At 42.7% G+C, this 288,358-nt stretch overlaps 7 protein-coding genes across 11 annotated transcripts in view; 4 read left to right on the top strand and 3 right to left on the bottom strand.

Annotated features, from left to right (window-relative positions):
• The window catches only part of lrrc56 (leucine rich repeat containing 56), a 12,471-nt gene extending 10,791 nt beyond the window's left edge, over positions 1-1,680 (bottom strand). The window contains exons 1-2 of the mRNA XM_034085606.1: positions 1,424-1,680; positions 540-714 (exon numbers count right to left, since the gene is read on the bottom strand). Coding sequence (XP_033941497.1) covers positions 540-701 — 162 coding nt within the window. The 5' untranslated portion in view covers positions 702-714; positions 1,424-1,680. The remainder of the gene's footprint in view (positions 1-539; positions 715-1,423) is intronic.
• Positions 1,681-4,026: 2,346 nt separating this feature from the next.
• Positions 4,027-21,598, top strand: LOC117448041 (GTPase HRas). The gene is made up of 6 exons (XM_034085122.2): positions 4,027-4,325; positions 12,880-13,023; positions 13,831-14,009; positions 15,791-15,950; positions 16,630-16,754; positions 17,079-21,598. The coding sequence occupies exons 2-5, from the start codon at positions 12,913-12,915 to the stop codon at positions 16,747-16,749; spliced, it is 570 nt and encodes a 189-aa protein (XP_033941013.1). The 5' UTR covers positions 4,027-4,325; positions 12,880-12,912; the 3' UTR covers positions 16,750-16,754; positions 17,079-21,598.
• Positions 21,599-23,167: 1,569 nt separating this feature from the next.
• LOC117448193 (uncharacterized) lies at positions 23,168-24,552 on the top strand. Its single transcript, XM_071203401.1, has 3 exons — positions 23,168-23,249; positions 23,413-23,576; positions 23,689-24,552. The coding sequence occupies exons 1-3, from the start codon at positions 23,168-23,170 to the stop codon at positions 24,145-24,147; spliced, it is 705 nt and encodes a 234-aa protein (XP_071059502.1). The 3' UTR covers positions 24,148-24,552.
• Positions 24,553-24,813: 261 nt separating this feature from the next.
• On the top strand, positions 24,814-32,274 carry tsg101a (tumor susceptibility 101a). The gene is made up of 10 exons (XM_034085367.2): positions 24,814-25,199; positions 26,407-26,494; positions 26,612-26,677; positions 27,084-27,247; positions 27,521-27,647; positions 28,719-28,776; positions 28,992-29,086; positions 30,137-30,339; positions 30,432-30,671; positions 30,943-32,274. Exons 1-10 carry the CDS (start codon positions 25,158-25,160, stop codon positions 31,030-31,032), a joined length of 1,173 nt encoding a protein of 390 aa, XP_033941258.1. The 5' UTR covers positions 24,814-25,157; the 3' UTR covers positions 31,033-32,274.
• A 324-nt stretch (positions 32,275-32,598) lies between these two features.
• Positions 32,599-42,040, bottom strand: ldha (lactate dehydrogenase A4). Of its 2 annotated transcripts, none has more exons than XM_034084946.2 (8): positions 41,930-42,040; positions 39,855-39,980; positions 36,067-36,181; positions 35,759-35,932; positions 35,435-35,608; positions 35,164-35,281; positions 33,676-33,799; positions 32,599-33,588 (listed from the first exon to the last, which is right to left on the bottom strand). In XM_034084946.2, exons 2-8 carry the CDS (start codon positions 39,978-39,980, stop codon positions 33,424-33,426), a joined length of 996 nt encoding a protein of 331 aa, XP_033940837.1. In that variant the 5' UTR covers positions 41,930-42,040; the 3' UTR covers positions 32,599-33,423. The 2 variants fall into 2 exon arrangements, with proteins under 2 accessions (XP_033940837.1, XP_033940838.1); XM_034084947.2 differs by lacking the exon at positions 41,930-42,040 and adding an exon at positions 41,870-41,892.
• A 35,646-nt stretch (positions 42,041-77,686) lies between these two features.
• On the top strand, positions 77,687-252,020 carry brsk2a (BR serine/threonine kinase 2a). 4 transcript variants are annotated; one of them, XM_034084351.2, is made up of 20 exons: positions 77,687-78,027; positions 172,730-172,824; positions 192,167-192,252; positions 195,644-195,784; positions 211,395-211,511; positions 216,879-216,912; positions 217,032-217,100; positions 218,450-218,596; positions 224,411-224,442; positions 226,472-226,636; positions 227,806-227,903; positions 232,634-232,796; positions 233,463-233,528; positions 240,061-240,121; positions 242,474-242,681; positions 243,110-243,158; positions 244,350-244,473; positions 245,504-245,684; positions 247,025-247,114; positions 251,629-252,020. In XM_034084351.2, the coding sequence occupies exons 1-20, from the start codon at positions 77,934-77,936 to the stop codon at positions 251,658-251,660; spliced, it is 2,052 nt and encodes a 683-aa protein (XP_033940242.1). In that variant the 5' UTR covers positions 77,687-77,933; the 3' UTR covers positions 251,661-252,020. The 4 variants fall into 4 exon arrangements, with proteins under 4 accessions (XP_033940242.1, XP_033940239.1, XP_033940241.1 ...); XM_034084348.2 differs by having other exon boundaries at positions 251,197-251,716; XM_034084350.2 differs by lacking the exon at positions 233,463-233,528 and having other exon boundaries at positions 232,634-232,784; positions 251,149-251,716.
• A 2,086-nt stretch (positions 252,021-254,106) lies between these two features.
• Positions 254,107-288,358, bottom strand: part of abtb2b (ankyrin repeat and BTB (POZ) domain containing 2b) — a 42,801-nt gene continuing 8,549 nt past the window's right edge. The window contains exons 2-17 of the mRNA XM_034085459.2: positions 270,596-270,745; positions 266,008-266,218; positions 260,809-260,961; positions 259,773-259,938; positions 259,550-259,639; positions 259,355-259,456; positions 259,050-259,146; positions 258,129-258,264; positions 257,370-257,647; positions 257,108-257,286; positions 256,893-256,998; positions 256,441-256,543; positions 256,267-256,354; positions 256,053-256,121; positions 255,530-255,643; positions 254,107-255,274 (exon numbers count right to left, since the gene is read on the bottom strand). Of these exons, the coding sequence (XP_033941350.1) occupies positions 255,041-255,274; positions 255,530-255,643; positions 256,053-256,121; positions 256,267-256,354; positions 256,441-256,543; positions 256,893-256,998; positions 257,108-257,286; positions 257,370-257,647; positions 258,129-258,264; positions 259,050-259,146; positions 259,355-259,456; positions 259,550-259,639; positions 259,773-259,938; positions 260,809-260,961; positions 266,008-266,218; positions 270,596-270,745 (2,276 nt within the window). The 3' untranslated portion in view covers positions 254,107-255,040. The remainder of the gene's footprint in view (positions 255,275-255,529; positions 255,644-256,052; positions 256,122-256,266; positions 256,355-256,440; positions 256,544-256,892; positions 256,999-257,107; positions 257,287-257,369; positions 257,648-258,128; positions 258,265-259,049; positions 259,147-259,354; positions 259,457-259,549; positions 259,640-259,772; positions 259,939-260,808; positions 260,962-266,007; positions 266,219-270,595; positions 270,746-288,358) is intronic.

The raw sequence follows: 288,358 nt of genomic DNA, 5'->3' as shown, positions 1-288,358 counted from the left end.
ATGCTTATATGCTTTAATGTTCAAAAAGTGCTTTATTTGTCTCACACTGCCTGTGCTGCAGCACCTCTTTTCACCCTCTGTCTGAAACCAGAGATGTCCCACCTAGCCTATCACGTACAATGTGTTGGAGCGTTAGCCAATAGATGCACGAGAGTTACAGTATGTAGTGATGTCACGAAAGTAAACAAAGGACTCCAATGGAGGCGTTTCAGATGTGGGGGAGTGTGTGAGAGAGAAACACCATCTTTGGGATTGTAGCCTTTGCAGACCATGTATATGCACAAAAACTTATTTAACACACTACAGGAAAGGGAAACCCGAAAAAGCATAATAGGGCCCCTTTAATGAACTGGATGTTGTGTTTACTCATCAAAGTTTGTTGCATCAACATTGACCTTAGACACCTATAACTTGATTAATAATAAACAAGCCTATTAGTAAGACTAACCACATGTAACAATGAGACAATGGAAAACTTTGTGTACAAATGTTGGTGGTATAAACACTGACTGTATCTTTAGGCCATTCTGCAAATTTACCAGCTTCTCTGGAGAAAGGGAAACATCCACTGCTTCTGCGTCCTCACATGGTTTGGTGGCAGGAGTTGGGTTGATGTGGCCTGATCCACTCAGCTCAGTGACGAGGACCCGAGCTGTGCCAGGCCGGACTCCCTTAGGCACAGAACCATGACAGCAACTCATCTCTCACAGGAACCTGACATGAACAAAATGGATGTAGAGGAAATACTCATCTATCCATAGATGTCTATCTAGACAGACGTTGATGTAAATATCTATTCACTCAGTTTTGGACTCAAAGGTCCACATCAGTCAAATATATCATAAAGAAAAAAATACGAAAAGGAAGGAACCAAATGTTTGCAAAAACAAGAGGAAAAGTCCAGCTATGAGTCGCTTTTTAAAGGCTCAGTTATGTATGATTATATTTGTTGTACCAATACAATCGATACAAATATTACATAAATTCCAAAAAAAGTAGGAAGATTATAATCACAGATGTATGACTAGTGCTTGTCCACGTTGTTAGCTGAGTAACAATAAGAATGGCTCATTAAACAGCAAGCACAAAAGATGACTGTGTAACCATCATTTAATTCCCGATAATTGTTCCTTAGTCACTTTGTTCAGCACATTTAGGGCTTTGTCTGCCATACAAAATAACATATATTTATTTTAACCTGTTTGGTCAAAGCAAACACGACATCACATTTAATGTCATATCGTATTTTTATCTAGCTTAGCGTTATCCAACTCGCGTTAAATTAGCTAACAAACTAGCATAACTGCTATGGTTAATTGTTGACAAATGCGGGAGGCAATATAATAATATTTTATTTTAAGCTAAACCCAACAAGTACTTTAAACGCAATATTATTATACATATTTAAATAGTTCATATGTACCTGTTGCAGGAAACTGCAGACTAAAAATATAAATACATTTCACTGACTGAGATCACTTTGCTTAGAAGCAAAAGTTTGCTTGACAACCACATACGACTTCCTGGAAACGGTACTAAGAGACCTGTGGCTCCCTGGGATATGTAGTTCACGTGTAACAATTAGCGCATCAGTGAAACTCTTGAGGTTAATGCTTAACTAAACGCCTGTTATATTACTATCATCAAAGATTCATTTCTTAGCATCTGTTTTCTACTACAGAAGCCTTAACCCACCTACGCTTGTGTGGTGCTGCCTTCACATGTTCTTTGTAAGCTCTGACTTTGGAGCTTTACATTTTTCAGAATGTACTTCTGACAATAATATTGTGAATGTGAGTGTTTTGGTTGACAACATGTCTTTTATTAAAATCAAATCAATTCCAAATTAATGTATATATTATCCACTGGATGTAGGCGTTCTTAAATAACAGTAAGGCTCTGGTAATATAACATTTGGGAGAAACAAAAAACTATTCAAAGTAAAATGTGCCAGTGCACACATTTTTGTTAAATGCTTGGATGGTTTACTGAGTTTGGAATTGGATGGTGGTTATTTTTCTCAGGTGGGTGAGGTTTTCATGGGGCAATTGTACTTTGACACCATGACACAATTCCATCAGATTAATGATAAAAACCTAGAGGACATTATACAACTTCTGAAGTCCTCCTCCTGCTGCCTTGATATTATTCCAACAGGATTTTTCAAAGATGTTTTTCGTTGCATGGCCTCAGATCTACTTCATATAGTAAACAAATCTCTTCACTCAGGTATTTTTCCACAGGCCCTGAAAACTGCAGTCATTAAACCGCTCTTAAAAAAGAATAATCTAGATGCTTCAGTAATGAACAATTACAGGCCCATATCAAACCTGCCATTTCTAGGTAAAATTATTGAAAAAGTTGTTTTTCAACAATTGAGTAATTTCTTGCATTTAAATAACTGTTTTGATGTGTTCCAGTCAGGCTTCCGTCCAAACCACAGCACTGAGACTGCTCTTGTAAAGGTCTTTAATGACATCCACTTAAACACAGACAGTGGCAGAACTTCAGTGTTAGTATTATTAGATCTCAGTGCTGCGCTTGACACTGTTGACCACAACATATTGCTAGACCAACTGGAAAACTGGGTGGGACTTTCGGAAACAGTTCTAAATTGGTTTGAATCCTACTTAAAGGACAGAAACAACTTTGTTTCTATAGGTAAATACACATCTGAGTTGACAAATATGACATGTGGGTGGGGTACCTTAAGGCTCCATCTTGGGGCCTCTTCTCTTTAACGTCTACATGCTACCACTGGCTCAGATAATGAAGAACAACAAAATAAGTTACCATAGCTATGCGGATGACTCACAAATGTACGTAACAATTTCACCAGGAGACTATGCTCCAATTCAAACACTGAGTAAGTGCATTGAACAAATCAATGACTGGATGTGTCAGAACTTTCTCCAATTAAACAAAGATAAAACTGAGGTAATGGTTTTTGGAGCCAAGGCAGAACGTATAAAAGTTAGCGCTGAGCTTCAGTGTGCAATGTTCAAAACAACAGATAAAGCCAGAAATCTAGGTGTAGTCATGGACTCTGACCTGAGTTTCAACAGTCACATTAAAACAGTTACTAAATCAGCCTACTATCACCTAAAGAATATATCTAGGATTAAAAGACTAATGTCACAGCAGGATTTGGAAAAACTTGTCCATGCTTTTATCTTCAGTAGACTGGACTACTGCAATGGGGTCTTCACAGGTCTCACTAAAAAATCTATTAGAAAGCTGCAGCTGATTCAGAACGCCGCTGCTCGAGTCCTCACTAACACTAAGACAGTGGATCACATCACTCCTGTTCTGAAGTCTTTACACTCGCTTCCTGTGTGTCAAAGAATAGATTTCAAAATACTGCTGCTGGTTTATAAAGCACTGAATGGTTTAGGCCCAAAATACATTTCTGACCTACTGCTAAATTATGAACCATCCAGATCTCTCAGGTCTTCAGGGACTGGTCGACTTTCTGTCCCCAGAGTCAGAACTAAACATGGTAAAGCAGTGTTCAGTTATTATGCTCCAAATATCTGGAACAAACTCCCAGAAACCTGCAGGTCCGCTGCAACTCTTACTACTTTTAAATCCAGGCTGAAGACTTTTCTTTTTGTCGCTGCTTTTAATTGAACTATTCATATCTTAGACTGCACTGTAACTTGTATCCATGTATTTTGTCTTTTAATGTTTCTTTTTTTAGCTTTTCTTTTTAATGACTGATTTTAAATGCCATTTTCTTAATTTCTTTCATTTTTTGTAAAGCACTTTGAATTGCCTTGTGTTGAAAAGTGCTATATAAATAAACTTGCCTTGCCTTGCTTTGTTTAAAGCCTGGCTTTTCTGCTTGTTCTACATTTAAATAATAAAACATGCATTTATAACTTAGACACACATTCAAGGGACATGTACACCTGCTTTAAGTGCATAGGTCAAACAGTAAATACTGGTCTTCATCACTGAGTGTCCATATTTCCGGCAGTACATGAACGTAGCAGTAACATGCATGGTAACCGGGGCGGTTCTATGTTTGATAGAGCTGGGCGTGGGCTCGACACTCCTCATCCCTCTGCTCTCTGTGGAAGCACATTGTTCAACGCGGGCTCATTTTACTCAGAACCAATGAATGCATTGGTGCATTTTAGCTACTGAAAATTAAACACGCTATCGGGTAGAATAAGGTGCAGATATCTGAAGACGACGGGAAACGGACCAGGACCATTTTATTTTCTTCTGATTTCATTGGAGAGGCCACAGAGTTGAACGTTTTTTTTTCTTCTCCGGTAGACGAAACGTCGCTCTTGTCGCTAATTAGACCTCTGCTTGTTGTAAGTATGCAGTGCACATTCCTGTGTCCGAAATATGTCGGCAGTGACTGTTTTTGTCTAGCCAAAACGTTCTGCTTTAAAAAGCTTTCAGTGTTTTGGGCACCACTGGAGGTTGCGGTCCACAGTTAAAACATGTTAGCTAGCTATCATAACATTTTTAATTCAAGCCCGGCGAGCTTTATCTGTCGAGCTCAACAACTCATGCTTGCTCTTTATATTGGCTACATATACGGGGAACAACATGGGTTATGGATTTTGCATACAGTATGTTGTTTTTAAAACAATTATCTATTTTGATAAACAGTCAGCCTTGAGTTCGTGTGTTGTAACTTGGTTATGTAGGCTTAACATTAGACCGCCCTAAATTCCTCTATCATTTCACTTTAGAAAATAAACCGAATGTATTCAAAATACCAATATTGGGGATGTTACTTTCTTTGGCCTATGTTTTTGTCCAGTGGAAAGACAGTGTTGAATATGAGGTTTCTGCTGCCGATAGTGGCCACACACACAAGTAACGTCAGGGTGACGCCCCGTCACACTGAGTAAAAACAGAATGTATCACTGCGGAAGTTAGAGTCCATTACGAGGCATTTAGAGAGCTGACTTCTGAATGATTCCTCTCTGCAAGCTGTCTTTTAAAACTGTTTAGTATGTTTAAAGCCTATATTATGGTTAAGACAGCACTAACGTTGAATTGGCCATGATTGAAATGATGACCATTGGAGCTGTTACACAAGAGCAGAAACGATGTACTCATTCATCCTGAACTGAGGTAAACATGAGGCAGAATGAATTGTATTCATCTTAAAAAGTAGTAGTAATAATACGTTGGTGCCCTATTTAAAAACAAAGCAGAAAGGTGTTTGACTTTGTCTATTGTTGGCTTTTGTGGCATATTATTGTACCTGACTGCTAAGCAAATCCTCATATATGAGACACATGTAACAGATAGTTTTTCCAGGTTGGAGTACATTGTTCTACATGGATTCCTTTAAGGCGGTCTAGTGGGAAGTTGACATCAGCAATATCAGAAACATTCAGAGTGAAGGCAAGATTCCAGGCAGCTGGAAAACAGCTGGAGATAGTCCGGCCAGTGATAGAGGTGCAATGGTAATCTCTTGTCCCCTCCTCTGAACAGCTGGAGCCTGGGTGGTGCCCAGCTGCTTGCCAAAACAAGTGGACACTTCTGGGTACCAACTATTTATAAAATGACAATGTTTGATACTGCTTTCATCTCAAGGTGTTGTTTACCTCTGTTGACATAGCCTATTGTAGGGCTATTGTTGTATGTCAAGTGCTGGCATATCCCTGCATTTATATTGTACTTACATCTGTTTATGTGAGGTTGGTTGTTGTTATTTTTAGAACTGACTAAGCATTTGGTGTCAGTTGGACAATATTCAACGGTTCCCCTGAATAAAAATAAAAAAAGGCCACTGATGACTTTGGGGGTGTTTGGTGTCTGATTATAAGCCCCGTGGCTCCTCTGACTGGCAGGCCTTTGTGAGGAGGTCAGATGGCCTTTTCATCTCTGCTGCTGCCTCCACCATCTCACCCTACTCGACAAGCTGAAAGGATGACCCAGTGGGGAAAAGGTCACTTGTTCTCCAGTGCCAGAGCGGCTTGTTAAAGCACACGCAGAAACTCCTTATATACATGAAAATCTGGAGGATGCATTGTTTATCAAAGGATTTTCTCTTAAGATTCTGTTAGAGCAAAACTATAGTTTCATTCATGTTTTGGTATTTTCACTGGCTTCCTACCCCATAGTGCTGTTTTTCTAAAGAGTCTAACAGCTACACACATCCCTGATAAGAATTGCTTAAAGTCTCCCTCACTTACTTGTGTTTCATTGGTCTCAGAGAGCAGGATAGTGATTCCTCAGCTGCCGGTCAACACTTGTGTTTGGATGCTGTTTAGGCCGATGATGTCATTGGAGAGCAGTGGGAGGGTGCGGTGGGCTATAAGGATCTAGGATGGGTCTTGGAGTCTCAGTCTTCGACCGTGATACCTCCCTGGAGAGGGTCTCCTTACCATCATCGCTCCATTAAAAATCTATTATCTCTGCACTGGGCTTGTGGCTCTGCCAGTATGGATTCTTTAACCAATTAAGAACTTTAATGGAGAGCAGAATGCATGTTGAGGAGGACTGCCATGCCCTCCGTCTTGGGGCATGTGTTTGGAATTGTTTTCCAGGTTATAGAGAAATTAAGAGATGAATATTTGCTGCTGTTATCAGAGCCATGCATGCAGCCGAATTACCAGCGAGAAAGTTTGAGAACATTTTCTTTATTGATTTCTTTCTGAATGTTTCAGTTTCCATTTCGACCCCTCCCTCCTGTGGTTTTCTGTGCCCTTGGCATATAGTAAGAGAAGCCCTCGCCCTCAGACTCTCTCCTCCCATCACCCCTCTCGCTGTTCTGAACTCGCACCCTCCGTAAACTGTCATGTAAGATTATCCTCTTGGTCCAGGCGGGGCTCTAGGGTTTCAAAACGAACTGTTAATTTCCCAGGCTGGAGGTGCCGAGCTATAAATAACCCTAAACACAGACACAGTGCTGCCTCTTGGTCAGAAAAGGAGAAAAGCTTTCCAAAGGTTTGGAGAGTTTATATTATGTCCACTTGTAGATGACACAGCTGCTCTGGCTGTCTCAATGTCAGGCATGTAAACAGTGGTAGCTCAAACGAACTTTGTTCTCCATTAATGAGCTGATGTGTTGCTACAAGTCGCATTGCTGTGGGATCTTTATTTTTGCAAGACGTACATTGAATTAAGAGTGTCACTGGGTTCTGCATTCACAAATGCGGCCAGCTTTTTATTTTATGAGGCAAATAAGGACAGGTTAACCATTCGGTGACTGGTAGTACTGTAAGAGGTGTTGAACATCGGTCTTCCACTTTAGTTACATTTGTAGTAATATCAAAGTGTAGAAAAACTTGGTTACTAGTACAATTCCTGCATACAAAATCTTACTTAAGGTATTGGTGTCATTTATGAAGTAAAATAAAATGGCAATACTAATTCTGCACAGGCCCATTTTAGAAAAGAAGAAATGATATTACATTATTTTATATTGTATTTATTGCTGCATCATCCCCAAAAATAATTTAATTTAATTAATCTTTGAATTAACTTTAAAAAATGATTTGTTGATGATGAATTGAACTACTAATCTGATTCTTCTCAAGTAACTAAAGCAGTCAAATAAATGTAGTGGAGTTAATCGTACAATATTCTCTGAATTGTACTGTTTTTTTCATTTAATTTCAAACCTTTATTTATACAGATAAATCCCATTGAGATCATTGATCTCTTTTTCAAGGGAGACCTGCTCAAGTAGTTCCACATGAAACATAAAAGCATAAACAGAACAACAAAAGGACATCATACAGCATCATTACATAATTATCCACATAAACAGGTACCAATAGCTTCCGATTGACTAGCATCCAACCGAGCTTTAAAAACATTTAGTGGCACCAGATTGTTCAGTTTCCATTTAATTTGCAGACTATTCCAAGACAGAGGAGCTGCGCATCTAAAAACTGTCTTCCCTAAGACAGTCCTAGCAGTTGGCACATTTAATAAAACCACAGCATTCGATCTCAGGCAGTAGCCACTTACAATTCTCCGTGAGATCAGGGAGCAGATATAAGATGGAAGTTTCCCTAGCTTGGCTTTGTATATAAAAATGTACCAGTGACTGAGCCTCCGTACGGTTAGCGAAAGCAAACCAGCCCTTGCATACAGGGTACAGTGATGGGTTAATGCTTTACAGTTTGTCACAAATCTCAGTGCACTGTGATACGCAGCATCTAACTTGACCAGGCAATGGGCAGGTGCATTCATATAGACCAGATCCCCATAGTCCAGCACAGGTAAGAAGGTCACAGTGACTAGCCTTTTCCTGGCCTCAAGCGAGAAACAGGACTTGTTTCTGAAAAAGAACCCTAGCCTAACCCTCAGTTTTTTTTAGCAGGTTATTGACATGAAGTTTAAAAGAGAGACAATCATCAAGCCAGATACCAAGGTATTTGTAACAGGCAACAACTTCAAGTTTTGTTCCTAGAGTAGTTACAATATCTAAAACAGGCTGGTGTCTTTTTTGCTTTTGAAAAGAGCTGTTTTGAAGTATAAAGTATCAGGAAATGGAATGTGAGTACTTGATTAAATGCACTTAGTTACTGTTGAATACTGACTGCAGTTGAGGACATGACACTGTTATAGAGGATATAGGATAACCATCTTCGTGCAGAACGACAACAAAAAACCGTTGACAAATTGTTCATGCTTTGTCCCCGTGTGCCAATGAAATATGTGAAAAGATTGATGCATGATGTTGACTGTGATCTCCAGAGTCTCCGTCCTCATCCCTCCTTGCTGCGTGCACAAAGGGCAGCTCTGTGTGAGTCCCTACTGACAACAAGTGGCCCTGAAAAAGCGACAGCATCGTGCTATCAATGATTAATTTTGCTATTCATCTCCATATGTATGTGTGGATTATTAATCAGCAGCTGACTTGGCCTAGTTTGAGAAGAGATGGCACTTGTGTCTGTTTTCTTTCCTCCAGTCTCCCAGTAGTGTGCGCAGTGTGTTAAATCTGCATGTTAGGCTCTGCAGTTCCGTGGTGTGGCAGGTGTACACTTGAGATCTGGTTATGTGGAAGATGTGGCAACCAACCGTGTCAGGTCTGGAGAGCTGGGGGTGTTGGGAGAGTGCAGGTGTCACTCTGTATTGTTTTTATCTGTGTGCGACCTACATTTAGCATCAGAACAGTTACATTCAGTGCACTTATTGGCATACGGGTTCATGAACTTGGAATAGAAAGAACTTCTAATTAGGATTGAAGTTTTGGTAAATTTGGATCAATATTGGTTACTAAAAGGCATGTCGTTGTGTGCATAAATATGTCACGATGGGTATTTGTCATAAACTTGACATGGTACCATCAGCTTTAATGAATGAGTAAAGCTTGTGAGTATCCTGAATGTATTGGGATGATTTGATTAAAAAGATAATATTACTTTTCGTACAGATTTATCATATTTATGGTATCAATGCTAGCGTTAAAAACCATCACTATAATCAATTAGAAACATGAATGAAACTTTATTTAGATATGTGATCGTGTTAAGTGCCATTTATCAAGGAAAACTACAGACTGACACTAAATGTTTGAAGCTGAGCCCATTTTGATATTATATATATTAAAATTTAGAAAAATCTGTTAACAGTATATCAGCTAATTTAGGTTCAATAGGAGAAACACATTACAAAAATAAAAATGATGTAAGCAGTCTACTGAATAGGACATTCAACAGTTTAAAAAGAAACCCTTAAGTGCCCTCTGGTCGAAGCTATGTAATGGCTACACCTTTTCCAAAGGACCTCAGTCTTTGGCATTTCTGTACTGAAATATGTGTCTGAGCTAATAATGAAGGTACCTGTTAGTTGATGGCACGCCCCTCATCCCTTTGAAAGTCGACATTCTCTTCTATCCCAGTGACCAATCTATTTAGCATCCATGCTGTTTCCATCACATTAAGCCAGCCCTGATGTGAATCCTCGCCCTGTCTGCAGCCTGCAGTGACCGAAGGTGTTCCAGCGTCCGCCCTGCCTGCACCAGTCTCTCTGCACAGCTGCTGTTTATTTGGTTAAAGGAGGCTGTGAGGAGCGAGGCTGGCTCTGCGGCTCTGCCACGCTCCCTGAGCTCCAGCTAAATGTTTGGCCCCAAGATTGACGGGTCAGGATAATTCCTTTCCTGTTGTGCTTGAGAATTATAGCAGTGAGGGTGTTTTTACGAGGAGGCCATTTTTGATATTGGGGACGGTGTTCATTGCTACCTGTTCCATTAAGGCGAGCAATGGCTTTCGGGATCATGGATGCAGGAACGTGTGTGTGTCTGTCTGTCTGTCTGTCTGTCTGTCTGTCTGTGTGTGTGTGTGTGTCATTGAATGAGAGCAGCTTAATGGCTGTGTCTTCAGTTAGCAAGTCTGCTATTCTGTCAATCATTAACATCAGTGAGCCAGTCTCAGTCCTGGCTAATCTTAGTCTGCCCTCACTTGAGCACAGTCACACACACCTCAGACACAAATAACACTACGTCGTACACACTGGTGCCTGCAGATTCTCCTAGAGACTAATAGCACAGGTGCATGTCTGTTACTCCCCATGACTGATTTTATACCCGTTATGCTTTTGGATGTTTTGCATGATGTCCTTTCATGAAACTGTCATGTCACCTCCCTTTCTACAAGCTAAAGATTCTGTGTGTGTGTGTGTGTGTGTGTGTGTGTGTGTGTGTGTGTGTGTGTGTGTGTGTGTGTGTGTGTGTGTGTGTGTGTGTGTGTGTGTGTGTGTGTGTGTGTGTGTGTGTGTGTGTGTGTGTGTGTGTGTGTGTGTGTGTGTGTGTGTGTGTGTGTGTGTGTGTGTGTGTGTGTGTGTGTGTGTGTGTGTGTGTGTGTGTGTGTGTGTGTGTGTGTGTGTGTGTGTGTGTGTGTGTTCACCGCTCTGTGGCGAAATACAGAGTGCATTTGATGTTGGGGGTGACAGTTGTTGCCCTGGTGAAGATCAAACAGCATATGTGACCCGTGCTCATGAAATCCTGACAGATTGATAACACACTCGAGCAGGTGAGGCAGGTTAGTGATTTTCGTCTTGATCTCACTTAAGGAGCATTCAGCAAAGTGAGACGCTGTCGATAAGCCGAGATGTTTAACCCTGTGTGACCTTATTGTATTTAGAATTAGGTCATGAGTCATACTACTTTTAAGAAATAGAAATGTAAGTTTGCTTTGGCTGTTGGGTGTGTATGCAGATCCAGATAACGGGGATAATATTGTTCCAATGTCATTACTTATATTTGTGTTGAAAGTGGCTTTTACAGTGTCCGTTTAAATTAAGTCGGGTTTTTTTTTTTTTCAAACAGAAAGTGAAACTAAAATGCCCCTCCTGGGTTTCTAGTGATTTTCCTCTGAGCGCTGATATGACACCTCTGTAATGACATCATCTTGACCAGTCATTGCTGATGTCAAACTTAGGCTATAACCACAAGAGGCTCCTGTGGTTGCTAAGGGCCTCCAGCAGTGCGTTAGCTATACTGTTGGTCACAGTCGCCATGACTTGTATGGTATTTTAGCTAGCAACATTTCCATTGAAGCTTTATGTCTTTCTGTGACTCATCATGTGCCATCATGTCTACACTGGCACCATGTCATTTCAGGGTCATAGATTTGGTAACCTTGTGGTAATATTGCACCGAGCTGAGTCACACTTTGCCACTGTATGTAGTGGAAACACCCATATGACTTCTGCTAGCCGTTGACTCAACATGCCTGGAATTTCAGTGTCCAGCAGTGTTGGAGGTGATGTCAGAGGATCAGTGTGTGCGTGTCTTTGTGTTGCCCTGGCTCTATGCATGGGCCATGCACGAAGTGTGGTTCCAGCTGACTCGATAGTTGACATTGTGATGCTATCTTTGGCATAATCTGCAAAGTCCTACATTTTTGAGCATGCCTGAACTTTCTGGGGAAATTGGATGAACTTTATGAGGTGGTAAAAACCAAAGACTTGTGAGCTGCATCATCATCATCATCATCATCATCATCATCATCATCATCATCATCACAACTACACTAAACTAACTTAACAAAAGCTCCTTTTATTAATAGGTTTCTTGGATGTTAAACACTGCGAAATGTTAAATGCTAATTAATTTTAAGTAGACACATTTTCCATAGTTTTTTGGACTAAGTTCAATCTGCTTTCTGTTACCCCCTGTGTCCATAAATTCATGTTTACCATATTTCTTGTAGACATTTTGACAGGTTTCTTTAATAACATGCCTTGATTTATAGTCAAGGCAGCCTGTTACATCAGCTAGACCTGTAAAGTGGGTTGAGTGGGTCCATAGGGGACAACTGCAGGCACACCTGGAGTTATACAATCCTCTTTTAGGCCTCTCGTTCTGTTGCTATGGATTGATCCCTATGGAAGAAGCAAGGCACACTAACAAACTGCTCATAGAAATAGCCTAGCTTTGTTTAGTAAAAAGTAAATAGCAACTGTTGAAAGGATTCTGCAGACTCCTTTGAAAAAGATTTCACTTTATAAATCTTTTTTTTATTTGATCATTTTTGCTCTGGCATCTGTCACCACGACTTCAAAGGAAGGCATCTGTAATGTGAAGCCTGAGTGATGAGGACCAGTCTGCAAGTGTCATGCCCCTTCTCCCTCGCCGCCTCTCACCCTCTCACACACACACCCTCTCTGCTGCTCACACTGAGCGCGAGAGTATTGGAACATTGAGTACCTTCAGCACATTTTTCACATTCCCCTTTGAGGGTCCCAACCTTAGCCCCCACTACACACGCACACTGTAAAACACACACACACTAACCTGACTGATGTTTCTCTTCAGTGCTAAGCAATGGTTGTCGACCACCTTATGGCAGTCCTGTAACATAGAATAACTTGTCTGTGAAGGTCTATTGTTCTGTTTCTTATCAGAGTGCTAACCTGCACCTTCCTCTCTGCCTTTTCTCTCTCCAGCTGCGGTGTGTGTGGTGAGCAGCAGCGGCAAAGATGACGGAGTATAAGCTGGTGGTGGTGGGAGCTGGAGGCGTGGGCAAGAGTGCACTTACCATCCAACTCATCCAGAACCACTTTGTGGATGAATATGATCCCACCATAGAGGTATGACGCTCTTTTGCCTTTTACATTATTATTATTATTATTACGGGGGGGCTATCGTATTGGTAAAAAGAAAGGATCCAGATCCCCAATATTTAATTATTGTGTGGTTAGCCTCGAGTCTTTTTACATATTAAAGTGAAGGCGTGACATGTTGTGTACAAATGTCCAATCCCACGGTCTTAGCTGACCGATATTGTCTGGAGTGGACAGCTCACTCTAAATCAAGTTAATTTAATTTAAATAATTGAATGTCTGTAGTAATTCTCCTAACAATCAAGCTGGGTAGACATCCCTCATTTTCTATTTGAAGAAATCTTTCATCTGCCTTTCAGTAATTCTTATATTTCCATGGAAATATTGACAGAAAAAGATTGCAGACATTGCAAAGAGAAGAGGGAAGTCAGCGAGAATGTGGTCTCCTCTCTTTTTCTCCACTCTCCCTCTCTTTCTCACCACGCCTGCCTCTGGCCAGACAATGTCCTTTTTGTGTATTTGCATTCCTGGCCCCTATGCTCTAACAAACAAAGGGACGGCACTCCATGTTTTTGTGGCTGTGTGTTGGAAGGCTAAACATTGGCTCCGATACCCTGCTCCTCTGATCTCTCGATGAGCATTCGACTGAATTAATATCACATTCCAGTTGATACACACGTTTACATACAGACACAACTTACCACTGAGTGGCCAAGAGCCTCAGTGACCTGCAGCTGCCTCAAACTCCACCTGAACCATGTTTTGTGTCTGACTTTTGTTACGGTTGGCTCACTTGCATGTTTTTACCACAACTTGAAATGTTTTTTTCTGCAGGACTCGTACAGGAAACAGGTTGTGATTGACGGAGAGACCTGCCTGCTGGACATCCTGGACACTGCAGGTCAGGAGGAGTACAGCGCCATGAGGGATCAGTACATGAGGACAGGGGAGGGCTTTCTCTGCGTCTTCGCCATCAACAACACCAAGTCTTTTGAGGACATTCACCAGTACAGGTGTGTACGAGTCAGTCATAGATAGGAGGGTGTAGGGGTGCAGTGGCACCAACAATCATGGCATACATAACGGCAAGATGATGGCAACATTATAATGACGATTATATTGATATCGGCATTATCTAACACTCTTACTCATTGACTTTTGGAAACCTTTCTAGCTGTGAATTTTCTTTAACTTTTAATCTAATTAAACTAAAAACATGTCTTAAAATAAATGAAACTAGATAAATAATACATTCTATATATTGTAATTTAAACCCAATAAATATTGTAAATACACTTGCTCTAACAACTGAAAACTCTACATTTGTAAATATGTACAAAAATAAATGTAACTAATATTATATAAAGATGAATTATAGCAAATATATTGTAATTCACGGCTACAACCTACTGGATACTCTTTGACACACACACATTTTGGTAATCTGTATTCTTTATCTTGTTTTAATAATCATTGAAGTCTAAAACCGTACCTAAAGATAACATTTCCCCATCACCTGTGTATTTACTGGAAAGATCACAGAGCAGCCTGGGTGGAGTTCAGGCTCACCAAATCATTCCTGTTAGTTCTCTTCTAAGGCTCTGTGTATTTGTAAATGCAGTGTGTGTTGCAGGGACTCCCATGGGGTCTGGAGAGAGAGGGGTGTGTATAGGTGTGTGTGCCAGCTCTCTGCAGTAGTTGGGTGATGTCATGCTGTAGCGTTTAACACGGCTAAAGAAAGCTTAGCCCCCAACTGGAGGATTACAGCACGATCCCAATGAAATCGATCCTGACTCAATTAGAGGAGCGGGGAGAGGTAGCACTTTCAAGGACAGGGAAGGAGAAGGGGGGGGGCGGTGCAGCTGGAGATGACAGTGTTCTATCTCTTTGCCACATTTAGTCTGTCTCGTCCCATTAGACACCCACGTCCCAGTGCATGGGGCAGGTAAAAGAGGCTGAATATAACTAGACACTGATTTGGTGTTGTTATTGCAGACACAAGCACTGGTTTGGCTTGCTGCCATTGGCTATTTTTGGCTTAACTGTAACACAACTGCTGATTTGACGGCAAAGTCATTGTGCAACTTGTGAAATCCTGCATGGATTGGATGCTTGAAAAGATGGTGGCACGGTTGAGCTATTTTTAAAGATCTGACTTACGAGTAAAAAATAGTCGGAGGCATTTTTGCAAAATGTCCACCTCACAGTACCTGTGTAACAATTGGGAAATGTATGATTTGTTTCCTATTTAATTTACCCAGTATTAAACCATATGCACCAAGGTAGTAGGATCAAATATTCCTTTAGTGTTTGCAGTCAATCTGTTAGACTTGAAATGCCTTCCTCATCAGCAAAAAAACAACTGATGTGGTCATAAACGCCATTAGCCATGTTGACTGCAGATGGGCAGGGCGTGCTGCATCCTGCTGTACTCGAGCTGATAGATTGATCTGACCCACTCCTCTCACTCAGTTCCCCCTGGCTGCCTGGCGTTTGGTGCTGGCTGCTGTAGTGATGAGGTAATGTTGTTGCCTGTTGTCCATCCCTCCCTCCCCTCCACCTCCCTCCTTCAGCAGTGCAGCACAGCCCAGCACCGGCGGGCCCCGGCTCCTCCTCAGGGTCCTAGAGCTCCCCGGGTGGTTGGCTCTCCAGCGGTGGGGCTGCTGCTGTTGTTTATGAAGCAGGGAGGATCCCCAGACTACACAGATGTCCCTGTGACTGAGTGCAGGGCTGGGGCGGGTTAAGGAAAACAGACAAAGTTCTTATGGCATTTTTCTCTTTCTGCAATTCACAGAGAACAGATCAAACGTGTGAAGGACTCGGACGATGTTCCCATGGTGCTTGTGGGAAACAAATGTGACCTCCCGACACGCACGGTAGACACGAGGCAAGCCCAGGAACTCGCCCGCTCTTACGGCATCCCATACATCGAGACCTCTGCTAAAACACGACAGGTGAACAAGAAGCACACTCCCACGATACCACACTTTATTTTCTTTCTCCCTATCTCTGATATTTCAAACTACCTGTGAACGTAACATATATTTCTCCCATCTTTACAAGCCATGAAACCCACATTCAATGCACATTAGCCCTCTTATAATACTGTATTAAACACGGTATGTTTTTTAGTATGGGCCCTATATTTTTTACATTTTGTACGTGTATTTTCATGTGAAAAGCAGCTAAATGTCCGCAGTATGATGTGATTTGTGTAGCTGGAAACATTTTATTATCCCACAGGCAATGACTCATAGCCAGGTTACCTTGGCTTAAGAACAGCTACAGTATTTGAAAGGCTTCACAAGGAAAGACAAGTTGCCGCACAGCTCCCACTCTGTCTGACTCACTGTCACACACAGTGAAGGTACAGACTCCTGCATTCATCAGGGTTCCTGCAGCAATGTGTCAGTCAAAAAGAAGAGTTTGCAAAGCACGACGTGAATGACTTCTTTTGACCTATTATGATTTCCGACGTCTGAAGTATCAGGGTCGCCATGGTGATGTTGCCAGGCCTCTCAGGGATGAGTACACCGAAGAGCCATGCTGTCAGTTGGAAGGGGTGCATGCAGTGCACTCATAATTGACCGTTGAAAGTGCCCACGTAACCTTTTGTGTGTTGTGTGTCTACAGGGAGTAGAGGACGCCTTCTACACGCTGGTTAGGGAGATCAGACAGCATAAGCTGAGGAAGCTGAACCCCCCCGATGAGAGCGGTCAGGACTGTATGAGCTGTCGCTGTGTGGTATCGTGATGCAGGTGAGACACAAATGTATTTTTCTTCTCTGACAGTTAAGTTAAAGGGGAAGTCGCTAAATTGGTATGCTTATACTGGAGCTCGTCTGTTTATGCAAATGAGTGCCCATTGAAAGTAAATTATTTTGTATTATCCTTATTTCTTTTTGTACCTACTTTGCAACTTATTTCCTAGATGGTTTATGTTCACACCACCAGATACCAAAGCAAATTCCTGGCAATAAACTTGATTCTGATCAATGTTACAACTCAGTTGAACTTTTCCCCAGGAGTATAAATGTAAAAAGGGCACTAACGTCTGTCCCCTTTTGTCATTTCATTCCACAGCTGACTGTTGCACGTTGAGGAGAAATGCTACAGCGCGTAGTGGCAGCATGGACACAAAGATAGAAAGATAAAAACAACTCAATGATGAAATATAAACTTTTTTCAAAAAGAGGATGATTGAAGCAAAAGCGCTCAAGGAAACCACCAGAGCTGACTGAACCGTAGACCTTCATGGATAAGGAGGATTTGGACTGTTGCCCATGTGGCTACCTGAACTAGCACGGTTCCGGCCCCCTTTTCTTGGTCCGCACGCGGACTTGTGAGCAACACCACTAATGACTCTTTGTCAACTCCAGTGTGGTCCTGCTGGGTAGCTCAACACATTTCCTGCTAACTTATAGTTTTCAGTCTCAACACTGGTCTTAATGGGGGTCTTTCTGACCTCCTCCCACCTTGAAAGCCTAATTCCCCCCCCCCCCCCCAATGCCTGCCCACTGGAAGGACTGACTGACTAACATGGAAAGGACTGGAATGGACGTTCTGTTGCCCAAACACCTCTCATATGAATAACCCCCCCCCGTCCCATTCTACCTGCCTTTTGATTTCCCCCTTCGAATGGCTGTGTAGTCTCTTCTACACTGGGTCCAGGGGGCGGGGGCTGACATGGGAATGACTATAATTGTGTTGTTGTTTTAACAGTTAGCCTAGCTTTTTGATATGGAACGTTTTATTTGTGATTTGCAGAATTTGAAAGTCACAGAGCAATGTGTGAGTGAGGGTGTTTATTCCAGATGGCACCTGGTTTGACTTTTGTTTTCATGGCCTGCCTGATGTAGTTGGAATGTAAAGATAGATGCATTTCCAGAATGCAACCACCTTCTCTCTCTGCAGATGTTTCCTTTGCTACAGTCTTTATGAAATAATAGTAACGGCTATTGGCTAGTGCACGTAGGTTCTGGTGCAATAGGATTCTTTCCTGTCCAATTCACACGAAGTATTGGGAATAAACCACCTCTCATTGCTTCTTGTTAGCCTTTGGTTTAGAAGGGCGGAGGGGTACTGTGCATGAAAATCTAGTTCTTGTCACCTCTCCAGTTGCTACAGCTGAAGAGGTTTCCTGTAGAAATAAGAGGAAACCCTGCACTTGTACAGTTATACAATTAGGTTATGGATGCTTTGCAGAGTGTAACGCACATGTCCTGCCTCAGTCAAACTTCAGATTTCCACACACCATACTATCCTCAAACTGCTCATCTTTCTCTGCAACCTCAGCTCTATAACGGAACAATAACAGGTCAGGTGCTAATCATGTCGGAACCATATTTACTGTATATGTGGGACTATTGTGTGTAACAGGTGATGGATATTTGGTTTTGGGAGTGCATCGCTTTGTTTCTTAATACTGACCCAGCTTGTGCTCTCCACAACTGCATTAATTTGTTGCCTAAATGAAAAAAAAGACTGCTCTGTGTTTACTTTGCCTTATCTGTTAGCTAGTTTGTACCTCATGTATGCAGCGAGCTCTAGAGGAATCGAGATGATTCTGTGATCTGTTGGCTGCATTGTTTTGTTTGTTTGGTGATGTGTGCAACTGAAGAAAATATAAGTGAGTTGAGTCAAGACATGCGCTGTATAGAATTTGAAAGGCAAGTCCCTGGAAACACTACACTGTTTTTTTTATTTGTTTTAAAAGTGGGCTTTCTGTAATGATGTGTATCTAAATGTGATTCTGTTTTAAAAGACTGAAAAACAACAGTTAAAGAGCCCAGTATAACCCAAGTTGTCTTCTGAAATTTCATTCCAAATACAATGGAACGTGTGAGGTTGATTACTAGAAATGGTTAGTTTAAAACCAGATTATTATTTTTTAATTCAGAGAATTGGTATGATAACATACAGAGATCCAGACACGACAGGGAGGTTTCTGCAAACCTCAAAAACATTTTAACATTTATCACGCACAAATCAAAGTGCTTATCTCCTACCTAGTTAATTTTGTACATTTTAAAGTGACTCTTTCCATCATATCATGGCTTAAAAAAATATGATCAGTCTAGTTTCTGTGTGGATGGTAGTGATCAAGTTGTTTTAATCAGTTAAGTGTTAATTTCTCTGCGTGGAGAAAAGACATGAACTGTGAATGTGTTTAGGTATTGTTTAAAAGGAGCCTCATGTTTAAAATGTACCATAACAAAAATAATGCAGGAGTTGTTCCTCTGTCCCACTTTTGGCTGTGTTGTTCTAACTTTTATTTGTCATCCATTGTACTCAAACCTTTTGATGGAAAAAACGAGTGTGGCGTTTGTACCCTGTAACAACAGTCCTGGGGCCTGTACTACGAAGCTGGTTCAACCTAACCTGGATATGTTAGCCGGTTGGCCTAATCCAAAACATACGCGCTCTCGCTAAACTGTACTACGACGCGGGTTATCAAGTGGATCGCTCAAGCCAGCCGTGCCCTATCTAGTTAGGTGCGCGTTCACATGGAAGGGGTGGTATTTGGAGCATTCGACCAATCACAAACATGGAGAAGCGTACTGACAGCGCAGCGTCATACTTCCTGAATGAAAAGTCAACTATAATATTAGACATATGAAGAAGTTAAACTTTAAACATCCATGACTTAAACACTTTATCCAGGATAAAAGCCACATAGCTGCACCTGCAAGGTGAATACAGCTGGTAACAGAAAAAGTGTTTGAATGCGTACATGAACAGGTTTATGATATCACTGCCCCGTCTAAAACACGATCTGACTTCAATTACATTTGTCTCGAGTGTTTCGTCAACTTAATGTGTTGCTTAAAATAATACTTCTGCATACAGTCTGTGACACTGAGTGTTGCACGGCCAGATACGGCTCAGCTGACTCAGATAAGGACATATATGATACATTATGAAGTGATATGCTGCGGACTGTAGGCTACTTATGTTACTCTGTTCTGGTTACTTGTGTTGTGGCAGATATTTCAGTAAGCCTATGTGACACTGAGTGTTGCACAGCCAGATTCTTTCACACACACATACAGGTTTTGGGCCCAGGGCGACACCGTACTTCCGGTATGCGCCATTTCACGCGAGGTGCAAGCAGAATATCATAGTCTATTGCCTTAATCAATATAGTCAACTCTAAAATACCACATATATGCAATGGCATGATAATATTATTGTGACAAGTGGGGTATTCACCTGGTGTTTCAAGAAGATAGACGTAGATGCTGCCAAAATCGACGAAGGCCACTTTCGAGAGTCGTTTTTCCATACATCTGCAGGCAGTCTGTAAGGGCAATCGGACAACCCACACAGCTCTAGTTTACGCTGGTAATGACCTAGAGCACACCCCTCAAGTCCAGAGATGTAATCCGAAGACATGCAGCGATTTCTTCGGTCGTTAATTCAGAAAAAAAACCTAGTGCGCTCTGCCTGGCTACTTTAGCTAGCTGTTTATATTAGCACCTCCAGGATATTAGCACCTCTATGAAAATGGCGTATTTATATATATATGGCGCGCGTTGCATTGTGGGTAGCTCGTGACGTCACTGTGTGTGAAAGAATACGGCTCAGCTGACTCAGATAAGGAAATATATGATACATTATGATGTGATATGAATGATAATGGGACATTTTGACGTCTGCACTCACAGTGCCGCGGACTGTATACAGGCAACGTAATGTTACTTTGATCCGGTTACTTATGTTGTGGCAGATATTTAATTAAGCTTTCTTAACATAATAGTATAATAGTTATAATAGTCAGACTGCTCTGAAGATGGGAGGTGATGTTCTATTCATTTTCACGTTCACACAGTCGGTTATTTTGGCCGGCCGTCTTTCCTGCAACGGCAGTTTAAACTGTATTTCCTCCGCACACTGAGCTCTGATTGGTCAGCAGGCGGGTGCTTTCGCTGAGTTGATCTCTTATCCTGGAACCTATCTGGCTTCGGAGCACAGGCTAGGTTCCAGGATAAGTCACCATGGAGATCTAGCCCGCTAAAAAGTGAACCAGCTTCGTTGTACCGGAAATCCCAGAAGTGATCTTGCTAAACGAAAATCCTGCTTCGTAGTATACCCCCCAGGTTAGCCGCACAGCATAAGTTACCATGGAGATCTAGCCTGCTAAAAAGAGAACCAGCTTTGTAGGACCGGAAACCCCGAGTTTTCCCTGAAGTTAGCCCGCTAAGCGAAAATCCTGCTTCGTAGTATACCCCCCTGGTAGTATGCTTGTCCTCTCCCTGTCAATCTTGAAACAGTGCATCCATGATAATACATATAATTCCACTAATCTATGTATTCAAATTCCTGTTTCATTAGAATATTGGCGTCATTTTGCCACAGGAAAACTACAGCCAGCAAACCACAAGTATACATGTCAGAAAACCTGGCGAGCATGACAAAGACTGTACGGACCATTGGGAGTTTTGCACAAGGATACAGTGGGATCAAGGGCTTGTTTCTCCCTTGCAAACTGTGGATGGAGGTGTGGAAATAATTTGTGAAACTGTTTAGCTATTTAAGATGTATTTACTCTTTGAATATGTGGCAAATGTATTGTAGGACAGGAATAAAGATGTCAAGATGAATCTGTGTCGCATACTTGCCAACATTTGGCAGAAATTGAGACCTCAGAAATCGGGAGTATTTCCGCGGGGGGGCGGTGCTAGTGGATCATCGCCGGAGCTGTATTAGATTAACATTAACATGCTTATTGTAGTGCTAAGTGCACTGCCTTGCGGCCTGTACAGTAGGACCATCCTTGATGGAGCATATGTGTGGGCTGGACCTGTATTTTACAGGAAAGGAGTGAGCAGAGGGTCGTGTTGTCGATTCTTGTTTAGTTTTCTGTGACAATCTTCCTCACCCTCTCAGACTTTGAGTTGCGCGCGCTGCTAAAGAGACGCGCTACCTTGGAAACCAAACAATGGTGGAGCTGTATTAAAGTCCTAGTGGAAACACTCCTGAGTAAATCTGATTTTGTCAGAAATCGGGAGAAATATAACCCCGGGAGGAAACCGGGAGAGAGCAGTGAAATCGGGAGTCCCCCGCGAAAATCGGGAGGGTTGGCAACTTTATATATATACAGTCTATGGTTGGCAAGTATGGTCTTTGGTCGCTCAAACATCTAACTCATGTCATATTACATGTGGGATTTGCTGCCGCCTGCAGGCTGCTTTGTGTATCGTACAGAGTATAAGACAAATAATGTAATAATAAAGGAGCTTATATCTAGCATAAACTCAGCAGAACTTTAATCATGTTCTAACCAAATAGTTCCTTGTTTGAAAGTGAGGGTGATAACTGGTTTACACAATGTTGGCAAGTACAGCAGTTCAAAGAACCATCATAAATGTTGCGTTTACACAAACGTTTTACTGTTGCAAAACACTATACTGTAACAACATGAGGAAGTGGTTTCTTAGGTAGAAGGGAGAAAAGAGGTGAGGAAAACCAAGGGAAAGCACATAAATGTATTAACTGTGATCCGACAATTTCATAATCCAAATAACAACCAAGCATGGTTCCTCTAAACAATGTGTAATACGTTTTTTATAAAGAACTACATTTGTATTTAGAAAGCATTGAAGCAATTGTTATGATTAATAATAATAATTTGTAAATGTGGTCACTGTTATATTGCTGTTCAAGCCATTACACCTAGTTGTTGCTTTTAAAGTCACATGCTTTGCATAATTACAGGGCTGTTTTCTTACTGGATTCTAAAGTCATAAAAGACAAAGGCTAATCCATAAACCAAAGACAAACAGGGTGGAGGGTTATAACAGTGTAGGCGATTAAAAGCATACAAGAAAAAGTGATATGTTCAAACTGGATTCTTCATAATCATGCCATACAACGAGCGTTCAATTAAGAAAATGCTTCCTAAGGTAAGATTAATGATCAACAGATTATTCTCTCTTAGTCAAATTTAATATTTTAATAGTATATAAATAATCCATGTAGATTTGTAATGGTGCTCCCGGACCCATTGTATCCACGGAAACATGTGGCCCGTGAAATCTACGATGCATTGACTAACTTTAAAAGCCTTGTACCCTTGATGGATAGATACGGTAAGAAGATCAATTAAACCTAACAATCTGTTGTTAAATGTATTTAACATGAAACTCCAACAAGTGCTGTAAATTATAGTCATGGTTTCATTATTTACAGTTTACAATGATGGCACCACAAAGAACTTGAGTCTAACTGGAACCATTCCTGTCATGTTTGAAGGTAACAATGACTTTGCATTTGTATAACTCTATGAAACAGCTACAGTATAAGCTGGAATTTAGTGGGGGAAGTGATCAATTTGAATCACAAATAATGATGATACAACTCATCATTTCTTAGAATCTACAAGATAAAAATATATTTTCCCCTTTTTTAATACAAGACCAAACCTACAACATCCCGGTATGCCTGTGGATTGAAGAAAGCTATCCACAAACTGCTCCCATCTGCTTTGTCAGACCCACACATGAGATGATGTTAATCGGTGGACAGTATATCTCCAACAGTGGTGAAGTCATGCTGCCTTACCTGGAGGAGTGGAAATGTGTGAGAATTTAAATGTTATCTTGTTTTCTTTGAAAATACTGAATGTAAAAAGGGATGGATAATGGAGTTATTACATCCTTACATTTGTTTGACTTTTCCTTTTTCCCATCAGGGTGAATGTGATCTACTGAGCCTACTCCAGGTTATGGTTGTCGTATTTGGAGACTTCCCTCCCGTGTTCATGCAGCCTCATCCAGAGCCTGAACAAGCCCCTTGTAAGTTATGCTTACACGGGCAGGAAGCTATCTCCATGTTGTTTCAAAACAACACTACCTATGCCCTAGATACGAGTTTATCACAGATCCAAAGATCCATATCCAGGCCACACCTGTTCAATGTCACTCTAGGTTCATTGCTCTTAAATGTAGAGCTGAAAACAATTTTCTTCTCTCAACATGTTTATGAATTTGTTGTGACTGATTCAGGCCTCTCTAAAATGAATAATATATGTATAGGTTGGCTGCAATTCCACAAACAAGCAGAGGTGCTTTCAAAGACTGATGGAAGTATGTATCTGGATTTAACCGGTGAAGATGATCTACCTTTCCAAGAACATGAAACCAATTGTTAGTCTTCGTGGAATTTTAACCATATTTGTATTGTGTGTGTTGCCTGTGATGAGGTGTTCAATGTGTAAAGTGTCAGATGGTATCCATTTGTTAGTTTACGGTTAATAAATGTATACAATTTATACAAATGGATTATAACATGATGTATGTATATTTTCCAATGATTTAGACTGTAAACTGGTTAAAACATACTGACTGGGTTTAGTTGTGAATGTATGCACCATATCATTTGTTTTTCAAATGAACATAATACATATTGAGGGCCTGTTTGAACACCAGATTTCTTAACAAGCAGCTCATAAAACGGTACCATAACTGCACCCAGTTTGTTTGCTTTTATTCACAAATGTTTCCGGCTTTTGACCAGTGAAGAGAAAATGTAACAATCCAAAGAACACACACATAGCCAGCCAGTGTATATTGAAATTATAACCCACACTGTCGTGAGAAGTAATTGATTGATGCTGGTACTGTAAATAAAGAGTCATATCAAACATGTCTGTGTGTATTATTGTGGGGTAACACATTTCATATTATTTTCCAACATGGTTTGTATAATGACTAAGTACGCTTTTGCACTAATATAGCCTATTTTGTGTGAAGGAAACTCACCTACGTAGGACCACGCCTTGAGAACAACTCCTCTACTGTTTACGTCATTTGCGTACCGGAAACAGTCAGGTGGAATACCGGAAATTCATTTTGTTTTCAATCGGATATTTGTTCTTCGGTCTCATTTTAGAACTCCTAATAAACTGTTTACTAAAGTTTCTCAAATTATTACATCTTGTCGCATTGACAACAGATACATTACTCGTGTTGGACTAGAAGGTTTTCTATAGACACCGAATTATTGTCTTAATTGTAGTCGGGCCCGAGGCTGGGCTAACTTTAGCCTAGCATTAGTCGTGCTAGCTTAGCGTGCTAGCTGTTAGTCTCTATCTTACTTAGAAGCCATCCGTTCTTTCAATTTACTTATTAACAATAGCGGTGAAAACAAAAAGTGAAAACCATGGCAGTTGTCAACGAAGGTGTTCTGAAGAAAATGCTAAAGGTACGTGTTGCATCATTTGCTGGTCAACAGAAACGTTAGCACGTTAGCAAATGTTACCAATACCAAACAGGACACTCGTTGAGCATGTTCACATTTCCTGGACATATGGAATAGGATCTGTATTGCTTAATAAACAGACGATTTACAGTACTTTAAATAATAAAGTGGATTCTTTGAGATTCCTCGTACATATTATTGTGATGACCTAGATCCTACATCCACCTAACGTTAGCTACACTTACGTATATGTTTAATATAAACGTTTCAATAAACAACCACTCCTATATTTCAGGATGACATTATGTGTCTCCTAAATTTCGCGTGGACAGCATTGATCCCATTTACTAGGAATACTTGTTTATCAACTGTTGCCAGAGCAATACTTAAACCACTGTTATACGGATTATAATTAAGTATGTATAATGTATGTCTATCATGTACAAATATTTAATGTCAGCCATCGTTGACAATTCTAAGTAACGTTTCAGGCTTGTTAATGTACATAATTAAAGTTCAATTTACATATTAAATTAAGCATTGCGTGTAGCTAACAATTGATGTGTTCGCTTTGAGGCTGCACATTTTCCTGGAATAATACAAATACATATGTATAATATGCCTTTAGCTTATACAATATATAGTTTTCGAAAACAAATATCTAAACAACTCTGAGCTATTATGACCCCATGGTCTAATGATCATCTCTGTAATATTTTTCAACAACTCAATAAATAAAAAGTTTCAGGTAGAGGGCCATCAACTGTTATTTGTCCTTGGAAGAGCACACTGCATTATTATCCTAGAATTAGGATATAGAAACTTCATATGTTATGACTGTTCCGAGTTAATACACCAGTAGATATTACAGTGTATTTTCTGACTTTATTGGCTATCATTTTATATCAGATATCCTTATAGTTCCTTCATATGTCACTTTATATATTTATATATATATATTTTTTTTTATGTCACTCTGTTCTCTAATCTATTTTTGTGTTTTACTCCGCACAAGACACATATTTTGGACACCAAAATAAATTACTACACACCACACAAAATTACTTTAGGATTCAAATACATAACGTATTAGTTGTGGCAACTACGTCTGAATGAGTTACCTAAGTGTCAGCAATTCTGTCTAAAATGTAATGATGTATACTAACATACATTACTTTTTATCTTTCATCTTTTTGTTGTTATTGTCCAGCAATACAAGTACAGGGACCTGACAGTTCGTGAGATAACCAATGTCATCAGCCAGTACAAGGACTTGAAGCCGTTGATGGACGCTTATGGTAAATCGAGTTATACAGAGCTCATGGTTTTGTGTGGTTATATATATATATATTGTATGCTCATATTATGGCAAATATATACATTGTTTTCGTTAATCGACATGTCATCTTATTTAGTGTTTAATGATGGCTCCACACGAGACCTATTGAGCTTGACAGGAACTGTTCCAGTGAGCTACAGAGGTAAGGAATGTTTACTGTGCTTTCTAAATACAAATGTAGTTCTGTATAAAAAACGTATTACACATTGTTTATTTGTGGGCGTAGATAGGTGTCAGTTCTGTTTAGTTTGTCTGATTCCCTCACCTACTTTTTCTCTGGTGTGCTCACTCTAACTTGCTATTTATCTTGAACTTTAGAAGAAAGAAAAACTTTCATCAAGTAGCAGATGCGTCTGTGTGTCAGCTTAGGAAAGCACCTGACTAGCATAACGTATACAATTTCATATTCAGATGTATTTACTCTAGACTAGACATCGTATAAGTGTGCCTCAAAATAACAACGTTTGTCAACTTCTGAGAATGTTGAGACTTAAAAAACATACAATGAAATCAAATTATAATATAGTGTGTGTTTTTCTCCCCTGTAGGAAACACCTACAACATCCCAGTGTGTCTGTGGTTGCTGGACACATATCCCTACAACCCTCCCATATGTTTTGTCAAACCTACCAGTGCCATGATGATCAAAACTGGCAAGCACATCGACGCCAACGGCAAGATCTACCTGCCTTATCTACATGAGTGGAAACATGTAAGTGTCTCAATATTTTTATTCATAGACTATTTATTTAGGCAAGGACTGGCTATGAAATGTTTCGAATTTGAAAATATAGATTGGTCATGTACTGATGCTATAGAGGTTTTTGAGGATTCACTGCATTATTTACATTTTTTAAATCTCTATAATGTGGCTCTAATTTACGAAAATCTGTACAGCAGTTGCTTTCCTGTCGATCATTTGAAATAGCATTCTGCATTTGTGGTCTTGCTCAATAAAAACATGGCCTCTCTGTTTGTCTCGCAGCCTCAGTCGGACCTGTATGGTCTGATTCAGGTGATGATCGTGGTTTTTGGAGAGGAGCCTCCTGTGTTTTCTCGGCCCACAACACAAGCACCATATCAGCCGTTCCAAGCAGCTGGACCCCCTAACCGTAAGTGACTTACATTGTTGTCGTAACCAGGGTAATATAAATGTTTTTTTAATATAGTGTCAGGAAGGAGTGACCCACAGACTTTTTAACACAAAGTGATATGGTGCTGATTTACACTGAACACCAATCAATCAGAACACTGTCTTTAATGAGTCATGGCCACCCATTTTTTGTCAATGACTGTCTCAATAAGAAAAAGCATCATCACAACATTTAAATTCATATGCATACATCCCTTTAACAACATAATAACCTGCACAGAGGTAGGGTTAATAGCTTGAACTACTTTAAATGTAGCTAGTTGTACCAAACAAACTGCCAACTGTGAATATGTTCCAATAAACTGCTTACATAAGACTGTTTTCTAAAAAATCCATTCTGATTCATCTTCAATCGTTTTTTTACTATGTTTTTTTCTATAAATGTGCTGTTGAACAGTTTTTACCAGTTTTTATTTTCATTTCAAATTTTGTATAAAGGTTAACAGAATTACAAAATATGTTAAGGCCAACCTAAAGTCCTCAAATAGATAAACACAATAAACACAATTTTTTTCACCTATTTTCTTAAGGTACTTAAGAGTGAATGTTAAAATGTTTTTTTAAACCATTTTTTGTGATTACATACCCATAGTAGTTGCCTAGAGAAATCAATGATGTGTGTGTATAATTCATACTGTGTCAGGAAGGTGTATATGATGGATATTGTACACCAGCATCATGGTTTTAAAGAGATGCATTTATTTTCTGAGGCACTAGATGGAGCTCAGGTACTACCTCTTCATTACAGCATTGGAAAGGGAATGTGCTGTGGTGCAGTGGACTAGTGCGCTGGACTAGTGCACTGGTGTTGGGTTCAGGGGGGCACAGGTTCAAACCCCACTGCAGTCAGCATGTCGTTGTGTCCCTGGGCAAGACAATTCACCCCAAATTGGGGATTGTCCACAGTATTTGGATAAAAGCGTCTAACAAGTGACATGTAATGTAATGCTTTTCTGAGAGTGACAGAGAGACAGTATATTTGTCATGTATTGGCCTTGGATCTAATGTTCACACTATTTCTCTACCTCAGCTTCCTATATGCCTGGCATGCCTGCGGTCTCACCCTACAGCCCAAATCCTAACCCTGGGTAAGATGTTTGCAAAGCAGTTCTAAAGCTCTCTACTCCAGCTCTCTAGCAAACAAACATGTCCTGGCATGTTTGTTTGGAGAATAAGGCTGGCACATGGAGAATATTTATAAACCACTGTTCAACTGATTCCATTACATATAGTCTGCTAGATGTGGGAAAAGGAAAAACGGATAGAATGAGCTGCGTTCTGATTAGTTATTTATTTTCTGCAGAGGCTACCCAGGATACCAATACCCAGGAGGCAACTCCTACCCAGCCACTGCTGGCCCTGCACACTACCCCAACCAGACCCCAGTTTCCACAGCGGGTACGTATCACATTTCCCGGGGTGCTTTATTTCTCTTTCCCAAGTGTACATTTTAAAGTTTAAAATTAGATTTTGCACAAACGGCACAAGCACAGCAAGATACAAAAGAAGATGTCATTTTTGTGTTATTGCTTTTGTATTGCAATACAATATGTGTATACTAACTCACCCCCACCCCCTCAAAAAAATACAACAATAGAGTGTCCTCGTTTTCATGTTAGTTAACTCGTTATTAAGACCTTTGACCTTTTGACTTAAACTCTCTTGCCCTCTGTGTGACTCCGGTGGCATCCCGATCTGCCAGTGAAAAGGTCGTTAGTGTAACGAGAGTGGGGGGTATTGAAGGCCAAAGGGTAGAACAGATCTGAAGGGAAGGGCAACGTCCAACCCCCAGCTATCACAGTATCAACCTCACACAGTTCTAAATTTAGGATGGGAACAGTAACTCCACACAAAGACAGACCTGTGATCGGCTTCCCAAACATCAGTTGGCAGCACTGCACTGCAAGGCAGCGGGCAGGCGGAGCTTTATCTCTCCTATATTTAGTAAAAGGGAAGATATGGGTTTAGCCCTTAGACCTGTCACATCTCCAGGCTGCATCAACTCTGACATGTGCAGTGCTGATTCCACACTGCACATTAGGTGGTCTTTACTTTGAAGACATCCAGCAGTGTTTTTCCACATATTGTAACTGGTAGTGTTCAGGGCGCTTTGATAACACTTTACATTTGCATCTATGAACTCGATGAATTCAACTCAAATTGCTGCTAAAAACTGACAAGAAATACATTAAATTAACAATTTAAATAAAATGGTTTTACAATTCCACATTAAACCATTTCCGTTAGCTCGTTTGAAATGGAAAATGAAATGGCTCAATTCAATTAGCCAATCAAATGGTTTCAGTTAAATCGCTTAATCAAATGGCTTGTTTCAGGACACCAATACAATGTCTCAATCGGCTCATCAGAAGGCTTGTTTTTGTATCTGTTGTTTTCTGTTTTGTCTGCTCACTGTCTGACCTCCCTTCTTAACGTCATCCTCCAAAGGCCCGAGCAGAGATGGCACCATTGGCGAGGACACCATTCGTGCATCTCTGATTTCAGCTGTGAGTGACAAGCTTCGCTGGAGAATGAAGGAGGAGATGGACAGAGCTCAGGCGGAGCTGGACGCCCTGAAGAGAACTGAGGAGGATCTGAAGAAAGGACATCAGAAACTGGAGGACATGGTCTCGAGGCTGGACCAGGAAGTGGTGAGAAATCCTACATTTGTTTCAAAGTTGTATCATTTTTTTTGTTCCTCTATGACAATATGAAATGGTTTAAATCACAATATTTCTGCTAGTCCGAGGTTGACAGGAATATTGAGCTGCTGAAGAGAAAGGACGAGGAGCTGAGTGAGGCCTTGGAGAAGATGGAGAACCAGTCGGAGAACAACGACATTGACGACGTCATCGTGCCCACCGCTCCGCTGTACAAACAGATCCTGAACCTGTATGCTGAGGAGAACGCGATTGAAGACACTATCTTCTACCTAGGAGAGGCCCTCCGCAGGGGCGTCATAGACCTGGAGGTTTTTCTTAAGGTGACCACGTCGACAACATAACTACCACTAATGTATAACATGATGTTTATAAAGTAAGGATGTGTTCAGACACAGAACTGACTAGGGTCAAACGCATTTGGCCAACACACAATCATAATCTGCACCTAAAAGTGACAACAGACTGTGGGTGTTTATAATGTATAAAATGGAAGCCTATCTGTGTATCAGACAGATTTCAAGAGACAGACATTCACACACTTGTGTCCCGAGTGATTTTAGCCTCAATGCCTCATGTTCTCTTTTGTTACAGCATGTACGACTTCTGTCCAGGAAGCAGTTTCAGCTTCGTGCGCTCATGCAGAAAGCCCGCAAGACTGCCGGCCTTAGTGACCTCTACTGACCCACTCTGACAGCCAGGAAACATTCATATCTTCATGCTCCCTTACTCTCTCCTTTTCCTCCTCTCTTTTTATTCCCATTATTCCCTTTTATGTCTTCTAGAAGCTGTCCTCTTTTTTTTTATCTCTATACCATCTGTTCTTATGAGACAGACTTCTGGACGGCAAACATTTAAAATGCAACATTTATGTAGAACTGGGCCGTCCCGTGTGGTCCAAACGTTCTCGTAGGAAATAATTTGTGTTTTTGATCTGACCAAATAATGATTTGAGATCTTAATGCATTACCCGTCATGACCAACAATAAGTAAAAGCACTGGGACAACATTGTGACCCAGGTGCTCCGGTTGACACAGAAACATGCCTAACTGAGAGTGACGTGAGAGCCTAGTTTCCTCTGTAGTGTATCTGTGTTGGTTACTGTGACAACCTGTACATGATGCACTGCAGGGAGCTGGTTCTGTTCGCACTCCCTTTGCCAGACAGTCATTTGGCTAGTAAGCACAAATTGTTAGGGGCGTGTAGAGAGGGGCTTTGTAAAAAGAACCTTTGTGTCCACTCTCCTCATAATGAAAAGGATAGGCCCGGGGTATAAATACCCGGGGCAACCTTTCAGGAAGGACATGGGGCTCAGCCTCAGGATTTAATGCTGTTCAAGTCATGTTCGGTAACCATGGAGTCAAGAGATCACTTTTCATACAGCACATACTGTCTTTTAATTGGTTCAATTTTGAGCTACTCTGCCACACTATTATTTGCATTTTCTGTTCAGCCGTCATCTGCTCAGGTCTACCCTCCAGTCTGACTGAATTAACCAGTCAATCTTGTACAGTAGTTGTTTCACTCTGGATGACAGACTTGACATGCTTTATTGTAATGTATCACAAAGGAAATTCTGTTTTTCTTTTCTTTACTTTTCTATCGTCTTTGTGCTTATTCTCAGTCCTGCTGAGAGGTTTAAGTTCAGTAAACATGGGGAAAAAACGTTGTGAATAAAGCTGGAGCATTCGAGGGTACAAACAAATCAAAACAATATATTGTACTAATCAAAATGTTACTTATGTAAAGTTTGCAAACAGGTATCATTTAAATTAGCCTTTTACTAAATGCACTTTGAATTGTATGATAGATTATCTGCTGTTATTGTTTTTCTTGTTTCCAATTCAACCATAGACCACCTGTTCTTTTATATCTGTAGATTTATGTAAATCAGTACAAATAAATGGAATCTGGTGTAGATCTCATTCTTTGATGGGTTATTAATAACAGAAATGTAAGTGTTTTCTCCGTTGCACTAATGCCAAACTACAGAAAGTAATTTAACATTTGTGAAGTAGCTGTAATTTAGAATCCAGTGGTTGGTTATCAATGATCAAAGACTAAGTACATCTTTTTGAATGACTGGTATCTGTTAGCAAATGTAGCAGAATCTACCACTATGTTCACATTGTGCTGATTTCATACAGGAGTTTCAGACTTTGATCTCTCATAAAAACCTCCGTCAACAATCCCAAGCTGCCTTTTGCTCGCTTGCATGACAAACAGTTAAAAAAAGGACAACGAACATGTTTCACTATCCAGGCAGATTTATTCAATGTTGCAGCAAAAAATAATCAATATCTAGCTGCCATGACAGGTACAATTCCTCACATTAATACATAAATAACACTTTACTTTTTCTCTTGATGACTTTCCCAGAGTGAAGTCAAATAAATATAAAACCCTTTATGGTATTTATGGTGCGCAAACAAACACCTTCCAAGATCATTAGTTTGTTATGATTTATAACCTGATTGTAGCTGACTCTTTCCCATTTGGTTCTCTGTTATCTCTTAAGAGTTACATTAAGTCACTTTGTTGGCAGCCATTCTAATTCTCCTTTCTAACCAGCATCTTTTAAAATCGACTTTTAAAATATCTTTCTGTCAGTGCACTTGTGGTTCGATTGGTTAACAAAGGCTTCAATGCCAACCAGTAAAAGTAGCATTGATTACTCAAGGTACTTTGGTATCACAGGGCTCTATCCCAGTGATATGTGCAGCAGCGTTATGACTAAGTAGGAAGCTCTCCTCATAGTGAATGGAATGTCTCCATTCGACTCCAAAATAAAGAGATGACCAAGTGGAAAAAACAACTGGCAACAATCACAGAACACACAGAATAAATACAAACTACAGACAAGGAGTGCAGAGAGAAGCATTAACAGGGCACAGAAACATTACAGTACATACAGTGGTTACGCTTACAATGTAGAGGCCACACTTTTCTTGTGTCGACAGGACGACAACAACAGATGTTTTAATATCTCAAGTTAGAATCTAGCCTCCACTGGTTTAGCTACACAAACTTGTTGCAGTAAGAGGTACAGGAGGAGGGAGTCAGAGGAAGGCTCTTCACAGGGTGAGCTCCTTCTGTACGCCCCACAGGGTCTCGGCGCTCTTCTGCAACTGCTTCTCCTCTTCGGCCTTCAGGGTCATGTGAATCACATCTGTCAGGCCGCTGTTGCCCAGGACACAAGGGACGCTCAGGAACACCTCATCCTTCACTCCATGCATGCCCTGTCAGAGGAAGGGGTTAAAAGAATGTTCAGTATGTGGATGCAATCCGATGAATTGTATGATATAGGATTTGACCAATCTTTTTACCTGGACCAGTGTTGACACAGGGTGGACTTTGTGCATGTTCTTAATGATGCTCTCCACCAGGTCAGCTACAGACATGCCAATGGCCCAGGAGGTGTAGCCCTTCAGCTTAATAACCTCATATGCCCTGCGGAGAAAACACAAACAAAAGTCAGAACAGCATGTTTCCTGGACAAAAGACAAACATCTGTGTGCTTTGGTACTTGGCACTGTTTGTACGTTGTCAATTGAAAATTAGCTCAAAAACATAAGGCCTAAATTCAAAGAGAACACTTTTCTTACGGAGTGTTATTGCAATATAAACAATTTACATGTCCAGGCTCATTTGGCTGGCCAGAATGAGATAGAGAAAGTAATTTGTACTTGTACAAACAGCAGTGCAACATAAACATCCCTTTTCTCCCTTCGTCTCTCTTTTATTTCCTGAAAATCAAGCCTTGTGTTATACTATTTTACCTCCTTAAGAACTCAGCTACTTGCATATAAATAAGGTGGACTGACAGTGACATAATGGTAAAGTATCAAAGTTTACAGGGTAAACTTTAACACAACACACAGAAGTATTATACATAGCAATGCTATTATGTTGGTATGGTTAGTTAAAAAGGTAGGGTATGTAAGAATGGAGAAACCAGCTCGAGTGAGCTAGAATTACACAACCGAAACAAAATCTGCCCCTTCCTTCAGACTTCCTTACAGAGCCCCTCCCCCACCACACACGAACGCGCACAGGACCAATGAGGGCACGAGATAAGTTTGTGCACAGATGGAAGGCTGACAGGCAGGTAGGCCATCCAGTTATTTTAGCCGGGCCGGCTCAGATGATTGGTCATGCTTTTTACAGCGCTACAGCTTCCACAGATGACATTTTTTGTATGTATTTATTGTCAAAGCATTTAATATATTCATTGCTATCGGGATGTTAAGAGCATTCTGTGGAATATAACAAAAAGTGTTTCTGAAGTGAATTACCTACCCCACCTTTAAAGTCTTCAATTAGGGCGAACCTGTCTTTTATCAGGATTCAATATTGTCTGGCGTTTCATTAATGCAAAGCCATGAGGACAACTGCGCAGTATTATGTTACGGGGACAAGCTTAGCTTTTGTGTTTGCACTGGCTGCCAGGCACCAGTAAGCCAACAGCACAGCAGTGTTCTGTATACCCACCTCTGCTTGCCTTTTGGCCCACATCACTGATTACATTCCTTTCCAGGGCTAGTGAGCTCCACTGGATCTTGATCAAATTGTGTATGTATGTTTTTGATATTTTTGTAAATAGGCAACTGTCACTGTAAGCCAATACATCCTATAAGTGTGTTTTAATAAAACATAATATGTATGGCTTCAACCTCAGATGAACGGATGACCTGTATGCACATGGCCGATTGATTTGCTGATAAGATTCATCAGTGTGGGAGAAAGAAAAATGTGGTTTGTGGGGAAGTTCTTTCAGGTCATTGGTGGATTACTGGAAACTATTGTTTACTCACCCATCAACCACCTCTTTGTGAATAGCCTTCCAGTTCTCACCGTCACCCTCAGTCCCCATCTGTGGGTTCAGACCCTGCAGAGACACTCCAGCAACATTCACACCGCTCCAGACAGGCACTGTGAGAAACAAACACACACGTGATAAATTAAATGGAGAATAAATGTAATTGTGGCAAAATGATGCAGCTGTATTGAACGATTTGCAGTACACCAACAAACAGGAACACTGGAAGGCTTGCAGACATTTTATTTTTAGTCGGAGCTTCATACCACTGGAGTCTCCATGTTCTCCGACGATCCAGGCGTGGCAGCTGGAAGGGTGGAGGTGGAGCTTCTCTCCAATGAGGTGGCGGAAACGGGCGGAGTCCAGGTTGGTGCCAGAGCCAATGACGCGGTGACGGGGGAAACCACTCAGCTTCCAGGCCACATAGGTCAGGATGTCCACTGAAAGGGTAAAGGGGACAACTCTTCCAAATTAGAAAGGTGATACCAGTACCCCCCTCCAGTACCCCCAAACACTATTTCAAGCCACAACTGCTCTTCTCACATGTCCTTCCCTCCCTCCCTCCCTCATTCAAACCCCGCCTGTCTAACCTGGGTTAGAAACCACCATCAGGATGCAGTTGGGGCTGTACTTGACGATGTTTGGGATGATGAACTTGAAGATGTTGACGTTGCGCTGCACAAGGTTCAGACGGCTCTCGCCCTCCTGCTGACGGGCTCCAGCTGTCACCACCACCACTTTGGAGTTGGCTGTCACACTGTAGTCTGAAAATCCACAAAACAAGAAGGGTTCTAATGGAGCTGCAGAGTTATAGTTTCAGTGAGAGTCAAGTTTACATACCAGATTTTAAATAAATTATTCAGGAGTTAAAAGGGAAGATATTTTTGTGCTTTCTCACCTTTGTCTCCCACAATCTTTGTCTTGAGGAAGAGGGATCCGTGCTGCAGGTCCATGACCTCACCCTTCAGCTTGTCCTCCATCACATCAACCATGGCCAGCTCATCACACAAGTCCTGTTTGTATAAATATATATAATGAGTCATTCTGGCAATGTCTGAAACTTACAAATACTTTTATTCTTCAGTTAATCAGTCCCAGAGTCATTCGGAATATAAAAAAAGACAGAAAATAGTGAAGAAATGTCCATCCCAGTTTCGCAAAGTCAAAGATAATGTCTTGTATTCTCAGTCAGAACCTAAATATATTCAGTTTAATATGATATAAAAGCAGAGGAAAGCATGAACTCCATATTTGAGGGTCTGAAAATATTACTTTAATGATCAAGTAAGTAATCATCAACTGTTTTGGTTGATTAAATCATCTGGTAATTCTGAAACCCATACACTATTTAAGAGTAGCTTTTATTTCATCAATAAAGCTAGCCCCCATGCCCCTCGCAGAATTGCAGGCAACATTTTTTAGAGCCCTAAATCCAAAATGGCTGCCATCAACATAGGTTGAAAATGAGCTTTTCAATGTTTTGGCCTACAATGTTGTTCAATACATGGTTTCTGGCACTTTTTGGGTCGAGGAATTCATATTTGATGTTGTGTTCTTCTTTCCTCTTTCAGTCTTTATTTCGAACAGATTAAAAAATAACAAATGTGAAAAACAGAATACCGTATTGTTATAATACAGTATTTATCCACATTCATGGTAATATTTGTAAATTCAAAAAAACAAAACAAAAAAAACTCTTCATATTAATAATAATAATAAATCATATGTGTCCGAAAGGGAGTAGGAGGAAGCAAATGCTTATTAATTCCCACCCCATACTTGATCAATGATTGTCCTTTAAATCATTATGCAAGTTATTCCTACATACATTTACACATACAATAATTTCTCATCTTCAATCACCTTTCTTCATTCTCACATTTTTCCAAAAAAGTGTTTCTGTACATTTTAAACTGAATTATGCTTGTGCTTCGTTTTAACTCCTGCTCCAAACCATTCCATAAAATCACCCCACAGATAGTTAAACTCATACTTCTCAGTTGTTCTGACCTTGACTTGTTTAAAATGTAGATTTCCTCTCAAATTATACCCACCCTCTCTGTCTACGAACAATGTTTTTAATTTCCTAGGAAGTAGATTATGTCTGGCTCTGTACATGATTTGTGCCATTTTAAATGTAACCAGATCAATGAACTTCAATATGTGTGACTTCAAAAATACTACATTAGTGTGTTCAAGATATCCAACATTATTGATAACTCTAACCCTTTTTTGTAATGTGCATAACGGCTGTAGGTTGGTTTTGTACGTGTTTCCCCAAATCTCCACACAGTAAATCAGATATGGCAATATTAGTGTGTTATATAGAGTATGCAATGAGTTGTGGTCCAGAATGTATCTGGCTTTTCCCAATATTGCGATAGTTTTAGCCAGTTTTGCTTTTACATGAGTGATATGAGGTTTCCAGCTGATTTTGTGGTCTCAAACCACACCAAGGAACTTAATTTCATATACTCTTTCTATGTGTATGTTATCTAGTATTAATTGTATCTGTGGATTTGTTTTATGTTTTCCAAATAACATAATCTTTGTTTTGCTTATATTTAATGATAATTTGTTTGTGTCAAACCAATGTTTTACTTTAATCATTTCTGCTGTTATCAACAGCCATTAGCTCTTTCAAATTGTCACCGGAACGAAAAATATTAGTGTCATCTGCAAATAAAATTTCAATATATTTGATACTCTGCAAATGTCGTTGATGTATATTATGAACAGCTTTGGACCCAACACGGACCCCTGAGGTACCCCACAAGTTATGTTCATGTATTCTAATTTATGTTCACCAATTTCAACAAATTGTTGTCTGTTGCTTAAATAATCTCTCACCCAGTTTAATCCCACCCCTCGGATACCATACCGTTCCAGTTTTATCAGTAAAATATTGTGATATATGGTGTCAAATGCTTTTTGTAAATCTATAAATATTCCCACTGCTTGTTTTTATTATTCTCGATGCAGTTTGCCATTTTCTCACTTCATTCCATAGATGTTGATCTATCTTTCCTGAATCCATATTGACTGTTGTCCAAAAGCTGATGTGTTTCCATGAAACTGTCAAGTCTTTTTGTAAAAAGCTTTTCAAGGATCTTGAAAAACTGAGAGAGCAATGAAACAGGTCTGTAATTTGTGTAATGGTGTTTATATAATGGTATAACTTTTGCTATTTTCATTTTATTTGGGAATTTACCAGATTGAAAAGACAAGTTAAAGAGATGAGTCAATGGTTCTGCAATTTCTTCAATAATGTTTTTTACTATAATCATATCAATATTATTCCAATCGGTTGAGGATTTGCTTTTACATTTTCGCACAGTATCGATGATTTATTTTTCTTCGACTGGTGTGAGGAAGAAAGAGCTATTGTTTTCATTCCAAAAGGTCTGTATCTCCCCCTTTAGTTGTTTCTACGGTTTTAATTTTTTCTGCCAGATCTGGCCCCACATTTACAAAGAATTCATTAAAACCATTAACCACATCTTCTGTATTATTAATAACATTATTTTTGTCCACAAAAAACTCAGGGTAACCAGAGCTTTTTGCTCCATTTCTAATGACACTATTTAATACTGTCCATAAACCTTTCATATTATTCTCTAATATTTTATTATAGTATTCTTTTTTACATATCCTCAGAATATGGGTTAATTTATTCTTATATCTTTTATATTTATTTTCTGCTTCTGAAGTTCTATATTTTATGAATTGTCTATATAGTGTATTTTTCTTTTTGCAGGCGTGAGTTTGTTTGTGTCTCTCTCTGCATTGTTTCACAGGACAGTTTGTCATAAAGTGCTTTAAAGATGTTTAGAAATTCATCATAAGCCTTGTCAATATCGTCTCTCTCATCTACTACCCTCCAATTCTGCTTTAGTAAATCATTCTTAAATGCAATTATGTTATCTTCAGTTCTCAATCTTTTGTATTTGAAATGGCTGGCGACTTTCGGTTTCTTAGAACTGCAGTGATAGACAATAAAAACAGGTAAATGATCACTTATGTCACTATATAATAGTCCGCCTACTGTATTGTTTTCCATAATGTTTGTGAATATGTTGTTTATTAATGTAGCAGAATGAGAAGTGATTCTACTAGGTCGGGTAATTTTAGATGATTTATATATTCACAGTAGCTGGTATAACATGGATATAAAGTCTCGAAACACACCATTCATCTCTGCCTTGACTGTTGAACAGCATTGTTAGTTGTAAGACCTGTGACCTAGTTTCCCTGAAACTCTTTTGTTTCTGATTTGGAAAGGATCCAGCTTCCTTGCATGAGTTGAACAGGAATAAACAAGGGAAATGCAATGTTTCCTGAGAATTTCTTTATAATTGGAAGCTTGCAGTTTTTTAAAATGTTAACCAAGCATTTCACACGCAGTCAGTTTCCAGTAGATAGCACACCTTTAAAAAGTTAGTTTGACTTTAGGTTTCTCAGTTTAATTCCTTTATTACTTCATCTAATCTGAAATCATAGAACTTTCTAATGCTTATCTAAGTTTGTTCTTTTCCAAGGGTTTACCCTAAGTCTTATGAGTTATTTAGCTTGATGTATTTTTCACTGTACTATCACTGTTTGAAAGCTGTCATCCCATCTTCTTTCCCTTGATGCTGATTTCACCAGCTCTTTTACTCAAACACACATCCCATCTTTGTGTCTCACCTTGAGCAGTATGCTGATGGCAGAGGCCATGCCCACCATGCCGACCCCCACCACCGTCACCTTGTTCCTGCTGCCAACAGGCTCCTCTTTCATCACATGGCTGATCAGCTTCTCCTTGGTGGACATCTGTGTGAAAGTAGAGAGGTGTTATGAAAACCAGATAAATAAAGGGGCAGGAGGGGGGGACGAGTGTGGAAACAGAGAGGCAGTAAAGGAGTGCTACATTACGTATGCGACAGTTTGAATGGGTTGTTCCCCGGCGTACGTGACTGCTCTCTCATCTAACCATTCGTCAAAAGAGGAATTCCCTCTTCATCTCAGAAAAATGATTGAAATTGTGCCCTCCCCCTGACAACCCCAATATCCGGTTCCCTTCTCCTTAAGTCAACAACTATTATCTCTTGTTTACTTCCTTAAATGGCAGTAATTCTTGCTTCACAGGGCCATGCTGGGTCTCTATGGCTACCACTGCCTGGAAAAGTACTACAACCGGTTTCCATCCAGCAAAGACCATCCCCCACTCACTACTATTTGTGTTTCCTGGTCAGCCAAGCATGGCTGAGTGCTCGCGCTTACAGGCTATTACATCAGCATGACTAGCCTGGATCTTCAGTGATGTGGAGACGAGCACGTAGTGTAGAGCCTGACAGGATTAATGCCCTGTAATACCTTCCTTCAAAGAGTGTTTAAGACCTCTGCATGGGGAATTTGCACACAATAGTAGGATAAGGTAAGTAGGAAAGACATACTCAATATCCCTTTATCCGATTATCTCTCGCTCAAGAGAGCGAGATTTGTGTTAATCTTCGGATTATATACATTTTTGAGGATTTAAAACAAGTAGCTGTTATACATAACTGGACCACAAAAACGTCTCTGCAAACTTGCATTATCATGTTTCCTTGTACATTATGACATTTACTTAATTTGATCAGAAACAGGTCAGTGGGGGTGTACTTAGCTCTGATGGGGTGTCAGGTATCACGGTTGAGGGCCAGTAGCTGTCCTTTACTTACACCATTGGCAGGAGACTGTGGGTATATTTGTCTCTGCACTTTTGAATTTTAGACTATATGATCAGACAAAACATCAGTATATCCAAAAATTGATTTGCTTAAAATGCAGGAGTAACTTTAATAGCTTGATTTAGTTTCCACTGTGAAGTCACAGAATTTAGTTAGAACATCTAGAAATAAGAAATACAAATTGAAGTGAGATGGGATATCATTTAGGATAAAAAAAGAGGGAGGCTTCAAACTGTAAACATGTTGAATAATACACCATAACAATTACATGAACGCAAATCTGGCAAATCACTGATAGTGATAGTATAACTGCAGCACCAACAGTGCTCCTACCAATCTGCTTTCCCATGGGCCAGCAGATGGATGCCACAAGTGATCTATGTCAGCTTCATTTATGGCCCACTGCTGTGTGGATGCTGGTCTCCATGGGCAGCAGAGGACATGATATGCTGTACAAATTGTGAAGACCACTGAGACAAATGTAACATTTGTGATATTGGGCTATATAAATAAACATTGATTGAGGACATGGTGTCTTCTTATGTAACACTGCGTATATTGAATCAACATACAACCTGATGTAACAACAGAAACAAAAAACTTTCACTTAAGGGTTCTTATATTAACGATACTATTGGGGTATTTCTAATAGAATATTTCATAACCGGTGTTCCTACAATTTAAAGCATCGTTCTTAAAACCCATTCATTTACTGGCATCAGAGTCACCGCAACAAGTAAATTACGCAGACGGGCTTACATCCTGTTGCTTCGGTCACTCTGTTTCACAAACATAAATACACACATTTTACACTTGCAGCCAAAAGGGTAACCTGTACAAAAACTGAAGATGAATGCCTGCCTCACTAACAACCAATCAACATGATCGATACTGATCAGCGACACGCCCATCTGCTATCTTTCCAAAATGCGCATCCAGTCCCCCTTTAAACCACTCTCAATGTGCCGGCGAATGGCTCGTATCACTCACTGAGATGGCTGTAGTGATGGCTGTGGTGTAGGCTGCCGTGGGATATGTAATGTATCTTACCTTGAGTTGTTCAGTTAGAGAGGTGGAAACACGAACTGGAATGTGTATGCTCCTCCTGAGTTCAGCTTTTCCGCAGAAGTGGTGGTGCAGAAGGGGAGTCTCCCGGTATTTAAAGACAGCCTCCTCCTTAGACGTCACGTAATGTCTGATTACGTGACATTCTACACGCGGGGCGCGTGCTGAATGGCACGTAGGCCCATTCCCAAACCGCCCCCTACACCCTACCCCTCCGTTTGCGCGTTCACGCGGAGGGTCCGCCATATTGAGGGCTGTTCCAAAGCAACGAGTGTGGAGGGGGAGTGGGCTAGCAAGCCCTCAAACAGCGAGGCTGCAGTCGGATAGTTTAAAAATCAGCTCCTAAGTTCTAACCCTATCGTCTATTCCTTGACCTCTGAGTGAAACGTCACGGGGTTAAGGGATAGTGGATAGGAGAATTCAAAAGGACTTAGGAGAAGAGACTGCGGTACTTTAGAGAATCGAATGCACTTTCACTATCCAACGTGTTTCTGATGCGCCAGCAGACGTCCTGAATGTGCGTCTGCTGCTGTGGGGAAACCACAGTTTTCTATACAGCGGACTACAACATGGATGTTTAATAAGAACCACGGACTACTGTAAACTCATCCAGAGACTCTGCACCGTGCTCTGATGCTGCTGCTTTGTTTTATGAACGTGGACAACAGAGAAACATATTCTTCATGACCAAAGCTGGAATTGAAATAAAAAAGGAAAGTGAAACTTATGCTCGTCCCCCTCTCCCTCCGGTCCACATTAATACAAATGATCCCAATACGTATGATTGTATGAACTAAAGATCTTAAAATCAATACAAATGTATTTATTATAAACGTTAGTCCTTAACATCTATCACTGTGTATATCACCATTCAAACATCTTTTAGAAGTTGAACAACCCCCACACAGCTCAGTAAACTCTGTGAAATGTTGACTTTATTTGATAATTTCAGTAAAAACTAACGTTCATATTTCTCTTTTTGATTATAATACTGATGAACGTTCAAAACAAAGCACTTTGGCAACTTACCACCTATGTTTTAAAAAGCTTAATAAGCACCGTAACTTTCATGATATCATTTCTCGCTCATAATCGGTTGTTTCCGTGAACGGCCGACTGTTGAGTGACGGCAAATGCTGCGGCTGCAATGCATTGTGGGGCAGCATTTTCTCCTCTCCTGTCGGTTAGCGAGGTCCAGTGGTTCCTAAGCTAAAGGAGGTTATAAAGGAAGTTTGAAACCTCCTTTCCTATCATTCTCATCATTCTAGAGAATTCGAACGGCACTTATCATGGCTGCCACTGAGGGCCTTCCGGGTCATTTCACTCCTTTAGGAAGGTTCCTAAGCTAAATGGACTATTCGACTTCAGCCCGGTACTTTAGAAAATCCGAATGCACTTTCACTATCCGACGTGTTTATGATGCGCCAGCGGACGTCATTGTGTGCGTCTGCTGCTGTGGGGAAACTATGGAAACCAGAGTTTTCTATAGCGGACTACAACATGGATGTTTAATAAGAACGAGGGACTACCGTAAACTCATCTAGAGACTCTGCTCCGTGCTCTGATGCTGCTGCTTTGCTTTATGAACGGGGACAACAGAGAAACATATTCTTCATGACCAAAGTTGGAATTGAAATAAAAAAGGAAAGTGAAACTTCTGCTCGTCACCCTCTCCCTCCGGTCCACATTAATACAAATGATCCCAATACGTATGATTGTATGAACTAAAGATCTTAAAATCAATACAGATGTATTTATTATAAACGTTAGTCCTTACCATCTATCACTGTGTATATCACCATTCAAGCATCTTTTAGAAGTTGAACAAACCCCACACAGCTCAGTAAAGACTGAAATGTTAACTTTATTTGATAATTTCAGTGAAAACTAACGTTCATATTTCTATTTTTGATTATAATACTGATGAACGTTCAAAACAAAGCACTTTGGCAACTTACCACCTATGTTTTAAAATGCTTAATACGCACCGTAACTTTCATGATATCATTTCTCGGTCATAATCGGTTGTTTCCGTGAACGGCCGACTGTTGAGTGACGGCAAATGCTGCGGCTGCAAGGCATTGTGGGGCAGCATTTTCGCTTCTCCTGTCAGTTAGGGAGGTCCAGTGGTTCCTAAGCTAAAGGAGGTTATAAAGGAAGTTTGAAACCTCCTTTCCTATCATTCTCATCATTCTAGAGAACGGCACTTATCATGGCTGCCACTGAGGGACTTCCGGGTCATTTCACTCCTTTAGGAAGGTTCCTAAGCTAAATAAGCTTAGGAATCTGTATTGATTTTAAGATCTTTAGTTCATACAATCATACGTATTGGGATCATTTGTATTAATGTGAACCGGAGGGAGAGGGTGACGAGCATAAGTTTCACTTTCCTTTTTTATTTCAATTCCAACTTTGGTCATGAAGAATATGTTTCTCTGTTGTCCACGTTCATAAAGCATAAAGCAGCAGCATCAGAGCACGGTGCAGAGTCTCTAGATGAGTTCACAGTAGTCCCTCGTTCTTATTAAACATCCATGTTGTAGTCCGCTGTATAGAAAACTGTGGTTTCCATAGTTTCCCCACAGCAGCAGACGCACACAATGACGTCCGCTGGCGCATCATAAACACGTCAGATAGTGAAAGTGCATTCGGATTCTCTAAAGTACCGCAGTCTCTTCTCCTAAGTCCTTTTGAATTCTCCTATCCACTATCCCTTAACCCCGTGACGTTTCACTCAGAGGTCAAGGAATAGGAGATAGGGTTAGAACTTAGGAGCTGATTTTTAAACTATCCGACTGCAGCCCAGGTCTGCAGTCGGATAGTTTAAAAAGATAGTGGATAGGAGAATTCAAAAGGACTTAGGAGAAGAGACTGCGGTACTTTAGAGAATCCGAATGCACTTTCACTATCTGACGTGTTTATGATGCGCCAGCGGACGTCATTGTGTGCGTCTGCTGCTGTGGGGAAACTATGGAAACCACAGTTTTCTATACAGCGGACTACAACATGGATGTTTAATAAGAACGAGGGACTCCTGTGAACTCATCTAGAGACTCTGCACCGTGCTCTGATGCTGCTGCTTTGCTTTATGAACGTGGACAACAGAGAAACATATTCTTCATGACCAAAGTTGGAATTGAAATAAAAAAGGAAAGTGAAACTTCTGCTCGTCACCCTCTCCCTCCGGTTCACATTAATACAAATGATCCCAATACGTATGATTGTATAAACTAAAGATCTTAAAATCAATACAGATGTATTTATTATAAACGTTAGTCCTTAACCTCTATCACTGTGTATATCACCATTCAAACATCTTTTAGAAGTTGAACAAACCCCACACAGCTCAGTAAAGACTGTGAGATGTTGACTTTATTTGATCATTTCAGTGAAAACTAACGTTCATATTTCTCTCTTTGATTATAATACTGATGAACGTTCAAAACAAAGCACTTTGGCAACTTACCACCTATTTTTTTAAAATGCTTAATAAGCACCGTAACTTTCATGATATCATTTCTCGGTCATAATCGGTTGTTTCCGTGAACGGCCGACTGTTGAGTGACGGCAAATGCTGCGGCTGCAAGGCATTGTGGGGCAGCATTTTCGCTTCTCCTGTCGGTTAGGGAGGTCCAGTGGTTCCTAAGCTAAAGGAGGCTATAAAGGAAGTTTGAAACCTCCTTTCCTATCATTCTCATCATTCTAGAGCAGGGGTGTCAAACTCAATTTCATTGCGGGCCACATTCGCATAAAGGTTGCACTCAAAAGGGCCGGTTGTAACTATATAAATATATAATATATATTTAAAATAGTGTATTACATTACATTATTGCCTCTGAATTGGATTATTATCGGATAGGATAATAACTTAGTAATTAACTACGTCTGAAAGCAGAAGTCTCTTCAGTGCGCATGTCACAAAACGAGATGCATTGTGGGACATGTAGTTTATGGGCAACCTGCTTCTGTAAAGTGGCATGTAACCGTATAATAAACGTAATATATTCTTTGCAAGCTCTTGCGGGGCCACATGAAATGAAGTCACGGGCCAGATTTGGCCCCCGGGCCTTGAGTTTGAGACCCCTGTTCTAGAGAATTCGAACGGCACTTATCATGGCTGCCACTGAGGGACTTCCGGGTCATTTCACTCCTTTAGGAAGGTTCCTAAGCTAAATGGACTATTCGACTTCAGCCCTGGTCTCTACCTGACCGGAGTCACGCTATGTGTGTCCGTCAGGAAACACGCTGTTTACAAGTAGTTCCAGCAAACATCCACTGATAAATTGCGATGTTAACAACCTCATGATAACCTCATATGTTTTTAATTTAGAAGCATACCAGTGTTTAGTCTAGAAAAAGGTAAATGTGTGCATTTTATTATAAAGTTGTGTATATTTACAGACCGTTGCAAAAACTAAGCTTATAAACATCAGGTTTAAAACTAAAAGAGCTTTGAAACACAATGAAAGATGTTTGGAGTTTTATTTGAGTTGTTAATTTAAACTTTGTGTCTAAGAGATGCTGATTTGAAACCGTTGTTACATACAGTTACGGCATTTCCTGTTTCTGCCGGAGAGAGGGGAGGCCGTCCCAAAGCTTGCTGCTGTATTTACTCCCTTCATCTGACAGGAGGGAGCCTCGTTGAGCTGCGAGTGTGGCTACAGACGGAGTTCACTCCATTACGGAGGGGTAGGGTCGAGGGAGTGGTTTGGGATTGGGCCGTAATCAGAATCCTTTATTAGTCCCACAGAGGGGGAAATGTACGTAGTTCCAGCAGAAAAAGAGCCACAGACAGCTTCATGTAACATGTTACATGATTTAAAAAGTACTAAGTTATGATATAATACAAAATAAAAAGTTACATAATTTTCAGAATACACATCCTGTAACAGTTCTTAGGATTTAGCAGATATAGCACAGCTCTACAGAAAAGGTGGAATCTGGGTGATACAAATCTGCTGAAATATATTCCTTCTAAACCTGTTAAATAGCAATAACTAACTCTTAACTTGATGAATCCACAACAAGTAGAGGTAGAGCTTAAAGTGTTTTTATTATTGTTACACATTAAACAAAGCTTATTTATATAGGAACGTCACTGGTGTAACGTGTTACCAGGGAGAAGAGTAACACCAGTGATGGTAACACCAGTAGGGTTGCAAAATTCCGGGAATTTTCAAAGATGGAAACTTTCCATGGGAATTAACAGGAATAAACGGGAATTTATGGGAATAAACTGGGAATTTTCAAAATTGAAGGTTGGCTCTTCATAGAGAACTTAAATATATTTGGGGAAAGTATATTTTAGCATAATCTTGACTAAAACAGATGCCATTCAAGTACACTTGAATATCCATGCCATAGCACACTGCTTACTGCATGGCTATTGAGACCACACAAAGGTTCGCAACAGCAGGCTCACAAATGTGAGAGTGGAAAAACTGGTTGGCATTCGGGCAAACCTAAGGCTCTTTGAGCCTGACAGAGCCATCCTCAACAAGGCTGGACAGTGACACTGAAGATGAAGACTCAGAGTTGGATGTTGATGAAGCCCAGGAAGAGCCCATTGACTGAAAGGGTTTAGAAAAAATGCAGAGGATTGCTTGAAGGAAGATGTGCATGTTTAATGGAACTTTTTGGAGGGAGAAGGGCTCTTTTTATTTAACATTTTGAATGGGACTTTGTGGGGATTTTTGGATGGGGGTGCATTTTTGTTCATTTTTTTTTTTAATGGGTTAATATTTAACTCAACATTCCTGTTTTCGTTGTTCAATGAAACAAATAATTGTTCAATAAAATAATTATTGATAATAATTAAATAATTTAAAAAATCTGTTGAAATGTCATGTTTTTTGTTTAATTTTACATCGAATATTTCCAAAATTCCCCAGTTTAACTTCCCATGGAAACTTTCTCCAAATTGTCACTGGTGTTTAGGGTTGCAAAGGGGGCAAATGTTCCCCCCCTTTGCAACCCTCAACACCAGTTGCCAAGGGGCGGAACATTTCCGGAAATGTTCCGCCCCTTGGCAACCCTAAACACCAGTGACAATTTGGAGAAAACACTACAATTTTAACAAAATGGCTGCCATGTGTCAGATGTAGTGGCAATTTCTTATGTTACCATATGCTAAAACCAAATGCTTCCAAAAGCATTGTCCAACACTACTGTACCATGTCTTGATATGTGCCGTTTTCTCTGCATACTCTAATGAGGGTTATTATTAACCCTAACCCTCAAGCGCTTCAAGGGCACAGAGCTGATTTGGCAGACTATGTTGAAACTACTCCTCTTCACACAAAGTTTGAACTTCCATATGCTGATAACCGTTATACTTTCTAGACTATCCTATACTCTGAGACCTGTGCCTTTGAAGCTTCAAATACATAACCAACAAGACAACGCTGTTTGCTTTCACCAGTTTATTATTGTACATCTTTACAGTATTGACGAGTTTAAAATATCCACAACACAGACCACGGCCGTTTCTCAACGTCGAGTACACAACAGTTGACTGTTACAGGTCTATACAGGTTCATGGTACAATGCATAAGCTTCAAATCGAGAGACTGAAACTGTATTTTCCTTCACCGTTCTGTTATAATTTCACAATAAAGTTAATAGTCATATTATGTTTGATATTATTATGTTTTATTAACTACACCACTGTTTTTTTTAAACCCGCACCGCTTAGTGGTTGAAGCACGTTATTGAATTTTGTTGTTGAATACGTTTTATTTGATGAAAACATTTAAATATTAAGTGTAGCCTACATCCAAAATTGGGGGAAAGTAGAAGAAGGCATGATAGAAATATAGAATATAAAATATCAAGAAGATACTGTAGTGATCTCTACAATAAAACAGTTTAGTGCAGGACGTCCAAAGATATTAACAGGAGGATGTGCAAAACAGACAAACTAATAAGGCTTTATTCAAACATTAAAGAATACTTTAAGTTAAGGTCTTCTTTTGAATAAGAAAAAAACGTTGTTATCCACAGATAAATATGAAGTCTTACTTAACGTCCAATATATTGCATAGTTTATTTTGGCACTTGACAATCACCTTCCCTGAATTTGACTCCGGTGTAACTAAAGTCCGATTTAAAGGTGGGGTAGGTAAGTTTGAGAAACCGGCTCGAGATCGCTAGAATTTGAAAATACACAACCGGAGAAAATCTGCCACTTCCTTATAGAGCCCCTCCTCCAACACACACGAACGCGCACATGACCAATGAGGGCACGAGATCAGTTTTTGCCCCGATGGAAGGCTGACGGGCAGGTAGGCCATCCGTAATACTGTAAAAAGTTGTACTTTTACTCATATTAATCCACCCATTTATTAATTATATGTTTTAAATTTGATAACACCACTGTGTTTCGTATCCCCTAAACCTCCAGGGTGTACACAGTTTAATACTGGCAACTTCTAATTGTGGGAAATACGAAAACGTCTTATAAAGAGACGTGCCATAGAACATGTTGCGAAACACACAATAGCCGGGGGCTGGACCCGTCCAATTCCAGTTTTGTAAAGTCTGCCGTGGTTCCATTCCATTTCATAGAGCTGTTTGACGCTCAGCGTAACCAGTCGCACTGCCACTCCAACATCCAATCACAAGGCTTGATGACTAATCACAGGGTTTGTAAAGCAAGGCGGATGTTGTAGGATAAACTGATGTTTTTTAGGTGATGAGTAATGCAGATATCACTGTGTAATCATTTGACAGTGAGGGGAATATATCCGGTTTTATTATGAAAACTTCGAGACCGGAAAAACTGTTTTCACCCACGCTAACTTTACATGGAAGCTGCATACACGTTCTCCTGGCGAGACCTCAAATCATCTTCGTAATATCTATCAAAATATAGATCCTACACATCGACTGGACGTGGATTCTAAGAGTACAAAATACACTTCTCGCTAGAAATCTAATCAAAAAGCGTTTTAATGGCCAATCTATCCTACAATTTAGGATTTTACAGAGAGGGTTATTTGTGAATAAACGACCATCTGTAACGTTAGCATTCAACGGGAGTACTGAGGGCGAAAACTTTAAAATGTAATTATAGGACGTATTAAGCACTTGAACAAACAACATATTTGGTCGTAATAAGGGCCTGAACAATCGGCCCATTTGGTCGTATGAGTTGGAGGACTTGTTGGATGGTCTCCTTAGTTATGGACTAGGGCCTACGTGAAAGGTGGCCGGCATGATAGGAAATGGTCCCTCTAAATTAAGAACAGTATCCTATTTTATTTGGCTGATAGCCATGCTCGTCACCATATCAGCTGCATCACACCGCCCCCTCCTGTTTAGTTTAAGTTCTTACAACACAGAGAACTATTACTCATCATTTCACAACGCAACAATTCATTCATAGTCTTTCTGAGCTGTCATAAGAGTTACATGTAAGTTGCATGATATAATTCCCATGTTTCATTGTTCTGGGCCTGCACTAGAGAAACGTGGGTAACTATTTTCACCTATATGTTTTTTGGTCATCATCTCTGTTCGTTTTTGTAATAAGAAATGTTTGATTCAAATCATGCTGTGCCAAACCCAAAAGGAACTAAGAAGCAAATCTCCCACATACAAATCTCTTCCTACTTCTGTTTTAGGTGTAGGGATTTTTGTTTTGTTGGTGATTTAAAAAAACATTATTGCATATAGTTTTTTTCTCGTTCTTTAGCAGGTCAGGTGGCAGAAGACCATCATTTTTTATATTTTTCTGCTCTTAGCACTTTCTTTTGAAGCCAGATCTTCAAAATGATCTATATGATTTGCATTCTCCATAAATCGGCCTTCTGAACTTTTAGTATCACTGTGTCAATTATGAGAAAATGTTTTTACGTGATCGATTCATATAATTCACTACATGTCCCATAATAACAGCATGATAATATATTTCCTCTGATGAGCTGATAAATATGTTGAAATCATCTCAATACAGTTATGTTGTAACCTTCAGTCGTGCTTCCTGCAGTCCGGATACACCGAAATGACAAAGATGTCTGTTTATGAACAGGTAAAGTTGTAATTCAAGAGCCATCTAATTGACATCTCTATCGTATTTTGAATTAATTTTGATATCCGTAATTTTAAGATAATCCATACTGTGTAGTGCTTTAGCAATCTGCTGACTAAACATTAGGCAAATACTTCCGTCAACTGTCCGGTGAAGTAAGCCTTTTGCAAGGCAGGTTCCTTCCTATACTTTTTTTAAATCGGCACAGAGAGACAGTAAATAAACAAAGATAGATAGAGAAATGTGTACATTTCAACATAAGAATAATTTGAAAATGATATGAAACAAACCCAAAAGAAAGAATAACATACTGCTATCACTAATCATACAAATATGCACACCACTTAATGTTAATAGGAATGGTTATGCAAGGCACATATGTGTGAGTGTGTGTATTTATAATTTATATTGTAAAGATAGGGGAGCGAGGGGGATGATAACAACACATCGCCGGCATCACAAGGACAGGTCAGCTGGGTTGGGACTGTTTTCACTCTGTTTGAGCTTATCTGCTTCAGACCTCACCTAGAACCTTTTTTGGCCCTGACACAGCAAGTCGAGGGTGCTGGTATAGGTAATAGGCTGATAGAAACCCACCCTCCACAGGATAGGTGGGTTTTATATAATATCCAAGTGATATATTTAAACTATACAGTGACATTGTATATGTCTATGCCATATGTATGGTGTATGGACTGTGTGAAGGTTTAACAACTTCCTTGCCGAACCAAACGGCAACATTTAAAAAAGTGTTTTACAATAAAAGGGCTAAGGTAGTTCAGACAGTTAACCTTAAAGAGCCTGTGACAGCATCCCAACAACTGTTGTGCAATGAAATATTGGGCTACTAGTAATCTCGAACCGTCAGTTTAAAAAAGAAAAAGTGATACCGTTCCGTTAAATATCAATAATTTCGAACATCGCGGGGAAATTCCATCGACTCATTTTGAAGTTTTGGGGGAAGCCGGAAGTGACGTCAATGCGGGAACGCTTCGAGAGCCAAACACAGACAAAGTGTGTTGTGTCATGCGTAGAAATGGTGAATTACTGAGTTTAGGCACGTTAATAACGTTTTAATGAAGTTGACTACAGTATATTCATATGTGTCAGTGCTTTCATGTCAATTCGGCGACATAAACATAAATGATCGTGGTGAAGATGATGATTACATTAGGATTAAAAATCGGGAGTGAGAGCTGCTGAATTTCCTCCCGTCGGATGTGATATAAAAACAAATCGATTATTTTTGTAGTTATAAACTCAAGTGGATGAAACTACATTTATTAGTGCTTTCTTGTCAATTCGGCGAACATATGATACATTAAATGATGACTGAGGATGATGATTAAAAATCGTTTGAGCCGGTCTGCATTTCCTGATGAGAAAACAAACCGATGCTTTTTGTAGTTGTAGTACACCAACAACATGGATTAAACGTGTGTTTTTTTTACCACAATGTTGGGGAAATTAATGGATAAAATGCACGGATTATTATTATTATTCCCACTCCGATCGGGACACTAGGTCCACCGTTTCCCCGCAGCGAGGCTCCCCCCGTTGACAGTTTACGTGGGCTGGGTGCAGTGGCGGACTGGCCATCGGGACGAATCCCGATGGGCCGGTACCGAAGTGGGCCGGTCGGATAAGTAACTAGCACATCCCCCATAGGCGGCGCGTGAGGCTCAGGTTTGAGAAGGCTAAATAACTTCTTTTACCTGACGCTGCCCGCCTCCGGCGTCTATAGAAAAGAGATCAACTCAGTGTGCGGAGTTTAAATCTCTCAAGTCATATTACAGGATAAAGGAAATACAGTTTAAACTGCCGTATGCAGAGAAGACGCCGACGTGTCGCACTTATCATTCATATTACATCATCGATCATATAATATCATAATATATCATATATTTCCTTATCTGAGTCAGCTTCTCCAGCCTCATCTGGCCGTGCAACACTCACAGTGTCACAGACTGGATGCAGAAGTATTATTTAACACATTATGTTGACGAAACACTCGAGACAAATGTAATTAAAGTCAGATCCACTCGTGTCTTAGTGAACGCGCTCTCAGCAGGAGAGAGAAACCCTGGCTTGATTTACCGAGTTGATAACCAGCGTCGTAGGACCGCTTAGCGAGATCTCGTTTGTTAGTTTGTTGTTAGTTTGTTTGTTACTCAAACATATCCAGGGTCTGTTGAACTGGCTTCGTAGTACAGGGCACAGGTGGCGAGCAGCGCTAATGTCAAAGACACAGACATTATACATTATATTTGTATTTTACCAGGATGCAGTGACACACATATTTACATATTTACATTTACTATCTACAACACCCGCCGCCCCTGACATCCCCACTCCCCCCGTTGACAATTTACTAGCGGTACCGAAGTGGGCCGGTCGAGAGTCCCGGGATGATTTGTAGTCCCATTCCACCACTGGCTACATGACCATATGATCGCCCATATTGACACACCTCATTCCTAAACTTCTAACAGATACAACATAAACCGATCCTTCAGCCTCATATGAGCTCTCAGACACGTTCAACATTAACCTGTCATCGCTGTCTGAGCTTGCTGCTGTGTGCGCCATCGTGCGTTTACATCTGACTGTATATATATATATATATAAAGGTTTACATGCAGATGCTGGGATCCTGAACGGTGCAGCTGGAGCGCTGTGCCCGCAATGACGTCACCCATCATTTGGCGGGACTTGAAGAATCCGCGAGAAGATCCAGAAAATGGTCAACATTGAAGGCAGATTAATGGTTATCAAAGTACAAATATCCAAAATCAGTTCAGTAACGGTTTTCAAGGGGACGATATGTACTCAAATTGATGGGTTTGGATGATGGGGGAAAACCGTGTCACAGGCTCTTTAAGTAGTTTAATTCAAAATTATTGATTAATGTGTCATTTTTAAACTCATACAAATTCATTTTGACCAAACCGACCCGCCTCACTTTGTCCATGGTCATGTGTAATGCTCTATAGATTGAACAGACAATTTCTTTTTGAACTTTTTGAGTGATTGCAGGATCAAAAATCTTTTTATCAAGTTTCGACAATGCATAACCAAGGTTTGTCATTTTGTAATGGAGGGCAAAACATATCAAAATTCAAATGAGACAATGGTTTGTACTGATTATATTTGTATATGTGCAAACAAACAATAACAACGTCTAAAGTAATCCCCTACATTCACTGCCAGTGAGCCTCATACACAGGAATATTCACCAGAAATGTTGTTAAATGTGTACATACATGCATGTAATACATATACATATACAGTACATGCAACATACTGTATACATACAGTACACACATACATATGCTGCAGATAAGCTATACCAATAACAGATCATTTTACCGTATATATATATATATTTAAAAAAAGGTATAAAAGTGAATATCTGATATTTTCAAGTTTCATGCAGGACATTGTGTCCGATTGCAGGATATGTACATATATATATATATATACATATTTGAGGTCTAGGCTTTATCAATTACTAAGGGGTAGACCAAGCTTGGGAGTGGCCAAATTAACTTATATCATACCATATAAAGCGCCCCTGTTCAAGCCTATTATACGTTTCATGTGAACTTCTTTTAATATGTCAAGATATTATCAACCACAGGCTCAATACAAGCAGCTCACCAGCAGGGGGTGCTATCATAAAGCCCACCTACAGGCTCTTTTCCCCTATGATTACATTGATAACCACGTGGATTTGAACTTCTAATATATGAGCACATATTTTACCTGAGTTACATCACGCATTACCCGAGAACTATAAACATTGAGGTGAAGCAGATTTCTCATCCCAGTACTCAAATAAGATGAATCTGCCTCACAAAAGCTCAGGCAGGATCCTTTTTTTTTTTTTTTTTTTTTTACAACATGACTTAAAGTAATTGATTTGGTTATTGCTTAATAATTATGTGATACATTCATATTGAAGGTTCTTTTTGGTAATTGAATATTTATCACATTTAAACTTGAATGCTGAATTATGGCATGTGCAGTAAACCTGAAAAGTAGACCGCCAGAACTTCATGTTATCTTAGTGGTTAAAAAACATTTTCCAACATATTGGAAAATAAGAAAAGAAAACTATACTCGTGTGTAGGGGCTTGTGACTATGGGTTGATATGACAGTATAAACACTGCTGACAGAGAGAGTTTCATTAGCTGTGTGTGAAATCATATTTCATCTCTGGTTGTTTAATGTCCTCAGTTTGCCCAAAGCGATGAATTAAAAACTTTCCCACACTCGACACACAACTTCTTGCCCTTGCTACTGAATCACTTTGTCTCCATCTTCCACCTCCTCTCTCCAATGGTCTCTGGAGCGTGGGCCAATTCAATCGCACTGAGGCCCCCAGTGGAATAAAGAAACACTAGTTTGTCACGTTAACCTCCCCTCACACCACAGGGTCAGTTGCCAACACGCTGTTATTGCACAGGGCATTGGGACCAAGGTGTGTCTGCAGAGGGTGATATCCTACCTGTCTCAGCGTGCCGTGTAATGGAGAAGAATCTAATCACCTCGCCACAGCCTCCTCATCCTCCAGTTTAGAAATAGAACTGAGGCCGAGGAACAAGGCCACATCAATCATAAAAGGAGTCTCCGGGGAGCAAGATCACTCTCCAAACTCTGTCAGAACAACATCCAGCTTGCTGAAGTTACCCTACTGTACCTCAGACAGACACATCCTGGATCACAAACATTTAAATCCACCATCCTGCTTACTAATGTGTCCTTCCTTGTCTTTCAACGTGATTCAAACACTCTTCTACCTCTTTCATCTCACTTTTCACCTTCCTTTACGTCATATCTTTCATCCCTTCCTTCCCAGCCCTCCCTCTCCTTCCTTTTCATGGAACCAGTTTCGCTCCATGAACACCTTCTGTCGACGATTGATAACTTCCTTGATGGAGCTCCTTTATTAGCCACCCACAGGCAGATTAACCAGAGCAATAATACACCAATCAACAGCAATTATGCCGAGATAAGCCCAGGGAGTGCTCTGCTGGAAAGAATGTGGCAGTTGTAGAGTGATTGGATGTGTTTTAGTCAATGGCGTAACTATCGACGGTGCAATAAAAAAAAATGTCTTTTATATATTTTTTTCATTTTTTGGGGTCCCAATGACATTGACCGGTTTACGCAGTCTTCAAAGTAATCAAGCAATCGAAATTAATTTGTCTGTCCAATGACCTTGCTCCCTTTCATGTCATGTGATACCTTGCGTGACGAGCAAACCGTTTAATCAACCTGTACTGTACTGTAGCTAGCAGTAGCAAGTTCGGCAGCAAATGTAATAGCTTGCATTTATAATGTACAGCAAACCAAAGCACAAGAGCGGCGCTCAAAAGAGAAAGGACAAGAGAGAACAAGGAGATGTAACAGCTAAACTGACGAAATAAGACAGTTTTTTTTGTCATACTTCGTCCTCGAAATCGAGCGCTAACGTTAGCAATATTGACGTGCAACGGGAGCCGGAGGCTAACGATAGCTCACCTGCCTCACCACTATCATCATCGCCATCTAGCTCCACAAGTGAAGCTGTATCCGTGGCCGTTGCTGTGCAACCTTCTTCTCCAGCCAGCCAGGAGGAGAGGCTGGATTTGGCTGTGTCCGGCGGTGGTCCAACAGTTGCCCCAAGGGCCCCAACTGATAGGGGACTCTATGGCGCTATTGAGACCCCCAACGCCAAGATCACAAGCTACATTATAGCAACCGGTCCATGTTGGCCTACCGGCCCATTCCCCAGAGACAAATATCAAGGAAACAGGTGTAATCCTCTTCTTAGTTCGCTGTGCCGTTGTCAGGCTGTGGTGGGTTGAGGCCAGGGCAGGCTGTTGTTGATAGCCTACATGTGGCGCTTCTTAGTGGTTGTGTATGTCTGTGCGTGTGTGAGCGCATCAGTGTGCACTTATGTTTGGGGCGATGGGGAGGGGGGTGGGGCACAAAACAATATTTGCACCGGGACCAATCACAACCTTGTTACGCCACTGGTTTTAGTATAGAATGGTTCCATGCAGACATTACTGTATTCATACAAGTGCATTTAATTGAGTCCACTACTTTTTGTTGCCTGCAGTCTGAATCCCTTCAAAGGGTGTGTCATTATAATCAGATGTGAAATCAGTCCTATTCCCCTGGTCCTTATCAGGTGTTAATTGAAGTCATGAATAGGCAGGTTGTATTCTCATCTGTGTAGTCTCAAAGTTATTATTGAAAAATAGAAACATGAGTGCAGCAAACTGGCAGAATAATGGGTTTTAAATCAAAATGGTGGTATCATTACTCTCTGAATGTACTATTATGATTGAAGGCATCATTACAGCATATTAAAGCATTTCAGTGGCAATGCTGGCACTTGTTCGTTTTTGGACTTCGCTGCCTAAACAGCAGCTTGGCATTGTTATAGAGCAGCTAAATGATGATGAAAACGAGTGGAAGGCTAGATATGAGTTTCCTGCCTGCAGGCATTCACGCACCAGCCAAGTCTGATTTCAAGAACAGCTGTGTAGATTTAACCTTCCCTCCCCCATGGTGTTTTGCACTTACAAACACACAATCACAGCAAGTACACAACAGCACATGCTTACTGTACATGCCAACACACTCTCACTCCCTAAGCGTCCAGGAGCGACGTTTGGTCAGTGTCCGTGGCGTCCAATTGTGACGCTCCTAGGCTCCTTCAGCGTCATAAAGGGACGCAAATAGCTTTCAACTGATTGCAATGTATTCCCATCTGCGTCGGGATTTGACGCTCATGGAAGCACGGCATTCGTTTGTGTCGGCTACCCTTAACCCTCTGGAGTCTAAGGGTATTTTCTCGAATTTTTGATGTTTTCTTAAATCCCCTTTTAAAATGTATTTCTTCTAACATGGCACCCATGTGTTAAATATCAAAATGTTCAGGACAATCTATGGTATTGCTATATATGCAAATTACTCACCTTAGAGCACTGTTTGATGAGATAAGTAGCTCAAAAGCTTAAAATGTTACATCCGATTTTCGGAAAATCTTCAAAACTCTTGTGAAAACACAAATTTACTCATGTGATCGAATTGTTTTGGTGTTTTAGATTTGGTTACCAAAGTCTTAGGATCACAAAAGCAGTGAAATATTTGAATTACACTGTATATAAATGTGTAATTCCGGTCTAAAATGAAAAAAAATTAATTCGAATTTTGAGTAAAACAGGTGTTTATCACTCTACTTTCACCACAGCAGGGACTGAGATACATTAGGACTGAATAATGACTTCATATTACATACCAAGGTTCATGTGATGTGTAAAAATACAAATTGAGCATTCAACTTTTTTTTTCAACCAACTATTTATATAAATATAAGAAACTGGAAAATCTCACTATTTACAAAATTGAACATCAGAACTTTCAACCAACTATTCATTATAAATGTCAAGACAGTGTCAAGGTCTTTGTCTGTCTTCCAAGACAGTGGGTCTGGCTGCTGTGTAGGTGGGGGTGATGGTGTATGGGCTGCTGTGTAGGTGGGGTGTACAAGTGCTATACGAGACCTCCACGAGACCTCCTTGCTGGCTGGGTTGAAGGTGATGGCTGTGGTGGAGCCTTTGTACTGAGGTGTATCTTGACCTGGTGGCAGCTGCAGATGGAGGTGGAGGCAGCTGTAGTGATGCTGGTCTGCTGGTCCTTGGTGGTGATGGCTTTGGTGAAGGCCCTTGAGCAACAGTAGATCTTGACTTGGGGGCCGGCACAGATGGATGTTGTGGCTGCTGGATAAACGCCACTTGTGGGCCACTAGGCCCAGACAGCTGTGAAACATCTCTGTAAAACAAATAAAAATGTAGGACAATAATTACAACTAATTTCATTGAAATAAAGTTCAAGTAAAATGTTGCTCAAGCACAAATAACAATGCACACATAAAAAGAAAGTTTGGACCCACCCACCCACAGGCACACATAAATAAATCTATGACAGTCTCATATGTACAGATTCAGAACAATATGATAAAATAATCGATGGCAAAAACATGTCACTGTAAATGTCTCCGTTGTGGAACGAATAAATGATTAATTTAATCATCTACACATGTAATCTCACTTTTACACACCAACATAACGTTAACACAGAGTAAAAATGTGTTAATGGAGTCTATTTTGTCCCAAGAAAAAGTTCATGACTATCGATAAAAAATATATCAACCTATTGTTCATTTTCGCGGTATTCCCCACACATTGCCAGTACACTATTACTGTAATATTTACACTTACCCATGTTCAAATAGATCCTTGTTGTTGTCTTTGTGTTCTTCTTCTTCAGAAGAGTCGAAGACTTCAGGTTCTGAGTCTCTATCTTCACTGCTGCTAGCGAAAACAATCTCTAGCGAAGTCGGCAACTGTAAAGTTAGCCATTTTCTCTGTCTTTCTCTCTCCACACAGACGTATACTGATGGGAGACACGGGTTTTATGTTTTTTTTACTTGGTGGGTAGGTCCTTAGTGATTTCTAGATGTCCAATGGTCCTTTCAGACTATGATGGCTGCCGGCCGAGATTTCCTTGACGGACACACGAATCCACCAATCCCACACAGTGTAAAGTCAAGCTGCTTTGAGCGGCCATATTGGCTGCTGTGCCCTGATTACAGTCTCACAGGAGATACCGCTGGAAAGCTACCCTTCCAGCGATTCCGCGGATATCTGAATCATGTTTCTACCCCTTATAATCGAAAATATATGATTAATTACGTAAAATTATGCGCCGGCGCGTCCACCGACTCCAGAGGGTTAAAGGCAATGTGAGCGTCCATTCCCATTGGATAACGGAGAATTGTACACCCGGATGTAAGTATTCCTCTTACTGTCGATTGATTTTACAGTGATATCTGCACTACTCATCGACTAAAAAACACCAGATTATCCTTGTTAATTACACAACATTGATTGGTTTAAATTGTGTGCAATGCTTTTGTATTTTTCCCCTTCGATTCGGAGAAACAAATATTTTTTCTGAGTAAAGGATGGCAGAAGACACTACACTACCCAGAATCCCCAGCTATCGTTTGGACTACACCATGTGCTCTGTTTGACAAACCCCATGATAGTCCTCAAGCTCTGTGATTGGAGAGTCTGCTCCGAGGGTTAAGCCGATTCTCGAACAGCACTTGAAATGGGATGGAACCACGGCAGACTGTCCAAAACTGGATTTGAACGGGTCCACCGCGTCCCCCGAACTACACATGCTGGTGTTTCGCAACATGTTCTCTATGGCACGTCTCTACTGGGAGTTGTAGTTTTAAAAGACGTTTTCGTATTTCCCATAATAAGAAGTTGCCAGTATTAAACTGTGTACATCCCTAGAGGTTTGGGGATAGGAAACACTCACATTTAAAACATATAATTAATAAATGGGTGAAAATTGCTTGTGCCCATAATGGGCAGTATTAATATACATACACACATGCCAGCTAAGGTCAGAAGAGCTTTATTTAACAGCTGGTCCTATGTTTGTGACCCCTGTTGTTAATTAATAACATTACATTAATTGATAAGCCTGAAACATGCACTTGTCAAGGTTCAGAGGCACATTTTGCAAATATGGCAGTAGCCATCGATCAGATATACTTTATTGATCCCAAGTTGTAACATTTGCGTTACATCAGCATGTGTAACAGTTAAATATGCAGTGGTTTATTTGTAAATCATTTAGTATAATCACACAAATTCTGTGTTTTACATTCAACCATTCTGTGTTCTTTATTTATTGATTGTTCAATACCTGACAAGGCTGGAGATGAAATATCTACATACATCTTATAAGAGTATAATACATTATGTATAATATCAGTTAAAATAAGTGCTTCAACATAGTTAACATTGCTGGAGGTATGCACACATATTGATGTCTTGTAATGCACTATTGAGAAACCTGCGACCCAAGTTTTTCATTCAGTGCAGAACTACACCATAGTTGTGTAGGCCTATATGATATGTCAATAAACCTTAGAAAATCTTGAAATCTTGAAAGGGATGTGCAAAATAGTCATTATATACAGTCTTTAATTAACTATTAGTAGAGAATAACGAGTAATGAATATACTTTATAGGGATCCTATTAATATCTAATAAAAATAATGAAATTCAATAACATGCTTTAACCACTAGGTGTCCCTTTATATCAGCTGTGCACCTTTATGGTGTAAATACAGCCTATCTACCAATTGGATCAAATATAAAAGTGAGCCGAATTAGTGTTGATACTTCAAGGAGACGTATTGTGTGAAAAGAAATGTAAGATGTTGTTTAATGGCTGATATATTTATGATCCACGTCACGTTTTCAGTTCCTCATGTTTGTCTAGAAGTCTTCTCATCAGGGCTCTATAAATACAGAACTACGGCAGATATGTAATATTTAATGCAGCCGAACCGTGTATTACAATGCCGTTATGTGATGACTTTCAAAGAGAAAAGCAAGCACACTCGGAATAAAGTATTATTTTTATTTTAAATGTTTTCGGTCTGTTTCCGGTATTTGTTAATGACGATATTGTTACGGTGGGTGAAGCAGGTAGGACCCAAATGCAGATTAACGTACAAATAATTCCTTTATTTCAAGGCTATGCTGACAAATACAGAACAGAACACTCACCGAGAACAAGCCAATACACAAGACAACCCGACAAAGAGAGACAGAAAACGCATCACTAAGCCACCAGGGTGGGAGGAGGGGGTCAGGAGGACGGGACTGAACTGACCGCCCAGGGGCAAGGCAGAGGACCAGGAAGGGGTCTCGGGCGGACGGCCCGGGGGTAAGGCGGAGTCCAAAAAGGGGGACTCGGGCGGACGGCCCGGGGGCAAGACAGAGTCCAAGGTGGGGACCATGGAGGGGCGAAGGCAGCGGCAGGAAGAGTCAGGGGGCCAGGCCCGAGGGCGAGGACCGCTGCACTCAGGGGGCCGGGCTCGAGGGCGAAGACCAGACAGCTCCGCAGGCCGGGCAGGAAGGCGCTGACGGGACAGTGCCGGAGGCCGGGCAGGACCCGGTGTCGGAGCTGGTGGGACAGGCCTCGGCAGGATCCCCCACGGAAGAGGACCAGGACACGGGATTGGCAGGACCCCCGGCAGGAGAGCAGTCGGCGGGGCTTCCAACAGCACAGGACAAAGGGTTGGCAGGACCCCCGGCAGGAGAGCAGACGGCGGGACCCCCAACGGGACAGGACAAAGGGTTGGCAGGACCCCCGGCAGGAGAGTAGTCGGCGGGGCCTCCAACGGCACAGGACTAAGAGTTGGCAGGACCCCCGGCAGGAGAGGAGTCGGTGGGGCCTCCAACGGCACAGGACAAAGGGTTGGCAGGACCCCCGACAGGAGAGTAGTCGGCGGGACCTCCAACGAGACAGGACAAGGAGCTGGCAGGACCCCCGGCAGGAGAGTAGACGGCGGGACCCCCAACGGGACAGGACAAAGGGCCGGCAGGACCCCCGGCAGGAGAGCAGTCGACGGGGCCTCCAACGGCACAGGGCCTGGGGTTGGCAGGACCCCCGGCAGAAAAGTAGTCTGCGGGACCTCCAACAGCACTTCAGTAGGGACTTTAGATGGGACTAGAGAAGGGACTAGGAAAGTGACCTGAGGAGGGACTAGGGAAGGGACTAGGGAAGGGACCAGAGGAGGAACTAGAGAACGAAACTCGAGAGGAGACTCGAGAGGGGAACTAGAGAGGGGACTTGAGGAGGGACTAGAGGAGGGACTAAAGGAGGGAACTGGAGAGGGGACTCCAGAGGGGACTAGAGGAGAGACTAGAGGAGGGACTAGAGAAGGGAACTTGAGAGGGGACTCGAGAGGCGAACTAGAGAGGGGACTCGAGGAGGGACCAGTGGAGGGACTAAAGGAGGGAACTCGAGAGGGAACTTGAGGGGGAACTGGAGATGGGACTGTGGCAGCTGGGGCCACATCTGGGTCTGGCACCAAGGCTGCTGGGACCGGGACTGGGGCCCGAATTGAAGCCAGAATCCTGGCTGAAAGGTCCGGTTCTGGAGCCGGAAACATGGCTGTAAAGTCCGGTTCCGGAGCAGGGACCGTGGCTGCTGGGACCGGCACTGGAGCCGGAACCATGGCTGCAGGGCAGGGAACCGTAACACGGATCCATGGCTGTGTGGGGTGGTACTGGAGCATGGTACCATGGCTATGTGGGATGGTACTGGGGCACGGAACCATGGCTGCTGGGGCCAGAACTGGGTCCGTAACCATGGCTGCTGGGGGCTGAACTGGTTCTGGAACCCTGGCTCTTTGGGCTCGTGCTGCCAACCTGGCCTTGCAACCCCTTCCTTTAGGAGCCGTTTGGAGGCTCCGTGGACCTCCAAAGGCCAGACGAGTACCAGCGAATGGCTCCTGGACAGTAGCAAACACTGGGTGAGAAGCAGGGGCTGACGCCAGACGGACCACACCAATGCGTGTGGTATCAAAACAGGAGTTGGGAGACCTGGGTCTGTCAGGATCGGGAAAACAAATTGTGAGGTAATCCAAAAGCCTGGCAGGTAAGAATTTCACCAAACTTTGATTCCTCAGTGTAAGGTGGACTGCTTCTGCCAGAGCAGCATCTCGCTGCTGAACCCTGACCGCTCCTATCCATTGATCAGAGCAGGTAGCCAAAGAAAACGTAAAATCCAATAATTCCTGCTCAAAAGGATCTGCTGGGCCCATATTTAAGGTCGGGTTGTAAAGTTACGGTGTGTGAAGCAGGTAGGACCCAAATGCAGATTAACGTACAAATAATTCCTTTATTTCAAGGCTATGCTGACAAATACAGAACAGAACACTCACCGAGGACAAGCCAATACACAAGACAACCCGACAAAGAGAGACAGAAAACACACAACTTAAATACACCCAGAACTAATCACATAAACACGAGACAGGTGAGGAGGGAGGAGAAAACACATAGGTACCAGGTGAACACAATTGGGTAATCAGAGAGGGAAACCGACAGAAAGCAAACAGGCAGGAAACGGGGGTGAACACTTTACAAAATAAAATAGGAAACCCAAAGATAGAAAAGGACAAGAAAAATACTAACACAGACAAATCCTAACAGATGTGCTGTGAGATGTGAGACTGGAATTGCACAGGGGGGAAATGCAACCTGATCTCACCAGAATGCGTGACGGGAAATAACGTAGGCTAACTTTAGATGCAGATTTTGTTAAACTAATATGTTTGCACTGTGGACCAACACTATACATTGACGGGGAAGGGGGTAGCAATAAAGATAACACCATTAAACAGTTACACAACATAACAGAAATAATATCGATAGCAGCGTCCCTAGCAACCACCTTGGTAACAATGAAAACGTCGCGATTTCCTGAAGTAATCTTCGTAATAACTAGCAAACTAAAGGTCATGTACATCCACTGCACACATAATCTGAAATAACAACTCATATTTCTCGCATCAAATGACATCAAAACGCATTTTAATGGCCAAACTAACTTTAAAATAGGCATTTTCCACCGAGAATAAAACGAAGTTCGGCCATGTTTTCTTTTTCTGCAGGGAGAAATTTGAAGATCACGTGACATAGACGCCAGCCATTGGAATGAATGGTGAAAAAAAACGGGGTTTGTCAAACAGAGCACATGGTGTAGTCCAAACGATAGCTGGGGATTCTGGGTAGTGTAGTGTCTTCTGCCATCCTTTACTCAGAAAAAACATTTGTTTCGCCGAATCGAAGGGGAAAAATACAAAAGCATTGTACACAATTTAAACCAATCAATGTTGTGTAATTAACAAGGATAATCTGGTGTTTTTTAGTCGATGAGTAGTGCAGATATCACTGTAAAATCAATCGACAGTAAGAGGAATACTTACTTCCGGGTGTACAATTCTCCGTTATCCAATGGGAATGGACACTCACATTGCCTTTAAGGGCAGCAGACACAAACGAATGCCGTGCTTCCATGAGCGTCAAATCCCGACGCAGATGGGAATACATTGCAATCAGTTGAAAGCTATTTGCGTCCCTTTATGACGCTGAAGGAGCCTAGGAGCGTCACAATTGGACGCCACGGACACTGACCAAACGTCGCTCCTGGACGCTTAGGGAGTGAGAGTGTGTTGCACATGCACATAGAAACACACAAGCATGGGCTACTTTTTAATGGTAGAAAAGGACCCTGGAAGCTGTTTACTGCTGAGTATTCAGAAAGCCCACCAATCTTCCAATTCCAGATCTGCTTTATGGGTACTACTGATGCATCAGATAAAGCCTCCCCCCAACTGGCTTCAGAAACAATGATCCGACTCTCATTTCAAAGTGGACCTCTAATTATACTCTGCTTATTTCATTTGGCTCTTTAAAGCTTCAAACGGAGCGCAGCAGATTTGGATTAATTCTTGCAATTTTAGTGTCAAAAGGCTGCAGTGTAATTCTAGAAATTGTGAACCAGTATGTGTAGAATGCTCCTTTCACCTTAAATTCACTGAACATGTAGGTCTCCTCCAACCTTCAACATTCTGTCCTCCAAAGGTTTATCCTCGAGCATTAAATGATCCACACATTAGCCATTTGTTCGAGCATGAAATTAAATACATTTCCTTTGGCTGTCCCAGCTCTAATTATTTTGGAGGATTTATGATATTGTCACTGTTGTTTGTTGAAGGACAGTGTATACACTGAACTGTGGACTAAGGCAGTTAGCCTCACATTCTTTTACGTGTCACTGGAAAAAAACTGTGTGACGCTTCTGCTCCCAGTCCAGTGACCTTAACACCTGTGATTGATATGGGAGGGGGAGATGTGCGTGTGAAGGCATTCTTTACACGTGTGTGTGCGCGTGGATGCGTGTGTGTCCGTGTGCATGAAGGGGTAAGGTTAATTGAAGTTGTTAGAGTGAAAATGATTCCCTCAGGGGGGAACATAGCAGGTGGAGGTGGTGGGTGGGTTCAGCAGTGGGTGACGGAGAGAGATCAGTAGAGAGGGATGAAATAGAGGGGTAAAGCGAAGGGGGGTGGGTGCAGGTCAAAGGGATTGCTCCTCGCCCCCAGTGCTCAGAGGCAGTTATACATGAGGACGGAGAGATGAAATGATTCATCTAAAGGTCAGGTGTGTCTGTCCATCCCAACATCCGACCCCTCGCCCATCCCCGTTTCTTCTTTCTCTGCATGTTTAACTTCAGCTTAATGTGGACAAATTCACTTGTTTATTTCAGAGAATGTCCTTTTAATTTATAACCTTTGCTAAACCAATCTGTGTGCCCCTCGCTTCCTCTCACTGCCACATACAGCACCTCTCTCTCTCTCTCTCTCTCTCTCTCTCTCTCTCTCTCTCTCTCTCTCTCTCGTTCTGTCCGCCTGTCCCCTCCTGTGGCCTTTCCCCTCTCCTCTAGCCTTCATTTCACAGATGACAGGTTGGCTGACTGTAATCCAACAGATGCTGGGGCGTGGAGGCCTGACCAACTGTTTTAACTCCAATCAGCCTTTATTGCTCTCCGGAGGAACCCCGCACAACCCCCTGCCAGCCTGACATTTCACAGAGCAGGAGAGAGCTGGTGGAAGGAGGGAAAACGGCACATATATAGTGTGTAAATGTATCTGTGTGTACATGTGGGACTATGTGTGTTGATTAAGGCAGGGGGCTGATGGGGGAAAAAAGGCGACAGTCTTTGCAACCTGTGCCTGGTGTGGGGCCAAACCGCTGGCGTACATCAGGTGTGTGTGTGTGTGTGTGTGGTGGAGAGAGAGTCCAGCGTCGGTAGGGATGGAGATGTCGCTGGTAATGCATCTGCCACTGTCACTCGTCCCCGACAGCCCAAGCCACCCCTGCATCGCCCACGTCTGTCGCCTCCTTCCTATTCTCCATCCATCTCCCTCTCTTCACCCCACCTTCAATCTCAGCTTCCCTCCATCCCTCCTTTTGAGACAAAGACAAAAACCACGGCACACGACTCTGAAGCTCTTGTTTAAACCGGATGATGCTCCATTGCTGTTTGTGTCGTATGCCTTACCTCTGGAGTCTCCTTAAATTCCGCTTAACAAACGGTTATTATCAAGAATGTCATATGTTTACCACATAACCAAAAGAAGCAGCTACATTGTTTTTCAAGTTATTAGGTACTTGAGGATTTTTCAAAGACAGAATAGCCTAATTTCTTTTGACATTATGCAGGCAATTTGATGGTATCTTCATGGTCCTGTAAATATAATGCAGCTGCTTTAGTGGAACGAGCAATGCCAAAGGTGTAGGGAGGAGTCATTCAAGCTAATTTAGAGGAGATTTGTGATTGCATTAACCTTCTGGTAATTTAACTGACTGTAAATGGGATACCGCATAGTGAAGAAAGAAATACAGAAATCTACGTTTCGACTATTCTACTCCCAGAGTGTCAACCAGCCTCATTTTATTCAGTTCAACTGCACAATAGCTGACTTCCAGCATCCATCAGTCATTTGATAATAGGGTACCTCAGTTTATCAGATGATTAATGGAGTTTTAGTGCTCTCTGTAGAGCCATGGGCCACTTGAACTCTGCAGCCTGACCTGCAGGCTAATAAAGGCAGTGAAGACCATAGACACATTTTACAACCGCTCATACAAAGACATGATTTGACCTTGGCGGTGATAGTGCTGATTCAATGGAAAATTGATGTCATACAAGTCAACACAAGTCACATGCAAATACATCTTTTAGTACATGTGCATGTCCATTTGAGAACCCGCTCACCATATTTGGACTTTTGGACTTATGCACTTTAACTCACACTGTACATTTATATTTAATTTAATATTCCATTCCCTACACACGTAATGTAAATAATATCCTGCTCTATATTGTGTTAACTGGAAATTGGCCCTTTAATAGTGTTATATTGTCAGAGTTTATAGATCTGTTATCTTCATGGTCTACTGCAGGGTTATTCAATTGGCGGCCCGCGGGCTAAATCCGGCCCGGGGGTGATATTTACTGGCCCTTTGAGTATAATGTAAAGAAGTAATCTAATTATTATTATTAATTTATTTTTAAGATTTTGTGCCTTTATTCCTGTCACGGTCGAGTGAAGGAAGCAGGACCAAAATGCAGATAACTCTGAGAAAACCTCTATTTCAAGGATAATGAAACATGGATGCCAACACGGAACACTCAAAAGGGACAAGACTAAATACAGGGAGGGGTAATCACGACAACGAGAAACAGCCGGGCAGGGGAGGAGAAACACAAGGACACCAGGTGAACACAATCGGGTAATCAGGGAGGGAAACAGACGGAAAGCAGACAGGCAGGAAACGGGGGTGAACACTTTACACAATAAAACAGGAAACCCAAAGACAAGAAAAACACCAATACAGACAAAACTACAAACGTGACATAACATGAGAATCGTGACAGAACCCCCCTCTCAAGGGACGGATTCCAGACGTCCCTAAAAAAAACAAAACCCCACAAAAGTACAAAACTTCAAGCAGGGTGGGTGGAGGGGTTCTGGAGGAGGGACACGCAACTAGGGCCACCAGAGTGGGTGGAGGGGTTCTGGAGGACGGGTCTTGGGCTGACAGCCCAGGAACACAGCGGAGGACCAGGAAGGAGTCTCGGGCGGACGGCCCGGGGGGCAAGGTAGAGTCCAAAAAGGGGGATTTGGGCGGACTGCCCGGGGGCAAGGCAGAGGACCAGGAAGGGGTCTCGGGCGGACGGCCTGGGGTCAAGACAGAGTCCAAGGTGGGGACCATGGAGGGCCGAAGGCAGCGGCAGGAAGAGTCAGGGGGCCGGGCCCTAGGGCGAGGACCGCGGCTCTCAGGGGGCCGGGCTCGAGGGCGAAGACCGCGGCTCTCAGGGGGCCGGGCTCGAGGGCGAAGACCGCGGCTCTCAGGGGGCCGGGCTCGAGGGCGAAGACCGCGGCTCTCAGGGGGCCGGGCTCTCAGGGGGCCGGGCTCGAGGGCGAAGACCGGACATCTCCGGAGGCCGGGCAGGAGCCGGTGTCGACCGGACAGGATCCGGAGGCCGGGCAGGAAAGCGCTGATGGGACAGCTCCGGAGACCGGGCAGGACCCGGTGTCGGCCGGACAGAAACCGGAGCCGGTAGGACAGGCTTCGGCACGATCCCCAACGGAAGAGGACCAGGAGTTGGCAGGAACCCCGGCGAGACAGGTGATGGACATGGGGCTGGCAGGGCCCCCGGTAGAACCTCCAATGGCACGGGATATAGGGTTGGCAGGACCCCCGGCAGAAGAGTATTCTGCGGGACCTCCAACGGGACAGGACATAGGGTTGGCAGGACCCTTGGTAGGAGAGTAGTCGGCGGGGCCTCTAACGGCACAGGACACAGGGTTGGCAGGACCCCCGGCAGGGGACTAGACGGCGGGACCTCCAACTAGAGACAGGAGAAAGGGTTGGCAGGACCCCCGGCAGGAGAGTATTCTGCGGGACCTCCAACAGCACAGGACACAGGGCTGGCAGGACCCCCGGCAGGGGAGCAGACGGCGGGACCTCCAACGAGACCGTACGTAGGGTTGGCAGGACTCCCGGCAGGGGAGTAGATGGCGGGACCTCCAACGAGACAGGAGAAAGGGTTGGCAGGACCCCCGGCAGGAGAGTATTCTGCGGGACCTCCAACGGCACAGGACACAGGGTTGGCAGAACCCCCGGCAGGGGAGCAGACGGCGAGACCTCCAACGAGACCGGACCTAGGGTTGGCAGGACCCCCGGCAGGGGAGTGGACGGCGGGACCTCCAACGAGAAAGGAGAAAGGGTTGGCAGGACCCCCGGCAGAAGAGTAGTCTGCGGGACCTCCAACGGGACAGGACATAGGGTTGGCAGGACCCCCGACAGGGGAGCAGACGGCGGGACCCCCAACGAGACAGGAGAAAGGGTTGGCAGGACCCCCGGCAGGAGAGTATTCTGCGGGACCTCCAACGGCACAGGACACAGGGTTGGCAGGACCCCCGGCAGGGGAGCAGACGGCGGGACCTCCAACGAGACCGGACCTAGGGTTGGCAGGACCCCGGCAGGAGAGTATTCTGCGGGACCTCCAACGGCACAGGACACAGGGTTGGCAGGACCCCCAGCGGAATCTCCAACAACACTTGCGTAGGGGCTTGAATTGGGACTGGAGAGGGAACTCGAGCGGAGACTTGAGAGGGGACTCGAGAGGAGACTGGAGAGGGGACTCCAGAGGGGACTAGAGGAGAGACTAGAGGAGAGACTAGGAGGGGCTAGAGGAGGGACTAGAGGAGGGACTAGAGAAGGGAACACGAGAGGGGACTTGAGAAGGGAACTAGAGAGGGGACTCGAGGAGGGACTAGAGGAGGGAACTCGAGAGGGAACTCGAGAGGGGACTCGAGGGGGAACTGGAGAGGGGACTTGAGATGGAAACAGAGAGGGGACTCGAGAAGGGACTATAGAGGGGACTAGAGGAGAGACTAGAGGAGGGACTAGAGGAGTAACTAAGGGAACTCGAGAGGGGAACTAGAGAGGGGACTCGAGGAGGGACTAGAGGAGGGCCTAAAGGAGGGACTAAAGGAGGGACTAAAGGAGGGACTAAAGGAGGGAACTCGAAAGGGGACTCGAGGGGGAACTGGAGAGGGGACTTGAGATGGAAACAGAGAGGGGACTCGAGAAGGGACTATAGAGGGGACTAGAGGAGAGACTAGAGGAGGGACTAGAGGAGTAACCAGAGAAGGGAACTCGAGAGGGGACTCGAGAGGGAAACTAGAGAGGGGACTCGAGGAGGGACTAGAGGAGGGACTAAAGGACAACAGGTGAACACAATCGGGTAATCAGGGAGGGAAACAGACAGAAAGCAGACAGGCAGGAAACGGGGGTGAACACTTTACACAATAAAACAGGAAACCCAAAGACAAGAAAAACACCAAAACAGACAAAACTACAAACGTGACATAACATGAGAATCGTGACAATTCCAGAGAGGGTGTTACATTGAGAGATAGAGAGGAAGACATTGCCTGAAAACTTCGGCGGGCTCGGGTTTCGAACCCACCTACAAGCTACTGTAGTGACAACTCCTGTCATTGAGTTGCATCTCTCCGTGAATGATTAGATAATTTCACCTAAATGAAATGAAATGAAATGATGTTGATGGTTAAATTAGCTTCACATGTAGGCCTACTGAGTTCTGAACTTGCCATATAGATCTATAAAGGCCTTGGGGCTATGTTGTTTGATTGAATTAAAGACAATATATGCACTCCACTATGCTGTTGAGTATTTACTGTATCTGAAGCTCTTAATATGGTTGCTCATATTTCAAGCCATCTTTTTCCCGGCCCCTTGCTTTGGATCATTTTCATCAACCGGCCCCCATTCCAAACTACTTGAATAGTTTTATTTCTATTTTGAGATGTTTAAATGTCTACTCTTTGATTTCTACTTATGTGCAATGTTTTATTTTCTATGCTACTGCAACACAAACATTTCCCAATTTGGGATCAATAAAGTACATCTTATCTTATCTTGTATGCGGATCCAGCAAATGTAACTGGAGTCTACACAAATTCACAATTCAATTCACAAAATGAAGAATTACATATTTATATACGATTGTATGTTCTCCCTTAGCTATATTTCAATGCAGTCTCACAAGTCAATTACGTGTTTTGTGTTTTTAAGCAAGTCAGTAAAAATGCTACCTTCACACACAGCATCTTGAGGCAATCTTCCTTTGCTGGCTCATATTGCTCATAGGAATGAGCCCAGAGAAGCTTTGGAAGCTCTCACAGGGGGACAGAGAGCTGCGCAGTCAGCATTCATCTTCTCTTTCCTTTAAGAAAAAAAAATACTTATATCCTTTACCGCAATTACAAGAAAGATGTAATGTCCTGAAGGAAAATGTACTTGGATATCTGCAAATGATATCGTTATCATGATATTGTAACTGCCTGAACAAATAGCCTTCTAGATGTGAGGAAATGCATCTATTTAGCATATATAAATGAAAATATGTTGTATACACTGCTCTGCTTTTTACATGTGTGAGTTGCCAAGTATGGCAAGGAGAGTAAGAAGGGGGGAAATCAGGGTTCAGGCACTACAATGTACATGATACATGGTGTGCCATGTGTTTTCCTTTCAAGTAAGTCCATTAGATCATGTAGCTACATACAACTCGTATATCAAGGTTTATAAAAGCTGGAGCAAATGACATTGCCAAAAGCAGATTTCAAATTGGCTAGAGAGGAAAGCATGCTTCAGTATGTGTGTGAGTCATTTTCAAGGGTACTCAGCCAGTTTACGACAAGGAAAGGTCACCTATGTAGCAAGCCCTAAAAGCAACTGGCTCTTAATACTGACTAAATGAGTGTAGGCAAACAGTCTTTTAAAGATGTCTGTGTATTCTCATGCCAGTTTAAGAATGGGCAACATATATATATATATATATATATATATATATATATACACATAACAGATTCTAATGGAAGAAAGGTGGAAGGTCCGTTAGGAAATTAACGGTGGCTTAAATTATATATTTTTTTAATGTAAATGAATAAATAATGCCTGCAGTTTGTATGGATTCATTTACAACATTAAATCGGAAACAAACACCTGGGGACGGTTTGCATGTATTTAAAATACATAATATAAATGCACAGCAAAGGATAATTCACACTAAGGAACCTTGCACCATGCTGTGATCACAGGGGAGGGTACTGTTAGGTTCTTGTACTCCAAATATGTGTTGTGTTTGTCTAAACTCAGACTGACAATGAGCCAGAGAAACAACAGGGATTGTGAGAGCTAAATCAATGATCAGTGAATTTATTCCAGCTATATAGTTGTTTTATTCCTTCAACCCATGCTGCCATTAAAAGTCCCGGTGATTAGTGAGATGCACACAGCCAACCTAATTATCCGACACCACAGCCAAACCCTAAGCATGATTACAACAGTTTGCTTCTTATACTGCAATTATGTTCATTGCAATAGCACAAGCTATAATTAAAAAGGAAATGTTTGCTCTGTGCGTGTTTATTTATCTGTAAATGTTCAGGTGTCTATGTGCATGCAAATGTGGATAAATAAGAACAAATGAACGCTGTATTCTTTCAAGAAAACCACATTAGTTGCAGCTCCTCTGTCTTCTGATTTCTCTTTAATTGCAAAAAACTACAAGTGTTTTTCAGGGCATTAGAAATGGACCTTTGCTGTGCGGTACATGGATGCGTAATCAGTTTAAATCGCATAGAGAAATCAACCTCTATTCCAAGCATTTTCTGCAGTTAACAGTGTGTTCAAGGCTGCTGCACCACAGAGAAGAAACAGAGGTAAACTGGGTCAGATGGCTGTGGTTGTGATTCCATGATGTCAGTAGAGAGGGGTGATGAGATAAGTGAGACAGTGGGAGATGTGAGAAAATCTGAGTCATATTCTGTGCTGCTCTGCAAACATCTTACCTGAATTATTTGGGAAATTAGTCATAATTGCAGGGTAAAAAAACAGTGTTTGCATATTCTATTATAAGAGCATCATTGATGTCCCTGTGGGGGAGGTTGGGGGTTTTGGGATCTGGGATGAAGAACCAGCAGGGGGCAGTGGAGCTGCAACTGTGTGCCTCTATACTGAATGTGTGTGTGTGTGCGTGTGTATGTATGTATGTGTGTGAGGGGTTAGGCTTATTCCCTGTGGTGAGTATTCCCTTCAGAGTTTCACTCATGGGCATGTCAGAGTACGATCAGTTTACTGTAGTGACATTTGAAATGAACACAAGCCGACCACTGATCATGGCACATGAACATGCTGGATGGTGGAACATTGCCATGTGTGTGTGTGTGTGCACATGTTTTTGTGTGTGATCATCACACTCATTTGCATACAGAAGTGGCCAGGGCTCTTGTGTCCCACACTCCAAAGTCCTTGTGCAGATTCCGAGACGTGCTAAAGTGTCCTCCAGTGTCTGGATAATTATAAGATTTCACCCCCACGTACATGTGATAAGACACATTCGTGCTCGGCCAATGGCACCATCCCTAAAAGCTACATCTATCTCGGGCATACATATTGGTAACGCTTTCTATTTATGGTGCTTTGCAGAAAAAAGTTGCACTCACTCACTCTTACACACACACACACACACACACACACACACTCACTCACTCTTACACACACACGCACGCACGCACGCACGCACGCACGCACGCACGCACGCACGCACGCACGCACGCACGCACGCACGCACGCACGCACACACACACACACACACACACACACACACACACACACACACACACACACACACACACACACACACACACACACACACACACACACACCTGTAAGTAAGGAATGGAAATGAGACCTATGTCTGTCATGTGCCTCTGACCGAGATCCATGGGAGAATATGGAAAGAGTAACCTGGCTTTTTGCTTCCCTTGGGTGTGCCCTTCGTGACCTCACATGAATCCTTTGTGTTTGCCGTGGGAGGACTCGCTATCTGTGTCGTGAAATACAGCATCACCTGAGCAAAGACGGAACAGATTCTTTCAGTGCCCCTCCTTTCCTGATATCTTTGCTTTCCCTATTACATTTTTATTTTATGTTCAATGTTTTGCCCCTTTTCTTTCATTAATTTCTGTGCTACACTTAATATGACTTATATTCGTCAGGCAGAGGTCTGCTCATCCCCAAATCCACCTTCCTCGTCCTTTCAATCATTTCCCTCCCCTCCGGTTTCCTACACGTTTGCAGGTGGACATTAATAGCCTCTGCTGTATGTGGATGACACACTAATTAATCACACTATGCTGGCCAATCCAGTAATGGCCAACAGCTTCTAGCATGCAGCTAGCTGGCAATAACCAGTTTGTGTGTGTAGCAGTTGTTCCTAGGTGGATACATTTTATTACTACAAGTTGGTGAATTTGTGTGTGTATGTGCAATATTTAGTGTGATAAACTGTGTTTAAAGGCCCCTTGTGAATTGGTCAGACTCCTCTAAATGAAGCTGCTTATTTTATAGTAAGGTGGAGATATTATGTAGTCTAGCCTCACTCTCACCTCCAAAGGTTATTGGACTCTTGCCACACATCAAATATGTTCCACTTTTTGGTATACCTCTTTCTATCTCTCCCTCTGTTTTTCTTCTCACTGGCACACTTCACCTTCCATCACATCCCTAGCAAACAGCTTTTTCTTAAAAAATAAACTAGATAATCATTTATACCTAGGAGGTCTTGCACTGTGCAAAATATTCAATGATTTCCAACCCTTCATTACAGCAATGTCAAGTTTGATCTGTTGCATTGGGAAGAGACTCTTAGTATGCACATCCTGCAGTTGCGGCTATCTGCCCAATGAGAAATGTGTGTAATCTAAAAGGACTCTTTGATAATGATTTCCTTGTTGAACACTCCACAAACATCCAGAATACAATCATTTGTTTTGAATTTTGTTTATCATGTTGATTGAATTTTACAACGTGGCACATCTATGAGCCAACAAATCCAAATATGGACATAAACACATGTTCTACACAATAACACACAAGCTCAAACACAAACCAAGAACACTTCTCATTAATGTATTTGCAGGGAAGAGAGAGAGAGGGATGTGAAGGAGTGGAGAAGGATTGATGAGAAGCAGGGAGGTACAGGCAAGGTGATTAAAAACTCAAGCTACAGATGTTTCTGGAACACTTCAAAGTGATGCACCTGCCAGTGCCAGCGCTGGGCATGATGCATTATTGAGAAGGTGCCCACCTGGCACCTGGCGCTGACATCACATGCCCGGTCCACCTGGCACCGTGCGGTCACATTGGTGATACTATGGGTCACACCTCCCTGCACCAACCCAGCTCCCAGTGATGAAGGGTATCAGGGGAAACAGCACACATGCTCACACAGTTCTCAAAGGCACTAAACTGGGGCATGTGCAGAGTGTTAACGTGTAAGAGGGTTAGTTCATGAATGAAAAGTGAGGAGGCAGGAAATGTTGCAATCTCTTACTTGTTTGTAAGACGTGGCTAGATGTGAATATTTATTTGCTACCTACAGAATTTATAACTGAATATCAGATTTTATTTCCCCCCTTGCTTGTTGCTGTCTGTTTAGATTTACAAGTTGTGTAATGTTGAAGCAATATTGTGTTTTGTCTTGCATGCGGGGAAGATGAAGAACAATTAAATGATGCACTACAACAATGTCATTTCCTATGCAGTAAATAATTTAAACGCAATGACGATAATTCAGCAAAGTCTGTATAGTTGAGAAGAAAGCCTGGGAATCTTTCTGGAATCTCTACGCCTTTGAAGTAGCCTCCGGTGTGTTGACGCAATACCTTCTACTTAATATTTCAGGAGCCCCCTCAGCCTTGTATAAAGAATATTTAGAGGTCACTCAGTGTGTTTTTGTGTGTGTGCATGGACATCTGTGTGTGTTTCTCCTGCATGTGTCCCCTGACACCTGTACTCTCTCAGGGTGTGGGGAACAGACAGAGGCCAGAGCCACAGTCACAGGTCTCAGACCAGTGGGGTGTGAAATGAATCAGAGGGGCCAACACTCTCCCCCTGCCACACACACGCACACGCACACGCACACGCACACGCACACGCACACGCACACGCACACACACACACACACACACACACACACACACACACACACACACACACACACACACACACACACACACACACACACACACACACACACACACACACACACACACACACACACACACACACACACACACACACACATTGACTGTGCGATAATGTTGGTGTGTGAGAGCAATGGAGAGCACAGACAAAAGATGAGAGGTCAGAGACAAGACACTATCCTACTAAGGTAATGCAGGCGACAGCCTCAGCTCTGAAGCCTCCAGGAGCCCCAAAAGGTTCACTGCATGTCAATTGCTTTAGGTAATTTGATTAATTACAGATGTGTTAGGGAATTTGCACCAGAAAAGTCTTAGTATGTGTTGTTTTATTTGAAAACATAAAATTATGTTTAATCTTAGATACAGCTGTTTTTAAATGAACATCAATTAAAGTGTAATTCCAGCACACGAGTACTGATTGTACTGGGACATATGGGAGTTTGGTTTGGTTGACAGGGTTCATTGTACAGAGGCTCAGTAGGGGCTTTTTAACACCAAACATGTGTTTTATTTATTGGCACTTTCCAATTATATTAATTGTGGCGAATGGCTGCACAATGAACACTTAAGGCAGCAAAGAAGCAGAACGGCATAATACTTTAATACCTGTTTGTTTATCTCAAGTAATATCTTCATCCCAATTTTCAACAAAGTTAATACTCTAACAATTTCCCTCTTGTAATACATTCCCTTTTAGGAAACGTCAGTGGGAGATATTTATCAAAAGGTCAACATCTAACGATCGGCTGAACTTGAACTGCTGACATTATTTTGTATTTTCAAAAAGGCTTAATTTTATTTTTCCCTTTTAATCCTTCTTTTCGTACAATTGTGCTTTAGAATGTGTTATTGTCTCGAATTTGAAGCAACACACTTATGTAAAAAGTGTAATAAAGTTTATTTATGTCAAGAGTTCATTTGGGTTCAAGCTCCCTTGATCACAACCTGCAACTTTTCCAAAAAATGATAAGCAAAAATGGTCCAGCAACAAGAAACAGGGCGGGCAGCAGAGAGCGTTCCAGGTCTATGGTTGGCTGATTCAGCTGTCAATAATCCTCCCCGAAGGGGTAAAGGCTCCGCAGCACCTCCCATAGACGCACAGCGGCAGCGCAGCTTCCGACAATGATATTCAAGGCACTTGCGGCTCGTCTGCAGCGGTAGGAGAAAAAAGAGAGGAGAAAGAGACAACCTCACCTCCTCAAACAGCGAGTGAGGTTGAGCAAAAGAGACAGAAAGCGCCAGAGAGAGACCGAGAGAAAGAGAAGAGGCTGTGTGGAGTTTAAGGAGAGACACCAGCGGCTTGGACCTCCAGCGAGGAGTGTTTAATTAATTGTAAAGTGTCTAATATCCACACAGAATCGACATGTCATCGTCCGGTAAAGACAACAGCGGTGCCCAACATGCCAATTACGTGGGACCTTACCGTTTGGAGAAGACGCTCGGGAAAGGACAGACAGGTTAGTTGGGACAGCTTGCTCACTGCATCCCCTTTTAATTGCACCATTTATTTTCGGAGCGCTCCGCAGCGAGTTGAAATTTGGCCGGCTGGGTGTATGCAGGTGAATAACTAATAACCGCTTACTTGCAAACACCTGCCAAGCATTGTGGTGAATTATTTGGGGTTTGTTTTTTCTTCGGCGGTCTGACATAATCATTGTTCACACAGTGGGACGAGGGGGAAAGGGAGGAGGGGGGATTTAGTCGCTTTAGTTGCTTTACAAGGGTTTGTTGGTTGTGCGTTGGCGTTGGACTGGGTGTGTGTGTATCAGAGCAACGTGGTGGACACCATCCAACGCCGAAAAATGGTGACAGTGTGATGTGCTGTGGAAATTAACTTTTCGTGTCCCCTGTTGGAGTGTGTGTGTGTGTGTGTGTGTGTGTGTGTGTGTGTGTGTGTGTGTGTGTGTGTGTGTGTGTGTGTGTCCTGTGATTGGAGCACAACGCCGTTAATCCCGATTTGCCTGATACATTGATCTATTCTTAGTCTCAGGTTGGCACTGAGTCAGGCGTCTCTCCTATAGGCTCTGACTGCAATACGTGGGTTTCCACCGAAATAGAGGGTCCCACCTTGACAGATTGCACCATAGTCTGCATACAGAGCTGGACAAGAGCTACACTGATTTTAATTGTTTTGCCCCAGGATATGTAACTGGGCTTCCTTAATAAGGAGCACATGTTTCATCTCAGCATAGACGGGAATGACAAAATCGCATAGCACATGAGCAATTTATAAGAGGAGTTAATTCTCTTAATATGTCATGCTATTTTTTAGGTGATGCTTGCATCTGTGTGTGTGTGTTTCCTATACAGTATTTCAGCCTTGTTGTGAGCATGGGTGCACAGTGAGAATGCAGCCAGAGGAGCCATGTGAAAGGAGAGGCAGGCACAGCCCTGTGAAGAGGCAGAGATGGAAGGAGTGATGCAGCATGCTCTGTAAGCCCTCCACCCTTAAATAGAGAAAGAGAGACTCGGAGACTTTTCCTCTCCTCTTCAGCGAAAGATTTTCCTCCCATCTGCTGCCTAAAACGGCTACAATAGGCGTTGCTTCCCTCTACCCGCTCCAGCTGGTCATGCTGAGCTTCAGTGTGTGTGTGTGTGTGTGTGTGTTTCCTCAGACAGTATGCTTTCTTGAAATATTCTCCTCTGTCACTTCATTCACCTGGCGAGTCCCTCTGTGTTCATTGATGGAATTTGTCTGTTTGCCTTCCCATGGTGTCAATGGTTGTGTATGCCTTACTTGGAATTTAGGTCAGTACATTTTATGTACACACACAATTCCCAAAACATGCAGCAATCATAATCTGTAGCTGTACATGCAATGCAAAGTACCTGACATATCTGCAGCGTGATGCTCCAGTGGGATCTTTCCTAGCAAATGTAGTATTAACGCACAGTGGCTTGTTTCCCTTTCTCCTGCTACTCGTATTTAATCATTTGTGTTTACAGGAGGATCTCTCACTCACAGCCAGATTCCACTCTTTTTCTGATAGCTCTCAGGAGTGTCGTCTAATGGCTGTTTATTGTGGCATAGAGCTGGCACTATTGTCTGCTAGGTACAGACATTTAATGACACAGTGACTCTAAGATCATGTACGGCTCAGGATCTATCTGTGAATGTCGAGGCAGGTTTAGATGCATTTTTTTTCTGCCAGCCTCAGATGTCAGATGAATGGAAACAAAGTAATCTGAAGGTCAGCGTGGATCATGACTTTAAGCTGCTGCAAATCAAACCACTCTGACAAAACAATGTTTCACTCGGAGACATTTCGGATCAAATATATTCATTTTGAATGCTTTTGGGCCTGGTTTTTCAATTACACTTTCATGTTTTAAATGTGAAATGGCAATAATGGCGCCCAGCTTTATGCATGTGTTGTGTTAGAAAAATCATTTGGTTACTGGCGTCTGTGTGGCTGTTCCACGCCAAACCTATTCAGATTAATGGTGGCGCGTAATATCCCAGTCACCATTAACCATTCGCATAATCTGTCAGATCTCTTTCCCAGGCCCCACGGAAAGGGTTGTCCCAGCAACTGTGTGCGCCCAATGGGCCGGGCTCAATGGTGAGTGGCAGCTGGGACCATCCAGTGGATTAAATCCCCTCTGAGCTTTCCCAGGCTGCGTTTGGCCGGTATTATTAGAAGTGGAGAAAGCGGAAAAACTCTGGCTGTCCTGCTCAGAGGAGTGGTGCTGTTCCATGTTCATTAAGTGATTAGGCCATGTCCTGACACACACACACGCACACACGCACACACGCGGCCACCACAATGCTTCTGATTTGGCTTCCTGATCTAATCCCCTACACAGCCAAAGTCTCCTCGGCTCTCACTCACATGCTCACGTGGTCCAGAGGTAGCCCACTGTAGCTTATCAACTTAGAACCTCTATGTTACTGTAGAAAATAAAATGCATGGGACAGATTAAATGCAACAACATAAGCAGTACGATGCATATTTTTCAACATCTATTTTTCTGCTCTGAATATGATGAGTGTTTGTACCCCAGAATCGGAGGGATGAAACCCTCTTCAATGGTCACACATGCAGAGCACACGGCACACACAGTGACATTTAGCCTCTGCATTTAACCAATCCTAGTACCAGGAGTCTAGTACTAGGAGCAGTGGGCAGATATATTGTACAGCGCCCGGGAAGCAATGGGAGTGGGGGGGTACCACTTGCTCAAGGGCACCACGGCAGGGCCCAGGAGGTGAACTGGGACCTCTCCAAGTAGCAGTCCACACTCCATATTTAGGTCTGGTTCGGGGACTTGAACCGACGACCTTACAGCTCCCAGTCCAAGCCCCTACTGACTTGTAGTCTGTATGATTCCCTCTGTATCAGGTGTGCATTGGGGACTGTTGCGGTCTATAGATATGGAGTGTCTGCATGGTCGGCTACTGATTGGGACTAAAGCCACAAAAACATGGACGCCATCTTTTAAGCCAAACAGTCATTGTGTTTGAATGGTTGAACTGGACCATGATTTTTTTTCTTAGCAGAATCATAGTGTATGAATACAGCAACATCAGGGCAGCTTCTTTGTACCTCTTGATTGCCACAAATTGTTTTCAGGGTTTGGAAGAACAGCTTTTATGTGTTTAAGAATTGTAAAGCTTTGTTTGACAAGGCTAAAGATTGTGGTTTTTGTTTTTTCCAGTGCCATGACTTAAGTCGAGCTGAATCACTGCTCTGTTCCGCTAATGCTTCAGAAAACACCACAGTGATTTGCCTTTTAACTCTGTTCCTAAAGGCTGTTCATTATTGAATAGAGGCCTATTGTGTGGAAAACACTGCTTGTTAATCCAGTGTAAGTCCCTGTTTATTTACGAGACATACATATTGACAGGCTAAGTTGGATGTTGACGTGTAGGCTCCTTGATTCTTTGATTGACGTGAAATCATCTGTGCTTCGGGGCTTTCATATTGACTGTTCATCTAAAAAAAGAAGAAGCTGCCTGTGATGTTGTGGTTTGCTCTGTCTTTCTCAGTTCTGAAGCTTCTGTTTCTGTTTATTTACTGGAGAGCTATTGTTCTGGGTTCACCGGGCTTACTATGTATTTAAGCCAGGATCCAGCTGTTTTTGTTGTCTCCATGTCAGCAAAGGGCTCGCCAGTTTGTAACTCTTACTGAGGGTTGTTGTGTTTGTGTGTAAGAGGGAGTAAAAAGCTCTCATTTGTCTTTCTTTTCATTTATTTACACATGAACACATTAAATGGACCGTTCTGAGAGTCTGTTGTATTGCACGGTAACGTAAAACCGTTAATTCGACGTTGATTAATAGCTGGTGAGTCGGGCATTGGTTAATTCAGATCAATGGGCACTCTCAAAGATTTCCTGTCTGGGGGAAGAGATCCATACTGTTTCGCAGCACATGATATCCTGATGATGACAAGTGAGGAGGGAATGCTCAGTCAATTCTGTCAATGAAAAACCACTCGGCAAATCCACGGATACTAAAGGCATCTGTGTGTGTTGCTTGGGAGCAGCGCAGGTGCTCAAACTCTCGGTGACCTGGAGCTTCTGTGCCATTAAAATAATCTTGATACCTGTAACGAGCTCAAACACAGGTGTCTATCTCCCCTGTGTTCACAAGATTACCTGGAAGAAGTTGGCAGCTTTGACCTCAAATTGGGGAGCTGAGGAAATAAATGAAAGGCTGTGATGAAAAAGCAATGTTTCCATGGGCCTGCTCAGAGATTGGAGTCAGAGAATCCCTGACCCAGGGGCTGTGTCGTGTTGCTCCCAGCTGGGGAGCACCCAGTGTTAGAGCTGTGGAGCAGGAAGCCAAGCCTGCATGGTCTCAGCTGTTTGACTGTGTGGCTAAAGCCAAAGCCCTGCTCCCTGAGCCCTGAAATGTATCCTAAATGGTGGGAGTGTAATGTGTGTCTGTGCCTCAGCTGAGGCATATGTAGGCTATTTGTAAGTGTTTTCGAATGTGTTTTCATTAACCGAACCGTTGAGCATTATTGTCGTTTCATGGCGCGGCTAAGAAACTAAACTGAATGAGGATTTAGCCTGTAGTCTTTTCGTTGTTTGTGACTTCGGCTGAGGTTATATAATGATGATGGTCCCTGTCTTTTAGTGGTCCCCTTCTCTCATGCGCCTCACTCCATCCCTCTCCCTCGCTGTCCCTCTTCTGGTCAGTCAAGATTCATACAGGGATTCAGCCATGTGGTAAATCAGACAAGACCTCGGTGGAATTGCATCGATTGGGAGGAATGTATGTAGTCAACGATTTTCAGAGATTAATGATGAGGAAAGAGGTGGAGAACTGGGAGGGGGAGGAGAGAGAGAGAAGGATAAAGTCAAGAGGAGGAGTGTAAGAAAAAAAAACAACAACCTTGAACTGAGAGAGCATAAAGTGGTCTTGAACGTTCTGACTGCAGTGGAGGTTATTAATTAAGGCGATGTCTTGATCACCTCTTCATTATTCTCCCCTCCTCCCTGATTTTCCTCTCTCTATCGCTGACCTCCAGAGGAGAAAAGGGCTCAATCTTTAGATGGGAGGTCAGTGGAAAAGTGAGGCACTGCTGCGAACAGTCTCTGTGGCCCAACATGACCAAGTGTGTGTATTCATAGTGTATTTTCTGGACAAGCCCCATCGCATTCTATTTGGGTTTCACTTTCATCTTAACCCTGCACTTCCACCGTCAGTGTTTCTCTGCCATGTTTTACAGTGTGGAGAATCAGGTTAGTACGGCATGGTGCTCTGGTCCATTTCCCATTATTTATACCATGACGCCCGGCCCTACACACACATCCATGCTACAAACACAATCTTTTCCCCTCACTCTGTCCATCTATTTCTCTTTATTGCTGAGGGCTGCTGGGTTTCATGTAATGTGTTATTGCCTCGTGCTATTTAAAATGGTATTGTGTTTTCCAGCGCAGCAGAGAGAATGTAAGCAGAAACACACCATTTATCTTTTCACCGGTGCTCCAAATTGTTACGTTTATGTCTTCACCCTGTTGCTTCAGTATTTGCTTCGAGACAGCTAGTCATCAAATCATCTGCCACATTCTTGGTCTTTGTCCACATGAGGCATTTTAAGATGTACAGTATACTAAACGTCTGTGCGCACAGCAGGCTTAATCAGCCTGTTTCTCTCTCTCCTTTTTCACCCAGCTCAGATTAACTCTTGCTGAGCTGCCTGTCTGGCTCTGACTGTGAGAATGCTGGGTTGGTTGTCTGGTTGTCATGGTTTCCCTGCTACTTGCTGTTTCCCAGTCTGCCCTCATGAAGAAAGAAAGGGAATGCTCTCTCTCCTCTCTTACTGACTCTCTCATGATAGCTCTCACTTTCCCCGGTGCTGCTCTAATTTCTCTCGCTCTGGAAGTGGCTGCAATCTGAAATCTAAAGTCACTTTCTATTCGTGCAACTTTGTCTATTTCTTTTATCTGGAAATGAGAATATGTATGATGGAATATTTGAATGTGTGCTGCATGTGTGTGTATGTGTACTGCATGTGTATATGTGTGCTTGTACGTGTGCTCGGGCATACGGTAATGGATCAGACAGGCTTGCCCTGCTCTGTGCTCTGCACTGTGTGCTGTGTTCCCATTTAAATCTGGGAGATTAGCACATGTGGGGAGCCTCAGCTTTAGTTGCTGTCAGCTCAGCTAGCATTGGCAGGCTGTCCTCAGATCGAGGGGGGAAGCGCTGTGCTCACCCCCCATTGCTGTCTGCCCTGCTGTACTTTATTCATTAACAAATAGATGGTTGGGCCGGTGACCTTGACTTTGGGACAGTTTTCTAACTGCTGAAGCACACCTTTACAATTCACACGGCAGGTTTGGTCATACCCCTGTTTTCCAAAAGACTTAAGAAATAAAGTTGACCATTTGGTAAATATCTGGAACACTATATGGTAAACTATATCAAAAACTCTGAATATATTAAATTGTATTAGTTATGTGTTAAAAACATCTGCCCTTGTTCACTTCTCTTATAAGATATACCTGTTGGTATATTTAAAACATTTTCTTGTGATTTTCTTTTTTGTGTGTTTTACATTTTAATGCATATATTTATTCATTTTATAACTTACTTTTTTGAAGTGAATATTTATCCCGTAGTTGGATACCATTTTATATATTCAAAAAATGCATACTAAAGCATTTTTCTATACAAAAAATACAAATGGTATTTAGAGTACATCATGTGTAAAGATAAGTAATGTATGCAGAAAGAAACTGTGGTTCAGTATTACAATTTACAACCTGTTTAAATATACATGTTTAGCCAAATAGGCCATTTCACTTGGGAAGTCTTTCCATTAAAAACACATCGCATATCAAGATGTACTGGAGTAACACTGCAACTCCAGAGTGAATACAGTACATGAATGCCTTTTAAAAATTACATTATAAAAGTACCTTTCACTTTTTGGACTGTTTTCAAAGAAAAAGTCCATAAATGAAAATGCGCACTCATGTACTGTGTGCAGTGTATCCCAGGTGGCAGGGGCAGGATAATTGGGACGCATTCGTAGTTGTTCACTCGCTCTGTTGTCAGCTCTTTAGACTATGAAAGACATTGTCACCCGTGCCTGAAAAACACCTGAGACGTGGCTTGGCATATGAAGTGAAGCAGACAGCCCTGGATGTGATGAGTTTAGATGAGCATGACTGGTCACAAACCAACAACCTGCGCTGGCTGTAGTCTCTGTGGCACAGGGATATGACATTTAGCCAGGCTAAAGAGAATCAGCTCTGTTAGCCAGGTTGACTTCTTTTACCTCCGCTTGCAATATCAGTTATTCATTGAGAGGTGAAGCAGGGCAGGTTCAGTTAGCTATTATGACGATTGGATGTGTTTTTGCCAGTTTACAGAAAAACCACCTGGATCGCAGGTGTAACGGAATCAGTGGTCCAGCCAAGACAAACGGTTTCTTCTGTTTGCTTTTCCTTGACCAGCGAATGGGTCACTGCTCTGAGGCTGCTGCCAGTTCAAATTCCCTACCATGACTATGTGTAAGGATGAAATCAGATGACAGGGAGAACTCATACTTGAAGCAGAGTGTCCACTGAGTCTTTGTCCCCCCCGGCCTGAATTTTAGGTTCAGCCCGGGCTACTTTCCTCCAAATCAATGACCTTATAGTGCTGTAGTGGTTTGTGGAAGTATTTCACCATTAATCTTTTAATACGTCCCACACGCTCTCCCATTTGGATTGTTTGCCCTATTTCTATTGGCTGACAATTCACCAACAAGCATTCAGCTTTTCTCCATTTATTGTGTTGAAACCTCTTCTAATGGGGGGCAGTGGTACACTGGGTCACTGGGTAACTCCAAAAACATCTTAAGATCAGGGGCCGTATAATGCATAACCAAACGATAGGCTCTCATGTGACCTGAACAGAACTCTTACACAAAGCCTAAGTAGGTTTGAAAAAAACAGGGTCTGAACTCATTATTCTATACAAAATACATTTTCTTTTTCCTTCAATAGTCTCCAATCTGAGTCACTAAATCTAATGTTATCCTGCTGTAAGGTCAGAAGCTGTGAAATTACCCTTTGGCCTTTTGCAACACCGAGTGCACTTTGTCACTGAAAAAAGCTTATTTCAAGTGTCAAAAGGACACTTGATCTATATTTCTTTCACTTTTTTTAAATGTATTTGGTCAGTGTTACCGTCTTAGTGTATTATCTTATATTTTACTTTCTTTTCTTACACTATTTCCTGACTAATGGAACAGTTGATGGAGTGATTAAGGGAAAGAGCGAGGAAGTAGAGAGGCTTCGTCTCTTTATCCCAGATGGTTGACTTATTTAAATTTATTTTATATTCCTCACGAAAAGCTGCTTATTTCTGTGGTGGCTGCTAATGTGTGTTTGTGCTTGAGCCCGTGTGTGTACTTTGCTGAGAGCTAGTGTCTTAGTGTGCACTGCATGCTCCTGTTTTACGGGCTCTCTGCCGGTACATAACAGCGTCTGAGAGCTGTAACTCACGGGACACGGATGAACATGAAAAAAGAAGACAGTTGCTGAGTGCGAGAAAGAGTCACAGCAGTACAGCATCTCTCAGGGTCAGTGCCTCTATTATCATTCAAATCCAGCACACCCAACCACACAGTTGCTCACACACGGTACAAAAATTGGAGGTATGCATGCACACAAACGCAGACACAGGAATGTGCCGTGCAGTAGCAGAGTGGATGCTTCCTCACCTCTACAGGAATCCCAGCTCTCCATCTGATTGCAGCAGAGCTCTGATGTCATCAGTGGAGGAAATGCATCCACAGCAGGAAGAACTGCTCACAGTACAGGGCCTGAGGATGCACACACACACACACACACACACACACACACACACACACACACACACACACACACACACACACACACACACACACACACACACACGTACGTATTCCATCCAGTTAGTGTATATTAAGCCATATTGGTGAAGTGACTTGCACATTTATGTTTTTTTTTTTTTTTTTAAATAGCAGCCTCAGAAACACACTTCCATGTGCTAACTCGCATGCTGAGAACATGATTGTTCCTTTGCTCGGGTAAGTTATTATTTTGGTTGGTCAGCTGTGTTGGCTGTCCTCAGTGCTGTTTTGATGTATTATGGTTTGTATAATGAGAGCATGAATGTGAGCCAATAGTGCATGTCTATTTGTCTATGTCCCTGAGCACATAATGCCTGTGTGGGTTGTTGTAAAACTGACGACATATGCAGCCCTGCGTGCGTGTGACACCGCATTACTCATGGGAGTGTATTATTATGATCATTATGACAGGTACTTTTCTCTTTGGGTAATGCACTCTATCCGCTTGCTTTGATGGACATGCAGTAGGAGATTTCTCTGGGGCCTATTTTGAAAATAGGGGCTGTAATAGACATTTGGTGAGCTGCTCATCTTATCTTTTGAGAACACATTGATCAAACAGCAATGACATTATTGTAAGGATATATGCGGAGGATACCATTGTGTCACACTCATTAACTCAATAGTTGTTCCTGCATTTAAATGTATAAAATTGTTTTTTTTAACATTTTATTCCATATTGGCTGGTATTCCTTATGTAATTTAAAAGGTACCTATCATATCATATCATATCATCATATCATGCAAAAGGCACTTTTTGATGTCTTTTATACATAAATATGTGTCCCCGGTGTGTCGGGGAACACAGGCAGTGTCCGAAAATAAAACCCTTTCTCTTTTCCTCCGTAGCCAAATCTTTTAAAAATGGGGGATTACAGATTTGCTGCCGATATGACGTGAAATCGGCAGCGGACCCACAGAAAGTTGCTATCGGAAACAATGCCTGACGTGTTTTGGACGTAATCTCGTTTTTGTTTACATTAGCAAGCCTCGCTAACACTCAGAGCTAACCTGTACTGTGTAGAGCACATGTGTTTAAAAAGCAGGAAATACAAAAAGGAACTCACCTTGTGATAAACCTGCAAGAGAAAAAGCATTTGAGCTCCATACTGTTTCAGAAATAATCCTTGATGAGGTTTAGAACAGGATGGCGTTTTATCACAGCAGAATTGAACTTTATCTCCGGTAGAATTCTGATCAGGCATTAGCTCCGCCTCCTCTTTTTTTCAAGCTAAGGACCCAAAATCCCCGTTTCTCTAACAGGGCTGCAAAAGAGGGGTATGAGCAGTATGAGGCATGGCTACAATGGGTGATCTGCATGGTATTTTAACCCTTCTCTTCCATTTCGGGTCAAAAGTGACTTTTATTTTAATCTTAAATATTGTGTTTTTCATCCAATTGCCTCAATACCTGATGTTATCCTCCACACTAGGCCACTGAATATACACGTGATGATCACCACTTGCATTGCATTTTGAGTGATTTATTCAACAGTGAAACACCCTTGATGTTTTCGGTCAGATTTGACGGTACGAGTGTGTTATGTTCATCCTGCAGATGGAAAACATCTACAGTATACACACACACACACACACACACACACACGCACACGTTACGGGAACTTCTCCCTTTCTCGCGCTCTATGATGCAATGTCTCATACCTTCTCACAGGTGCGAGCTCTGTGCCCCTCGAGAAACACAAACCTCTCACTTTCTCGCACTAAATGCGCCTCCCTTACTGGCTCTCAAGCAGTTATAATTGTGCCTTGCTCACATTTGACTCATTGACACAATGAGCAGGCGACTGATGGGTATTTTCTGTACGAGGGGCTCTGGACACATTTTTGAACCAGATGAAGAGGAGATAGAGGAAGATGTCTCATAAATGGAAGACAACAGCGATCCAGACTATGAGCCGACAACAGACCAGGAAGAGGCCCCTGAGATAGACGAGCCTGAGGTGACATTCCACAATTTTGCATTGCCAACTATGTGCATGAACACACACACATGTTCTGTTATGGTATATTTCTCTTTCAATAAATGTTAATTGAAGAAAACAGTATCAGTGTCTTATTTTATATTCATCACAGTGAAGCTGAACTTGATGGGCCCACCGGTGGGTCCGGACCATGACATGAAACACTGGCTTGCTTGTATCAAATCAATACATCCCATACATCATTGGAACGGGAAGAATCTCAGCTACAACACTAACTAAATCATTTCCATCTTGAGTAAACACAGTCTACATGGCAAGCATTCTTCTAATATACAGTAATGTAAAATAAGCACTATCTTTGAACTTACTGCCAAATATAATATGCAATTCACCCCTGGTGTCATTGTGTCTGTCGTCCCTTGATTCTACTTGCTTTGATTGTTCAAATGAGATGTCAACCATGACAATTGGATAAGGGGTTCCAGAGATATCACTGTGCAAAACACACCGGTCAATTTTGACCGCAAATAGGGGAGTATGACCTAACGCAAGAGACGGGTGAAGCAAAGAACTTCAGATATGTTTTGTATAGGTATGGCCCTACAATATATTTTCACAATATAGCATAATAGGTCCACTTTAAAAAAATAAAAACAAATTAAACTGCTTTCCTTTTTGTAAACAAAATACATTTAATATTATGATTACCTCAACACGTCCCTTGTCTTTTACACCTCTGTAACCATTATCCCGCTTTTCCTACTTGCACTGCAACCCCCCTCTTCCTTGACCCTTCTGCCTCCTGCTCCCTTGTTTCCTCATTTCCTCGTTTGCTACCTAATGGAGGTATTCCCCTGCAGCGGGCAGGCCTCACACTACCATTCTGCTCAGGTAGGGCTCATTTCATGCAGGTTGATCAGATTTCATTGGGAGCAGTTCCAGGCCGGATAAGCCATAGTGTTGTGGGCTTGCACAATAGCAGAAGGAATTTAATTAAAACTTTACATACACTCTCTGTGTACACACATGTGAACACACACACAATGACACTATGCCTGTACATTCATTTCATATTTATTTCACATTCGAAACGGATACAAAGGCAATTATGAATGTAAACACATACAATACTGTATTCATACATACTATAGTGGCTATGCACCTGTATATAGAGCATGATTCGCCTCCATCCCTTTCTGTTCGATGTTAACACTTTCCCCTGTGAAGAAAAAAAGAAAATGTAGCATTGAAAATAGCAACTCGCACACACAACCATTTGGTAGTATTTGTGTTAATGGGCTAATTGAATCTGAAAGGAGACTATCATAGTACATCTAATGGAAGAAACATATTCTGTTGGCTTTATGGGCCAGAGCTGGTAATTGCTTTTAAAGAGTGAGCTGAATGTATCATCATAGGTCATTCAGCCTAACCACAGGGGAAGATGGCAATTGTAATAGGAGACTGATCAGTAAAACGTGTATTTGTGTGAATTTCTCCTATTTTATTATTCGTCATTACGTTGCTTTGCAATAGTGGCATATTTTCATAAATATGCTTTGGTACCAGTTTACCAATTTAAAGTATGTATGTATGTATACGTTATTTTATATAATGTTTAATGTGTGTATATAAAGATGGTTTTCATGTTAGATATTTTCCTCTTTTCCATGGTCCTAAATAAGGTAATTTGGAATAGATAAGTGCAGCCCACTGCTCCATTTCTCCTAGTGGGAAATTGATGCTTGATTTTTATGAGGAAAGGTAAAAGCTTTAAAAGTTGAGTTGAACGAAGGGGAAGCCTCATCTTTGGTGCTGTAAATGGAAAACGTTGGTGTACTCGGCTCATGTTTCAAATGCCCTAAAGCTTGTGATTGTGTATGTACGCTGATTAGGCTTGCATGGGATCTGAATTTATTACTCCGTCTTTGCCAGTGTCATTATACCTCAAACTCTTCTATTCACTTCTTAATGAGACGTTATGACATATTAAAGCCTTAACCTGGGGGTGTATGGTCTGTGTGTGAGCCCAGCTCTGCTAACTGCAGATCGGCACTTTTTGATCTCTCTCTCTCAGCGCTGACAAATGCAGCTTGACAAGAGACAGACAGGAACACATTTATATGCACCTGCAGACAGCCCTGATGCGAGTCGGCATAATGATGTGTTATTTCAGTTTTCACCATCCCAGCTGATGATGGGTCCAGGCTAGATGAGGCTCATTAAACCAGAAAGAGATTGGCTTGTTGGCTGGGTGTGTGTGTTAGCCTTACTCTGGGCCTCCTCTCTGTTTATTTCATCCTCTGCCTTTCTTTCTTTGTCAGTCTCTCCCTGAGTGCAACACTAAATCTAGCAGACCTTTTTAATTAAAAGTCACATTTTATCTGCCTTAAACACACTATAAATAGGCTGAGGACACATGCAGACACACATCTGTCTCCTCCTAAAAGTATACAGTAAACTATATATCAAACTAACGCAAACAAAAGAAGAGTTAACTTTGAGATCACTACCTGATTCCTCATGCCTTTTTAAATATCCCACTTGTCCAGGATAGGTAGTTGTGAGGTTTGACTTTAGGAGAAGACCTTCCCTCCTGCCCTTATCTCCTTTGAAGAGCTATTTAATGAAGTGCTCTTGTTCCCTGTGAATCACACTGAAGCAGCTCCTATGTCACATGTGGAAGTCCCATGTATGAGGGCATAAAGATGAGCGAAGAGTACTGAGGGCTCACAGAGGCCCTTCCCTGGGGCCCGCGGTGTGTGTCCAGACTAAGGAGTGATTCATTTAGCAAGTCTCAGGACTCACATCTCTGTGTTTTACAAACCTTACTGTGTCTATTTGTTCTAACCTCAGACACAAAGAGGTTACCTTGCACCCTCAATAAGTCATTTGAAGAATTGTCATTAACATTACATGCATTCACTCCCATACCCCCTCTTGCACATACGTGTACATGCATGCAGATCGTTCCTATGGGGGAACAATCAACTGCGAGACTACTCAGGCTGCAATGTTATCTCACAATCCTTCCCGCAGGAGCCAGACACACACAGACCACTTGGTGCACATGAGAATATGAACACACACTCTCCACACCTGCAAGTGTGAATATGCAATGTGTGTGTGATTAATCTCTGAGGGCTAGAGGTGATGGGGTCAGAGTAGAGGTGCCTGCGGAGCTAAAGACAGTGATTAAGAGGAGAGGTTGGAGGGGTTTAACCTTCATCAGGTTCTCCACCTCAACATGCCCCCCCCCCCCCAGGAAATCAGTAACCTTATCAGTCCCGAAGAGATGAGCCAAGCACCGCTGAGAAGAAACTAGCGAACATGCTCCATCTGACGCCCTAATAACTGGAGTCTACGGTCTTCTCCTCTGTCCTGGAATCTGTGTTTCCAAGTTAATGACTTGATCTTATAACATTGTTTATTTCACACAATGCTATATTGTTACCTTCTCTTTCAGTCTATTTCAAATAATGTATATTCTATATTCATTTTAAACTTTCACAGCTAGTTATTTCAACAGTCTTAATGTGACTGGCTATTAGCAAAAGCATTAGTTGATGGATTCACTGTGCAAGTTAAATGTGCCTTAAAGACTCTATTGGTTATTTGCAATATCATGTTTAACAGCTGTGTTCTCTCTTATGTATTTCTGTCTTAATATATACGCCTTTGTCAATTGGAAAGTTATCACAATTTACAAACCTAAAATGTCTCAAGTGGAACAAGACAATGGCCTCAATAGGAAAGGAAAGGAAGATCTTGTGTTTGCATTATTTGGCAAAAACAATATTTAATTTCCAAAGTTCTTCATCATTTGGATGAGTGAACAGTCCAATTCTAATAACACAAATAATGGTCTGTGTTTATATTAGTTCAGCCAATGGTAAAAACCAAGTTAATTAAGTCAAGTCATTAGCCTATATGAGATATTATTTTATTTGGACATCTAATAGCTTTTAAATTGCCCGACATATTTTCCATTTAAAAAAAAAAAAAAAGTCAATTGATCCCCATCATATTTAAATCACTGGTAGATGTTCTTTATAGGGGTTCCCTCGGTTTTACCAAGCCTGTGGTGAAATACAATTTAAATCCACGGCCCAGAGAAGAGGTTGGACCGAACTGAGAGCCGAGGTTTTTTTAATGGGTTTTACCAACCCCATTCTCTTTCAAAGGTGCTTGTTTTTTCCCCCCCGCCCGCTTTCATTTTTTCCACCTGCTCCTTCATCGCTCAATCCCCCTCATTTCCATCCTATCCTTTTTTTTTCTGCCTGTCCAACTCTTGCTTTCTTTCCTGAACCCCCCCCCCCCCCTCACCACTTCCCCCCCTGGCTCTCAGCGTCACCCTGCTATGTCTCTTCTCCTCCAGCTCTCGGTATCACCCTTTCTCAGCCGAATGGGATCACCGGTGAACATCCCTTTCTAGCTTTGCTCTGTCTATACTCTCACTTATCGCTCTGAAGTTAATGAAATGGAGTACAAGAGTGACCTCTTCCTTACCTCTTAGTCTCATCCCGACCTACTCTCCTCCTAAATATCTCTGTTCTTGCGTCCTTGCTGTTCCTTCCCTTCCCTTTTGAATCTTTATATTTCTGGTTTATGCCATCCAAAGACTGTTTGAATACATTTTTCACTTCCATCTTCTTTGACGCTTAATCCTATTCTACGCACACAACTCAATAAAGCTGTAAATGCATTCTTTCCCGTTCATCATTATTGTTATCCACACAATCCTTTTTGAAATGTCCGCAGGCTAACCTGATATTGAAAGGCCTGGATGCACATGTTTGCTCAGAAAGCAGAAACACCACCTGCCTGTCTACTCCCCTGACCTTCTTTAATGCTTTTGTTTCTTTCACAGGCATTATTAGTCTTTCATCAGTGACCCAGAGTCTTTTTGTATAGGTTGTAATGCACAGTGTGTGTGTGTGTGTGTGTGTGTGTGTGTGTGTGTGTGTGTGTGTGTGTGTGTGTGTGTGTGTGTGTGTGTGTGTGTGTGTGTGTGTGTGTGTGTGTGTGTGTGTGTGTGTGTGTGTGTGTGTGTGTGTGTGTGTGTTGCGCGCATGCATCAGTGCTTTCATCTCAAATCTCTCTACCTGTCAAAAATGTCACATGTGATGTAGCCCACACAGATGGCTTTGTTGGTGGGCTGTGGATGCAGCTGATGCTGTCACCTCATATGTGTGTGTGTTTGTGTGTCTGCATTGTCTGACTGGTATCCAACGCACAACTGCTGCCTGTAGCCTGGCTTATAGGGGAGTCAATAAGATGTATACATTTGTGCTCTGGAGAAATGATCTGTCACAAATCCACTTTACTGATACTGAATATAGTCACACAGACATACTGTACATACCATAGGAATAAAGCACCTGCGAGCAGACCCCGTGCTCTGGCACACCCGGAGAGTTCTGACAGCATCTCACAGTGAGGGGTCCCCGTCAAGACAGTGATGCTGAAATCAGACCCCCCCTCTGCTTTCATTCATTCCTCCTCCTATAACCCCACCATCCTTCGCAAACACACACACATGCACATATTGCATATTCACACCATACTTGAGAAGTAGACGATGCTGATTTTAATTTAAGCCCATGCTCGTGGGAGAGCAGGAGTGCCCATTATTTATATTTTCTGTGTGTGTATTACTGCTCCTGTTTGCTTCTGTACCTGCATGCCCTTATCTGTGGACAACATTATGGTCACCATGGTAGCATACTGAATATCTTTATGGGCAGATTGAATACAACTCTTTCTGCTTAAGATACTTTCATTGCCTCATTGTAATCTCAATTATTTTCTTGATATCCCCAATCTAAGTTTCTAATTTCATTACAATTAGAATCTTTAGAATCTTTAATGACCACACAGCCAGGCTGGTGGAATTCGTATTTATGTGTAATTATTGCTGCAGGATTCATCATTTCATCAATGATCACAGACACAAAGAAAGACATGCCTCCAATAGAGATATAGGCGAGGCTGTTGCTCCTGAAGTTGCTGATTCACCATATTTACTAATCTTACATTTTACTCCAGGCCTCATTATGCTGGGGTCTGCCTCTAATTGAAGGGGAACTTGTGTCATAAAAGGGCCATTGGAGAATCTATGGCCGCAGTTAGAGATTTGTCATTATCAATCCATCTGTTTATATTTGTTGTCTATAACATTTAAAACAAACAGTGAAGAATGACTTACAATGTCCAAAAGCCCAATAAGGCAGTCATAAGGTTTGTTTTCTCTGACCAGCAGTCCAAACGCACTATAGTGGCTGCGGTAGGGTCCACTCAGAAATAAGATTTTACTCTGTGATGTGTGAATACGACTATGCTTTTATTTAGGAAAAGTAAGTAAAAGGAAATACATGGAACAAGAGGAAATTGAGCATGGGGGACAAATAAGAACAAATGGATAAATAACCCATGTGATAAACAGAGAGAGAGAGTTCATCTACTAGGATTAAATCTTATTCTGCCCTGGCCTTTGCGAGATTACCAACTTTCCCACTCGAGTGCTATGAAAGCGCAGGCAGATTATGCATGTACACACGTGTGCACACACACGCAACCAAGCGCATGCACATAAACACACAAACAATATAGTGGATTAGGCGGCGCTGCTTACTCATGGGCCTGGGTGAAGCAGATGGCTGGCCTTTTAATTGTTATGTAACTTTACTGAGGACCAAAACATGCAACCACAACGCATTTTTCTAGCACTCATACACAAATTGCAAGTATGCATACATTATGCTACATAATATTTGATATATTTTTTTAGTTGCCTTATCAGAGTTGATGAAAGAGTGTGATTGTGACTTATTCTTATTATAAAATAATACGAGTTAAGTAAGGTAAGATGTGGAGAAGGAAGGAAGACAGTCTGTAAAGAAGTTGGAGGCCAGTGGCACGTTGCCAACTAGTTTGGAGAAGTGCCAAATAAGCCTGCTTACACACACATGCATATATCAAACACACACACAACACTCCCAGTAGGGTGCCAGTGTGATCCAAGGTGACCTGACAAGGTCACGGATGTTGGCACGGATCACCGTGCCAACAGGGCTGACTGATGTCACCGTGGCAATCTATGTCAGAGGCCACTGAAGGAGAGCGAAGGGGTCCAGGGGCTGTTGGACATATGTGACCCACTCTATCGAAATCAGTCAGAAGTCGCAACGGCTCATTTCAAAATAAACGTGGATTCGCGGTTCGGGTGTTTTGTTTGATTTGAAATAAACGAAGTCTTGGCTTTCAGAATATGAAACTTTTATTTCCAAAATCACACGATAAATAAATGTTTGAAGCTTGTAAAGGGAAGATGACAGGCACCTCTCACTCACACTCGGCTCTTCCGCAGCGCAGATCCCCCTCCCTCCGGCTGAAATTATGAATGTAAGGCATATAGTAATCATCATAGATAACACGGCAGGGTCCGTGACCGTTACAGTTTGTTTTCATCTGATTTCAAATAAACAAAGTCTTGGCTTTCAGGATATTAAACTTGTTTCGGCAAATTCAGATGATAAATACAACTTCGAAGCTTGTAACGGCATAATTACAAGCGGAGAACGGAGTAACTTCACGTCACAACAGGCATAATAACAGCCAGTGTTTCTTGTGAGACGCAAAAATACACACACACACTCACTCACTCACTCACTCACTCGCTTCCCCCAGACCAGTAATCCAGACGAAAATATTTTCCCTCCATACTACTTTGATCATTTGCTCCGCTAATAATCAATCAGATCGATGGATTCCAGAGAAGAGGAAACTTTGAAGGCCTTCTTCTCAAAATGATGACTCTGTAACAGTCAATATATAATGTGACATATTTTGCTTAATATTTGGTAAACAACAACAATCCTGATATAATTAGAACGCTAGGAATCTCCTCTTTCCAACAGTGTATACAACTCAAAATGTGTCTTCGGGTCAATGCGACATAGATAGAGCAGGTTGTGTGTGTGCGTGGACCGGTTGTGCTCGGTAGTTGGACGGAATCAGACCCCGAGAGTACTTGCTGACGAGCTGACATTGAGAAAGTGTGTGTTGAACAATATGGGGCCGGTGTAGGGCAAGAAACCCATTAACTGTGGTTGGTCTCTGTGCTGCTCTGAGACAGAGCAACACCTTTTCCCAGCAGCTCTAAAGCCATTTAAATGTAGTTTATTTAATCCATACAAAAACTACAGTATACATAACGACAACTTGCTGCTGTACAGGTGTTGACAATTGTTTTGTTGGGAGATAGGCTCTGCTTCCAGCCAAGAAACACAAAAATATATCTTAAAGCTTACCATATTTCTCGTTCTGAAGTAAAAGGTTTTACTATTAAATAATACAGCATACGTTGTTTTGTTATTTACTTGAAATATAATCAAATTGATTAGTTAAAGATTACAAACTGTCATTATGCATTCATATACTGTTGATACCAAATTGGGGTCGGTTAGAACATCTTGAAAAATGAAAGCATTTGGAACAGCTGTCAAAATATAAATTCTTTAATAACTCTTTTGACTTTTCAGTGAAGCCTACTGCTGTGAGAAATCTTTCTCTTTAGAGGTAATCGTTTGTTCACCTCTGCTTTATTGGTCTATCGCCATGAATCACCTATACCTTTTCTCCGATCCTTTCAGCCAGTCTATATTTGAAACCGTGATTCATTCAGAAAGGTCTCTGTCAGTCTTGGTGAGCTTCGTTGTCTTGCCGTCGCCCTGCTGTCCCATGTTTGCCTCATTATTAGCAGCTAGCTAGTTGGCGAGGGTCTCATAATCTCCCCCCTCCTCAGTCCCCCTGTCCCTGTTCCCTCAAGGATGAGACTGCAGACAAAACAGAAACTAATTACCCACAATGATTCACTAGTTTCCATTACACATTACAGAAACAGACGGATAAGACAGCAGGGTGATCTAACCAATCCCTCTGGGTCTGGATGACACCACATCCATTTGTATGTTCACACAATAGTGGATAGCACAAAGGAAATGAGCATTTACTGTATGCCCTCAGATCCGCGTCATGTCCAGTGTCATTGCCTATACAGTGGGGCAAAAAAGTATTTAGTCAGCCACCAATTGTGCAATTTCTCCCACTTAAAAAGATGAGAGGCCTGTAATTTTCATCCTAGCTATACCTCAACTATGAGAGACAAAATGAGAAAAAACAATCCAGAAAATCACATTTATTTGCAAATTATGGTGGAAAATAAGTATTTGGTCAATAACAAAAGTTAATCTCAATACTTTGTTATATACCCTTTGACAGAGGTAAAACGTTTTCTGTAAGTCTTCACAAGGTTTTCACACACTGTTGCTGGTATTTTGGCCCATTCCTCCATGCAGATCTCCTCTAGAGCAGTGATGTTTGGGGCTGTCGCTGGGCAACACAGACTTTCAACTCCCTCCAAAGATTTTCTATGGGGTTGAGATCTGGAGACTGGCTAGGCCACTCCAGGACCTTGAAATGCTTCTTACGAAGCCACTCCTTCGTTGCCCGGGCGGTGTGTTTGGGATCATTGTCATGCTGAAAGACCCAGCCACGTTTCATCTTCAATGCCCTTGCTGATGGAAGGAGGTTGTCACTCAAAATCTCACGATACATGGCCCCATTCATTCTTTCCTTTACACGGATCAGTTGTCCTGGTCCCTTTGCAGAAAAACAGCCCCAAAGCATGATGTTCCCACCCCCATGTTTCACAGTAGGTATGGTGTTCTTTGGATGCAACTCAGCATTCTTTCTCCTCCAAACACGTCTAGTTGAGTTTTTACCAAAAAGTTCTATTTTGCTTTCATCTGACCATATGACATTCTCCCAATCCTCTTCTGGATCATCTAAATGCTCTCTAGCAAACTTCAGACGGGCCCGGACAAGTACTGGCTTAAGCAGGGGGACACGTCTGGCACTGCAGGATTTGAGTCCCTGGCGGCGTAGTGTGTTACTGATGGTAGCCTTTGTTACTTTGGTCCCAGCTCTCTGCAGGTCATTGAGGTCCCCCCGTGTGGTTCTGGGATTTTTGCTCACCGTTCTTGTGATCATTTTGACCCCACGGGGTGAGATCTTGCGTGGAGCCCCAGATCGAGGGAGATTATCAGTGGTCTTGTATGTCTTCCATTTTCTAATAATTGCTCCCACAGTTGATTTCTTCACACCAAGCTGCTACCTATTGCAGATTCAGTCTTCCCAGCCTGGTGCAGGTCTACAATTGTGCTTCTGGTGTCCTTTGACAGCTCTTTGGTCTTGGCCATAGTGGAGTTTGGAGTGTGACTGTTTGAGGTTGTGGACAGGTGTCTTTTATACTGATAACGAGTTCAAACGGGTGCCATTAATACAGTTAACGAGTGGAGGACAGAGGAGGCTCTTAAAGAAGAAGTTACAGGTCCGTGAGAGCCAGAAATCTTGTTTGTTTGTCGGTGACCAAATACTTATATTTACCAATTAATTCATTAAAAATCCTACAATGTGATTTCCTGGATTCTTTCCCCCCATTCTGTCTCTCATAGTTGAAGTGTACCTAGGATGAAAATTACAGGCCTCTCATCTTTTTAAGTGGGAGAACTTGCACAATTGGTGGCTGACTAAATACTTTATTGCCCCACTGTATATGTAATTTTCACACAAAATACTTGCTCATCAGTCTTCTGAGTCTGTATTCTGTGAGATATAGACTTGGATAGACACTAACCCTAATGATAATGATAACATTAGAGAGTAAGATATAGTATGTCCTTTTAGAAATTGCTTCACATTTTAACGCACTTGAGCTCAGATTTCACATTGAGAGGTGTTTTTTGTCAAATTAAGACAGTATTGTAATCTTAGCGCCAAGAGGTGCGAGTACAAATTCAACAATTCTGTGAAACGGTATAAGATCCCAAGAAGAAACAAAAAACAAGATATGGGGGGGATAAAGAAGGCTTAGACAGAATTACTGTCAGAAGGAACCATGAAGTAGTGTTTGAATGTGACCCAGAAGTTAGAAGCTTTCTATTGATTTTTAACTCGCAACCATAAAGCCTTTAATAGCTCATTGGGGGATGTAGTGTGAGTGTTTAGCTCCGAGTAAAAGTTTTACATATCATATCTTTACACAGTGTTTTCAAATATGGACTAAATGGTTTTGGTTATAATAACCTTATGATGTGATGAGTCATAATAGGACAGATGGGGAAAGTGGTCATCCCTAGTGTCATTGATGGTTCTCCGTTTGGCTACCGATGCAGCAATGGTTGCACTAAAGCCCATTTTCTACTGGCAAAACCGTACCAAGATAAGGATTTTGCCTTGTTGTGTCTAGTGGTACATTTTACATTCGTCATTCATATCAGGGACCATTTAGATTTTCTTTTCATTGCTCCAACAATCACCAACTATGGTTTTGTTCAGAATAAACACTTCATTAAAAATATGTTATTTGCTGACAGAAATAGTAATTTTACCTTGCTGATTATTGTCGAACACACTTAATTAAGCCCCAAGCCTGTTTTCCATGTCTCAGGCTCCAAAATGACATTCCCAGAACAAATGACCAATACACTTCTAAAAGGGGAAAATTAATAATCTTTTTTCTCAAAGCTATGATAAACCTGTGACTTGGATGTAGAAAAGTCAGAATCAATATAGATTTATTTAATTTTAAAGTAAATTCAGATTGAACATAGTAAAAAAATGTAAATGATTGTGTCCGTCCAAAAAAAAACACATTACTTATAGTGAAAACCACCCTTGAATGATGGGATGGTAGACTAAAAGCTTTAGGAATCCAAACTATAACATATAAGTACCCTGTATCAAGATTGATGCAAAACAAGTGAAATTGGACCTTTTTTAGAGAGATTTAGCAACAAAAAAACCCCACTTCGGGTCATTTGGGTGGATTTTCCATATCTCTGGCCCCCCTTGGTCGATTTTGATGATTGACATCTCTTTTTAACCGCTAGAGCCAATGGAATCGAGGGAAAGTTCCACATACACACACGTTACCAAATAAGGAGTGAGAGTGACGCGTAGCAAAACCAGAAGCTGAGCTAACCTCTGGTGGCTACCATTAGCAGGTAATATGTATTCTCCGATTTTTGCATACAAATGGAATTATGGATTATCAATACTTTTTTCAAAGTGACAGACACATTGGATTAACCTATGGATTAACCTTCAGCCGCGTTTTTTTCTCATTTTAATGCCATTGAACATGACTTTTGATCAGAATAACAGCTAAAGTGAGCATATCTCCGTGTTATGCTACCTAAAGCTACGTCGTGTTTGCTTCCCCTGTCGCGAGTTCTAATCGCTCAGTGATGATACTTATATTTCTATAATCTGTGGAATCTCAGGATGTTATCTAAGCTTGTTTGTGCAGATCCAATAAGTATATCGATCGGTATAGCTAGAGTTCTGTGCTCTGCGTTAGCATGTTTTCGCTCGGGGCTCTTAGACCCTTCTTGTGAGACTTGTGTTTTTGTTTCCGCCGAAGGGGTTGGGGCTTAACAGGTTAATTTAAAACCTTGACGGAAACAAAACAAAACTCATCAACACCGTCTTTGTAAGTCCTTCCAGAAACACTGAATAAGTAATTGTTACAATAAAGGAGTGCAACTTTAGCTCCTTTTTACTTTATAGTAACACTGCTTTCAGGCATGTTTATGAGGTCGAGCGAGGCACACCCCAAAAAACGAAAGGCATATGGTTCCCCTGGAAATAAAAATGGAGTCTTATCACTTTTAGCTCATCATTTTTCAGGGAAAAAGGGTCTAAGGTTGGCTCAAAAATCTCTGGCTTGTTTAAGCGGAATCTCCAGGGAAACAAGTATTCAGCAAACACTGTTACTCTGTCTGACTCTTGAACGCTATTAGTTTCTGGTTTTAGTTAATCTCTTATTTATAAGTAAATATCTCCACATGCATACATATTCAGGCATATTCAGGATGATCGGGGCTCTCCACTGACTGTGTAGAGTGAAGGCGGGGGGGAGCACACAACCTCAGGCAGTGAGGTGAGTGAGGCCATCCTGAAATGTGGGTGACGCACTGAGACACATGCATTGCACATATTCCCACATATGTGCTGACATGCATATTGCAGAGTGATAATGATAGCCTAGCATCAGTTCTTTGTTTTTTGAGAGCAGTCATTACTGTTATTACTGTTTCTCTCTGAATCACTTAGTGTCAGTGAACAAAAACAGGAAGACACGCTCTCACTCACTTTAGATGTAATTTACCCTTTCAACCTCTGCTTCTGTATTTCTATTCTACTACTACTACTACTACTACTACTACTACTACTACTACTGGTGAATCACTGACATGACAGAGCCCCCCCTCTCGTGCGGCCCCCCCATGGCTGCCTGTCAGCCAGCAGACAATGGGGACCGGGGCACATTTGCCTTTCTAAAGAGGCAGCACTGCTTAATCCTTCCCCCCTACCACACATCCCCTCTCTCCCCTCCTCTTCCTCTTCGCTCCATCTTTCCCTCATCGCTTTCTGTCAACTGTGATAACTCATTAATATGTCACAGACCTGTGTGTCTCTTCCTGGGTGTTACAGGTGGCCTATCAGTGAGCAGAGAGCTCTGTGATTGGGTTAAACACAGGGACTCGATTAAGGTAAAGGCCAACCTGGCTCTCGCATGTGACCAGACTAATCACTGTGTACATGCCAGATAACAAAAGTAAAGGTCAGAACGAGGTAGAGCAAGCATCCTCATCTGCAATGTTTATTTTATATTAACAGCATGTTATGCTATTGATTACATTTTAAGAAAAATGTTGGAATGGAGAAAATCCGATTAGATTCAACTTTATTGAAAATGAGCTTGGCCTTACCTTTTTGTAAATTGCCTGGACCTTTGCTCATGACTGGTAGCGTCTAAATAACCTTAATGGATACCATTTTGGGATACTCTTCTTGTCAGCTGTATTGCCTTTGTCAAGTTAGAAGATTTTAGCTGCCAGGTTAACTGTTTACACTTGTGTTTTGCTAGGAGAATCAGCTACTGGAGGTAGCTATAACAAGAGCCTGTTAAATATTTTATTCCAACACTTGAAATTACATCTGCCTTAAATTAGTATTCTCTGCTTGGCTCCATACAATGTATCATATGGATTTCTTATTCCAAATGTGATTTATTTTTGTTTCATAATTTTGTTGTTTAAATGAAAGTGGGATACCAAGAAGGAGAAATTATGGTTAAGACGGCCAAAGAGTCATGTCAAGATGCTCCTCAAGCACCCTTTTCCCCTTCCCCCTCACTCAGGAAAACCAGTTTATGTTTTAAACATCACCCTGACTGAGCCAGGTTCAGCTAGAGTTAAATGCTTTGATCAACATGCTCTTTGTGCTGTGCATCTGACCTGTGTGTGCGCATCAACCAGGGCTTCTTAAGGGTGCATGCTTTACTCCGCTTCAGGCTGGGTCATGAGTGTGAGCGTGTGTGCCCCGGGCGCTTCTTCCTGAGTGGTCCCTGGGTGCTCCTCAAACTGACACACACACACACACACACACACACACACACACACACACACACACACACACACACACACACACACACACACACACACACACACACACACACACACACACACACACACACACACACACACACACACACACACACACACACACACACACACACACACACACACACACACACACACACACACACACACACACACACACACACACACACACACACACACACACACACACACACACACACACACACACACACACACACACACACACACACACACACACACACACACACACACACACACACACACACACACACACACACACACACACACATCACGCATGTCAAGCATTAGTACAAGATCACCTGGGGATTGACATGTGCATGCACACACAACACACTCGTACAGTATAATGTTTGCATGCATCCATATTCATTAGACAATTGTGTACGCACATAAATAGACAGGCATGCACACCGTATGGCCACAGGCTGAATAGTTGAGGTGCTTATGAAGGCTGAGGTAAGGGTAAAGACAGGGTGAAGACAACTTGCACTGCACACTATCATTTTAGGTCAGAGCTCTAAACACTGTTAACTCACCACAGTGGATTACTGTCCACACTTGGTGTCCACTGAGCTCAGTAATCTTGATAATCCAGTCTAAATAATGATTTATGAGTGCATAATATATGGTATAAAATGCTCCTCAAAACTATCCAACATGTTACAGAATCCTACACCAAAACTTTCTGTATTATAGTTACTCATGGCTCCCGATTGACACGTCATCCTGTTGATGCACTTGAACTGATTATGTTTTTTCCTCATTAGACTGCAGTGTGATGGGGTGAATTCTCTTGTCGCTGTTTTCCTGGCCTAGATTATAGCTGCTGGAAGCCCTGGTGTAAGGGTCTGGAGAAGTGTGAATGTGTGTGTATTTGTGTGTATGCAACAGAACCGCAGAGCCCCAGTGAAGTTGATTTCTGTCAAGCCCGTAGCACCACACTCAGACAGGGCTTGACCAAGCGTTTAAACGCTGCTCTAGGATTTCCCGCTAGTATGGGCTGAGTGGTAGTGTCAGTCAGAGAGATGTGTGCGTGCGTGTGTGGAATTGGCAGAATCGATGGGTGTTGGGACTTCAGAAAGGCCAAAAGAAATGCTGGAAGGCTAGCTTTCAGCATCGGAGATGAAGAACAAGAGGAGTATTGGTTTTGATTAAAATACAGAGGTAAATTGTAGCAAGGTGAAGCATTAAAGCACTCGGACAGTTTGGCCTTTTCCTGACCTTGAAGTTTGTTTTGCCCATCCAAGTGGTATTTTGGTTCCAAGCGCATGGATCACAGGTCGGACCAGAGGTATACAGGTGGGAGTTCATACAAGTGATTGAAAAAGCAAAGCTGTCAGTATTTTTGGTAGAAATGGTATCTTAGATGCATTGCTGAGAACAGACGTCTCTGGCGTAACGTCACGCTGTTTCCTGAAGAGCTGCCATGTTTACTCAATTTGAAAATCAAAAGCAAAACGCAATGCCGGTCCAGTTTCATGTGCAGGCAGGATTCATGTTGCTATTTCACCAAACGGTAGTGCTTAGTAAGCATCTGTTGGTGAGTAAAACTGATTTAACTCAGATTGACATTATTTATGGTACATTAGGTTCCTCATTTCACTGGGACTCATACCAGGACCCCTGGGAGATTGTGACTTCATTTCCAAACCACTGCTTGAATTAAGGTTCCTTATACATTCTGGCAGGACACACACACACTAGTGCTGGGCGATATAACAGTGTATGATGTGTCCAGCGATTCTGCTATACCGTTTCTACCTCTGTAGCTAACCTCGCACACTCATAATCATCCCAAGGGAACCTGATTTCGGCACACCGTGCTCTTTATACATCCATGTGGTTATATGATTGCCAGCCATTTGCACACATTTATTATCAGCTTTTTAATATGAAATATGAGCAGCACCTGCAGGATTTTTTCATCGTTATTTTGCTCTGAATGAAGTCAGACTACTTATTCTCACCTGTTAACCTTTCAGCTTGTAATCCTTGAAAATATTATTATCAGGAACCTAAAAACTTCCATCTTAAAAGAATCTCAGTTTTACTGTTTTTTTTTTTTTGAAATCATGTGTTCTAAATCAAATGTTATGGATTTTTCTAACCAATAATAATAGATTACTGTATGGTGATATATGTATATCATTACCAATAATAAAACATACTTATATTGTGATATAAGAATGTTACCATCACCTTCCCCTGAAACACACACACAGTGAATCAGGTGATCCTCGTGTCCACCGCTAAGCAATAGGCCGGAGAGACTGGTTAAAGAAGTCTCAGGAGAGACAGAGGGATGATGGGAGGAGAGAATAGTGAGGTGGGGAGTTTGATTGGACACATGGTGTTGCCATGGGTGATGGGCAGGGCAGGTGGTTAATGAGTGGCTTGGTGTTGGAGTGAGTGTGTGTATGTGTGTGTGTGTGTGTGTGTGTGTGTGATGGGAGGTCAAATTGATCTCTGTGGCTGTGCAATCTGCTGGTGTGGGTCTTTGAGATGTCTAGGAAATGTGTGTATGTATGTGTGAGTCTTTTGTGCCACTGTGCTCTTGAAGTCCCATTAAAGCAGGATAGGGGTGGGGGGGGCGGACTTGTCACTTCAGAGGGGCGGCGGTGGAGAACGGAGGGATTGACTGTGTGAGTTGGCCTTGAGGGAGCTGAAGCCTTGGGAACATCAGTCGTACAGTGCGACAAAAGAAAGTGTTTCTGTATGTGTGTGATTGTGAAAGTGTGACAAAGTTGATGAAAGCCCAACTATGCAAATGTTTATTTGTTTTGTGAGTGTGTATGGGAGTGTGTATTTGTGTTAATGTGACTTTTTAAATTGGGCTGCCACTGCAAGATTTAAATGATAATGGATCCGACCCTGAGAAATGCTGCATTTGCAAGTGTGTAGTTTTGGGATCATGATTGGGGGTAAAAGGGGCAGCTCGTGAATTCAGTGTTTTTGTGAGTGTGATCTTTGCTGAGCTGGCCTTCGTTGTCCTCTAACCCAGTTGAAATGGATTATATGAATGGGAGGTGAATATTTTTCTGGTTTCTACGTGTTTTGGTAAAATGTGTTTTCCTGTTTTGATTGTGCACAGGCTTAAGAAAGAATCACAAAAAAAGAACACACACACACACACACACACACACACACACACACACACACACACACACACACACACACACACACACACACACACACACACACACACACACACACACACACACACACACACACACACACACACACACACACACACACACACACACACACACACACACACACACACACACACACACACACACACACACACACACACACACACACACACACACACACACACACACACACACACACACACACACACACACACACACACACACACACACACACACACACACACACACACACACACACACGGCTTGTATTGGAGGAGACAAAGCACACACTCAACCAGCTGGCTCCACGAATGTCACAATAACATTAATGAAACGCTTATCTTTCCAAACATATTAACTGTGGTACTGCGTTTGACTGCGTCCTTGTGTTGCTTTGTGTGTGTTTGTTTATCTGTGTGTAGCCCAGATAAAAAAATAATATATATATGCTGGAACCAGGACAGACAGCTCCTTGGACGTCTCTTATCTGCTGTGTTTTTTATATTGCCTTGCCTCTTTACACTCTATTTTCCCCACTTGTATCTATTTGACTGTTGTTATGTCCATCCTCCCTGCTCCCTTTCTTTGCCCCCCTCCCTCTTTGTTGTCCTGGTTAATCTGTCCGGCTGTGCCCTTGTGTCCAAAATGATGCATTAATCCAGGTTACCCCAAACCATTGTTTATGCTGTACACCCACGCAACACCCACGCAACACACACACACAACGCTCTCCTTGTGTTGACACATGGAGACCCAAACACATGACAGACAAACAATAGCTTGATGGTGCTCCTGACATTGTTGAATGTAATCTCAGATCCTTTAACACAAGGTGGTAAATGAAGCCATCATTTCAACCCACGGCCAATTTGGATCAGGGTGATGCATTCACAGACTGTGTGCATGATTTCTCCCTCTGGACGTGACCTGCCCCCTGTGTTTTGCTCTATGCATATATCTGCCCGTTATCACACGGAAACGCTCCTGGTCTCCAGGCTGCTGGGCCTGTATCCTGTGATCAGCATAGAAAGCTCTATGCAGCCTTCTTGATTATATTATCAATGTCTGGTGTGATAAACCTTGATAAAGGTCATATAGATCAGAGTCTCCAGGCTTTGCCGTTTGATCAATCGTAAATTCCACCTTCTCTAATATTCTCACTTAGTCTCTGGGGTATTTAGAAATGTATTTAACTTATATCAAATGCAACAGTGATTAATTTCCCTGGGAGGTAGATCTGAGACGGTGGATTTTAGTGTGTGTGTAAAAGACGCTGCATCCTTGAACGGGTTTATTGCTGCAGCTGGAACATCATACGCTCGCCCCTCTCCAACAGCTCTCTCTCACTGTTACTCACACAGACACTTCCACTCACACACTCACACACACACACACACACACACACAGAAAACCTACATTATTGCCAGCCTTACAAACCTATTCTCCCTCCTTCCTCCCATTTCTCCCAGCTTAAAGAGCGATGGAGAAGGCGTGAGATGGAGGGCGGTGGTGAAAGAGGGCCACTAAAGGGCTGACATTTATTTCAGGCATGCGCACCAGAAGTTTACTGGGATCGTTTTTCACACGAACGAGAAAAGAGCCAGACAGACGTTGATAAACTCTGACGAGCCCAATATTCTGCTTGGGTTACGACAAATGTGTGTTTATATTATCTAAAAGTCTCTGGAGACAGCTATCAGAAATACAAAAGTGTAAGTCTGGAACAACGCTGACTTTTTAAAACGTTGGTACCTTGCGATTATTTTTTAACTAGATGCTCGCACACTTTCTGGTCGTTTGCATCAGAATACATTTGTTTAGTTTAGTCTGTTTTCATCATTGCAAAATGAGTTGAACTTGCTCTTTCCTTCATGTGTCCCCTTTCTCCTGTCTTTTCATGCTGAGGATAGAAAAAGCCTGAGGCTGGAAGAACTGTTCTCATTCTCTCTCTCTCTCTCTTGCTCTCTCGATCACGTAGCTTTACATATAAACGCACACAGGACACACCTACATACTCACACACACTTGCTTCAGGCTCCCTTGCGTTCTGACCGCAGGTCAATCCTTACGAAACGCTGTGAAATAATTTCTTAACTTCAATCCCCATTTAAAATCAGAGGGGTAGATTAATAAAGCAGTCGGGTCTGACCTAAGAACTTACCAAGTCTTAGTCAATTTAGTAACTTTTAATCCTTGATATTGGCCCGGGTCCCTCCTTCTTTCTCCCTATCTTCTTTGTTATTTCTTGCTGTTATGGAAGTTAATATAAAAGTGATGTGGAAATATGAGCTGAGGCCACAGCCGTCGTGCCTCTGGCGTGTCTAACGGTGTGATTTCACCGTGTTTTGAGCACGCCACGATACATTTCTCGTGTCTTTTCTTTTAGGCAAGCGCATGTTCCTATGATTCCATTTGGCAAGCGCATCATTTCATGGGTGTCACTACATGTTGTGTTTTCTGCTTCAGCAAAGATATTGAAAAATCTTCTGCTACATCCATTAGTGGATTATTGTCCAATCTGTTTGTCAGCCTCCTCTCCGGTCTCTCTCCAGTGCCTGCCTCTCTTTCCAGCATGCTCCCTCTCATGACACACTCTCTTTACTTTTGCTTGTTATTATCTCACCCCTGCATACCTTACCAGCTCCCTCACTTCATTAGCTCTTCACTTGGAGGAGAACATCCCTTTTTATTCACGCCTAAGTGGAGGGATACACCAGTGATAAAAGGTAAAGGTAAAGTTTTCACGGCCTATGCGTCCTCCGGTAAAGGAATGGTGAAAGCTAATAATGATCTTCTCTCCAGAGACGATGTTCTTCATACAGACGGTGTGGCAGTCGGATTGGACGGGGGAAGCCCTGTTAGAGCCTGGGTGGAACTTTGACTCTTTAAGAATATAAAAGCAAGAAGAGAAGCTCTACTTGAGTCCCTTGCCTCATTGGGTTTACAGTCTCTCTTTCCAATCTGTATTATTTTACTCTGTGCAAGGACCGTTGCAAAGTAGCGAGTGAGGCATTTATCGAGTAAGACATAGCTATTTCTGCCTTGGCTACTTCAACGGATCAATAGGAATATTCCAGAAAAAGCGAAGCTGGCTCCCCGAGAGGCTCTTTAAAACTCTGTACCCAAAACCGGTCTTATCTGCCTCTCCCAGCTGGACCAGCTTTAGATCGTGTGTGTGTGTTTGAGAGTGGTTGAGTGTGTGGGTGTACAGGTTTTTCATGCAGCACGTGTGGTTGTGTGTGTGTGTGGTTGTGTGTGTGTGTGTGTGTGTGTGTGTGTGTGTGTGTGTGTGTGTGTGTGTGGTCATAAACATGTCAGTAGCACTCAGGAATTGAAGATGTGATGATCTCCCCGAGCTGCTCCTACTGCGGCAGCTGTCAAAGTCACACATGCCTTGTTTCCGGGCCGTGATGCATCGATGGTGAACCGTGTAGTCTTTGACACTTCAGAACGAAGGATGGAGAAGGACAATTTGTCACAGGAAAATACTGAATGGTCAGTGGAGCCTACTCCAGTGGCTCGGGCGACAGAGGCTGCCATTCTCTCTCAAGCCTCAGCTCCAGTCTCGCTGCCTCTAATAGGAAATACTTCGTTGCTATCTTTTATGTTGTTTCCTGCAAAGTGGGTTTCAAATGGCTCTCAAAGAGAATTGACAGAAATAGAGAAATCCACTGGGACATGTTATACCCCCGGCGGCATCTATATTACAGGCACAATTACGTCAAAAAAAGAGCAAGAGCTCTGCACAGTGTTCGACTAAACAGGCCTTCAAGTGGGAAATGACTCCATCTCCAACAGAGGTTCCACAGACGGCACAGCCAATCCTTATGAGGATGAAGTATTTCTTTGATCATTACTTAAGAGGAAAAAATACCTTCTCTCCGTTTTAATTTGTACCCGTCTTAGCTGGGACTGCAGGCAAGAGCACAGCCATGGAGGCGGCAGAAGAAAAGGCTCTGCACTTTGAAGTTATTGAAATGAGGGGAGGAACGGGTGGTAAAAACCGGGGAGAGCTAAATAAAGAACTTGTTGAGCTGCTGGAGAGGGTTTCCCAAACTGTCAGCCTCAGCTCTTCCTCTCTGAAGTACTTTATGGACTTGAAAGTGAGAATATCTAATGCATTTTGGCTTTGTGTCTCTTTGCAAGTCATATTTAACCATTTTTAACATGCTTGTTCTGAGGGAAAAAACAACAGTTGCGCCCAGTGTCAAAGCAGCGTTTGTGTGATGGCCACACATTGCCTCTAATGAGACACGTCTGCTTGTGTTAACCTGTTTGCTAACTCAATGTGGGATGGTTTATTTAGCAGTCGAGTGAGAAGCTGTCAGAATCCATTGATTCCTCGGATGAGAAATCCCGCAACAGCCACCACCCCGGAAGGCGTGTTGCGCCACTCTTAACCCTTTAGAGACTGGCTGTTCCTGACAGGGTCAGACTGATGTCATCTGCAAGCAGGCAGGACCTGACACCACTGATAAGCGCACAGAGAGCCTCTGAATAAAGCCGTGGGCATTGATGATGTTTGGCTTGTCATGTGGCAGAGCGGTGACGTTTCTAGAGCTGCATCCTCAAAGGGAGGAGAAGGGGTCGTTGTGAGTCAGTCGTAACGGAGGCCCGACGATACACAAAGAGCACGAGGGAGGGAGACATGGAGAACACCAGATTGTGACTGACCTCCATCTGTCCAACAGAGCAGAATATTCTTTATAGTCACAATAACAGCGCGGGGTTGGTTAGTTTTGCTTGTGGCACTTCTGTTGTGCATATAGATTGGTCTTAAGATGAACTTATACTGTGACTCCCACCGGGGACGTGAAGGCGGTGCACAGGTGGCAACGAGAGAGGTGTCTTATTCTCCTGAACCTCATGCAATTTTGAGCAGGTGACACGAATGATACAATTACCATGTTCCAGGGCGCAAGCCACAAGCTATTTCCACCTTATTGCAGGAAATATCAGCTTATCATTCCAAAAGAGTGGACTTTTGTGAGCGTTTCATACTTTTTCCCTTAAGGCAAAGTTGAACAGATTTGAAACTTCAAATTGAACAAAAGATGTCATTTCTTGATGTATGTAATACAAAAACACAGAAATAGTTTACTTAAATTCAGCAGTTTCCACAATCATTATAGTGTTTAGCATTTAGGCTCGGACTTGACATCTTAGTTCTCTATAAATTAGAGCGTAGGCGCTTTGCACCTCTCACAGATCGCTTCACAGCTTAATTTGAGGTCTGATAAGTGTTCTTCCATTGCTCCATGCTTCTGCCTGCCTAATATTTTGTCTGCTTGTGTGTGTGCGAGAGCAAGTTACATCTCGTGGAAGGAGCTAAATCATGTTATGTATGTGTTTACAAAAGATGAAACACCCCGTACACAGAGAATGTATTTAATAATCATTATGCAGCCGCATAGCTTTGCTTTAATGCTTCAGCTCTCGGGCAAAATGATTGTGACTTAGCGACTCTAGTCCAAACATTGTCTCCGGCCTGCCTGATGAAATGCTAACACCATTTTACCCGCTTCACTGTTTGATTCTTAGCGGCACTGACAGGTGCACATCAAACATCCTTAATATGGGGGGGGGGGGGCATCAGCAAAACATATTCCTGGCTAGATTTGCAGCAATGTATTCATGTCCAATTTACATGGTTAATACGCCATTGAGAGCTTCACAGGGCCTCTGTGACCGTGTGTGTGTGTGTGTGTGTGTGTGTGACCGTGTGTGTGTGTGTGTGTGTGTACATATGAAAGCAGGAATGCTGCGGAACGTTAATTAGTCCTGATATGTTTCCCATTTCATCCACAGCTGAACGTTCCCTGTTCACAAACCTTGATCAACACTCATTCACTTCAGCCTATTACAACCCGCCCTCTCTCTCCCACCCTCTCTGTCTCTCTCTCATTTTCATTTTGTCGATGTGTTAGCCATTGCCATAAACCCTAATTTACACTGCGATGGGGAAGAAGGGGGAAGTGAGAGGGAGGGAACACAGAGGCTTGCTGCTGTCTGTTCTCCCTAATAGCTAACGTTTCTGCAGCTTGTTCATGGAACGCCAGCTTGGGAAGCTCTCGTTGACAAAGTGGTTTTAGGATGAAATGTAGCAATTTTAAGTATGCATAATCTCTCTTGCCTGGGTAAAATAATATAACTTTAAATTAGGGATCATGGAAACCAAGCACCACATTTGCTGTCAAGATTTGTGGAAGTTAAACAGCCCAGGTGTGCAGTGATTGGGGCTAATTCAAATAGACTGACAATTGCTTGTTTCAAGTGTGTCTAATCAGAGTTTGCTCCAATCCTAATTCTTTGATATGGCTGTTTGCCATTTATTTACGCTGGTGTGTGTGCGTGTGAGTGGAAGAGATTGCATTAAAAACACAATAAATTAAAGGCAGGCATTGCTGTTTTTAAAGAGATAGTCCAAGTGAAAATGGAAAGACACATTTAACCGGAAAATAATCTACTGCTGAAAATACGTTTCATGTACATCCATAAATAAATCACTCACTTGACCTACTTGTAAAAAGACCTTCTAATTATGAGGACAGTACTTTGGTGAAACAAACTGTTAAAACAACAACAAATGTTTCAAATGTTGTTGCATTCGGGTACATACAAAAACAATGATTCATTTTTTATAAAATGTAAATATATGGTTTTCAGTTTGTTTGTTTTTTACACAGAAATATATTCAATAACACATGGCAGTAAAACAATACTAGTTGTAATTCACTCACACGCACGCACGCACGCACGCACGCACGCACGCACGCACGCACGCACGCACGCACGCACGCACGCACGCACGCACGCACGCACGCACGCACACACACACACACACACACACACACACACACACACACACACACACACACACACACACACACACACACACACACACACACACACACACACACACACACACACACACACACACACACACACACACACACACACGTGTCCCAGTGCTGACTGGTTTAGGACATACATTGCACTCCCCTGCCCCCCCCCCACTCCACAGGCTCTTTTAATTGAAAACCCTACATGGCTACATGCAGGCTTTTAGATGTTAGATTCTACATGTGTATTGATTGTTTTCCGACTTTACAATCCGTGCCATTCAACATAATCTGATGTGAATACTATTGAAATCACTTATTTATTTATTTCTTCTCTATTGAAAGCATTCATTGTATACTGAAAAACAAACATGTGTGAAGGACAACGTAGAGGTCAATGGTGGTGGAGGATGGCGCTTGTGTTTTAACCTCCTCCCTCCCCTTTCTTAATTAGCTGCGTGCAGCTGTATTAGAATGCCCCTGGGGAGAAGAGAGAAATATAAAACTGGTAGGGGAGCCGGACCAACACATTCATGTTCATTGCGCCTTCCTGGTCCCAAACTTTTTTGGTCTGTGTGTGAGTGTGTATGTGTGTTTGTTTGTGTGTGCTTTTGGCAATGTTAGGGTTAACGACTCCCAATGCCTGGGGTCTATAGCTGCGGTAACCCTGTCAGTTAGTGAGCCAGGTAATTACCCATGAATGACGGGTCTGGAGGGCAGCGTGTGTGTGTGTGTTTGTGTGCACTGGATGCGCTTAGTTGTACACTAAGTGTGTGCAGATAAGTATGTAGACTTGCATGATTGTGCTTGCATGCATTTATACGTGCATGTGAAGGTGTGCACATGCAGGGTGTGTGTGTTTGCAGTGTGCAGGTTATTAGGGGGGCTGGGAGAGATCGGAGATGGATGGAGAGCGGCAGCATTTCTTATCCCATTCAATTCAATTAGGCAGGATATATTGACATAAGCAGAGGCCCACCTGCTTGGGTATGCAAAGCACACAGCAAGGGGCTTCACTTGACATACACCCAAATGCACCCCTCCTCCTTAGATCAGCACACATTGAAGTAGGTAGACATTATTTTCAACAAAACAGATCTCCTGCTCCTGTTCTCTTATTGTCTTCTTCTCTTCCATGTTAGTTTTCAACACTCGGGTGCCACCGATTTGTTGAATCAAGTCTGGACTGAATGCACGCTGTAGTGTTGCCGTTGTTTTATTCTGTGCACAACACAACACACATCTCTGCCTCTCTTAGGCCTTTTTCTCTATTCTGTGTCCACTGTTTTGTACACCCCGTTTAAGACAGATTTCTTTCTCATTATTGTCCATATAGGCTTCCACAAAAGCTTCTGTTACAGACATTGAGTGACAAGCGTCATATAGGGCTGCTCAATTAATCATATTTTAATCGCAATTACGATTTTGGCTTGCAACGATTACGAAAACAATGTAATCGAAATAAAACGATTATTTTTTTATTATTTATTTTTCATTGGTTTTTCAGTTGAATTATACTTAAAGTTCAGGGTAATCAACTGTTAAAAACATACTGTTCACCTTTCTTTTTTTCAATAAATGGATGTTTTCGAAGTAAATGGATAATCGTTTTTAATCAATTATTGACCCAAATGATTTTGGCCATAATCGAGCAGCCCTAGCTTCATATGGGCAGAACATAAAGAGCCATGCTTGAGCTAATGTTCACAGACATATCCTTAACAACCTCCACACTTATGTTTCCCCAGGCCGTTTGTTTCTTCTCCACGCCACACTGTGTTCTCTGTAAATGTGTGTGTGTGTGTGTGTGTGTGTGTGTGTGTGTGTGTGTGTGTATGGGTAGGTGTACGCTTCAATGTGTACTCTTGTGAGATTTAAGCTACTCAGGCGTCGTCATGGTTCAACCACTGATGTGGGATTTGTCCGAGTTTGTTCAAAACGACGTGTCTTGCACAGCATAATCCACCGTGGGTTATACAGAGGAGGAGACGAAGAAGAAACATTTTTGAGGACAAGAATAAAGGTGCAGGAACAAAGGCAAGGAGAAGGAGGGTGGGAAAGAGTGTTTGACAGAGTGTGGGAGAACAATTCAAACTGGATTATATGTTGTGTATGGATGTTGTCATCAGAGACTAATCCATGTTAACGGTTATACTGCTATTCCTGACAAAGGCACCTCTATAAAATGGGGCACGTTGAAATGCAGCCGCAGGAGTTGGAATTTGCTTGGCTTTTGATACATATTGTAACCATGCGTATATTGACTGTGGGATCATTACAGTAGATTTCTTAAAAATGATAGCTCCTACATTTCACATTATTTTATAAACATGTTACATTCAATCCAGGTGAAAAAACCATATTAAATGTATAGAGGAGTTTCTCAATGGTTCCCTTGGACATGGAGTGCTACTGTTGATGGGATTTAGTGGTGTACTATTATAGTTTTATTTGATCCATAACATATTAGATTATATCTATGAGTACAATTTGACCGATCATTATGAAATCGTTTTTTCATTTTGTGTTGAAGAATTACCCAGAATATTACTGTTGTGTCTTCCTGGGGAGAGCGGCCTGGTATTCCTCCTCAACCCTGCTCTACATTACATGAGACGCTTCTATCCAAAGCGACTAACATACACTCAGTGCTGTGGACAATCCCCACAGGAGCAATGTGGGGAGAAGTGTCTTGCCCAGGGACACAACGACAGCTGCTGACTGCAGTGGGACTCGAACTTGCTATCCACTACTGTAACGCACTTCTCATTGGGATTCCTAGCAAGAACATCCAGAAGCTGCAATACATCCAAAACACAGCTGCTAGGATCCTGATGAGAGTGCGGAAGTACGAACACATCACACCCATCCTCAAATCACTGCACTGGCTCCCGGTCTCACTCAGGACTGACTACAAAATCACCCTCTTCACTCATCAGTGCATATATGGAAATGCTCCCTCCGACATCAAGGAATTGCTCACCCCACAAACCTCCACGAGGAACCTACGTTCAGTAAAGGCAAACCTCCTCATCCCACCAAGGACAAAACTGAAGACCATGGGAGACCGAGCCTTCTGCTCTGCTGCTCCGAGATTGTGGCCTCCCAAGCCAGCTGAGGACACCACAGACTGTGGAATGCCCTCCCAAGCCAGCTGAGGACACCACAGACTGTGGAGGCTTTCAAAAAAGGCCTAAAAACGCATCTTTTTAGAATAGCCTTTAACTAGATTTTTAAATCCCCCACATCATGCCATGCCGGCATGAATGTCACAGCTTTTATTATGTTGTTTTAATTGTTTTTTATTGTTGTTTTGTTTCACCCTTTTTAATTTTGTAGCACTGAGTTTTGTTTACGCAAATTAAAAGTGCGCTTATAAATAAAATATATTATTATTATTATTATTATTATCCCCTGATTCGAAGTCCAGCACACTAACCACTGAGCCACAGCCTCCCCCTACCCCCTACCATCCCCCAACATCCCGCCCTCCCACCCCTCACCCCTCCCACCCCTCACCCCTCTCTCCCCTCTTCATCCTATCCTCTTTTCTGCCTGTTGAGTTCTTGAGACAGATATCTCTCCTGACCACACATCATGCTTTAGTCTCATCCATGCTCCCTGTTTGCCCTAAGCAGCTTCTGAGTTGGCTGTCACCGGTCTGCAGTATTTTCAGTACTTTTGCAATTCCCCCTGGGCTTGAACTTCTTTCAGCTCTAATTCTGTGTCTGTGCACCACCTCTCGTCCCTTGTTCACAATAAGGGAAACTAATTTAAGGGCTTCTTAGAGTAATCTTTTAAGCTACACCTCTACTCCATAATTCCTCTCCTGTGATTGCCTTTGAGGGAACCATTTAAGATGCTTGTTTCTGAGACTTAGACATTTCATAATCACTCTATGATCTTATTTCATGGGCTTAGAATGATTTTATATTGTGTGGCTCTCGCAGGGTGGAGCAGCAGGTTTCATATTAATGTTAAGCATCAAGCACAACAGGGGTCTTAAATATATTGGAACGTAAATCTTGAAAATCGGTTTCTCTCTAAAGGATATTGCTGTGAGTCGGAGAGTCTGACATGGCTTAAGGTTTTTTTTGCCATAATAAAAAAAAAAAAGTAAATAGATGACCGTTAAAGAGCAACACTTTGAAGGGTTTCAGTGACAAGTTGCTTAGAATGTGTGGTTTCAGTTCAAAACAACAACATGATATAACCATACTTTCAAAATATGATTCAATCAACATTTTGTATTGGAAATTACTTTTTTCCCAGAATACCTTGCCTCTATAGTTTTTTTTTTTCTAGGCTTTGAAGCATGTCGTTGTGGTTAGTTAATCAATAGTTCCATCTTTTGTTACAGCGCCCTTTTGTTTGTTGTTCAGCCGAAACTATTCGTCTCCTTTCCATTTCTTGAGACATCTTGTAATTGAGACATTTCCTGTTAACTGTGGAGTTGTTCTGTCACCATGTGTTGATATCTGTAAATGCGACGTGTAATCGTTGGGGAATGTTTAAGCGTAGCTGCTTTCGGTAGGGATTGGAGGTTGGCCTGCTGCAAAATGAGTCGCATCGCACCCTGTGGTGGCTGAGGCCGGAGCCGGGGCAAATGGAGGAACTGAAAGGGGTTTTTATTTTGGGGGAAAAGGAGAGGGGATCTAATCCAGAGCGATACTCCCTCTTCCCACTCATTGCTGCTTCCCCAGACAGATTACTGGGCTTTGAAGGCGCCCTCTGCAGAGGCAGATTTTTTTAAAGTGGAGGCTATTGGATGGGATAGAGAGGGGGGTTGGTGGGGAGGGGATGGAATAAAACTGGAAGAGGGAGATTAGTATGCTGCAGTGTGTGTGTGTGTGTGAGTGGAGGTTGTCAGACCCAGTGACAGACTCTTTGTCAGTGTGTGTGTGCACCGTGTGTTCCCATGTGCAGGTCTCTATTCAAAGTGATACACGTTTGAAAGGTATGACGGCGCTCTCAGCTGCTCTCACCAATCCCCTCATTTCTCATCACCGCTCCGACCTCACCGTCTCCCCCTTCCTTACTCCTGCTCCATTCCCCTGTGACGTGGAATAGTTATAATCCACTCAGACGACATGTTCTGATGTGTTTTCTCTTGCTTTCTGTTGAGTGTTGGCGCTCACCCACACACTCTTCTGCTCACTCTCTCTAAATCCCTAACTCTGTCTATTTCTACTTTCCCCAGAGACAGAGAGCTACTGTATGGTCTGTTGTGTCTGTGGCAGCCATTATGTGAATCTGCTGTTTGTTTGTTTGTTTCTTCATCTGTGGATCTGGTAAAGATGGCATGATAATATATGTCTGTGTTTTTGCTGGTAGAAATGCATCCATCTGATCTGAGTACATGTATTTATCAGATGGAGGGTAAATATTGCATCTCTGTTTCGTATGTGTTGTGTATCTATGCATGTTGTGTGTGTGTGTGTGTGTGTGTGTGTGTGTGTGTGTGTGTGTGTGGTCCACAGTGGGTGCTCCTTGGTCACTGCAGGCTAGGTGGCTCTCCTCTCTGCTTCTTCTCTGCAGGATGTTTGATCTCAGGCCGAGCTGCGTGGGTTTTTTCTTTTTCCAGACCGTACATACATGTACAGTAGTGTCTTTTTTCATATCTGGTGAGTCCAAAAGTCAGGAAGCCAGAAATAGTATATTTTATACATTCAACTTAAAGCAACAGGTGCCACATGATCCACCTTTGTTGCTCCAGTGATCGATACAAACAGACTTTAAAATAACAGTGTATTGATTGAAGGGGAAGACTGCAAAAAAGACCAAGATAAAGAAAGCAAAACAAGTTTTCATTTCTGGACAGATTTGTTGTTGTTCGGGAGTTGTCTCCAAAGGTCATGGGTCAAGTTTCTGAACACTAACTGTAATGTCGCTGGTTAAAGGCCAGAAGGGGACCAATCTTACTGTAAATGTCTCCTTTTCTTGTTTACTATCATTTCACCAGTGTTTATTCTCAAATATAAAAAAAAGAAAATCAACACAAATTAGATTTTGTATCTAAGACTTCAATCAGTGTTTTAAATATATTATTATCATGATGTGTTTTGCGGATTTTGTGCAAGACATTATTGAAAGCTAACATATTGACTGCTACAGCTGCATAAGAAATAGCAGCAGCCTCGCCCTGTCCCTGGGACTACAGTAGTGGATGAGCTGTCGGGCCATGGCAGGATGTGTTCACTGTTTTCATGTCCAATGGTTTTCCAGCCTCTGCAGCCATTTTAGTTTCTCATTATAATGCATAGTTAGATTCAGCCTACATTCACACAAAAGATCTGACATGTGGTGTCGGCGCTGACGTCATGAATCCGCCGTATTGCACATGTGTTCCTTTCCTTTTGACTACCAACGAATGGATTAGCAGATTCAGGTCGCACTCCATTTCTGTCATGTTTTGTTCTGTTCTCTTTAGTCATCCTTTCATCGGTGCAGAATAGAATCTCAACACCAATGTGTACCTCACTCGGTAAGCCATACCTCCTCGGCTTGAGAATACCCACAATGCAACACTGCGTTTCTAATCCTATCTGCTGCTGACGAATCGGCAGCCTTCTGCAGTATGCGTCACTGCCGAGCAGAGTGCCAGAACAAGACGAGGCTAAATGCTTAACTACACCTTAAGCTCGTCACATATGAATGAGTTGGAGGACACAGAGGGAAGCTTGGCCTCAATGTGTGACTGTGTGTGTGTGTGTGTGTGTGTGTGTGTGTGTGTGTGTGTGTGTGTGTGTGTGTGTGTGTGGTTCCCTGTTTGTGTGCAGTATGCTAGGATCAGGGACAGTGTGGGTGTTGTTTGAGGGAAGAACCTCCCCTCTCCTCCAGCACAGTTGAATTAGCAGAGCTTATGGAATGATTTCATGTTAATGCTGCCGAATACAGTTCCTTAATCTGCCGTGGTTCCCTGTGCAGCATGGCCTCACTGCTTCAGAGTACCCTGATTACTCTTCGAATGCACACATTAACGTTTACTGCCATCCGTGTGAAAAGCAGGACTTGAAGGAGAGGTTAAGGAGAGCTGGACACATCCAAAAGGAAGGAAAGTTGAAGAGAGACACACCATGAGACAAGAGAACATAAGTAAAAGAACGCTTTCTTCCACAAAGCCAAATTAACTGTAATTCCCCCCCCCCCCCCATAGTGATAAAACAGCACAGTTCCCATGATCTGCTTTGAACTACAATTGCACCAGCCCTCAGAAAGCAGCCAGGCGTTATGTTTCCCATTTAAGAACGAATGCAGCAGTTACGCCTCACAGGAAGAAAAGCATAATTCACCTCCATTGACTCGGTTACATGGGTAAAGTGGCGGTCGATGGGGGGGGCATGTTGAAGAACAAGAAAATGAAGGGCAGAGGCGAAAGAGGGGGTTCAGGGCCTGGGATTTAATTTCCGCTTTGCACTGTGAGATAAGTCAAGCTTAATGAGCTGACAGAGAGAGATGGAGGGAGCAGGGGGAGCGATGAGAGGCACAGAGAACAGGGGAGGGGGGAGGAGGAGAGGTGGGGTTAAGCGATTGTTGAAATAGGGGGTACCCCTGCAGATCCTGTCAGACTAGACACATGATGAGAGGAAAGCAACAGGGGGAGAGGTAATGAAGGAGAGAGGGGGAAAGTCTTCTGTCAACCCTGTGTGTGTGTGTGTGTGTGTGTGTGTGTGTGTGTGTGTGTGTGTGTGTGTGTGTGTGTGTGTGTGTGAGTGAGTGTGTTCTCAGATGAATCTTTATGAGTCCTACTCTACTGACAGTTGCTTTACGACTTTTGCTGACGGCTGTTTATTTACGGTGTCTTTTTTTCTTGTCTGTGCTTGCTCCTGTTCTTAAGGGATTCTATACTTTATATATACTTAACTTTTTCATCCCCTGGTACTTTTTCTGCGTGTAGAATAATCCAGATCATATATAAATACTACATTGGAGAACAGGTTTCCGAGAGATGTAAGGTGTGACACAAACAACAACTTGGAACGCTGTGTTTCTGTAAATGGGCCAGAATGGGTCTATTTTTCCGTAGATGATTAAGTAAAAAATACGAAGGAAAAAAAAGTCAGTCTTTGGAGTGTGCCAATTGAAACGGCTGAAAACCCGAGGCTGGAGGTGGACTGCTGCTGGGAAGGGGACTAAAGGGGGAAGTAGGTGAAAGGTCACTCATGGAGACTTTGAGGAGCTGTCCCGGTGCTGTTTGCATAATCCAACACTAGGAGCTCTCCGCGGTGCTGAAGCCTGAGCATGATCTCCCTTTGCTTCCACTCACAGTCCTGAGTCAGAGCTGTATTGATGTCGCTTCACATTATTGCAAGGTGCCAATAAATCCTCCCTTTATTAGACCTCTTTTATTGATCCATTTGTATTCTCTCTCCTCACATCTCTAACTCTCTCTGCTTAATCCCTGCTATTTCTTTCCTCCTCCTAATTCTTTATCTGGAGGGAAATGTCAAGCTCACAGTACCCTGAGCTCAGTAGAGGGAGGAGGGGGCGGTGCCAGAGATACGCCTAAATGCCAGCAAGGCTTTGATGGTGGCATCGACAGGATTGAAGCAAAGGAAATTATATTTATATTCTCGCTATTATGGTCTCATCGCGGTCAGCCGGAGATGGAGCTACTTATCTCTGGGCCAGTGTCTCATTAGAGCCGGGTGTCTACTTGAACGCACACATTGGTGAATAAATGCTGCCCTTTGTGTTGATACTGATATGATGTTGCAGGCATATATCTGTAGATGCTAAACAGGTGGGAGATAAGCTTGACTGATTTGCTGTGTTCATACGTGTGTGTGTGTGTGTGTGTGTGTGATAATGTCCCCTGAGACGTGACTCCAGATGTGTGAAGGTGTTGGTGTGATGTTAATCAGACTGTCACGCTAAGAAAGAGTCCTGCAGGAAAAAGCCTGTTGTGTCTGGAGTTCTCCACAGGATGCCCCCTCTCCAACATACAAAGCGCACACACACGCACACACACACACACACACACACACACACACACACACACACACACACACACACACACACACACACACACACACACACACACACACACACACACACACACACACACACACACACACACACACACACACACACACACACACACACACACACACACACACACACACACACACACACACACACACACACACACACACACACACACACACACACACACACACACACACACACATCTACATATATACACACACTGTAGTGTTCTCTTTGTTTCCCTTTTCCTCCTAGGGTCTGTGTGCTGGCTGATTATATCCCAAAGTCTATAGATAATCGTAGAGGAATCCTAATACTGTATTCTTGCAATTCATTTATTAACATGTTCTTCTATAATTATTTAAAATACTGAAACGTAATGTATTTTGTGCTCAGACCAAAAACAATGAGAAACATTGTTAGTTTGAAACATGGTGGCAGTGAATTAAATGAGAGGGTAAGGGAAATCAGTGACACAAAAACAAGTGAGAGAAAACAGGATAGTGTCGTTGATGCCGTGCTACAGAGGAGTAACACCTGCTGTCACCACCTATTCTCACACCAACCACAGCTGTCTGACACACACACACACACACACACACACACACACACACACACACACACACACACACACACACACACACACACACACACACACACACACACACACACACACACACACACACACACACACACACACACACACACACACACACACACACACACACACACACACACACACACACACACACAGCCCACAGGGACTTTTTACACACACACACACACACACACACACACACACACACACACACACACACACACACACACACACACACACACACACACACACACACACACACACACACACACACACACACACACACACACACACACACACACACACACACACAGCCCACAGGGACTTTTTACACATGTTCTAACTGGTAATGCCACTCACACATCAACGCTCCTTCTAACACTTAAACATCCTACAATGTATTCATGCTGACGCAGGCATGGACGTGAACACACACACACACACACACACACACGCACACGCACTGACGCAGGCATGGACGTGAACACACAGACATCAGGGCTGTAATGTGTCATTAGAGCAGGTGGACCGAGGCAACGCTCGTTGTAAAAGTGTGACATGAAAAGAAAGACATCAGAAGGCTGTCTGTGTGCAGCGTTGGTGGAGGGTAACCTCAGTGTGTTTTCCTGCTTCTACTCCCCCGTGTAAAAGCGAGTAGTAACGGACAGCCTGCCCTGAGGCTTTAAAGGTCAGCAAACTCTCGCCATTTGCATTATTAGATGTCCGCTTGTATCTTCCTTACAGCTGTCGGGGTTACACTGTGGAGGGGAGACTCTGGCATCTCCGACTGACCGGTTAGCCTCCACCTCGCATCTTTCTTCTCATGCACGCACACGCACACGCACACACGGTACGGCACGCTTTAGAGTCCAGGTCTCTCCTGTTCTGTTTACATCGAGATAAGTTGCTCGCACACACATGGACGCTCCATCTGATGTTTTGATCTCCGATGTGAATGTTCCACACAGATGTTCAGCCTCCTGTTGGGGAAAGAAATCTAAGATCAATGTATAGAAAATCCACAAGCGAGTACATTTCCCTTTTTAAAGAGTCAAAGTAGCAACAACAAAAGCAGCATTGACATAGTCATCATCAAAGCGACTACGGGCGTAGTCTCGCTCTGTAGAGCAGTGCATGGTGGGAGAAGAAGGTCACCCTTTTCTGAGAATCAGCTGCTTCATTTCCCAGAGTGCTGCTTGAGTGGGCTCTGTGCGCGATGTGTGTGTGAGACGTGGAGGGAGTGATGTCAGGGCCCCGAGTGGACATCCGTTTTTCTTGTGCTGATAATCGCAATCCATCTATGACAGAAGGACAGTGCCAAGGCCTTTACTGCACTCTTCGCCTCCTTCATCGAAGACTTGTTTCTATACTCAGCCTCTGCTCTTCAGTCCTTTGTATTTGTTCCTTACAATCACATGGATCGATGATGGATCCTCCGCACTCAGTCCTTCACTAGTTCCTCCCAGCCCCTTACCTCACTGGTGATGCTTCAGGCCCCTACATGCATCTCTTTAGCCTGTAATCATATATACATGTTTAAACATTCAAAGTCAGCAACATGGATGGATTGAGATGAAACGGATTGAAAAGATGTGCGTTTGGTTTCATGTATACAAAGGTGTTTTCACATGATTGAAAAACCACCGTCTATTCAAAATGTATGTTTTTTCCTATTGGTTGGGGAAACCACGCAATTTTAAAAGCATTGTCTTGGTCTTTTATAACTTGTGTTAGTTGCAGCATTATAGTAGAGTGTGACTTGTTTACTCTTGAGGGATTGTTTGTATTTATAGCAACCCTTTTGTTAGGCTTCTCTCCAAACACTAACACACAACCACACAGTTCACCCTGAAGATGCTGCCTTCCTGTCAGCAGGGAGTACTACTTGTTAACTTGACGGGCTCGCATGAGCAGCTGCCCATACACCATATGGCACTGGGACACAGACAGATACACAGAAGACGGGCGGATATATAGAAGGATATCTGGTAACAGTGAGCATGAAAGAGAACATAGGAATGAATAACACAAGTGTAGCACCGTGGGTCTCTCGCAGCTATCCGCAGCACACGTAAAGCGAATAGAACGCGATCGCTGACCTTTCAACAGTTTAGATACACATTCATCCACACGCAGTTAATACGCCTACAGTCCTTGAATCGCTACATGCTCAAATGTAATTTATCTCGTGCACTTATTTGTTCGGAAATGAACACGGTCTGCTTTTGATATCACGAAAGGTCACTGCAGCGTCTTACCTCAACATCGTTTTTTTCTTCAGTTTGAAACAAAGTTGTGTGCAATACTTCAACTCCGCACTTTCTGTGAACTCCCCCCCCCCCCCCCCTTCTTCCACCTCCATCACCCACCCCAGCCTCTCTTCAGTGCCAGATGGTGCATCCCATCAGTGTGACCAGGCAGAGATGGGGAGAAGGAAAGACTAGTGCTGCGGGGAGAGCCGGGCCGGCAGCCATGTAATATTAATTATGAGTAATAGAGACTTGTATGGCTAAATACATTATTGAGGCCAGGTCCTTTTTGAAGACAGGTGAGCAGAAGTGGTTTTCAGCTTAATGGATTGGGTGTAAAGTTAGTGCACACCTGTTTACCACGCTTCAGATGCATATAGCTCTACACCGTTACTTCACACCAGTGTAGTGAGAATCTACGCTGTGAAGAGCCGGCAAGGTTTGCAATACTCCTGAAGTCATTGTCCTCGGTGGATAGTGTACATTCTAACCAATAAAAACAAGAACAAATGACTTTTGTAACGTTAAAGTGTCGCACAGAGAATCATCACCAGGCTCTTCAGCCCCATCAATGTGCATCTTAGTTTCTGCCAGCTCATTATTTAGTTAGAAAGGTATACTTTTACCATTTGATTCAGTCTCGATGCTTGCTTCTCGATAGCATAAATGAAGATATCCTTAATAATTTCACATTCTAATTAGTATAGTTGTACCTTGAGACTAAATCTGAATCACAGCACACTTGTTAGTCTCAGCATGTTCCCTCTTCACACACTGCTGCGTTTTGACTGAACAAACTGTTGAGCTGTAATGTTAGCATGTCATATTTACTGTCTGATATGACCTGTGTGCCGTTTACAGTGTGTGGTCGTATATCTGCCTACCTTTCACAGCAGAGATCCAATCTGATATTATTAGTATTGTTTTGTTTGGCAGCATTTGAATGCAGCGTCGGCTCCCCTCCTGCTTCATGTGTAGGCGTATACAACATGACACTGAGACGGAACAATCTGAGAGCAGGGCTTTTGAGAATCCTAATGTGTTTGCTGTTGCATGAGCAATCTTATACTTCATCTGTATTGGTTGATTTCTTCACAGGCACATAGACAGACACTCGGACTCTGCAGCTTGGAGAAGTGTAAATGTTGGATGGAGTGGGAGGAGTGTGTGGTGATCCTCTCAGCTCAGTGGTCGGTCCTGTCTTTGGAAAGAACAGTATCGCTCTGCATTTACATTGATCCTTATTAGGCCTGGAGATTAAACTCTGCAAGCTCGCTACAGTACGGCAGCAGCGGCTTGAGTTTCACTGTATACCACTCAAACATAGGACTACGCACGCACGCACGCACGCACGCACGCACGCACGCACACACACACCGTCTCAGTCTCCAAACTGTTTTGCACTCATGCTTCTGCGTTAAACTAGGACACCAGGAGACATGTCTGAATTATGTTTGTCGTGTGGATTTTTCAAATTCTTGCAAGTTAGTGTTTCTGCCGATATATTAAGCGTGCAGGAAGTGATTGCAGGAGACGTGCAAAAAAGTTTTAGGATTCATATTTTTTTCTTAAATCGGCAAAAGTTTCTTTAATACAAATACAATCGGGTGTTTTTAATCTACTTGAAACAAGTAAAAGCTTGGAGGTTTTTTAAAATCAATTTCCAAATGATACTTTTCGGTTCTTATCTGAATAACAGCACCTCAGCCACCAATCAAAACACTCAATTCTCTCAGAGGCATGTGCAGCTGAGTATGATGGGATGGATGGATTGTCATTGTTGTACAGTTCCCAATTATATTAGGGGCCGTTTGTTTCCTAACCCTGCGATAGGGTGTCACCCTGGCAACTAGCTCATGAGGCAAAGCATGGGACTACAAGTGTGTGTGTGTCACAGTAGACCTACATGAGTCAAGAACAGTGAAGGTGGAGAAAGGTACCAACATACATATTTATACACACAGCCTTGAGGACAAACAGCATATGCTCTTAACTTTTTTTAATTTACATACCCATTAAAATTCCTGTGCACTCACGACATAAGAGCCCTGGAAACCTCTCGCTTATCACTTAATATTGTCTGTAATGCTCCACTGAATATAGATGGGCCTGCTTGTGCCATTAGAGGCAGAGACGTCCATAGAGCAAACATAACTGTGATTCTGAAGGTGCGTGTGACTTCTATTTCCTGTTATCTCGCTCCGCCTCTCAGAAAACCTTCTGATAGTGTCGATTCTATACATTATTCTCCACATAGAGACACAGGGCTGTAATCACAGGTAATATATACACACTTACACTTGCCTCACAGGGACATGGAAGGAAAGGAAGGCGGAGAGCGAATATGATTAGCTGGGCGTCTCACGTTGTGTATTCTCCAGAGAGCGGAGAGATAGGAATCGGGGTGTGTTTCTGTTCTGACATGGACGAAAAGCCGCAGAGCAGAGACCAGCACACAGATAGGAGACGAGAGGGAGGGGGTAGTCATGAGGGGGTGGCAAAAGAGGGAGCAAGGCAACGGAGAGCATTGGAGAGATACAGATCAGGCCCTGGAAGCTGTTCTCCTGCGTCCTGTCAGAGAGGGGCGGTGATAAGGAGAAAGAGGAAACGCCAGAGAGGGGAAATGGAGGGGTGAAGAAAGGGCAACACAAGAGATGTTGGTACTCGTTCCTGAGTCCAGCAGCGGGTGAAGGGATCAGTGCCAGTGACAAATGTCAGTCCCCACAGAATATATCGACAGAACAAGAAAGTTCAGCAGAGACGAGCTCAGTTCAAGTGTTCTTTCCCTGCGTCACGCCACTCCCAAATGGTCCTTCTCTATCGGTATAGCTATTTCAGAGCAATGCAAATGTGAAGGCAGCGTGAAAACAGCAACATTTAAATGCAATGATCATCAGACGATGCCTCATTGACTATATGCAAGCCCATACTGAATCTTTTTGCACTTTAGTGTTGCATCTTTTCCCCATAGCTCACTGGAAGACGTCAAAACTGACTCGGAAACCACGCTGAATGCAAATTGTCCTTGCCATTTAAAGTTACAACACGCACACACATGTAGTCTTTGTAACTAATTACAGGTTTTTCTTAAACACAAACCACATGTACGTACAGTAGGCATAGACGTCCCTTACTCAGTCGTCTTCTCTGTAATGCATGACGGCAGTGTGTAGCTCGAGTGTGTGACATCTGGCGTGACACCTCTTCACAGTGTGAAATCAGCCATGCTGTTGCCCCGTAACGCATGACGACTGCTTCGTGTTTGCTTTGACAATAATGCTGCTGTGATTGAACTGTCCAGTGATGGACCAGTGGAATTCATCATCCATCCAGGGTCCATCTTTTCCCTCTTGTTCCACTAACAGCATCTCTGAGACCCTCCACACGGTGCTGAGGGGCCTCTCACCCTGGCTCTCAGGCTCCGAGTGTGGCGCGAATGACCCAACGACTCGGCGGTAAACAAATGTTTGCAGCCATGGGATAATCTATCAGAATAAACTGCAATTATTACTCATCTAAGCCTAGAAGTACATTTGTGAGTTAGAGCAGCATATACATAGTGGAAATATACAATATTCATTTCAATACTTTGCAATAGAGAACCATAATGAATTGTAAATGTTCAAGTGACATGTGATAATGTATTTTTAAAATGGCTAAACCCTGACAAATACTCTTTAAGTCTTCTTACAGGAATATTACACAGCTTGAAATGTTCACTAAGTGAACACAGCGTGTGGAATTATTTATGTTAATGTTTCAGTAACTAGTTAATGGAATTTCCCCCCAGAATATGTTTGCACACCAAACCAGCAGGCTATAAGTTGGTTTAAGTGTAGCCTTTTTATTTAGTTTCTGCACAAACCTCTTTACCTCGTGATGATAAATCAAGTATCCTCTGTAGCCTGCGGTTCATTGTTTGGACATGTGGCCGTTATGGGTTATGGTGGTGAGCACAATTGCATTTGAATGCAGTTCTGCTTTATAGTAGAATGCATCTTGTGCTCCCTTCATAATCTATATAATGCACAACCAAGTTTAAACTGAATCGGCACAATATGAAGGTGCAAGAAAAGATCAAAGTACTTGTGTATCGCAATATGTTTTGCGATACAATGTCCGTTCTCCCAAAAACATGTTCACTTTGAATTTACATGCAAAATGTTGGTGCAGAGAGCGGTTTATTTAGTTTGGTTTTGACAATGGATGTTACAGTAACTATGAGGAATGCAAATGCAGAACCCACCGTTCTGATTCCATGGAAACATGTACTTTTTCATCTCGCATTGTGTGCATATGGCACCATATGTCACATCTGCTTCCCAGTGCCGCAGTACACTAGTCCTAACCCCTGTATGTTGATATCTTATTGCCAATACACAGCCCCACTAAGAACAGATGGATTTGTTTTTGTTTGGACTAAAGACAAAATACAAAAGTATGTCAATCTGTGTGAACTTTACATGTGCTGGTTGGAGGATTGTGTGACCTTTTGGACAAAGCCAGGCCAAGGGTTGTTGGAAGAGATGGAAGCTTTGCCTATCTGAAAAGAAAGGGTTGAGAGGTAACCGTGGAGCTGACTGAGAGCGTATTTTACAAACGATCGTAGTGTAACTCAAGGTTATGATGAGCAAGAGAGAATCTTGTGTCTTACGATTTCCTCTCAAAAGAAAATGTGTACAGTATGTGTTTCTATCTGCAGTGCTCTTCAAATGATCTTTCTTTTGTGCGTATTTACATTTGATTCTACTTTTAGATTACAAACATATTTGAGAGCATAAGCCTTGTAAAAATACTGCTTTTATTTGCATGGACGCACACACACACACACACACACACACACACACACACACACACACACACACACACACACACACACACACACACACACACACACACACACACACACACACACACACACACACACACACACACACACACACACACACACACACACACACACACACACACACACACACACACACACACACACACACACACACACACACACACACACACACACACACACACACACACACACACACACACACACACACACACACACACACACACACACACACACACACACACACACACACACACACACACACACACACACACACACACACACACACACACACACACACACACACACACACACACACACACACACACACACACACACACACACACACACACACACACACACACACACACACACACATGATGAATGAGCATTGCTGGGTATCACCCGGACACCTCATTGCTGTTATTCCCAGCCTGTTGCCCAGGAGACCGGCGGCATTTAGCTGCAGGTGGGTGTTGATGTCTTCCTGCCTCCTGTTGGAGCTCAAGGTCTGAAGATCACATGCCGACATCAAACAAAGGACGTGTCCACAGACAGTCACACAGGCTCCCAAAAATGCCCACAATACTTTGTCTTCCATTTTGTCCCTCGTCACTTCCTGCTCTTCAGAATGTCCTTCTGCTCCTACCTTTTCGACTCCCTCACCCTTTTCCCCTCTCCCCCTCGCTCGGTGTCTCTCCTCTCGGCGCTCAGTGTGACTATGTTACTAAGCAGAAGTCTCCTAGAAGAATGTTCATTGGCGGAGCTCATCTTTGGCTGGTATTACATAACTGCTCCCTTTTCATCCCAGCGCTGACTTACTCGGATCATAAGATAAACACTTGGTAAGTTGAAGCGTAAAACTCTGTGTACATTGCGTTCATTTATCTTCCCCCCAAATGTTCTGTAAATAAATCAACATGTTGCTGCGAGAGAGCAGCAAATACACTCATAGCTCTCAGTAGTTCTTTTTAAATCGACCTGAAGGTCGTCCCATTCTTAACGATGTAAAGCATACCGTGTGTGCACGTGTTACTTACACAGATAGTGGAGAAGGTGATGCCGAGGGAAAACATTATTCTTTTGTGAACTGCGCTGGCCTTCACCTAAAGCTTTTTTCCAGCCCACCGGAGCTTCACCAGGCTTCCCTCATCCGCCTCAAATATGGAGTGCACAGTTGCTAAGGCAGGGGGCTGTGAGCCAGCTGATTCGTAGATGTTGGTTGCCAAGGTGTAATATAAGAAGATGTGATCCCTATGTCAGCTGTCCTGCTCAGGCGGGGAGGAGAGGATCGCAACCGGGAGAATGAAAGAATGGGATTGTTTGGGGATGTATGTTTTGTGTTTATATGTGTGTGCATCGGGTGTGTGTTAATACAGAAAGGGGGTAATGCAGTTAAAAGCCTGTGGCTCCGAACAAAGCAACCTTAAGGCTGGAGGTGTGCGTCACATCAAACAAACCAAGGCTTCAAAGCAGCTCTATAGGTTATGCCTCATAGGAGAGAAACACTTCAAACATACGCCTAAAATTCAGCTCGACCAAGACATCAATACAGGCATGCTGTTCGAATACAGGTATCGGCTATGATGATACTCGGCTTGAGATGAATGCAGTATCCATGTATTGGCTCTGCATTGTAGACCAGAGATCGGCTTGATTTACAGGGAAGTCTTCTTTTTTTCAGGTTGTTTGATCTTTTTTTTTGAATTCAGCTTTTGTCTCAATCAGTCTCTTTTTACCTGCGATACTCACTTTACCAAGCTGATGTGTGTTTCCCCTGTGCCGCCTGCAGAAGACGCGCACATCCTCACACACCCTCACACACCCTCCTCACTCTTTCTTTACCTCCCTTACCTCCTTCTCGCAGGAGCCTTTGAAAAATAATAGCGGTGCACTGGGAAGCGCTATTGATTTGGTCTCGCGCTGCTCAAGGAGAAAGGGAGCTTTATTTTCTTCAAAATACAGACCAAAGAGGAAAAAAAGGGCCATATTTTAAAGGGCCTTTTACGTCCAATTTGTGTCCGTTTCTTCCTTTTTCTTCCATTTTGTGTACTTGTCCAGTTCTTCCTGTTTTTTCCTCCACTTCGTTCTGCCCGTCTTTTCTTGTCACTCTGTTTTTTTGTTTATGTAGTTTCTCAAATGTCTCAGCTTTCTCTGAATATTATGACCAATTTTAAGTTTGTTTTGCTGTTCAAGCCGCTCTCCCTCAACCCTGCAGCTGTCTTTCTGTTTTCAGTCTCATCCGCCTGGTGCCAGCAGGTAAAGCCCCACAATGGGCCGCACGTACAACACACCCGCCGGTGACATTGTGACTGGAACCTATGTGTCTGTCTATACTGATTCTCCACCCGGGTGTTCGCAAATCTTCCCGCTTCCCATCGTGGCTCCAGGCAGAATAGCTCAACGTTGTCTCATGCACACATACAGAAGCTCACGGTGAAAAGTGTATGTACAGAAATGCCATCACAGACATGCACGATTGCACAGGGACACATAGATAGACAAACACGGGAAGATGCACACGCACATGATAGCCAGCAGTGTTGGTGAATGAGAAGTAGCTGTGTTGTGTGCGCCTCAGGCTCTCCTCCTAGCTACTGATGGAAGTTTGAGCCAAGTCTATGTTGATGAGACAGTGTGTGACCACCCATGCTAAATGTTTGCAGACATAAGCGATGATTGCGTCATCAGGTTGAAGCCGAATGGATGGATTAATCAATAGATTGATGTGTAAGGAGTTTGAATAGGAAATGATAGCCTACACAACTTGATGAATTAATTGATAAGACACCCTTTCACATGGAGGATTGAAAGGGTGTTCAAATTAACAGCATTATTTACCCCTTAATATATTTAACGTACAACAACTACAGAGCAGGAATTAATGTTAAAACACAAACAGATTGTCATTTGAGGAAAGTTACAGATCATTTGCATATTGAGTGCCGTGCCTATACCTCCCAATAGTGTGTGATACTTTGAATCACCACCTATGGCACACATTACATACATGTTTTCAATTTGATCAAATACATCTTCAATTGGATGCTTTGACCCCAATACATTGTGATTTTAAAATAGCACAAAATAAAACGGAACCAGAAAACAATCACATGAAGACATTAGAAAATAAAATACAGTCATGAAAAGCTGGTTTGAAGGAACACAGCACAGTACGAGGACACGTATACATCTTGAGTCTGCAGGTACTCAGGTGCGTACATGAGCGTTAAACATATTTAAGGTCTGTGGTGTAATGAATTACATTTCCCAATACCATCATATTGATAAATCACTTATTTAGATATTGTGATACACAATTACATAGACCACATTGATAAACACAAAGACACACTTTCATAAGTGAGCTGGTTAATCTTGGGCTGAAATAATTCTTCAATTAGTTGTTTTACGGCAATATAATCAAAGTCTGTGATATAAAAGCACAGGTTTCACTTTCCTCAATGTGACGTCTTTTCTCAATACATAAAAGGGTCATGACCTCTACTTCCATAACACCATTATGGTCAAATGAAAGTAAAGGTCACCACAGAACTGTCTTTCATCCTTGAATATTAATAAAACAATTCCTTTGTCCTCACCTTGCAGTCGTGTATCAATGCTTTGTTGCACCAGATTTAATGCATTTTACGCACTTTTGCCGTTTGTATCCTGGCAACCGTCACACAGTAGCTGTGAGAGAAACCACAGATGTGTGAGTGTTGTAATCTATAATGCGAGGCTACAATAAGGTGTCCGTCCGCTAGACAGCCAATCATGTGTAGATTTGAACTCATTCTCATTCACATGTGTTCGCGCATTCCCTGGCTCATGCTAATATGACCGCACCACACATATTGTGAGGCAGAATGAATATGAAGGAGGACGCGTGGTGCAAGAGGATGCTCTTTGTGGAGAACTTCCTCCTGCTCTATAAGCAGCTACCAGCGTCATCGCTCTGATTAAGTCGCATAAGAGAAAAGAGAACATTTGGCCTCATTAGCGTCCCCTGGGAGAGAGGGAAGAGTGGAGAGGGCGCTGGGGAGAAGCCGACAACAAGGCGTCCTTGTGATCACATTGCAGTACTTTGAATGTGTTTGTCATTCGATTGCTCAGAGGTAGAACACTTTTTAGAGCATGTGGGAAGATAATTGTCGGGCGGTGGGAAGATAATGAAGAGCGAAGAGAGGGAGGGATCCAGAGCAGCTGAGCTCTATACATAGTGTGTGTGGTCCCTGCAGCGTCATTGTGGCGACTTTGACTGCCGACCACAGATTACACAGAAGGGATTTAACCTGTGGCGTCACGCCAGGCTGCAGTTTATACCTGTGGTGGTGTTGTCTGTATGCATGTGTGAGTGTGTGTTCTCCCAGTGTACTTCACCTGTGTAAATGTGTTCCTGTGGTTCTGCACATACAATCTCTTATTGTAGTTTCTAAAAGATCACTGTACAATATTTAAGATTAATTTCTGCCTGAAATGTATCCGTGTCCCATGCAGGGTATGCATACAGTGCCTCTTGTCTGTCTCTCTCCTGGTGTTGTTTTCTCCCCCCCTGTGCATGGGGGAGAAGCTTGGGCCTGTCACTGTATCCCAGAAGACACCAGCAGCTTGGCTGTCATGGAGGCCGCTTACATGATGATATGTTTTCAGCAGTGATTTGACAGGCAGAGGGCTAGCCTGGTGGGAAATCCCAGGAGAGGGTTTCCTGAGGAACACAACAGGAAAGCCTTGAAACGCTACAAAGGAATTAGATATGAATGAATTGAGCTCCTTTAAATCGTACAATCCTTTTAGGTCAAATGTGCTCTTGGAACACAAAAGGTGGTGAATGATTAAGACAGCTTTTTAAATGTTCATTTTATGTATCATCTGTTGTTGTTTTCCTCATTTTTGCACCACCTTGCACCATTCTGTTGAATAATATTTGGCTCTTTTGATGTTTCTCTTTTTATTAAAGCCCCGACTTTTCCAGATTATAACCCTTCTACAGTTTATTCCAAACAAACCGCTGTCACAGCTGCAAGAAATGTAAAAAGACTCTAAAGGGCTATTCCACACAAAGTTCCATATTCTTCCTGTTGAGTATCGCTTCGCCATACAACCATTTTGTACATGAATTAATCTAGCGATCACTAGGGATTAGGGATGTAACGATATACAGAATATCACTTTCCACAGCAGGGGATATTGTAAACGCCTAAACATCCCAGTTTATAAATACCTGGAAATGTGGACATTCTCATATTCCTAAAAACCTGTCTGATGATGCGGAGTGAGTGACTTAGTGATTTTGAGTTGAGTTACTTGAAAAACTAAAGTGAAACTTGATTTATTTTATTGCGGGGTCTGAACATTAAATGTGTATTTGTGAGGTGCAGTGGCACAAAGAAAATGCCTACTTTGTTTGGTAGTAGGCTAGTAGGTACAGACACACTGGTTTTCTTGTTCCACTCTGTTACTGTCACTTTGTTTTTGACACTTTAAAATACTGCTATCCTACTAAAATGCTGTACAAATCAGATGTATTATTTAATAAAGAACATTTTTCCAAGTAAAACATTAATTATTCAATATCGCGATAAATACCGTACCGTGGACTTGTTATCGCGATATTATCGTACCGTGAGTTTTTGGTATCGTTACATCCCTACTAGGGATATCATAGCTAAAGATTTAAACCAAATAACCTTAATTTAAAACAGGGTAAGGTTTAACAGCAGAGGAGTTGCATTTCAGGAAATGCAGAGTGCAGCATTTTTCGGACATGGCCCATACTAGGGATGTCAAGTCTCAACATCTTGGAGCAATCAAAGAGAATGATGGACCCTGGTGAAGCAGAACAACCCTGCTGCCTTACATTCAATATGTATTGGATTTGATTTCAGTGCATTTTCTTCCAAACATGAAGTGATATATTGCACCCATTTGTATGTGTTAATTATTCAGTTGCCTATATCTGTACTAATTTGCACACTCTTCCATCCACTGACAAAACTGTTGTCCAAACAAAAAGTTGGATTTTTCGTATTTTTGCTGTCCAGGTTTCTCACTTTAAATCTACTGTAACTGGATACACACAGACACACGTCATTAGGAAACATTCCAACAGTCACACAAGCACAAAACACTATGTATAGACACTCCATATCCACAGAGAGATGGAGTGGATGAGGAGGCAGTTACTTCTTTGAAAAGTTTGACATTTCTGGACATCAAACCTCCAGAGGACTCGGCTCATCCTCAGCTTAAATACCACCACAGCAAAGTGGAGACGAAGAGTTAGCTCGCTGTGTAATGAGGGACTGATGGGAGTTGGCTTACTGTGCATGATGAGAGGCAGCAAGAGTCTCAAGTTTTGGATACATGTTGTGGTGAAAGTATGTTGGCTTGTGCTGGGTTGCCATGCAGTACCACATCATGTTAAGCCCCTGCTTTGATTAAGAATTGATGAGTATGCTTTGCTCTTCTCTCTCTTTGTCCTTCTTTCATATTTTTACTTCCATCTCTTTCTATCACTCTCATGCCCTCATTTTTTGGAAGGGAACCCAATGCAGAGACGTAGGAGGAAGAGACAGGGGTGAATACAGAGCGGGAAAGATGGGAGGAAGAACAAAGTGAACTGATGGAGAAACAGATGAGACAATTGGATGAAAAGAGAAAAACGGGTCAATTTTCTAGCTTATATAAATGTTTGAATTTGAAAGGTGCTTCTGCTGATGTGCGGCTGCGGATGTGCTGCACTACACCCACCACCCCTGCTCCTTCTCTTAGCCAATCATCGCACCACACTGCTGTATTTGGGTCATAGCAACGTGTTGCTGCTGTCTCCACTGGCAGATGCATTGTGCTGTAATCTCCGAAAAATAGGATGAGAGGAGGAGAAGAGTGCGAAAAGTGAGAGAAGAGAAGGGGTAGTGACGGAAGCAAGGAGCTTTCTCCATTCCAAAAATGTAACCTTGTCTTTTGTGATTTCCTTCCAATACGTTATCTGTCTTCGCCTCCAACCTTTCCCTCTATCCTTATTTATGAGCTCTAAAGAGTTTTTGCGTCCTGCAGCGGCCGCATGAGCCAAACATCCCCCATCAACCCCTGTGCCTCCCTCGCTTTTATTCATGAGTGGATTCACACTGTGCCAAAATCATCGATGAAGTCTTCTCAAAACTCCTGCAACTTACAGTAAAGTGGATCGGAAAATCAGTGGTGTTTAAGGGCAGCGCTTGAGACATCGATTTTTCTACCTCTCAAAAGCCCTGCTGATATTTAATGGAGGGTCCATGGGGAGAGAGAATGAAGGGGAGAGAGACTGTGAGAGAGAGAAGGGTGAGGCTGATGTGATGAGTGTTGGAGGGACCTGGCACCCTGTCAGCCCAGTGTTGCTCTGCCCCCCCACAGAGCCAATATGGACATGCTCTCCACTCTCTCTTTGTCACAGGGAAGACTAATGGATTTCCATCTGTCGCTTGATCTGCTGACCCCGAATCCTTTTGCTGCAACCTGTATGTGTTGGTTGTGTTTCTCTTGTCCTTTCAAATAACTGACAATGGCTGATGCCCTAGATAGAACTGCCTCTGATTGCTAAATAAAAAGTAGATATATATTCAGTCATTGCCAATTTAAAGCTACAGTAAAAGTAGGAAGATTATGATGATGCTAAGTCGTAGACGCGCTTCAGTCACCAAAGAAACAACTATGAAAAGAAACTCGACAGTAACTGATGTACTAGAAGTGTATTTTATTTGTTTAACCTCAGGGCCTTTATCAACGTGTTACTAAAACAAACGTTTGTATAGTGATATTTCCAAAACAAGTAATCGGTCATTATGGAGCATTCACTTACATAACCAGTCCAAACGACCACACAAACTGTACATAAATAGTGATGTCGACTTGGGTATATGTTAACTGAATAGCGGTTCAACACTTTTGGAAACTATCCAACAGTTTTAACAATGAATTTTGTACAAATTAAATAAAGGTTGTGTAGTCCCAGGTTGAACTTGGAAATGGAAACATTACTTTAATCAGTTTTCTGAAAAAAGTTATTTTCCCGTGAATCGAGTCCAACAAAGTTTGCAGCTCTATCAGTGACTAACATTACCATATTTATGCCACAGAATACCCATAATGCATTGCTGTATGTCCCCTGCAGGTTCCCCCTAACATTGTGCAATTCATCTTTAATCAACCACTCTGACAATGGAACAAAACTTGTGTTTATCAGTGCAGTCTGCCAGTGTTTGAACACTCATAAATATGAATAAGGTTATGAGTCACACAGAGTTCATAGGGGTGTGTGTGTGTGTGTGTGTGTGTGTGTGCGCGTGCGTGCGTGCTGTCTAATGTGTGTGTCTGTTCCTCTTGGAGATGGTGTGTGTTGAGCTAGAAAATAATGCTTCCCTAAAGGCTCCTTCATGCAGTTTATTACACATCAGTCCCATAACGACTACCATATCTCCCTCTCTCTCTCCTTTCCATGTATTCCTCTTTCTCTCTGCTTTCTCTACTCCTCCTCACCCGTCCGTGCTGCTCCCTCACTCAGCGCAGACAGTCGGTCTCTCTCCTCTCACTATGCTGATTTCCCCTCCTCAACAGCCCTTCTCCTTCCTCGCTGTATCTCTCTCTGACAGTGGGTGTGGGACGTGGGGACCGATCCACGGCTTTCCCCCACATCATTGCTATCTAGTGGCGACGATAATGACGCCGGGAGCGAGGGATGGAGGAATGGAGGGGTGGAGAGAGGGAAGCGAGGGAAGCGGATAGATGGGGTGCTCTTCCGTATCGGCTGCCAGTGACTGCATTAAGCAGCCCTCGCGGGCCGCAAAGGGTCTGACGAGGGACGCCGTCATCTCCCCTCTGTTGCTTTGTGCTTTCTCCTTCACATATGGAGTGATGTCTGAGAGTGTGTTATTTGTTCACTTGTGCGGTAAATTACCTGCTGCAGGTGTAGGCGTCCATAGAGATCTGTTGCAACATGTGGACACTTTAAATGTGTCCTCATGGAAGCCCAGTGGACAGAAATGCCTCTTCAGACTCTCCTGCTCACCAACTCACCAACTCTGAGGTGAATCCTCTCCCTTCACCCACACTGAGGGCTAAGGACAAACTCAATTCCCACACCCACGTGCAATATTTTATCCACCAACCCATGATAACTCATTGGGTTCTGGTCAATTATATTTCTACTGGTGTTAAGGGTCTAATATCATGCAAAATGCACTTTCCGATGTCTTTTATACATAAATATGTGTCTTCGGTGTGTCGGGGAACTCGCAAAGTGTCAGAAAACAAAACTCTCTGTTTCTCCGTACACAAATCTCTAAAAAAGGGGGTAAAACGGAGCCGGCCCTATCAGAAACAATGCATGAGGTGTTTTGGAAGTAATATGGTCTTTGTTTACGTTAGCAACTATCGCTAACACTCAGAGCTAACCTGTACTGGAGAGGGAATGTGTAAAAAAGCAGGATATACAAAGGAACTCACCTTGTGGTAAAACCTGCAAGAGAAAAAGCATTTGAGCTCCATACTGTTTCAGAAATAATCCTTGATGTGGTTTTGAACATGATATGGAGTTTAATCACGGCAGCTTTTTATTTTAAATGTTCTTTTAAAGCTACAGACCCAGAATCAGCACTTCTTCAACAGGGCTGAAATAGAGGGGCATGGCTAGAATGGGTGATCGGTTTGGTATTTTGAGCAACACACTTCAAAGACAGTGACCTATAATATATGCCTACAAATAGTATAATAGGAGATCTTTAAAATAGATGCCCATTCATTGCAGATTTCAGATGTTGGAAAGTATTAGGACTTATTTATTTTTGTGATTCCCTGAGAAGAAACTGCTTCTCTTCCAGCCCTCCTAACAGGTTACGGGGGTATTGTGGAAGATGCTTGACCCAGTTTCCCCTCTTGAGTGGCACATGTCGCAGCCTATGGGGTGAAGTAGGAGAAGAGTTACAGTCGATGCTATTAATCTCCCTGTGCAGAAATAGGTGTTATATTTTTAGCCGAGGTTTCGGGCTTTAAAGGTTGTTGAAAAGCTTCTTCTCTTGTGGGTGTGATTGTATTAGATTTTTTTTACAAGCTCTCCAGCTCGCTCCCAGTTCTGCATCCACCCCCTCTTTTTGTACGTCTCTGCAGTCGAGGTTGAGGTGCTGCATCAGTTTGGGAATGTGAACAGAGTGCATGATCACTTTAAATATCTCAGTGGTGTATTTGTTTGGTTCTCTGTGTCCTTTTTCCTTTGGTGTTGCTTTGGTGACGAGAGAAGGCAGGAGAAGTAACAGAAGAAACATGGTGTGAGTTTGGCGACGGCGTCCTGGGTGTTGTGTTTGATGCCAAAGCAGCGCCGGAGATGCTTTGGAATTAGTGTTCTTCACATTTGTCTTTGCTGCTGTTTATGGCAGGCCACACAAGACAAGTGTATTGGATAATACGATAGCAGCAACATTACACAACTGACGAACAGAGAAACAAGTTGAGAGTAATGCATTGAGTCCACAGTGCTCGAGAATGAGCAGATCTCATCTGCAATCGTTATTGTGTGAAATTTCCTTCATTTAATAATTGATGGAAGGACATTTTCTCCCATCCTCTACATTTTCTCTCTCCCCCTCATTCTCCCTGTTCTGAGTCTCTCGGTACCCCATTAGTTGAGCTCTTTGCTTTCTTCTCTCTTACACCACTTAGGCCCTTAGCACCAGTACATCCACACATGCTGAATATGTACACCAAGTTGAATTGGCTTCTAAATATCCTCCGGTCTTCACAGTTTCCCATTCTCTTTGAAAGATATGTTGTTTTAGATTCTCTGGCATGCTGTGTTTGAGTCTTCTTTTGACGTTGATCTGATCTTTTTCCTCTCCTCTCCCTTCCTGTCATGTTCAGTACTGTGTGGATCCTTACTTTGCCTCTCTGACCTCCTGCTGGGTAAAGTCATTGACCCCAGCTTCCATCCTGCATGCAGAGCTGCTCCTCTTACTGGCTGACCTGGCTTTTGCTCTGACAGCGTGGATACATGTATAGAGCTGAGAGTTTGCTGCAGAGCTCTTGGTCTGTTGCTTGACCTAGCTTTAGTTCATCACAACCTCAGATTTGTATGTGAGTGCACGTATCGCCACGCACGTCCTCCTCTGCCTCGTGTATCCGTGTGTACGAGCGTGACAGTTCTGTTTCCTGACGCCGTTTCCCTGCCCTGTTGCCGTTGCCATTTGACTCAGACTAGTGGAGCCCCAGCCTCCATTGGCTGCTGGTCACGGCCTGGCAGAGTGCTTTAAGTCGGGGCAGGGGGACACAGCAGAGGTCCAGGCCGGGCTCTGGACTCCCAGAGGGCCTTTTAGAGCGTGTTCAACAGCTGAACAGGGAAATAAACCATCATCCTCCAAACTGAATGGGGCTACGGACCAAACATCTCTCTTTCACGCTCTCTCGTTCTCATTTTGTCCCCACTGTGTACTCTCTACTTTATTTTATAAAATATTCCGACCCGTCCTGCCTCTCTCTTCATACCCCCTGGCTATGGTGCTCGTTATATAGGCCTTAAAACCAGCTCTGTTGAACATATGACTCTCTGCAGGCTGTGATGCAGCCAACTAGCTTGTTCTGACTGGCTTTTCGCTTTGCTGCCTTGGAAGCAAGGACCACCCCTCTGCCCTCCTGATAGGGCGAAGCTCCGACACGGCTGCTTTAGAGTTGGGCACAATAAGCTCGGTGGGTAATCATTGCAAAAAATAATAGAGTGTGAAGTGTCACCAGTTGCTGTTTGTAATCATTGTTTCTGGTGAAACGCAGAGAACAAGAAAACAAACGGGCAAAACACCCAAGGAAAGAAATTAAACTGTGATTTGTCGCCAAGGTGTCAGTATGGGAGTAAATGATCACAAGGTGATTCATGAGGGGGTTTGTTTTGCTATTTGCTCAACATCAACGGGGCCTGTGTGGATCAAATGTGCTGCCTTATGGCATCATATTTCTCAAGTTTTTCATGATTAAGAAATGTAAGATTAAGGACTTGAACATTTGTAAAAATATGTTTAAAGTATAAAGGGGATTAAGTGCACATAACCCAGATCTGCATGTACACACACATGTGCAGTGTGCCATTGTATGTGCTATGTTTTTTTCTTGAGGCAAAAAAAAAGGCTACTTGTCACTGTCCTTAGAGCCTCAGTGTTACTCCACTCTTTGATGACACAGTGGATTGAACTATCAATAACTTCATTTCTTTTTGTGTCCGTGGTGTTGGAAGGGAAACAACATGGAGACAATAAAACAATACGGAGAATAATAATTCCCTGAATGGATTTCTTCGACTCCTTTTAAGATAATTGAAAAGTTATCAGTATTTTTAAGTATCAAAGATGCATTTTCTAATATTATGCCTGATCTCATAGTACCTGTAAACAACACATTTATTACAACTTGAATGAATTTGAAAGACAAAAACCAAAAAAATAAACAATAAAACAAATAAAGAAAAGCAATTTGAAAAAGAGGATTTTTAATGGAAAACAACCTTTTGCACTCAGCCTCTCTTACAGTATGTTCTGTCCCTTCTCAAATGTTGAAGCGTATTGGGCACCCTGTAGTCAATACAGTGAAAGAGACTGAGAGCCAAATCCAGTAGAAAAGCCTCACACATACCTCACTGTTTGTAGTTTCCACTTAAGTGTAAGAAGTCCCTGCTGGAGGAACAGCAGTGACCTGCTGGATTCAGGTTACTTAGCGTGCTCAACAGGTGCTCCATCAAGTGAGAATTAAGGAAGATGATGTACTCTTTTCTGCTTCTGGTGAGTCTATCGGCACAAAGGTAAAAACAAAGGCGACTCAAGAGTGAAAGCTAAACCCAACATTGGGTCCTGGGAACTCAAGTGGCCAATTAATATTGTTGTGCATGCACACACATATTGATTACACATAAAAGAATGTGAGGATTACATAGATGACTGCTATTCAAATGTAGATGTTTCCTTTTCTATCGATTTTCATTTAATGCTTCAGTATCTTATTATTTCAAGGCAGTAGTAGAATGTCTCATTAAATAAAAAGCAGCGTTCTTTCTTTAAGGACATTTGTGGGTGGATGTAAGGTACATTTAACCATAACTGCTAGGTCAATGGCAACTAAAGAAACTATTTTCTTTCCTCACATCTTCTGCCTCTGCTCTGAGATGTGTATTTGAAACGTGTGTACAGTAGGTGTGTACTTTTAGAGCAGTGCTCCAGGCTGAGGTTAATGCCAGTAAGTAGAGGTCCATATCTCTATTAATGAGGGGCAGGGCTGCCTCTCTGTGTTTCTAGTGTTGGGGTTACTGGGTGTAATCTAAGAATGATGAGCTGATTGGTCCCTCCTGTGGAGATCACACTGGAAATATACTCATTTTGCAATATATATCCCTGCAAGGTGTTGCTTGCTTGTGTAATGGTAGCCATTCATTGTTTCACCTTTCTGCCATTCATTGTTTCACCTCTCCGCTCCCTCCACTGGCTTCTGGTAACTGCTAGAATCCACTTCAAGACAATGGTACTTGCGTACCATGCTGCGAATGGATCTGGCCCTTCCTACATCCAGGACATGGTTAAACCGTACACCCCGGCACGTGCACTCCGCTCTGCATCAACCAAACAGCTCGCTGCAGCCTCGCTGCGAAGGGGACCCAAGTTCCCATCAGCAAAAACACGTGGGTTTGCTATCCTGGCTCCAAAATGGTGGAATGAGCTCCCCATTGACATCAGGACAGCAGATAGCTTACACACCTTCCGGCGCAGACTGAAAACTCATCTCTTTCGACTCCACCTCGAGCGATAGAACTATTAACAAAGCACTTGTATACTAATAAAGGACTGGCTTATCTAAAGCCAGTTGAGTAGCACTTGAAATGTTTTTGCTCTATGAAACCTGATGTACTTATATGATTCTGTTTTCTTCAAGTTTGTATTTTGTTGGTCGAACGCACTTATTGTAAGTCAGCTAAATGTAATGTAATGTAGAAACGCCACGTGCTTTTATGCAATTCTGGTCTGTGTGCATGCATTGGGTGTTCCCATAAGAAGCCCATTCTATGAGGGGCCGTGTAGGCCACAATTCAAACTCACCTCGCACACACACTACTGAAAACATCTGGCCTTGCACACACACTACTGAAATACTCTCACATTCACTACTGAACACCTCACACACACACACACACACACTACTGAAAATCAAGCCTCACACATATTACTGAAAATTAACCACACACACACACACACACACACACACACACACACACACACACACACACACACACACACACACACACACACACACACACACACACACACACACACACACACACACACACACACACACACACACACACACACACACACACACACACACACACACACACACACACACACACACACACACACACACACACACACACACACACACACACACACACACACACACACACACACACACACACACACACACACACACACACACACACACACTACTACTACTGAACACATCTGGCCTCGCACACACACTACTGAAATCCTCTCACATTCACTACTGAACACCTCACCCACACACTACGGAAAACAGCTGGCCTCACACACACACTACTGAAATACTCTCACATTCACTACTGAACACCTCACACACAGGGGTCGAAATTAACTTTTTTCCTGAGTGTCCCACAACTGTCCCGAATTCTACTTTGTATTGTCCCGGATATAACCAGCAGTGTCCCAAATTTAAATTTGTATCGTCGCCCCCCCAATTATGCAGAATACATATAATTTGTCAGTTAATCATCACACCATAGACTCTGGTCCACCATGTAAGTTTAAAATACTTATTCTTTTACACATATCATATAACATATACAGATCAAACATATCATATAACATATACAGATCAAACATATCATATAACATATACAGATCAGCCATTAGTCTGATCTGTTGCCTCTCCTAGAGTAGAAGGGAAGAGAGTTGTTTTAAGACATGTTTTTCTATTGTTTCTCAGTATCCAGACTAATGTATCATTGTCATGTCAACATTGAAGAATTCTGATTTGTATTTTTCAATTCAATATGGTATGGCTGTATGGTCTGTGTTTTATGATCGGAACCCTCTATCTGGCAATAAAAGTGGTATGAATGATAATAAAAAAACAGAAGTTCCATAATACAGTTTAATAAATGTATCTATCTAAACAGATATTCACATTTACTATTTACATGTATGTAGTTGCTAAACATGGGTCGTCGTGTTCTCTGGCCACTTTGCCACCACTTCTCAACTGCCTGCTCTGCATTATAGTCCTCAACCTCAGGGCCATGCAGAGATACACGGAGGAGGGAATTTAGCATTTGGTTAGAGAGGGATCCTCTCCAGTCAGACTTGATCCTTTTCATGCAGGAGAAGCCTCTCTCACAGCATGATGTTGACATCGGGAACACAAGCAGTATCTCTACGATCATCTGCATGTGGGGAAACTGTTCAGGCCTCCCTATGGCACCTTGCAAAAGTCTTTGCCATAACACTGATGGCATGACTGAAGATGCCTGAACACAGTGGAAGCCGTCTTCCACTGTGGTAAGTTAGTTGTCTTAAGTGTCAATGTTAGCTAGCGCTAGCGTTAGTTAGCGCTAGCGCGAGCTAGCGTTAGTTAGCGCAGTATCCTGAGGCTTTTCCTCACAGACGGCAACAAAAGTCCGAAATTATACGATTTCAAATAAAAGCAATAACTGTGGCTTGATATTGAGTAAGAACATGTTTTTATGAACCACACAGCTTCCGGTCTTCCTCGACCCGACCGGAGAAAAAGACGTGCTGCAGGCAGTAGAAATACATTGCTTTTAAAATCGTGCTGTGCAACACGAATCAATAGATTACAAATCGTGTTGGTGAACACGAAATGCCGTGAGACTGGGTTGGGGTGCAAGGCCAGAGGTTTTCAGTAGGCCTAGTGTGTGTGTGAGGTTAATTTTCAGTAGTGTGTGTGTGTGAGGTTAATGTTCAGTAGTGTGTGTGTGTGTGTGAGGTGTTCAGTAGTGAATGTGAGAGTATTTCAGTAGTGTGTGTGCAAGGCCAGATATTTTCAGTAGTGTGCGTGCGAGGTGAGTTTCAATTTTGGCCTACACGGCCCTTCATACCATTCTAATGAATTCCAGCAGGCTGTTTGTGCTCTGTGTAAAGTGATGTTGGACTAAATCCCTCTGATTCCCACTTTCAGCCACAACATTAGCTTCAACCCATCCTCAGAGATATGGAGGGAGTCAATGAGATAAAGGGTTTAGGTTGAATTTCTGTGTGCGGAGTAACGTGTGTACATGGGAATAATACAGGTCTTACAGTATAGTTTATTCTTACTGATTGACCCTTCTATTCATGTCATCAACATTGTCATACAGTGTTTTGTTGTATTTTTCTTGATTTTTCAATTATAGTATGTGTCAGATTATAGCTGTAAGGTTGTGAAACATTTATATCCTACTGGAAAACAGTTATTTTTCATAATTTTGCATTCAGCAAAACAACCTATTTTTGCTTGTTCTTGTTATTTTAGTGCAGTATTCATCATAAGATCGAAGTAAAAAAAGCGATACTATACCTTCTTTTTACTTCTAACTACTGTTACACACAAACATGAACATCCATGCAATTTCATAACCCTCAAAGTAAATGTAAAACGTGGTAATTGCCTCAATATCGCCACATTAACGCTAGGAAAATGGTAATATGAAGTTACTTGATATAATTATGCAGCCCTAATGGCAAAATATCATTGGAGTGTTGCAAGAGTGAATGCTAGAATTTTAGAGGGAAAGAGATGGGGGGGAGATAAAAGACACTGACAACGATGACTTAACTGGACACACTCACCTTTATCCAGTGGCCTTAGAATAACACTCCTGAGATGAAAGTGACCGTATTAGCTGCAGTGATTCAATCAAAGACACTGGTAGCAATGTCATTATAATCTTGTCTGTTTCATTTTTGTTGAAATTGAACCACAGGTTGCAAAGCTGGATGACACAGTACAAGATCATACACGACATCAATAATGTATACACAGATATGGTTGTATTCTCTGTGTTATTAGATTGTACTCACGCACAGTACACTTGATTAAATAGAGGATTTGTCGAGATACTGATTTGGTTTTCCTTGTGTTTGCATGGCTTAGAGTGTATGCTTTCGCGCCTTGTCAGTGTATACAGTCATTTGCATTGGACTCTCTTCCCGGCCCTCTTCCCCCCCCCCTGTGTATACATAATTCCCCTCATTGATTTCTGGCTGCACTATTTGTCACCCACTTACTCAAGTCAAATTAGAAAGCACTGTTCGTTGTATCCACAATTCAATCGATTAGAAGGGGGGGGGGGGTGAACCACTCCCAAACTAAATGTAATGAATATAATGCTTACTTGGGGGAAAAGCCTTCATGGGTAGTGCGTGTTTGTGTGGAATTAATAGGACCTTTCCAGCTCAACAAAGCATGAGTTATCCAGAATGCATGTGGATGGAAAGGAGCTGCAGCGCGGTGCTGGTAGGTGTAATTTACATTAGTGTGAGTCACTTGCTTCTGTGGCCCTTTGCAACACACCAGAAACACATTAAGCCCCTCGAGATAGACTACATTACATTACACACATAATGCTTAAATAAACGGTATTCTCACCTCTCTTTCTCTTTCGCCTCAACAAATACCAGCTTTGTGTCCCGCAACTGGAAACGTATAATACCCTTCTCTAACATTCATTGAAAAGACTTGAGATGCATTTGCCTGCTTATTTGCCTGAAATACTTCCTCAATTAGACATTGTCCTGAAAGGGGGTTGACTTATTGCAAATGTGTGTGTGAAAAAGTGATTGTCTTTTCCTCACTCAACTGTAACTAATAAGGAGTGAGAAAGTGAACATGGAAGCGAAGTGAGGAGAAGTGCACACATGTTTTCAACCGTCCAATGGGCACGGCTTCATATCCAAACTGCACTCACCACACACACCGCACACAGACACACCACTCTTTCTATTGGATAGAGGCATTTTTTTGGTTAATGAAGCCTTTTAATGGAGTGATCTTTGGAGAAGCTTCCAAACATGGGGTCCATAGCTCCCCTTCACCAACCCCCCAGCACCAACACTCATTACTGCCAATTAGCCCTGCACTTCACTGTCCTAATGGACCCGACACACGCACGCACGCACGCACACACACACACACACACACACACACACACACACACACATCCTCTCATACACATTTAGATTCACACACGATCACTGTACGATTGGAAAGACAGCAATTTAATTTTAGATGTTGTGCTGGAAGGCTGTGACTCAAGTGAAGGTATTCTGCCATTGTGATGTAAATCCAGACTGCAGCAGAGATATGTGTGGTAGTGGATGAAGTAGCTAAAAGAGTTAGGGACACCTAGTCATCCATATCTTGTGTGCAATGCATCTCCAGAATACAAGTTCAATTGTATGTAATCAAAATGTATTGGAATTATTACCTAATGACATTTTCATCCGTTTGAAAATATTTCTATCGTCTTTTTTTGAACAAGTTTGAACTGGATTAGTCCAACAAATGTTCCCTAGCTATGTGATGTGAGCATGTCTGATCAAGCCACTTCATATTGAATCACTGAGATGCCTGTTGCATTCGCTATAGTCGAAGTTCAATGGAGGCTGGCATTTTCTGATCGTCTCAAAAGCAAGGTTTATTTCCAAAGATTTGTCTCCGAGGTTATCTGGATGTCAGTTCCTCTAATCATGTTTGAGAAGAACTCGTCTCGGCTCCCGGAAAACAAGAGAAACTCATTTCAGAGAAGAAAGCGTTGCGCGTTGAGTATACACAGAATAAACAGTGAAGATAATGTTGCCTGTACAAATCAATTCAGCGTTAGGGCCATCAAGCCTTTACCCGGAATCTGAGCAGGGAGCATTATACGGTGCCTGAGTTTGGGGACGCTCGTCTGTTTAGAAGTGTGCATGTTACGTTACCCGTGAAACGTGGTCTTGCACACTTTCTCTCCTCTTCAGGGAAAACTTAAATTACAGATAGACTGAGATAACAAGAAGTGGGTTGAGGAACATGTGAGGTACAGATGAAGGGAGGTAGAGAAGGAGCTGAAAAACACAAGCTGTACAAGGTCAGTACTTTGGAGCATGAGGAAAATAACTCGAATCAGAAGAAGAAAGGGGCGGAAATTGAAAAATAAATGGAGTATTGTGCTATCCGGCAATGTAGCGCAGGAAATATGATTAGCGAGAAGGGACTGTCTTGGGTTTTACACTGTGTGTGTGTTCAGCTTACTGAATGAAGAATTGGAGCAGCAGAGAGAGGTCAGTGTGTTTGAGTCCTTAGCAGACGGCTTTGTGCTGATGTCCCCAGTGTAATAGACTGAGGTCTGTGTTGGCTAAGGAGCTGTTAGTATCTGTACTAATCATTGTTGGTCTGAATTCATTTGAACCATTTAGCTTGTAAACTGTCTGGATGGTGTTTTGTCTGACAGTCCTTAACCCTGAAGTCTTACATTTTCAAATGAACAAAACAAAGAAAAGAGTCTAATGTTAACGTGTTGAAAGTTGGAACCAGCTAATGTTGTCATTGTTTCTGATAAACAATTCAAACAAACAAATATTTATCCAATGAATGTAAGAAATGTACTAATCTACTTCACAGCTAATGTGTTCTCGAACTGTTTTTATCAACCGAAAAAATAAAAAGGTTGTGGGGGATAGAGAGAAGTCTATGGAGTGTGTGTGTGTGTGTGTGTGTGTGTGTGTGTGTGTGTGTGTGTGTGTGTGTGTGTGTGTGTGTGTGTGTGTGTGTGTGTGTGTGTGTGTGTGTGTGTGTGTGTGTGTGTGTGTGTGTGTGTGTGTGTGTGTGTGTGTGTGTGTGTGTGTGTGTGTGTGTGTGTGTGTGTGTGTGTGTGTGTGTGTGTGTGTGTGTGTGTGTGTGTGTGTGTGTGTGTGTGTGTGTGTGTGTGTGTGCGCTCACTACACGGTGTTACAGTGCAGACACAAACTGAGTGGGAGTGTGTTGCTGTTTCTGTAGGTGTATTTTAGTCTGGCATTGATTTATACACACAGCTCCTGTATGTGCCTGCTAGTCCCCTGTGTGTGTGTGTGTGTGTGTGTGTGTGTGTGTGTGTGTGTGTGTGTATTTGGCAGAGCAGGGAAACCCGGGTCCCTGCGGTGTTCTTCGCAGTTCAGTGGGATGCACCTGAGCCCCTCTCTCCGCCAATCGGATGCTTGTGATTTAGATCAGGCGCCTCATCTCAGGTGGAGCTAGCAACACGCCGGCAAACACACACTCTGTGCACCTGTCCTCCTACGCCATGTGGTCCTCTGTGTTGTGTGCATGTGAGAGGTTCTGGTCAGGTCACTGCGAACAGCATGTCTGATTGTAGGTTCTGGACGAGTGCCAGGCGCTGACCTCCCCTCATGACAACCCACCACCGCACGCACCATGGCTCAGAGGCAGGAGGACGGTCTGAGCAGAGGGAGCTGATTGGAGGAGAGAGTTAGAGGGGGAGAAAGAGGAAAACAGGAAAACGGACACAGGAAAGAGTAACGTGATAGGAAATGAAAGGAAGAGGCAGCAATGTTTTTCAGAATCCAACCACGCAACAGTCTCTGTTTCCGTGAGTGAGGAAACTTTTGCTGCACTCGGTTTCACTGGAGAATGAAAAGGAAAGAAAGAGAATAGGGAGGAAACGGAACATTAGAGCTGTTTTCCACTCTGGTGGTTTCATTCATTGATCGTATGGTGTGCGCCATGCTGTTGTTCATTTAAAGACTAGGAACCAAAGCTGACATGGGACTTTCACTATCGTACGCTACACCCCGAACTTTCAAATGATCGTAACTGCAGAGAATTTCCACAACTTGTTCATGAATAGGCATGTTCAATAGACTTAAGGATAAGTATAATCAATGCTCGAAAATAAATAATTTCCCACAGCAGAGATACAGGTGATATTTTGTAAAGACAACAAAATACATATTTGGCACTTTGATGTCGTATAGGGGCCCCTGAAACAATTAGAAATAATTACTACAGCTGCTAATGTCATCAGAGCGCCATAATGTGATGATAATGATATAATGCAGAACAGACGAAGTTAGAATTTAAAACAAACATCTTGCTATAACAAAACCATCTGTTGAGATTATTTGGACCGTCTTGCTGTTCAGCGCTCTCCATAACCATCATCAAAACACAAAGAGAGGGAATGACTTGTTTTCATGTTCTTCCACCCTGTAGCGTTCACACTTCAGGGATCCTGAAGCTGGTCTGTAGTCTTGTGTTGGCACAACACATTAAAAAAAAAAAATGACGAACATGTCTGACATTATTTCCAATGGATGGTGTATACATGGAATTCAAGGAAAAAGCCACTTCATAACTTGCCTGTAAATCATCACATCTTAAGTTTTCATAATTATCAAATGAATCCAGTGATAGTTGTCCTCTGGGTACTCTGCAACAGGAACTGCTACAGTAGTAGTTATATATAAATAATGCAGAAAATTTGCCAAAAACATAAACATATATGGACTGAAAAATGGGTCTTAAAAGAGATAACCAATTCCTACGTATACTGTAGCTGACCTCACAACAGCCCATTTGATCAGCAGTTAAGGGGTCTTGCTCTCCCCATGACTTTCTTTTACCCGTTGTCATGTTGGTGCCAATAAGCCTATATTCCTGCTATGGAGAAATATTTCTGACTTTCTCAATTTTCACACTGAGCTGATAAGGAAAAAGTAATATGAGTAGAACTTATGCAGAGAAAGAGATCCACTTAAGAATACAAAGGCAGCCTCTGGACAGGATTTTAATGACCAACGAGACAGCCTGAAGACAGTATTTCTGCTTCAGTTGTGTTGTGATGAAAATGTACCCGTTGACCACTTACTCCACCGCTCCTGGAGAAATATAATTCTTTGAATAGTGATTAAGACAAAAATGATTGTCATTATAATCTTTGCTACGCCCTAATGTAATGACTAATTATTGAGTGTTGAATATCAAATCTAAGATGAATCATACCCTTTCACCATGAATAGAGTAGTCTTGTCTTTTCATAAAATCAACGACACACTGTTTAACGTCACTGTATATCATAGCTGCTTATGGCTTACGTCACATAATGGTACCACATCTCAATGTACATACTATATTATCAGATCCAAAGTCAGTGATTGGTTGTGGTTAGGACCCCGTTGCATTGCTTGTTTCGCCCTGATGGATTAGAGTGTGACGTCCGAAGCCAGGGATGAATTAATCTCTCAAAACACAAGGCTCATTTAGATTATACTCTAACAGGAACACACGCATACTCTGCATGCATGCAAACTCTCTGTTATTATTCCACTGTGTCCCCCTGTGTGTTTTCAGTCCCATCCTCTGTGTTGTCCTCTTTTGTTTTTCCTCACTTCTGTTCCATCTCTTTCGTCTTCTTTCTCCTCGTCTTCCCCCGGCCAGGACCACTAATATTGCAATTAACTCCTGTAGCTAGCTTTCAACCAGAGCCTTTGTTCTTCTCTGCGCTGAACAGCGGCCCACGTTCCTGCATTGCTCCACAGAATATGATGTGTGTGTGATGCAGAGCTCCATTTGAATAGAGGAGAGAAGCATTATCAAAGCTGGCCTCATTTTTCTCTGTAAGAATCACAACACACATCGTTCTGGTCGGTGGGAGGCTGAATGATTCTCTCTTCTCTCTGCTTCTACCACTCGTCTTTTTGCTAATCATCTTCCTTCCACATTTCTCTGTGTCAACTTCCTTCTCTACATGCTCACATCTCCCCTCTGTTTCTTCAGATACCTCTCACAGCCCCTCTCAAGCCTGCCCTTGGGGACATATAGAAAAGGTGGTAAAAAAAACAATTGAATTTAACGGTGTGAGACTGCACTGTTAACCTGAGAGCGGGCGGGCGTTGTACTACATACAGTCCGGAGCGTGACAGCTCAAGAGGCCGATAGGTCGTAAACCTCCTGACACATCGCTCTCGCTGCCCCGCAGTCTGACTTTTAGAGCCTCCACATGTGAAATAAGTTTTATAGGAGAGGGGAATTGTTTTATTATTGAAACTGTTGATTACGATGGACATTGGTAGCCTCCACAATAAAAGATAATGACATGTTGTTACAGAAACGGCAGCTCCATTACAATTAGTGTAGTTGGTAAACTTGCAGCAGTTATTTTTGAAACTAAGACTCGACAGTTTCCCTGTCAAATATAGGATCACTTAAATAAAATGTTTTGAAATTGTTTTAAGGTGGAACACAAGACTCCTTTAAATATCAGTTAGTTAGCCGCTCATCTCATATACGTATAGAAAGTATTTTCATAGCTTTAAAGGTTTTTCCCTACACATTTGAATACATATTTTGCTTGTGGTTGATTTGAAAGGTTTTTAAATGCTTTCATCTTAGTTTTTTAACTGGGATGATACATTTTTGTAACACTTTTGAAAAGGAGATTTAGTTAGCCAAACATATTTGGAGGAGTACATGACGGTGAACTGTAAATATATAACTTCACAGAGGAAGAAGCACATATTTGTCATAAACAATGGAAATCATGGTAAAAACTACAAAAATGATATCCAAGATTAAAGAAACTAGAATACTTTTCAGGATGCATAAAGTTATGAACCAAGATGATCGTTTTTTTTAAACATACATCGTCAATTCTGAAAAGAAATTGAAGTGAAGGGAATATTAAAAAGACAGTTGAAATGTGCAAAATCATACTTGTTGGGAAGATGCATTTATTCCTCAACCGACGTGATACAGTAATACCTTTTTAATGTATGCTGGTGGTGTGTGTGTTTGCATTCACGCAGAGGTTAGCATGCTAGCTGAACATGTGCCTTTCAGGTTCAACGTCTAATTCCTTTTCCTCTCCCCTCTGCTGAGACTATCCCCAACAACTTTTCAAAAGATGCTTCTCTGTCGGATAAAACTTTCCCTCTGTGATCATGGGGACAGAGATGGAGAGATGGGGGGAGGTTGAGGGAGAGTGAAGGAGTGTCACACTGTGCTGAGCGAGGTTGAGGGAAAGAGCAAGTGGAAAATCTCTTGCATGCTATGAGAAAAAAAGGAAAAGAAGAAGACGGCAACATCTGTGCGGTAACTTCAAACGGCCTATGAAAGGCAACATGTGATGCCAGGGGAGTAATACAGGAGTAATACAGTGTAAATCCACCTTAAACCCAGTGTAGTCTCTTTCTCAGATTGGCACGTATGCCTTCTTAATCACTTCCTTGTCATTTGGGATTTGATGGGATCTGCTTGGTCATACATTTGATGATAAAGTAATGTGTGCCTTGAAACTATTTTGTTCTGTTGATCTTATCCTGTCACTAACTTTGTTTCTCTTTCTCTCTCTTTTTTCTGTCCCTGCATGGATGGAACCACAACACCTCATCTGAAACTCCTTATTTTACCGTACCAGGTAAGATATAGTCATCTGTTCATGGTTTACCGCACGTGCTGCCAAACATCAAACCTTGAGATCTACCTTTCTTTTTATTTGACATGAGATTGTCTTTTGTGAAACCCTACCAAGCACAGTGTTGCTGCGATTACGCTTCTGAATAAATAAAAGCGGCAAGAAACTGTAGAAGGCATGTCAAATGAACACTTTGCAATTGTGTTCACAAAATCTGTGTTTCCATTATCGAGATGGAAATTATACAATTACCCAATAATAAAGATTTAAAGGCTGATTACAGCACAAGTGGTGCTCAGATCGTTGCATGTGTGCCGACGAGTGCCTACTGGATACTCCTGGTTCACACATTAATGGCTAGCTTTAAACCGTAAATGTAACTCTTCTTCATGGAAAGAGGAAAAAGTTAATTGTTTTTCGCAGTGCAAAAACAAGGCATCTTAAACTGGTGTTTACACAAAAGTGTGGAATAGCAACACTGATATTGAATTCTTAATTTTTCACTCTAGTGAGGTAACACTGTTTTTTAAAGATTGTGAAAGGGGAAATTGGATGCCATGGTTTTTCATGCATTAGCTTGGCTGTTCATCAACTTGTCAACAGGGCATCTCGTGTGGTTGCCATGGCGCTTAGTCTATTGATGGACAGAGCTATGCAAGGGAACATTATCAATACAGCAACTCATACTGTAGGTGTACCACTACTTTGATCTAGAATACTGTATGTTTCTCTCTTCTTTCATTTCTCATTTCTCTCATTAGCTTCTTTCTTTCGTGTCTTTTTCCATACATGTTTCTATTTTCCTGCTGCTTCAGTCTCCTTCTTCTTCACTCCGCTCTTCTTCTGCCCCGTGGTTCCCCTTCATTTGCTAAGGCTGTAGCTGTAGCTCTGCACTGAGGTGATGGTATGTGAAATCACTGACATTACAGATGGGGGGAAGGTGGTGTTTCCACTACACAGCTGTGGTCTAATCGACAGGGACACCATTTATGTTCCACATTCCTCCTCACCTCCATGTTATTGCTCTGTGCGTCCAACCGTCTCTCCATCAACCTTTCTTTTCTCTCTTCCCTTCCTCCTACCTCGCTCCTCTCATAGCAACAGAGGCACTGTCTCCTCAACATCCCTGTGACTACGGATCACTTGCTTTCTGAAGCTCATGTGTGTTGTGGGTTCATGAGTGTATCCTTTACGTCCAGAAAACACATGTCCACTATTTTCAGTTCTTTGTCTTTTACTCTCTTTCTGCTTATTTCTCCACCTCTTATCCCTTTTCTCTCCAATTGTCTTGTTTTGTTGGGTATTCCTCTTTTCTGTGTGCCTCTGCAGTAAAATCACAGTGGCTGGACAGGATTGCAGTGCCTGCAAAAAGAGACCATCATAAAGAGAGAAAGACAGAATGGGGGTGAGATTGAAAGCAATATGAAAGAAGGGCAGAGAGAGAGAGAGAGAGAGAGAGAAAACAGAATCACAAAGGGGGAGGGTAGTTGAAAAGACATCAAGTACAAACAAAGTTACAAGGCAAATATAAAGGGTCTTTCTGGCAGAGATATGAGGAGAGTGTGAATGGAAACGGGTGAGAAAAGGTGGACTGGGGATGAGGCAAGGTGCAGGTGAAAGGGAGCCCCCATCTGGTTGGAGCTGGTACTGGTACCAAACACACCTTTCACCGCAACTCACTCCTCACACACTTTTTATTCTAAGTGCTCTATCTCTCTCTGAGTAGGCGAGTCATTCCTTCATAGAGTCACATGATGTTCATTCAGCTTAGTGGTAATCTTACTTTCAATGATGGCCTTGGCGTACATTTATGGGAGGACAGATTTCATTCCACCCACGGACTCGGCTACATCTCCTTAGACTTTAGTTGTGCTATTACTGGTCAAAGGGTGTGTGTGTTTCTGATTTAAACCACGTCTGTCAGCAAGACTCTCCTGCTGTATTGGCACAGATGTCGATTTAGAATGACGTACTGTAAAAGTCGTAAGAATTAAGAAAGGACAGTTCAGACTTACAGTAGGTCGCAAGAAATGTAACTTGTATCTAATTTTGGACCGCATACGAAAGTGGCAATAATCCGAATTGAAAAGATCAGATTGACACTGTTGAACAACAACAACAAAAAGATCACATATGCGCAAAAAAAAGATTTTTGGTTTCAGTGTAAACGTCGCCTCCACTCTCTTTCCTCTCCTCTCTCTGTTCCTCATCCCTCTAACTGTTCCTCAGCACTTGAGCGCTGCACCAAGCCAGAGCTATGAGGCAATTTGCGTCATCAGCTTCAGGCAGAGTGTGTCTAATTTTCTTGTGTGTCTTTGACATGAACTCTCCACATACAGTGGTTTGCAAGTTAAGCTCTGACACACACACACACACACACACACACACACACACACACACACACACACACACACACACACACACACACACACACACACACACACACACACACACACACACACACACACACACACACACACACACACACACACACACACACACACACACACACACACACACACACACACACACACACACACACACACACACACACACACACACACACACACACACACACACACACACACTAGAACTAATGTGTCACCTCTGCATGTATGCTCATTTAAGAAGGCATGCTTAACTAACCACAAGTGCACGCATTTCCCTCCTTTTACTTTACCCTCTGGTATGGACCACCCGGCCATCAGTGTCCATCACAGACCACTTCTCCCTCCGTTTTGTCGCCATAGCAACACTATACAGGGCCCTTGACATGAACCCAACCCCTCTCGAGCCTCTCCATCTGTCATCAGTGTCTGAGAGCATTGTCCATCAGCCCTGCTGACATCTTGATTGGCAGTCGCCGTTCAGACGCGCACGGAGAGTGCACCTCTTGAAAATGAGATGGGCCAGTGAAGGACGAGTAAAGGAATGCAGAAATTGGTTTTACTTGAACTTGAGTTTTTCCATCATTATGAGCGTGAACCAGACGAAGGACAGCCCTTGCTTTATGAAGGATATGAAGTGAAAAGGGGTCTTCAGGTCTTCAGGTCTTCGTGTTTCTCTCTTTGATGGTCAAGTGATGTAGCAAGTCCTAACCCGCCTCGCACACATCCATCACAGAAGTGCAACATGCATCATGACATTGTGACAGACTCATTCACAGCCGTTATGCCAGGACACACGTCCCAGTCCAGTGATGTACAACATGTAATAAGCATGTCAGGGATACCTCCAGTGTCTGCAAGGCTCCTGTGACAGCTCCATGAGCATTAACATGATATATAAAAGTCATCATCAGCCCTGCAAACATGACTAATGTTTCAGCACCGCCTGCACTGATGCTGTCTGCGTGTGTGTGATTTGATCACTTAATGGTACAAATTGACTGTCTGAGCATCCTTATGTCCAGCAGTAAACATTCCTTGTATTATTGACAATACAGACAAACACTTATTGCATTATGCTGCACACACAGACGCACATGCAGTCCCAATCATCCCTGCATGTGGGGAAAAGACTCCTGATCAATATGTCTTTAGTCTCTCTGACTGTATCATTATCATTTTAATGACTGCATTCGTTTTCGCCCGCCGACGGCCTTCGAGATGAACAAGACAGCACCAGAGCTCTCTAAAAGTTCACTGCCGCTGTAGGGCTGCAGTGAGGTGTAACAAAATGACCGGTGACATTTTAGAAACACCAAGCCCGAAATGAAGACAATGATGAGTTTATAGATTTTTTGTATAATTAAAAAAAAAAAAAAAATTCTGTAGAGACGGTCCTCTCTTGGAGCTTCCTGAATTAAATATGTTCTTTGGCTATGTAATACCAATATCAGCGTGAGTAATGGGTTAATGTTAGGGGTCTGCTAGCTGCCCTGCTCTGGTTTACATAACATGAGCCTTTATGTAATATCATAGAGTGCGTAACACTGGATGAAATCCTAAGTGTGCCACACTGCATGGCAATGTCACTCAGGATTAGAGCTGCAGCTAAGAATAATTCCCATTATTGATAGATTTAAAGATTAGTTTTCCCGGTAATTTTTCAGAAACAGTGGTGTCTCCAACATATTTATTTTGGTTGAACAGTCGACTACAACATTTCAAAACCCACTGTAGTGGCCAATTATGCAAAAAAGGAATGTTCAAAGGCCACTTAGTCTAGGAGGCGAATTCGAGTATTGACTCGCGTATGTTCAAGAAATCCAAATACCTTGCTCGTTCCATTCAAGTGCTTTATTAGGAAGTTCAATGGATCAGCTGGCGGCCCAATGCCGACGTGCAACCTTTGCACGGTATTTAAACATATAAACAAACAAATCCCAGTCGTACGGGTGTGTGCGGTCAAAAACTTTTTCCAACTTCCTCTCTAGACTTCCTGTTGTGTCATGCTGGCAGCGTCATTTATACCCAAGCACGCTACTCTGCTTTCTATAAATAATAACAAAACATAAAACTAGAGCTGTCCATAAGCAAGATAAAACGTTACAAAAACAGTACAATAATAATTCATAGTTATTCAGCTCAAAATAATATTCAATTGGCTAACCAAACCATAATTCATTACCATAAAATAATGTACATAAATGGCTCTTACACTCACATATATTCTATTATAGTACCATATAACAGAGAAAGCTAAATATCCTAATATTTTAACTGAAATCAGCTTTTGTTATGCATCTTTCTTTGTAAATTCCAATTGATCAGTTTTCAGAGTATAGCTTCCTTTTGCTAATTAATATTGTTGAAAAGATTCAGTGAAGGAAATATATGTCTACTCAAGGGATTCATAGTTTTATTCTATCAATTAACAAATACATGCAAATTGCATAAAGAACATTTCAAAAGCATATTTTTATTATTGACAGATTTGAAATCCAACGTCAACTCAATATTTCAATATTTTGGCTACAGAAAGCTGGATGTAGACAGTAACCTTGGTTACTTGTTGATATCTTGTAAACATTCATGTCGTTTTTAATTTGCAATATTGCCAAAAATATATTGTAATTTTTTTTTTACAAACTGTAGTTCTGGTGAGAAGCTGACGGATACAGCAGGGCTCCTAGTCCTACTTCTTTACTGTATGTACTCTCAGCGGCTCATGGCTTCTGCAGTCCAGTATGTACTGACAGGCTGACATCAGAGGAACTCAATTAATGTTGAGCAGATATCTGTACTTTCATAGACACATCTTTTTCTCTTCTTTGTGTGCCTTTTCAATTTACTCTTCCATTACATTTAGCTGTTCTTTCTTTGGTCAACATACTTCTCAGGCCTGATTTCCTCTTCCCGCTTTTTTTTCATTAGCTTTTTACCATTCGGTCAGAGTTTTCCCTGTTCTTTGTAAGACTCTCTCTCGTGTCATTCTTTATTCTGTAAAAAGGCCAGGTGAAATTGACTTTTGGTGGAGTGCCCTTGGTATGATTAGTCTACTTTACTTCTCTGTGTGTCTGCGGTGTGTGTGTATCTTCACATTTTGTACACGGCAAAGGGCCAAGCCCTGTGACGTGAGAGAAAGCAGGCAATCTGGGGATTGGCTTTTCTCCAGAACCGCTTTCAATTCCATTCAGAAGTGGGATGTTACTCACTGGAACACACATGTGCAGTGAACACAACGTAACCATACACATTAGGGTGGTCCTTAAAATTGAACCAACCCACAGAATTCATTCTATTAGTCAAGAAAACTCTCCTGGTGAATGTTTTCCTCAATCTGACAACATTTACCCCTCATCGAATGCATTTTGGGGGTTGGAGCTTAGACTTTCCGACTTTCAGTTTTAAGGACCACCCTACTGAAGCTAAACTTCAAGGTTGATGAGGGAGGGGTAAATGTTGTTGGAATTTGAATAAAATTCACCAGGAGAGTTTTCTTGACTATCATAACAAATTCCGGTGGTTGGAGCTTAAAATAAATGAATTTCGAAAATGTACCACCTAATACACACACACACGCACACGCACATGCACACACACACACACACACACACACACACACACACACACACACACACACACACACACACACACACACACACACACACACACACACACACACACACACACAGCATTATTTTCCTCTTTTAAACGTTCTCTTTTTGTACTTGTGTTTTCAAATTGGATATTTTCTCACAAACTCTCCCTTACAGACTGGCGCACACACACGCACACGCACACGCACACACACGCACGCACACGCACACACACAAACCGCTGTTGTTATGGTGGAAACACATGATGCAACAGCAGAGTCATCCCTCCATGTGTTCCTCAGGAGAAATGGGGATGGTGGGTTGCAGAAAAAAGAGAGCGACGTCTCAGTCAACAGAAAAAAAAAGTAGAGACTGAGTGGGAAGGAACGGTGACTGATTGACTGAGGAGAGGGAATAGGGCACGAAATGAAAATGATAGAGGGACTCAAGCTACCGGGGGGGAAAAGGAAGAAAGAGATAAAGACGGAGAGAGATCTAGCTTCTTGTGGCTAATATAAATTCCCATGTTGCCTCATTGAGATGCAGCGGTGGCTTGGGTAATGAGCTAGCTGCAGCTGACGCATTGATTTAGTCAGAAGACTCGCTCAAATTATCCCACTCCTCAAGAGAGATGTCAACAGCTCCACCAATGGCTTCTGGGTAATTACCAACCCAACCTCCCGCCATGACACCTCGCTCAGCTCTGCATGTTCTCTTCCCTGCAACACCACAGCCTTTCTCCGCCTTCATCCGCAGCCCCACCCCCTGGGATGGCCCATGGCCCGATAAATTGTCATGCTATGAACAAGCAATATTTGCTAGTGGAGACATTATGTAGCTTCAGATGGAGGTTCTTATTTAATATATCTAACTGGGAGAAGCAGCAGTGGACATACATTTAAAAGAGCAATTTGAAAGAAAACGTCTCGGAGCAAAACAAACGGTCATGTCCCTTTTTAAGATGATGTGCAAATGAGTCTTTATGACTACGTGTTGTCGTGCTCTGCAGGATGTGTGACATGGATTATGCATAGATGTAAAAATAGAGAAAACAGGAATGCATTCCAAGTCAAATTATTAATGTCCACTCATTTCAGCACTCAAAAAGGTGGTGTCGGTGAAAAAGGGTAAATAATAATGTATTTTGAATGTGTAGAAAACGTATTTTGTGCCTAAATCTTCTTACTTCATTCATCTGCTGGCCAAGATCCGAAGCATTCTCAACCTCTGAAAAATTGACAATTTGTAAGTGCTTTCATTGGAGTTTTTTAATTGTGCTCATAGAAAATTCAAAAGATTACTGAATACATCGAACAACTTGAACCATGTCAGTGACCGTTGTTTTCACCAAGATCTAGAATTACAGTCAACATGTGGACAGAAGCATCCTTCTGTATGCAATACTTTGTGAAGTTGCTTGGATTTGTCATGAAGATAGTAGTGGTGAAGATCTTACATGCTGTAGATGTCTTGTCTTTGCTGTTTCTGGACATTGAGATGTTTCTGATACACTAATGGGGAACGTTTGACCTTCTCCTGCACAGCGGTTGTTCCTCGCTAGTAGAGAATAAAGGTGTTTCAAAGACACAGGAAGGACGGAAACAAGCCAGGAAAGAAAAAAACACTCAAACACCTGTTGACTTTTGATCTGTAAAAGAGTGCGTGTGCATCAATGCCACACACCAGGAGGCGGCCCCCTACCTCTAACACACACACAATCTCCCCCTATAGATTGTTCTGCCTTAGATCCAAACACCAGTGGTATAAAGGAACGACCTTGTCCATATTGGAGTTAATGGCGGGTTTGTGCTGACCTCGGACAATCTTCCTGCTGTTATTCCCCTTTTAACTCATGGGCTAGATGTCAAAAAGTAGTATATTTTAAAGTTGTTCATATAGAAGCAAGAAAATAAAAGAAGGATACTTCAGTTCATCCATTTTTGTAAATTTGTGTTTGATGTATTTAACTTCAGCCGTGTGCTCTGAAGTCTGTACCTCTGAGTGGGTGCTTCTTGCCATCCATGTTAAACTCGTTTTTTGGTACATGTGCTCAAGCCGTCATCTCCCCTGCCTGCCCCAAAGCGGCACGCAGCACCCTCATTGCCAATTAAACTCAAATCAACAAGCGAAGATGGAATGAGACATCGAATTACATCCAATATCCTCTCCTGTACTCAAGCCTGTCTTTGCCAGAAACAAATTAGCTTACAAATTGAGGCTCTGAAGATGGGAGAAGTCGAGTTGCCAGATAACAACCAAATAACATCCTGCCGGCCTCTTGATGTGTCGCTCCAACTTGGATTCAGCTTCCTGTCTTCTCTTGATGTGCGGACAGAGTAAAGTTGAGTTTTTCCTGGTTGAGCTTTGACCATCCATTTCAATCTTATCAGGCCACATTGATGAGAACTCATCGCCCTGAAGTCTGTTCCGGCTTCACCCATGTTTGATAATGAAAATGTTGCAGACATAACCCAAACACTGTTAATTAACTCAAGCTGAATTATAGATGAAAAAGGTTTGATTAATTGCTTCTTAGATTTATTTTTTCTCGCCCACACAATTGGAGTCTCGACATGGTTTGTGTGCCAGAAATGTCTTGATTTTTCATGCTGGTTCGTGTTGAATATGTGTGTTTAAAATCAGAGAAAGACCGCGCTGCCACTGCCAGTGTTTCTTTCAATGGCTGCAGCAAGGTTTTGTAATATTATCCACTCGGATGTTTAATAATTCATACTTTTATATTGGGGGTTATCTAACACATGACAGGCAGACAGTGTGCCGCTCTTTGAGTGGTGGCTCCTCTCACTGTGAAGCCTATCAGAGAGTCATCACCAAGGCACCGATCCTTTGCTCATCATGTCGCCTTTTTATTTGACTCCTGTCTCCCTGGAGGAGTGTGCGATCACATGTTTAGCATGCACACACATATGTTTGAAGTGACACACATGCGCACCGGCAACATGATCTTGTGTAGACAACTTATCTTGTGTGTGTGTGTGTCGTCTGCTGTGGTTGCTGCATCGGGCCTGGTGTGGCTAATTAAAAGAACCCGGCTTGCATTATTCATGAGGCTGTAATTATACATTCCTTTTGCTGATCCCCAGTCAGAGGCATTCAAAATAGATCTGAGTCTCCCTGCCCCGCCCACCTAGGCCCTACTTTCTCTCTGTGTTTTGACTATATCTCTCCCAGCTTCACTCTATTTATCTATCCTTATCAGTGTTTCTCCAAATCCCTGTCAATGGCCTCATTGTCGCAATTTTATTTTTCTTTATTAGTTTTCTCCATCTCTCCTCTCATCCCTCTCTTATTCCTCTGACGTTGGTTTCATTCATGTTTGCTTTGATGTTCCCGTGTGGGATTAGTGCAGAACATTCCTCTGACAGTGTCACTCTCACTCAGCTCTTTGACCTAAACTCCAGTCACATCAGGCCAGAATTCAGAGTGGTATCTTTTGAATCTGCAATGACATCTCTGCAGTAAGACTCAGAAGAAAGGAGAACCCACTGTGTCTGATCAACGTAACGGGGGAGACTGCCTCCTCCCAGAAGGCGAACTCTCTTCCCCTGATTTTTCTGTTATTTGCATGTTTAATCCACAAAACCTGCAGCATCTGAGATTGTGTCTTGAGTGTGGATCTCTGGCAAACATGATAATATTGGTATATGTGCCATATTTTTCCAGCAAGTCAGCAACAACATCCAGGAACTTTTTGCACAGTCAAACATATGACAGCCTCAACTTCCTGAGCTATTGTGTGCTGTGCAATCACGCATTAGTTCCCTCTGGCAATGAGACTTGTGTGTCTTTCTGGCTCAAATAAGAGTGTATGAAGCTTGCATCCTCCACCGTGCAGGTGATGAGCTTCTGAGGACTCATGCATACATATATTTACATGCTGATGATGAGGCTGCAAGAGGGTGGGAGTTGTATACGATCCGCCAATCAGAGAGCATGTTATAACTAAGTGGATCTTTCAGTAGTTACTGCCTTTTGGCAATTCTCTAAATCGTGCTTGCACTTGTTTCAGAATGTATAAAATAGATTAACTGCCTTGAAGCCACCCAGAACACATTTTATGTTTGTATTTGTTTGGGCTGTATTATGTAAATGGAGTCGTGTACATGGAATGTGCGCTCCCACACCAATGTGCCCCTTCTACTTATAACCCAAACAGCCAAAAACAAACATTCACACCGTAATACAGTTTATATAAACACACTCAGGGAGGAAATGCTAGCTGCTGTAGAGAATACTTGGATGTTTACTTTTGTGGATACATTGTGTGTTTTTAATATGGTCGATTTATCACAATAAGATGTCTGCAAATCTAACACTATTAACTAGGGCTGTCAAACGATTAACATTTTTAATCAGATTAATCACAGTTTAAAAATTAATTAATCATGATTAATCACCATTCGAACTATGTCCAAAATATGCCATTTATTTATGTATATTGTTGTGGGAATGGAAAGATACATGAAAGAAGGCGGATATATCCATTTAACATACAGTATCTATGTTTATTATAACATTTGTCTGTGTGTCAAAATGAAAGACACCCCACACACCTATCAATCATCAAACCGTGGGGTCTTAATTCATTACGTGTTGATTTCTATCAACGGGGGAGTACTTCAGGAAAGTCGACAGAGGGGGGGCGCTAGTGGAGTACTTCGTGACCACAGAGTGTGAACGTTGTGATCAGCTGTTTTAGCGCAGTTCTCCAGTGAAGGGGGGAGTCTCCCTCCGCAGCCGGTTGGCGTAGTTTTGGCAGAATTCCGTTGTACAGACCGACGTTAACAGCAGCCCTGTCTGTGCACACGGAGACCGACTCTGTCGTCCGGTGATCTAACCGCCTTCTGGAAGAGCTTCACAAGTACGTCGGTACGCAAATGCGCTTTGAGACACAAGTGACGGTACGCATTTCAGATTACGCACATAACCTGCGTACCAGTTATGTGCACCCCTGGCTGTACTACAGCAAAAGTATGCTCCGTCGGGACTTCCTGCAACACCACCACGCCGTTATCAAAGATGTTCTATTGAGAAGACGATCACTACGTGACAAAAGTTTTCAAAACCGTGGCTACTGAAATCAATCTTACTAACTGCTGTCGGTGCAATTTACTCCGCGCGAGTTGGCAGACTTTAGTTTGCTTACTTTAACATCATTTTTCATGGTAGGGCTAAAACATTTCTTGGTATGGGTGTAGCCTACCCCATTCATACCCTGGCGCTGCCACTGGTGGCACGTATGGGGCGGGCCATTCTGCACATGCGTTAAATGCGTTAAATATTTTAACGTAATTAATTCAAAAAATTAATTACCGCCGTTAACGCGATAATTTTGACAGCACTACTATTAACGCTACAGTGTAAATGAAAGGTAAATTGTGACCAGACACATTTAGCCTTGAATTGAGTAGCAAAATCAGAGGCTGAAAGCCGGTAATTGTATCTCAGAATATTCAGAGCTGTGTACCGGGTCACACATCAAGTCAATTGGCTTTCCGATGGAGAAACATTGATCATATCTGAACCATTGCTAATGATTTAGATCTATATTATTTAATGCATTCTCCTTCAATTAACAGTAACTCCAAAACATTGTGAGACCACACGACTGTATTAGTTGTAATGAAGTGAATCACCCTTCAGCTGCATGTTCAAGAAGTCACCTAACTAACATCTCAAAGGTGCCCTTGAAAGATAAAAACAACTTCCACATTTCTGTCAGTGCCATTATTATTGTATTTAACAAAAGATCTGTTTTGTGCAGGGAGTTAACTCAACAGCTCCTTTAGCTGTTGAGCAGATGTCTTATTTCATGCAGACTAAACAGTTTTCTGTATGCACGTGTCCGTGTACCTCCCTCCTCGCTCCAGCACTCCAGGGCTGAACTGCTCTTCGTGCTTTTGAAGCTGTTCTGTTGGTCTGGGCCTGTGTTATTACTGATGTTGTTGCTGTTGCTTTGGCTGGTAGGGTTTAGAGGGTTGCACAGGGATTGAGGCTGGGTAGACTAACGTCACGGCTGACGATGGAGGAGATAGAGATTTAGTGAATGAGGAAACAGCGGTGAGAGAGACAGACGGCATGAGTGAGTGCATTCATTGATACTGTGAGCATTGTTTGATCTTTGACACGCTGTCTCCCTCCTGCACAGTGTGACTCAACAGCTGTCTGATAGTATATTCCCTCTCTTTCTCTCTTTTCTGGATTGATGAGAAGGAAACATTAGTCAGAAAAATAACTTAATAGAATCGCTTAGTCTTTTTCTATATATATACAACATTTGAAGGAGGGATTCACTACATTTCTCTTCTCTTAATAGATAAAGACAATCTCATGTAATATCTGCGTTAGTCACTTACAGTATGTACAAATTGTAATAAAGAATATAAAGTCTTCTATTCTAGTCACATCCTAAATAGCAGTTTATTATTACAGAAAGTATATTGAGAATGTTTGTAGAACTAACAACACAAAAGACAGCATAATTGACTTTTTGACTAATCGATATTCCTGTTATTAAATCAGTCTGTGTGCTTTTCACTCGTGGTGAAGAACACCTAGAGATACGAAGGCAGACAGTGCACGGAGCAGTGGTGGTTGATGATAGGTCTTCAACTCCTGCCCTTTGCCCCGGTGGCGGGATTCCCACGCCCTGTTACAGGGGCTTTCCATATGGCCAGAAGAAGCTGGAGGAATAAGCCTCGAGTAACACATTGTGTTTCCTTGCAAACACTGATCTCAGTGCAGAGCGGTAGCCTCCACGTAGAGCATTCAGGTTTAGGGAGCAGTAGCGGAAAGCAGCTCACAGATCTGTGCCTAAGGGCAACGAGCTTCTCAGAGCCAGTGCCTCAGGGAGAGGAAGCTAAGCCAGCATAAGCTACTACCATCTGCCGGCATTGGCTTAGGGCTTCTGAAAGATCAAGTTTAAAAGTGAGAGAGGTGCGCAAGTGGAGACATCTCTTTTCATCCTCCTCTCTCCTCTCTTAGTAGTCGCTTCCAAATGGAAACAAAGCTATCCAGTAATGATCTTTAACCGCATGAATGCCAGTGCTGTGATGAAGCTGAAAACTTTGCGTGTGTGTGGCTCTGTAGATGTGTGTGTGATTAGAACTTAGAAGGATACCATAAACAGCCTAGGCTCAAGCAGGGTGTTCCTCTCCCCGGCTCTCATTCGTCTCAGATGAATGGAAGGGGAAATAGGATCAGGGTCTTTCCTGCTCCTACCTGGATGTCCCAGCACTGCCAGATGATAAATCCATCTCTGATCGACCAGGCTTTCACTAACACTGAAGGAGACAGGTTTACTTACACTGGGACTGAGGGTTTTTCTGGCTGCTTGGCAAGGATAAACAGCTTTAAGGGAAGGCAGAGGAAGGCAAACATAAACATGCCAGCAACTCGGCCCCTCAAAGCTCCGAAAATATTTAAAAAAGTGCAAAGCTCTTACTTTATAGTCTACTAAAGCTCATTCACAAAAACTGCCTTGCTGCTACCCCAAAGGGTTCCGATATTTCTTTCAACTTGGCTATAACACATGTAATTGACAACATCTTATAATATAAACTGATGACGATAAGTACACAAAAAAAAGGCCCCCTGTATGTGTAAAGTTGAAAATATTCTTTAAATCCCAAGGCCCAAAGGAACATGACTTATATATCTTTGACAGGAAGTTCCTATATTTAAAAAGTTCAAATACATCAGCGCTTGTAATGAATATATCCTGACATTCATTAGAAATGTTTTCAGTAGTTCAGCTGTGATATGAAACACAATCACTTCTAAAGAGACAGTGAAGTGAGACAGAAAGCTCATTATGAAGCCAGTGCTGGCACATGGCTCAATGATGCAGAGCAGCAGTGGAACAGCCAGAATGTTTTTCTAAAAAAAGAGTTGATTACATTTTTACAACTCTGTGCAGATATTGTTGTTAATGAACTGTTTTCATTAGTAATGAGTTAGCGCACCGGCATGTTTTTATTTCCTTCTCGCTTCCTTCCGTCACCTACTTTCATTGACTATTCTGATTGTCAGTTGTCCAGCCTGTTTCTCCTAAATGGCCGCCTCTGGACGCAATCAGCTGAGCTTTTATCCAAAAACGTCACGATTCATCTCTGATTTGTCAAAGCCAGCAGTGGAAATGATTGAAACCATTACCGTAAAGCAGGGGTCTCAAACTCAAGGCCCGGGGGCCAAATCCGGCCCGCGACTTCATTTTATGTGGCCCCGCAAGAGCTTGCATATATATAATACGTTTATTATACGGTTACATGCCACTTTACAGAAGCACGTTGCCCATAAACGATATGTCCCACAATGCATCTCGTTTTGTGACATGCGCACTGAAGAGACTTGCAATTATTTGCCCTGGACTTCTGTTTTCAGACGTAGTTAATTACTAAGTTATTATCCTATCCCATAATAATCCAATTCAGAGGCAATAATGTAATGTAATACATTATTTTATATATATATATTATATATTTATATAGTTACAACCGGCCCTTTGAGTGCAACCTTTATGCGAATGTGGCCCGCGATGAAATTGAGTTTGACACCCCTGCCTTAAAGCAAGACAGCGGCTTTCAGCACGTGGCAGCCACACTTTTCTCAGCTCTTGACGTTCACTGAGCCATGGACCAAAGTTCTCTTCTGTGTCGTCTTCCTCCAGCGATCCCTCAACATTAGATCATTAATCACAGAGTGGCATGGAAAGTAAAGAGTCCAGAGCCGGGATGGAGGCCTCGGGTCAGTCGATGGTGGCCCATAAGTCCCAGGCTGGTGTCATTATTCTGACATTGTTGTGAAGGCGAGAGCTTTTGGTGCTATTGATCTGGGAGGAGGAGGAAGTAGAGGGGAGATCGATGCACTCGCTGATACAGTGGCGTTGCAAACTGAGGTCGACTGCACTGCCTGCTTTTGTCCATATGTGTGTTAATGAAAAGTATATAAGCGTACCGTATGGGACAATACCAGGCCGCAAGTGTCTCCATGCTCCAGTTAATAGATTACATACATGTAACACTCAGTACACAGTGCAATGCAACAGCTTTAAACTTACAAAGAAACCATCCAAACACATGTTGCATGCGTGTCTATAAACACTAGTTTGAAAAAGTTATTTTGATCTTTTATCCTCATGCAACTACATAACATCAATTTGAAATGTAATCCATTGGCTCGCACACAGAATCATGCACGGACACTGGCAACGGCAGCCTTAATCCTCTCTGTATTCCCCCGCGAGGCTCGGATCCTTTGTGCTCTCAGTCAAAGCCTCGCGTTTGAAGCTGTGTTCAAAGACAGCCTACCTGCTCTTCCCAGCCAGATCCAGACGAAACCCCTGTGTCTTCCAGGACATCTCCTGGACATCCCTCCCCCTAAGCCTTGCCACTCCAGATTCAGCTCAGCACGTTCACTCAGAGCTGAGAGAGCTTCCTCTGGTGTGTAGTCACAGACAGGTGAAAGGGGCACAGGGAGTATCAGGCAATCACCGCATTACAGAACATTAGAGAAGATGGGAGGCAGGGTTGATCATATGGGTCAGTCATGGAGAGTCAGAGGTGGATTAGATACTACAACATACATGTTTTGTTTATTTTACTGCATGTTTCTCCTGTGGGCAGAGGATTTAAGCAGAGGGAGTTGGGGTTGAACGTTAGCAGGGAGGAATCATTGAGTATTATCCATTAGGATATTGTTTTAGTTTCTTTCAGGTGATGATGGTGGTTTAGAAATGATTAAAATGCGCTAATGGTGTTGAGGCTGAGCCATGCTTGTAGGAAGATACTGTAAATGTACTGTACAAATTATGGACAAGTCTTGGCAAACAACAGCATGTATGCACGCAACACCCATAATATGAACAGATCCCAATCCAAAAAGCTCCTGTTAGAAAGATGTGTAATGCTGCATCGCTGCTGGGTCTGAAGAGGTGAGGAATCATGAGGAGCCGGCTATTCTTTCACCACCAGTGACCACAAATGATGACCTGAGCTTTTAAGTTGATGTTTTTCAAATGTGTTTTTTACCATTTCCATTAGTGCTATTGTTGTTTTAAGTCATGGCTTTTATGTGTGTGGTATAACAGAGGCTTATGTCCCTTTGTATTATGTACTAAACTTTCTTGTGAGAGTTCATTCCAATCCTTAAAGTGGTCGTAAAATCCTAATGTGCTGTCTTCCCCTGCACATTTCCCCCTTGCTAATGCATCCTCTGTTTGCAACAACACAGGCATTGTAGCAAGATCGATAGAGAGGCAAATAATGCAGTTAACTTTGCATGTGTTTGGAGGCAGATACTTTCTATTTAATGTGTTTATCATGACTTATGAGCTTCTCTATAGCAGTCATTAACATATGATTACCATCACAGGGCTAATGGCTTTGTCTGTTGTTCCCCTTCCTTCTCAACTGCTTCATCTCCTTTTTCTAAATCTTTCTGCATATTTTATATTCTTCTTTTGAGAATGTGATTCCTTCCTATCTCTTGATCTGCCCTCCGTAATTCTCTCTCTCTCTCTCTCTCTCATCTCCCAAGCCAGAGCCTCACGCCCACTCAATGCTCTCCATTATTGCTTAATTATCTGTGGCCTGTCATTTGAATAATTTTCTATTCCTGATTCTCAATCTTTTTAACTTTATCCCTTCATCTTTCACGTTCTCTTTTCTGTTTACTTCGTCTCTTTGTCTCATACTCTATCTGCCTTTGCTCATTCCACTCCTGAATCTATGTTGTTTCTATTGCATCAGGAAAACTTGGTTATGCATACTTATCTTCCCCCACTTGTCCAAGTCCATTGACTCTCCTCTTCTGCTGGTTAATAAAGAGATCAAACTGTGTGAGACAGTGGGAGAGCGAGCTAAAAGTCTGAATCATGTCTGTTTGATGAGGGACGTTACTTCTCTGCAGCAACATGCTTCTTATAGTAACTGAACCATTTCGCTCTTAGGCACATCGTTGTTACACTTGTTAACTTAATCCCACCATCTACATCTCTGCCAGCACTGGAGTGGCAAGAAATCAAAGCCTTCAAATTAGTCCACGTCCGTATTTTTATAAATTCTGTGTGCCAGCCATTGGAGAGCTCAAATGCTGTAGTTTTCTCAGTCAAAAATCGTCTTCTAACGTCTCCACATCCCGGCAGCACCGTGGGGCCATTGGGGAAATCAATAATAGAGACCCGCTATTTGTTTGTGTTTGGGTGTGTGTTTGTCTTGGCTTGTAAGTAAACTATCTATCTGAAACATGTTTCGATTGTGTGTGCAGCTCTGTGGTCCCTGGCAGAAAATGGATTGGTGCTGTTGTCATGGCTCCCCTGTATCAAATACACACCACTTTGTTCCAGTGTAACTGTATACTCACTGGGGTATCCCTGCTTGTTTTCTTCAGTGCTTGTGGCTGATGGTTTAACTTGGGATACCTGGGGACACTTGAGCAGGGTTTTGCTCCTGTGGTTCTGTGGCGAATTACAGGATTTATAAAGTGCGGGTTTTGTTTTCCGTCAGTAACGCGAGTGCAGAAATTAACTGTGTGAATCCCAGTAGAGCTGACTGGTGCTGCGTGTCAAACTATCAAATCTATTTTCATGCATTGATGTTAGTCTTGTAAAGCAAAGGGAGCACTTTTTGTAGGATTGTTAAAATGTGTGTAAAAAGTGTCTTACTGATATACACTCCGACAGTTTTTAGTGCATCGTTGCGTTATTCTTGTACTTTTGGAGCGATGGCCAATAATGAATCCCATTCAAAGACTGACCTTTGTGTGTTAACACTAGATTTTATTGTCTGTTTGAGTTAACTCGACACAACTGCATCCAAGCAATTTACTACAAGGAATCAATAACACCAATGTCCCACTTACTTACTGCCTTTATGACTTAAATAAACCCCAGAGGGCAGTTTCTTTAAGGAACTGTCCACACTTCAGAAGTCATTATCAGCATTATGTAAATTGCCGTTAGATATCAGTTTGTGTAAGAGTAATAAGCTAAGGAAACATGTTGTTTTCTTCACACATCACTTTAATTCAATGTCATTGCACTGTAAATTCACTCCAGTGCCTAATGATGCATCCTTTGCTATCTTGGTGTCATCTGATCACACGTTGTCTTACTGTCAGTCCTGCAAGTGTTTGACCTACTAAAAAGTGTTCTTGTCTGTTTTCACAGGGTTGGTCAAGCTGGGAATCCACTGTGTAACATGCCAGAAAGTCGCCATAAAGATTGTCAACCGTGAGAAACTCAGCGAGTCAGTACTAATGAAGGTAAGGTCACAGTTTACAGATCTTTCAGATTTACAAATAAGGTTTGAAGTAGTACGGTTTAACCTCTTATGACGTACATTTCCTTTTTTTTTACTTAAATGTTTCCATGTATGTAAACATGATACAAGTTGGGTGTTTTAATGAGTTTACCTTGTTCTTTATTGCCGAGAACATTTATTATTTGTCTAGTTTTCAACAGCCACATGTCCCTGTTTAAGTCTTTGGGCGTTTGATCATTTCTCTCTCTCCCTCTCCTAAATATTAATAGTAAGCGACTTGGCTGACAAAAGCAACACAAAAGTTGTACTGTAACTGAAAGTCCCTCAAAGATCAACATCTTTTATACTTAAAATTACAATCAGCATGCACACACATACACAAAAAATACAAGGACTGCTTGAGTGGGTTTGGAATTTATATTTAAATCATTGGCTGATCTTGCAAATGGTTAAAATACGAGTGACTTATATCAAAAGCCTCATGAAAAGTGAAATCACGGGCTGAGTTGGTGACACTGGGTCCTTTGAAGCAGCTGATTTCCATCCTTTTCAAATACTGAACTGAAGTAGTCAGCTGTTTAGCTCCCCTGCCAGGAGGCAAAGCCCCCCAAAAAACCGTTGGGTAACACAACAATAACGCAGCTTTCTGTAATTATAATTACTTTACCCTCACTCCGAAGCGCTTCAAAATTGTCCTGGTGAAACGCTCCTATTCATAATGTTGCTGTTTTCCACACAGCGCGGTTTTGAACGATACGGTAGGGATTTTTTGTCTTATTATGTCCCCGGGCTCCTGCTGGGCAGCTCTATTCAGTGCCCACGCGAAATGCTGCAAATGCTGCAAAAATTGGCCCTTGAGTTGATGGAATTGTTGTAAAGAAAGCAAAAAGAGCGGCAAGATGGAGGACAACAAGATGCTACAACCTGAAAATGGTCTTTCTCAGGACACACGCAGAGAGGAGTGGCTACTGTAATTGCTTGCTTATGAGCTGGAAGAGTGGCTGCGGATGGGTTTACTCACAGTAAAGGTTATCTGCAAATGGAAAATCCCTCGTTTTGTATCACTTCTTCAGCAGCATCATTACACTTACACCGATGAAATGCTCTGTGCCGAGTGCTCGAATATTGCTGTTTGATAAACAGTCGGTATTAATCAGCTTCTTGCTGCGTCAGTGTCTCCCCGACTTTCCCTCACTCATCGCTGTCTTACTCCCTAAGTTGCTCTCTCTCACGTATTGGCACCACATGCAGTCTAATGCTTTCACGAGGGGAAGACAGGTCATTTCAGTTGCCTCAGCACTGAAGGAGTATTATTAGTTTTAGCAGCAGTAGTTGACGTAACATGTGACAGCAGAGAGGAAGGTGGCGGGAGAATGTCCTCCAGCATCATTTCATCTGCAGGACAGCACCATGTGAAACACCTGGTTTCACATGGTGCTGTCCTGCAGATGAAATGATTTTAAGAATGCCAAACGCTGACAGCTTTCCGACAGGACCAAGACTTTTGCTGAAGCAGCAGTTCAGAGCCAATTACTGAACTCAGCCATTGTCCCTGTTCTCTCAGTTGCGTGTTGCATGTGTGCGTCTGGATGGTGTTCCTCTGAAAAGAGACACTTTTCTTGTGACTTTGAGAGTGGATGCCAAAAACCTGAATCAATCACAATAATTATGCATGTCAGTTTTTCAAACTGAGTTTTACAAATCATTGTTCTGTACGGCTGCCTCATCTTAGTCGAACATTTTGCTAAGACCAAAACTACAGACCAAAACGTCCTTAAGTTGCTTTGTCATTCTTTATGTTTTTCTTTTTACTTATTGACTTACAGTATTTTAAGACACTTATGATGGCATCTCTGGTAGACAGAATATTAAAAGTGGTGCTTTCATATTTTTATTTGTGGAGGTACTTACACTGATCAATAAGTCGATACAACGTTTTAATGAGGACACACCTGATGTAGTGTAGGTTTTGTTGTCCGTCTTTCCTTTGTATATCTAGTGTGTGTGGCTATGATGAGCAATGCTTGTTTGGGATTGGTGTGTGTGCTTGTGCTGTTTGTCACCCAATGAATCACAGGTATTGTTCAGTCGTTTGTAAATCTAGTTGATATACTGTTCACATGCAGTATTGTTGCAGTGTCAGTATTTCTCTGTTTGTGTGTACAGTGTGTGTGTATATTGACTTGTTAATTTGCTCTTGAAATAATAATATCTCAAAGCCTATGTGTCGATTTATTTTGCATCTATAATAAAGGATGAGACTTGACCGATTAGTCAACACTTTTTGTGAGGTCCATCGTAAAAGTTTTCTCTATAAAATTGTACACTAAACATAACAGTGGAACCCCACAGTGCCTGGACAGGTGTTTTCTGAATCCCAGCCACTTTTGCATATTCCCATAGTGTGGCATTGCACAGTGTCATGTCTGTTCTCAGACTTGCCTGTGTGGCTGTCAGACTGTCACAGTGATCGCGTTGCACTCCACTGCAAGACTCACACTGTGAAATGTCACCTTTTAATATGCTAATGTCCTGGGTCCCTGTGGTGCCATTAGGGGAGGATTTGACTCTCCTGGACAGGTGTGTGTGTGTGCATCGCATGCAGACACACACTGATACACACATATGGGCGGTACACTCGCATTTCGAGTGTGTGTACATTTGTCATACAGGCACACACTTATTCATATGTATGTGCATGTCCTCCATGACACACGTCGTCCCTCTACGTCTGTCCCTCCCCCGACTGGCCTTGGGAGTCAGGGGTCTGTGGAGACGAGGAGATGGCTTGAATTAATCATCTCCGAATCTGGCAGAGTCTTGCCTCCACTCGCTGTGTTGAACTTTGTATAACTAATGTTGAACTCTATAGTCCATAGCCCCACAGGCTGCGACACTACGGACAGAAAAGACATTGAATTGTCTTGGATAATAAATTACTCTATGAACTTTATGTCAGTTTGTTACCAAGGAATGAGCCTTGACTACTTCAAAGAGCACATTTATTTGTATTCACTTCTATCAGAAACCCTTACAATGGAGTAAGCTGAATATGCGTTTCCCGTCTGTGGGATGTGGCTGCCCATCATGTTTCAAATGATGAGAGAGAAACGGACAGAAAGAGAATACGCAGTATGTGCACACATGACAGTATGTCAGCAGTCATTGACTCTGAGGCCAAACAGAATGGAGCGCGGCGATCCGATACAAGGGGAAGGCCAGAACCAACACTGCGTGTGTGAGTGTGTGTGTTTCTCTAGGGAACAGTTAATGTTTCTGAATCTAAGCCATCCCTTGTTTCTCTCTTGCTGCCATGCCACTATGCTGTGGGGCTGTGGGAGGGAGGGCAAAGAGAGCAAGCCTCAGGAGAGAGGGATGGACAAGCTGTGAAAAACCCTGCTGATACAAGATAACACTGACGCCTTATAGGTACACCGCTCCTCCACTCGTATGTCAGGAGTGAGTTTTGTTCTTGAACTATTAACATTCACACATATGGTGCGGCCAAGTCATTTGTATTACAACACATATGATGAGTAGGTGAAATCCTCCTTCTTGGCCACTTTCACACAAAGGTGCTTGCATGTTCTTGAAAATAGAATAAAGAAATAAACCTTTTTAGATTCAGAAAAACATTCAGGAACATTGATAATTAGAGCTTGTGATGGTTTGAAAAATGTTTCCAGCATTTTGGAACCGGCACATACAACATAGTTCTTCTGCAGTATGTTAGTTTTAGAAATGTGTTTCGATAAAGCCTTTTTTTGGACAAACAAAAGCCAACATGTAAAATGTCTCAATTTAATCGCTAATTTGAATACATCTTACCCACCTTCTTGCACTGCTGCAATGTTCAATTATTTATTTTAATGAAGTGATGTTATTTTTATCTTTGACCTGCTCTTGTGTGTCTTTTATTTCATGTTTAAAGCAGACACTATTTCTTCTTGGCCTGACCAAATCTCCCTGTGCACTGCTTTCGAACACCTACTGTTAAACTGATGGTCATATTGATGACATGATGGAAAAAAAGTAGTATCTTGCCAATGCAGTTAACTATGGTCTGACAAGCTTCCCCTGAGAGCAAGGGATTTTCTGTACCGTATTTCATACCATATTAACTATCATTATGCTGAGTGGGGCAACTTCAGTAATCCTCAGTTTAGTCTCAGGGTGGGTTAAAATGTTGCTAGCCGCTAGCACTAACAACTAGCAGAGGGAGGGTATCTTTAGCATGCAGCAGTTGGTGGTTGCTGCTGATGCCTGCTCTGTCCTCCCCTCCGAGCCAGTAAGCTGATGGCAGCTGCTGCTGTTGGGATAAGAACAACTAATTAGCCAAAGTGACTCTCTCTCGTCCTGAAGCAGCACAACTTCAAAGTCACTCTACTGTCTCCCAGCCCAGCGAGAGAAAGGAAGAGAGGTAGAGGAGGGATGGAGAGCAGGATGAAGGGAGATAGAGTGCAGGGAAGAGTGTGTGTGTAATGAGGGTTTGAAGGGATGGGGTACATGAATTTGGAATACTTGGATAAATGTTTTGTGAAGTAGATATCCCTACACAGCCACAGTAGTTTTGATGGGGTTTTCAGCACGACGGGGTTACTTTTGGTTTACTGACAGTCCTTGATGTCAGTCATAACAATCCAGTTGAAAATGTGGGTGAGAGAAAGACAGTTTGGAGATGGAGAAGCCAGCAGTATAATTGCCCCCTGAAGCAAATAATTGAAGTGCTAACGGACATTGCTTGTAAGAGCTGAGAACAACCGGGCAGGCCAGAGAATACAGATATATTACCGAAGATGGCCTTAAAGAGAAGGCCAAAGAGGAGGAACAAGTATTTTTTTTCATTCTATAACCAAATCAGAACTGAACAAACATGAGGTAACGTTTCATTCAGAGGAGTTTGATTGCACATCATTTCAAATGAAGTCTCAGGACTCAAAGAGGCAGAGAAAGCAAGGTATAAAGGTTGAGTACACCAACCGACAGGGATGGTGGTAGGCGGGTGAGGAGCAGAATGCCACGGCCACAGATGAATCATACAAGGTCTAATCTTGTTATCCCGACACCTCGCTGACAGCACTGTAGCTTTCTTTCTCCGCCATCTCTTCTCTTCCCCTCCTAATGATTATAGATTGGCCATTCTCTCCCATCTCTGTTGTGCCGCGAGTGGGTTGGATATAGAAATGCCTCCAACACGCACACATTTAACTTGATGTGTGCATACGTGTTTGTGTGTGTCCACGTGTGCATGTGCCCGTGCTGCTGCGGAGACAACTCAGACACCCCTTAAAATAAATGGGTTTCATATGTTGTGCCCCCTGCGTGTTGATCCATCAGCTTTATCTGGTGCTGAGCCAGAAGCCAGGGCTTAGCACACAGTTTGATCTTAACAGGCTGACTGCACAGAAAGACTTACCAACTCCGTCTCTCTGCTGTTAGCTTTCACTCGTTTCCGCCCGTTTAATGTATGTAGGCAATCCAATGTTGGGTGGATTTAAATATTTGCAATTTCAAAAGTCAAATAGTTTAACACGTAAGCAATGTTTTCTGTGTGGTGTGTTTGTAGAAGGATATCGGAAAAACCTACTGGCCCGATGTTCACAATAATTGTCAGAAAGGTATAGCACACGCCAGGAAAAAATCCATTACATTTTGGAGCGGATCCGAATCACAGGGGCGATACATTCATTATTTTCTTACTTTCATTAACTTTGAGAGAAGGCCTTGACAAATGTCTCCGCTCGTCAAGTACCCTTCTAGTTTGAATATAGATTCAAGCTACACTGCAGAACAAAACCTTTTGAGTCAATACAGTGCATTCCAAGTAATGCTGTTTTATAAACTACTGACCAAACATTCTCCCTGAAAAAGTGCATTACCAATCTGTCCCTCTTCCTATTCTTACAGTGTTTTCTCTCCATGCCTTTTTCCCTTATAGCATTCTGTCGGAAGCTAAATAAGGAAATGGATTTCCTCCAACCTGTAATGTTTTACATAGCCCTTTGTATGTTATCAGTCAATATGAAGGTCGCTCATCTTTCTACACCAGGGGTGCCCAACCAGTCGATCGCGATCGACCGGTCGATCGCAGCGAGATTCCCAGTCGATCGCGAGATGTGTCTAAAAATAGAACAACAATATTCTGTTTTATCGTTAATGTCCTATAACATAATCTTCCCGTGCCAGAATAATGCACTTGAACGCACCAAATCTTTGTGATTGGCCGGCGTGACCCCATGTGTGGGGGCGTGGCTGGTGGACAGTGGGCACTATTTCGCTGACGTTCTCCGTGTCAACAGGAGAGACAGTCTGCACACACACAAGACCGCAATTATGGCAGAAGCAAAAAAGCCCAAAATATATAATTTTCACTCCGAGTGGGAGGATGATCATTTTTGTATCCATTCCAATTCAAAGACCATCTGTCTCATCTGCAATGCGAGCGTGGCTTTATCGAAGAAGGGTAATTTAGGAGCGGCATTTCAAAACAGTGCACAAACGCTACGAGACGGAATTCCCTCTGCCCTACGCTCCAAAAGGGGAGGGGCCTGAAAGGACAGCTAAATGCACAGCAGTCCATTTTCACCAGGCCCAACAACAAGAGCAAGGCTGCTACCATAGCATCTTATCGTGTCAGTCACGTTCTTGCGAAACACATGAAGTCTTTCAAAGACGGCAAAGTTGTGAAAGAAGCTTTCTTGGAGGCTGCCGACGCGCTTTTTGGGGGACAGTAAAAATAACAGAAGCATTTCAACAGGTTTTTGATATAATAAAAACTCAAGTTAGATACCATTATTAATCAGCTGTAAATTTTAATTTGTTTGAACTTATTCATTATAATTATTGTACAAAATGGTATAAGAATGCAAACTTAAATTGATTATAGTCTATTATCAATTCAGTTTAAGAAACTAGTGTTGCTTGCATCCTATTTTAAAAGGCATTTATTTTTATACTCGACTAAAATGCAACAAAAAAAGGGTTTGATTCTATTAATTTTGTCTTTTTTATTGCACTTTGGCAGCAGATTCCTGTGTAGCTTCAGATCTGAGTTGTCTTATTACTAGTAAGCCTCATTTATACTTTTGTAGCAACACTATTTTTATATAATGGCAAAGAAAGGGTTCAGTCTTTTCTTTTGTTCCTGTGTCATGTGGCAGCACTGTTCAATGTTTCTTGAAAACATTACCCACTGTAGTATGTGACGTGTGAATAAACTCCAAGTCTGTATCAACAACACTGCTGTGTAACTTCAGTTAAATACTTGTATGTGTGTAGATTAGAAAGAGGTAAAATAAAGGATCTGCAGTATTTTATGGAGTATTAAAGGTCAGTTTTATACAAGTAGTGTGTATTTACCTGGCAGTAGGCTGTCAGTAATGGCTACGCCTCTCTATTTGGACTGGTAGATCTCGGCAGACTGGCAACTTTAAAAGTAGCTCTCGGTTAAAAAAAGGTTGGGCACCCCTGTTCTACACCCTAATTTGCTTTCCAATCACCACTCCTAAATCAATATATATCCACTTTTTCCCAGTCTTTATTGAGTGTTGACGAAGCTCTGCTGAAACGGAAATGGGGAATAGATTTTACCTACAGGGCACAACATGTTTGAAGATTGTAAAGAGATGTCAGCTTTCAGCTCTATCTGTGTCCCATTATCTTTCATGCTAAATACCATTGACTAAAGACTCCAAACATTGAGTTTTACACAGTTCTACCCTGTAGCTTGTGATCCATCACATCCTGGAGAAAGACGTGTGGAACCGTTAGTGCTGCTGCTCTCTGTGGTGACAAAGCTCACCAAACACACACTGTGTTGTTTGACTGATTGTACCTCTCTCGTATGTCTTATCGAGATAAAACAGAGATGGAGTGCAGACAAAATAATGAAATGGAGGATTGGGAGAACACAAGATGTAGCGGGATTCCCCATTGAGCTCAACAGGAAACATACAGATGTCTAAACCGATGGCATTAGTTTCTCCTCTTCAAAGGCAGAAGCCGCTGTTTGTCAGATAAATTACAAAGCTTGGTTTGATTCTTTCATTTGTTGTTGCTTTTGGTTTTCCACTTTTCCTTTGTGAGGAAAGGGCCCGTTGTCATGAAGCTATTTTACCTTTAAATGTAGTTGTGGTTTCATGAGGAGATCAGCAAAGATCCCTTTAAAGTTTAGGTTCCTTTTTTTTGTCTTTGAATTTCTTTGTTAAGCACTGGGATTTCCTACCTCTTCATACTGCCTGTGGACTCACTGAAGTGTATTTTGGGGGTGTTTCCTCTAAGCCACTAGGTAGCACACAAACACTTGTTTGATTAGGTACCGGTAATTGAATAGGGACATCATGTTCCTTGAGAGCAAAACAGGACTCTTTTTCTATTCTCAAACCTTTCATTTGTTTTCATATCATGTTGCTTCCAATTAAAGACAGCAACTCCCAATGCCCTGCATCTCAACATGTTGCACATTATTATGGGCCCGTGAGTGATTTTATTCTATTTGATATCAGCCTGTGCCCTTTGTTAATGTGGGACATAAACCAGCAACAGTTTGCCCTTGCCTTAATTAACACTCATAAACACACAGATCCATACAAAGTAGCTCTGGTGGTGTGAGTTGGAAATTGTTTAAAAAAGCGCAGAAACATTTGTTGTGTGTTTAATGTTTCATGATAAACTGTATCAGAGATTTGCATTTGTTCAACTGATGGACAACAAATTACATCCCTCTGTTATTGGCAAAACTGTGATAAGTCTATTCATATACCATGCCATTATATAACTGTGATTCATGTGTGTGTTTGCATGCAAGTCTGCGTGTGACAAGTGTACTTATGTGTGCATATCACACATACCATAAGTGACACCATGAGTAACAGCTCCATGAACCTTGTCTAGCTGCTCAGAGTCACACACACACACACACACACACACACACACACACACACACACACACACACACACACACACACACACACACACACACACACACACACACACACACACACACACACACACACACACACACACACACACACACACACACACACACACACACACACACACACACACACACACACACACACACACACACACACACACACACACACACCGACTCTCCTTGAGGTTTTGTCTGTCGTCTTGCTACTGGATTTGGTCAGTAATGGTCTCAGATCAGACAGGCAGGGTTGTGGGGTGAATCACAGCTCGTGGACACACGACACAAAGAGCACTGCTAGCAATGCTTCTAACTGGCCCATTTTCAGGCACAAAAGACAATTTACATAGAGTAGACTATACTCTGATTTTTAAATATTTTGTTGTATATCACAATAAGTTGAAAAGTCACAGTAAAATCATAGTGATGGTTGATAGAAGTGCTATACCACTAATAGCCTAAATACTAATACTACTTGATGTCCTATTCGGAATTTCAGATTGGAACAAAGACAATTTTGCAATATAAATTGATATGCATAGGACATGTACGCATATAACTAGAGACAGATCAATTTAACTCCGCTGTATTCACCACATTTCTTTATTTCTTGATTATGCTCTGAAATGGCTTCGATAAGGCTAAATCATTACACATAGGCTTCATTAATTTATAAACCAGGAATACATTTTTACTGCATTAAGCTGCACTTAGCTCCAGGTTGGCAGTGTTAATGAGGTTGGGAAAGATCCTGATATATATTTGTTGGCTTTTTCAATCAGTGTGTGAACTTCTAAAGCAAGACACTTTTATCTTCATCAGCTCCTTCTTCATCCCTGTGGGGCTGTTTGCTAATGACCCTGTTGTGCTGACGCTCTCTCAAGAACATGCTCTCTCTTTCTTTCCCCATCACTTAATAACACAAAGCATGTATACATCGTGTACTGTACACACAGGAACTGAATACTTTTGCACACATGGTTTGCCATTATTAGGGTAAATTAGTATTCATACGCAGAACCATCAGAGCACAAGAGTGTGCCTTTTTTGTGGCAAAGACATCTATAACACCTAATTAACAGAGCGGAAGCTATAACAACTCCCTGATTACATTATTACAGCTATTTTGAACTTGCTTACAAAGTTTCTAGCTAATTTTGGTTATTTCAGTTGACCAGTCTTTCTTACTGACCTGTTGTCTGTCCGGTATTGACTCCCCTGCAGTTAACTATTGACCAGGTTCATGTGTCAATGAATAGGCCATGTATTCAAATGTGGTGATAATTAGTTGAGTGAGTTGATCACTGTTTGGTAATCAGTACTTTCCGCCTGAATGATTGCTTACATTTTCTTACTTTCTTTGTCTAAGTTGCCTTCACATAAATAACTTTACTTTAACACCAGCACCAGTGTTGACGTTGACATATATTTGCTTGTTTAATTTCATATCACCTTTTTTTTTAATTGTGATCATCCATTTTCCAATGGTTTAGTGTAGTGTCTTTCTCCATGTAAAACATTCTGTAATAGAACATTACAATGTTTCAACATTTGTAATACAATTATGCTTAATACACTTTACACCTCATATCACATTTTCTTTCAGTTACAGTCCAATAGACTGCAACATTTAATCACCCACATATACATTGGTATTTTAAGATTGGCATCAAAAAAGAAATATATCCTTTCAGCAAGATAAGGTAGCAGATGGCACATTTCTCCAGTGTCTATAGAGGATCCAATTTTCTTCTTCTGCACTTGAAACACTCCCATCTACCTAAAATGCAAATATAGGCGACTTTAGATTATTACATTTACACTTTTTTAACTGATGTACTGTAGATGACCTTCAGATCTAATCCTCACATTCAGTTCTGCACTCTCCCTCTAGTGTGAAAACCAGTTCATCAATCTACATGTTACATCTCCACACAAACCAAGGTCACCTTACCAATCCTCTCTTATGAGCCACGCAATGGACGAGTTGACGAAAATAGTATACACTTTAGACGGCCAACACAAAAACATGGTTGCCAAAGGGACCCGCTGCCTGCCCGTCACTGATAAATCACTCATCTTCCTTTTGGCCTTTGCACAACAACCGCCGTACACATACTGTTATACGCACAAACACACATTTACCCTCTCCCCAGTCTGTCCCACTCCATCCCAACTATCAGCCCATGCAGTATGTTTGAGGAGGTTGATGGTTATACCCTCTGACCCCGGGGTGTGGAGGACCTCTGCCATTATACTCCATTATGACCAAGGTTATCCAGGGACATGTCTGTTACTGTGGAATGATGTGGCCTGCCACTGGTCTAAGTGGCAGCTTGATGGATGTGTCAGCAGCACAAACACACATCATACACATTATTAGAGAGATGGAATGAGAGAAACGGAGAATAAATGATAGGATGATATGAAAGGAGGAAGAGTAGCAGGAGATTTGGTCTTACGTGGGAGCGGGTAATGAGGAAGATTTGAAAGGCTGGGAGATGGATAAAGGATAAGGACTAGCGAGCTAGCAGAGACTATGTCCACATCGATTTACATGTCTCCCGCATTGATCAGACTCCCCCGTGTAGGGAATTTACCTCGTCTTCACAAAGGATGACTGATACAGTGATTATCAGAAAAAACCTGTAACGCTGACTGTGTATCCATGTGTGTTTGCGGACGCGCATGCTTGTGTTTGTGAGATCAAGGGAAAAGCGATAAACAGAGCAGGATGAAAGTAAGAGATTCGTTTTTTCAGTTGAGCGACTTTCACTGGAATAGAATCATACAAATACGATTTTATTTTGTTTTGCTCTGTGGGACTAGCTCAAAAGCAGAAGATAACAAAACTACCTTAAGCGCACGCTCCCTCGTCAAATAATGTTAAATCCATCGCCACGAGCCCACTCCGTCAATTTCAAAACCAATTTTTGATAAGCAGGTTCTCCCAGGAACACAAGTTAATATCATCTGGAAAAGTATTGGCTATGACCTGCACACCAAGAAGAGGAAGAGCACATGTGTGTCTGCGTGTGTGTTTGCCCTTGAAACTGATGTCCTTACCTCCCGCTTGCAAAGACTGACATACAGCGCTTTCAAACCACTAAACGCCTTCCAATTTACATGCATGGGTAAGCACATACACTAAGATACACACACATGCATACACACCAGCTTGGTTACCCTCTGTTCCTGGCAGAAAACACAGATTCTGCCCTACTGGCTCACTGACCGACATATGGATGGATGGAGGTGGCTCGCGGCTTGCCGTCATCAGAGGCGTGTGTGTACAGTGTGTGTGCATCATGGGTTAACGTGTCCACATGTCACAAGTGCGAATGGACGACGAGCTGACTGGCTTTGTCCGTGAGCCAGGGGCCAAGCTGTGCCGTCTCCTTCCCTTCTGCTCACTGACAGTTGGACCCACGTCTCCTTCTCACCGGCCATTACCCCATCCATACCTTCCTTCCTTCTCCATCACCCAAATGTGATATATGTTATGATATCTCTACCAAACCTTACTCCCTGCAAACTATCATTGATTTTTTGTTTTTGCTAAGGACAAAAAACTATTAAATGTACCACACAGAAAAATGTGTATTAACAAGGTCTGAGATACATATATTGACAACACAAAAATCTTAATAATTGAAGGACTCTTTTAGGATGTATTTTCTTTGTCTAATGGCTTTCTAAGTTGAGACTACATTATCTTTATATTCTATCTGCTGTTGTGATATTACATTCATGAAATAGGTCATACTTGGATAACACTTTTATCATAAATTGGGAGTAGTCAAAGTTTCTGAATTAAAGCTGGTGAGATGCAAATATTTCAATTGTTTAATGTTTTTGGAAGAAGACAGTTCTCTAAACGGCTTTAGAAAAATGTACATTACATTACATTGCATTTAGCTGACACTTTTATCCAAAGCGACTTACAATAAGTGCATTCAACCAAGAAGATACAAACTTGAAGAAAACAGAATCATATAAGTACATCAGGTTTCATAGAGCCAAACATTTCAAGTGCTACTCAACTGGCTTTAGATAAACCAGTCCTTTATTAGTATATAAGTGCTTTGTTAGTAATTCTATCGCTCGAAGTGGAGTCGAAAGAGATGAGTTTTCAGTCTGCGCCGGAAGGTGTGTAAGCTTTCTGCTGTCCTGATGTCAATGGGAGCTCATTCCACCATCTTGGAGCCAGGATAGCAAACCCACGTGTTTTTGCTGATGGGAACTTGGGTCCCCTTCGCAGCGATGGTGCAGCGAGTCGTTTGGTTGATGCAGAGCGGAGTGCATGTGCTGGGGTGTACAGTTTAACCATGTCCTGGATGTAGGAAGGGCCAGATCCATTCGCAGCATGGTAAGCAAGTACCAGTGTCTTGAAGTGGATTCTAGCAGTTACCGGAAGCCAGTGGAGGGAGCGGAGGAGCGGCGTGGTGTGGGAGAATTTAGGAAGGTTGAAGACCAGACGAGCCGCTGCATTCTGGATGAGCTGCAGAGGTCGGATGGCACATGCAGGTAGACCAGCCAGGAGGGAGTTGCAGTAGTCTAGGCGTGAGATGACAAGAGTCTGGACCAGAACCTGCGTTGTTTTCTGGGTCAGCTGGGGACGTATCCTCCTGATGTTGTAAAGAGTGTATAACATTACATTTTATTTCATTTGACACTTTGTATATAATCAGAACAATTATAAAGGTTGTGAAGAGAACATTTGTCCACCAAACAACTCTTCAGAATGTTATTATTCATTTGTTATTCAAATCCTATTATGAAATCTTATGAAAAGGTCTAGTAATATTGTTAAAAATAAATATCAGTCAGATACTTCTATCAGCTCCTTGACTGTCACATGCTTGTTGCTCCTCATATCACCTTACCTGTTATCATTTCACTCGGGCTGTGTGATGCGCGCGGCTGCTAAAAAGGTTATTATTCCCCGTGTTGTGTTAATTAGCAACACAAGAGGCTGCAGAACTCAGGGGGGTGAGCTGGCACTGCCACTGTGCTCTCTTTCTGCCTGTCTCCTCTTCATTTCGCTTTTGGTCTTCTCCATTGCAAATAATTACATGGCTTATCCCTCTCACATTCACTCATCCTTTCTCTGTCCCTCTTTTGCTTTTCTATCCATCCCGCAGCTCTTGCACGCGCTGTAGCTCCCATGTTAGCATATAGCCACCCACGTTTTTTTATCTGACACACATGGATGCCCTGTTGACTTTGATCCTCAGATCTCAGTATCAAGGGACCATTCACTCGCTCGCCTGGGGGAGGTGACAGAAATGTCTGTTTTCCTTCAGTGTGCATGAGAGGGAGAAAGAGAGCGAGAGGCAATAAGTGGAGAGTGAGAGATGACAGAGCCTGTGATCCAATATTTTCCCCGGTGAGATTTTGGAATGGTTTCTCTGTTCGGTTGCCCTGTGACATGTGTGTGACATGAATCTAATCTCTTTGCGTCTTTGTTGTTGCCTGGCTGTCTGTGATCCTCCGTCCTCTATCTCTGGACTCTTAGACACATATATGAAACTATTGACGTCGCCAGTCATTTGTTTGCTCGTCCATTCAGCCATTCAGATCCAGGGCTGTAATTTAAAGAATCAATAGCGAGCTGATGGAACTATGCTAAACTGGCTTTCATCCTTTGAATGGAAAGTGACACATGTGAGCTTTAGCGACTGCTTTGCCTCATTTATCCATGTAGCTCCAGTATTCCCAGTAGCCCTCTCACACATAGTTATTCTTTTCTATTATAAAATACCATCTGCACCTGCAAATTACACCATAATTACAAGTAATACATCACATCAGACCTACTTTGAAAAAGAACAACATCGAAATTAAATACCAGTTAAAATAAAATGGCTTTTAATCCACAGGGTACGAATGCAGTTTCTTAAAGCCTGGCAGTATGATGTAATATTTTTTTTTTCATCACATGTCATTTGTAGTTTTCATCCTAACCAGAATCATCTCTGCATTCCCACATCTTTCATAGGACAAATTACAGTATCAATTACAGTTTTCAAAATCTTGTTCAATCTCTGGTTTCTGATCAGGTGTTTATCCTTCCTTTTTCTTACTCTTTTAACCCCGTTTGTTTTTGGAAAATATGTAGCAAATTGGCAATACATTCATTTCATTTCAAACCTTTATTTACCCAGGTGTATCCCATTGAGATCATTGATCTCTTTTTCAAGGGAGACCTGCTCACGTAGGTTCCACATGAAACATAAAAACATAAACAGAACAACAAAAAGGACATTGAACTGTTAAACGCAAGAAAGATGACAAGAAAAGGTGTGTCCATCTGACCAACCGGCCATCTGTCCGTGTGCCTTAGTGCTTTCGTCTGCGTGTGTGTCGGTGAAAGGTGTCGAAGCGCCTGCTAATAAAGGCTTAATGAAGTGCAATGGAAATATGGAGAGAGCTGTCCGCACTCACAGATGTGAAACTTAATGAGAGAGTGTGCAGCCATGTACAGGAGCCAGGGACGAGGATGACCACCTGGTATTTATATTAGCATGAAGTTATGTAGGTGTTAGATGGATCTGTGTGTTTGAGGCTTTGATAAGAAGTGTTACTCAGTTTGAAGAAATGCAGTTGTTATTGTTGTTGTTATAGCTGTCCCACTTGCTTCCTTTTTCACTAAAAGCATGTGAGGTGTCAATGTATTTCTCAGATAATTTATTTTGACTGACAATTGTACGTTTTATAATGGAAACTGTTGACTGTATTATACTAGAAGAAATAGAGGGTTGCTCCACAGATTTACATTAGTGTGTTAACAGCTAATCTTGCAATAACAAGGCAGTTGTACAGTTAATTCTTCACATTAAGCCTCATTTCTCTTATTTCAATTAAGTAAAAGGAGGCGCTTAGAGGAAGCTTAGGAAGCCAGCTGCTGGCTCTGTAGCATTTCGACAGCTCATCTCTCCCTGAGTCCTGGGTAGCATTTGTCTCTCTGCAGGGAATCTTGCTGCCAGCTAGCTTGCTAGCCTCCATGGGTTCATTCTTAACAACGCACCTCAGCCTCAGGTGAAAAGGTGGCATGGTGTGCCACTGCTGATAGCGCTCATTAGTCTCCGGATTAGCCCTGATTAGTCTAGCCGGTACTCCCACTGATACTCCATGCTAATGCTAATTACGCATTTACCATTTTACCCAGTTTCTACACAAGCTGTGTGCCTTGCTTTATTAGCTTTATATTCTCCCATGACTTCTTCTTGGCTGTGGCCTCAACACGTGTTGCTCTGCTCTGCATTTCTTCTCTTCAGTGACTGATAGTTAAAGAGTGGAGATAGGGATGCTGCTATTTCTTGCAAAAAATAATCATCAAAAGTGTGTCAAGATAGGGTACCTGAGCTGACAGTAATCAGTAATACAGCCTGTTCTGAAATGAAAAACAATGAGAGAGCATAATTAAGAGGGAGGATCCTGATTTTACGCTCGGTCAAGCGTTCAGCTTTGTGGGAGTTTAACAAAAACTGAGTTAGCTGGCAGATCAGAGCTTTGACTTCATTCCACATGAGTGTTCATATAGTTAAGGCACGATGAATGTGACATTAAAGCTGCCTGAAAGCTGTCACGGGGAAGGGACAAAGTGAAATTGACTTTGATGAGATTGAGATGAGGCAGAGGAGCCTCCACCTCACACTGTCCTTTCATCCTCTTCATCGTCAGACAAAGCTGAACACAGAGGGTGGACAAGAAAGGTGAAGGAGAAGGAGGAGCCGATAACTGCAAGAGGAGCAGGAGAGCAGCACAGGGGGCTGAAGATTAGCTGGGGCTCCTGTCGAAGTTGGTTCCATGCTGATTTTCAGTGGCAGCTGTACATGCTGACTACCACTCTCCTGAGATGCTGACACAAATCCAAACTGATGCTCGATTTTCATGAAATTCTGCTCTCACCGTACACACAGTACAGTGTATATGTCTCTCAGCAGATCTGTAAGCAACAGCAAAAAAAGAACTTGAACCTGGACATGGCAGGAGTTTAGAGTATACAGTATGTACAGCCACAGTCTCAAACTGACTGCAGGAAAAAATTGCCTCTTTTTCAAGATGCTGATGTCCCTGTGTTGACATTGTGACCTCAACTCAACCACAGGCTGGTACTCTTAGTAGACAGATATGTTCAAATGGGGGATGTTATTCAACTTCATGTCTTCTATCAAACCAAGTTCATTTCGGCTCTCCTCAGGGAAACCACTGGCCTATGTAATGTAATTGCAAAAAGGGACTTGTTTTATGAGAGAGGAGGACCACTATTTTTGCGAGATAAGACATACTCAACCTGTTTAAATTCAGTTTTAGAAGAAAACTACATTTTCCACCTAAGATAGCTGTGCTGGATGCCTGGAGTGTGGTCAAAGCCTATCTCTGTCCTTGCCACCAGTAGAAAGTGCAAGTCAGCGTCTTTCATTGGTTTGCTTATTCCCTCTAAGCTCCTATGCTGGTTGTGTGAAGTGCTATTACAGATTGCTGCCTCTCAGATTTATCTCTCTAAGCGACCTGCTGTTGACCTCAGAAAAATGATTGCAGAGAACTCGTCATAGGCTGTGTTTGGGTCAGTCCGTTTGTCTCCCTGGTACTTCAGTTTTGGCATTGAGAGTTGCAGTGTACACTCTAAAAAAAAAATACACCGGCTTTACTTAAATAAATTGAGCTAACAATTTGCGTTGATCTTTTTAAGTATTTCCAATTTAATCGATTATTAAGTTAATCCGAGTACCCATTTATAATCTGATTAACTCAATTAGTTCAGTACTACAAACATAATTGCTTTCACCTTTAAAATCTAAATTAAGTTGAACCAACTTCATTTTATCATTTTAATCGTAAAGCTGGAGTGATATTAAGTTGCATTTTGCTTAATTTAAGCTATTGTAATTTATTTATTTAAGTCCATACTACTCAAAAATGTCCATGCAAATTGTTACCTTCATTTGTTTGAGTATTAGAAACTCATTTATTTGAGTCAAAAACAATATACACATTTAAGTTCCACTTTTTAACAGTTTATTTTAAAATGTTCTTTACACAATGACCTTTTTATAACAAATGTTCTCAAATATGAAATAAAAGTAGATACAAAAATTAAAATAAAGGCATGAACCTGCTTCCAACCTTTTTAAACATCTCTTTTGGTCAGGTTGAGTGCGTATGTTAACCCCATCAGCATGGCACAGGTTCTTGTCGCATCCAAGATTTGAAGAACTTCTGTTCCTTCAATCACTATTCTTGCATCCGCACCCCTTGTCAAGTCAATCTTCAGCACCTCATTGCTAACTTCCACGTCACCATCCTGGAATAAGTAGATTAGAAAATAAATGTCAGTGTTTTTGGTGCAATCAGATTTGAAAACATTGTGTTTCAGGTTAACACTAGTTACAGTATGATTTAAGCATCGACTTTACTTACTTAAGTTTTCCTTGAAGAGATCCTCCTTTTCACGAAGACACACAACCAAGCACCAGATAGCAACCTCTTTTATTCTTTCCACCAAATCATCCTTAAAAGGAGAACATTTTAATGTTAAGAAAGAAAAACAAAGGCTTGTTTGCAAAAACTGAACATGCCGGGCATTGTCAGTTGTTGTTCATATTTATTTTAAATTAGTTTTTATCAAATGTAACGTTAATTATAACAAGAAAAATATATATATATACATACTGTATTACAAATAATGAACTTTGACTGCAACTGTGAAACAAAGGATACAGGAGGATACAAACAGCTAGCTAATCAGTATGCTATGCATGCTACAGTAGCTTAAAACAAATAGCTGATGATACCTTACAGCTTGTGTTACACTCAATTATATGCAGTAAGCAGCTGTTGTAAATGAAGCTGAACAAAAATGGCTACTTACCAGGTAACTTGATAGATTATTAAGTTAAAATCCTGTTGTTCCACTGCTAGTTCTGCTTCCAGGATGAATGCAGATTGTTCCAACTCAACATGCGGTCAGCAAAGTCCGGGCAAGTCCAGGCGTGTGTTCAGTTTTGAAACTAAACCGTTGAAACTCAATAGATATGAGTTACTCCAACTTAGTATATCCCTATACAGTAGTTGAGTGAACGCAGACATATTTTTTCAAAATCATTACATTTGTAAGTTACATTGTTTTTGTTCTTTTTCAGTTTGACAGACTTATTAAAATGAGTTGTTAACTAACTAAAATAAGTTGAGGTAAAGAACTAAGTATGTTAGGTTGAAAAAGTATTTATTTTTAAGTGGAATCTACTAACCCCATGAATCGTTTTTTAGAGTGTATGAGGGCAGATATGGACGATTGGTCTTAGATTGCTTTAAGGAACTTAACCGTGTTGATGTTACATGTTAATCATTTGTTTCCTTCTCTCTTTTCCTTCCTCCCTTTTTTCCTACCTGTCTCTTTTTACAGGTGGAGCGGGAAATAGCTATTCTGAAGCTCATAGAACACCCACATGTGTTGAAGCTACATGATGTCTACGAAAATAAAAAATACTTGTAAGTATCACATGCGGAATATGGTCCAGTTTGTATTCATGCTTGATAATACTAAATCATAATTGTTCTCAATGATTGTGTGTATGAAAACCTTCGTGGTTGACAAATATTGTCAGGTGATGTCATTGATCCCATACAGTCTTTGAAATGCCACAAATCAGTTTTGATTGGTGTATTATGACTGGAGGCCAACATTGTTAGCCTTTAAGGGGCAGAAGCTCCATTAGTATGGACATGAAACATTGCGTTTGGCCGCGCAAGCTCGGGGATTGCTAATGGGGAGCGGAAGTCTCCGTAATGTAAACATCATGATATGCTTATCAGAGGCAACACCATTGCATTAAGGGACATTAGCCATGGAGACTGGCAGCCACATTATCCGGCTGCAGAGGCTTCGCAGTACGCACACACAGAAATCTATTAGCAAACTTTAACCACAGTGAGTGACAAGCCCATCAGTAGCTTATGGTAGCCCTCCTGATCCAGAAGGCTGTTTGTCAACTAAACTCAATTAATTCTCATCTTGAGTTTACAGCCTAAATGGGATTGGACATGCAGTACTGTACATGTCATCATTTAGGGTGATAGGAATAGCAGAATATTGTGATTCATCCTATAATTGGATTATTAAAATCACATTTCGTGCCCATTGCTTCGTAACTTTTGACAGTTGGTCACTAGCAGCGTCACAGAAGACACATCGCTTCCATTTGAATAACAGTGACTCAAGGACACGATGCGCTTCACATTGGTGATGTGATTTTGAAATGAATACTTTTTAGATTTTTACTCAGACATCTCCACTTGAAAGCCAATAAATGATAGACACACACACGTATTTTTTTAACACCCAGATATGTCCCTTCCCAGAGCTATTAGATTTATTATGCTGCCGGCACAGATCCAGCTGTTTAAAATTGTGCGGTGTGAGTACAAGAGGTGAGGGAGACATGGACGGAATTTGATACATAGCACCCCAATATTTTATTCATGGGTATTTCATCGCTCAAAATGAATGAGTGATCACATCATGATGTTGGTATAAATCATGCCTTTTAGAATGAGAAATGTTCACAGAGTAGATGTTCAATAGTCTAAGACCAAAAGGCATATAAGTTCACTTGATTTCTAATAGTGTTTTTGCTGCAGTCTTAGAATCATAACAAAATGATAAATTGTAACACATGCAAGGACCTGTTTGTATTTGCTGAGCTACCCTTAGGAAACAGTAAGGTCAAAGCTACTCAAAGCCCCACATGCACTAAATCTTTGGATTGCTGAAAATGTATTTATGTTTCTCCAGCGAGCGAGTCATTAATAAGCTGCAGGCAATGCATTGGCAGAGTATTGAAGTTAAGTTTAAATTGCTACTCTGTTGATTTAGTAATGCATTTCTATTAAGTTTGTGGACTTGCAAGAAAAGGATTTAAAAAAGGAAATGAAGTCAAATCAATTTAACAAAGGCTGAGATTAAATACATTAAAAGTGCAGTATACTACAATTCCCATAATGAAACTTATTAGTAAGCATTTCTTTAAGACCATCACAGGAGAGACAAAGCCTGCTTAGTTCAAACAGCACAACCCCTGCTTTTTCACTCAGAATATTCACTTGTAATCTCTCGATTGAGATACCTCTGGTGATAGAACATATTCATTTTTTTAACAACTCCTAGAAATCTCCCTTCTGGAGCCACATACAACTTTATCTCCAAGTTAAAAGTCTCAATCCAAAGTGAATTACAAAGTCATAAAATGTATGATTAGAGTTTGAATCATCAGTCTCAAGTGGTAGACTGACTTTGACAAGTAAAATCAGAGAGGTGCGACTTTATTGTGCTGCAAACATATTAAAAATAGGGAAACTGAAGTACTTGAAATACTGGTGTTGATTCTGAATTAATTTAAAGTATTGATATGTGTTCACCAAGTGTAGTCGTTTTTTTGTGTGCCAAAGCTATGGAGGTTTTCCAATAGCCAGCGCTTAGGCTTTGGGGTTGTTAAGTGGGCGAGTACAGTCTGCAACACTGTAGTGTAATCAATAAAACTGAAGAGTTGCGTGTAGACACAAATGTCCACAGCAGGGGGAGAGAGAGAGATGAGAGAGAGTATTTCACCGCCTGTCTGGGTTTCAATTTGTCCTAGTGAAGATAGAGGGAGATTCAGCACAGGATATACGATCAGCCTGGTGCGGGGCAGGGACACGGGCACGACACCGCTGGCGTTCAGCCCACAGACGCAGCTTTAGGTCTGGGCCAGCAGTGAGAGATTCATCTCCTTCCTGTCCCCTTGGAGCCCAGAACAGACTGTCTCCTGCACATGAGCAGCCACACAGACTCAAGGCCACCTGAATAATGGCTGTAAGAAATCTAATGGCAGGGAACATTGTGTATTGAGGCCTGTTTGGGGAACGTCAAATAAAAGTAAATTACAACACAAGTTATACAGCCAACCCGGTATCATGGCAAGACGTGAAAATGTCACGTTGGTCCACACTGGGAGACGTCAGGATGACACGATTTCACCCCTTAAAAACTTCACTGTTAGACAGGATTGTTAACATGGCCCACCATTAGAGAAATACCCGGATGTTGAAAAGCAAGCCTCTATCACGACTTTTGGTTCACTATAACAAAACTTTTTCTGGAGAATACGAAGATTTGTTCAGGTCTCACCAGGGAAATGTATATATACTGTACTGCGTATGTTACTAAAGAGGTTTTAGATTGGCCAATCTAAAACCTCTTTAGTAACGTACGTAGACATTTTCACGTCTTCCTGTGATACCGGGTTGGTATAGCTGCAGGTGCTTTTTACCCAATATATATACATTCTCCTTCTTCTCTTTCTCTCTTACACAAGTTCTAACACAAAAGCTGTCACAGATGCTAACATTGTGTGTACATCAGCAGAAGCTATTTGCCCTTATGTCTTAGAGCGTGTCACACAACCTTTCCATCTTTTTCTAGTGTAATGCAACTTTATCATGCTTCCCATTGGAGTGTATAGTATATCACAACCCTTCACATATAATGCAATACACTCTGCTTCAATCTTTGACTTTGGGGACAGCTAACAGATGAAAAAATGAAAAATAAACTGTCAACATAATATGATATGGGAGAGCAGATCATTGATCCTGGGTGTTTTGTTTGTGTATAACAGCTGTAAGGGAACTATTTTCCCATATTGCACCAGACCTCTGAGATCTGGAGATTTCTCTGATTATTTAGGGCCCTTTCAGATGGCTCTGTGGAGAACACAGCTATTTGTTCCTGTCCCTGCAAGTTAGATCTTTATTTTCAATGTGTGAGTTTCTTTTCTACTGCTTTTTTCTTGTTTTCATCTTTATTTCTTGGACTGATTTTTTCTTTTCTCTGTCTCCCTCTAAGGTACCTTGTCCTAGAACATGTGTCTGGTGGTGAGCTGTTTGACTACCTGGTGAAGAAAGGCAGGTTAACACCTAAAGAGGCAAGGAAATTCTTCAGACAGATCATGTCTGCCCTGGATTTTTGCCACAGTCATTCCATATGGTAAGTGAAATGATCCGCTTGTTATTTTATAGTAATTGCTAGTTATACATTAGTTGCGAATGTTTATATTAGACTGTTGGAAGTGCCCGGTAAAACTACTGAATTTCTAAAATACTTTTCAAAGGTACATGTATAAAGTTACACTTATATCATTGTAGTACAATAGAGAAGACTCACAGTGCAGTTCTAATATGTTCAAGTTTAACATGCTTCCCTCATTTCGGAGGTATGTTGGGTTAAAACCAAGCGGCAAACTCTGGGGAACAGCCGGGACGCCAATACGGAAGTGCCACACACTGCAGTTCATACATGGGCCGCTAGGGACTGGCTGCAGAAAGGAGCAATTTCCATAGACCCCCATGTTAAAATGCCCAACTTTACAGCAGAAAAAAACATGTTTCTACCCATGGATGCAATAAATATTATTATCGATATAGTTAGATTCCACCTTCATGATTATGAATCTGTGAGTGAATTGTTTTCTAACACGACCCTTTTATTTATATTAGGTCTTAAAGTGTTTGCATAAATTATGGCGTGGTCACGTTGATGGACACGCACATGCCTCACTGTCAGCTAACAGCAACTTGTCCACTCTGCTAGGCTACAACCATAGAGGCTACAACGTTAGTTAGTCATAACTTGACCCTTTAGCTTTAGCCGTGTTCTTGGTGATTGTGCCTTTTAGGGAATATTGTTACAAATACCAGACAATTACAATGTCGTGCTGTGTGCTTGTACTAACAGAACTTCCAAGAAGTCTAAAATGATAATATTATACATAACCCCGTTCGCAGGTGTTCGTGTGCTTGGTAGCTTAGCTTGTTACTTATTAGCCAGCTAAGGACGTAACCCTTTATGCATACATATTAGGGCTGTCAAACGATTACAATTTTTAATCAGATTAATCACAGCTTAAAAATTAATTAATCATGATTAATCACCATTCGAACTATGTCCAAAATATGCCATTTATTTATGTATATTGTTGTGGGAATGGAAAGATAAATGAAAGAAGGAAGATATATCCATTTAACATACAGTATCTATGTTTATTATAAAAAATGTCTGCGTGTCAAAATGAAAGACACCCCACACACCTATCAATCATCAAACCGTGGGGTCTTAATTCATTACATGTTGATTTCTATCAATGGGGGAGTACTTCAGGAAAGTCGACAGAGGGAGGGGGGGGGGCGGCGGCGGCTAGTGGAGTACTTTGTGACCACAGAGTGTGAACGTTGTGATCAGCTGTTTTAGCGCAGTTCTCCAGTGAAGGGGGGGGGGAGTCTCCCTCCGCAGCTGGTTGGCGTAGTTTTGGCACAAGTCCGTTGTACAGACCGACGTTAACAGCAGCCCTGTCTGTGCACATGGAGACCGACTCTGTCGTCCGGTGATCTAACCGCCTTCTGGAAAAGCTTCACAAGTACGTCGGTACGCAAATGCGCTTTGTGACCCAAGTGACGGTACGCATTTCAGATTACGCACATAACCTGCGTACCAGTTATGTGCACCCCTGTACTACAGCAAAATTATTCTCCGTCGGGACTTCCTGCAACAACACCACGCCGTTATCAAAGATGTTCTATTGAGAAGACGATCACTACGTGACAAAAGTTTTCTAAACCGTGGCTACTGAAATCAATCTTACTAACTGCTGTCTGTGCAATTTACTCCGCGAGTTGGCAGACTTTATTTTGCTTACTTTAACATCATTTTTCATGGTGGGGCTAAGCCATTTCTTGGTAGGGGTGTAGCCTACCCCAGCCATACCCTGGCGCTGCCACTGGTGGCACATATGGGGCGGGCCATTCTGCACATGCGTTAAATGCGTTAAATATTTTAACGCAATTAATTCACAAAATTAATTACCGCCGTTAACGCGATAATTTTGACAGCACTAATACATATACATTTTAGTTTATGATTCAGCCTTGGGTAAGACTTTTATAGTCTATGGCTATGACGCCCATAATGCTAAATGGGAGCAAATGTTAATAGGGGACCCAATTATCCCACTGGTGGCCGCCGGAGCTAACGGAGCCGCAGGGGGCTAGCTTCAGCCGGTGTCTCGGAGCTAGCCCACTGCGGCTCCGTTAGGTCCGGGCGGTGGAGTCCGTCTTTTCTCAACGTGTGAATGACAAGCAATAAGAATAACAAAATATAGCTAATTCTCTTGCAGATTATCTCATTTGATTATGAATGTAACGTTTATATAGGGGAACTACACTGTTAGCAGTAACTTGGTATGCATGTATTTCATGTTAGCTTAGCTTCTTAGCCTGAGCTAGCTCTGTTTACTTCCAGTTCGGAGGCAGCAGGTCCCGCCTCCGCCTCTTTGTCATTATTTGGAGCAGGCGGGATTAGACTCTGACGTCACAGTCGAGCCGTTAGTGGCCGACTTCGCCTACTAAGGACTTCACGGCAACTCTGCAGAATCCTATGGGTGACGTCACGGACACTACGTCCATTTATATATACAGTATATATACAGGTTAAAACTAGGGCTGTCAAGTTAACGCGTTAATAATGCGTTAATGCAAAAAAAAGTTAACGCCACTAATTATTTTCACTCAATTAACGCATGTGTACTTTTTGTCCTCGGCCGCCCCGTAGTTTCAGAGAGCATCGAGTTTAAAATACCATCTATAAGCTGATGCTGACAGCCCCGCTCCTGCCGCCCGCTTGTGGCAGACCACACTTCCACGCTCACCGGCAGGCACCGACTGGCCATCGGGAGGACCGGGAGGGTGTGTGTATGTGTGGCGCGAGCTAGCTAGCTGCGCTAACGCATATAAGGAACTGTTTCAATGAAAACAGAGGAGCGAATTTTCGCCGAGCACTTGACTTTATGCAGGAAGCCAGACAGTGGGACATTGTACGAAAAGTCAGCACACTCAGCACGGATAGTGCGCGCAACATGACTGCAGCATCCAGGCAGCACCGTTCGAGCATATGCCTTGAGCTGCACATAGCTCCAACGATCCATCACAGTGTCTCTCCACACACACACACACACACACACACACACACACACACACACACACACACACACACACACACACACACACACACACACACACACACACACACACACACACACACACACACACACACACACACACACACACACACACACACACACACACACACACACACACACACACACACACACACACACACACACACACACACACACACACACACACACACACACACACACACACACACACACACACACACACACACACACACACACACACACACACACACACACACACTATATTGTATTACTGTATGAGAAAGGTTCCAGGTTGAATTGAGGCGAATATTTGTGATGTTCAGAGGTTGTTTGTCATTGTTCAAATGATAATAAACACACATATAAAGCATATTTGTACACTCATATGTTGATAAGAGTATTAAAAACTTGAAAAATATCCCCCTAAGGTACATTTAGAACAGATACAAAATGTGCGATTAACCATGGACAATCATGCGATTAATCGCGTTTAAATATTTTAATCGACTGACAGCCCTAGTTAAAACCACAAGAAACGCATTAATTATTTGCATAAACCAGTCACATCTCCAATAAACAAACATACCCAGGAGGTGTTACAAAGTCAAATTGGTTGTCATATAACATTGAACAGATAATGAACTCCCGTCTAAAGAATTCAATTTTTTTGTACAGATTCATCAAAATTCAAATCAGTTTATTCATAGCTTTGAAAGGCTGTTTATCGTTCAAACCAATGATTCAATATGGAGATTACAGAACTAAGAACGGGAAGTTGTTTGTATCAACACATTTATTTTAAGTTTATCTTCAAACATCTAACTTAAACAGCTGATAATAGTTTGCACGTGCCAAATAGTAAGAGTAAAATACATGTAGACATGTATTGCCTAATGTGGGAAAATAATGTCTTTATATAGTTTGGTGTAGTGCAGGTTGAAATATTGATGGTTCACTTCTTTTCCACATAACGTCCTCAGTTATTCTTTTTAAAGCTGAGCAGAAGTGACTTTTTTTAGTACACACACAGTGCATTTTCTTTACTTTGCTCAGCTCAGTGTTGAGTCATTGTATTTGTTGAAATCTGCTACAAGGTATTCACTAATGTGATGCATTGTTTTTGGCTTCATGGAGCAATTTAACTGTTTACCAGCTCATAGACTTGAGGCAATCATATACTTCAGAAGTCAAACATGTCAGCGGGGATTGATTTAGAGAGCTCATTTGTGCGTGTCGGTGTGTGTGTTTCCTATATCAGTTTGTGTTCCTAAAGTAGACTTTTTTTTCTTGCTTCTCCAGAGAGTGTGTGCCTCTGCATTCTGTCCCCATTTCCCTGTATAGCAAAGCACAAGGACCATAGAGCAGAATTGGTCACAAGCAGCTTCATAGAAACAGGGGGAAAAACACTGAAATATGTTATTAACATGTTAAGATTCATGTAGGCTAACCATGGCATATAGTAGATGCTAGGTGAAACAATAATTGGTACTCTATGGTAACAATAATAAAGCTTGTTCCTTTTTTATGGCTATACTTGTAACAATTCATACTGTTACTTTTCTATCCTATAGTTGTTTGATATGACTTTCCAGCACTTTACTTTTCTAGATTTTATAAAACCCATTATCAGGTGGACGGATTTATTTCACGTCTGCTCAACACATTAAAGTTTTTCTCTGTGATTCCCATATCAAGGGTGCTTTTTTGACTTTATGCAGTATTGCATAAAGTCACTAAGCATTCAAGCATGGTCGTTATGCAGCTCAGTACAAGGCAAGGCAAGTTTATTTATATAGCACTTTCCAACATAAGGCAATTCAAAGTGCTTTACAAAAAATGAAAGATATTAAGCATTAAAAAAGAAAAGCTAATAAAATAAACATTAAAAGGAAAAATACATGGATAAAAGTTACAGTGCAGTTTAAGATATGAATAGTTCAATTAAAAGCAGCGACAAAAAGAAAAGTCTTCAGCCTGGATTTAAAGGTAGTCAGAGTTGCAGCGGACCTGCAGGTTTCTGGGAGTTTGTTCCAGATATTTGGAGCATAATAACTGAACGCTGCTTTACCATGTTTAGTTCTGACTCTGTACAGTACTCTGTACAGTACAGTATAAACTTGTTTCCTTGCTGCTCACACTGATATCATATCTGCAGGCCGTGGCCTCAGATCAGACATTAAGATAACATTAAGCCTTGCCACAGCTGTGGCATGACCAGAGAGGGTTTTATGATGGAGACTCTTTACCACTCTGCACAGTTTAGTATACTTAAATGTTTCCTGAATACCCTGCTGATGATGAAGAGGACACTAAACCTGTTAAAAACACTAGGGAGATAATCAGGCATAATGTTGCCCGGGCAAACGTTTAAGACATGTGTCATGGATTGAATAGCTATAGTTGCATTGCAGTGATGTGATATGCTTTGTATTTTGCACAGTATAGGAGAGGCGATTACATTCATTGTAGCTGCTGCTCAAAGCAAAGCTATGTCGGGGCCTGTTATGCACAGTACAATTTCATATATCCTAATACATTTATAATGTAGTTATTATCTTGGGTGTTCATTTTATTCTTTTAATATTAAAGGGTTAGTTAGTGTATTTAAAAAAACAGAAGACAAGTGTACCGCTGGTAAAAACAAAACTGTCCTTCCAAAGGGAATGAAAGATATAGGTATTTGTTCAGTGTGTGTAAATAACTGACTGTGAGAAGAACAGATTAGGCCAATTAAAAGAAAGCACCTGGGATTGACAATAAGTGCATGCACATACATAGATTATTGCAGTTCTTTTGTAGTAACATTCAGGAGTAGATCTATCTGCTCCTTCCTGGTTTGCTTTCCTGCTGTCTCCGTTTTAGCTCCTCAAATCTCCTGATGAACACACGTAGAGAATGATGCGTTGTAAAGTTATCATGAGAGGGGGATTATTTTGGAGTGCTACTGCACCCCCTCGCCCTGCTCCTAATCTCAATTAGGGGCACAGAGACTGACAGACGCAGCCCTTCTCACCTCGCTTCCATTTACACTCATGAGATCCCAGCATGCCCTCAATAAAAAATCATTCCTGAAATATTTTTCTTCCGTTTCGACTTGTCTGCGTATGAGACCTTCACAGTGCTCTTTCTCTCTCTCTCCGTGATTCACCATGGGGTAAACACATGCTCCTCAACCCTCCTCTTCTGTACACCTCCCATTTGCACTTTTTCTCACTGCCTCATGCTTCAGCCCTCCGCCCACGTCACATCCCGAAATATCTCTCTTGAGCCAGATGGATGTGAGCGAGGATATGAATGAAAGAGCATAGAAGGCTGTTTGTGACTCAGTGTTTCCTCGCTCTGATTTAGGCAGAGTTTTCTTTTAGAAGTAGACGAAAAACAAAGGGACAAAGGGAAGCACATGGGAAAAGCTGACGAGGGAGATGAGGCAAAGATAGGTGAGGGTGGAAGAAAAAAGGAATGGGAAAGGATTCTTCAGTAAGATAAATGTATAATGAATGCTGAAGCAGCGAGAGATACTATTCATTGTATGCTAACATAAATCCAGTGTCAATCCCCCCCCCCTTGTCTACTTGTACTTTACATGTACTGTATTTGGATACTGTTTCTTAAGTCTGAACACATTTCAGATCTGCAATGTATCCCTCAGATACAGAGCAGATGATTGACAGTCCACAACCCACATGATGTATATTTTATTTATCAATGTGATATGTTCTCTTTCAGTCCCCTGCACCTGCAGGGATGTTAAATGTAAGGGTCAGCTTCAGAACAGCTCTCCTCAAGCTGCATGAGATTCAGGTCTCAAGGTCACACTAACTAAGTGGATGCCTTAAAGATGTAGTTTATTATTGCAGATGATTCACTATCATGTTTACTCGAGATAGATTCCCTACAGCAGCTTCACCTGTATCTTGTTAGTTTGACATTTAACAAAATCCACATCTGCTACTACACTAAACAGAGTACCTGATGTGGCAGTCTGCCATTACTGCAAACACCCAAAAGAGACACAGACTGATTGAAAATACTAAAGTGTATTTACCTTGAACACTTCGGATTTTTTTACTCAGCTAAACTAACAGATGATGAAAGGTAATTTTGAACAGCATTTGTCAATATTTAAAAGGAAATTGCCATTTGAGTACAATTTATCACGGAAAAGCATTGTATGCTTTGATTTTCTGTAATAAATGCACAAGGTTTCTATTCTCATGTGAGCAATACAAGTATATTGTATTGATTTATTTTCGTGTGATTCTAAAGCTTCACTGAGACCCAGTAGTGGAGGTCAAAAGAACCAGGGAGGACCCCAAAAACACTCCTGTATCCAGCCACATGTTATCCCTCTCATTGCATCGTGTCATATGGTGTGAAACAGAGATGCACTTCTTTGCATGGACATAAGCTAACACACTTTTAAACCATCCACAGAAAAAAACAATTTCCCCCCGATCACAGCACACTGTCCTCTACCTCACCCCTGTCCAGTTTGCTTAGTAATGACTTTGGTCTTTCCCCTTGTGACCCTGTTAACAGCCCTGGCTGTGTGTTCAATACAAAGCGAGTGTGTGTGTGGGTGAGAGATAAAGACTATCTGTCACATAAAGTGACTCCAAGCATCCCACCAAGTACAGCAGAGATTGCTCGTGAACCTTGGAAAAGATCCCTGTCCCTAAAGCCTCAACCCACACGCACGCATGCACGCACGCACGCACGTACGCACGCACGCACACACACACACTCATTCCTGACACTGATTATTACCGCCACCTACATGTGCACAAACAAACACCTGGTCCAGGAGTCACATTAAGCCCACGCAGCGGCATAATCATCCATACCATCCAAATCCACCTTTCTCTCTCACTCTGTTTCTCCCACACTCCCCCTCCGTCATTAGATAAACTCCTCTCTTCCAGGGGCTTAGAGGGCCGCATGCATCTGTATATATATATATATATATAGCATCACTTATGGTGACAAATATGGCCCACTTTTACAAAGATAGTTCTCAAGCCAAGAGTGGGGATACAGTGCTATTGGAAGAGGAGCCACATCTGAATGTCTATTTGAATCCATTGTTTTCTGACGATTAGCAACAACAAACGGACAGGGTCGTCTTATTTCACAGTTTGAGGGCTGGCACTTTAGATGAAAATGCATAAGCACTGAAAAAGTTAGTTTTTCATATTATGTGGGCTTTTAGAATATTGAGATGAGAGTGGGTTAAATTGGTTCATAATTGAAAAATTAAGCTGTTTCCTTACATTTGATTCATAAAAACTTAAATCCAATATTAGCGAGACAACCAAATATATTGAAGTAGAGACAATGTAGCATAATCCAAACCTACCTCTTACTGTCTTGCTACACAACACAATAATTGCAGGTGTATGAGGACTGAGACTATAACCGTTCTTATTATTACATGAAACACATGTAGATGCAACATTTCCATCATGTTTTCTACATTGTTTTAGTTTGAGGTTTGACTGACAGTCTTTTAATCATGGTATCTGGTCATGTGCTCTGCAATAGTTTAGGGTTCTGTCTGTCGTCCTATTTAATCGATTGTAATCTTTATACGACATGCAGTTCATGCTTGCCCTATTTGTTATTGTCCATTCTTTGCGCGTCCATTTCTCTATCAATTGCAGCCAATTCCCCCATGGCTGTTTGTGGCTGTGTTTATTGACATTCTTTGGAGAGTTTCCCCAGATGACAGTCTGTCTGTCTGCTTCCCGCAGAAAGCCTGTACTTATAGCCTATCATCATTACGGCTGATGGTCGCTAACAACACAATACAAATATTTTCCCTCTCTTTCTCTCCTTGTCTTTTAAAATTGTTCGAAAGTAATTCCCTCTCCTGCAGAGACAGTTAAAGCACTGAAATGAAAGTGGTCAGAGGAGGAAAGTTGATGTTGAGAGGAGGTGGAAATGGGATGGCCAAAATGTTTGTAGGAAGTGGAGCTGAGAAGGAAGAACAAAAGTTATAGGTTGATTTCCATTACTTTTAAGGGCTTGTAAGGGAAAGTGTAGAGTTTTCAAATGTCGAACAGGCACAATGGTCTAATCTACATCACCCCAGGTCTGTATTGGAGGCCTGATGTTGCTCTGGCTTTTTAATATCTATCACTCCAATGCTTTTCTGACAGCACTGTTTATTCTGCCTTGAAGCTCTGCTGCTCACACTATCTTCCTCTGTCAAACCCCTCTGGATTAGGAGCAAACGCTGGGATGCACACACAGATTTAGCACAACAAAGCAAATATTTTGTTTATTACAAAACCAGCCATCATTGTAATCCCACATTTGACTCACTGCATTAGATGCAACAATGCATTACATCCTCAGTGTTGCTCAAAACCCCAGAGGAATAGATAGAAATGCCCCAGATGGCACAAGATGTGACGCTCTTACTCGAGAGACACATTTTGTGAATAAAAGATAGCTGTGTGCCTTCTTCTCAATACTAATCCAGTTTAAATGCAAATCTTATGACAGGAGACTGCTTAAATATAAGTGGGCCCCAGTATAAACAGGCACTAAGAGCCTGGCTATAATTTGTGCCCGAATGACATATGATGTTAGAAAACAGCTTCGAATGTGCTCCTTAAGGAAAAATGGGTCTGTATTGGAAATTGCTATTTCATTGACTTATTGAAATTCAGAATGTAATGAACAATAAAGTGTGTCATAAAACCATCATACAATATTCAGAGCTTTGGATCCTTGTTAAATGACCATTTCTTGTTTTTATGTTGCTTTGTGAGATTTTGAATGAGCATATTAAATATGGTATTTTAATGATTTTCACAGAGAATATTTATTATATGAAAGAACACCATAAACTAATGGATAGAACAGTGGACAGGGGACTGTTTAGCATCAGCTGCATTTCAGCTGATACATTTATTTTACTGTTAACAAATATATTGCTAAATATTTTGTTCATAAACAACGTATTTTAACCCCACTTACCCGTATCCACATGTCCTTTTCTTTTTATCTGAACCTAAATACATACATTCCAAATGCGGTATTAACTTGGCTACTTGACTACAGAATAAGAAAGCATAGAATTACATTCACCGAACACTTGCTTTGAGCAAAATTGCAGAAAAAGACCAATTCCATTAGCCAGCAGAAAAGGGGGAAAAAGACAACTTTGTCTTTCTCATCCCTCATTGCTCCTAATATACGATACTAACCCCATCGGCTAATGAACGATTGAGTCAGCAGTCAGAAAGTTGTCCTATTTTGCTAATGTGTTTATAATATTAGCCTAAAGTGTTTTCATTGAGTGTTCTTGGTCTCTCTCTAATTGGGTCAACAGAAGCCTAAAAAAGTTCGAGAGAAAAAAGGGAAAGATTAAAAGAGAATAAATTACACAGAGGTGTGCCCGAGGCTAAATGGGTGCATTTTGACTCACAACGATGCTTAAAAACTCCACTTCAGCTAGCAATAATGGTACCAGGACAGCTTTAGCCCTTGAAAATGCAAGAAAACAGGTGTGCTTTTTCCCAGGCATGTTAATATGTCAAAAAGATGCATTTCAGCCATTACCGTTATTTTCAACTGTTTCACTTTAGCTAAGTAGTGCAACATATCTTGCGATAACACAGGCTCTATTAAACATGGTGAATGTGAATGTGTCATTATGGGAAAAGTATATTTTCCTTTGGCTGGAGAGTTAAGCAAAACTGCTCATCACCATAAACATGTCTTGGATGTAATAGGGATCTGAGCCCAGAGAGAATAGACCGATTACAACCCTCTGTAAAACAGAACATATCAGCATGATATGTACAAATGATCACAAGCATTAAGGGCTTGGTGTTAAATTGCAGGAATCATGTCTAACAGCCCCACTGGGGTCTGAACCCTGCTCAGGCAGCATGTAGACACGCATGTGCGCCCTGTAAATTACACTGAATGGCATCACAAGAGATTAGTGCATAGTGAATTATGGGCTATGTTCAAGGTAGTACAATCACATGTGTATTGTTTTTAAAAATGTGTAACATGATGAATGATAGGCATTAAATAATAGTGGCCCCTGTTTATTGTTCTGTTCTTTTCATGTACTATATACTGTATGTTCCCCTATAGTGATAACAATTATATGCAGTCATCACAGAGTATTGTATTACAAAAATCCAAGACTTGCTAGTGGTGCATAGTTACGATTTCCTGGAAAGAAAAACGTTACATTTATGCTCATTGCTGCTTTTGAATTTGTTTAACCGCGTCTCTTCCTCTATGACATATGAGACCCAACAGACGTCTCCGGTGCAGGCCTGCTGTGTGAGCGAGATTACAGTGGCAAACTGCAGCCTAATGTGCCAGAGAGGCAGTTTAATGTCCAATTATGGATACCAGGGTCCTGACAACCAATAAAGCATCCAGATGCAATTTGTCCCCTTGATGCTGCTAGATAAACACGCTGTTGCCTTTTTTCTGTTGTGGAACAGTCTTTTGGGGTTTGGTTCTTTGTGTTTTATATGTGATTTTTGTGATAACACAATGTTAATGCCATGTTTATGAGACATGTATTTAATGATTTAGGGTGCATTTATGAATCTGAGGCTGACAGTTGGATTGGACTTAGATATGTATGACCGTTGAGGCTGTGGCTCTTAGATTAGGGTCTGTGATGATCAGCAGGTTATCTGATGCTAATAGTCAACAATGTTGGAACACTGCGTCAGAAAAAAGACACAGTCGGAGCCGTCATTGCCGTTTATTGTGTCATTGATGCCACAACAAATTGTTAAACTGCCTTCTGGCCCTGCGATCCACCCCTATGTCTACAAAGTTACTATTGGATCTTTTGTCATGTGTAAACTCCAGTCACAATGGATTTGTAACTTTTAGCCATGTAAAATATTTAGTTGCCAGGAGAAATATAGGGTGGCTGTGGCTCAGTGGAATAGTGCGCTGAATGTAGTGCGCTGAATCCCACTGCAGTCAGCATGTCGTTGTGTCCCTGGGCAAGACACTTCTCCCCAAATTGCTCCTGTGGGGATTGTCCACAGTACTGAATGTATGTAAGTCGCTTTGGATAAAAGCGTCTAACAAGTGACATGTAATGTAATATATAATTTTTTTTTAAGGCATATTTGATCAGGAATGTTGACTAAGACACGCATTGAAAAGATACTGACAGTTCATGTTTGTTCCTTCTTCCTTTGACAGTATTAGTAAAAATGACTAGGCTCCTGACTTCACTGCCAAATGGTGGCACGCAGGGTCGGCGTCATGGGGGGTCATTCGAGGGCCATGCCCCCCCAAATGAGTCACTGTGCCCCCCCAACGCAGGGTGGGCAAGCCTTGCCACTTTGCCGTTTTTTTTTTTTTAAATCATACAAGTGAAAACGTTTCCACTAAAGGTTTTTTGTGTGAAATACATCAGAAATAAAGAATACAAATATAAAACACAGCCTGAGGTGTGCTCACTGCTGCTTTCTGATTGGTGTGTTGCTTGACCAATGACCCCCGACTTTTGTTTTGTTATCATTACGAGCTGTGCGTTTAGATGAAAGCTGATGGCAATCTGTTCATCTGTTACACTGATTATACAGTAAAGCCATCGAAAATAATATGATATACAGTACAGTACAAGTAGCCTACTTCTGGGTCTCTGTGTTTCATTCAAGCTCGGCTCTGTGTGTGTGTGGCACGATCGCATTTTGTGAGTGCGCGAGCGGTAACGTGGAATGTTGTTGTTAGCATCTGGTTAGCTAGCTATGCTAACGGATATAAAGAGCTGTTTCTACACCAAGGTGGAGGAGAGACCTCTCCTGTCAGACTGAGAGGATCGTATAACCAGGGGTGCACATAACTTTTTTGCCCTAGTTCTCAAAGGAGCACCTGGAGATGTTGCTTGGTGCTCATCCTTAAAATGAAATAAACCGTGTCTTTTGGGGGGGTCTTTATTTGCCAGACACACGGCACTGAACACACATGCAGAGGTGAACACAGAACACACATGCAGAGGTGAACACAAGACAACATTAGCACGACCAGTAATCCTACAAGCTGTCATCACTACCCTCCTCACTGTCTTCCTCTCAGACATGAGAGCTGATGATGTGGCCTACTACTTTCTCTCTGGTTGAGTCTGCGATTAGCTGCTTGCATCCACAAGTCAACAGCTGGGTTTGGGTCGAAAGTCTCTGTTGTCATCTTAGACAAGTGGATGTAATCAAATAAGTATGAACATAACCAATAACCTACCATAGCCAATAACAAATTAATGTAACTTATTTTATTTGTGTTGTTCATATTTTATTTTACCTTAACATTTATTTATGCATTTTTTTTATCTCCAGTTTTAAAGGATATTTTTGGTTACTGTTCTATAGTATACATTGGAATTATTTCAAACCTGTTTATCCCAATAATTATAAAGGAGTGCCTTGGAAATATATGTTTACATCAATTGTGATCAAAACGTTTGAGACCACTGAGATAACTTAGACTAAAGTGAACTATCTAAACACTCAGAGTCCTTTACCTCACTGAGCTGAAGTTATCAGCCTCTCAGTCTGACTGGAGAGGACTCTCCCTCCACATCATTGTAGAAACATCTTCTTCTTATATCCGTTAGAGCAGCTAGCACCAGATTCTAATAACAACTGCGCCGGAACCGGTGCACCCTCCCTATCTCCCTCGCTCCCTCGCTTCCTGCATTTTGGCTGTGAGCTGCGGGTGCCAGATAAGCCAACATCCCCCATTTTCATCACTTACAGCGCCCATTGTACAGAGCAAATGAAACGTGTAACCGGGGTGAAAAGGCTGTTACATCTACTTAATTATGAATGTTGTTACATCAAGACCGAAAATTAGGATGAGCCCCAACGGTCAAAAATGTTTTTTTCCCTTCCAGAACTGCCAGCGCAGCGCCTAGCTCCACAGATCTGGCGCCCTAGGCGAACATCTATAACGCCAGTGCTACGGGCCGGCCCTGAGTTCATATGCAACTCGCAAATGTCTTTCTCTCTCTCCGCTCTTCTCTCGTTTCCTCTCCTTTCGCTCTCTTCTCCCTCTCTCAATGTTGGTACGCAAATGCGCCTTTTTTCAAATGACCCGGTGCTCTTTTTTTGGCGGAGGTGCGCATGCGCACCTGCGCACCAGTTATGTGCAGCCCTCTCAGTGAGGTAAGGACTCTCTCAGTGTTTAGATAGTTCATTTTAGTGTAAGTTATCTCAGTGGGTCTCAAACGGTTTGGTCACCATTTATGTAAACAAGTATTTGCGAGGAACACATTTATATGATCATTAGCCTATAGTTATTAAAAAAATAAGAGAATAAATGAAAAACGGGTATAAAATACTATAGGACAGTAACACAAGAATACAGTTTAAAAGGGGAGTGATTAGTAAAATATCCATAAAGAAAAAGTAAATCTGTGTACAGTTCTGTTTTATATGGATGTTGAGAGATGTAGGCTGTCCATAGATCTCTTAATGTTGCTCTCAAAGTGCACCAGATTGATGCATTTAACTTCAATATTTAAAAAATAATCTTCCCGGGGAAGCATGCCCCCAGACCCTCCTAGAGGAGGTTAGGTCCACCCCCACCTAAAACATGTTGACATGGATAGGATACTAAATACATTTGCACACTTTTATATGGTGGCCTATGTCCATATGTTTCTGTGTTGGTGGTTGTGCCACAACCGTGCATGCATGCACAGGTCATAGGTGCGCTAGAAAATAGCACTACACCCTGCGATGTGTGTGAAAGACAACAGACTTTACAGCATGTTTTTTTAAATTGAAGTTGCGTTGGTGTTTGTGTGTTGGTTGTTGACGGCAGTGTGTGCCCCCCCTTGGTAAATGATTGCCCCCCCATTCGATTTGTTCTAGAGCCGACCCTGGTGGCACGTGTGAACTGATAAAGGTTTTAGCTGGGGAGAAGATGCTATCTTTGTTTTATTTCAATTAAAGTAGGGATCACACAGACTGCCGTTTCACAGTGTGAATGTATACTAACCATCAAGGGTGTTAACTACACGATAAAAGGCTATTGTTTCTATTAACAATTGAGATGTTAACCTCTGACACAGCAACAGCTTATGTGATATGATGATCCTCTCAATAGTTCTTTTTAAGCAGGGATACAATGTCTGCTGGATATCATCCTCCACACTGTGCTTAGCGGAAAATAATGGCAGCTAATGAACACAACCTCTGTGGCCGGCTCCCCTTTGCTCAGCCAGTCTGCTGGTGGCTGTCTGGGAGATGAGAGGCGAAGAGGGGGGGGGAGCAGAAGGAGAAAGGACACAGCAGGGGGCTGTCACACCTCGTACCAGCCGAGCGCTGAGGTGTGAGCCCCCTAGCTCCAGCATGGACCGATCAAAGAGAGAGCTGTTGCAGAGGAGGGGGGTGCCGGGAACAGCTAAGGATGCTGAGTTGTTCCCAGTTGCACTCGCGGATGTGGATCCTTGCTCGATCCGCAGGTGTTCGATGGACCTTGCTCTTCGTTTTCCCTCGTGTCTTTACAGTAGTTTATAAAACCTATGATAAGCTCCTTCATGTTTCATTAACTCTTTTATGATTCTGTTTCACTATCTTTCAGCCACAGGGATCTGAAGCCGGAGAACCTGTTGCTAGATGAGAAGAACAACATCAGGATAGCAGACTTCGGCATGGCCTCCCTTCAGGTTGGAGACAGTCTGCTGGAAACCAGCTGCGGGTAAGTGATTCAGAAATCAACGTGATGCATGTTTTCTAATGCAATGTCTGACTCACTCTGCAAATGGATATCCTGAAGGTAAAAATAGGTCATAGTTGGAGGGCGCATGGAGCTGCTGGTAGAGAGACGGAGAGGAGAGTAGAGGAGCAGTAGAGAATGATGAGTGGAGCTATCAAGCCCTCTGCGAGGTGCCGCATTCTGCAGCGTGTGTTTATCGGGCAGGGTTGATCTCTCGTAGGGACACGGTCAGTGGCTCTCACACAGAGTGCTGTCTGGCTGTGAGCAGGGCAACGGACACACATTCAGTCACGACAACACCATCAATCCCACAACGACCGCAATGAATTCGCTTGGAGGAAAAGTCACTTTTCAAAGTCGTGGGAGTGTTTTATATTCAACTCTGAAGCACAGTGAAAAGTGCAAAGGGGAAAACAAAAATAACAATTCAGTCGATGATGGTTGTTTAATTTGACGTACTTGTTTATAAACTGAAGATTCCACCGATGCACAAAAGGATTTTTCTCCTTCGAGTTTTATTTCCCCCTCACTTACCTGAAATTCACACTGGAAATGAGATGTCAACACAAAGCACAGCCAGTTCTCTGTTTTGTTTTCCCATCCTAATGAAGCCTTGTACTGTATGCCCGAAGTAAAACAGGTTTGCTTAGCTAGTGGAACATAGAGCTTTGATTAATCTTTGAAGGTTCACAGTGAAAAGAAACATAATGTCATAATGACGTCTAGAAATGCTGTGTTGGTATCACATGGACCTGTAAATCTAAATTGGGTCTTTTTGTGTGACTTTGATGTCTTACTGTCACTGTGGGCAGGGCAGGGCTATAGAAAGAGGCCATTGTGCCATCTGTCCCCAGCTCAGACCTGATTCTGTCCAGATTATATCACCAAATCAGCTGAACTGAAATGACACACACTTGAATACACGCAATTCTGCAAACACACATATGTGCAAACACACACATGTGCACACAGCGCTGGCAAGGCTTAGTTCATCCCTGACCTGGAGGACCCTTTGTCCTCCCCTTCTGTGGTTGTCTCTGTATGTCACCGACTGTCTCTCTATAATACACACACGCACATTAAGTTGTGCACGCACGCACACACAAGCATGCAGGCGAAACGGTTGCATAATTTTTCCAGCAGTAGCGCAGTGCCTAAGCTTTCATGACTCATCAGTAGAGTTCAGGCCAACTGAGAGCAGTTTTCTATCTGCAAGTACAATATGCAGGATTGAGTCACTCTGCAGCCATGATGACTACACTGAAGTGTTTCCTTTTCCTAGAAAGGCCGCATAATGTGTGAGCTCTTGCTCAGCTTTTTGTGTGCTTGGTGATTTAATCTGCTTCATGTTTCATCACCATTTTGACTTTCAATTATGACGTGCCTTATCATTAGTGTTGGAACTCATTGTTTTTGCTGACTTACTGAAATATGTTGAATAAATCTAATTAAAATATGGAATATATGTTGAAGAGGTTTCAGCAGATTGCGGCAGTGCATATTTGGTTCTATTTATTTTGGTCTAACATATTCTATATATTCTTTTCATTTATTATTTATGTTTTTTGGTGTAGGTTATGGATATGCACCACATAGTTGATCTAGTTTTTTAAAAACATTTAAAATATGTATTTTTATATATACTGTATAAATGAATCATGTATTTTTTTGATCTATTTTGTATAACTTGTTCTTTAGTCAAATAAAATGAAAATGTCAACAAATCCATAAAAATAAATATTTGAATGCAGTGAATCTGATTAGCCCCCCATATTGGTCCGGTAGGGGCTTGGACTGTGAGCCGTAGGGTCGCCGGTTCAATTCCCCGACCAGACCTAAATATGGAGTGTGGACTGCTACTTGGAGAGGTCCCAGGTCACCTCCTGCCCTGCCGTGGTGCCCTTGAGCAAGGCACCGGACACCCCCTCACCCCCCCCCCCCCCCCCCCCCCCCACTCCCATTGCTGTGTGCTCTGCATGTGTGACCATTAAAGAGGGTTTTATCCCTCCCTCCCTATTCTATTCTATATATGTTTACAAAGAGCTGAAGCTACTTGTTGCTGCTGGGAACTCAGAGCGGTCTTACTGATGCACACACAGCCAAGCGAAGTAGTTCAGTGTTTGTTCCACTCTCAGCTCCATCACCGCATGCTGCGCTGTGTGTGTGGTTATTGATTATTCATGCTCTTCTGACTGTCCCATCTCCAAGTGTAGATATGACAGTTTTTAATTAAACGCATTTTTCTGGCCCCCTCTCACCATGCAGCTGTCTGACACAAATGTATTCCATTTTCCACGGGTAATGGAGCTGAGTGAAGATGAGACTCGCCCCAGGTAGAGTAAGGGGAGCCTCACAGCACATACATACAGTCGTACACACGTATAGACAAGGAGAAGCATTGGCAAGCGCATACAAATATGGATCCGGGATCCTGTGTATAACCTCTTCCTCCGTCCGTGAGTTTATCAGTGCTCGCTGTTTGTTTCGCGCTGCTGCTCTGATTGATGAAATGAAATGATGTTGTTAACATCGAGGGGCTGCACACATTTGGTTTGAAAAGATGCTTTTTAATAAAGATGAGCTGTATGTCTCAGTGTCTCTTCAATGTTGTCGACCCATGCTGCTCTTTAACTGCTCCATAGGAACTCGTATCTCTTGTTCTCATGATACTGTCTTTTAATCTGTAGGGCACTCAATATAATCAGAAATCAGAAATGCTTTATTTGTGCCACCGCAGGGACATTTACAGTATGTTGTTACAGCAAATGAGACAGTACTGTACTGTATACTGTTAGAGACATGGTAATCTTATAGTTAAAAAGGCCCCACACTGCTAATATTCAGGATCATATTTGTATTTAGCGCCTCTATTGTTGTGACATGTTAACAAGCTTCAAAAAGGCCTTTATTCTTTTCATACTGCCTTTATACTGTACTGTATTTTCACCCTCTGTCTGCAACCCGAGCCCAGTCTGCTCTGATTGGTTAGTTGGCCGGCTCTGTTATGATTGGGCTTACAATAAGAGATATTCCACCCCTTAGCCTATCACGTACAAAGGTTTAGAGCGCTAGCCAATAGAAGCGCTATTGTTACATAGTAATGTCACTATGTCGATGGAGTGTACAAAGGACTACAATGGAGGCGTATCAGGTGGGGGGATGTGGAAGAGAAACTTCATCTGGCCTGAACTTTGGGATTTAGGCCTTTTGAAGACCATTTACATGCACAAAAACCTGTATAACACAGGAAATGTAACTATATTTTATTATGGTGTCCTTAAAGATGTTTTGTTTTATATTAGATTTCTTGTTTTATATTTTATGTCTGCACCATGACATCAAGTCAAATTCCTCGTATGTGTGAACCTACCTGGCAATAAACCTGTTTCTGATTCTGAAATAACAGGAAAGGGAAAACCTAAAAAAGGCATAATAGGGCCTCTTTAATTGTGATTTTCTTTGGTCCAGATATCTCTCTGCAAACACTGACACTCATGAGCCCCTCACTGTAGATAAAGACAGCTTTGCACGCATCTTTATCATCTTAGTTTCCCCACTTCAGTCGTCTGCTCGCAAACAATCTCAGGTCACTAAACAAATGTGTTTCTGTCTTTATTCTGTTGGGGACTGCAGCAGAACTCTTTCCCACTGCAATGCGATGTGTTGCCCTCAGAATACTGCTGTTCTGTCTGTTAATGCTATTTATATGATGTTACTGGTGTTAGGTTGAGAGAGTCAATGAGCAAGAGAAGACTGATGTTGTGTCAACCAACGCACAACTGTTCTTCAGAAGACTGCATTTTTCACTCTGGTCAGAGGGAAGTGGCTCTTACGGCTCTCTATTTATCTTCAGTATCCCCAATCTGAACTTCTAGTGAGAGCAGCAAGGGAATTTGTTATCATCATATGAATTTCATGATGTATGGTGCTTTTATATGTGGCCAGAATTTAAATGTGGTAAGCTAGGATACATTTAAAGGAACTTTATTTACACCTCTAATTAAGTTACGCCATTAAATGCAGATACAGCACAACAGGAAGGAAGTGTCATGAATACTCATGGAGCCTGCGCCAAACGACTTCAAGAGTCCCATAGATAATGGATTTTAAGAGTATGCAGTGTGGACGAGTTTAAAAGATGACATACTTGGACATATATAAAAAGTTAGCCATATAATTATGAGTTAAAGATGAGTTTATCCAAGCAAATACTGTAGTTGATATGACTGACTGATTTAGTGTTTTAATATTGACCAATTAGGATTCAGCTCAGCTTCTTGTATTATAGTATGCACCTTCACACTGTGTTTGCCACCTTAAGCCCTGCAAATAATTAGTTTATATTCATGCTGGCTCCAGTTGTGGCTCGGGTGCAGTGGCACACACAAGGCTTAACTAGTGTAAATCTCAGGCTTGTTTTTCTTAGTTTTATTCTTCGCTCATCTGCATAATGCACTATGACACTTGCAATCAGGAGGGCTGTATTTGCATAGGCTGCTCGTGTTTGAGCTTCCTTGGTGACATGGCGGCAGTGTTTGTAATCGGTCGGTATTTTGACAGCCGGAGGAAGCCGCGCCGTCAGGGCCCGTATTCATGAGTACACAAGACAACAGCCGAGCTAATGGGCGCCATGTTTACAGATTTCAGATAGTCTCTCATTAGAGACAAATATCCTGGTGTAGATTAGACTGAGCGAGAGGCGGAGGACGTATCATCAGGCTGAGAGGTTTGGGGGAGACAGGTGCCTGATTTACTTTCTGTTTGCAGTCACTTGCATTTTGAAAAAATGAGAGCTACCCATAATCAGAGAAACAAAGAAACATCATGTAGCTGAAGTGGTATTTGATTTCAAATTGATGCTAAACCCTTACTATTCTCTGTTTTTATTTCAAGGGAAGTACTGTAAAAGTGCCACTGTGTATGCAAAGAATAATAATTCACTCCAGAGCCTCTCGTAACCGGTGTCTTATAAAGCAGACGTTGCGAGGTAGCTTCATAAACCTTCATACGATATTGATGTGTCAATCTAGTCATTGGGTTTACTGTCAGCCCATCCAGGTGCAGTAAAGATTAGTGGGTCTGTTCACTGTCTGATGTGAGAGGATGCCCTTGAGTGAGCAAGCAGGAGGACATCCAAACACCCTCAGGATGTCTGTACTCCTCCAGCACATCTTGATATATACGCTCACTTGAGGCATTTATTATCTGTCTATATTGTTTAAATCAAATTGTATACAGTTGTGTATAACTTTTTTGTATGCTATTGCCATTTTATAACATTGACTTACTTTCCAGGACAGCACACATCCTTAAATAACCTACTGCTACTTTCTCTTACGATCCTATCAGATCTCCACACTACGCCTGTCCAGAAGTCATCAGGGTGAGTCATTTTTCACTGAATCATCTTTTTCTTTGCTTTTTCATCATTGCGTGTCATCTTATTTCAGCTCACCCTATCATACTGCCCTCACCCGCTAACAAACACTCTCTGGCCCTCAGGGAGAGAAGTATGACGGGAGGAAAGCAGACGTCTGGAGCTGTGGGGTCATCCTTTTTGCCCTGTTGGTGGTGAGTGTTTTTTGTACTAACTGATCCTGATTAGACTGACATACGAGTTAAAATTCTCCAGAGAAAAATGGCATAGCACAATTTAATCATTAAGTGTTGCCTCCAGCTCATAGCCAGACAGTATGTCCAGCCTTTCTAGCAGCTGTAATGGATCCAAAGTAGAAGGCAAGTGAGCCCCGTGACAGGATTTCCCCAACGTTGCATTCATGCTGTTGACTCGAGGTTGACCTTAATGGTGTGAGTGCCACAGAGCCACAAACAAAAGTTATCCTCAAGCTAAAAAGATTACGTAACAAGGATCAGAGAGCAGAGGCATCTTTTTATTTTTTACCCTGTATCCATAATCATGTCTTTTCTCAAGCTACATTATGACTGTGGTTCTCCCGCCATGCAGCCCTGAAGCTTTGTTTCATCAACAGCTGTACTGTAGTTCCTACACGCTCCTGCCCAATGAATAATTCATGCAACCAAATTGAAAGAAGAGAGCCCAAAATAAATACCAACACTGACATGGCAGCTTTTGGCCACAGGCCCTGTGTATTTGTCTTTGTTCTTTGCCTCTTTCTCCCTCCCGACAGTCTTCCTGATGTTTTTTCACCGTTGTCTCCGTTATGACCGTACTTTTCTCGCACAAAACAGAAGTTTCTCCCAACACTGTTTGACTGCAGATGAATTGTCTTCTTCCTGTTTGGTCCTGTTGTCTGGCTGCAAGATAACCATTTGTCTGATTGTGGGAGACGTGCATACTCCCCAGTAGTTAGGATGCGCCAAGATCATCTGTTACACAAGCCAGCCTTTTCCCCCTCAACCACTCTTCATTTCTCAGCCTTTCTTTCTGTCTTTCTCCCCCTTTTCCTCTTTCTCTCCCCCTCCATCTTGTCTAGTGTTTTGAGGTTGTCATTCATCAAACAGCCACATCTGTGAGGTGTCAGCTCATTCTGATAAATGACTCTGATGATACAATGCTAAATGAACGAGGTAAATGAGAAAGCTGGGTAATTATTAGAAAAGCCCCGTTTTCAGCTCCCTGCTGTTTATTATTTATTTGAGCTTCATGTCTGAGGGCAGAATGCTCTAATTGGAGAGCTGAAGGAGTTCAGAAAGTCAGCCTGTTCTTTAAGTCCTGCTGGATTTCAGACTCAAAATGTGATTTTGTTTCTTCTGGCAAGCCTTGTTAGTCTTGTACAGTATATTCTCATTTTGTTCTGCCCTCAATCGGGTGAAGGCTTATTGTTTGGTCTTATCCTGCCATTAGAAATAGCGCACACTTTTTCCACCCTGCTTTCATTTGTACATCTTGACTTATTATCCCTGTTATCACGCTCTGCTCCTTTCCTCCGTCTCTCCAGGGTGCCCTGCCGTTTGATGACGACAACCTGAGGAATCTGCTAGAGAAGGTGAAGCTGGGAGTGTTTCACATGCCACACTTCATCCCTCCAGACTGTCAGAACCTCCTCCGTGGCATGATTGAAGTGGATGCCACCAAAAGACTAACGGTCAGTTCAATAGAGAGACTGGATGATAACATGCCTTGAACTTGACTCCTAGTCCAACTCATGGAGATCTTCATTATACATATTGTAATGCTACAAATTGCAATGATATTTTAAATAAGAGCGTTCACCTATGTAGCACATCTGTTGTAAAAGTACTTGAACTGGCTAAATTGGATCAAAATGTGCAGCCTAAAGACTAGCATAATGTCTACTGACAATGTGATGGCTTTTAAATGGAGTAAAGGGGGGTAACTGTATATTAAAGGTTTAAGAAGGAACATTACAGTCATTGTGATTGACAACCATGTAGCTGTGGGTGTAATTATTACATATATCGCTCAGGTTACCCTTACAGCCATGATAGCCTGCACATATTTCTGAATCATGAGCCTCTAAAATCTTAAGCAGTATGTGCTACATGGTACTCATTGCACCTCCTTATGCAAAATTCATATAGTCCCCAACCTGAATGATATCTCCATTATATTTCATTTCTATGGTCCCCGGCTTCTATATACTTATGATGTTTAGAAACAGCAAAATACATTTAGATGATGTTCGAGACAGCATGAATGGGATACAAACAACGAAACCCAGACATATCCAGTCTGCGTTTACAGAGGAAGATCATTATTTTGCAGATTCTGAGCAAACTGGGAAAACCTGTAAGGCTCTAAGGAGAAAGCAAGATGGCAGGGATATGCATCCAAACTAAAGTGGCTAATATCAACTCGCTGCCAAGCCAACCGTTGTATTTTTCTTTGTTTTGTTTTTTTGCTCCTCTGTGTTCTAAAAGTGTTTGCCTCTCCTCATCCCCGATTCTGTTAGAGTTCCTCTTCAGGATGTGGATTCAGGAGAGGACTTCTGTTGTGCGCTCCCTCTGCACTGTTTCATGTACTCTACACAATACCACTCCCTTTCCACACAGCACCTGATCACCTTGAAAAGGTGGCTGGAGGATTGGGCGAGAACACAGGGATGTGAAGGGCAGAGAGTCAGGTTGAGGGGGGGAGAGAGGTAGACAAAGGGAAACGTGAATAATGAAAGTGGCCAGAGATCTCAAAAAGTACACACATCGCGCAAAGATGGTGCTGCCCTTTGTTCTCGTCCACCATTTGACATTCAGACGACATGCAGAGACTCAGACACGCTCACACGTTACTCTGTTTCTGCTCACACATAATAGAAGCTCACATTTTCACACGTATAATGTGACGCCATGGCTCTCCAGGTGTCTCTGTGAATCAATGCAGTTTTCATGCAATTGCCTGTTAGCAAATGTAGTGACACAACCCTTAAGTGGATGCTGATGCTCCATGTCACCAAACCTCAGCTATCTCTCGCAGTGTCTAATATACTTAACATAACAGAAATGAAAAAGAAAACAGAAAGAAAAGAGATGCTTATTTGCATGAGAGTTGACATATCTAAGGCTCAGCCCTTCAGATAAGCAGCGCTGTGGAAATATGAACTTTAAAGACCCCACCTCTTTGGTATGCTGTATGTTCGCTGTATGCTTTACTTTTCTGTTCTCTCTGCCTGACGAGGACGGGTCACCCTGAGATCCCACAGATATGTCCAGCAGCCTCCAGCGCTGTTCTCGACAAAGGGTTACACACACACACAGGCAAAGCTGCGGGAGTGAATATGCTACACCTCTCCGCCCCCCCCCCCCCCCCCCCCTTCCGTTCACAAGGGCTCCAAACTGAGCTTTGGGGATGTGTTGTAACCTCGCAGAATGTCAAATAGCACCGTTAGTGTGAGCATTCTTGGAGTCTTGAGATAAGGCTGGGAATGACATCATAATGTCAGCCAAGGGATTATATTTCATAATGGTGTTGACAATAGTTTGTTAAATTTAAGGCGATAATCAGACCACAACTACTGGCTGTGTTTCAGTATGTCTATTGTCACCTCTGTTAATTACATTTTGCCAGTAGATGCACACAAGTGCACACAAAGCTAAGGCCCCTCGGAGTCTTGAGAGGGAGGGCACGTCGCCGGGCTTAAGGGGCTTAGCCCAATAAAATCATTTCTCTTCATTTCCTGTCTGTGTAGTCAGGGCCCCGGAGGCAAATGGGGCCAGCCACCTCAACACAGTCATCTCATCTTCAATATTAAAATGATGGCAGACACCCTGGGAAGATCTGCGATCCCGGGCTAATGAAGAGGATTGGCCATCTTATTATATTAAAGAGCAGTTCATCACAGTCATATAGGCTAATACATTCATAGGGATGGAGTGGCTGCTCTGAAAAAATGTGTTTCAAAATGACACTGTATTGATATAAGTGAATTCCACCACAGTCTGAGGCTGCTACTCTGCATGTACCATATAGCAGGGTTAGTTTATCCTCATGTGTGTGCTGTAACAGACTCTGTTTTTAACACATTAGAGCATCAAAACACTTTTTGAAATAACAGAAAAAGGAAGAAGTGGGTCAATAATGATCTACAAAGGTATCTTATACACCAGCCTTCACTAGCTTAGGTACAGTATGGTTGTATTTTACCTATTTTTTGTGTTTTTTAAATGCTGTGTTTTCCCAAAATTACAAATGTCTATGGCATAATAAAGTGTATATATCAATCAACAGGTTTCTAAAAGTCTGGAGCCCAAGGAGGTGTAAAATAATTTACTTTGCAAGACAAAAATGAAATGTAAGCTCACTATAGATATAGCTTATAAAATGGCCTTATGGGGCACTGCATTTGATGAATTTACTGTTTATAAGACACAAAGATACAAACACAAATGATACATGAATTAACCACCTCTTCAGCTGTTTTCCATCTCATTCCCAAAACAGACATTTCAGTTAGCGGCAGTTGCAAGTGCTCCCAATGACCTTCCTCATGTCCCTTCCTGACCTATTAACCGGCAATATGATGCAGACATGCATACAAGTTTTAGTACAAATGATTATTGCAGTTCCTAGTTAAAAACATACCTGAAAGCACATCCTCACACCTTGCTAAAAGCAGTATTGCAGCAGCATCCCCCTCTGCCTGAGTGAAAGCAGCTGGAATTGGTACTGTCACATTTAAAGACTGATTGATGTGATACCACATTTCAAACCCCATCACTTTCAACCCTGCGTGTGATATCAGTCGCTTGCCTCCAGGCCCTCAATAAAGGTGTGAGTAAGAGTAGGTCTCCCACTGGCCTGTATCTGACAGGCAAGGTGTCTCTGTCAATACCATGACCTCTGTGGGAGCAGACGAGATGCTCCTAGAGTCAGAAACCGCAGCCTGACCTGCTCTGTGTCTGCACCAATATCACATGAAACACAGGGGTAAATCCTCTGGGGTGCTGGGAACACTGAGACATTAATGGATACACATACCCAAGAACTATGCCACTGAATAAGTGACGGTAATTAGAGCTGCTATGTGTATCTCCTGTGGTTCCTCAACAACAGCATGGGCAAATTAAAAAGTCCCAACAGTGACATTGATCCTGTTTTCCTCTGTGGGCAGTTGAAACACTTCGGAGTCATTCGAACAGACATCTCCCTTTGTTGCCCTTTTGCTCAGTGTTTCTGTCTCTTTCTGCTTTTTCTTTGTTGGCAAACACAGTGTTGACAGTGTTGACAGTGCTGGTGACAGAGTGGCCGCATTAAAAGTGTGATGACAAGAGTAGTATTGAGAAAGCGAGTGTTTGTGTGAGTAAGAGAAAGGGATATTCCCTTAAGACCAGAGGGGTTGGCAGGGTCAGCAGTGTGTGTGAGGGAGATAATATTCTCCGTTTATGGCTCAGTGGTATCACCTCTCTCTCATACTCCTGCTGCACCTCTCTGTGCCTCGCTCTTTTCTTATTGGCAATATTAATATTTGAAGGCTTCATTATTTACTTCCATCTGGCGGTATTGTCCTATTTATGGGATTAGTTTTGTTTCATAAAGATAAAGCAACACTTTCTCAGAATCAAGCAAAACTAACATTTCACGAGAAAACAAAATTGAGTCAAGAAAAATGTATTTAGTTTCAAAAATAAAACTATAAGTTGCAAACAAATCATTTGTGTAATAATGTAAACTATGTCTTTTTTCTTTGATTTAACACCTCTTTTTGTTTGCAGTTCTTGTTTCTTCTTTCTCAATGATCAGACTTTTGTTCTCGCTGCAGCTCTTCTCGTTTGCGCTCCTTCATTTTTTGTTTTCGATTCTGACACAAACGTCCCAGGTGGGCGGGACTTTCAGGGGTGCGTCCCCATTGGCTACTCAGTTTTTGAGTGACAGCCCACTACATCACAGATCATATAGTGCAATTCATGCAGCAAACTCCAGAGTCCACTCGGCCACGTTAGTGTCGGTGCCTCCTGGGGAGTTTTCATGAAAATATCGGACTCATCAAGGTTCAAGGTTCTTTATTGTCAAACTAACATAACTACAGATTAATTATGTCGTTGAAAATCTTAGGTCACCGGCTTCTCCAACAATGCAACACACTAATACAGATAAGCAGACAATATTAAAGTATATTATATTAAAAGTAATACAAAAAAGAAAAATAGTTTTAAAAAAGTGAGAAATCTTATGGATTGCTGTGCATTATAGCCTACTTGTGTTGTGTAGTTTATACTTTATTCCAACTTTAAATATTTTAATACCTGAACACACTGCTGCTGTAAAATCATTTCCCAATTTGGGATCGATAAAGTGTCTGTATTTATTTATTGATAAAAAAAACACATCTATATATTTTCAAGCTAAAGGTGATACACAATATAAACTGTATACTGTTATTTTTTCAAAGAGATGTTACATTTCAAAAGCATATATTGCTATGTTTAGGACAAACAATTAAAGACTGCTTTAAATTAACAAATTCGACAATATAAAAGTGGCATATTTGCTTTATTAAACAGACCAGACTGAGGCTGCATACCAACACAATTAGGAACATGCTCACATCTTACTATGTTGGTCTGAAGAGCTGAAGCATTCATACACAATAGATACAAACTGTGTTATCTCGTTCTATATCCTGTGAGAAAACTATATACATTAACAACTCTACATACTATTCCTAGCCTGAGGAAGATATGAATAATCAACAGGTTTGAATGGAATCTCTTAACATTTTCATGTAGAATAAAGACAAAAGAGTGATTATACAAATTACATTTATTGAAATTTGAACCAGAAGATGAAGTCTCAAAGAATGTTTTAAATAAAAGGACATAAAACTAAAAGGTGGATAATAATCAAATCTATTAAATGTATATGTAAAGACATTTGGTCAAATGAAATGACACTGAGCAAGTGATAACAGCAACGCCCAGCAAGGATGAAGATGGAGCAGGTCTTTCTTCATGCCCCCCCCCCCTCCGGGGATCTGATGCTCTCCCCTCAGAGGAAGTGGGAAAACGGGATAAGACCAGTGGCGACTGGTCATTAGGGGCAGGTGGGGCACAGCGAGAGCAAAAGTCTGATCATTGAGAAAGAAGCAAAGAGAACTGCAAACAAAAATATATGTTAAAACAAAGAAAAAATACTTATAGTTTACATGATTATACAAATGATTTGTTTGCAACTTATAGTTTTATTTTTTAAATGAAATACATTTCTCTTAAATTCTTAGTTTTGCTTGATTCTGAGAAAGTGTTGCTTTATCTTTATGAAACACAACTAATCCCATACCTATTGTGCTTCCACTGAGCCAGTAAGTGCAGGGTTAACTGACATCAAGGGTTTCTATACACTGGAAACTATTGAATGTTTTTGTTGCCTTTTAATACTTTTTTTTAGGATGAAGGATGATCAAATGAATGTGTACTAATCTGCTGTTTCTTTTGATTGTCTTTTACAGTTAGAACAGATCCAGAAGCACACATGGTACATGTAAGTACTCTGTCTTTCCTTCCTTTACACACCCTCCACTCTTCTCCTTTCCTCGTTTAGCCTGCCCGGGTTGTAGACCTGAGGGGAGCCGCCACATGATAAATGGCTTTGATTTTCAGCCCTGTACACGGGAGTACATTTGAGCAGGTCATGGCTCCACTCTCAGGGATGTGGGAGTAAATTGGTAGTGCACGAAAGAGGACATGCAGCATATGGTCACTGTACAGGCAGCAGGGGTGTTGGTGTTGGAAAATGAACCCACGTAACCTCAATGTACCCTTCATTTAATTTAGTGTGTACCTTTTTGACCATAAATCTTCTGAGAACATTAATGGTTCACATCATCGTAAATTATGTTCATTCACAGCGTTTTCTTAATGGGGAATCAAAAGCATTAATAAAGGGTTTAAGGATAATAAATGGTATACTTGACACACTATTGATGTCTTGTAGGCTGACAAGCATTAGCAGATTATCATAATCAGAAGTTTCAGTTTACATTTTAAAGAAAAATACATATATTTAAGATTCTTACACAACAAGAGCAACAATGAATCATGGCAAGAGGTTGTGAGTCTTGGAAGGGGATGAGTTATGGTTTCTGTCCTGTACTGAAAGATCATGTGAACAGACAGCGGTGGTGATAGAAAAAACAAAAGGAGAGGAGAAGAGCTTGGAGAGAAGACTAATCTAATGTGAGGTTTGTCAGTGAGGAAGTTGCCTGGCTGAATGAATGAACAAATGAATGAATGGATAAGATGTTCTCTTTGAAATGTGGCTGTGTGGGATGCAGCATATCTTTCCAAATCACCCAAACTATGTTCTTTTTCAAAAGAAACAACATAATAAGGCCATCCAAACCTCCTGTTTGTATATCTGTGTTAATAATGTGTGCAACCCAGGGAATCTTTCATGAAGAGTTTTAGTTATTTGTGTTCAGAGAGGTATCGATTTAACTTTATAGTCATTTTGGAGCGTTTTGTTCGTGGTGTTGTAAATTTGAATGTAGGTATGTAGTGCTCTGTACTTTTCTAAAAAAGTTTTAACAAAAGTTCAACCTATTATTATTATTACATGTCACTTGTTAGACGCTTTTATCCAAAGCGACTTACATACATTCAGTACTGTGGACAATCCCCACAGGAGCAATTTGGGGTGAAGTGTCTTGCCACAACGACATGCTGACTGCAGTGGGGTTTGAACCTGTGACCTCCTGACTCAAAGGGCACTAAGTTCAGCGCACTATCCCACTGAGCCTCAGGCTTCCTATCTATAACTCTTACTATGTAGCTAGTTTATTGCAGGGCTCTTCTAGTACAATGCCTTTGGTGGACCTAATATATGGGCAACTATATGTAGTTTTAAGTGGGAGACATGTTTGGTTCATGTAAGATGTGACCGTATTTATTCTTCACCTCCACACAATTGCAACAAAGTGAAACAGGGTTGTGTGGGACTGCAGATCCAGTTCCCAGCTTATAGAAAGGTGGAGGTGCTTTGAATGAGGTTTACGCTTCACTGGTCCCACCATAGGAAGGACATTATAAATTGGCATATGAAAGTAAAGTAGGGGGTGTATGTGTATGCTATGTAGTATAGTTTGTGTGTTAGCAACTTTGTATATATCCTTTTTTTGAAACAGACATCTATAATGTTCTAGGAATTTTCCAAAAAATTGATGTCAGTGTGGATTAGCTTTACATTTTTACTCCCAAAGAGTGCAGTCCTCTCTGTACACTCCCTTTATACAGAGTGACAAAAGAGAGACATAGAGAAGTGACATAACTAGGAGAGTGTCTGGAAAGAAGGAGGGGATACTCTAAACTTGGAAAGCAAACTAAAAGAAGAGGGAGAGATACAAAAGGTGCGATGACTCAGCCTTTTGTCTGTGTCTCGGGGAACATGATGACCCCGGTTCAACCGCTAAAGCTCACGTGGAGAATGGCTCAACATGATGCAAATGCTGTGGAAGTTTCAAAGTAATGGCTCAAAGTGTCCATATTTGTGATGTTATTGTTTGCATTCGTAGTGCGGGGAAGAACGAACCGGAGCCGGAGCAGCCTGTGCCGAGGAAGGTGACCATCCGCAGCCTGCCCTCTGCAGACGACATCGACCCAGACGTCCTGGACAGCATGCACTCCCTGGGCTGCTTCAGAGACAAGAACAAGCTGCTGAAAGACCTGCTGTCAGACGAGTGAGTGAATGGAGGGGCAACAGGGAGGGGTGGGAAAAAGCTGGGATGAAGGACAACAGTGGAATCGAGGTGTGGTTTAGTACATAAAAAGGCTTGAGTAAGGAGAGAAAAAGCAGAAGATGTGAGGGAAAAGTGAGGCAATGAGAGGACGGCACTGCAATAAAAGGATGGATGTAGGGGGTATGTGTGGACAGAGAGCCTTGGTTTTTCCCATCTCTTATGAAATCCTGTGAGGCGGTCTGTTTAGATGTCAGAGGTTATAGACCACTTAACTGTTATCACACAGTGCTAACACCGCTTGCCACTGGATACATACAAAACTGATCCAGGAACAAGCCCCTGGGTCACATTGTTTATGTTCTGCTGCTAATGTTTTTGTCTCAATTAAACTTGTGTTTCTGCTCTTGTTAATATGCATTTATGCTGAGAAAACTTGCCTTGCAGTGCTTTTTAAATAACTACAAGCATACAGATGTTGCCGTTTCACTTCGCCTGCTTTTTTATCTCCTTTTACTCTATTCTACATTTGCCTGGCCTCTTTAATTTAATACTAAATAAGCATTACTCTATCACTTCTCCCTCTCCACATCTCTTCTTTTTACTTCCTTTCTCCTGGGAGCATCCCATAATAGTGCTGGACTGGAGGAGAATGGGCTGCTTCATTTTAGCTGAAGTTGCAGGTCCTTGTCTCTTTACCTCCTACTGCTTTCCAATCTGTCTTTATTACGGAGGGCCGGTCCCTGGGCCTTCTGCATACAGATTATTGGCCTAGACATATTAGGCTTCCTGATTTACAGAGAAAGAAAAGGACGGACTCATAATGTTTTGATACTTTCATAGAATTACCAGTAGACCCTGGGAATGGAGATACACCCTTGCAGAATATTTTATGATGGCTTAATCAGCTGTAAAACCAAACTTTTCTTTTCACAGGAAGCTGTTTAATAGCTGTTTCACAAGGAACCCAAAAAGATTAAAGCACATTAATCATAGTGAGGGATTTAGCAGTTTAACGCCTTGGCTTTGAGCTCATGCAGACACATGCTGGTGTACGTGTCTATGGATCCCTCAGCAAAATATACCCATATTTCAGTTTAAAATGACCTAGGTTTGTTTAAACCATTTCATTTATATGTTTCAGTACACATTGTGTTGTCTCCACTTTGCAGAGACAACCAAGAAAAGATGATCTACTTCCTGTTACTGGATCGCAAGGAAAGGTACCCCAGTCAGGAGGACCAGAACCTTCCACCTCGCAACGAGATAGGTGAGGCTCAGACAAAGATAAATATATGTATTGCGGCAGTAATATTCCAAACAAAGTGCTGCGAGGGAATAAACAGGAGAAAAACATTGTGGACGCGCAAACACTCAGTCTTTCCAACAGTATGCGTTTGACCTTTTATTTCCAAAGCAAACATTCAATAGTCCATATCCATATGTGTATATTCTTTTATGCGTGCATGCGTGCTGTCAACAAACATTGTCCTTCTTCAGCTTACTCTCCCTCCATCTATCACAAAGTGCGCAGGTAAAAGCAACCGGATATAACCGCAGACGTCACCACACAAATCGATAGTTATGGCTGTAACTACGGTTCTATTTCGTCCCTACTGACCGCCAGAGGCGGTGCTTTAAGCACTGGATATGTCCATCGCGCGCATGCGCAGCTCGAGTACCAATAACAACAAAGTCACCTGTGACCCACGTGACACCGGTGTCGTCAGAGGATCTGTTCCCAGAATCTTCTGGCGAGCACACAAGAATTCTGAGTGACAGGGAACTCTGGCGGTCATCCGGGACTCATAGAACCGTAGTTACAGCCGTAACTATCGTTCTATTTCGTCCCTACTGACCGCCAGAGGCGGTGCTTTAAGCACTGGATGACTTATACCAACAATGTCATGAAGAATCCAAGCCCTTGCTCACCACTGGAAGCAGCGGAGCTCGGCAAAAGGACCACGCCCAAAGAATGGGGAGTGGCGACATTGACCTGATGACAACTGGAGAATGTGCCAGAAGACGCCCACGACGCCACGGCGCAGATGGTCTCCAGGGGCACCCCTCACAGGGCAGCCCAATATGTTAAGATGCTCCTTGTAGAGTGGCATCTCAGCCTGATGGCAGGGGGCGGCCACTGGCCCCGTAAGCCTGTGAGATGGTATCGACAACCCAGTGGGGCAGCCACTGGTTAGAGGGCATAACCTCCTTTAGTGCCGCCAGGGCAAAATCAAGAGTTGCTCCTACTGCCGTATACAGGCAGTAGCCTTGATATACGCCCTTTGGGCACCCCCAGGGCACAGCAACTTCGATGTGCCGTACTCCTGAATGTCGGAGCGTGCCAGCTGGGCAGGCTAATTGAAGTGGGTTTGTGGAAGGACCCCGGGCGGGAATGCCACATTTGCCCAAAGGGCAACGCCTGAGAGTCTCACCTCGGGCATGTATTGTTTATGGAGAGGACATGCAACTCCCCGACTCGCTTCCCTGAGGCTATGGCAAGCAGAAATGCTGCCTTCGTAGGCAGCCACCTAAGCCCCACCTGGGCCAGGGGCTCGAAGGGAGGAGATGATAGGGCATCCGGCAGCAGGGGCAGGTCCCAAGCCGGAGCCCTCGGGGTGCTCGGAGGACGCTGCCGTAAGCCCCTCTCATAAAGAGGTACACCGACCTGTGACACCCCGCCGTGGCGCCGTCGACCCGAACATGTCGGGCAGAAATCGCAGCCACATAAATTCAGAGTGGAGTGAGAACGTCCACTATCTAGAAGGGACTGTTATCTAAGCAACAACGTACATGCTGTCCCCAAGGAACACACACATTCTTGCCCCCCGAAACTCTAGCATGTTGACCTGGCGCGCACTCTCCTGGGCAGACCGCTGACCCTGAACGGTCCTGCCCTGCCGCACTGCACCCCACCCTGAGAGACATGCACCTATGGTGATGGTCTCCTGGCGGGATGGGATGGCGCCCATGGGCATGCCTACTAGGAGATAGGCCCTGTCCTTCCAGCGTGACAGAGAGTGACAATGCTGCGACACCCTGACTTCACTGTGCCTGTGCCACTTGGCGTCCAAGTGAAGGCTGTTCAGCCACATCTGCATGGGGCACAACGACAGCGGGCCTAAGGGCCCAGCGGCCGAGGCAGCTGCCAGTCTGCCCAAGGGCCGGAGGAACTGAATATAAATGGTAAATGGTAAATGGACTGTACTTATATAGCGCTTTATCCAGTCTTTAAGACCCCTCAAAGCGCTTTACATACTACATGCCGTTCACCCATTCATACTGAGCAGTGTATGTTAGGACATGCACTAACATACATATAAGGCACCCTCTTGCCCAGCCCACGTGGAAGTAGGTATCCCTCAAGTCCACGGTTGAGAACCACTCCACCTGTGCATATGCAGTGGTCAGCATATAGAATGGCAGCACCTTCAGGAATCTGTTGATTCCTCTGAGGTCCAAGATCGGGCGAAATCCGCCGACTTTCTTGCTCACGAGAAAGTACGCCGAGTAGAACCCCCTGGGCTAAGCAGAGGGTCTTACTGGAATGATTACGTCCTTGGACAGAAGGACGGACAACTCTTGGCCCAGAGCTAGGGCCCCTGCCGGATCGCTGACGACTGTCAATTAGACCCAGCCAAAGGCTAGGGGCCGGAGCTGCGGTCCGTAAATATGTCGTCGACGATATTTTGAAGTCGACGACGCGTCGCTCCAGCACTACTTAGAACCGTAGTTACAGTAGTAACTATGGCCAGTACTTAGACAGCATAGAGCCGTAGTTACAGTATTGACTATGGCCAGTACTTGCACGGCTTGGAACCGTAGTTACAGTAGTAACTATGGCCAGTACTTACGGCTTAAACCCGTAGTTACAGTAGTAACTATGGCCAGTACTTACACAGCCTAGAGCCGTAGTTACGGTATTGACTATGGCCAGTACTTACACGGCTTGGAACCGTAGTTACAGTAGTAATTATGGCCAGTACTTATGGCTTAGAACCTTAGTTACAGTCGTAACTGTGGCCGGTGCCTAAAAGTGTCAGCCAAACGGCTGCCCACTAGACAATATAATATTGGGAGGATGAAATCCTCCTTAATGGCCATACATGCAGAGCACACAGCACACAGTGAAGATTGTTCTCTGCATATCGTCCTAGTGCTAGGAGTCTAGTACTAGGAGCAGTAAATACAACGATATCGCGCTACTGCAACCATACCATGCGTTTACCGGGAGCGGGAGCGAGAGCACTGCCCTCACCGGCTATGTTAAATAATGAAGCTAAACAGTACATGCAAGGTGTTATCCAAGCGGTTGCTGCTAACAATCAAGCAACCAAGTCCGAACACAATGTTAAGACCAGATAATTAGCTTCTAAGAAAGAGAACAGCCCGCATAGAACCGTGGGCCATGGTTACAGTAGTAACCGCACATGCAGAGCACACAGAACCCACAGTGAAGATGTTCTCTGCATATCATCCTCGTGCTAGGAGTCTAGTACTAGGAGCAGTAATACAACGATCTAGCGCTACTGCAAGCAAACCCTACGTTACCGGGAGCGGGAGCACTGCCCTGAGTTAATAGTTAAGCTCAACAGCAAGGTGTTAGCCAAGCGGCTGATGCTAACAATCAAGCGACCAAGTCAGAAACTTTATGGGAGAGGAAGCGGGAACACTGTCGTCACCAGAAAGTCTAAGCCAAACAAAAAATAAGACGGCAATCAGGACAACTTGGCTGGGAGAGGGTGCGGGGACACAGCCATCACCAGCAACAAGCTGACACAAACCTGTCTGTCGAGGCTCTGCACAGCGCACAGCCGGCCACAGCTCCTGGAGGACGCGTTAACGACCCGTAGATCCGACTGCCAGTCGAGAAGCTGCACGCGGCCAGCTGTTTGCAGAGAAATCCCTCAGATCAAACGTTCAAACCTGAACGCTGTAGGCTACAAAAATGTAGCCACGGTACCCTCGCGCAGCGAGAAGATGAAAGGAACAGATCCTCTGACGACACCGGCTGATATAGGGGTCACAGGTGACTTTGTTGTTATTGGTACTCGAGCTGTGCATGCGCGCGATGGACATATCCAGTGCTAAAGCACCGCCTCTGGTGGTCAGTAGGGACGAAATAGAACCAATGACACGCCCACCACCTATAGTGACTCAACAACATGTACCGTAACAAACACAGAAAAATACTTCATATGTGGCTCCTACAATATGCTACATAATAGATTGTGATAAAACAAGTAAATAAAAGAGCACAGGAGGGGATAATTGAATTCAATCTGTAAACACAGTATGGCACACAGAGTGTCTGAACATTACCTCTATGTGAATTACTTTTCATCTTATATACAGCATTATGCACACACTAAACAAACTTATTTAGACAATACAAAGTCCTTTTATGAAGGTAACACGTGAATGCTGTGCCTGAACCACTCTGCGGTGATTTCCTCACTGAATTGGATCAGCTACGGTAGTGTTGGATTGGCTCTCCAGTAGAAAAAAAGCTCTCTGTTTATAGACACTCTTCTCAGTGAAATATAGTAACAGAAATAGAATGTGTCAAGGAGCCAAGTTTGAAAAGCTGTCAGCTGCGACTGCTTTGGTTGAAATATTAACTCATCAAAAAAAGGTATTCTTCCATTCGAACACAGCACAGATTTCCACCCACAGAAAATCCGAGCAGAAATAGAGATGCTCTACTTAGACTTCTGCCATGGATCGTATTTGCCATGTGCAAACGTATATTTGCTGCGAGATAGCGACATTTTGATTAATAGAGTCCCTCTTCAGTGAATGTGATAGTCAATACACCCGGCATTACTTCAAGGTCTGTGAGGAAACCAATACTTATTCACTGTTAGTTAAAATGTCAATGTGATCAGCCCTTTACATCGCTCAAATACTACACACAAATGCACAAAGCAGCTGTGGAAATACGCGCGTTAATGTGCAGAGGTGCATTGTGTTGATTCCGAATCCATCTATTTTCCACAGATCCCCCAAAGAAGCGGGTGGACTCTCCCATGTTGAACCGTCATGGCAAGCGGAGACCAGAGAGGAAGTCCATGGAGGTCCTCAGTGTCACCGACGGGGGCTCGCCTGTACCGGCAAGGAGGGCCATCGACATGACGCAGCACGGACAGAGGTACGCCTGGAGGTGAAGTGAAAAACCAGAAAAATCTATACAATTTGAAAATGGACTAATGGAAATAGACATAGCTGTGTGTGTGTTAGACATAGCTGTGTGTGTGTTGTGTGTGTGTGTGTGTGTGTGTGTGTGTGTGTGTGTGTGTGTGTGGCCTAGCATTACTATACTTGTGGGGACCTAAATCTGTTTACACAGTCACGTGTGGGGACTCGCCTCCCTTATGGGGACAAATTGGAGGTCCCCATGAGGGGAATCATTCATTTTAGGGTGAAGACTTGGTTTAGGGTAAGGGTAAGGGTTAGGCATGTGTTGGTTATGGTTAAGGTTAGGATAAGTCTCCAGGAAATGCATGTAAGTCAATGTAATGTCCCCTGAAGTGATGTATACGTGTGTGTGTGTGTGTGTGTGTGTGTGTGTGTGTGTGTGTGTGTGTGTGTGTGTGTGTGTGTGTGTGTGTGTGTGTGTGTGTGTGTGTGTGTGTGTGTGTGTGTGTGTGTGTGTGTGTGTGTGTGTGTGTGTGTGTGTGTGTGTGTGTGTGTGTGTGTGTGTGTGTGTGATCGTGCAGCCTAGTGGTGTTGTAGCAGGTCTGACAGAGGGTCTGTCTCTGGTGGGTTATATCTTTGTGGATAAACAGAGACTGACACTCTGCTCGCTTTTTCTCCTGTCCCTCTGTAGTAAATCAGTGTACAGTAAAAGCTTGGAAATTCGTGATGGCGGTACAAAATGCAGCAATGACGAAAGGTATTCACTTGCTCCTCACACATTACCTCCTCTTGCTCTGTGTTTAGACCCATTATTCAAAGAAAAGCTCCATAGCTGAAGAAAGATGCAGTGGTGTTTTCTGTTGAAAGGATGCTTTGGTTTAATGGTGATGATATTTGTGGCTGCTTATGTTTATTAAAAGCTATAATTCTTCTGAAAAAAGGAAGAAGCTGGGGCTAACTGTTTGGGCATGGCAGTTCCTAAACTCTTTTAATAACTTAATTTGAAAATGTGCAATTCAGATCCTTAAAATATACATTCCCCGTTCTCCGATGTGAGCTCAGTTCTCTCTTCTTCTTATAATCTGAATGCATTGATAATCAGTTCTCTCAAACTGTGTCCCACTTTCTCCAGATGCAGAACGTTTTTCCATTTCTCTATTTTAGAAATGTTCACATCCAGCCACACCCCCACGAGGCACAGCGTACTGATTCAAAATCTATCTCCCCATCTTATTTCAACAAGCAATATATCATCACACGACACATTTCTGCTCAGAGGCAGTGACATTTGTGACAGCGGGGAAGATTGAATCTGAGGGGGTGATAACCTGATCTGCCTAATGATACGCAGATTGGCAGAGCGCTGGGAAAGATTCCAGAGGTATGGGACATAAATGCAGAGGCAGCGACTGCATAAATTGTATAGATTAAAAAATATATAATTATTAATTGGAATGTTCAACCAAATGTCATATCTATTCATTATTCCTCTCCATAGTGCTTTGCCAATGACAACATTTCCTTGCCTCACTTCGCTGGGGAAGCCACTTCAGAAGTTTTAAATCCACTTCAAGAGCTCCCACCTCCAAACACTTCTCTTTAATTCTTTCTGTCCTCTGGTGCCTCTGAACTTCACTTTAACATTCATCTTCTCGTGTTTCATCGCCTCCACTCCACTCCGCTCCCGCATCCCTTCAGGCCATCCAAGTTGTATATGTCCTTTATATAAAGGTTGCATTAGTTTAAAAGTTACTTTCTTCCACCCTTCGCTCTGACTCATCTGTTTTAGTCAAGCCTAGAGTCTCAAAATAACTTTGCTTTGACTTCATCAAGCATTATAAATGCTTTCCAAAACAGCAACAACACAAGTTCATAGATCATACACAACTGAACGCCGAATGTCATAAAGCACATTGAAATGGACCTCTAAGTTTAATCGTATAAATCTCAATAAAAAGTTGCATCTACAGAAGGCGGCATATGAAATAGTTTAGTGTCTGGATCGTACATATATCATCAGCCGCAGTCATTAAAGAAGCTCCACTGCATCTTTCCTCATTGCTACTTTAAATCACTCGTATCCCCCCACCCAAATCTCCCTCAGGTCCCCTCCCTACTTGCTCATATCTCTTTTGTTTCTTTGCTGTGGTTTCTCGTGTGCTGCCGACCTTTTATACCCAAACCCCCCCCTCTGTTTGTATGGAATTGCTATGCTAATGCAGAACGTTCTTCTATGCCTGGCTTCCTATCACCTGTGGTAGGTTGGAGGGCGGGGGGGGGGTCCTATATCACAGCCCATCCGCCTGCAATTCATGGCTCTCCAGCTGATCAGTGGGGGAAAGAATGTTGGTAACAAATTCTCCGTATAACTTTTCTGCCTTTTATCGTGTCCCTGCGTGCACTTTATTTTTTTGATCATGCTGGTGTGTTTGTGTTTATATGCGGTGGCGTTGTGGATACACAGAATAACGTCCAAAGATTTGACTGACTTTCTCTGAACCTAACCTTATCTTTCCCCGACAGCAAACTTTTGTCGACAGCGCAGAAGACTCGTAGAACTTCAGATCAGAGGGTGTCAGTGGGAGGACTGACTTTGAAACATGTGTTTTGACAGGATACATTTCCACCAACGTAAATTATGGAAGAGAGGGGAGACGTTTTTATCTAAAATAACACCATGAAAATGCCTGAACCTCAATCCCTCTCACATATCTCATGTAGGCAGCAAGAATGCGATCAAATGCCCAGCGTGCATTTTCATACATGCTGATTGATGATCCGACTGCTCCTGTGAAGTATAATTGAATAGATTTGGGATAAATGCTGCACTAGCCACATTGCACAGAAACATGCCCAGAGACATTCTTACGTCTTCATTCTTCATACACCCAAAAGTATCTTAAAAAAGACATTTAAAGCCTAAACTCAAAGCACCAGATATCCCACTGCTTTCATTTTAAATCTTAACAACATGCCAGGAGAAATGAAGGGAGGTTAATGATATGTAAATGAAATATGGAAAAGTGCTGCAGTGTGAAGAACAGAATATCAATTGATTTTTTTTTGATTTTTTACTGCTCGAGTTACTTCATGCAGTTTGAGTGTGTTGGCTTACTCCGAGCAGTCTTAATAAGTCTCATGCTAATTATTGACTCCAATTTATTTAAGAGGCTCAAATGAACACAAATAAGGCACCTTTAACTCTGATCTCTACATGGGGAACTGCAGGGGTCGTACTACATTTAGAGATTTGAGGAGCTGTGAATATTAATGCGCCGAGTCCTCAGGAGTTGTCGAGGCTCGGGGGAAAGGAAATGGATTTAAACAGTGTGTTGGTTTGTGTGAATATCTACTAAGTACAGTAGAATAACTCCATTGGCAGGACACAGTCTATAGAGGGGGACATTCTCCACAGTGCAGTAGAGTTGTGTTATTTGTTCTTCGTTTGACTCCTGGCACCATCCATTTCACAATGCTTCCTTTTCATTTCAGTCCATGTCCTCGTCCCAGAACCTCTTGTCCTTGTTCCGTCCCCCACAGCTCGACATTAGACCCCCACGGGTGCTTTGGATAGGTCTCTGATACAGCCGGTGGCCACACACTGAGAACTTGGGAAACATTCCAAAACAAGCTTCTGGGAAAGGTTATCTTGGGGAGTAATGGATAAGAGAAAGATGAGAATGAGAAGCCACACACATACACCATTTCACCCAAATTGCAAACAAAAAAATAATTGAATTAAAAACAAAAACCTCTATGAGAGATGAGGGAAATGAAATTGTGTTGGCTGTGCTTACCAGTGATGGCTACAAAGTCCTTTAATCAAGTACAAGTTGCAATTCAACATTTAAAGGTCACCTATTATGCAAAATCCACTTTTTCATGTCTTTTATACATCAACACGTGTCCCCTCGGTGAAGAGATTCTGAACGTTTCAGGAAAAACGATTCACTCTCTTTTTGTCCCGATCCATTTATATAAAAACCTGTCTGAAAATGAGCTGATCAGATTTTGGCCACTTTGTGATGTCATAACGATTTCTTGGCTTGTGTAACCATTAGCCAATCACCAACCAAGGAAACACCCCCCACCTTATCACCTGAATCTCCTCCTAGAGCACCATTGTGTTCTTTTTAACCAAATATCTCTCAGAGGGGCGTGGGGAGGGGCTCCGTATTTTCATGTAAAGTAACAAACAGAGAATCAGCACTTTTGAAACAGGGCTGAAACAGAGGGGATTATGGGATGCTGCAATAATCTGTTTGGTATTTCAAGCCAAACACCTCAGATGCCCCTTTCACACCAGCGCCTTTTCAGCTCCGGCTCGGAGCTAGAGCCTGAAAAGCGCCGGGTTTTCCAGTTCACACCGCAGCTGCGCCGGCTCTTAGCTCCGGAATCCGCTTCATTTCCAGCTCCAAAAAATTGTCGGTCCAGAGGCAAGAGCTTTGGAGCTAAGAGGCGACGTCGCTTACGTCTCTCTTACGTCGAGGCGTGCAGGAAACTAAACCCACCTCCCCTGAACACTGTTATGCCTGCCAACAAGCAGTAGTGCCTATAAACACACTTTATAGAGTCAGGCAACACTAACCAGGCTTCGTGTGATTCTGTTTATTTGTGCCTTACTTTGACCATCCGTTCACAGTTATCGATCATTGTGGAGAGAGGCAGACGTGTTGTTTTGTATTATTGCAGCTATCGGATGCAAGTAGTCAGTTTAGCTTCGGTTGCTATGCTAACATCACCCGTTTTATACCAGAGAAACTTTCATAACAGCGTTGTGATACCAAACAGTGTCAATTCAGACTGACACACATTCACTTAGGCTAAGGGGAACTGGGGATATGCATCAGCTGCTTGTGTGAGTCGGACAGTGAATACTTTAGAGCGGCCGCTGCAGTGTGAGCTAACCGGGAGCTAACGGGAGAATAAACTCCTGTGGAAGAGCAGCACTGCAGCGGTCGGTAAATGCTGCAGAAACACATTAATAAACAATGAACCACGGCACTCTGGAGCAAAGTATAAGGTTGGAGAAGTCGTTATTCAATTTATTCTGGCTTCGTGTGATTAAAAGCAACACGATCATCGACCCGACGCAGTTGTTGTTGTGAGCGCCGCAATGGCTGCAGTTTGGGAGCAAATCAGCTATGTAAACGGTGACGTCATGACGCAGCAGGGGCAGCTCTGGGGCGCCAGTGGGCGGTGTGAACAGAGCGGGAGCTGAAAAGGGAAACCGGAGCTGAATCAGAAAAGCTCCCGCTCGGAGCTAGAAACTGAAAAGCGCTGGTGTGAAAGCCGCAAGAGACATGTTTTGTATTTATCTGAGACCTATACTATATTGATGAAAAACAGCATAATAGGGGACCTTTAAAAGTCGTGCATTTAAATGTTTAATTTTGTATTAGCATCAGATTACACTAACTGCAGCTGTCAAATAAATGTAGTGAAATAAAAGGGTTCTGGAGAGCAGTGTTTTGTTAATAAGGGAGATCTGACCCTTTTGAAGCAAGCGCTACAGGAACTCAGAGGGCTTCACTGGCTCCAGCATCTCCTCTCCTGCTGATTTCATAACTTCTGCATGATAGATGATGAATGATTCATTAAGTTGTGTACGCTGTTCGCTACAAATACAAACTTGTCCACAATATTTCATCGTCTCTCCGAAGCAAGGGTGAGCTTCTGACAGCCCATTACTGTACAGCATAGCCATCTGTAGCATTAGCTGTATAGACGTGCTGGTCCAACACCAACAGATGCAGAGGGCCTCGAACAATATGCTCATAATGGCCCGAGGACGCCGTGTGTTGGCTTCGTGTTTTAGATGAAGAGCAATTGGCTGTGTGAGGCTCTGTAGTTAACAACTGCAGGCATGTCTCAGGGGACCAGAGGACTTACATGTAAATGATAGCAACTGTCTGGTCAGCTGCTCCCTGAAAACAAGAAATCCCAGCCAACGCGGTCTCAACATCGCCTACTCATGAGTGAAAGAGTGTGTGCAAAGATACACTCACAGAAGGGGCAGTGAGAGAGTTACAGAAATAGCTTGAGAGTGGGTGATTCTCTAATGTCCTCCCTCGCATTGCAGCTGTTCTCTTCTCTTTTGATTGTATCTGTTCATCTCAGGAGGATTCTTGTATTCTCTTCTTGTATCAGTTCTCTCTTTAGACGGTTGTAAATTAAAAGCTCAGGGGAGACGGGTGACTGCACCCAAAGTGTTTCTACAGTACCTTTTAGAAGATTGAAACATATACATCTTAATCTGGGCTTGTTGTTATGACAGCACTGGTATCATTTGTATGGCTTCTAGCTGTAACCGTGTACACAGTTTTGTGTCCATGTATGGATGCCTTTGTGGTCCTGTGGGACTCCTCGGCGTCATAAATGAACATCAGTCTCCATTACTCCATCCCTCCATCCCATCCTTCATTCTTCCCTCTCTAAATCCTCCATCACGCCTAAACTACCTCATCCTCCCCTCATATTTTCCATGAGTTCCTCCACTACAACCGAGCAAGTTGAAAGACACTTGTAGTTGTAGCTCTTTTCAAATAGAGACAAAAGATTCTGTAGGCTCGGCCACATGTGTGTGCATCAAATGAGAGAGAGAAAGGAATGAGGGGGGGGGGTTGGGGTTTGTTAGATTGAATGACAAAAAGGCACAGTGTTGTGACAGTGAGCAGCTGGTGTTTCCGAGTGTTGACAGGCCCTGTTTTGTGTGTATGTGTGTGTGTGTGCGTACATGTGTGCGTGCGCTCTTGATGGAGACAGATTGTCCTGTGATTGTTATTTTCTGAGCAGGGCTTTGCTCGCAGGGGTTATTGACGGCATCTGGGAGGGAAAAGAAAAACATGACAAATGGCACTCAACCAAATGTCCCACTTAATTTCACCCCTCGAGATGTTTTCATCTGATCCATGGCTATGAGGCCTAAAAGTCAACACGTTTTGTTTATTAGCACTATAGACAGGCGGAAAGCTCATTTGAATGCTAATCTGTGGAGCATACTTAACCCAAAGTTTGCGCTTTACTGCTTTGAGACTAATTGCTGCTAACTAATGCTAGTCATGTTGTAGTGCTTTTACCCTCTTTGTGTGAATTGGTGTTGTGTTTGGGGCTTGGTAGAATCTACTGCGCTTGCTATGATGGTGACACAGGCTGTGCTGCTTCCTAACTGTGTAACCTCCACACTCTCACCCCCCACCTGTGTGTAATGAAACATGTAACAGGTACACATGTGGATCTCACAAATAACCTCCGCCTCTTGTGTGTGTTCTTGCCTGTTTGTGCCCCAGGTCGCGGTCTATCAGTGGAGCCTCCTCCGGCCTCTCCACCAGCCCCCTCAGCAGCCCACGGGTAAGTCATGGTCCTCTGTGCACTTTCACACACACCTGTGGACCAAGCTACTTCTTCACCCTCGTGGATAACGGCCAACCAACTCCCGCTGATCCCATCTTATTGCTGTTTATGACGGCGAGAGAAAATGAAGGCCGTAACATCCCCAATGCCTGACCTTTAACAATGCACCGCAAACTCAGTATGAAAGCAATATCACTTTATCTCTCTGCTCATGCAATATCTTTCTACTGCTCTACTTTATTATGAGTCTGAGATATTGTATGTTTTTCCACACCTAAAAAGGAACAGTTCAACCGTTAATAAAAAATATCTTCCCTCTTCCTTGTGGTGCTGTTCATAAATATAGATTGTTTTAGTCTGAGTGTTGGGTATAGCAGCCATAGAGATGTCTGCCTCTCTAATATATTTCATCTAAATGGCACTCAGTCGAAGGTGCATCAAAAATACATTGGAAAAAATCAACAGGAATAGAAATGGGAACTATTTTTCTTCCTACAATCGCCCACCATATCACCTTCAGAAGGAAGCATGCATCTAGCCATGCATAAGAGCTAGTTAGTGTCAAAGCTCATCCACAAGAACAACATTAATGTTTACATATTGCACTCTGAGCACGAGACCTTTATCGAGAAGGCAGACATCTCCAACACTCAACAACTCACACCACGACAGTCGAGATTGAGAAGCTGATGTATGTGTTTCTGATGTTGGAATGCACTGTTTATTATTTTCATCCAAAGTTCAGTTTTGAAGACTTAAGTTCTTCTCATCTGGTGTTTCTTCATACATTACATGAGTCATCACTGTATCTGTGTATTTGGATCTCCCTCTTATCTGAAAGTTAAAATATACTGAAACGGAGGATGTGACAGCTCAGCATACTTTCTCCCCCGGCCCCAAAGCTTATTTTTTCCATCCTTTCTGCGTATTACCCCTCTCTCTGTTTTCCCTGGCCTGAGCTCTATGGAAATCCAGCTCCTGGAATGCTTCAGAAAATCCCACTTTTCTTGCGCTGAGCTGGGGAGCTTGTGGTAAACTTTTCCAGCTGACTAACCCGAGAAGGCTCAAGATTAGCCAGGATCCTAAAACGAGCTCCTCGCGCCACACAGGTTCCTTCAGGCTGATCTGAAAGGGAAATTGATTTCTCAGACCTACCCAAAGCCCGGATGGTGCGCTCAGCCAGAACCTCTATGTGGAGTTACTTTCTCACATTTGTGTGTGGAAGAAGGGGAGGCGCAAATAGTTTATCAGGGTACCATTGTGCCTGCAATTCCACCATTACAAATTAAACAGAACAATAAACGTCTAAATATTACAGCAAAGATATCATGATGGTGTTCCTCCTGTTATTGAAACAGTCTAAAGTGTCCTCACAGCTGGTCCCATGTCTCTCACACATCTGTCTCTCTCACGCATGCTTTTCTCTGCCATCAGAGCCCTGTATGTTTTATCAAGTGAAGTCCATCATGTTGTCTTTTGTTTGTTGTTTCTTTAAATTGTGTGCATTGCTTGCTGTGTTCCCACTTGCCATGAGTCACTGAATGGACTAACTGCATGTTTCTTGTCTTTTCTGTCTTCCTCTTTTTTTCTTTTTTTATCAATGCCTCCTCCTCTCCCGTGTACGCACACATCCCTCCTGCCTCTGCTTTTCTTCTGGATGTGTTGTTGTTCGTGCCTGCGTGTGTGTCTGTGTGTGTTGCTTTGTTTTCTCCTCCTCCTCCACCTGCTCTGGCTCTCGGCTGTGTCGTGCTGCGTGTCTTCACACTGTGTCCTCCAACTCCAGCCTGTCAGAAAGTTCTGTGTACCGCCTCAGACCCAGACATTTTGCAGTCCCCTAACTCGAGCCCCTGCCAATCCCCTGAGTCTGCCCCCAATCGTGCAGTCCCCCGTGCCCCCACGCCTAACTCACTAGCGCCAAACAGTGAGCCCCCGCGGGCAGAACTCAACAGGACGCAAACACTCCCCTCCAAGCCTAAAACTGTCCCCAAGCCCCTCCAAGCCACCCGCTCCATCCCGCTCCCCGCACAGTCCACAGAGCCAGCATCTCCAGCCAAATCCAAGCCACCCACTTCCCTCCAGCTTCCATTGCAGCTCCCCTCTGCCTCTGTCCCTCCCACCCCTACTACTCCATCCTCCCCGTCCTTCCCCTTTGCCCCCTCCTCCATCTCCAGTACTCCCATCCAAAACAGCCCCCAGGTGAGGCGCTCCCATTTCGCTGCCAGCCCCCAGCTCTCGGTGCCCTTCGTCCCCGCGGTGCCGATGTCCCCCATCCGGTTGCACCACTTCCACCCCGTAGCGCCCGCGTCTTCTTCCTTCACTGACCATCCCAAATCTATCCCCCTCATACAGGTTACCCCTCATCCCTCCCCTCGAGGTAGCCCCCTCCCCACCCCAAAGGGCACCCCGGTGCACACTCCCAAGGACAGCCCAGCCGGGACCCCCAATCCGACGCCGCCCCCCAGCCCGTCCATCGGAGGCATGCCTTGGAGGACGCGCCTCAACTCCATCAAGAACAGCTTCCTGGGCTCGCCACGCTTCCACCGCAGGAAACTACAAGGTACTGACATCCTTTAAGATGTTTAAACCTTAAACACTTAATTATCTTCAAGTTTCAAGGCTTTATTGTCATTAGCACATTAGTTACAGTGTAGATATGGCAATGCAAAACTTAGGTCACTGGCTCCTCCAACAGTGCATATATAGGACATAGAACAAATAAAACAGATGAAATAGTGCAAGAGAATGTTTGGAGATGTGCAAGTAAATACAAATAAAATAGAAATAGTGCAGGAAGAGTCTATATACAAGTAAATGCAATGACACATTAGATTCTGACTGGTGGGTTTAGACCTGATCCCAGACGGCAGCAGACAAAACAGTTTGTTCCTTGTTCCTATTTAATCCTAAAATCTTCCCGTTCCCACAAATGAAATCTATCTTTTTCTGAGACTTCAACCTTTTCTCACTTTATCTCTGCGTCCACAGTTCCCACACAAGAGGAGATGTCCAGCCTCACGCCAGAGTCTTCCCCAGAGTGAGTAGATACTTGTTCGTCACGATGCAGAACCTGTCAGCCCCTCACTCATTGGCTCTTGATAGCATGATGTTTTGGAAAGTAATACATCTGTGAAGGTTTGAGTTGTGCCTGCTGAGTCCACGGTAATGACCTCAGGTGTGGTCTGGGTTGGGGAGGCAGCACCGTGGCAGCAGGTATTGGGTTGGTTATAGAGAGAGGGGGGGGGTAGCTGTGTGATGTTGCTGAGCTCCCAGGGGCCTGATAACTGAAGGTTGGCCTAGATATGCCCGTTTGGTTCGCTGGCTTGGCCATTTCCACCTGGCTGGGAAGAACATCCTGGCTGTCGGAGTTGGAGTGTTGGCTGTAAAAGAACTTCCTTGGCTAGTTTAGGCTTCATCACATTAATACAGTCACGTGTATAAAGTATTACAAAAAGCCCCTTAATGTTGCTTGTAACATTATGGAATAATTTATATTTCAATAGGGAGTTTCTCTTTGCAATTTCCAGTTTTGTAAATCAATCAACCTTTTCCAGAAACTCATGGAATGTTAATGTGCACAGAACAGGAGTCCATATGGCTTATTAGCGGGTGCATATACACCTGGGCTGAGGCCAGTAGTGAAGGCAGCGACCGCGACACACACACACACACCCACACACACACACACACACACACACACACACACACACACACACACACACACACACACACACACACACACACACCACACACACACACACACAACACACACACCACACACACACCACACACACACACACACACACACACACACACACACACACACACACACACAACACACACACACACACACACACACACACACACACACACACACACACACACACACACACACACACACACACACACACACACACACACACACACACACACACACACACACACACACACCACACACACACAGACCTACATGCATGTACACACACACAGTTGCACAGAAGGGGGAATGTCAGGTCCCATGCAGCTTTAGCTCATTTCCCTCGGGGCATCGTCCGTTGTCTCTCTGCAGTTCCCCAGAGCTGCAGAGAGACAACTTTTCACCAGCTCTCCATTTTTCAGGAGGATAGGTGGGTGCTGGGTTTTACAATGGAATTAAAAAGGTTGTAATGAGGACAACCCCTCTCCAACAGGAATATACTAACATTGTGTTCTTGTCTTCTGCCCACAGACTTGCCAAAAAGTCATGGTTTGGTAACTTCATCAACCTGGAAAAAGAGGAGCAGATTTTCATCGTCATCAGAGACAAGCCTCTCAGCTCCATCAAGGCAGACATCGTTCAAGCCTTTCTCTCGGTACTTGCTTGATTCCTCACATTTCCCCTGCTACCTTTTACCCCGATAAACACTTCACTACCGGTGCTCTGATGTGTCTCTGTACATCTATGCGTATTACCTGTACATCTGCTGTCTGATGCAGGACGTTGCCTTTTCCAACAGCAGCTGTGATTGGCTACGCTACGAGGCTGGCTCTCTCTTTGTTTGCTAACATGCTTCTGATTTATGTTGCAATTCAGTAAACGGCTAGTGTTCAGTGCTTCTATTTTCTCTCTGACTGAAGACTCACTTTAGGTCAATAGAAAATCAACAGAGAGCATTGATCATTAGCATATAGATGCGTTGCCCTTGATACTGTGTATTGAGCATGTGTCTGTATATTTAGATGTGTAGTGCGAGAAATGGAGTAGATTGTATATGTGTATGCGTGATGGGTTTATAATGTGGATGTAGAAGAACATGCAGGCATATAGACAACATCAGGGTTTTGTCCGCCAGCGCCGCAGAATCTTTATCAACAAAAGCTCGGCAGTGCATCATTGAACACAAAACCATCCTCACCCCAGTTAAATGTAACAAAGTAAACCCAAACTATGCCAGTACAGGTCAATGTCAAACGTGTTTCCCCTTCCCTGGAGCTATGTCCCTCTGGGTTGTGCTAGCTGGTGCTACAGACAGGAGAGTGGCACCTGAATCAGTGGGATTATACCTCTCGGCACACTCACATTAATGGAATGTCAAACCCTCTCCAGCACTATGGTGAAAGTGACTATTTCCGAGCTCACCTGTTCATTGGGCATACAAATTCATGTTAGGAGGGAGAGTGTTGGATGACTCAAGATTACATTAGCTTAAGTCTCCCTGGCATGCATGGCTTCTCCCCGAGGCATTCATCTCCGCAGAGTATGTGCAGGGTATTTTAATGAGGGTTTACTCACCTTGTCACTTACATGTGGTACAAACTATAACCATAATGCTCCTTGTTAATAATTCTATTATTTGCTGTTTTTCTTATTCCTATCTCTGCCTATGTGTCCACTTCTCCCAGATCCCCAGCCTGAGCCACAGCGTCATCTCTCAGACAAGTTTCCGGGCAGAGTACAAGTCCACAGCCGGCCCTACAGTCTTCCAGAAGCCAGTCAAATTCCAGGTGGATATCACCTACACGGAGAGCACAGCTGCCACTAAGGAGAACGGCATTTACTCCGTCACCTTCACCCTGCTCTCAGGTCAGAACCCCGCCAGCACGACCCTCATCTTCTACACCCACTTAGCCTGCATGCATTCAGTCAAATGCACCCACTAGGTCACGAATCAAATGCTAAAGGCGTACTTTACTTTGATAAGTTGAACTCCTTTTCCCTCAGAATGAGATATTAACAGTATTTCTGTATAAATAAAAAAGAGAAATAGGGGTTCAAGGCACTCTGCTTTGTTTTTATACTTCAGTAAAACATTTGGTTTAAATGTAGGGGATAGTCAGAATTCCTTTATTTGTCCCAGAGCGGGACATGTACAGAGTTACAGCAATAGTGATAGAGCAGATAAAAGGCAAGCAATAATAAAGTAGCTAACATGTTCATTTTAGAGTAAAAGCACACATAGGTCATACAAAATAAAGACAAATAAGTACTCATAAAGAATTAGTAGCAGCATTTAAATAGCTAAGTAAAAAAAGACTACGGTTTAAGGTATTATAAAGATGATGTTTTGCACGTACAAATGATCATGGTTATTGCACAGTAGAATTGACAAAAAAAGGGTATACATTGCACGTTACAGGTGTATTGATCTCAACAGTCTGTATGGATTGGATTCCTTCTAATTAAATGTGGCCAGTCCATACAGAATGTGTCCAGTTCAAACTCTGTCAGTAGTTCACAGAGTTACATCAAGTATTATATAAGTCTTCCATCTTCTCACATTCACAAGCTCACACTTCACTTTTGAAAAGTGCCCAAAAGCTTCCCTCCCTTGCATGTTGAGTGGGGTGCCGTCACACTTGAACCAAATACAAATACATCTATATCTATCCAGCCAACAAATACCACAAGTGCCGCTTCCATGTGTGTTTAAACTCTCTGCAAAATAGAATGGCTGCCTAAGGATTTTCAAAGTTCTCGCAATCCTGAATGCTTGATAAGATTTTCCCTCCAAAAACCTCCCTGAGCGTAACGAGATGAGGTCTGGCTATGCAAGATTACATACGAGGCAATCATGCATGCATGCTTAGTGTTGCAGAAACACACGCATTCTCTCAGCTCCTTTCTCTCTGTGTCACACACATATACACCCCCACATTTCAGATACATTGGGTGTAATAGTGGCACTTTGGAGCCTGCTGTTCTTCCATGTCCCTGAATGTACACAACAGGAAGCGAGCACGTGCTTACACTAGCACTCCTCTCTGGCCTCCATCTATCATCTCAGGCTTTTTTTCTCCAGCTCATTTTCCACACCATGTACACTCTTACTTACTCCCCTTTTAATTAATCCATCTACATGCTCCTCTGTCTTCCTAGACTGCTACCGTTGCAATAAATATCTGCTGTTCTGTGCCTCTGTTTAGGTCCCAGCCGGCGCTTTAAGCGAGTAGTGGAGACGATTCAGAGCCAGTTGTTAAGCACGCATGACCAGCCAGGGGTCCAACAGCTGTCTGGTGAGTAGGAACTTCTCTTTTCAAAAGAAACAATATTATCCAAAGCCTCTCCACCCTCACTCCCACCGCCTCATCCGCCCATCCCACACCGAGATGAACCACTCTCACCGCTGAAGCTAAATCCTGCCCTCCGCTTCCCCTGTGCTTGAAATCCACTCCGAGCCGCACTCCGAGCCGCACTCTGCCACTCGAAAAAACAGCTTATTTTTGTTTGCATGCCCGCGCCTCACCGCCATGAAAGGGTGGGAGCTGCTCTCAGGCTGCGGGTCAAGCTTTGTCTCGTTGCCCTGGCAGGGAAGATTAGAGTAGAAGGTAGGGGAAGATGATTTGCATTCTGTTACTCCTACTTCCAAGACTGATCGTCGGAGCTTGTCACCATGGCAACACCACTGCACCTCAACGCACTCCCCACAATGCACTGCACCGCACAGTGACACCACACCTGACAAGCTCCCTGCTCCCTCCCTCTCTGGATGCCTGTACAATAGGACCCCATCACCCCTGTGTTATCCCTCCACCACCAGCCTCTTTTGGACCTTTCAAAAGGCCCTGAGCACATAAAGAAACCCTCTGAAGGCCAGCCTCCAGACGCTCACCTGTGAACTTGGTGACATTATAAAGCCTCCTCTCTTTCTTCTAGCCTTAGGGTTGGTGCTGAGGCCGTGGACATGTAGAAGTGTCTTATTTTAGTGCGGTAGCTTCTTATTTGCTGGTCTGGATGACAAAAAGAAAAGAGAAATATAGATCCTACTCCTCCCCATCTGCTCTTGTCCTTCCTTGTGAATCACTGCTCGGTTTTTGTCTCGCCATCATCTTGACAACGGCTCCACCTGCTGGTAACCTAGGGAAACACCATCAGCCTGTTTTATACTGCCTGTGAACCATTTTCTCTGCGTCTGAATGTTTGTGTCTTTATCCTTTGAAACACATCTCTAGTTCCATGTCCCATATTTCTTACAGCTTAATATTATATTTGGTTAAACCTGACGAGAATAACAAGTGCGAGCTGCATATTTTCCCAGTGGCTGTTCTGCAATATTTCTCTCACTGGCACTCAGAAATGAACAGCAGCCGTCCCACCTGTTGTGATATTTAACAGTCTGCTATCATCGCTGTGCCTCAGTTGGTTTATCTTTTATTTCGGATCTTATGTATTATAGAGCTAATTAACCCACTGAGGTGTGGGAAGGGTAGCTTTAGAGTAAATTACATCAGATTAGGTTTAAACGACTGCTGTGGGTCGTTTCAGCAGCAGAGGGGTATTGAGTATTATAATGATACTCATTTATCAATAGAGGATATCATGGTTATTACAAAAACACATACATAATAAAGTATTGTATTATGTTCCTGCTGTCAGAGCTGAGTGAAGTACCATCAGAGTATCTCACTCTGTAATAAGCATCTTTAATGTGTGCTTAGCAGTCATTGAAAGCTTTGTTGAACTCGCTGTTTCCTCTACTTCTCTTTCCTTTGACCTCCTAACACATGTTGGTGCTACCTGACGACTGGGCCTTTGAGAAAAACCCACTGGCTGTAATTAAGAATAGAAATAGCTTTGCATACCGATGTCTGTCAAACAAAGGGCTTCATCAAGTCTCGGTCATTATGTCCCCTTATCCCCATTAACAGCAGAATACCTGGGAGCCAAGCTTAGGAAGACAATGGGAGGGGCGGAACAATGGAAGGTGTGTGGGAAAACGCAGGGAGCATATTAAAGGGTACAGAGGAGAACCATTCATAAAGTGCACCATGGAAACGTCATAGGAAAGGCCATAAAACGTTGTGGCATAGTGCCTTAGTATAATATCACACAACATTCATAACAACTTCATGAACAATTATTATTGCAATACAGTATGTCTTTGAAAACTCAAATCAGAGTGTAGACATATATACTGTATATATATTATAAATGTTTAACATAATAATATCATATAATAATAGAACAATCTTATACACATCATATGGCTTACAATTGTAATAAAACAAGTCATAGAATAGAAAAAAAGTTCTAAAACAGAAACAAATATAATGGTACGATGAAAAAGTCATAGTATGCACAACAAACCTAAAGTGTCTTATTAAAGTTTTCTATAAAAAAGAATCATAAATGAATTCTAATTCAAAATGACATTATAATATTGAATACAAAAGTTACAATATAGTATGTTCTCTATCATTAAAAAGGGATGAAAAACGTAATCCCTGAAAAAGTTAAAAAAGATGTCATAGTTTAATTTATGTCATAAAATAAATTAGTTGTACAGTTTGCCTTACTTTTAAAATGTCTTACATAAAATAAAGATGAGATAAAGGTCCTATTGAAAAAGTCCTGCTATAGTGTCTGAGCATAGAATGCCATACAAATGTGTCATAAGTGTTATTATAATATTTAATTAAAAACAATCTGAATAAAGGAGGATCCTGTCTGGGTTGTAACAAGCACCCTACAACGAGTTTATTAAGATTCATACAATTCCATTTTTGAAAATGTGCAGATTTGGGTGGAGTGAGGTGACTAAGTGTGGAAGTTCTTCACATGAGAAAGGAAGAGGGAACGTTAGGGACATGTTTTCCAGCAGGATAATTAAGCTGGCAATGTCAACTCACGCACAAAGACACACACACATTCACTGGTGATCAGGTGAAGTTTGCCTAGTGTCCTACCACTGCTGCAGGTATCCACACACTGGCTATATGCAAGAGTCAGCAAGAGAAACTCCACTGTCTAACAGTTACAGTTTATGTAGTCCTGATTCACAGACACTCTCCAGTCCTGTGTGTGTGTGTGTGTGTGTGTGTGTGTGTGTGTGTGTGTGTGTGTGTGTGTGTGTGTGTGTGTGTGTGTGTGTGTGTGTGTGTGTGTGTGTGTGTGTGTGTGTGTGTGTGTGTGTGTGTGTGTGTGTGTGTGTGTGTGTGTGTGTGTGTGTGTGTGTGTGTGTGTGTGTGTGTGTGTGTGTGTGTGTGTGTGTTTTTCGTCCGTGTGGCACCCCCGCTTCTTTTGCCTGATGCTGCCACTGTTCATTTGTCGGCCCGCAGGACTCTTTTGTGCAAATGGATCTACTGCCAACTATTCAGAAACAGTTCTGTTTGTGGCTGATGGTTCCCAGTTGTGCTGTGCATGCACCATTAGCAAAAAGAACATTGCGTTTTTATTTGCCCCATTTCTCATCTGTGGTGTCCTCACTACTCTGCCTACCTGCAGCGGGACCATTACGGCCCTGTGGACTGAGGGAGTGTGTTTAACTTAAGATCATTTGCATACAAGTTGTCGGACGTACACACAACACACACACACACACACACACACACACACACACACACACACACACACACACACACACACACACACACACACACACACACACACACACACACACACACACACACACACACACACACACACACACACACACACACACACACACACACACACACACACACACACACACACACACACACACACACACAGGGACTCAGACTGTGTCAAAGATATTACCATGTATTATTTAGCATAACTACAACCCATTTTTCCAGCACAAAGTACCAAGTTAGGAATATTTATGACTTAAATACAATTCATCATCATTTTATTTTGGCGTCTGCAAAATGGCAAACAATCGGCTTTATGAAAAGGAGATTAGACGCTGATGATTTTAATATCCCTCAAGGAAAACGTTGTCTTGAAGCTTTCTCATTGTCCTCCTCCCATCATATGCCGGCTTCTGGCTGACCAGACAGATGACACGCCACGCTTTCTGCATCCCATAGTTCAAAGCAGCTTGTTGTGATCTACCAGTCTACAGAACGCCTTGTTTGAACGTCTAGCCTTAGACTGAATGTCTCCGTGTCTTCACTCGTTGTGCTGTTACATACGCATGGTTTTGCTCCTCGCTGTCTGTCAGTCCTCGCCTCTGCTTGTCTCTACGTCTCTGTCCTGTGAACCCCATTGTTCATTGGTGTGTTTGTTCTCTCTCTTCTCCCCCTTTTTTGTCCTCTTCCCCCCCCCCCCCCCCCATTTGTGTACCTAGGCAGCCCCTTGAGTAACTTCTTTGACGTAATAAACCAACTTTTTTCAGACGAGAAGAACGGACAGGTGCCCTACCCTTCTGGCACGCCCACCAAGCACTGTCCCTCGCCCATGCACGTCCGGAGGCACGAGCCAGAAAGTAATGACACCAAAAGCCCCTCCGCGGGCCGAGACAGGGCCAAGTTGTCCCTGGCAACTGTGGGGTCACAGGAGGAGTCTTAGACCGAGCCTGTGCTAAGACCCCCTCCTCCGAAAATCTGTACATAGCTAGATGTACATAATCATATATGTTTTTGTATAAAATGACTTTATATAGATAGAAATATATGAAGAGAAATATTTTACGAACTGCACCTACATAACACACACACTTCTCATCACCCCTCAGCGTGCACCATCATCATCCACCCCCCCCAGCCATCTTATCTCTTGTTTTTTGCTGCTAACCTGTGTGATGACCCTGACTTGTTTCTGATACCAGGGATACCAGGAATTATCCAGAAAACATATTAAGCCCCTCCTCCGTCTCCCTCCTCCGTTTTCGCCTCACCTCTGCCAAACTCCACCCCCCCCCCCCCCCAGAGCGTGCCAAGAGAGAGGAGAGAGACAGACAATTGTTGACGGAGGACTGCTTTTAGAGGTGCGCTGAAAAAAAGATGGGGGGGTGGTTACCATGGAAACATACCCTTCATCATGCAGACTTCTTCCGTCATCTCCCCTCTGCGCCCCTTCTCCACCTTTGGCAGCCATCAGTAGATGTAGGGAAAATAGTGTTCCCCCATTTTAGGAACACACAAACACATGCACACATGTGCACAACTAATCCATGCTAATCCACATGAAAGAGTGACGCCCCCCCCCCCCCCCCCCGCAACGACCGGACCCCCCTTTCCACTCAAGGAGCATTCATCGTTGGAATGACACTACACACACACATGACCATGCGTACATGCACAGGTCCAGTATGCACAGACTCAAACTCTGGGATGTTACTAACACGAACAAAAAGAAGACTGATTCAGAGGAGGAGAGAAGGGGGAGGAGTTTTGTGGAACTCCCAAACAAGCCGACGCGGATGCTTGCTGGATTGTATTTGTTTGCTTTTTAATGTACTTTCTTTGTGAAGAACTGGGTTTAAACTGACTTTATTAGACTTCGTAACATTGCTGCAAATGGACTGGAATTGTGATTTCAGAGAGGAGTTGGGTGTGAGAAGAAATGGGAAGAGTGGGAGATATGATAGTATAGGGTAGGGGGGAGGGACGCGGGTGGGTATTTGGGTATTTAAAATGAATGATCTATTCTGTTGTACAGACTGATATCATTTCTTATGTATACAAAATGAAATGTCTAGTTGTGACACTATGTTTAGATACCATAGGGTCAGGTTGGTAAACCTGCCCCTGCCACTTAATGTTCTTTTAAATTCTTCTGTGTATTTTTGTTACATGATCATTTATGTCTTTGTTTGATTGACCTAATAATGATCCAAACATTCCTGTTTGTGTTGTCTGCAACACTCTGTCTTTGGTTTTCCATCCATACCTCTCTCAGTCTCACTTACCAGCAGTAGGAGTAGAGGAACAAAAAAAATGATGACGTGATAAATGCAATTGTGGATATTTTTTGTATTTCTGTCCTTATTTATTCATGTTTGTTCATCTCACTGTTTGATTTCCTAATTTATTATAACTTGGCTATTTATATGAACAAAGCTGTTAGGTCAGTTGAATGTTATTTATTACCCTCTTGTGTGTTCGTAAATGGGGCAACATTTGAAGAAAAAAATGAACTATTTTCCTTTGTTTTGGTCATTATGTGAACATCTAAAAGACACAAATTCTCTTTTCCCTGGCCTCTCCGTAGAGGGAAAGAGAACTTGTGGGAACTCTTGAAAAAAATGATTTACCAGTAATTTATGAATGTAGACTTAGCCTCTTTTTGGAGAGGGAATATGCTCTTCTATTGATATTTGTCAGTTTCATATTATTGTGCGTGTAGGCCAGGCCAGAGGAGAAGGGCGCCACAGATCTACTTCTTCTCTCTGTAAATATACAGACGAACCGTGGGGGTTGATTGTCTTCTCAACCGTGCTGGGGATTCCTGCTCTATGCTTTTAGCTTGTATTGCTGTGTGCATGTCAGACATGAGCTTTTCTTTGCATGGCTTTAGTGTTCATGTTCCATGCCAAACTCTCTCCTTCTCTCAGCCTTCATTGATTCTCTCGCCACAAAACTACCTTTTAAATCCCCCCTCTGTCCCTTACTTTTCACCCTTTTTGATTGTTTGGCCTTCTTTCTTTATTGTTTTAATTCTTCCCTGGCTCCCACTAATCTATCCCTTCCTCCTCCTCTAATCTTGTGCACAAAGTATTTGAGCGATGCTTCCTTGACTCTGTACCTCTGGCTGAAGGCTCGGAGGTCTGCTCTCTCTGTAGCTGTTAGCAGCAGAGGCGCAGTAAGGGGATGTCAGGACACAAACACAAAGCAATACCCTATCGTTCACCCTCCTTTCTGTTTTCTACAATGGGAAGCTAGCAGCACCAAGGACATCTGATGATTCTGAGGCCCAGAGCGGGCTTTGGACAGAGCAGGAACAAAACTGACTGTAATCCCCATATAAAATAACTGTGAGCATCTTCAGTGCTGAAACAAATAAACTCATTAAGTTATGGTGTGTTTGTTTTCCTTTGTTCGTGCCTGTTAATGTATGCTCGGTGTTTATGATTAGTGTTTTTCTCAAACAACTGAAACTATGCCAATCTTAAAATGAATTTAAAATGTGCATTTTGAATCCCTGTAAAATGTTTTTTTACTTTACCTTACCAGTGTTTGCTGTAAGAATGTATTTTTGCTTTATTTTCTATAGCACTTGTAATGACTTTCATGTTTTAGATGTGTTCAAGTATCAGATCCTGGATTTTAGGTAAGTCTACACAAATCCACACAAACCTACAAAGCTTGTTTACTAGGTTTATTACAATACTCAGCATTCAAACATGTTTGTATTCCAAATCCCACGATGGACTCTGCTGCTGTACCTAGAAGCATTAAACCTCAGCTTGCACAAGCTTCATTTACTGTTAAGAGTGTACCTGGAAAAACAGTTACACAAAAACCTTTTTTGTATCAATAATATTAATAATTTGCTTGGATTAAAAAACAAAATAAAAAGGGAACACCCCGTTAAATACTCTCACATCTTTTTGTTCTCCTTAAATAGAAAATGTCCATCCCACTCTTCAGTAAGTGTTTTGATTCTCCGGCAATACTTTTTAAAAATAAAAAACATAGTTACATAAAAAGTACATTTGTTAATCCAAAGTACACATCAATACCAGAGGAACTGAGTCTACCTCTGTCCGCCCACTCTGCATTATTAGTTTGAACGGGATAAAGCCAAAAGTCCAGCATGGCTGCCTCCCATGATTCAATCTATTGTCACTTTCCAGCTTCAGTCCGAACCAGGAGGGAAACGTGATCCCAATCCTCCAGGGCAACTCTATTTTTGCCAGTTTTGTCCAGTAGAGGGCAGCAGTGTTTTATTATTCAGAGTTCCCACGTGTTGCATCCATCTGTTGCTTCTCCATTTAAGCTTCCCGAGCCTTGGAGAAAAAGCATCACATTGTCCAATTTTCTTCTTCATTAATGCTGTACTCTGCAAAAAATGTCAAAATGGAGTGCTTGGTACAAAATGTGAAAATGCTAAACTGTCCATAGAGATCTGTATCCCAAAGTCAAAGCACTGTGGAACCAGCTTGTTATTAGTGATAGGAACAGGCGTTACTAAAAGAACATCTGTAATAAACTATTTAGTCTGTCTTCAGAGCTGATCCTGTATCACTGATGAAATGAAACCTCCGCTTCGAACGCCACATTCTTATTTCTGCAGACTCAGACTCGGGAGGTGACGCAGAGAGAGCGTAGTCGTTGGGAAAGGGTCGCCTCCAGCTCCTCCAGAGGCGACTCTCCCCGGCTGTGAGCCAGCGTGGAGATGGAGTTGTTCCCCTGTCGGGCCGAGGGGGGTCCCAGCAGCAGGGTCCTGAAGCCCTCTCTCTCCAGTAGAGCAGGCATCTGCTGCAAGAAGTAACCTTCACAGAATGAGCTCAGCTCCACTGAGCCATGGGCCTGGGGAAGAGAAAGGGATGTTTTATTAGAAAGTGTCACATGGAGGACATCTATCATGTAAGTGTGCAGTCATGTGTATCATCCAGTTGATGTTGAATGGTTTTAAGAAGAAAGGCTTGTTTTCAGGCAAGATCTTTCTTCATTTTAACATGTTTCTCTCGCTCTAAAGCTTGCTATTGTCACAGCTACAGAACAATATGATCCAGGCTTCTGTGTGTGTGTGTGTGTGTGTGTGTGTGTGTGCGTGCGTGTTACCTTGGCTGTCCTGTAGATGCTGACTGCATTATCCAACGTGCAGAGCCGAGAGCACAGGAGTTCACAGTGTCTTTGAAGCACGCGCAGCTGGAACAGACTAGCAGCTGACAACAACTGCAGGAGGAATCACAAGCCAATGTGTTATCCTCCATTCAGTCATACAGGTTTCCAACGTGTGGATACAACATTGAAGGACACTTCTGTTACATTGAGCTATCACTGTATGAGCTATGAGTCATTTGCTGACTAACTGTTTTGTAGATACGTAGAGAAACATTAACACTGAATGATAAGTCTCCAGTATCAACTTGAAGTAGTATGATTTTCAAACGGTGGCTGCATTTTACTGCTTTCACTTTGACCGTCAGTCGACAATTTTGCTGTGCATGCAGGCAGCTTCACAATACAATCTAACATTTTTAAAAGTATTTAATTAAATACATTTGATTTTAAATGTAATACTTATAAACTAGTATACTGTTTTACACAACTACCCAGATGGATGAGTTTGAGTGATTCTCACCTCCAGCAAGTCAGGCACGTTAGTTCTGAGCGACTCTGTTCCTCCACAGTACAGGTAGGACATCATCATCTGTGGAGTGGTCAAAGGTCAGTACTGTAGTTTAACATATTGCATGCAGACTGCAGAACATCTGTCTCCAGTTGATTCAATCCCTCTTGAAACATTGCATCAAACGATAAAGCAAAGTATTTGAAGCAAAGAATAGATTTGTTACCTGGAAGATTCTGTACTTGATGTCACTGATCTCAATCGCCTTGTTGCCGCTTCCTTCTGCTCCGGAGCATGCCAGCAGAGACTTGAATCTAAAGAACACCAAAACAAAAGTATTTGTCAAACGATTCAGAACGATGATTCTAATGAGCATTGGGGTTTGAATGGCTGCACTCACCGGTCTGACGCCGTGATCAGCAGCACTTTGTGTGCGTAGAACGGTTTCCCTTCCACCACAAACGTCACATCTGACATCTCCTGGTTGTTCAGGAAGTGAGGGTCTGTAAGAAAACACAACTTCTTACAACTACATTCACAGGACAGCTTTTAAGGGATTCCGAATATTTTGATAACCGATTCATTCTTTAATGTTATTTTAAAGCTAAATTGTTGTGGTTGGGAATTTGTTCGCTATTTTTGCGATTTTTAAAAAAACATCCAAATAGATTCAAAGGCTTTAATGTCATATGCACAGTAGCTACAGGGTAGAAATGGAAGTCCCGAGCCCCTCCAACAATGCAACATAGTTATAAAGGACATAAAACTCATTAATAAAGGGTAGGTTAGTAAAAAAGGGAAAATGAAGCTGTTATTGGTGTTCCTATACAAAAATAAACCTTAAATCCTTACCCAACTGTGCAGAAAGAGTTGCCTTCATCCCAGGGATGGCTGGAAGGGGGGCGGGGCCAAAGCAGTGACTAAAAATAGTCCCCAACTGCTGTATGATGGCATCATTCTGGAGTAGAAGGGAACAACAGGGAGGAGGCGTTATATCTCACATACAGACTAGCATCCAGCACATGACAAAAGGAGGGAAACTAGCAGACAGTAAGGTTTGATGATACCTTGGTGGTGCGTACGATATGGAACATCAGGGGCAGGCCGAGGGTGACTAGCTCGGTGCAGTAGTCCTCCTCTCTGATGGTGGTGAACTCTCTGAGGAGGGACAGGGTGACTCCCGCCCTGGACTGCTGCGTGGCACAGCGCAGAGACTCCAGCCACACGTGCAGCTTCCATGGTACACCTGGGTAAAAAGAAGGTTTTAGATTCAGGGTAAGCCTCAATTCAAATCCTAAGGAAGTCTTCTTTCTGAGAAGTGATAGTTACCCATAGCTCGTAGCTCCATGGTGACGTCCAGGTAGCCGTGCTCCGCACTGTAGTAGCTGGCCTCCTGCAGAGCCTTCATCCTGGCCTTGCAGAGCCTCGCTATGCCTCCTTCAGGCAGGGCCCCGGGGCCAGAGGAAGGGGTGGGGAGGGGGGAGAGAGGGAGGAAAGGGCAGATCCCGGCGTCCTCGCCCTCCACCCCCTCAGCTAAGATCTCCTCCAGGGACAGGACATCCTCTTTGACTTGCTGGGGCTGAGTCAGTAGCTTTCTCAGCACGTTCCTGACAAGATAAATGGGGAGGAAGAAGAGGGGGAAGAGAGAGGGAAGAAGGCGAGAAAACATTAATATCTGTCAGAACTGCAACACATACATCCATTCCTGTGACCTGCACCCTCCTCTCTGATTACATCATCTGTCACCCTCCCAGTGGAATGTGAAGTGTTGAGTCTACACTGTGTCACACAGACACACAGCGAACAGGTGGAGAGGGTTAGCCTCCAGTTGGTGTTTAGAGACGGGTGGACTGAATAGAGGGGGCACTGAATTTATAGTGCGGTAGTTTTAAGATCTTCCATCTCAGTGCCATGATAAAAGGGATGTATCTCTCCATGAAGCTCGTATGGAAACTCGGGGTCAAGTATGAAAGAGTGCTGACAAAGTGATCGTGATTTATACATGACTTTCTTCTCTGGCGGTTTTTCACAGACTTCCAGCAGCATCTGTGAACACGCTGTACTCGGATCAGATTGAGAGACACATACCTGTGTCCGTGTGAGGCAGCATGACTGAAGCAGTTCATGTCTTCATAGAGCGACGACGTGAGGGCATTCCCATCATGGGTCTTTGATAAGGGATCAGCGCCTCGTGCCAGGAGCAAACTCACCATCTCGTAGTTTCCTGGGAAGCACATAAACAGTCAATTACATACCGATACAGATCTTAAGCACCTCTATGTGGGGGATGGTTTAGCTCTTTCCCACTAGTGCAGTCTACATGGCTAAATAGTTAACATATCACCCAATAACTGTAAACATGTTTTATGCTTTCATTTTAAAAGTATGTTTCTAAAGCTTTATTTATAATGCAATAGTGCCCCGACACTGCAGATGTATTCGTTGTGGCTTTATTACATTTGACCGCAGGGAGATATTAAGCTTCATCATAGCTTATTTAAGATTTTCAAACAAGCAAACACGTTCATATAAGGCCTTATTTACACACTGTCATGGCTGCTGTGTAGTGCATGTGTCTAGTTTACTACAGCTATGTGTGGCTTCTCCATGATCCCACAGAGGAATGCTGCCCGGAGGCTTCGAAACCACCACAGGCTGCTCTCCCTCTGCCTGTAGTCACCCTCTCATTTCCTCACTCCTCCAGCTCATTTGTCACAACCGAATCCTGTGCTGCTCTTGGTGGTCTTTTGGGAAACTGGCACAGTATTGTATTTATGACTGATCACGGAGAGAGGTATTATTACATGCTTTAAAGAAAGTTACAACAGCGGCTCATTCATGCATGGCTTTGTGTCTCCGTCCTAGAAACATCCTGCCTATGTACTTTAGCAGTAAGTAGTCATTTAGGTACCATGAACCACATCGGAACTCAGGCCGTCTATAAGTGGGACTACACTGACATCAGCTGTGCTTTGTGTTTGTGTGTGTACACGTGTGTGTGTTGCCCACCTGCTGCTGAAGCCAGCTGCAATGGGTTGTCTGCTGTGCTCTCCTGGCCATTGCGGACTGCGGCCCCTTCCACGTTGGCCCCTGCGTCCAACAGGAGCTGGAGATACACACAACATCTGTTATACGGAGCATTGTTTGACATCTTGTTACTCATTTATGGACTGACCTCTGGCCTTACATTTGTCACTCAACTTTGAAAAGTACAACATGACATCCACAGTTATATCAGCAACAGGAAGAACACACCCCATGAATGCAGCGCGTTGAATAAAGGGTTGCAGTTAAACGTCGTATGTGTTTCTAACCTGCACTACAGAGATGTGTCCATGCAGCACAGCGAAGGTGAGGGCTGCCCAGTGCCGACTGTCAGGATGCACAGAGGGGTGCTTCGGGGAGCATGGTGGAACCTGGCAGGCACAGGACAGATCATCAAGATCATACTCGCAAATGTAGAATGTTATGGGAACATCTAATGTGTCCATATGTTCAAGTATATTTACCGCCACGTCAAGGTTTGCCCCGGCATCGATCAACATCTGGACTAAGGCCTCGTCTCCAGCTGCGCAGGCATACATCAGAGGGGTCATGCCCTGAGGGAAGAGGGGCAATGCACTCATGAAATAGGAGAACTGTGAGTATGTCTGGTTAATGCTGCAGTATTTCTCTACAACCATTATACATCCAGAGGCATGTATACCCTGTATACAAACACAGAGCCAGTACCTGGTCGTCCATGCTGTTGACCCCATCAGGCCCCAGCAGATCGATAGCTTGGCCAATGAGATCTGTGCGTCCACAGTTGAGCATCCGAAAACCCAGGTCCAGGTGGAACTTGTCCGTGGCGGCCTTGGAGTCCAGACGCTTGAAGGAGCTAAAGCAACACTCAGGTCTAAGAGAGAGATAGAAACAAGGATGGTGTAAGTATACCATTCCATTTGGGAGAGGTAACTAAGTGAGGCTGAGAAGATGCAACTCGGAAAGATAAGACAAGTCATTGAGAGCCAGCAGATAGTTCTCTTTAGTTGTACACTTCATGAAGAGCCACATTGCAGGCAGCGCACAGCCATTACTCTACTGTATTATGCGTGTAATTATTTTTTAGCGAGAACCAATTAAATGACAAGCCTTCAGTGCAGAAGACATGAGACTCCACTAAAATTAGATATTGTCTACATTTGTGGGAAAATACAGTTTGTTATTTTGATCACAGGTGAACATAGGTGTGTGTGTGTGTGTGTGTGTGTGTGTGTGTGTGTGTGTGTGTGTGTGTGTGTGTGTGTGTGTGTGTGTGTGTGTGTGTGTGTGTGTGTGTGTGTGTGTGTGTGTGTGTGTGTGTGTGTGTGTGTGTGTGTGTGTGTGTGTGTGTGTGTGTGTGTGTGTGTGTGTGTGTGTGTCCTAGCATTACTATATTTGTGGGGACCTACATCTGTTTACACAGTCACGTGTGGGGACTCGCCTCCCTTATGGGGACAAATTGGAGGTCCCCATAAGGGGAATCATTAATTGTAGGGTGACGACTTGGTTAGGTTTAGGGTTAGGGTTAGGATAAGACTCCAGGAAATGCATGTAAGTCAATGTAATGTCCCCTGAAGTGATGTATACATGGTGTGTGTGTGTGTGTGTGTGTGTGTGTGTGTGTGTGTGTGTGTGTGTGTGTGTGTGTGTGTGTGTGTGTGTGTGTGTGTGTGTGTGTGTGTGTGTGTGTGTGTGTGTGTGTGTGTGTGTGTGTGTGTGTGTGTGTGTGTGTGTTCATATTTACTTCAGCTGTCTTGGTTCACAGTCCAGTCCTGGAAGGAGTAGCCTGGCAGTCTGTCTGACATCATCGCTGTCCACCAATAGACTCTTGCGATGCTCAGCATGAACTATGGCGACTCTCATCCACTCCATCAGAGGAGGCAGCAGCAGGAACGGCCTGTTAAAGGAACGTACACATTGTTATTGGTCTAGCTATATGCTTGGGACAAAGAAATGTATTCAGGTTTAATGTAGGAGTAGTTTAGAGAACGTCTGCCTGGGAGATGTCCTCACTCGTGATTCAGTCCAGTTGAGAGAGATCTCATAAACTGTCATCAACCAGATGACATGTGTCTGTCTGGCCGTGCTTCCCCTCATTCTGAGTCATATGAAACAGACCGAGCACCTCACCTCTACTAACCACACACATATGCCGACTTTTACAAACTATATACTAGAACCGCGTTATCCTCATCGTACGTGCAAGCAGACACTCAAATACCAGATGTGTGTATGTATACATATATGACTAATCAGTGTTTATGTTAGTTGCCAGGTGGTGAATTTCAACATGAGTTGTCTCGGTCTGTGAGCTGTGATGGGCAGAAGATCACAGAACAATGACTTCATCGTTCTGCGGTTTGATAAAAACAATACTGCAGCAGCTTCCGAATAATCAGCCTATTTTTAAACCAGCTGTAGCAAAATGAAACACCTAAGGGAGATGAATAAAACGTGCAGCATTGTTTTCTAGGAAAGAAATAACACAGTGAAGCTAAAAAGGGAAGGAATAGATGAAAATAGAAATGATAGACAGGATTGACCGAGCGTGAGGGAACGAGAGACAAATATATTAATCGAGAAGAAGCAGTGGAACAAAAGCGGAGCGATAAAAGAGACATTATGTCTGGTGTGGTATTTGTGAACGTGACTTTGGGATTGCCCTCTTCTCTTTCTTTCTTCATTGTCCACGTCTTTCAACTCTTATTTTAAACTCTTCAGAGACCACTGTTGATGTGGCTATCTGAAACGCCACATCCAGCCTGTTGTCTGGTATTAATCCCCGTCTATGTGCCTTTCTCTCCCCATATGTGCCCACGAACAATGCCACGTTAGTGTTGCTCTGCTTTTGATCCGATGGAGCCTCAACCATAGTATGCTAATCATTGTTTGAACACCGCCTCTGTGTTATCACGAGTCACGAAGCAGCCTTTTCTCCTGCTGTGATGTTATTCTTAGCGGCGGCTTCACCTTTGTTCTAAGGAGATGCAAACACTACACTGCATAATGAACACAGATACAGTATACACGCATATAGCTCCGTCATGTGCATGCTATAGGGATGTAGTTCCTGTTAATGAGCACTGGGAGCCCTGCAGTGCCGTGTATTCTCCTCACTGGGTTTTCTTCCAGCGGCTACCTTCTGTTTTGTATCTCCTTCTGTACAACACCATTCTTTATCATTCATCAGTGCCTTGTTAATAATGTATAATATAAAGTCACCATTTTATCTGTAGGTTTCAAAGAGTGAAGATAAGATTTTTTATAATGAAGGCCTGACAATAATAACTTTCATTCTTATCTGAGTTGTTCAGACATTAAGGAGCCCGTAGATACCCCGCTGTCTCCTGTTGCCGTCTATTTGATCTCTCTAGCCATTCTGTCAGGTTTTGCTTCAGTACTTTATCGGTGATCAGTCAGGAGGAAGGAGGGACACCACTGTCACCCTGGTGTGAGAGTTCACTATCAGACAAGGACTGATGGGATGAAGGAGGAGGGGGAGGTTCAATGGGTCGGATAGGTGCATATAAGGAGGGTTTGAGTGTTTGGGAAAACGGCTGGGAGGCAGGTGGGGTATGTCATAATGAAGGGGGGGTTGGGTGGCAGTTTGGAGACGGTGCTGCGGGTGTAGAGTGATACGAAAGTCCTGCTTCTGAGGTGAGGAAGGGCAGAGGGTTTGAGAATCAATGTTATTCTTCTGTTAATGGGCTTCACTCTACACACATTGGACCGTGTGAGTCTGTTCTTTTGGTTTGTGCATTGGTGCATGTGCGTCTGTCTCTGTGAATGCCACGAGGCCGCCGCCCTGCTACTTTACTGCATGCTTGCTCCAAGGCACTGGCACTAATCCAGAGCTAAAGCTGCTCCAATCAACCGTATGAAGCTTTTAACGCTTATTGATCCATCGGAGAGATTTTTTCTGTCTTTCACTTCATCAATCAGCATTACACAGCCTCTGTTTTAGTGAGCAAAACACTGTCTCTGCATACTGAAGCGGGAAGTGTTTTTCTTTTATGGCCAGGAACAGTGGTTTTCCAATAGAATACTTTCAGCTGCCGGTTTTTTACCTTAATTAACCTTTAATGTTGTTTAAGTGTGGTGGGTGGGGGTTGGGGTGTAGAGGATATACACAAATCAGCTAAGGCCATATGTGTGTGCAGACCTTTACCAGTGGCCCGTGACTGCGGACAGATGGAGCATGTCTGTACCTTTACCCACAGCTCCGACTCCTCTCTAACAATTATTCATCCCTGCTTTTTTCCTCAAACCCTTCTCCCTCTATCTAAACTTCCCCTGGCCGACCCCTGTGTCTAGGTTATGCCCCTCAGCTTGAAACACAAACTGTAGCTTCATGTGAGACTCGGTGCAACATCAAAGCCAAGCCTCCTGTTAACACTGAAACTAGATAGCACTTCTGGCTAGCCTGCTGACCCGACATGCTACGGCTCCACACTGAGAGCACCGGGATGTAGAGCCACGTACATACACTCTCCCACACATGTTCACACACACATGCACTTATAAAGCTGTGATTGATGGCGCCCTTGTCCGCACCACCTGGCTGCGCATGAACTGATAGTCGCCTCAAATTGTGGTCAGGTGTGTTTGAACTCTAACCTGTCCAACATGAAAAGCGAAGACTTTTCTTCCCAGGACATACATGCTGTACTTGCCTGTATGTTCATTATCGTGGAGCCACAGTGATGGAGTCCATGTTGTAAGAAACTTCAATCAGGTCTCAAAGCAGACCCTATCATGCGCTGCAGAGGGGCAAGGTTAACCACTGATCCAGAGTCAGATTACTCTCATAAAGGCTCCATAAGGGGGAGTGTAACTATATCTGATGTATCTGTGGTTAGACTTAAGCACCGCTGGCTACTTCTTATCAGAGAAACACATCTATCCATTAGTGTTCCCTTCCATCCGCCGAGGGAGGCAGAGGGTTTGTAAATGCTTGTTTTTGGAGTAATTCTAGCAATAAATAGATTTTTTTAATAACTTTCAGCACAAATAAAGTGGTTTTTTTCTACATTCTGATTTAAAAAGGGGTGTGAACAAGCAAAAATAAGTAGATAAACAGACACTGGTGTTTGGCTCTGACACTTTGTGCCATTTAATCTCCAATAAAACATAATCTGTAATAACTAAGCACCAGGATTTAAAGGATAATGATATAAAGGGCGTCTCTCTTGGTCTCGAGGACTCTGCAACACGGTTCTCACCAGGCTCCCTAACATGTTGTGGCCCACACAGATTTGGTGGTTTTGGGTTTCCACCAAAGATTGTATAAAGTTTTGAACAGAGGGTGAGCCAGAGCGATTGAGAGGCCTGGTGTAGGAGAGCGGTCTGTATTATTACCAGGCGTTCGTGTTGTAATCACTACCAGCTTTGCACTGCTTTAGTCTATCACCTGAGTCTGTCACACATGCTGATGCTAACAGACACCACACATGGTCGCACAGAGAAGCATGTGGGCACATAGGTGGATGTCTTGAAAGAAAAACATAAAGTCACAGATGTTTCAAAGTATACAGTATAGCATGATGCTAAATCATGTCATCCTGCTCACATAAACTAGGCTGATATACACCCAACATTAAAACATATGACGACTTGGGCGAAACAGCCAGGATGGGGTAAAGAGAGGTGTGTATGTTCTGTTTGGTTCTCTTTGATGCTAATGAGGAGCCCACCTTTCTTTGCTCACTCACACTGTGTTTGTACATTATTAAATGTATAGAAGCCAGCTGGCTTTGAGTGCATACACGTGTGTGAGAAAGACATTTTACTGATTTCCTTCTGTAAACTTTTTAAGGAAGTTTGATGATATCGCTTTTGTAATACCTTTAAAATAAACAAAAAAACACATGAATTTAGAGACGTTGAAACATTGGTTGAAGAAAAAGTAAGAGCTGCATCCCATTTGTATGCTTGAGCTACCTTTAGACGGCTCTCCATACATCCTTCAAAGAAGTGTAATTAACCTTTACACATAGAGGAGCACTTTCCTCTGACATTTTTAACATATGGTTACTCCGGAAGGAGAGACAGATGTGAGGGCAGACTGGAAGTACCTTTCTCATACACATAATTGTAACTAATAATGTTAACTTACCTGACGGCCGATAATGTGTTGGTTTTATTTCAACAGCTGCTGAATATATCCATTACTTGTGTATTGTTATACAACCCACGTTCTTATCAGTTAATTTGGGAAGAAAAGAGATTTGACTCAGTTGAGATACTCCTGGCTTTATGTGGAAACCCAATAACATTAAACACACTTTCCCAGAATAAAGCCAAAATGATGAGGTATTCTGATAAAAGTAAATCGTCTGGATCAAATGTAATTGTGACTTGCTACTTGTGTCTTCAGGCTGTCCAAATATTTTCAACCACTTTTCTCAGGACCGGAAAAAGACAATAATTAACGTAATTGTTTTACAAAGGCACGCCAAGGAAGATCTGAGGAGACCCTTATCGAATTAGAGACCATTAGCAACTCTTCAAAAAGCCTTAAATCACTAGTCTTCAGCCTAATTTACATTCTGAAGGTGCGATGAACCCTTCTTTCAGACTAACATTAACACCTGGAGTCCTTCGTCACCTCTAATTAACTAACACTTCAATGACTAGGAGCAACGGAATCAGGAGGAAAGATGGTCTGTGAAAAGCTGTTCACTTGATTAGAACCTGTGTGTTAATGTCTGAGGGGGTGTTTGTGTATTTGCATGGGTAGAATGGTGCCATTGATAACATTTCTGTCAACCAAATCCAATATTGGATAATCCCAGATGTAATATGGAGAACAAAGCATTATATGCATGACAGAAGATGAAATAATACTACAAAATTGTCTAAGATTAGATCTGTTATTTCACTAACTGTGGTAGACTTTGGTGAGCATTGAAAACGCTTGTGTCCGCCCATGCATGACTCCTACCTCTCTTTGCTGAGTGCCATGCGTGGGGGGTCTAAATTTGGATTCTCCATGGACTCCATTTGTGGGCAGCGCAGGAAGTAGTAAAGGGTGTGGAGGGCGTCCGGCGACCAGGACACGGGCTGCTGGGGACGGGCGTGTCGGGCTGGGCTCTGTCCTGGGCGCACCGAGCTCAGACGCTGCATGTGGTGCATGGCACGGGACACCAAGTCACCTGGAACACAGGAAGCAACAGACGGGTCAGAGTCAGATGCTTAAGTAGAGATTGGTTCTAGGAAATACCAAATAAATACACATAATGAACACATTTCTTTCTTGTTGGCTCCTAATAGAATTGGATGGATTTCCGCTTTTCCTAAACCACTTACAATCAACCCTCCTTTACTCTGATTACCATTGCTCCGAGTCTCTAGTGGTACTTGCCGTTGTCATTATCAGTGAGCCCCGCCAGACGTCCATCTAAACAGCCATTCATCCGTAATCATTGAAGGAGCTAATGGGCTAACAGACAGTTGATCACAGGTGCTAATGAACCGATCAACTGTGTCTCTATGAATGTATTTAAATCAGTGCACTCAGCATGGAAAGCTGGGCGTCAGTCACATGACAACTACAAGGTTAATATATGGGCTTAAGTCTAGTATAAAACGTTGCAAATAATGACGTGTGAAAAAACACTGCTGTGCTGAGATAAAGACATGAGGAATGTGCAGTTTATCAGAAAAGGCATCCACCCACACAGTGAGCTAAGTAGACAGCCATGCGCACTTGGATAAAGGCCAATTCAGATCACTGGATGTGTGGTTTCACATAGAAACCTACTGTAATGCACACAACACAGAAAAGAGGGAGTATGGCTGCAGGGAGATAACATCCTACTGCATGAGTATGGGGTCATAGCAGGAGTATAGAGGAAAGACTAAATATCAGCTGTCACAGGGAGGGGACGTGGGGGAGGGGCAGAGAGAGGGAGCGGTAGGGAGGGAGGCCAGGTTGAACTTGGGATCGTGTAACGCTCATTTAGCATAATTGCCCCTGGGTTAATTTCTAACCAGATTACCAAGAGTGGGAGGCTGCCCGGGGGCCAAGGCTGGAGAGTGTGTGTGTGTCTATATTCAGGGGTTTGGGGTACTTTGAGATGGGGGGGGTAGATTAGGGTGGCCCTCCCAAAGCAAGACCCCACTTCGAGCTGAAGGGCCTCCTTTGTGTTCACCACCACCAGCAGTCGCTCCAGGAGGTCTCCTAGGAATTCTTGCCCAAGATGGAGAGCCTCTCCTCGGCTCTCCAGCACTGATTGTGCCCCGAGGCTAAACCCAGCTCCAGGGGTCAGAAGCATATGAAATACTCCATTCTAAGATTACAGTTTATATTGGGAGTCCTCGTGAAAGCCTTGGAGTCAATCAACTTTGACATGCCAGCTTTTTCAATACATATTGACTAAAAGTGCCTCTTAGGTCAAAGTTGGAAGATAATAAAATGTTTTAAAGCAAACAAAGATTTCAACTGTAATGTAAATCAATTCAGTAAAAAACATGTACTGATTTTATTTGGACTCAGATTGCTAATTTGCTTCCCAGGTTTTAGCACAAAGCTCATTTAATTGTTGGTAAATCCAATCCAAATCTTTAAAATGTTCTTTACTTAACTGGAAAGTCAAATACTCATCATTTCCCATAGCTAATAAAGGCCGCTGCTAAACACTCAAATGCGTATGGACATTCAGAGCCAGTCTACAGCTTACACTACATTTCCAACCATTTTGGATTTACCTGGCTGTCCAGTACCATCCCTCCCTCCCATGTTCCATCATGTTTCTGTGTGCTGTGTGCGTCTGGCCAGGTCCAGGCTACAGATCCAACAGCCTGAGCAGTTTAGCACAGATGCTCCTCTGTCTGCCTGGTCTCCTGGCTCAGATCAGAAGGCCTAATCCTCTGTGTTTTTGTTGTGTGCATGCATATCTGTGAACACATGCCTGTGTGTGTTGGTAGGTGTGAAGGATGCCAGCCCTGCCCAGTACAGCCCAGCTTCACACCACCACAGAGATGTGGCACAAAGAGACCACTGAGCCAGGGAGAGAAAGAGTGTGTCTGTGTTTGAGAGTGTGTGTACACTTTCTTAATGCCTCACTAACGACGGCAGTGTATGAACGTGGCCTTGTGCCGGACGAACAAACGGCAGAGTGTTAGTTCATTTGGAGAAGGAAACTTGCCCTCACTCTGACCAACACTACACCAGGCCTCCTCCTCTCTCCCTGCACTGACAACCTCACTCTTCACCTCTCCACCTTTCCATCATTTCCCCTTACCCCCGAATCCCTGCTTGGGCAAATATGGACTCCATCCTTACACTTAATCCCTTAACTTTCCTACTTCCATCCCTTCACTTTGCTTCTCTTTCTCACTTTTTAATGACCCGGCTCCAGCTCTCCATCATCTGCCAACTCCAGCAGAGCCTAAACAAACCAGATGTACAGTACAGTACAGTACGACTGTGTGTGTCTCCATGCCGCTCTGTTTACCAACCATGTGTATGAAACATGGTCATCAGCATTAAGTACCAATGAGGTCCTTCACCTCTCAGCATGTAGACTTCCCCTGACTAGATGCTTATGTGAAGTCTCAGAATTGTAAAGAGATATTTGAATTTAACACCAATCACACAGTGTGTAAATCAAACTGAAAATGCAGCTTTAAAACAGAGAGGCATTCACAGCTTCTGTGGAATACCCAGTACCATGTACCAACAGGCCCGCCTTAACCTGCCATCAGGCCCTGGGGCTGATAGTTTTTGTAGGCCCCATATTTAAACAACAAATCAAAGTCATTTCCTCTGCAGGTCTGTGATCGCACTTCTCCACTCTGCTCTACGCGCGCCTGGTCCTCTCCTCCAGATGAGTGACGTATCGGGCCTCCCTCATGTATCTGTCCGGTTGCCGTTGGCTCCCCTCCACGTAGCAAGTCCTCTTGTCGTCCTCTCCATCTCCTCCCCTCCCTCCCTCCTGTCTGTTTTTCCTCTCCCGCTACTCCATCGCTATCAGAACCAGACGGCCTACTTGGCTCCGAGGCACCGCTGCCGGCACCGCTGCCGCTCGGTACAGAACTAATCTGTCCTTCCTCCTCATCCTGGCCTACAGGTTTAAAATAACCTGTAAGCTTCGACATGCTTTGTAATAGCTGCTTGTCTCCAAACTTATTTTCCCTCAACAATTTCCTTTCCCGAGCGCCACTCTCAAACTTTTTCTTCTCAAACTTTTTCTCCTAAACAACCTTCATCTGTCACTCAATCACTCGCAATTTGAATAAGTCACATGTGAAGCATATTCTCATTCTGATTGGCTGTTAAGTGGTGCCCACTGACACAGTTACGGAGTCATCATGTTTGAGAAAAATCTCTGGAATCCATCGATCTGATTGATTAGATTAGATTAGATATTTTCGTTTGGATTACTGGTCTGATTACGAGTGTGTGTGTGTTTGTGTATTTTTGCGTTTGTGTGTATTGTGTTTGTTTCCCGGGGAAAACACTCACGAGAAACACCGGCTGTTTCAAGTTACTCCGTTCTCCGCTTGTAATTATGCCGTTACAAACTTCAAAGTTGTATTTATCATCTGAATTTGCCGAAACAAGTTTAATATTCTGAAAGCCAAGACTTTGTTTAATTGAGATCAGATGAAAACAAACTGTAACGAACCCTGCCGTGTTATCTATGATTACTATACGCCTTACATTAATAATTTCAGCGGGGGGAGGGGAAGCAGCGCTGTGGAACAGCAGAGTGGCGAGGGAGAGCTGTCTTCTTCCCTTTACAAGCTTCAAAAATGTATTTATCATGTGATTTTGGAAATAAAAGTTTCATATTCTGAAAGCCAAGATTTTGTTTATTTAAAAAAAAATTAAAAACACCCGAAATAAAAAAAATATATATTTGAATTTTTTTTTTTTTTAATTGGCTCATGATAGGCCCCCGATCTCCGTAGGCCCCTGGGCTTCAGCCCAGGTCAGCCCGTGCATTAAGGCGGCCCTGTGTACCAAACAAAATATATCACTTAAACAAATACAGCACATCTTTTTTTCCAGTTGACTAACTTGACTGAGATAGTTCCGTGACACACAATGCTTAGAAAAACAGACAAAATACAATCAGGCACAATCACTTTCCTCTCCAGAGCTTGTGTGTAAAGCAAAACTGTTCCATTGGTTATTTTCTAAGACTACGCATGAGATAACTTTCGCAATAAGGCACACACTGAGGGCTTATCACCAGACAGAACAAACAAAAAACGCAATTCTTTTATCTTGGCTTGGCTTTTCGGGTGAAAACACACTATCTGTCGTCCAGAGGCAGTTCACAATGTGAAAGTTCCAATGTGTGTTTAGACGACGATCAAGTCTTTAAAAAATACAATTAGTTTGGCAATTTCTGGGAATGTTTACTTGTCTGTAATAATAAGATGTTTAATAGCTTAACTTTTTATGATTTCTTCAAAGAGCTCAGAGGTATTTCACAGATGAAACACTTGATAGGAACATAATCTGCTGATAATAAGTGGGACCAGGACCACACACACATCTCTGAGCTATGTGTACTCACTGAGTTCAGAAATGCTGCCCACACAGGTCGCCAGCAGGGACTGTTCCAGCGTCCTCAGCTCCAGCTGGGCATAGGCATCCTCCCTGCTGTCCGCCGACGTCTGATGGTTCTCCGTGTAGGGACTGAAGTGGGCCGGGAGAGACAGAACACCTACAGAGACAACAAACAGAAACGTTTGCGATTAATACGATGCTTCTGTGAGCGGTGCTAACACGCCTGCATAACTGTCGGCAACATCCATCCACACTGCTTCTGCAGAAGTCCCAAAACAACTGCTGCTGGTATTTACATAGTGTATTTGTAATCCTGGTAACATGTAACCCCACACCGCTGAGGGCAAATAAACACACGAGGGAACACGAGCCTTGCTATCGACACGTTTGGGGAAATAAACCGAGCGCTAATGCAAAGAAAACAAATGCACACTGCATCACAAGCAGGCAGGGCCAACAGAAAGGAATATCACAGACTAAAATCAAGTTGGAAATCCAGATTATGCATTTCCCTTTAATCCATAAACATTAGGTTTACAACACACGCTCTACATGCTTGATTCATACTTGTCATATCTGGAGGAACTATTCAACTGAAGAGAGTTCCAGAATAAATATTATGGCTAAAGATAATGTAAACAACGGTTTGGTAATGGTTCATATTTTGGATGTCATCAATCAAGAGTTCTAAAAGGGTCAAAGACCACCAGAAGTCCAGGACCCTTACAGACCTACTCTGACCTATATTACACTTAGACAAACACACACACTGACACACACACACTGATGAAGAAACTAACACATGTGGTTAAGAAGGAGGATATGCAATGTGTTTCCACACCTTCGCTCACACGTACCGTAAACAACATGTAGTGTTTGATGCACTGAATAACAACACTTCAAGATACTTTAAATACGATTTAAAGAAAGGAACTTTGTTTTGAGTTCAGATTTGTATTAAAGACCAACATCTGTGCCCTCTGGCAGACCCTGTCATCCAGACAAACTGTATGCTATATTTTAGGGAGAAGCTTTGGAAATCTGTATCGGATAACTCTTCATACATTCTGACGACAGACGGATAACAATATGTTGCAGTTAAACACCAGGTCTGCTCTTTGTTCCTCACGACGGCTGCTTGTCAAACGTATTGCTGGTAAAGCGCTAACATGCTATTATATAACCCATATGTCCTCCTGCTCTGTCACTGCTGTAACTCTCTTCTCATTGGTTTTCCAAATAAAAAGGATAGAAATCGAGAGCATAGGCCGGTGTGTTCTGCCTCTTCGTATCTCTCAGCTGGCTGTTAGCTCCCACACCCTCATTAGCTCAGGCTGGAGCAATGTGTGGTTGTCTAAGAAGCAGAGCGTGTTGCTAGTGACTGTGCACTGCGTAGCTGCCCGAGCGGTAACCTTTATGTTGGCTTCAGTAAGAGAAGAGAGCTCTCCGCCAAGCCAGGGGAAATGAGTGGGTGATGGCTGATGATCGAAAAACATTAATGGTTAAGAGAAAAAAGAATTGTGGAAGGTTTTACAAAGCCTGAGGAAAAGCCTCATCATCTCAAACTCTTCCTTCTCTCCCACAAGGGAAACGATAGACTGCCATCCCTGAAATGACATTCCCATGTGCTTCCGACAAGCGGTGTCCTCTATCGGAATCTGAGAGGGACGTTGACAAGAGTAACAGATGATGTGTAGAGACACATTCCTATCATATAACTCCAAAGTCTCTTCTTTTCAGCACAAGATAATCATTTATGATGAGCAGACTGAAGTTAGGCAAAGGGCAAAACATTTGAACCAGTAAACTGAAATACTTATTTCCTGACAATACATACTCTGCACTGTAAACGGTGTGTGCGATGGCTGAATGTGCGTGCACTGCAGTAAACATGTCTGTGCCAAAGATTAAGAATGGTTCAAGCAATACCTGCTGCAGGGAGTCTCCCAGGTATGCATCAGAGGTGTGCCCACACTTTGACTAACAAGTATACACAAAGCTCAGCGAGTGACCATTATAACTCCTCCAGATCTGCCAAAGCAGACAGAGGACATATGGCTTCTGGTTTGCTATGCTAGTGTGCTATCATCACAGTTTGGACACTTAATAGACTGCCTTGTTGCACAACGTGTGCTGGATGTTGCATTGAGCGGTTTCAGTTGTCATAAGTGAGTGCGGAGATCTGTCTTATCTGCGGGTAAACACTGATGAGTCTATTCTGCAGAGTGAGGGCTCTGTCTAATATAAGATCACTGTGCAAATACACTTGTCTTTAAAACACACAGCAGGAACCATCACAGAGTGAAATGCAACATGGTGTTGACGGTGTATACAAAGCACACATAGTATTTTACAATACAAGGAGAGGTACGTTATGACTATATGGCATGCGCTGGATGTATACATCATCCAGGCTGTATATCAGATGCTCTATACATAGTGAAAGGGAGTTATTATTGCAGAGAGTTGGAGGTACATGATTATATGTTGACTTCCTAAAAGCAAAGCCCAAAAGCAAGGGAGAAAGTCACTTTACTCAACAGCAGTACTTCATACATGAGGATATAACTAAATATATGTTGACTCCAGTAGAGTTATGCTGCCAAAGGGAATTTGGTCTCATACAAAAAGTGTAACCCCCCCCCCCCCCCCCCCTTTCCAGTACTTTCTCTGCACCATCTGACTTGTATAATATGTGCTGACTCCTGCTTCCAACACAATGGAAACGGCTGCCTCTAGCAGAGTACGGCTGCTACAAAGAGCATACTTGCGTCAGACAACCACACCGTACACAAGCTTCAACGCATCCCTGTTCCCTCACACACACACACACACACACATCCCCATACACCCGTGTGTGTGCATATAAAGTGTGTTTGCACCTCTTTGATGTGTCACTTCAGGTATTTTGGTCATTATAATGAGGGCTAAGCTTTTGCAGATTGTCAATCATTCCTTAAATTGGATATAACTGCAAATAAATGTGGGGTGAAGCATGTGGAGCTCTAGAATGTTCATATGACCTTGTGAGGATCTCTCATCTCCCAATGAATGACTAATAAGTCCTTTTCTCAGTAAAATAGGTGGACATTTTTCCATTGTTGTATTTTCAAGAGACGCCTAGCTAACTGAATTAGCGTGCTCCTGAACTGCCTTCCTGTGCACACACCACCTTGTTTTATGGCCACCATAACTAAAGTGGCCTCCATAATAGAGTAGGTGTTACTGTATGGGACATGTAAATGAATACCTCATTCAGAAATGGCTTGATTCCAACTCATGTCAGAGAGAGTCATGGCCCCTGAGGTGTAAGACCCATTTTGAGAGACTCTTTGCCATTCATGTGGGTGAGGGTTTATGGAAAAATCTATATATTTCGTGTGGGCAAAATGAAGGTCTGTGCAAGACTATGTGTCTATGGGACTGAGCAAAAGTGTGCACATGTATTTAGATGTACTGACTTACTGTAGTGTGTTTCACCAAGAACGGCACACTGAAGTTATTCCAGTCTTCAAATTCGATGGTTCAAAATAGAAACGGAATAATACCTGGAGGACTAATTAAACCAGTATAATGAACCGGTAAACAGTATGTGTTCAGCAACCATTAAAAACAACCCCCTCAATTTGCTACTTTAAATAATACAAGACAACTAGGCTACAATGTTCAATTAATTATTTAAATGTCCAGCTCCTGAAAAAATATCATACTTGAAATCCATAATAAGACCTTGATTTTATGTTTATTTGACATGTTGTGTTATTGCTTTTACAGGATAATCTTTAGCCTATATTTAACATGCCTAAAACTGACATAGACAAGGGTAATTTTAAGAAATGTTAATATATTTTCTTTTGATTGTCCCATGTTCCTTTAAAGCTGCAGCAATATTCACGCACCACCACACTCGCAGTAGTTCCCACAGTCCCACCCCGCTGCTTGCTTCACCGCTGAACCCCAGCCTGCGTCATCTGAGCCCGATGAAGGTCCGCCAGCCAACCAGGGCCTGGCCCACCACCACCACTAATATCACAAGCAGCTCAAGCACTATATGCATCATTTTAATCTGGCAATGGAAGAGGTTAGGGATAAGACAAAGAGGAGGGGATGCGAGTCGAAGCTGAGAGGAGGAGAGGGAGCTTTGGTGGAAGACAGATGAGTCATGCAGAGGAGGGATGTAACGGAGACTGGGGAAGGGGAAGACAAGTGGCACAAGGGATTCATTCTTTCGCGGTCATTATGGTTTTATGTTGTGAGGTTCACCCTACGAATGTCATGTGGGAATCCTAGCTACAAGTCACGGCTGAAACTCACCACCAGCCTGCGGCGGTCCCCGTCCCATCCAAACTATCTCTCAAAACCACAACAACTCCTCCTAGCTCAGCCGACCAATCACTCACAATCATGTTTGACACGCTGCCATAACAAGGTCCAACAACTACTTTTTTTGTTATGCTGAAAGTTCTTGAAACTTTGCCCCGGTGGGCTGTCACTCTCAATTAGAAGCTTTTATGAGACGTATGACATTAAAATCTATTGTCTGGATATCATAAAACGTTTAACTGTGACATGGTGCTAGAATGGGCCAGGAACACAAAGCTACACTAATGGAACACATTATGTTTCACACAGGCCTTGACTCGAACGCTTAACGGCTCCTTTGATATCCCACGTTATCTTCTAATGGCAGCATTTGTTCTTTCGCACAGGCTTGGTAGCAGAATTAGGGTAAAAAACGACTTTGGAGGATTTTGGAGGACATAACTGCTTATCATCATGAATACTTTTTCAGCAAATATTTGAAAGATATGTGGGTTTCACCTTCAATAAGCAGCCAGAAAAAACAGCTCCAAATGCTCAGACCATGGCAAAACCTCACAGTATAACGTTTGGGATGTTCATTTCTGAAGCAGCTAAGGACACTGTTCACCATGCAAAGCTTCTATTAACATAAATTGTACATATTTTTTAATGAATTTAACATTCAAAACACTTGTATCAAAGTTGAGTTCTTACATTAATAGTAGAAGAATACTTTAGGACATGAGGGGGTAACACATACAAATATCTTGCAATAAGTAAGGTCATAAAGCTACGGGCATATAACCTTAAATAGTTTACTGATGAGCGATCCGGACCTTGAAATACTCTCTGTATGTTGCCATTCATTCACAGAGCTATTTCATCTCTGCTTCCACCAGCTCAGCCTTCATCACATTCCTGGACCATAATTAGTCTGTGTGCTGATTTGTTTTGTCTGCGGTAGAGTGTGTGAAAGACAGAAGGACATGATCAGCTTAGCCCCTGCTGAAATTAATCTGTCACACACACACACACACACACACACACACACACACACACACACACACACACACACACACACACACACACACACACACACACACACACACACACACACACACACACACACACACACACACACACACACACACACACACACACACACACACACACACACACACACACACACACACACACACACACACACACACACACACACGAGCACCTGCCTTGTCTCCTTTCACAGCCTCCTCATTCATTACAGGGTGGATGGATCAGAGAGTCGGGGAAGGGGGCTTCAAAGACACTTCCCCTGCCCAGAAAGGAGCTCTGATTCTGGGCCAGGAGGCTCCACGCTGCTCCCTGTGTGGAGGCTGGAGGGTGGACAGTCACACAATAGTACAGTGTGTTGAAGGACTGGGTGTGTATCCCCCCACAGTATATTGATCTCCTCTGTCTTTCACAAAGTATTTCACACAACAAAAGAAAAGCCTCATCTCATGTCCATGGAATCTAAGGCCAGATGTGATCCTTCACTCACCGGCCTGGCCTCTTGTTCTCCACACTCAAAAGCACCAACACACCTGTTTTCCACACATCAAACCTCACCCCCACACACTCCACAATGTTGTGGCCCTTTCTCAGAGAGTGTGTGCCATAAAGGTTTTCTTTTGTAGGCACTGAGCATGACTTCTGGGAGGAAACCACTGAGATTGATGAATGAACTTTATTGTATGTGTATGGCTCTCTGCAGAACCAGAGGAATACACTTCATTCAGTTGTGCTAACTGAGTTTCAGCATATAGGGTTAAAAATATCTCCATGTTTGCTTGCTCTGGCGGACCCTCATCACATTCCTTATCTAAACAAGATTCAAGTGGGACAGAGGGGCTTTTTAGAAAGTGGTCTATTAGTATTTCGGCTAAAAATAATCATTTCATTCTACGAGTTAGTATATACGCGTGTCTTTCAAAATACAATCTACCGATGTGGATTTAGGGATAGACAGAGAAGCATTCATGAGCTAAAGCTGCTTACAGTACACTTGACCCCTCACTGGGATACTCAAGCTAGCAATTCGAGATGTTTCTGATTTAAACGGCATTACTTTTACTCACCTGACTCAAACAATAACACACACACACACACACGCACGCACACGCACACGCACGCACACGCTGGTTAGCCTGACAACATATCAAACCATGATGGACAAGTAAAGCGGGGTCTGGTCGATATCCCGTGACGCCTCTGGTGACCCCCAGCTGCCAGGGGTCACGGGTCAGAGGTGGTGCTCAGCTGGGTCTAAAAGAGGAAGTGACCTTATCAGCTGTGTGGAATGGGTCTTCCCTGAGTCACCGAGAGGAACACCCACACATCACTAATCACTTCAAGACACAAGCTAAGATGGAAGGAGAGGAAAGCTCCTATATTAAAGTGAAGGAATTAGTTGTAGGGTTGTGCCTGGTCTGCCTGGTGTTCTTCTTGCTGTCCAACACTCTTTTGCCCGTAAAGATGTTTTCTAGGAGGTAAAAGCCCAGAGAAGGTGAAAACTAAGATTGAAAAGTTTAAAACAAAGACTTGAATGTGTGACATACTACCTGCACCCAGGCTTGTAGTAAGGTTTGACTTATCTTTCCACTGTCAGAAATCCTCAATCAAAATGTGCAAAGGACTAAATGTGTTTCTCCACAATTAAAATAAAAAAACATCAACAATACAAATAGTGCAAGCTCAGGCATTACATCATCCTGTCTGTTTTCACTGATATAAAGGTTTTGTATTATTGCAAATATTACACTACAAGCCTTAAGGATGATAAATGTGTTATTTAGAAACACAGCTGGTCGTAGGAAAGAATAATGCCAACATGTTGATCTATAATGTATCTATTAGTTATAAGTAAAAGAAGGAGTGTGGTCGTGTTTGATTGACAGCAGCTGGCAGGTGGAGGTAGTAGTGAAAGGTAAAGACCACACTAGCATCTAACCCGACCGCAGCATGTAAGTTTACACACATGTTCGATGTGTATACGATGAGCAGCTGATTATCTATCTAGCCTGGAAACTCACTCTGGAAACTCACTCTGGAAAATGCAGGACAAGGTCATTTAAGGTTTGTCAATTAGATAAGGAGATGTTAGCCGGAAAGCTAATGATTTCTCAATATATGCAAATGGTTACTTTGTGGTATTCTGTAAATTCATTACAAGACTGGGGGAATCCATCATGAAACAACTGCTGAGCTGTAAATGTGGTCTCAAATAACAAACCCACTGCCACCACCCCTGAACAAACACACACACACACACACACACACACACACGGAGGATTTTGAGTGGTAGGATTCAAGATGGCTTTGGTTTCCCACAGCCCCCAAAAATATTGCCATAAGCTCCTCTACACAACTAACCCTAATCCTAAACATGACTTCAGCGTCCCCCCGTCCCCCATCCTCTCCCGTGCTTTACTCTCCCTCTTCGCTCTCTAATCATGTTTTATACTTTACATTCCAGGCCAACCCCTAGATGGCCTGTGGCTATCTAGTCTCATGCAGCATTCCCCTGTCTCCATATGTGACGCCACTTCCAATAATGTGCAGCTAAGGGACAGTATGGCTCCATTATTGGATGATTAGCTTTTATAGGTTTCACTGGCTTATTGTGCAGTAATTGAGCTGGAAATACACTACACTGAAAATGGAGGCTGGTTTTGTTTTCTTTATGATATAGGACGACGGATATTACATACACCCACATGCACATAAACATTTAACCCCAAACACGCCCTCTCATAATCAAATCCACTTTGGCTTTTGGGATGATGTCACCATTGGAAAACTCTGCCAAAAGGTTGAGTGTGTGTGTAATGGTGTCAATACATGCACTTCGGGAGTTATTCTCATTAGTAGCATTTTTTTGTATTCAACAGCTCACTATCACTGTAGTAAAGACGGCACCTGATTGGCTGGAACCGATCTAGTGCTGGCTGTTTTATTTGCCCATTTCAAATAGAAACAGTTAACCTCCCTTTAAGAACAAGCTGCCCTCTATTCAGTTCCTGGACACATCACACTATGGGCAGCAGGCTGGGCAAAGAGGCACAAAGTGTGTGTGTGTGTGTGCGCGAGCGTGCGTGTGAGTGTGTGTTTGCACTAATTGCTCCCATTCTGTCTGTGTGATCAGCTCATTTGCTCTGAGAGCGAGAACAGAGAGCCAGTCAGCTTGGATGGCAGACAACACTCTCATTGAGCGAAGGCCTGAACCTGAACTCTGGATTACGCCGTTGTTAATAACACATGCAGGCACACACACATTAAGAAGGTGAATCACAGTAACAGACTGAGATGGAGGTTCTTATTCTTTTCAGGAGAGGAAACTCCAGTGAAGTGAACTGGCCAGTTGGCTGTTTGGATGTCTCCCAGAGGCCTAAGAACGCCTCTGACTTTCACATGTGTGCAGTGATGGATGTTTGAAACCACTTACGAACAAATAAACATGAACTCTGGCCATTTGGTGTTAGTCAGACTTTAAGTCTTTCCAATATGGATTTAAGTATTTTCAGCCTTCAACTTTTAATAAAAAAGAAGAAATGAGCAAGCACTAAATATATCTGAACCTTGACCGGTGAAGTGGGCAGGGATTTGTTAGCACAACACTTTTTGGAGAACTGTAAGGATTAAAACATTTTGTATCTGTTAGGACCAATTCACTCGAGCTTCATTTACTCCCTTTTTTCACCTACAATGCAGTTTGTCCATGTACTGTATGGGTCTCTGTCTTGGTGACATCATACCACTTCCTGTGTGACTCATCTGATTTGTTCTCTTAGACTCGACTTAATCACCGCTTGCATTTGTTTCATGCTTCCTAATTAGTCATTGATACACTTTTGCCACTATAAAACCTTTACATTTAGAGCTAATCTCAAAACTAAAATGTGGCATTTTTTATTATCACTCCTGCATGAATCACATTTATCATTCTGTGACTCACCAAGTCCTTCTTAGTTTGAACTGTGACTTCGACTCCTTCTGTCTTCCTTAATTATTCTCTCACATACTAAATCGAGCATTCACACACACTCCCAGATCAAAATCAACACCATTTCAGAACATTTCACAGCACCAAATCCTTTCCAGCTTACTTGTTCAGATATAAACTCTTGCTGCTGGTTCTCACAGTCCGACGTGAACTTTGATATTGGCGTTTCAAAGAACTGGATGCAAATTCCCCGATGTAAATCTAAAGCAGCTTTCTGCTGATTAACATTCCGTGTTGGGCTGGGTAAAGGGGCAACATCATGACGCAGAACGGGGTGAGTCAAAGGGGGGGGGGTGTGACATGGGTGGAGTGATGCTAGATGGATTAGGATTAAGGACGGCAGGTTCACTCACACTTTCAATCACCCTGTTCCTGTTTTCCTCCATCTCGCTCTCTTTCAAACTGTACCTTTAAAGTGAGTAGAGAGGACAAGAGGCTCAGGAAATGAAAGGCAAACCACCGATTATCGTTCCTTTACAGAGAAGTGCTTTGTACACCATTTTGTGTATTGCTCTGTTTGGCCTTAATTTACAACTGCTAAACTGAGTGCAATGATTATTGACGTCTTTCCCAAAGGTTAACAGCACTACCCCAAAATATACACAATCCTTATACGCACGGTAAATGTATTTGAAGTATCAAAAGAAAGAGTTCTAATTGTATGTGCTCCTGTCGTTGGATTATTTGGATTATAACTGTGGAGCTGGCTACTTTATATACTGTTTGATAGTTGTATAACATTGCATCATATTTTGAATGACCTCTAAATGACTTTCAATGAGTGGCTACATACATCTCATATTCATGTGTAACAACCTGCACAGCAAGCTCAATAAACAAGAGAGGCTACATTAGCATCTATAGACAGAAAACTATATAGAGCACTTTGCTTTAAAAGGTCCATCATGCTCAAAGAGAGACTGCATTAAGGAGGAACAACCATCCACATACTTACTCCATCCCATAATAACCTGCCATGGATACGTTGAATAGAGAGGATGAGTAGGCAGCATTTCACAGCAGTGCTTAAACAGGCATGCAGCTCTTTTGTGTGCAGTAATGAGAAGGGCTGCTCTTTTAACAGCCGCCTGACTCCACTGCTGTCCACGCCATTGTTGACAACAACTGTCCTCACTGTGAAGCACAGGAGAGAGGTGAGAGTTCGATGCCGGGAGGGGATACTGGGAGGGTATTGGTCGTAACATCGGGTGGTAAGAGTGGGCAAAGCACCTCGTACAATTAGTCTAGAAATCAATGCCACTGTGGGAACATACTGGCCATAAATCAACAGACCACCCACCCTCAGACACACGATGACGTTCTGATATGTGTGCAGACTCTTTTGAGCACAGACTGAAATATTGGTGAGGTGTCATTAAACCATATATCATGTGGCCATGTGTCGGTCTCGCAGATGACAGCAGGGCATAAGCAGCAGCTTTAAATATTCAGTGTGTGTGTGTGTGTGACCTGGGTGTGTGAGGGACCTGCAGGGCGTGGTGGGGTGTCCCCCTCTTTAGCAGGAGGCAGTAAACTACCTCTAACCAGACCAGTCACCTCATTCAACTGGCTGTATGACCCATCTGACACAGGGGTTTACAGCCCACCCCTGACACTCACACACTGCACACACCCCTCGCACGTATACACACAGGGGGAGTGTCCACACCCTAAAGAGAGCGCCCTTAAGAGAAGACTCCTCTTGTGCAGTTATGTCACCTTTTGACCTACACATCTTCTCACCCACAAAGCAACACTTACTCACACAAAGACACACACTCACACAAAGACTCACACTCATGCCACCGTCCTCTATGTAACAAGTGCCCATGTGGTGGTCAGCGCTATGGGACGCACTCAAAATTAAACAAAGCCTCATTGTGTCCATGTCCTCCTCACACAAGTACACACACACACACATGCTTAGACACCTACGGTACCCCTACAGGTCCTGGACCTGGGGGGCAGCCATCTTGGTTGTCATTCTGTGCTTGGACTTCCTTCACCCCTTTTTTTTGTCATTCTTGGAAAAAACAATTGTGCTTACATGAGCATTCTTGATAGCACACTTTGTGATAAGAGAAATCGAAACAGCAAGATAAATGTTTAATTAAAAATAAAACAATGAAGTAAAGAAATGACACTTGATGACACTTGATATAAAAAGTGAATAAAGCAGAGTGTGGGGATCATCTTCCTCAATGTGGTGTGAATGGTGACACATTGTGAACATCCATTCTAAGTTTCAGTTCTGCCTTTTGGCAACAAAAGAAATCAAGAAACGGGTAATTGTTAGACAAAAGAATCCCCATCACCCTGACTCACCACTCACTGCGGTATTGGTTTCCTTTTCAAACCAAGCGGACAGTGTTTGGCTTCTGTGCAAACAGTGTGGTGAGTGTTTAGTGCGTCTTCCTCTCTGCAGGGGGCACCTGCTCACACATTCCTCTGCCGAGCGTGGCAGCAGCACAAATAAAGTTGTGGGTGGTGAGCGTGTGTGTGTGCATAATATGCAAGGGGGGGTGTTTGTTGCCCCGTGTGTGTTCCCAGCTGTTGCCTGTGCAGGTGCTACAGGCCCGCTTGACTCAGTGTGTGTCATTGAAATCATTTATAAGGTCATCCCAACAACTTCAGACAGGTCTGGTGTGTGTGTGTGTGTGTGTGTGTGTGTGTGTGTGTGTGTGTGTGTGTGTGTGTGTGTGTGTGTGTGTGTGTGTGTGTGTGTGTGTGTGTGTGTGTGTGTGTGTGTGTGTGTGTGTGTGTGTGTGTGTGTGTGTGTGTGTGTGTGTGTGTGTGTGTGTGTGTGTGTGTGTGTGTGTGTGTGTGTGTGTGTGTGTGTGTGTGTGACAGAGCAGATGGAAAAAGAAACCCAAGGATCACAGACAAGGAGCGATGTCACTTTGAGAGGGAATGTTGTCTTTTTTCAATCTCCTACATATTTCTACTAACTCTAAACCCAGAGCACTTTAACAAACGGAACACTCTGACAAGTACAAGCGATGTCAAAGCAAGCGTCCATTTTCCTTTGAACTGCTTAATAAGCTCTGCAATCCTCACGAGTGTGCATGTGTGTGAGTTAATGCATTTGTTCCTGAGAATCGCAGAAGACCCGGTCGATGCACTTTAACTGACGTTCCCACAACCCTTCCAAGCCACAATGACTATATAATAGCTGACAGACTCAAATCCCTTCCGAGCACACACACTCACTCCCTGGCACACATACAGCCTGGCCACATTGTATATTATCAACTACGCCCTTTACAGAACTTAATAAAACCACGTTCGGCGGGAAACAATGGATAAATCATCAGGAAAGACACACACTTCTCCTGTGCTGCAAAGTGAACAACATCAGGGAACAGGAGAAACCGTTTCCAGATTGGTGAACGGTCGTCCCACTCAGACGTGTAATATGTGCTGAGTGTCAGGGTCTAACCACCATGGGCATTGTTAGTAAATCATGACGAGAGGTGCCAGCCACATCCTGACCACACACACACCAAAACACACAAGCCCCTCTACCCTTCCCAGAGAGACCACACTGCCCAGCAGAGACCCTTTAAAGGAGTGTGTGGGTGTGTGAGTGTTTCCGAGGAATGTTTGTGTGTGACAATTTGGGGAGAGGACTATTCTTACACATGCTCACACATAGCTCCTGTGCGAACAGCAGACTAAGGGACCAATCTCTTTCCATTCTCATATTCCCACTGAAGGGGCTGTCAGTGTGTGTGTGTGTGTGTGTGTGTGTGTGTGTGTGTGTGTGTGTGTGTGTGTGTGTGTGTGTGTGTGTGTGTGTGTGTGTGTGTGTGTGTGTGTGTGTGTGTGTGTGTGTGTGTGTGTGTGTGTGTGTGTGTGTGTGTGTGTGTGTGTGTGTGTGTGTGTGTGTGTGTGTGTGTGTGTGTGTAAGTCAAATAGCCCCTCCTGCACGTCTGACAGGCTTTCACTCGACAACATCTCTCCTTTCTGCCCAATCCCACTGTTAGTTATTTGACTTCCTGTCCCATTCCAAGAGAAACAGGAACCCCTGCACTGCCAGCTCGGGAAACCCCATGACCACAGATGGCTAGACAGACAGGAGGAGAGGCTTGTGGGATATGTCATTCAACTGCTTGCCAAGTGTTCAGGGTTTGGGTTGGAACTACTGTAATCTCTAAGCGAGGAACATTCTCTCACACACATACACATTTCCACTCTACCCTAAAACTAATCCCATTTTCCACTTTCAGCCCGTGAAGTCTCAGAGGAGCTGATGAGAAGTGATAATTAGCTACATTTCACCTGATGCCTCTTGAGAGATGCATGGGAGTAAAACACACACCATAATGAAGACAGGAAGGAGCTAGGGAGAATGAATGTGAATGAGCATCTCCACATGACGGCTGTGAAGGTATTTCAAGACACACGTAGACCTCCATCAGCCATCCTCCCGAAATACATTTGATACCCCGGGAGTATGATGGATATTTACAATGGAGTTTCGACATCCCGGTAGTTCTTGCAGCTGATGGTATGACGATGCGTTCCCCAGCCGCGGTCTCTGAGCTACAGGTTCCCAGGAGGCACCAGGAGAACAGTGTGGGAAGTCTCTGGCTGACCCTTGCTGAGAGGACAACTGGCAGTATGCAAGGAGACAACCGCTGAGCCGGCGAATAAAAAGGAGGAGAAGTGAAATAGGGAAAGCAACAAATGGGAGGACAGCAGATTGAGGGGTGGCCAGTTTTCTATTGGATTTTCCGACTGCAGTGACTGGTTGCACTGGTTTAGATGTAGAGCTGCATGCAGAATTGTACAAGCCAGGGCATGAATAGTACTTGAGCTCATTGTGCGGGCGCTGACCTCACTAACGGCTACCACCACGAGGCGGTCAGAGAGTAATTACAGCCCTCAGTGCTGAAGTGCCCTCGAGCCAAGGTCCACAAGGCAGGTTCATCTCCTGCTGTTTTTTTACCTCTGACTGACCCTCGATCCCTCCCTGCTTTTCTTTCTTTCCCACGTTGCTCTGCTTTACCTCTCACACTGAGTAAGGTCGACACATTATACCCACTTTCAGAACCAACGAGGGTCTTTATCCCCACATGTTCAGCCATTTAAAACATTAATAACGCCGCTCCACTCTCCTTCGCTGTTCACTCCTCTGCGCAGTGTGCCACACCTTGTACAAGTCCATAATGGTTCATGTAAAAGTGTATTGAACGCAGGACACCTATTTCTTCTCTATCCGTGATCAGCAGTAAGGAATGAATATGCGAATTCATGCGTAGAGACAAACAAACATCTGTGTCGTATTCACTCACTGCCTCAAACACACACATGATACAATGTTATTGGTTTCCCTTCTGCAGGAGAGGATGATGGCGGCATTTCAAGACGTGTGTGCGGAACACAGGGAGCCAAGAAAAGAGACAACTGTGGAACGAAGAGAAGGAGGGAGGCTCGGGGAGGACGGAGCGATGGAGGTCTTGAGAGGTTTCCACGGGGTCATGACAAGAAGAGGGGCCTCCACTAAAGGGTGTCCTCCCCAGCATGAGTCTGGAGATGATAGCCATCCATCCCGGCTTGATGAATCTCAGGGATATCTGTTTTTCTCAGTCTTTCACACACACAGCAGATATCACACAGACATCCTAATGAGGTTAAAAAGCACTGGTTGTCACACCTGCATACAGGGGGAAGCCCACCACATGCTGATAGTGCAAATTCCTTTCCATTATTGTCTGTCTGTTTGCTATACTTATCAGTCGGTGTCTCTATCTCAAGTGATTTTAGATGTTCTTTTAAAGTGTGTGCGGACCGATGCTGTTCTGTGTGTGTTATCTTTGTCTTTTCAGATACTGGTACAGAGCCACAATGTTATCAGAGCCACAGACACGCATCCAGGCACCTCCTCACTGGGCTCTCACATGTGGGATAGACTCTCTGACTGCCATAAATTGTTCCATTGTTCTCCTAACATCAGATTAACTCTTCCTTGGATCCTGTCTGCAGACCTACTGTCAAAGCAAAGCCTTTCGGCATCACAAAATAAAACATCTCCGTAGACGTGTTGGTATGAAACCACCTCAAGGAGTCAAAGCTGCGGGTCAGCTGAGTGGCTGGGTGGCAGTTGCAGTATTTATGACGTGCTGACCCTGAGGCTCTCGACACATCTGCCCCCTTCAACCCCATCATGCAGACACGCCCGCCCCTTCTTAGCACCTGACTGGACTCCTGAAAGACTCCTTCTGTAGGAGGGCTTCCCTGGTGGAGAAATTCCCTTCCAAAAAGCAGACTATTAACAAAAGACAAAGCATATCATTGTTAAGAGTTTCCTTAATGGCTGAAAGCTGTCTTGACCTCTTGAGCTCCAGGACTTCCTCCTTCTTGACTTCTGTCAGAGTTAATGCTGGGCTGGGTCTTACATTTTATATTTAACTGTCAGGCTGCCTTTCAAAGTGGCTTTACGGTCCCTTTTAACAGAGGCATCATAAGGCCGGCCACTGACACGCACACACATGTATGTACAGTATGTGCACTGTATGGACTGTTAACTAATGTGAAACACATGGGTTCTGATGGGACTGCTTGTTCAATAGAGCCGGAATTAGTCACACTTGTTCCAAGGGCCAGCGGGGCGTAACAAATGTCCAATCCTAACATGTTTGATAACTCCATTGGGTTCACGTAGTTTAACAGGATCTGGTTTGATGAGCTGATGAACATGTTGGCATGTTTAGAGGCTGCTCTGGTCTTTGAGGTGGAGAAGGGAAAGCATTGAGGGGTGCGCTCTGTGCCTGGCTTAAGCGAGCGTCTGTTTAACTGCTGTCTGACTGACTTCCTCTGCAGAGACTGACACACACTTCCTGCCACCCAGCTACTAATAGTCCAATTCATATTCAGACACGGTCAATGGGAGACACAAGGCTCGGTGCAGAATGAAGTTCAATCACAATTAGAAAGCAAAGTGCACACATCTTCACAAGGACCGATCTGTTTAACACATGAACATTCCACAATCAAACAAGGCATCCTTTCATCAATGCGAAATTCCACCACATGAAATTCCGTCTTCTCTCTCTCTCCTTTCGCCCCTCCAATGCTCAAAAGGCAGATTATCTCAATGTCGAAGTGGAAACTTGGCGACCATGGCTGGAGAGTATCATAGCCAGAACTGTCTGTGACCCAGCCGTGGCACACAGATGGCCAACACAACACCGATAGACAGAGGCGGAAACAGAGAGACGGGAGGAGGTCGACACAGAGGCACGGCAGATGTATCTCAGAGACGGAGCCTACTAATTCCACGAAAAAGATTCAAATACAAAGTTTGACACATACTAACATTTGCGCACACATGTACATAGTTCTATACAGATGTAACCCACATGAGTAACATACCCAAAGAGACATATCCTGTACAGACATACAGTAACACAAACAAAGCGTCAGCTCAGAGTTTTGTTATCGCAGCCGCCGCATGGAGTCAAGTTTTCCCCGCCACACAAACCCAACATAGACTCAAACCAAAACATGCTCCTTAGCATGATGAAAGAAAACTCAGACGTGATAATTATGTGTAACAGCGAGCCTCTTAAGTCTGCAGCGGAAATACAGTCCAGCCTGATGATGACTGTTAACCCTAAACGCCATCTAAACCTTTATATGTTTATGCACACCTAACTCTTGACTCACAGTGTGTGGCAGGGACACACTCCGCCATCGCAACACTTTGGTTACTAACTTTCTCTAAGAAGATCTTCCTTTGGGATACACACTGTTTATTTTGGTTCCAGGAAGAGGTCCACATGTGCTGTGCAGATCTAATCCACAGAGAGAGACTAAAGGCTATGGCCAAGGGTGTCCTGTCTTGAAAGAGTCTGCTTTCCTGTGCCCACATGTGTTCTCCATATGCTCTCACTGTGCCCCTTCCCTCCTCTAACCGCGAGGGCATTCCAGAAAGCCTTACTGTACATGCTTTTGGTCTAAATCTGCTGTGTGAGCCGCGGTGGCTTTTTTAATCACCACGTGTCTTTCTGGTGGACCTTGACCCAACAGGTGATGTGTTTAGGAGAGACATAACATTCAAATGTATAGTGTATAAATGTATAGTAGGCATGGTTTAGGAGTAGAGAGAAAGTCGGCAATAGAAACACAAGACAGGGTAAGGTACACGCAAATAGAAGGGATGAACAGACAACGTTCCAAAGGGGCTAGAGATTGCAATCAATGAGGGTTCAGAGCAACCTCAAAGGACAGTCGAAAGACAGATAAGAGAGAGTAGAGTCAAAAGTAAGTTGGAGAAGAGCTGTTCTTTCCAGGCTGGTGGAGATGACCGGGTTTGATAGACAGGAGAAACACTGACATGAGAGGGACTCTAAATGACTTGAATAACCCACCGCCATTTGGTTGGCCCACTTTGGGGCAGGGGCGACGTGTCTTGTGATGTTG

The sequence above is a fragment of the Pseudochaenichthys georgianus genome, chromosome 6 (assembly GCF_902827115.2).
Source record: "Pseudochaenichthys georgianus chromosome 6, fPseGeo1.2, whole genome shotgun sequence".
NCBI classification, from domain to species: Eukaryota; Metazoa; Chordata; class Actinopteri; order Perciformes; family Channichthyidae; genus Pseudochaenichthys; species Pseudochaenichthys georgianus.
Note: the sequence above shows the minus strand (reverse complement) of the source record. Positions and strands in the feature narration are given on the sequence as shown.

Bases quoted from the DNA above. Each gene is read 5' to 3' on its own strand.
- tsg101a (XM_034085367.2), top strand. From the start codon at position 25,158: ATGGCAGTTGTCAACGAAGGTGTTCTGAAGAAAATGCTAAAG. The intron at 25,200-26,406 runs GTACGTGTTGCA...GTTATTGTCCAG, and splicing joins TTCTGAAGAAAATGCTAAAG to CAATACAAGTACAGGGACCT. The intron at 27,648-28,718 runs GTAAGTGACTTA...TCTCTACCTCAG, and splicing joins AGCAGCTGGACCCCCTAACC to CTTCCTATATGCCTGGCATG.
- ldha (XM_034084946.2), bottom strand. From the start codon at position 39,980: ATGTCCACCAAGGAGAAGCTGATCAGCCATGTGATGAAAGAGGAGCCT. The intron at 36,182-39,854 runs GTGAGACACAAA...TTATACAAACAG, and splicing joins CCATCAGCATACTGCTCAAG to GACTTGTGTGATGAGCTGGC. The intron at 33,589-33,675 runs GTAAAAAGATTG...TTCCTCTGACAG, and splicing joins CTGTGTCAACACTGGTCCAG to GGCATGCATGGAGTGAAGGA.
- LOC117448041 (XM_034085122.2), top strand. From the start codon at position 12,913: ATGACGGAGTATAAGCTGGTGGTGGTGGGAGCTGGAGGCGTGGGCAAG. The intron at 14,010-15,790 runs GTGTGTACGAGT...TGCAATTCACAG, and splicing joins GAGGACATTCACCAGTACAG to AGAACAGATCAAACGTGTGA. The intron at 15,951-16,629 runs GTGAACAAGAAG...GTGTGTCTACAG, and splicing joins CCTCTGCTAAAACACGACAG to GGAGTAGAGGACGCCTTCTA.
- brsk2a (XM_034084348.2), top strand. From the start codon at position 77,934: ATGTCATCGTCCGGTAAAGACAACAGCGGTGCCCAACATGCCAATTAC. The intron at 218,597-224,410 runs GTCAGTTCAATA...TGTCTTTTACAG, and splicing joins ATGCCACCAAAAGACTAACG to TTAGAACAGATCCAGAAGCA. The intron at 244,474-245,503 runs GTACTTGCTTGA...CACTTCTCCCAG, and splicing joins TCGTTCAAGCCTTTCTCTCG to ATCCCCAGCCTGAGCCACAG.
- LOC117448193 (XM_071203401.1), top strand. From the start codon at position 23,168: ATGGTTTCATTATTTACAGTTTACAATGATGGCACCACAAAGAACTTG. The intron at 23,250-23,412 runs GTAACAATGACT...TTTTAATACAAG, and splicing joins CATTCCTGTCATGTTTGAAG to ACCAAACCTACAACATCCCG. The intron at 23,577-23,688 runs GTGAGAATTTAA...TTTTCCCATCAG, and splicing joins ACCTGGAGGAGTGGAAATGT to GGTGAATGTGATCTACTGAG.